The sequence below is a fragment of the Meles meles genome, chromosome 13, assembly GCF_922984935.1.
Source record: "Meles meles chromosome 13, mMelMel3.1 paternal haplotype, whole genome shotgun sequence".
Classification (NCBI taxonomy): Eukaryota; Metazoa; Chordata; class Mammalia; order Carnivora; family Mustelidae; genus Meles; species Meles meles.
The window spans coordinates 59,910,572-60,191,569 of record NC_060078.1 but is presented as its reverse complement, the minus strand read 5'-3'; the positions used below and the strand labels follow the sequence as shown (position 1 = coordinate 60,191,569).

The 280,998-nt window shown below is 49.8% G+C and overlaps 9 protein-coding genes and 1 long non-coding RNA gene across 26 annotated transcripts; 2 read left to right on the top strand and 8 right to left on the bottom strand.

Annotated features, from left to right (window-relative positions):
* Positions 1 to 979: 979 nt before the first annotated feature.
* Positions 980 to 6,232, bottom strand: TLX1 (T cell leukemia homeobox 1). The gene is made up of 3 exons (XM_046027964.1): positions 5,647 to 6,232; positions 3,385 to 3,586; positions 980 to 1,202 (listed from the first exon to the last, which is right to left on the bottom strand). The coding sequence occupies exons 1-3, from the start codon at positions 6,230 to 6,232 to the stop codon at positions 980 to 982; spliced, it is 1,011 nt and encodes a 336-aa protein (XP_045883920.1).
* A 55,771-nt stretch (positions 6,233 to 62,003) lies between these two features.
* KAZALD1 (Kazal type serine peptidase inhibitor domain 1) lies at positions 62,004 to 66,833 on the bottom strand. The gene is made up of 6 exons (XM_046026263.1): positions 66,816 to 66,833; positions 65,484 to 65,610; positions 64,531 to 65,093; positions 63,228 to 63,388; positions 63,000 to 63,147; positions 62,004 to 62,826 (listed from the first exon to the last, which is right to left on the bottom strand). The coding sequence occupies exons 3-6, from the start codon at positions 65,039 to 65,041 to the stop codon at positions 62,732 to 62,734; spliced, it is 915 nt and encodes a 304-aa protein (XP_045882219.1). The 5' UTR covers positions 65,042 to 65,093; positions 65,484 to 65,610; positions 66,816 to 66,833; the 3' UTR covers positions 62,004 to 62,731.
* Positions 66,834 to 86,991: 20,158 nt separating this feature from the next.
* On the bottom strand, positions 86,992 to 94,670 carry SFXN3 (sideroflexin 3). The gene is made up of 11 exons (XM_046026417.1): positions 94,092 to 94,670; positions 92,716 to 92,879; positions 91,880 to 92,050; positions 91,423 to 91,521; positions 91,008 to 91,083; positions 90,777 to 90,862; positions 90,387 to 90,514; positions 90,164 to 90,213; positions 89,458 to 89,507; positions 88,742 to 88,789; positions 86,992 to 88,470 (listed from the first exon to the last, which is right to left on the bottom strand). The coding sequence occupies exons 2-11, from the start codon at positions 92,874 to 92,876 to the stop codon at positions 88,374 to 88,376; spliced, it is 966 nt and encodes a 321-aa protein (XP_045882373.1). The 5' UTR covers positions 92,877 to 92,879; positions 94,092 to 94,670; the 3' UTR covers positions 86,992 to 88,373.
* An 863-nt stretch (positions 94,671 to 95,533) lies between these two features.
* Positions 95,534 to 115,325, top strand: PDZD7 (PDZ domain containing 7). Of its 5 annotated transcripts, none has more exons than XM_046026400.1 (16): positions 95,534 to 95,599; positions 96,264 to 96,651; positions 102,052 to 102,192; positions 102,515 to 102,689; positions 103,216 to 103,392; positions 103,607 to 103,754; positions 104,984 to 105,875; positions 106,373 to 106,567; positions 108,146 to 108,196; positions 108,753 to 108,928; positions 112,118 to 112,209; positions 112,328 to 112,419; positions 112,573 to 112,647; positions 113,148 to 113,759; positions 114,068 to 114,168; positions 114,577 to 115,325. In XM_046026400.1, exons 2-16 carry the CDS (start codon positions 96,429 to 96,431, stop codon positions 114,736 to 114,738), a joined length of 3,312 nt encoding a protein of 1,103 aa, XP_045882356.1. In that variant the 5' UTR covers positions 95,534 to 95,599; positions 96,264 to 96,428; the 3' UTR covers positions 114,739 to 115,325. The 5 variants fall into 5 exon arrangements, with proteins under 5 accessions (XP_045882356.1, XP_045882358.1, XP_045882357.1 ...); XM_046026402.1 differs by lacking the exon at positions 95,534 to 95,599 and having other exon boundaries at positions 96,203 to 96,651; positions 104,984 to 105,044; positions 105,468 to 105,875; XM_046026401.1 differs by lacking the exon at positions 95,534 to 95,599 and having other exon boundaries at positions 96,203 to 96,651; positions 112,576 to 112,647.
* On the bottom strand, positions 102,150 to 110,753 carry LOC123954958. The gene is made up of 3 exons (XR_006821197.1): positions 110,439 to 110,753; positions 103,125 to 103,309; positions 102,150 to 102,263 (listed from the first exon to the last, which is right to left on the bottom strand). It is a non-coding gene; the product is annotated as an uncharacterized LOC123954958 (long non-coding RNA).
* Positions 115,326 to 115,465: 140 nt separating the features above from the next.
* LZTS2 (leucine zipper tumor suppressor 2) lies at positions 115,466 to 126,341 on the bottom strand. Of its 11 annotated transcripts, none has more exons than XM_046026415.1 (7): positions 125,488 to 125,786; positions 124,839 to 125,049; positions 124,552 to 124,742; positions 119,701 to 120,150; positions 118,436 to 119,083; positions 117,596 to 117,853; positions 115,466 to 116,830 (listed from the first exon to the last, which is right to left on the bottom strand). In XM_046026415.1, exons 4-7 carry the CDS (start codon positions 120,106 to 120,108, stop codon positions 116,147 to 116,149), a joined length of 1,998 nt encoding a protein of 665 aa, XP_045882371.1. In that variant the 5' UTR covers positions 120,109 to 120,150; positions 124,552 to 124,742; positions 124,839 to 125,049; positions 125,488 to 125,786; the 3' UTR covers positions 115,466 to 116,146. The 11 variants fall into 11 exon arrangements, with proteins under 11 accessions (XP_045882371.1, XP_045882360.1, XP_045882367.1 ...); XM_046026404.1 differs by having other exon boundaries at positions 118,421 to 119,083; positions 125,488 to 125,785; XM_046026411.1 differs by lacking the exon at positions 124,552 to 124,742 and having other exon boundaries at positions 118,421 to 119,083; positions 125,488 to 125,785.
* A 1,608-nt stretch (positions 126,342 to 127,949) lies between these two features.
* Positions 127,950 to 132,810, bottom strand: TWNK (twinkle mtDNA helicase). The gene is made up of 5 exons (XM_046027308.1): positions 131,213 to 132,810; positions 130,785 to 131,025; positions 130,519 to 130,626; positions 130,071 to 130,212; positions 127,950 to 129,155 (listed from the first exon to the last, which is right to left on the bottom strand). Exons 1-5 carry the CDS (start codon positions 132,453 to 132,455, stop codon positions 128,835 to 128,837), a joined length of 2,055 nt encoding a protein of 684 aa, XP_045883264.1. The 5' UTR covers positions 132,456 to 132,810; the 3' UTR covers positions 127,950 to 128,834.
* Positions 132,811 to 133,151: 341 nt separating this feature from the next.
* MRPL43 (mitochondrial ribosomal protein L43) lies at positions 133,152 to 134,557 on the top strand. The gene is made up of 3 exons (XM_046027309.1): positions 133,152 to 133,346; positions 133,436 to 133,542; positions 133,676 to 134,557. The coding sequence occupies exons 1-3, from the start codon at positions 133,216 to 133,218 to the stop codon at positions 133,915 to 133,917; spliced, it is 480 nt and encodes a 159-aa protein (XP_045883265.1). The 5' UTR covers positions 133,152 to 133,215; the 3' UTR covers positions 133,918 to 134,557.
* Positions 134,558 to 136,276: 1,719 nt separating this feature from the next.
* SEMA4G (semaphorin 4G) lies at positions 136,277 to 149,087 on the bottom strand. The gene is made up of 15 exons (XM_046027307.1): positions 149,005 to 149,087; positions 145,587 to 145,714; positions 145,331 to 145,479; positions 144,985 to 145,047; positions 141,795 to 141,893; positions 141,567 to 141,660; positions 141,311 to 141,424; positions 140,949 to 141,118; positions 140,696 to 140,865; positions 140,257 to 140,401; positions 139,900 to 140,122; positions 139,388 to 139,503; positions 139,090 to 139,253; positions 138,887 to 138,948; positions 136,277 to 137,444 (listed from the first exon to the last, which is right to left on the bottom strand). Exons 2-15 carry the CDS (start codon positions 145,708 to 145,710, stop codon positions 136,615 to 136,617), a joined length of 2,523 nt encoding a protein of 840 aa, XP_045883263.1. The 5' UTR covers positions 145,711 to 145,714; positions 149,005 to 149,087; the 3' UTR covers positions 136,277 to 136,614.
* SLF2 (SMC5-SMC6 complex localization factor 2) lies at positions 145,927 to 200,087 on the bottom strand. Of its 3 annotated transcripts, XR_006821250.1 has the most exons (23): positions 199,804 to 200,087; positions 197,218 to 197,261; positions 195,998 to 196,731; positions 194,019 to 194,076; positions 187,623 to 188,617; positions 186,574 to 186,644; positions 182,952 to 183,074; positions 182,413 to 182,580; positions 181,376 to 181,478; positions 176,267 to 176,342; positions 175,315 to 175,456; positions 169,575 to 169,677; positions 168,789 to 168,965; positions 166,973 to 167,070; positions 166,332 to 166,419; positions 164,563 to 164,694; positions 164,024 to 164,101; positions 162,585 to 162,671; positions 159,862 to 159,930; positions 156,839 to 157,018; positions 151,858 to 152,231; positions 149,005 to 149,932; positions 148,260 to 148,905 (listed from the first exon to the last, which is right to left on the bottom strand). XR_006821250.1 is itself a non-coding variant. In XM_046027306.1 (20 exons), the coding sequence occupies exons 1-20, from the start codon at positions 199,941 to 199,943 to the stop codon at positions 156,983 to 156,985; spliced, it is 3,522 nt and encodes a 1,173-aa protein (XP_045883262.1). In that variant the 5' UTR covers positions 199,944 to 200,087; the 3' UTR covers positions 153,701 to 156,982. The 3 variants fall into 3 exon arrangements, 1 of the variants encoding a protein (XP_045883262.1); XR_006821249.1 differs by lacking the exons at positions 148,260 to 148,905; positions 149,005 to 149,932 and adding an exon at positions 145,927 to 146,061; XM_046027306.1 differs by lacking the exons at positions 148,260 to 148,905; positions 149,005 to 149,932; positions 151,858 to 152,231 and having other exon boundaries at positions 153,701 to 157,018.
* Between the last annotated feature and the right edge of the window lie 80,911 nt (positions 200,088 to 280,998).

Sequence of the window (280,998 nt, the reverse complement as noted above, 5' to 3'; positions counted from 1 at the left end):
TGCCCCGGGTGTCCCTCCAGCAGCGGCAGTGCAAACATCAGCAGCTGCCCCAGCGCCATTTCACACCAAACCCAAATAGCTATAGGGGGCTGGGCTAAGCAAGGAGCAGGCAGCCCCGACTCCGGATCCGGAGGGTTTTATTTTTTTTTTTTTTTCACATAAATTACACAAGCACTTTATAAAATGGTTACACAGAAAACACCTTATAAGTGCATAACTTAAGCTCCCCTATGAACAGGATCTGGAGAAAGAGGCTGAGTTTGTGTGAAACCTGCCTGTGCGTACCTGGGTGCGGCTAGGACGTGTGATGGGGGCCTGGCAGGTCGTGGTGCTGTTGTGTGTGGGATAGTGTGTCACAGTGCGGCCGTAGCCTTGTGTGTGTGAGAAGTGCCATGCTGTTGACAATGAAGCTGGGTCGCCCCTAGCTTATGCCTGATAGTGAGAGTTAAGGGTGTGAAGGCTATGGTCCCATGTGTGCATGACACTCTGCCACAGGCCCTCTGTGTTTGACCGTGGGTGACACCAGGAGGGACCGTGAAGTCACCTTTGGGAGGACCTTGGGGTGTCTTGTGTGATGGGGAGTGGGATACAGAGGGGGACTCCCCAGAACAAGTTCAAATGACAGCCCATGGTGTCCTCTGAGGACCTCAGGAGCTCTTCTTCCCCCACCTCCTCTGCCTCTCTCAACCCCACGTCAAAAATCGGAATAAAATAAAATAGACGCAAACTGAAAAGGACTCTGAACAGTTTCAGAGGGCACGGGACCACTTAGGCATCTGGAAGGAGGTCCCCATCCCTGCACTCTTTTTTTCCCCCATCAAAGAGGAAACAAGGTGGGCAGGAGCGCCCGGCCAGTGCGTAGAGGCGCCGCGTTCCCCTCCCGCGTGCAGTCCGAAGCGGGAGCGGGAGAGAGTCCTGGGTCTCAGCCTCAGCGACCCCTTGGCTGGACCGGGGTTCCTGTGGGGTGGGGCAGGCAGGCTCACTCGCAAGCCGAAGCCACCGACGTGACGCTGGTGATCTTGGTGGAGTCATCGGACCACGGCTGCAGGTTTTGCAGGGCGAAGAGCGAAGAGTTGTGCACGCACAGCGGGTCAGCGGGCAAGGGCTGCGCCAGACTCTTCTGGAAGGCCTCTTGCTGCAGCTGCAGGAGGATGCGGTTCGCCTGCTGCCTCTCTGCCTCACGCTCCTCGGCGGTCTGCCGCCTGCACCGGGGACAAGCCGTTACCCAGGCTCCCGGTGTGCTCCCGGGGAAGTAGCCTGGAGGAGCGCTGCTCCCTTCACAGCTCCCAACTCACAGCTCCCAACTCCAGCCTGGGGCCCTTGAACACGCACCCTTATCTTGAGGGTCCTGACTCCGACAAAGACTGGAAACCCCAAAAGTAAAAGAAGCACAGGTATCCCCGGGGAGCTGTGGGAAAATCCGCTAGGCCCAAGCAGTTGGGGCTCCCCGTCTCCCAATAGCCTAGGAAGGCACAACCAGGGGTAGGATGGCACCTCGCCTGTCCCCAGCTCCGCTGTCCCAAGCCTGAGGCGCCCCACCCTCCCCACCAGCCCAGGGCAGAGACAAGGGCCAGCGGATTGCGAGCTGCCTTGCCTAACCTCTCTTCTCCCCCTTTTCTCTGCGATCCCATTGCAGGCTTCCTGCCTCCTGCGCCAAGCCCTGTGCCCTGCAGGGACTCCCGCCGGACCAGCCGCCTTCCTCCGGAGGCGGCTCAGGGAGGCCATGACTCACTCATTCCATTTAATGCCCCCCCCACCCCGTCAACTGAGATCAAACGTCTGTCTCTAAGGTGGACAGACCTAATGGGAGTCCCGGGGGCCTCCAGAAGCAATTTGTAGGCGATCGATGAAGCCGCGCGAAGCCGGCAAGGGCCTCTCCCAGCGGTGGACGCCAGCCTCCTTCCCAGCGCCCCTTCTAGCCTTTTGCTCCGTGCGTCTTTCTGTCTCTCGTCTTACCCTTCAGTCCTGCATTTCAAATGGCCTGACAGGTTTTCTTTCTTCCTTTTAGGCATCGTGTCTTTATCTCCTATTTTCTCTCACCCCCACTTCCTTCGTTCTCTCAGAATTAAGAGAATTTATTTGAAACGGAAATGGAGGTTTAATCATCCATTGCTTTCGTTTATTATCCTAAGACTTCTTAAGGTGCCTGGTTTTTCCTTTTCTCCCTGGGGAGGGCTATTTATCCTTGCTGGGTCCCCTCCCTTCGCCTGCCCCTCTCTTCCCCTGTGCCCCTCTCTTCCGGGGACTTGCATTGTTCCCTCCCCTTGCTTAGGCTGCAGCCTGCTGGGGCCTTGGGAACCCTAGTTCAGCTAGCCCGTACTACCTCTTTAGCCTTCCAGAGGTCTGAAGCCAACCCCCATTTCTTCCCCAGTGCCAGGAGGGAGGGGGCAGAGTGGGGGGGGGCAGTGGCTTTCTTTGTGGCCACTATTGCGGAATGGCGGACAGATTCCTCGCTTTCATTCAGAAAAAGAGGAAACTCCAATTCCTTCCTCCAGCTCACCTAGCGGGGAGCCACGGACGTTGCCTGGACTCTCCTGCGCTCTCCCCACTGAGGTCTGAGCTATCGAGAAACTTTTCGCGTGTGTGGAACGGAATATGCAGGCCAGATGTGCAGGAGGGTGTAGGGGTGCAAGTGAGGCACCTGGAGAAAGCACGGGTAGTTGCGGGGAGTAAGTCTGCTAAAGAGTGTGGGACGCTTTATAAGAGGGAGAGAGAGAAATGTATGTGGGTGGGGGGTTTAGTGTGGTTGTGGGTGTGTGACGGGAGAAGGGTAAATGTGTCTCTCTCACACACAAACGCCCATCTGCTCCTAATTGATCCCCCTTTCAGTGGGACTCCAAAACCCCGCTACAGCCGGTGCGGATTGATTTTCCTCTCCCAGGGTGGGGCGCCTGGCTGTGTGAGCGCCTGGCGGAGGGTCTGGGGAGAAGGGAGTCAGCAAGGCCCAGGCCCGGGATTTGGAACCTGACGGCTCAACCAGGAACCCCGGCTGGAGCGCAGAAACAAGGCACGGGCCATTCCACCTCCAGTCTCCGGGATGGAGTAGGCATCTCTGTTAACGCGACTTTGCACAAACAAAATGTCCCTTAGGACTCACTGATCCCCAAAGCCCGGACTGGACGGACTGTGCTCGCCCGCCATTTCCCCAAGCAGCAGCGGAGACCAGCCTCGTCTACACCAGCACTGAGTGTGTCCGCCAAAAGGCCAAGAAACCTCCGGTAAAACAGAGCCGGGCTCTCCAGCCTCGCCCCCGGCAACGGCCTCGGTTGCTCCCCGTTCCCCGCGAGCCTAGCAGGGAACCGATCAGAAGCCGGCGAGCGGAGGAGGGTGTGAGCGCCCCAGGAGAGACCCAGGGGCGGAGAGCTGCCCGTCCAGCACGCTCACCTCCACTTCGTCCGCCGGTTCTGGAACCAGGTTTTGACCTGCGCGTCGGTCATTTTGAGCGCCTTGGCCAGGGCGGCACGCTCGGCCGAGGCCAGGTACTTCTGGCGGTGGAAGCGCTTTTCCAGCTCGCAGATCTGCAGGCGCGTGAAGGACGTGCGCGGCTTCTTCTTCTTGGGGGGCGTCCGGTTCTGATAAGGGTGACCTATACGGCGTGTTACAGTGAAGGGTGAGAGGGCCACTGGAGCGGGAGACAGACAGACGGCAGAGGCAAGCGGCAGAGCGTCAGGAGGCGTCCCAGGCCCGACTCCCCGCGATCAGCGAGCGCAGCGGCTAGACCCCAGGAACGGGGCGGTGATCCTCCCGTCAGCCCTCAGCTCCAAGCCCGCGGCGGGAAAGGGCCCCCTCCCGCCCGCCAGGCCGACGCCGCCGCAGCCGCCGCCGCCGCCGCCGCCGCGGAGGCCTCTGCAGCCCAGGGCTCCCACATGCTCAGCCAGAAAAGGCGCGGTGGCCTCCCCAGTCTCCTTGAGGGCCTGTCTGATGCGAGCTAAAGGTCGCAGCCCCCCACTACCCCAGGCAGCAAGAGGCAGTGCTTGGTCAAGGGTGGGGGGTTGGGTCTTGACCTGAGCCACCACAAGACACACACATACCGCAGGGGCAAATTCTAGATCTATACACCCAGTCTGACACACAGACACAGGGACAGGCACACAGGCAGACACATACAGGACACATGGCAACACAAGGTGACAGTTATTCATTTCCTCAGAACCTTCTTCAGGCCTGAAGAAGATTAGGTGGTGCTGTGGCTGTAGGTCCTCTGTGGAACGCCTTTGGCTAGATAACCAAGACCAGCGGGTTCTGGGCTGAGTTCCATTAGAGCCCTTCAGGACTGGCCTGGCCTGGGTTGGGGGAGTGCAATGGGCAGCAGACCTGAGAGAACTCGAGTTGGGGACTGGGGTCCCTTGAGTACAGGGTCCTTCCTGGAGGCCCAGAGCAGAATGGTTATAGCCTCTGCTGCACACCCCCCCCCCCCCAGTCCAAGCCAAGGTTCCAAGGCCAGAACAGGAGCAAGGGGCCTGGGGTGACTTGGGGCCGCCTAGCTGAGCGTGTAGCTCTAAGCTGCCTATTTCCTTTCCACCATTGGACCTGGATCCCGAGCCCCATGGGAGTCCCACGTCGCCATCGGCAGCGGCCCGCACCTCCCGCCTCCTTTCTCTAACGCCGGCCAGGAACCCAGGTTCAACTCGTGGTTACTTCTAAGCGGGCAACGGAGCTGGCCTGGGCGGGAGGATCGAGGATCCTAGGAATGTTAAGGGGCGGCGGGAAGTGAGGCCAGAGAAAGGGGCCCGCTCGCGAAGGAGAGCTGAGCGCCGAGTGCCGAGAGCGGAAGCGAGAGCGGAGGGAGCCGTGGCGGACGGAGGGGTAGGCGCGGAGCTGGCAGCGCAGAGGACGGCAACCGGCCGCCGCCGCCACCGAACGAGGAATCGTCCCAGGAGTTGTCCCTCGGCCGCCGCGGATCGATCGCCAGCCAGGCCTGTGCATTATTCATACTGGAGGGAACAGGGCTGGGCCCGGAGGGGAGGACGCCATGCCGGGACCGAACGAAAATGAAGCAGGAAGCTCAGCTTCATGCTGCCACCGACCTGGACGAAGCCCGCAGTCCGGGAAGAAGGGACCGGCAGCTCTGCTGCTTAACTCAGGCTCGGGGCCTCTTCTGGGCCCGGCAAGCGCAAAGGGCACTGGAGCTCCGAGCGCGAAGTGCTGTGTGTGTGTGTGTGTGTGTGTGTGTGTGTGTGTGTGTGTGTGTGAACGAGAAGTGGGGAACCTGTTCTCTCCTTGCGTCGGATTCTGGGGCTCGCGGTCTCAGCCAGAGAACGTTGGCCGGGACGGAAGAAACCGTTCACATCGCGCCCCTTTCTCCAAGAATACCGAGCCCCAAATGCCGGCTGAAGGTAGTCCCGAAGTTACATCCCCCTCTCCCTCCGCCTGACTGAGCCCAGGGACTCCGAGAGGGGTTCAGGGAGCGCTTTTCAGAGTAGGGGTCCTGCGGGAGAGATGGAGAGGAGCCCAGCCTGGGAGAACTCTTGGAGCCTGGCGATTCCGCGAGCGTGGAAAGGTGGCGGGCGGCTGCACTTGGGTGAACCGCCGAGAGGACCTGGGCAACCTGGTGCGCAGAGGGGGCTGCGGGGAGCCACCGGGCGGGGGAAAGGTAGCGCAGAGCCCGGACCGCGGCCAGGCGGGGCGCGCGCGGGCCGGACTCACCTGTGAACCTGTCCTTTGTGTATCTGCGGTTACTCTCCATCCAGGGAAAGGTGAGGCCGGTGAGGTTGTTGACACCCGGCACCGCAGGCACGGAGGGCACGGTGGGCAAGCCAGTAGCCAGAGGCTGAGGGTGGGCCACCGCTCCGGCTAGCGGCCTGTGCGCCGGCACCCGGATCACCCCCGCAGCGCTCAGGGCCCCCCCGCCGCCGCCGCCGCTGCCACCGCCGCCCCCGCCGCCGCCGGGACCGGGGCCGCCTGCCAAGGCCATGTTCACGTTGTAGGAGCCAGCCAGTGGGCCCATGCTGCAGGCGCCGCCGCCGCCGCCGCTCGCCGGGCCACCAGGGCCGCTTGGACCGCCAGCACCATAGGCCCCCGCGCCCCCGGCCCCCGCCCCGGCCACGGGGCCCCCGCCGCCGTAAGCGTAGGCGCCTCCAACCAAACAGCCAAGGCCGTATTCTCCGTCCTGGAGGCGCGAGGCGGGCCCCATGCAGCCGCCTTGGTCCGGGCTGTTGAGAATCTGGTCGATGCCGAAGCTGATGGGCTCCGCATGGCCCGGGTGGAGATGGTGCGGGCCCAGGTGCTCCATGCTAGCCCCCGGCCCCGGCCCCGCGGGGGGGCCTGGGCGGCGACGTTTGCTGTGTTTGGCTCCGGGGACAGCGCGCAGGGGCGCGGAGGCGGCAGGGGCTCCCGGCAGCGCGGAGACTTGGAGGCGAAGTGCGCGGAGGGCTAAAGTAGGGGGGAGGGGAAGGAAGAGGGGGCGCCGTATTCTTCCCCTCTCTGGCTGCTCCTTCCCCTCTCCGGCTGCTTGCTAGATGTTGACTCTGGGACATCAATCACCGGGCGAAAAAGCCCGGTGCGAGCGAGCCTAGCCGTTTCGGCCGGGTCTCTCCATTGGCTGTGCGTGGAGAGGAGCGGGGTGAATGACAGCGCGGGGGAGGGGCGGAGAGGGGGAGAGGGAGGCCGGGAGCCGAGACTGATGCAGGAGCCAGACACAGAGGGACGGAGACCGAGGCTCGGAGAAGTAGTTTGAGGAAGAGAGAGAAGGGATTCAGAGACTTAAAAGGAGAAAAAGAACAGGAGGCGGCCATTCCCAGAGACCTATGAACAGACGGACCCAAGGAGGTGGAGGACAGAGACCTTTTCCCAGCCTGGCAGGAGTCTCCCCACTTTGAATTGGGCCAGAGAGGTCCAACTTGCTAGGCCTCTGGGGAAGGGTGTCCGTGAGCTACCGGAGAACCTCCCCAAGGGCTCGGCTGGGAAGCACCTGTCCGTCAACAAGAGGATTTACTCCAAACTTCGAGTCTGGCTTGTTAGAAAGTAGAAGACTGTCTACTCCCCAGGTATGGAGCCCAGACCCCTGAGGCAGGAAGGTGAGTTCAGGCTTGTCCTTTTTTTAAAACACAGGGCTAGGAGCAACTGGCTAGATATTGTTGGAAAAATCAACAACTATCCCAACTCAGACTATTTAGAGAAACTGAGGAAAGGAAGACTTTCTGAGAGGAAAACACAAGTCAAGGGAGTTGGCTCTGGGCCTGATGCCAGGGTGCCCATGCCTCAAGGTACCCCTTTCCTTTTAAATAAACAGAGTCCTCAAGAAGCAGTTCCCACAGTATGTGAGTGAATTCAGTTAGATTGCTTTCACCTAGTAACTAGCCCTCACTGGCTATTCCAAACAAGGAACCCTTGGATAGCTGTGAGGGGAGGGAGTTATTTTCTTACTTTTGGAATCCCGGGAGGGAGGCATAGGGGATGTAAGAGTGGGGGCTGGGGTTGGTGGGACCGAGATCAGGGCAATCCATCCTGGCAAACAGAGGCCTTTTAAAGTTTTGCCTGTGGCTGACTGGCTTAGCGCCTGGGAGAGAAGGAAGAAACTCCCTTTTTCTGCTTCTTCTCTTTTTTCCTTCTTCAGAAGGGAAAGGTTTGCTCCCTCAAAGAAGCCAAGCTCTGGGAAGGATGTGGGTTGTATCCCTTGGGATCTGTTTCTGGTCTTATCAGATTCAACAGGTCTTCGAGGAGGGACTGTATCAGGCAAGATGCTAGAATATGAAGGTTTGCATTCTACTCAAATTTCGTTATAGTCTATTTGCTATAGGTCTATTTGCTATATAGGTCAGGTCTGTTATTTCCACTTGAAGAGATCTCGGTGGAGGCAGGGAGTGTCTTACTCATCTCAGTCCCCCCCTCCTCCTCACCCACTGTGGTGGGTGCTCCCAAAGAGCAGGATATAGTCATCCCAGGTGAATGAATGAACCTCCTTATTCAACAAATATTTATTGAATACCTTCCACGTGTCAGGCACTGTTTTTGACATTGGGAAAACAGCAGTAAACAAAACAAAGGTACTGTCCTCTCGAATTTACATTTCATAGAGGGGGTTAGACAATAAAGAAGCAAATACATTAAGTCAGATGGCGATAAGTGTTATTTATGGAGAACACCATGAACTTCACCAACTCTTCAAGATGAGTATTACCCCTATTTTACAGACGTAAGAAAGTCACATTTCAGAGAGGCTAAGTGACTTGATCGAGACAGAGGAGCTGGGTTTGACTTGCATTTATAACTTAGACTGGAAATCTGGCTGCTGTTGGAAGCCCATCTCTATTGGGAATATCATGTCTGGGCTCCAGGCAGGTGGACAAAGACCCCTTCAGAGCAAGGCCAGATATGAAGTAGGTAGTGGTTTGGAAATGCTATGGAGAAACAGGAGAGAGCTCTACTCCCTTGCCAGTTTGCTCCCTCCATCCACCCAATCCAGGTTTCACACCTCTACCCAGGGTAACTTTCATCAAAAATTGTTTGAACTTAAATCTGTTTCTTTCCTGCCTTTTATCTTGGGGGAACTAAAGCAGAGATAAACATAAGTGTTTTCTTGAGAAAATCCTATGTGTTGGGCACCACACCACACTGATCTCATTTAAGACAACAACTCTGTGAAGTTAATGGAAACATCTCTAATTTTTAAACAAGAAAATTGAATGAATGTTCATAGCAGTATTATTTATAATGGCCAAAAAGTGGGAACAGATCAAATGGTCATCGTGCAATGAATGTATAAATAAAATGTGGTATAACCATACAATGGAATATTATTCATCAAAAAAAAAAAGAATAAAAAGGAAGTCCTAGTTCATGCTACAACATGGAAAAGCCTAGGAAACATGATGTTAATGGAAGGAAGCCAGGCACAAAAGGCCAAATATTATATGACTGCATTTATATGAACCATTCAGAACAAGCAAATCCACAGAGGCAGAGAGTAGATTAGTGGCGGCCTGGGGTTGGAGGAGGGAGGGTAGGAAGTGGCTGCAAATGTATACAAAGTTTCTATTTGAAGTGATGAAAATATTCTGGAATTAGATAGTGGTAATCATTGCATAACTTTGTGACTATCTTAAAAACCGCTGAATTGTATGATTTAAAGAGACTATTATGGTATGTGAATTATATTCATTTTTTTTAAAACAAAAACAAAACCTGAGACTTGGTAAAAATGAACAAACTTGCCCAAAGTTCCACAGACTGAATAGTGTTGATCTGGGTTCCCCAAATCTGAACTCTTTTCCCTGGATGAAGCTGAAAAATATGGAGATGGGTGCATTCACTTCCTTTGAAGCTGGATCACAGTGGCCCTGTTCCTTTTCATGATTAACTACAGTTCTGCCTGCTGCAGTTAAAACTCCGTCTTTCTAGGTTATCTGTAGAGCAACTTCCCTTTGCCGCTCTCTGGCCCATGCAGGAAACCCCCTCCATGTTCCTAACACTCTCCTCATTCCTCCCTCCGTTCTCCTCTGGATGAATCTTTCTAGCACCCATGTCTTTCTGACCTTGCTCATTTGGGCATCTGCCTTACTTACTTACTGCATCTTAAACTCCTCAGATCTGGCATCAGTTGGCCAGGGTCCCTAGTAGGAGGTATTACCTTGCTGGCTCAGCCCAAGCTTGGCAGAGGTCACAGCTGCCTAGTGGCCCATTAAGACTGTTAGGATGCCATTCTCATCAAAATCCCTCAACTCAGGGACATCCTGACTTTCCCCTGCCCTTACACCTGTTTGCCTCTATGGTCTCTTCTGTACCCCCTCTACCCCCCACCGCCATCTCTCCGACTTATCAGAGTCAACTTTTCTCCCAATCCAGTTCTGAGGTGCTGGCCTCCCCCAAGGTGGGGTTCTTTGTGTCCAACTTGACCTCAGCCTTTGTTTTCCAATGAGGCAATTTCTGAGGGCCTGGGGGGCCTGGGGTCCCTTCTCCTCTTAGGAAGTTGAGACAAGAGGGTCAGGAGTCTCTGGGTTCTGGCCCCCACCCCTCCTGGAAGCAGTGTTCCCTGAGCACAGTCCTGCAGGTTGGAAAGTGTTCTGAATGGCGGTGGGGGGGGGGGGGGGAGTGGGGAGGGAGAGGGAGGAGACTCACAGGGAGCTTAACCTTAGGTGGTGCAGCTTTTGCATTTCTACAGTGTTTCTGCATGTTGTGCTGAGTAGCCCTCCTTAGGAAGGAGTAGGGGAGGAAAAGAAAGCAGGACAAGGCACAGTGACATCCTAGGCACCCTCAGTCACAGTGATGATCTTGTGTTGTCCACCAGTAACCCAATGGTGTTATCTCCATTTCACAGATGGGAAAACTGAGGCACTGAAAGCCAGGAAGGGACAGGAACTAGGCTTAAATGCTGTTTTTCAGACTCCAGTCATTAGAAGCTGATTTCTTTTTTTTTTTTTTAATATTTTATTTATTTGACAGAGAGAAATCACAAGTAGGCAGAGAGGCAGGCAGAGAGAGGAGGAAGCAGGCTCCCTGCAGAGCAGAGAGCCCGATGGAAGGGCGGGGGGGGCTCGATTCCAGGACCCTGGGATCATGACCCGAGCCGAAAGCAGAGGCTTTAACCCACTGAGCCACCCAGGCGCCCCTAGAAGCTGATTTCTTAACACCAAACTTGGTAGATAGTAGATGTCCTAGCTTTGCAGGAGTATCTCACACTCACATCTAGGTGAGTTCCAGCCCTGAGGCCACCTGGTAAACCGCCCCCCCACCCCCACATAAAGCACCACCCACTCCCCTGGCCTGCAGAATAAAGAAGTGCCTCCAATTAAAAAAGGAGCAGCTGGGGCTGAGGCCAGGGCTGGGGGGAGGAGAAACAGGAGGGCTCAGCCACAGAGGGCGGCCCCTGCAGATCCCACACGGTTCCCTCCCCCCTCTGGGAGAGACCCCTGGGCCAGGGGTTGTCCTTTAGCTTAGGGGTGTGTGTATGTGTGTGTGATAACTTAATTACCTTGTGTTTGGGAGACTGTGTGTCCACGAGGGGAAAGCCAGATGTGAAAGTGTGCCTGACAGTGCGGATGGCCAAGTAGATAACACTGGGCATGTCTCCAAGGAATAATTTTCTAAATTTACCCAACAACTATGTATTGGGTGTCTATTATGTACCAGCGTTAGGCTGTTGGGATTCAACTGCAAGCAAAACGCATGTCTGTAAGGGGACTGGGGGAGAAGAAGGGAGTCTGGACCATTTTTGCAACTGGATTTGTCTGTGTAAGAATGCAAGTGAATGTGTGTTTTCTGTAACAGATAAGATCAGGTCTCTCTAACTCTTCCTGTATGATGAGCACATATGATGGACAGGGTGTCCCTTGGCTACTGTGTGAAAGTGTGAGTATAATCATGGGGGGGTGTGTGGTGTCTTGTTTTCTAGTGTCGTTGTCAGGGCAATGGCCATATGTTGGACTGTGGGTGTGGAAAGGGGGCGACAGGATATGCCCAATAGATATGCACCAGGGAGAGTGCAGGACAAGCTGAGAAATGTGTAAGGGGAACTGTGAGATGAAACAGTTCACGCTGGGGCCACTGGGATCTGGATTTCCAGGACCAAAGGGGCCAGTTCTGCCTTGCTCACCTGCCTCAAGGAAGGGGGCAGAAAACAGAAGGGTTGGTGCAGCTGGGGATGAAAGCACTTAGAGACCCAGTAAAGGGCACTCCACCTCCAGGGTGTGTGGGAGGGGGTTCTGTCTAGGAAGCTAAGTTGAGGAACGAGGGAGTGAGCAGGTCAGGCTGGTTCCAGCCATACACTCTGTGATTTCTCAGGGCTGGGGGTAGGGGTTGTCCAGGGCCAGCCCCCAGGTGCTTCTGCCCAATCCTTACAGCAACAGAGATTGAAGATCTTTCCAACATGGCAGGACAGGCATACATCTCATCAGTGGGGGCACCCCAGCTAGACTGAAAACAGAGGGACAGGGGACAGACCTTTCCTGCTGTAAGACACACCTCAGCTGTCACCTGGGTTAGGAGCCAGCACCTTTCTTCTCCTCCTCCTGCCCCTACCCCAAGGCCTGCTTGAGCAATGGGGTCATGAAGTCTAGGAGCTGCCCTGGAAGGCTCCCCTTCTTGGCTTCTGATATAAAGGAAGCTATTGGCTCCATCACCTCTGGGCATCAAGCTAGGGCCTCAGGCTTCTCTCTGACCAACTCCCTTCCAAAGGAGGCCTGGACACCCTCCAGTCCTGCCATCTAGAACTGCTGCCCTTGACAGAATATATCTTTGATGCTAGGCTTTTCTCTCAGGATGCCAGAATGAGGAAAGAGTTGGGCAGGGGGTGGGCTGAGGTTCAGAGGAGGACAGAGCTCTGTGGCCCTGCCATCCCCTGACAGCTCCTGAGGGGCTCCCTGGGCACGGACTTTGGCTTCCCACCACCAGACCCCAGGAGAGCACTCCAGCCTAGGACCCAGGACCACAGGCACACCCCAGCATGCCCATCTTTGGCCTCCATCCTTGGCCTACCCAGCTGACAAGTGGGTTTGAGCTGGTCCGAGGAATTAAGGAATTTCGGGAGGCAGAGGGCATTCCACTGCCAGCCCCTGAGTGTGGTGCTGGGGAGGAAGGAGTAGGGAGGGCGACACCTCTGAGGGCCATAACTACCTTCCAGTCACCTACTGCCTTCGCTGGGGGCGCTGGTGGGCTCTTTGGGATCCGGGATAGGCAGGCTAGAGTTCTGTGGGTGTGCGTGTGATTCCCTCACTCTGGCCCCTCAGTCAAGATGAACGAGGGGTTGGGAGGGTTCCATCTGAGCCACAAACCTGCAGCGGCCAGATCTACCCAGATTTCTCACCTCAATTCAGCTCCCCAGCCCTCTGAGAGCTTACGTTTGGGTCGCAAAGGAAGGGCGGGGTTGGGGGGGGTGGGGAGAGAAACCTTCCAGTTCCCAAAACACGGATCGGCCCCGGACTCTGGTGGGGGAGCCTGAAGTTCTCCCGGTCACCCAAAAGAGCTTGGGCCATCTGGAAATTTCCGCTGGCGTTCAGGGCACGTCGGAAGCGGCAGGCGCTGCCTGAGCTCCGGCCACACCGCACCAGGAATGGAAAACCAGTCCAGCTCAGACCTCCGCAGGCTGAGAGGGCCAGGCGCCGCGCCGCGCTGCGCCCCGTGCCGATGGGCTCGAGAAGTGTCCTCCGCGAAGAGGAGTTGAGCCGAATTGAGCCCGAGCTGGGATTTGAAATCAACTCGCCAAGCTCCTCCCCCATCAGGGCCCGAGGTGGGTTGAGGGGGAACGAATTCCAATTCCGCCTCGGAGTCCCAGCTGCTGCCCCCGAGGTCCTGGGTTCCACGATGGGTACTGACTGCACATGGCCCCCGCATAGACGCCCTGGCAGACACGACCAACACCCGAGGCTTTCCAGATACAGCGCTGGAGCAGATCCAGAACCCTCTCTCTCGGGCCCAGAGTCGCAGACCTTGCACACAAAAACGCACACTCCTGTGTGCAGTCCCGGCAGCCGCTCTGGAGGCCTCCTCCGCGCGTCCCCACACAGGCACACCCAGAAGTTGCAAACTTACAGGTACACTGGCTTCCTGCGCCTCAGATAAAAAACGCATCCCTCCCTTCAGGCACACATTCTGCCGGCAGCACTGGGCCCACAAGCAGCCACACAGTTTCCCAAATTTTCGGGGGAGGCCGAGGGTGAGGAGGGCGGGGGAGGGGGGAGCCGCAGGTGCCAGAAGTTGGGGTGGGGGTGCCTAAGGGGGAGGGACCATATCCATATGTATGGGTTCCGCACAAAGAGCAGCTGCCCTAAGCTGAGCCCCGCGGGCCCCGAGTCGCACTGAGGCGGCAGCGACCCAGCTAATTGAATTAGACTGGCCAGGCCCTGCCACCCGCGCGCCACCCGCGTCCGCTCTGCCACCCGTCCCTGGTCGCCGCAGGCGCTCGTTGGGTGCCGAGGGACGGATTGAGGGAAGGAGGCACCGCCGCCTGAGCCCCTGCCCAAGGCGTCCTCTCCCCCCGGAAATAATCCCATTGTTCTGCGGGCTGCGTGTGGCACGGGGCGCCTGGGATCCCCAACTGGACTGCCACGCTGTGATTAATGGGACGGCGGCGAGGGAGCTGACACCGGGAGAGCCCGCGGCCCTCCTCCGCCCACTCTTCTCCCTGGTTCTCAGCTGCCTTGGTTTCGGGTGCCCCTTCCCCACCGAGTCTGGGGAAGTGAGGGCCGAAGGGGAAGGGAGGGCAAGGGGCCACCGGAAATTAGACCAGACGATGTCTTAGTGAAGAGGGGCGGGCTGCTGCGTTAGGGCGGGAGAGCTGTGAGTCCCTCTGCACTGGGGGTGCTGGGGATGGGTGTGAATGGGGCTTCAGGGTAGAGTGTGGGGCCCTGTGTGAGATGTGTATGAGGTATGGGGTCCAGCATTGCCTTGGGTCCCCAGGAAATGCCTGCTGGGCACCTGCCTTCTCATAATGGATTTCCACAAGGCCTCACCCAAAACCCCACCCACCCACCCGCCAATGGATAGTGTGGCTCCTGAACCCACCCCCCACCTCCCTGCCCCCACCTTCGTGGAGAATGGTTTCCAAACACAGGCATCTTTTCCTTCAGCTCTTCTCCCTCTCTGACGTCCTCCGCCCCTCCACTGAGGCCCTGCTGGCTGCGGAGACTCACAGCGCCCTCAGCCTCACAGCGCCCTCAGCCGGGGAAGCTCCCTCACCTGCCTCTGGGAAATAAGTCCTTTGGTCAAGGCGACCTTGAGTCCCCTGAGGTAGGGAGCGCATCTGTATGTCTGTTCTCTTCCAAACAGCAAGTGCCTGGGGCCACACCAGAGTCCCGGCTGGCCCCTCAACGCTGACACCCACTCACAGGTGCTCTCAGCACCAGGGACACCTCCTGGTGTGGCCAGCTCCACCCAGGGGCTGTGGAGCCCAGGCTCTCAGGCAGTTGGGCACGTAGCCATGCTTACGAGGCCATGGGGCAAGTTCACCTCCTCACCTTCTTTCTCTACCCAGAAGCAGGGCACGTAGGACTAGCCCACTGTGTGTTGGGGGGGATGACCTAGGGACTTTGAGCCATGGATCCTAGGAGGGTAGAAGAGGACTGCCACTGGGAGAACCTAGGGCTTTGGCCATCCAGGGATCAGCACTGCTACTGAGACCCTGTCCCAGCAAGGACCTCTGGCCCCCAGACTTCCTGCTGGCTGTTGCCCTCCACCAAACCACCCAGGTGATGCAGTCAAGGCAAGGTACCCTAGAAATCCAGCTAGGGGAAGGAGTGAGCCAAAGCTGAGGGCCTCGTGCTCACCAGAAGGGCTCGGTGCATCTGGCAGGGACCAGGGCCCTCTGAAGGAGTGACACCAAGGGGGGCAGTGGCTGGTGTCTCTCCCCACCCCCCCTTGCCGTGATACCCAGGGCCCCAGTGAGGTGGTGGAGGTGGGGGGCTCCAGTCGGGGGCAGGCCCAGTGGGTCACCCTGAGAGCGCCGGGCGCCAACACTGCCCACTCTCTCAGGCCAGGGCCAGGCCTCGGCTGCCCTCACTGTATTTCCCGGGACTTTTACTGCAGCGCCAAGATGAGCAGTGACATCCCCCTCTCCCCTTTCATAAATATTGCATCTTCCCAATGCAATTACAGGAGACGGAGCGGCATGAGCGTTTACTAAATAAGATTATGGGGCAATGCTAATGCAGTTTATGTCTGCGTTCTGACACCAGACAGACTCCCTATTAATAACCTCTCAATGAGGCTGGAGGCTCCGAAGGCAGAGCCTGGGGCTGCCCAGGGCGGAGCACTAAGTAAGAATGGTCACAGAACAGCCAATCCGTGCTGGGTGTGGGGGAGGGGCTCCCGCGGCTCCCGCCCTCCTCTTTGGGACTCTTGGCTGGGAGTTCCCTCCACACTCCTTAGGAGGCAACCTGGGCCTCCACCCTCAATTCCAGAGTCCCACTGACACCCCACTTCCTCCAGCTCACTTCTGTTTCTCAAGTTTGATTTGGGTTGGTGCCCCTCCCCTCTCTTTGGAATTCCCACCTCTGGAGGGGCCCAGTTCCCCACCTCTAAAGGATGTAAGGCACATTCTTCTCTGGCTTAGGAACCACTCACCATTGCCTATGGGAAAATCCAAATCCTTTATCCCACCATTCAAGGCTTTCATTTTACCGTTTCTTCTTCTTTTTTTTTTTTAATATTTTATTTATTTATTTGACAGACTGAGATCACAAGTAGGCAGAGAGGCAGGCAGAGAGAGGAAGAGAAGCAGTCTCCCCGCTGAGCAGAGAGCCCGATGCGGGGCTCGATCCCAGGACCCTGAGATCATGACCTGAGCCAAAGGCAGAGGCTTAACCCACTGAGCCACCCAGGCGCCCATCAATTTACTGTTTCACTGGTAGTCCCCTCCCCCAGTCCCTGGCCACTGTGGACCATTTTGTATCAACTGAGACAAATACTCTCACACCTTTCCCCTCACACCCATCTCCTCAGTGCAATGCAATGACCACACCCACTTCTCCCCTATCCCAAACACACACACACACACACACACACACACACACATCATATTTCTCCTACTTAAAAAGCTAGGTCGAATTTCTGCCTCTCCTGACATTCTCCAGGCATATTTCATGACTCCAACTGGCCAAGAGCACATAAGTCTTTTAAAAAGTCTTAGTGGTTGTAGATTTGGAGTCACACACACATGGTTTGGAGTCCCAACCATGCTGCTTTATAAATGTATATCAGATCAATTAATTTCTATAGCCCTTACTATGTTTGTTTTTGTTTATAAAACAGGGACAATGGACTCTGCTTTCGATTTCAGCAAGCCACTGTTGGAATCTTAGGAGTTCATTGGGTTATCTCTGCTTTACCATCTTCCTTGTTGTATTCAAATTTGTGTAAAATGTTTGTCATCCCTACTTCTCTGGGAGTCACTGAAACTCAACGTTGTTAGTCCTGCTTAGTTTCCCAGAACCAGTGGATACGCTTCTAGGACTTGTAGAACTCTCCTCCTTGTCTCCCTCATTTCCCTCCTCTTGAGGCCTCTTTAAGGTCCCATTGAGAGGCTAGGGCTGAGGCAGTAGAGACAAGTTCTGGAAAAACAGAACATCAGTGCGGCAGAAAAGTATAGGCAGGATTTCAAGGTCAAGAGAGCCAGTCCCCTGCCTCAGGCCCTGGTGCAGGCTGGTCATTAATGCAGCCCTGGGTTCTTCTTGGCCTTCAAATAAAGACATTTCATGCCCAAGGACCTCAGTAATGAGGAACCACGGAGGGGCTGGGTAGCCTGCAGGCTCAGCAAAACCTTTCCCACCTCAGAGGCCTTCCCTCCTACCTCCCTCCTCCTCCGTCTCTCTGAAGTCAGCGAAACCTTTCAGCAGCTTCTGGAAGGAGGTTCCTTTGCCTTTGGAGCAAGGAGAGGGATGAAGGGCTCTGGCAAGGCCTCTTTAGAAGCCTCCTGGAGCCTCGCTCCTCTTGCCCCCACTCTACCAAGGCCAAACTGTCTTTACCTCTGAGAAGCCAATCGGTCTGTGGGGAAAGGCTGAGGCCCAAGGCCTGGAGGATGGGGACAGTGCTTTACCATCTTCTCTAGTCTCTCACGCCTTAGGACCAGGGAGACACCTGATCAGGCTAGCACATACTTAACACTAACTCTAACGCCCTGGGCTACAGGTGACTTGGCTGAATGCTGCAAACCTGTCTGAGTCTGTCTGGGCCCTTTTGGACTTACCACAGCATCCCTTCGCTTATTCATGAAACTTAGACTTGACTCTTTTTTCTATTTTCCCTTTCTCTCTACCTTACCTGTCCTGTCCGGTCTCCCTGCTGAGTCTTTTCTTAATGCTGATGGACTGAGAAACTTCCTAACCAGCCCTTTTACCCAACTTGTACATTGCGTGCACATAAACACACATGCAAACTCAGAGGTACATGCTGACCCTTACTCTCAAGAATACATGAACAAATTCTTGCGAATGACCCATAGACCCATCATGAAGTCCTGGAGCCCCCTCCGCAGACATGCGTCTGTGCTGTCTCCCCCCAAAAAGCACGCATGCAGAGAAGAATACAACCACATAGGTTAGCATGTTTGCACAAACACAAAACCAATCAACATGCCAAGCACAGTTTCTGAAGTTGGTACTACCATCGAATATTCTAGAGTTTTCCAGGGACCAGGGAAGTGTCTTCTTTTATCTTTGGGGGGAACTCAGTATGTGTAGGGTAAAGTATGCTCAGGGGTATTTGGCGCTTATAGGATTGTATGACAGGATGGGGGAGAAATCACTCCCCACAACAAATCCAGCTCAGAGTCATTCTAGAGGAGTAGGAGGAGCACACATCTGAGCAGAGGGATGTGGTCTTGTCCTTGGAATCAGAACCTGCCCTTTCTCTTCACTCTGTAAATCAGATGAGGATCCTAAGGCAGGAAGTAAGGACTTAGAGGGCGGGCTCCAAAGGGGCGTGAACTTTGGAAGAGGAGAGGGGAGCTCCTGGGTGGCTTAGTCAGTAAAGCATCTGCCTTCAGTTCAGGTCACAATCCCGGAGGAGTCCCAGGATAGGCTCCATGCTCAGCGGGGAGTCTGCTTCTCCCTCTGCCCCTCACCCCACTCATGTTCTCTCTCTCTTTCACTCTCTCTCAAATAAATATATCAAATCTTAAAAAGAAAAAGAAGAAGGAGGAGGAGGAGGAGAAGGAGGAGGGGAAGAAAAAGAAGAAGAAAAACAACAGGTTCAGGGAGGTGGTGGGAGTGTGTTAAATAGGTGATGGGGATTAAGGAGGGCACTTGTGATGAGCACCGGAGATGGATGGAATTGCTGAGTCACTGTATTGTACACCTGAAACTAATATAATGCTACACGTTAACTATATCAGAAATCAATCAATCAATATTTTTTAAAAGCCCAGCCATAAAAAAGGAAAAAAAAAAGCAAGTTTGACCTGATGTTAACCCACTGAGCCACCCAGGCACCCCAAGTTTGACCAGATGTTAAAACATTTTATTATAGGACAACGGAATGAAAACTGTGGGTGTCAGCACCAAAACAGACATTTAAATCAATGGGACAGAACAGAGCCTAGAAATAGACCCAGCTACACCCGGATTTAACATAGGTGTTAGAAAACAAGAAAGAAGGGAGCCTAACTCAATAAATGGTTTGGGAAAAGCTTTGCCACTTTGAAGAGAAGTTATTTTATTATTTTATTTTTTTTTTTTATAATTTCAAGTAGGTGCCATACTCAACATGGGGCTCGAACTCATGACCCTGACATCAAGAGTGGCATGCTCTACAGCCTGGTTCCCTGGAAAGAAGTTATATTTTTGTAATATTTTATTTATTTATTTGAGAGAGAGAGGTAGAAAACACAAGCAGGTAGAAGGGGAGAGGGAGAGGGAGAAGCAGGCTCCCTGTTGAGTAGGGAGCCCGATGTGGGGCTCAATTTCAGGACTCCAGGATCATAATCTGAGCCAAAGGCAGATGCTTAACAGACTGAACCACCCAGGCGCCCCAGGAAATAAGTTATTTTATACCATATAAAATTAACTATGATAAGATTAAATAACTAGGATGATGAGGAAGAGATATAGATGCAGAGAAATATGGGTATGATGCAATTTTACATTTTGAAGATTCAAAGATTGTGTGTTCTTATTGAATACAGCTGGGGGAAAGTATAGGTCTTAACTGAAAAGGATCAAGAGATGAAACATGACTGATGTAAGTCATCGGTGTTTCCAACTGATGGAGCTTGTTGAGAAAGTAGGAGTTCATAAAGTGGGGAAAGGAGAGGGATGTGAGTGCTCCCATCTCGTCCTTGCACACGGACGAGAAGGTGGTGCTGCTGTTGAAGGGCTGAGACTACAGGTTGCTCCAGGCTGGATGGAGGGACGGACTCTGGCAGTAGGGATCCAGGACAGCTAGCTATGAATACTTGCTATCTTCTGATCTGGCTCCTGAACTTGGCCCTTAACCTGAGCTTCTCTGCCTCCAACCAGACTCAGACACCCTAGAGACCACACTGCCTGGGTTCCAATTTCAGTTCTCCACTTAAAAACTAGGTGACCTTGGACGAGTAACTTAACCTCACTGGGTGGCAGTTTTCTTATCTGTAAAGCTGGATAATAACGGTACTTACACAGAGACTAATGCAACGATTTCATCAGCCAACTCCTGGAAACCTACAGAACCGTGTCTGGCCTAGAGTAATTTCTCAGTAAAAGTTGGTTATACTTACATGGGGAGATGGAAAGGAGAAGGGAGTTGAGGGAAATTGGAAGGGGAGATGAACCATGAGAAACTATGGACTCTGAAAAATAATCTGAGGGTTTTGAAGGGGCGGGGGGTGGGAGGTTGGGGGAGCCAGGTGGAGGGCACAGTATTGCATGGAGCACTGAGTGTGGTGCATAAACAATGATTTCTGTTACGCTGAAAAGGAATTTTTTAAAAAGTTGGTTACACTTCTGGTTGGGTCTGAGGGAACTCTAAGGGAGGAGGCAGAAAACAGCATTTAATTTCTCTGATGCTTATGTCTTCTGGGTCTCTGGTTGGCTGTAAAGTCTAGCACACCTGGCTTTCTCCCTTATCTCTGCTGACAAGGCAAGAGAGACTTGGCCAAGAGGGGGCCCTTGGTGTAGACCAAGAATCCAGTGCTGACACACAGGGCTCAGCTGCCTCATATTCCTCCTGCCTACATGCCCCACCCACCCTGGCTGGGGCTGGCATGGATGGGTTAGCCTTCCCCTGCCCCTAGGGGCCAAGACCAAACCAAATCTCCATCTGGGATTTAGGGGAAAATGGGCTTTGTGCTTGGGGGATAAAGAAGCGGCAGGTTTTGAACACTTGGCTGCAGGCTCTGTCCCACTAAGCCGAGGTAACTCCTCAGCCGAGGACCAGCTGAAGACAGGAGCTCCCACCAGAAGTTTCCAGGCAAGTGGGAATGCTTTTCTTGAACTGTGAGTCCTCTGGCTAAGTCAGGCACAGAGGGGGTGACAAGCTATAGACAGACAGACAGAAGGTTAGTTTCCTGTCATCCTTCCCTTTATGTATCTCTCACAAACCTGGGAGTATCCTTTTCTTTGGGTGAAAATTTTGTTTATTGCCATATTGTATTGTTATTATCACTGTTATTATAATTAACCAAGATGGGACTTCCTAGGATGGACTTAGTGGCCACTTAATGGCCCCCTGGAGGAGCAAAAGCGAGTGACTCCTGGATGGAGAGACTTTGAGGGCAGGGATCTTTGAGAGCCAGATTGAAAAGCACTTTCTTCTTCTGGGGACTAGATCAGGTGAACCTTTAATAGCCAAGGGGGGCTATGGAATGAAGTGAGTGTCAGGCCTGGGAGAGGGCACCCAGAGGGTCCACTGCAAAGAGAAGACAAGGGGGAGGCCTGGAAAGGACTGAGGGTCCTTCCTGACTCCCCAGTGGGGCCAACCCCATATATGTGCTCGGAGAGTTTTGAATCCATAGAGTCAGGGAGGCTGATTACCAAGAAACCTTCTTTCCATTCATCTACCCATTCATTTATTCACTTACCTGTCCACACAGCCTCCTCCTTCGCCGAGCTTTGCTCCAAGCCGGGGACTGTGCCTGCCCTGTGTGAGCTAGGCTGGTGCCCTCAGAAAAGGGTTCCAGGGGACCCCCTGGGGGGCAGGCCCAGCAGCACCTTCATGGCCATCAAAGCCAGAACCAACCATTTCTCAACCTTTCTGGGGCTCTAGTGACTTTGTAGTTTGCCTGTGTTTGTTTGTTTTTGCTAACCCCTATTTGTCTTAGTTCCTGGTGGTTAGAAAAACAAGCAGGGCAAGGCTTAAACGGGAGAAAGGGCGAGAAAGGGAATGTGTGCTGGTCTCAGAGCCCAGGAGAAGAAGTGTCCTGGAGAGGCACCAGGAGAGAGGAGTCTGGGGAAGGGAGAGCCCAAAGTCAGCCCTCACCCTCTCCCCAGTGTCCCCCACCCAACCTTCTACATGCCTTACTCCATCCTCTCCGCCCCTCCCTTTAAATGTCACCTACCTCTCCCCCTTGGGAGTCTGGCCTTGAGCCTTGGGTGCTGGAGAACTTGGACGGGTGTGAGCAGAACCCTCCCTAATGAGCTTTAGTCTTGGGATGAGCCCCCGGCCTCCAGGGGTCAAAGGTGGCAGCTTTATTTACTCCCAGTCCTGCTCTCACCGCTCTGGTGCTTTCATCATTTTGTTATAATGGAAACAGCCGATGGCCACAGGCGGCGCCCTGGGACCTCCCCTCTCCCGCCTTCCTCCAGACACAGACACTTGTAGCCCCCAAGAAGGGCTCGGATTTCTCAACCAAGTAGAGCTTTGCTCTCACGACAGTTGTCAGCTGTCGATTTGATCACATTCCTCTGTCTGTCTAGAGCCTGTGCTGGAGAGGCTGGGGGTTGGCTGGTGTGTGAGAGTGGGCACGGGTGTGAGGAATAGGTACCGTGTGCAAGTCTGAGAGTGCGTGGTGTGTGTGTGTGTGAGAACCATGCGCAAGTGTGTGTAAGCGTGCGTTACTGGGTGGATGTTTAGACACACGTATGTGTGTATTGATAGTCACATGTGTGAGTGTAACGAGAATGGGCATATGTACACGAGAACCTGGGTGTGTTTGTGCCTGTGTGTGTGCGTGTGTTTGTATCAGAACCTTATACACGACCCTGCCTGTGTGCATAAGTGTGTGTGCATCTCTATGTACAAATATCATTTAAGAATGTGTCTGCACAACATGGGTAGGTCTGAGAACTCTAATGTTGGGCAACAGAAGGCAGACAAAGAAATTAACAGACTCTGTCAACATTTGTATAAAGTATAAAAACAGGAAAAGTAATCTATGGTGTAAAATGTCAGAAGAGAATATTGTGCTTGGAAAGGGGGCCGGAAGGGGCTCCTAGGCACTAATAAAATTCTACTTTTTGACTGGGATGCTGTTTACATGTATGTGTCTGTTTGGGGCAATTCACTGGCCTGTATACTCCTATATAATAAGAAACTATAGGCATATATAATTTTACTGTCTGGATATATAATTCAATAAAACATTGGTCCAAAAAATCGAATCTGAAGACTGTCCTCACATGCCTGTGTCACTCACCTTCTCCAACCTGCCCCTTTGCCTCCTTTTCCTCCTCACAACCAGAGGCGGTGCTGGCGTCTATGCTCAGGAAAGGCCAGTGTCTCCTGATGGCCAAGATACCTGCCCTAATCCAGCTCCCCTCCACGCTTCTCCCCCCCAGCCTTCTTCCTCACCTCTGTCTCACCTTTCTTGGTCCCCCCTGGGAACTTAGTGACACCCCCCCCCCAAGGCAGCGTCCAGAGGGCAGAACTCAGACGCGGGAAGATTTGGCCCCGCCCTCCTGCCACCGCACTGAAGTTCTGGAGCGGGTCAGACCTGGGGCGGGGGCGGGAGCTACTGGAAGCCCAGCCACCCTGCAGAAGATCACACGGGGAGGCAGGGGGCGGCTGCAGGGCATTACTTAAGTATGACTTTTAACGAAAGAGAAACCTTGAGGATCTCCCTTTGAAGACCCCCAAAAGTGAACCTTGGCTGCACTATTTGAGCTCTCGGGATCTGGTTTCTTAATCTGTTAAGTACCAGAAAGCGCTCTGGTTTCCGGCTCTATCCCTGTGATTGTCTGTGCCTGGGTGTCTCTTTGCATACAAGAGGGTGTGCGTGTGCCTGCAGGTGATGTGCGTGAGTGTGGGCACGCAGGTGCCTGGGTGAGTGGATGAGGTCCTGTCTGATACTCGTGTAGTGTGCTCGTGCTCCATGCAGGAGGCAGGGTAAGTATATTCCATTCCAAATTACTTTGCTCTGTGATTCCCACAAACACTTGCTGAGCTGTCCCACTTGTGGGTTCAGAGCCTGTGATTTCTGCAGGTTTCCGTGTCATAGGGTCTATACTGGGAAGGGGGCTGTGGCTCCAAGGAGAAGGTCAGCCAGCTCGACTCTCTCATCTTCTTCCCGGTTGGGTTTATTCCTTCCCCTCGCAGGCTGGCACCTGGCATGACACCCTGAGGAACCTGGTTCTGTCACCTCCGTGCCTGGCCCAGGTCCCTCTCCCAAGCAGGGCTCCTCCGGCCCTTTCCCAAACCTGCTCAACCCGCCTGGCAGCCCAGCATCTCCCAGAAATGCCTCTGGTGTCCCTCTTCCAGGGAACACCCATCCCACTGGTATCAGGAGAGGCAGCAAGAGTGGGATGGGGTAGGTGGGAAGACAGGCTGATCCCTGCAGAAGGGGTTGGGGAAACTGCCTTGAGGCTTCTCTCTGGACGTAGCTTACCGAACCCCACCCCCGTTGTCCCTGGTTCCACTTTGCTGCCAGCCTGAACTCTTCTCCTCACCTCCAGCCTTAAAGATTCAGTCCTCCCTCCTGGCTCAGCTGACATTCTATCGGATTGACCCAAGGCGGCAATTGGGGCATTGTCCTGGAATGTCCTGGAATGTCCTAGAGCTATAGAAGGGATGAGAGCTAGATGTGAGTCACCCCTTTCCTCCCCAGGGCTCCCTTTGAGGACAGGCCCCGGCTCTGGACCTCGGTCTCAGCAAGCACAACAGATCACTGCAGCAGGGTGACCAGACAGACTGGGAGAGCAGACCTACCCCACCATCTCCCCTACCTGACAAGAGACAAGCTGGGACAGTATCCCTTCTTTTAAGAGTATTAGAAACACTCACAGATGAACACATACACACACACACACGAAATTGTTGAATACTTATGTGCCAGGGACTGTTCAAAGAGTTTTATAGAATTCAGCTCATTTTAATCTTGGTAGCAATCCCATACAGTAGGTACATTCATTATCCCCATTTTAAAGATAGGAAGACTGAGGCACAGAGAGGTCAAGTAACTTGGTCAAGATCGTATCTCCAGTAAAGAGCGGATTCAAGATTCCAGCTCAGGCAGCAGGACTACTGAGCCTGTGCTGTTAACCACCACCCATAATGTGTGTGTAATTACCCTTCAGGATCTATACACCCACTCATATTTAGAGGAGGCCGGCTCACGTGCGTCAAATTATATGTACATAGAAACATATCATTACCCAGATGCTAATCACACCTAACATTTATATAGCAATTTATTTACAAATCACTTTTACACCTAGATCCAATGCCCACTAAAGGAGGGATTGTCACTCTGTTAACAGACAGCAATTAAGGCTGCCACTTACTGACTCGGCTGAGACTCAGTTATTTGGCTGGAAATGGTTTATCTTTTTCCTTCCTTCCTCCTTCCCTTCCTCCCTCCCTCCCTCGTCTCTTCTTACCTTCCTCCCTCCCTCCCTTCCTTCCTCCCTCCCTCCCTTTCTTCCTCCCTTCTTTCAGTTTATTTGAGGTAAAGAGCACAAGCCAGAGCAGCAGAGGGAGAGGAAGAGAGGATCTAGCAGACTCCATGCGGAGCAGGGAGCCAGAAGTGGGGCTCGATCTCACAACCCTGAGATCATGATCTGAGTCAAAATGGAGAGTCGGACACTTGGCTGACTGTGCCACCCAGGCACCCCTTTCTTTCTTTTCTTAAATAAAGGTAAAATAGGCTTCGTAGTAAAATTAAAACAGTACAAAGAGAATAAAGTGAAAAGTAAGTAAAAGTCCCCCTTTCCCTCCTGTTATCCTCATCTCCAGTGGTAACTGACAGTTTCTTTGTATGCCCTTCTGGAAATTGTCAACACATGAGCAGAGAGTATGAGAGATTATATGTGGCTTTTATTCCTTGCAACTTCACACTGGTGTAGAAGTTCTGGTTCTCCTCATTTTACAGATGACAAAACTCTTAAAATCGGGGTGACTCTTCAAGATCGTTCTAGCCGCCAACCCAAGTTTTCCTGGCCTGGAACCCATGTCTTTTACTCTCTCTGCCCCAGGGTTCCTTGTCTTCTCCAACCCATGCTGGCACCATGGGCCCAGGTGAGGGGAGAGCCTCCATCACCCCCATGGACAGGCCAGGACTCTGCTGCTCTGGGCTTTTAGGGCAGGGTGGCCCTCTCTAACCACTCAGTCTAGGGGAAAACTTGCGGATGGGGAAGGCAGGGAGCAGGCCTAAGACCTTGACTGAGATGACTAGAGGGTCCAGCTCAGCTGAGTGGTATATCCCTGCGTACCCTCTGAGGTCCACCCAGAGTTTCACTGAGGCCTTCAGGGTCACAGAGAGCCATAGGCCTCAGTTTCCACAGACAGGGACATAGGATTGGGGAGGAGGGGGTTCTGGAGCTCCCACGGAGTAAAGAGACCTTTAGATGAGAACTGCAGCCCTCCACTCTTCCCTCTGGGAGGAGGTGAGCAGGGGCAAGGAAAGTACTCTTGCCTCTGATGGGAGGAGAGGCTCTGGAAGGCTCCTGCCCCCTGGGTAAGCTTTCAGAAGGACCCCCAGACCTGTTTTCAATTCCTCTTTCCTACAGAGCCTATAGGTTGGGACCTTAGGAGACGTGAGTTGCCAAGATCCAGCCATAGCTGCTGAAGCTTTGGAGACTTTCCCAAGGGAGGGGCACGGTGGGCTTTCTGGGCTGTCCCTGCCAGGGCCTGCATGCCTCAGGCCTGTGTCCCATTTCTCACACACCTAGCCTTATACAGACTGTAGAAAATGGACAAGACCAGGGCCAGACTGGGACCTGCCATTTCCCAGTCCTCATGGGATGCTCTTTGGGACAGATTTCTCAGTGAGGTCCCCCTTCCAGGCTGTCCAAGAGGGGATTTATGTCAGGGATCCCTAAGGTCAGTGCCCAGGGGAGGGAGAAAACCCACAGCAAGGCTTGCAAGCCAGAGGAGGGTATGAAGTTGGACCCATTCTGCAATTTCTGGACCAAGCTGACTCCAAGGACAAGGCAGTCCTCCCTGAGGGCTTACCCTCTCCCTCTGCACACGGCAGAGCCTCTCCAGATCCCTGTTACCTCCAGGATCACGTCCACACACTTTAACATGGACTTACCACTTTTCAAGACCTGTTGAGTACTGGGGGGACATTTGTGGTACACCCCATTTCTGTCTGTTGATAGTGATAGTGCTAGGCTGGGAGTCCAAGGACATGGATCTCTTCCCAGCTTTAAGGTCTTGGACAAGTCACTTCCCCACCCTGAGCCTCAGTTTACCCATCTGGGATATAGGAGCATTGGACTGCCTTTGGAATCTGGGAATGAACTGGTGGGAGTAGGGTTGGCTGTGGGAGTTCTGCTTGTTGAACTAAGTAAGATCTTTCTCTAGGGGACTAGGGAACACTGTGAAAGAACTCCTAAAAGGAGTTTAGGAGTTTTAGGAACTCCTAAAAGGTTATTCTTGGTCAGGAGGAGAAAATGCGTATGTGTTTGCTAGGAATGCTTTTATCAGTGTGTATGTGATGTGTCTATACGTACACGTGGCAAGAGTGTATGTATAGGAGTGTGTGTGTGTGTGTGTGTGTGTGTGTGTGTGTGTGTGTGTGTGTCTACAGCAGCTAATTGATCCCCCTCTCCCAATTGGGGGGTGGGGTGGGGGGGAGGGATGGAGAAGGCAGTAGTCACTCATTAGGAGGCAGCTAATGGGCCCAAATGGCCGTGTCAGCAAAGGCTGAGCTCAGATGAGCTTCCTCCCCAAGGGGGCCAGGGAAGCCTTGTGAAATAGGAAGGCGGAGGAGAAGAAAGCAAAGGAGAGGAGAAGGAAGGAGAAAAGGAGAAAGAATGAAGCTTTCCCAGGAGGAACTCTAAGATTTACCATGTCCTGACTTTGTCCTCATAAATACATGCTCCCACCTGCATAGAGAGAAAGCCCCGGGTGCGGAGAAGGGGAGGCGGGCCGTGGAGGAAAGCACCCACGCTTTTGGGAGCCCACAGACTCAGGCATGTCAGCCCTGCACTCACAGACCACCTGCCATGCACACCCAAAAGGCATGCGGGGGTCACGTGCTCAGCCAGGGACCCCCCCCCCCCCCGCGCCGGGCACACACCGAGCTCACACAGGTGCAGGCACATGTCCTCCCGGGAGGGCGGGAGGACAAAGTGCAAAGGACGGGTCCAGCCCCCTGGGGGCTGACATTTTAGTGGGGGGTCTCTGCTAAGCAAAGAGGCCGGTCGTGTGACATGACGCACACCTTACACCTGGCGCACACATAGACACGCCTCCCAGGACCCTGAGGGAGCACCCGCCAGCCCTTTGCCTGGAACCATTTTCGTACTGAGGGGTGGGAAAGCGGGAGCCAAGGGCAAATTCTGTACCTCACTCAGCTGCGCCCACTGAGGGGACCCTCACCTGCATTTTCCCTGACATCCTTCCTTCACAGTACCAGATCCTGGCCATTGCATGTGAGAACACTAACAGCATGCCTTGATAATAGCGAAGCAGATTCCTGGTCTGGAAACCTGATGATGGTGGGGGAGTCTCTAAACTTGACTTTGCCAGAGGATTATTTCTCTTGCTCACCCCTTACAAAGTAGATTTCAGAGGAAATGAAGACCTGACTCCAAAAATGTTAGAGGCCGATATACGTTAAAATAAAATAATTTCACATTAGAGAGGGCTGTTTAAAATGAGACACAAACTCTAATGGCCATATAGAAAAATATTGAAAAATATACTATATCTAAATTTAAAACTGCTGTCTGATAAAATGTTGAAAATAACAGAGAGAAGAGCAACCAAATCATAACAAATAACATGCCAAATAATGAATTCTAATACACCAATAAAAAATTTTTTTATAAACCTGTTAGAAAAATGGGCAAAGTATATGAACAGGCAATTTATACACATAGAAATACAAAATGTCCAATAAACTTAGGAAAATATGTTCAACATTAAAGAGATGCAATCAGGGGCACCTGGGTGGCTCAGTGGGTGAAGCCTCTGCCTTCGGCTCTGGTCATGATCTCAGGGTCCTGGGATAGAGCCCCGAATAGAACCCCCCCATCAGGCTCTCTGCTCAGCAGGGAGCCTACTTCCTCCTCTCTCTCTGCCTGCCTCTCTGCCTACTTGTGATTTTTCTGTCAAAAAAAAAATTAAAAAAATCTTTAAAAAAAGATGCAATCATAATTGGGAAAATGCAAAGTAGAGCAAAGATAAGATTTATTTTTGCTTGACCCATTAGATAAGCAAAATTCAAAAGATTGCTAGTATCCGATGTTGGAGAGAGTGTATGAAAAAAGGGTTTTCTCATCAGCAACTGAAAGCACCATAAATTGATCCAGTCTCTTCGGAGGGTACTTTGTCAGTTTCTATTAAAATTAACAATGCCGGGCGCCTGGGTGGCTCAGTGGTTTAAGCCTCTGCCTTCGGCTCAGGTCATGATCCCAGGGTCCTGGGATCAAGTCCCACATCGGGCTCTCTGCTCAGCCGGGAGCCTGCTTCCTCCTTTCTCTCTCTCTGCCTGCCTCTCTGCCTACTTGTGATATCTCTCTGTCAAATAAATAAATAAAATCTTAAAAAAAAAATTAACAATGCCCATCTTTGTCTTAGCAACTCGATTTCTAGATATCCATTATCCTAACAAAATACTCATGTCTCCCCACAGAACCACATACCAGGGAGTTCAGGGCATCGTTTATACAACAAAAAATTGGAAGCCACCTAACAGTCCGCTGGTGAGGCATGACGAAGTAAAGATGGCGCCGCATGCTATGGAACACAGCATATGTTGCAGCTAAAAGTAATGAGGCGGGGCGCCTGGGTGGCTCAGTGGGTTAAGTGTCTGCCTTCAGCTCAGGTCATGATCTCAGGGTCATGGGATCGAGCCCCACATCAGGTTTTCTGATCAGTGGGAAGCCTGCTCCCCCTCCCCCACGTCTGCCTCTCTGCCTACTTGTGATCTCTGTCTGTCAAATAAATAAATAAAATCTTAAAAAAAAATAATGAGGCAGACCTATAGGTATTGATTCAGGACAATCTCCAAGCTATATTTTACTTAGAAAATCAAATTGCAGAAAAATAATACTTGTATACAAAGGCAAAAACACACTCAAAAACCTGTATATTTCTTTATGTTATATATATATACAACATAATATATATATAACATATATACATATATATAACACATATATTATGTATATATAATATATATATGTAAATTCATAAGAAGTGATCTGGAAAGGGGCGCCTGGGTGGTTCAGTGGGTTAAGCTTCTGCCTTCAGCTCTGGTCATGATCTCAGGGTCCTGGGATTGAGCCCCGCATCGGTCTCTCTGCTTGGCAGGGAGCCTGCTTCCCCACACCCCAAGCCTCAAACTGCCTCTCTGCCTACTAGTGATCTCTGTCAAATAAATAAATAAAATCTAAAAAAAAAAAAAAGAAGTGATCTGGAAGGATATCCAGTAAAGTGACCACAGCAGTGGCCTCTGGGGAGAATTCTGGAATTAGAAGGAGTGCTTTATTTTTCTTTCTTCTCTCCTTTCTTCCTTCCTGTCTTCCTTTCTTTTTCTTCCTTCCTTTCTTCCTTCCTCCCTCCCTCCCTTCTTACCTTCCTTCCTTCCTTCTATTCTCCCTTCCTTTCTCTTAATATTTTATTTATTTGAGAGAGAGAGAGAGAGACCAAGCAGCAGGGGGAGCAGAGGGAGAGGGAGAAACAGACTACCCGCTGAGCACGGAGCCCAATGCAGACCCTGGGATCATGACCTGAGCCAAAAGCAGATGCCCAAGTGACCAAGTGAGCCACCCCTCAGTGAGCACTTGTTCCACAGAAGGAGCTCTGTCAGAGAAACGTGTGACAGAGTTTGGGAACTACAGAAGAGCAGCTGGGACTGGGGGTGGCTGAGCCAGCCACCAGCTGCCAACAGGGAGAGTAAATCCCCAAACAGGAAAACGGGCCCAGTGTCTTTGGAGTGGACGGTCTGACAGGCAGTCAGAAGTCAGTGCGGGGGGAGGGCGAGGCCTGGGTCAAGGGCAGGATGGGGCCCATGTGCCAAGTAGAGAGGCCAGGAGGATGGTCTGGGACAGGTCTTAGGGGTACTTAGGATCTACTGTGAGAGTCAGCCAGGTAACATCCGCGAGTTAGGGTGCTTCTTGGACCTGATTTCCTTCCTCTGGGCTTTTGTGGCTAGAAGGGAGCCAGAAAGGGATAAAGTGGAGGGCCGTGATATCCGAAGGTGGAATCCCCAAAGCAGCCTCTGAGTCTTGGCAACTGCTGACAGGGAACGTCCAGAGTCTTTAAAGGTCAAGCAGAGGGGCTCTCTAAGACAGTTCCATAACATTTTCCAGGCTGCTTCCTGTTGCCTCTCCCCACCCTAGCCCCACAGGAGCCCAAGGCCAAACAGTTACTAGACTGTGGGGGCAGCCAGTGCAGAGGGAAGCTTCCTAACCCATAGCCCGGGTGCCCAGCACTCTTATTTGCCAGTTACCAACTCAGCAACCAACCCAGGAGCCGCTCTTCAGCCGCCCTCACCCTCCACCTCACTCCACACCCACCTGACCATGCAACCCTCCCTAGGACTGCTAACCTCTCCCTCCCTCGATCTCTGCTTCCTGAGCCCAGGCCACTACCTGCCTGGACTAAGGCAATGGCCTCCTGGCTGCTGTCCCCTTTGCCCATCCACCACACGGGGCCACAAGAATATTTCTAAATTAGTATCTGAGCAAACTACCCCTCTGATAAAACAAAAACAGAGACAAAACAAAACAAAAACTCTCAGCGAAGTGACTCCTCATGGTCCTGGGAACCAAGTTCAAGTTCAAGGTCCTTGTCAGGGTTTGTAAGGTCCCTGCTCTCCTCTCTAGTGTCATCTCTTATCGTTGACTTTCTCGTTGCTTTGTGCTCTGGCTGGATGGAACTGCTTAGAGTTTCTCAGGCTCTCATCTCAGGGCTGCTGCGCTGGAATCCACACCTGACCCAGCTCCCCAGGTGATCCTTGGCACAGCAAAGTTTGAAAGCGCAGCTTTGCGCTGGTGTCTCTCAAATTTCTGAGAACTCGAATCACCTGGCATGTTTATTAAAAATGCAAATCCCCAGAGCCTCCCCCTAGGCCAGCCCTAGGTGAAAATCAGAATTTTCAAGGGAGGGGCCTGGCAAGACATCTCAGGTGACTCTCTTCATCTGGGAAGTTTGGGAACCATCCTCAGTGGTTCTCAATCTTGGCTGCCTGTGAGAATCACACGAGGGAGCTTTAAATCCATAATGATTGGGGATGGTTGTCTGGGGTGCAGCCTGGCTGGCACCAGGATTTGTCAGATCATCCCCCAGGGGAGTCCTGTGTGATGGGTGGCCAGAGTCGAGAGCTACCGCACCGACGATGGTTTCCAAACGCGACTGCATGGACTAGGGGCGCCAGGAACACCTGGGAAACTCAGTGACTGCTCCGACTGGCGGAGCCATGGCCCTCTGACCCTGGAATCATAATGGGAAATGGTTTACAGGTCAGAAGGGGAACCTGGACAGAGAGCTTCCCTCCCTGGGGCCCTTACCTTCACAGAGGGAGGCGGCCACGGTTCCAGAGCGTGGAGGGCTACAGGGAGGCGGAGCAGAATCTCCTGGAGCAGAGAGGCACAGTGGCAGCCTTGAGCAGACCATGCGGAGCCTGAGTGGATGGGTGTGGTCACTGCGCCTGCGCCTCCTCCCTACGCCCTGCTCAGCCCTCCGAACCCAGGACCCCAAGCCTCCCTGTATGCACTGTGTCTGTGGTATGCCATCCTGCTCCAGCGTAGAACCCGACTGGAGTGAGGGAGGGAGAGAGGCAGAGGATGGAGAGAGCTCACTGACTTTCCAAGACCCTACACTGGACAGATTACAAGGTGCTCTCCGCCGCACAACGGCGTGGGAACCTCAGGATTACCCTTTGAGGGGATTTCCCCCACCTGCAGGTGCAGAAACAGACTCAGAGAAGTTACACATCTAAAGCCACGGAGCTGGTCAATAGCAGAGCAGAGCTTGGGCTCTGGATCTTCCGGGATTTTCCCTCCAAGATCCACAGGCAGCAATACCTTCGTTACTCATTCTTTGCTCTAGCACCCAAGCACGCCCATCCTCCACACTGCTCGGTGGCACTCATTCTTTCAAAGACCCACACATTCACACTAACAGTGACTCCCGCACTCGGCTGCAAGGCCTCACGCCTACGCAGAGTGACAGACTTGCACACTCTCAGTCCCCAGCAGACACACTCACAGACCCAGGAGCAAAGGCACCCACATCCACTCTCAGAAGCTCCTGGTGGCTCTCCCTCTTTCCCAGAGGCCAAGTCTCTCATCTTAACCTTGACCCTATTCAAAGTGTGTGTTGGGGGTTGAGTCTGGGCCTCAGAGTGGCAGGAAGGCAGGTGTCTGGCCCCAGGAGCTCCCCTTCCATCCCTCCACTTGCTACATGTGGCTCCAGCCCAGGGCCAAGAGGCTGTCCTGTATCCTAGAGGGAAAAACCCTAGAGGGAACCCCCCACCCCCAGGGCTGAATGAGCAAGAGAAGCCAGAACAACAGAGATCAGAATAGAAACCCACCATCATCATCCTCAGGCCATTCTGAGTCTGGAGCAGGACCCCTGGGCTCAGAAGTCAGACCTACTTGGGTCTGAATCCTGTCCTGCCACTTCCTAATGGTGGCTTCAAGCAACTTACTTAACACTCTCCGTGCCAGTCCCCTCTGCGGTGAGCAGGGCTGCCTGCTAGGCCCACCGAGCCGCACTGGTAGGAAGATCGGTCTGCAAAGGCATCTGGCACAACACGTGGAAAGTATTCAATCAATAGGGGCTGTTTTTCATCATCGTTGCCATTATCATCAGCGAATTTTTTTCATCATTATGAAGAATGCTCCCAGGTTTGGCCCACTACAGAGCTCAGCCAATGCACAGATGGGCCATGGTGGCCTTTCTAGGACGGAGTAGAAGGGCCAGTGTGGGGGTAAAAGCAGGTCCTGGGGCAGAAGCTAGAGAGGACAGCAGTGAGCAAGGGGCTCCTTCCAGTGGGGGGCAGACAGCTGATCAGGGCGCTGAGCCTGTCCTCAGCTGTGTCCCCCGGCTCAGAGGGCAGTTCCTGTCCTGTCACGGGGGCAAATGGAAGCTGGGGGCCCTTCCCTAGTCTTCAGTGCCAGGTTCCTATCCCTCGGAAGCTCTGGATGGAAACCAGGGCCCACCCAACAGCAGTGCCCCCATTCTCCTTGTTATCTGTTGCCTACACCCCGAGCTAGCCCCATATCCTGTTCACCAGGCTCCCTGAGAAGCCTCACTGCCTTCTCCGGGAACCCCAGGGAGGCTTGAAGGGTCAAGACTGTTTTCCTTCCTGAAGAGTCAGACTGGCGAGCATTTCCTGCTAATTGACCTTGAGACGGGAAACTGAGGCGCACGACCCCAACCCCAGTCACAGGGAGAGTCCAGCAGAGCTGGGGCTGGAATCCCTGACTTTTACTTCCACCCCAGACACTGACCACGGGTCTGGTAGGGGATAAAAGGTCTCTCTGGGTTGGCCTGAGTGGAGGGATCAAGATCTACATCTTCAGGAGGTAAGGCCAGATTTAGCCGGGAGCTGGGGACAGGCAAGACGTTTCCAAGGCGCCCTAGGCCTCTGTTGAATGAGACCGAAGGGAAGCTGAGATGGGCCGGGATAGTGCAGAGGCCAAGACTGCCCTCTCTGTGGTCTGGGCCTAGCTGAGGAGGCCAATTACCCAGGAGCCCCTGCTCCCCAGAGCCCCATCACTAGGAGCAGCTCTCATCACCTCCAAGCCCAAGCGGATCCCCCTTTATCAGGCCCCCTGGCACCAGCCTGTCTGAGCCTCCCGCACCTCTGACGCCCAGGACGTTTGTTTTTGTATCTGTGGTGACTGTGGTCAGAACATAATTGAGTCAAAACACCCACTCGGACCCCCGAAGGATAAACAAGCTAGGCTGGGGCAGTCCTGGAACCTATGTGAAGACAGACATAAAGACAGTGGCCCGAGGAAGCCAGGAAAGCTGGGTGTGGAGGAGCGGGCAGGGAAGGGAGAGGTCCCACGTGGAAAAACAGGGAGGAGGCCAACCACGGGCCTCTGCTGCAGAGAAGTCAGGGTCCGATGCCAGCTACGAAAACCTCCCCACCCCCACCCGGCTCTGGTCTGTAGCGTGGCTAGCGCAGGCTTTCCCCAGCCTCTGAGGACAGACGGCAGACAGGTAACAGGGCCGATCCCAGAGCCCATCCCCACAGGCTGCAGCCCAGGAGACCCACTGGGAAAACCACTGGTCTTCACTGATGGGGACATCCTGGCCTTGCCTTCCGGGAACCTGGGAGCAGGAGATAGGGCCCTGCCTGGTGCTGGGACTTCCCATCAGGACACAAAGGTCCTGGAGCCAGGAGGGGCCCTCCAGGATCCTGGCGATTGCCCCGTGGAGAGCTGGGGGGAGGAGCTGTGGAGAGCTGGGGGGAGGAGCTTACAGCAAGGACACCTAGGCACGACCTGCCAAGGAGACAGAGGCTCAGTTGTTTTCCTAAGACTCCAACTGAGGCAGCGCAAAAGGAGCTCTGGCTGGCCTTCAGGGCCCGGTTCTGCCAGCTCCACCCTTGGGGCTCAAGGCATTTAAAGGGCCAGAGCCCTGCGTCCCCAGGAGAAGCGGCTGGTTGGCTGGGTGACAATTGTTGAAGCCACAAGTCTTCTGAATCTTGGGATCCATTTGTGTCTCTGGGCGCCTCACCACTAACATGGAGGAGGAAGCAAGGAGTGGGTCTGTGGGGGGACAGGGTCAGCACAGCTCACAAGACTGTGTGTCTGAACAATCAGTTTGCAGAGACAATGAGCACTCCAGATGCTGAGGGGTGGGCCTTGCTGGACCCACTGACCCTGTCACACCAGTAGCTCCTGTCTTGGCTGCCGACAAGGGTCTCCCAGCCAAGACGGGAGTGGGGAGTGACGGGCTTGAAGCCTGGGAAGAGGAGCCTTGACGGCAGACTGCATTTCAAGGGGGCTTGACCTGGGCGGTGAAGGTGGAACAGGCCGCATCCTCCCCAACTTGGATCCCTATGCTCACAACCACCTTCCAGGCCCCCAACTCTTCTGTGATGCCCCCATTTGAGGATGGCACCATGTGCGGTCTCATGTGTGAGATGGGTACAGTCTTTTGGTCTCACTCCGACAAAGGGCTCTTTCCCTCAGCAGGACTCCCCCATCTCCAGCTCTCCAGCTACCCACCCCCCACCCCCAAAACACACACACACACACACACACACACACACACACACACACACACACACACACACACACACTCCTGGAGAGCCCAGCTTTCCAAAGGCACTTCCTGCAGAGCTGCAGTCCTGGGTTTGAGGCCTGCCATCTGGTGGACATTGCCGTAACTGCTGTCACCACCTCCCCGGGGCTTTGGCCTTCTCAGAGGTGTGGCCAGAGACCACAGAGAGACAAGGGCCCCAGAGGGACAGGGCCCTGGGGGAGGCCGGTCTCCCAGCCCAGTGAGCACGCCCACATCCTGCTTCCTGGGACGGGGAACTCCCAAGAGCTGGGCTTGATTGGCAGCAGAGGCGCTCGGGTGTTGTGCCCAAACCTCCAGGTAAAGGCTCCCTCTGCTGTACTCCCTCTGCTGTACTCCCAGGCTGCCTTAGGAAGCCTGGGACCACCCAGAGCCTCTCCTGCCCTGCTTCTCCCGTCCAGAACCAGAGCAGTTTGTAACTCTGTTTCCCAGAACTGAGAAGTTTCCCTGTGTGTTGTCAGGTGGAACAGAACCTCGCAGACAGGGCCCCGCTCCCCACCATCCCCTCAACCCCTTTGCCGGGGGTTCCTTGCCTGGACCGGACCAGTGAAAGCCCACAGGCCCGTAGAGCTGCCACGAGGACCCAGAGGTCTGAAGATCTGCCCCACAGATCCAGGCAGAAGGATGGAAGCCCTCATTATAGGATTCCTCCACGAGCCCCAGCAATGGTGAATAATTTATGTACAAGGCGGAGAAGACAATAAATCAGCAGCAATGATTAACATGAGCTATTTTACATGTGAGAAAGATCTATGGCAGGAGGCTGCCAGGTTGCTGGTGATTAATGCTGCTGTTTGCACTGGCTTCTGGGCCTTTATATTCAATTATGGACCTAGAGTATGTGGGGGGTCCTGGGGATGGCATAGGGGAGACAAGGAAACCAGGGACAGAGTAGTTGATGCCTAGGACGTGGGCATCAGGTGGGCTGACGTGACAACAGGTGACAGCCCAGCCCTGTGGACACCTTTACAAGGTTACGTTAGTGGGACAGAGAGATGCCTCTTTCTGTAACAGCAGTCACTTTGTCCCTGGGATCACCTCTAATTCCCAGGGGGTGCCCTGGGAAGGGGGGACAGACGGAAGGAAGCATCCTTGGGAAAATCTGACCCTTCCAGAGTAAAAAATTAGGTTTCTGGGTCCCCCTTCTTCCTCCACAGCGCTAGGGATGAACTAACATCAGCCAGCCAGCGGGGGTTACTGCTAGAAAAAGTTCCCTGTCAGCAACAGGGTCAGGGAACCATGGCCTGTCTTCATGTCCCAGGCAGGAATGGTGGCAGGGGGGACAGGCTGGGGAAAAAGTTTCTGGGTGCTCTCCTCCTAGCTGACCCAGGAAGCCCTGGGAGGCCCCCTCCCTGCATTCCCACACTTAGGCCTCTCATCCCTGGCCAGCTCCAGCTGGCCCCTGTCAGTGCAGGGGCGGGTGGAGGGGGGCGTGTCCAAAGACCAGTGGCGGCTTCGGGGTTAAATGATTTCCCCCTGCCCAACCCCTCCCTGCCCTGGCTCCTATCATCTCCTTCCTCCTCTTCCTCCTTGTCCTCCTCCTCCTCTCCGGTGACCTCTGTGCACTGTGGCCCTATGTCCCCTCAGAACCCAAGGCTTGTCATGAGGCACAGGGTGGGTGTGGGGGGATCTGCTGGGGGCTGAGCTGACAGCTGGGCTCCGGGGACCCCCTGGAGGGCCAGGGATGTGGAGGAAGAACTCCCTCCCCTGGTGCCTGGCTGGGAGCCTGCTGTAAGTCTCCCCCAGGCTAGCATGGTGGCACTCCAGGCCTGGGGTGGGAGGAGGTGTGTGAGAAAAGGAGGGAACACCATCACCCTACTGGGGGGTGGGACCGGGCGCCAGAGGAGGCTGGTGTTGGCAGGGCAGACAGTCCTGGGCTCTGAGAACGTTTCTGGCTCACCGCCCCCCCCCCTCCCCCCCGCCTTGCATGCCCTGCAGCTTCCTGGGAAGTGGTTCCAAGTCATAACACTGTGTGTCTCTGGGTTGAACGTGTGGGTACGACATTCTGTATGTCTGCCTTCCCAGGTCTCTGACAAGTGTCTGGGCCCGTGGCTGCGTGCACCTGCGTGTCTGCGCACCTGTTGTGTCCGTGTGAGTGCCTGGGTGCTGAGCACATGAACACACAGCCTTGAAGCTGACCCCCGGCTCGGGCTTCTCTCACAACCCCCCTGACCCGCCATTCCCGGACAACTGTCTTCCTCAGCCCCTAATCCCCTGTTTGCCTGGCTCATCCCCCGGACTCCCTGGGACTCCATTAATGCGCCCTGGCCGCCCCAGGACAAGCCCCAAATTAACCCCCCTGCTGACCCCGACATGGACGCCTGTAATTAGGCCAGGAGTGGCTGAGGCAGAGAAGGCCCCGGGGCTCCGAGGGGTAAGGGCAAGGCTGGGCTGGGCAGGGAGCCTTAATGCCCAGGAATGCTCTAAAAGCTGTGCCTGGCTCCAGGGCTAGCCGCCTGGCTCATCTCTAATACCTCGCAAAGCCTCCCAGACAGGGCTCCAGGGGGATTACCACCACCCCCCCTACCCAGAGGCCCTGGAAGCGGGCAGGGCTGCTCAGTGGGCCCACCCTGCTGGCTCCGGGCTGGGGAGGCTTTATGGAAGGGGCCAGCTGCCCCCAGGGCCTCAGAGGCCAGTGGCTAGCTACAGGTTAGCAGCCTGGAGCCCACGCTCCTGATAGCAGCCGCCCAGGGAACAGCCAAGTCCAGGCGGGCTGGTTCACACCCCCCCTCCTCCCAGGGCCAGCCCCTCCCGCCCCCAACTTGTTTTGTTTGCTCTGTGTAGCGTGTCCGGTAGCTCCACCAGCATTAACCCCTGACCCCGGCTGAAAGTCTTCCTCCCCTCTGACAACTGCTCTGTTTACCCAGTTCTCTTTCCCGCCTTTCTCCCTCCTGCCCAGCCTCTCCGGGGGAAAGCTGCACTCTCCTTGGGACTCCTCGATCCCAGGAGCTGCCTGAAGAACCCTTGCCCATGAGTGTGCCTGAGTGCTCAGGGGCACAAGTGATATGGCTGCGGCCGAGGGCTTGGCAGGCAGCACGCACACGGGTGCGGGAGCGGGAGTAGGTTGGTTTTTGCGATCTGAATACCTATTAGACATTTTCTGTGAACAGGTCATTTGACCCCACAATTCCGCATCTAGGAATTGGTCTATGTATGTCCCGCACTTGTGCTCAGACAGACGTATATCATGAGTATTTATGGTCGCGTTGTAAGAGTTAAAGACTGCAAACTGCTAGGTGTCTATCTAGAGGACTATAGCTAAATAATGAAACCACAGCCATACAGTGGAATACTATGCAGCCATTCAAAAGAGTATCTACATGTTCCTATCATTAACGATCTTCAGCTATGAGGGTAGCAATGTGCAGATAAAAAGGAAGGTGCAGAACAGAGTCTAGAATGTGTCACCACTTGGGGAAGGTGTGGAAGAGGGGGAAATGGGCAAATGAGCATTCACCAATTTTTGAAAATGTGTATTTTTAAATCTTTAAGAAGGAACAGTGGGGGTGCTGAGGGCAGGAGTGACAATCTTTTGTACTTTATGATTTTTTTGACCTTCGTACATATTTGACCTTTCAAAAATGAACAAGTTTATGATACCACAAAATAAATAAAATGCATATATCCTGGGGCCCAACTATTCCATTTCCAAAAATCCAGTCTACAGAAATAAGCAAGTACACAAAGATGATCCAAGGATGGTCCGTTGTTTAAATGTCATACAGTGGAAACAACTTACATGCTCACCAATAGGTTCAGCATTGAAATAAGTGATGGTTTATCCGAACTGCGGAATAGCAAGCAGCCACCCGAAAATGAAGCTGATCTGCTTGTACTGACAGGCAAACGCTACAAAAACAAATGTAAGAGGAAAAAGCAAATTACAAACCAGTACAAAAATATCATTCCATTTAAGGAAAAAGAAAAGGAGCAGGATGCAGAAGGAAGGAAGAAAGGAAGGAAGGAAGGGAGGAAGGGGGGACGGAGGGAGGAAAAGGAAGGAAGGAAAAAAAGAAAACTATATGTTTCTCTATGTACATAGATATCATATAAGTGTATCCCCCAAACTCTAGAAAGATAAACATCAAAGTGATGGCAGGGGAAAAATGGAAAGAGGACGTCCACTCTATGCTTCTGCATCCACAGTAAGACTTTAAGTCCCTCTTGCATAATTATACAAGCGAATAAAGAAAAGCTTGATAAAGAACAACAGCTCCACAGTCATTCATCTGGTTTCCTCCCTCCACACCAGCTTCGGTAACTGTCATGAGCAACACAATTATTATTCTCCTGTCAGGAAACGGAAGCTGAGAGAGGTTATACAACCTCCCAAAGGTCCACAGCACACCCAAACCAGAGTCAGGCCCCAAAACTCCAGCTGGTCCATACCGTCTCTCCTTGGAGGTGCCATTTCTCCCGTGTTCTGAGCCTCCTCAAGGGCGTGGACATCTGGGTTGGGGTTAAGAATTTCCTCCTGCTCTTATGCACAGCGCATGGCGGACCCCTTCCCTTCCTGTCCACCTCGCCCCCTCCAGCTCTCCGAGGACCCACTGGTGAGCCCAGCCATGGGTGTAGCTCTGAGCTTTGGCATAGCTGCCAACTTCCCTGTCACCTGCTCCTGTTCTGGTTCCTTCTACCAGTGAGAGCTGAGTACCCGTTCCCCGCCAACATTCCCCATCCTGTCACAGAGCACCCCCTTAATTACAGTTAATGGCAAAGACCATAAGAGCTTTATTAACTTTATTGTGGACCCAATTAGCAGTTAATGCCCCATGACTACTGTTTCCCTCCCCCCCCAAAAAAATCCCATTAAACATAATGAAGCAGCCTTCTCCCTCCCCTGCTGGGGGGGGATGAGGGGACGGGGAAATCCATCTTCCTGGGCCTGATTCTGACCCATCAGGCCCATTGGACACCAATTCAGTCCTGGAGCTTCTGGGGGACCAGGACTGGGTGTGAGAAGACAGAGATTAATCAGCAAGAATTCTGAGGCCAGCCGTTGAGCCTACACACACATGTGCACACACGCACACACATGCACACACACATACACACCACCCGGCTGATTTCCAAACAATTCCTTTCTTGAAACAGGGATGTGGAATCACACACAGTCCTCCAGCACAATCCTGTCCAGCACACTGATGTTCTCTCCGTCTTGTCCAGGAGTTCTTCAGAGTGGGACGTCCAAGTCCAGGGCCTCTCTGCCTGGGCTTGTCCCCTAGGGAGGGATCAGGAGCTAGGAGACAAGGGAGGCTGAGGGCAATGAAGAGTCATTCTCCCCTAAAGCCCACACCTTCACCACGCCCCTGGCTCTTCCCCTGCTTTGGCTGATGCTTTTGATAATTATTCAAAATCTACAAGGTGCCAGACGCCATGCGAGACCCGCTCTCACATCTCAAGCATCACCACAAGCTAAGGAAGTACACACTACTCTTCCCATTTCACTAATGAAGAAACTGAGGCTCGGAGACAGCCAGGATTTGAAACAGGGATTCTACCTGATTTGTCTTAAATGATCTCTCCTCTCCCTTCCCCAGCAACCCACCTTTCCCCTCTGAAGGCAGAAGAGGCAGAAGTCATAGGGGCCGTTCCCTAGATACGGAACTACAGCACAGAGCAGATCCAAGGAACCGTGACGGGAATTACAAGACAGCCCTAGACAGTCTCATCCCACACCTGCCTTGATGGGGTGAGAGGACTAGAAGCCAGAGAACACCCCCAAACACTACTGCCACAAGAGTTCCCACACGGGCTAGAGACCACACCCTGAGCCAGGATCTGGCCTAAACAAGAAGGAGGGAGAACTGGGGGTATGGAAGGAAATCACAGCAGACTAAATCCTCTGTTACCCCCATGATCTAAACCTGAAGACTCGGGGATTCTACTCCCGGAGGGTCTATGCGAGGGGTCTTCATCCACCCCCACCCCAAGGACAAGAACAGCCTCAGGATGGGGTGGGGGTGGCATGCTGTCCTGGATGGAGCTGAAGGAGGGGACACCCGAGACTGACAGGGCAGAATCAATGGCTGCCCTGAGCAAGGGGGCAGGGGCTCAGGAAGGGAGACCCTTGAACCTCTGCTTGGAAACAAGCTCCCTGTTCCCGCTCCCCCTCCCCCGGCAGGCCCAGCCTGGAAGCAGCCACTTGAAATGGGTCCCAGGGAGCCTGGGAGAGAGGGGCTGGCCTGGCTGCCGCCCAGTCAGACCCGCTCCCCCACCTCGCCTTGGGCCCAGCCCCAGCTGGGGTCGGAGAGAGAAGGAGAGCTTTCTCTCCAGACCCATCCCAGTCGGGGTCCCTCCCTGCCACACACACCCAGCGAGGAAACTCTCCAATTGTTCCAGCCCTGGAGAGGTGTGGGGGGGAGGGGAATGTGGGCAAGTCAGCACCCTCTCCTTTCCCAAAAGGCCATGGGGCCTGGGAAGGGGGCAATCCTCCTCCCTGGGGTTACTCCAGGGCAGGGCACTGGGGAGCCTCCCCGGGTGGGGCCCCTATTCTTCTCTTTGCCCTGGATGAGTGTTCTCTGACACCAAGCACCACCCCCTCCCCTGAACAAACAGCGCCACCCTCCCCACCCGCCTCACACCCAGAGGGATCTGGTGCCCCAGGAAGCTCAGCCGGAGATTTCCAGGATCAGCCCACAGGGAATGCTGAGAAGGGGCCCGGGGTACACTGGGGGGGCCTTGGGTAAAGTTAGCCTGTACTGAGGCGCTGGGTAGTGGCAAGTATGGGCTTTACCATTTCCTAGCTATGCCAGCTTAAGCACGCCTCCAAACCTCTCCGAACCTCAATTTTTCATCTGTAAAATGGGGCTGTAAATAGAACCTACTTCAAAGAGCTTTTTGTGAACACTAAAGTTGTGACATATGAAAAACACTTAGCTTGTATCTGGAGATACTTAGAACACAATAAATGAAGTTGTATTGTTGTCTGCCGGGTAGGATGGTCCAGATATTGTCAATAAGAATAACAATAATAAAGGATAACATTAGAGCACGTTAGGGACCACGGTCCCCTCCACTAACCCAGTGGTTCTCACTGAGAAAGGAGGAGAGGACTCTGTCTCCTCACCTCGACCCTCCGAGGCCTCCACTACCTATAGCCTACCCTGGCCTGAGGATTTCAGAAGACAGACTCAGTCCTGGCTCACTCCCGATTAAGTCCTAAAGGTGCCCCCATCACGTCTTTATCCGTGCCCCCCCCCCACGCACACACGCGTGCACACACGGTGTTCCTCCTTCCCCCTTCCTTTCCCTGGAGCAAGGAAGAAAGAGATATCAGAGTTTGAAGGATGTGAAAATTAGCTGGAACTGAGAGGTATCGATTTCAAGGAAGCACCCCCCTGCAACACCCCATCTCTGCCCAAGGGATGGTGTCTCCACAAGTCTCTGCAGGAAGCCCCCCAGCCCGCCCCAGGTATGGACTGACACTGTCGAGCTGGGACAGTGAGCAGGAAAGGTGGTTTGCCAGCCAGAACAGCTGCCCCAGCCTGGGGGCCCGTGCCTGGGCTGGGGCCGCCAACTCAGCGGCCCAGCACTCAGAGTCGTGGCCAGGGTGGGAAGAGGCCTGAGTTGGGGTTGGTCGGACCTTCTGGATCCCAGCCTCCTTGGCCAGAGCTGAAAGCACCTTAGGTTTGTACCAGCTGGTTGGGGGACAACGCTTTCCCTGGGAGGCAAGAGGGATCTAGGACACTGCCCTTGTCTCCAAGTGCCTTCCCAACCTCACCTCCCACCTGCCTAAAGGTCTTGTTGGAGTCCCGCCCGGCCTCGATTTCCCCACCTCTCACAGAAGGCCACCAGCTGTTACTTGCTCAGCCTTCTGGTCAGACTGAGCAGCGGGTGAGAGCTGTGGGAGGGAAGGCTGGGGCAGAGGGGCGGCCCCTCATCCTGTCTCTGTCATCGTTAACAGCCACAATTATTATTATTTGGAGAGACGGGCCAGAGGTGGTCAGGGACGCGGTTGGGGTGAATGAAATGAAGAGGTCCTCGGTATGTGCCGTCTCGCCAGGTTAATACTCCTGCCTGTCGGCCTGACAGCTGCAAGATTGATTACCCGGGCCTTCCGCTCTTTATAACTCGATCAGTCGAATTAATCTCTGGCTGTCGGCCCATCTGATGCCTGAATCACAAATTTAATTTGGAGGTGCACGGCTCCTCCCCCATCCCCCCCCCTCCCCCGTCACCTCCTCTCCTGCCAGCCCCCTTCCTCCTCCGTTCCTGCCTCCTCCTCCTTCCCTTTCCTCCCCTGGCCTCAGCTTCTCCCAGCTTCTTCCTGTTCCTCCTGCTCCCGCTTCCCTCCTCCTCTAGGGCCCCTCAGGGGCAGTGGGCAGAGGGTCGAGGGGGAGAGGGGTGGGTGAGCCTGAGTCAGCAGCCCCCCTGCCCGGGCCGGGGGAGGGGTCATGTTCACCCAGCCACTGGGCAAGGCGCCCACCCCACCATGCTCCACCCCAAATGGAAAAAGAGGCTTAGCTGACACTAAGTAAGACATATTAATGTACTAAAGACTTAATGAAGTTGGGGGGGGGGGGTGTGGGGTGGAAAGTGCTTGCTTTATTAGTTTATGGCCGATTAATGGGGACGCCATTACTGTGATGGAGATGGATTGCTGCTGTCAGCAGCCGAGGCTGAGGGCCGGCCCGTGCTCTTCCACGGGTGGTGGGTGCCCTGAACAGAGTCAGGGAGAACTTCATTAGAAGGGCCTATAGGATCCCACCTAGGGAGGCCCAGAGGCCAAGCTGGAGGGGTGGGGGCAGGGCTCAGCTCTAGGCCTTGGGAAGGGAGTTCCAAGGGGTCAAGGGCTGGGAGCAATTATCAGTTGGAAACTCACCCAAAGGCAGCGGGGCAGGGAGGTGGCTCCGGACTTGCATACAGCAGGGGCTCACCAATGTCACCCGGAGGAAAGAAAGGGAGGAACCTGAAAGGACAGAATGACCAGTGCCCACTTGATCCGCCTGAGACTCTTCTCAGGAAAGAGAATGAAGACGAAGGGAAGGGAGCCCTATTGCTTCCTCCTTCCTCAGAGGGGGATGGTGCACGAAGACCCTGGGGCCCACTACCCAGAAGGACTGGGCCACACTCACCACCAGGCGGCAGTCTACCCTACCCAGCACCAGGGCCCAAATCCCCAGCACCAGGGCCAGACACATCACCCCACACTCTCCAAATGGGTAGAGATAACGCCTCATTGCCTCAACTACCTGCCAGCTCCCGACTGCCCAGGTAGCCACGGTGGAGGTGGAGGTGGAGAACAGGGTGGCGGGACTTAGGGGAGAGCAACGAGGGGATGGGAAGGCGGAAGCTACCCAACCTCCAGCCTTTCTCAGGCCTGGGGACAGGGTGTCCCAGTCACTGGGCAAGCTGTACCACACCCCCTCTCGGTGGCATCCCTCTTCCCCCAGCCCCTCACCTCCGTGACCCCAGCTCCGCCTTGCTTTCTAAGATGGGGAGAAGGGCTGGATCTAACACAGCTCTCCTCGCAGGGGTCACTCTCTATTTGGAAGAACCCAGAGGCCCCCATCTCTCAGGAGTATATGACATTTGGCCATTCTGATGCAGGAACATTAAACTTCCTGACTTTTTTTTTTTTTTTTTTTTTTACCAAGTGATGTTCAAAACAGGCACTCTTCAACTCCTCCTGAAGTCCCACTCCACTCGGTCCTAAGCCCTGCCCAGCCCCCTACTCAGCCCTGAGAGGCATCAGGGATGAAAAGAGAATCAGGACAGACTCAGAATCAGTCTGTTGACCCCAGTACGTAGTACTCAAAATACATTTTTACATTTTGACACACGTTAGACCAAGCAGCTGTGGCAAAACGACTGAGCCCAAGTGTCCTGTTTGGTCTCCTCGCTCTTCTTGCTCCAAGCGGGATTCTACGTGCGCATGCGCCCAGCTCCAGGGCCTGCCCCGGGCTCTGAGCTCCCTGGGCTCCCCAGGGCCTGTGCACCTGTGTCTTCAGCTCAGGTGGACACGCCTTCCTGGGGCGCTGCCTTTGCCACTCTGTCAGCTCGGCCTGGAGAGGGCCAATCACAGGCTCAGGGGTCACCACCCAGGCTCCCTCCCCAAGGTAGGAGCTACCTGCTCAGCCTAACTGGGAAATAAATACCCTGTTTTTGAGAGTAATTTAATTATTGGCTCCTGTGGACTAGTAGGTAATTAAATTCCGTAGCTCCCAAAGTAATTAATTGCTATGCAAATAGTAATGCCCTCTGCTTTGGAGAGAAGGATCTCGGCCTGGGTTTGCCCTGCAATTAGAAGCTAATAATTACCCTGTCAGTTCCCAGCCTCTGCACGGTAATTACCTGCTGCTGCCCCACCGGTCACTGAGGGCCGTTACTGTCACCGGCTGCAGTGGCCCCAACAGCCAGGGCAGGGTAATTCGGGGGCCCTGGTCCATCTTGAGGTCTTTCCCAGGCTGCATTGTATCCAAACCTCTGGAGCTCCGGAGAGATGCCCCCGCTTCTGACCCCAGACAGCTACGGCCAGAGCCCCCTCAGCCTCCCTTTGTTAAGAGAAGCGGAGCCTCAGTCCCTCAGTGTGTAAATTCCTGCTAAGTCCACACGGGGAGACTCCTAGCTGCCAGGAACTTCCCCAAAGAGTACCTAACAGATACTCTTCATAAAAATAATTTTTGCGTTATGATTTTCTTAGATGCGCCCGCCAGTCTAGGCCCAGCCACAAGAATGGGAGAGAGGGCAGCCACCACTCTGTAGCAAACACACACCCGCACCTGGTATTCAAGAAACACTCATCTAGGGCCTGCTGCAAAGGGATTTGGAAGACCTCATTAAACTCCCTAATTAGTTGACCTTAAACTAGGGAGAGCATCCCCCGTGAGCCTGACCCGAGCAGGAATGCTTGAGAGGGACATGCTCATCCTGATGCAGGACACTGCAAACAGGGGCAGGGTCTCCCATTGCTCTCCCATTGCTCTCCCCTCGCCGGACTCTCCTTGGCAGTGCCCCATGGCCAGCTTGTTCTGAGCTTTTCTCTTTCTCACCTGACTGCCTGAGCTACAGATTTTGTCCTTGTCCAGCCGACCTCCAGAGCCACATAAGCCAATCCCTTGAAATAAGCCTCCTGCAAACAATATACGTGTATTCGAATGCATCCACGCTCTTCTCTCTCTAGCCCACCTCCTTAGAAGGAGTCAGAGCTTCGAGAACCGGGCTACCAGCCCCCACAGTCATATCAGTAATAAATCTCTGTCCTGGGTTCTCAACCTGACTGACTTTATAGAGACGAAGAGAGTAGAGTCGGAGACACAACAGGGGCTGACCTAAGATGCCGTGGCTAGGACGTGTGAAAACCAAGTGTGAAGCCAGGCACCTGACTGTGTGACCCCTTCCTGTTCAGCAGCAGGGTGTGGCTCCGGGTCTCAAGTCCAGAGTGGGAACATCTGTGCCCAAAGGGGAAGGTATCTGTGGGTCCCTATATCCCATAACTCTCAGTGTCCCTGTAGTTCAGTTGCTTGTTCATTTCTCATCTGGATCTCATCCCCTCTGTCAGCTCCCAGCCTCTGATGCCCAGGTCGCTGATGCCCTCCTGTGACCGCTGCTGCCTGGGAGCAGCAGCACCATGTGCCTTCTCAGCACCGGTGAAGGAATACCCAGATCCCATCCCCTCTAGATCCTTCTCCTCCGGGTCTGAAGTCTTCCAGCTGAATCCCCAGGGGGAAAGTGTCTGGGTGAAATCTCAGAGTTGGGAAGACTTTGGGGAAGCTGGACGCTGGGCAGGGCGTGGCTGGTGGAGGAGGACTTGCGGAGACCTCACTGAAGGGCACTAGACCAAGAAGCTGTCCCAGAAGTCTGGGAGAAAAGTGGTGTAAGGAGCAGAAGAGGCCACAAGGCTGACAGTCCCCATCCTGCCCCACACTTGGACATGTCCTCCTCACTCTCCAGTTCTCCACTTCAGTGCACTTCCTCTGGGAAGCTCTCCCTCAGCCACAGGCACCATTCACTCCCTCCCCTCCTTCTCCTCCTTCCGTCCTGGGCCAAAGGAGCAGAAGAGCAGAGGACATCGGTGATGCGGGTGACCGGTTCTCCTCAGCCCACAGGACCATGTCTAGGACTAGAGGTGACAGAAAGCATGGCAGGATTTGAGGCCAAAGTCTAGCCCTTGAATGCCTTGTCCTTGGGTCAGACTCAACCTGGGATGAGTTTGAGCCATTTAAGGCAAGACAATCGCCAACACTACTGGCTGAGATGACACAGAAATGGCAGATAGACAATGGGCACCAGGAAAGCCAGTGGTGATGAACAAACAAGATTCCCAAACTTCACATGAGGACATGGGCAGGAAATCCAGGGAAATAGTCAAGACTCTCGATGCCAGAAGGGGAAAGTCACTTGATACCAGTGAGGGTCTCATCTGTTTGTGAGAAGACAACCTTGGAGATGTCCCTTACCTGTCTCCGTGGCTTCTCTTGACCCAGTTCCCCTCCGTGGTAGAAGGAAAGTAATGGCACCCCCTGGCCTGGAGTCTGCAGCTTGCCTTCTATGCCCAACTTCTGTTTCTGATTTGCTGCAGGAACTGGGAGGAGTCGTGCTGCTCCCTGTGCCTTCATGAGGACGCAGTTTCTTGCCTCTTCCTAGAGATTTTAGGACAAAGATGTCTGTTACTTCTAAGTTAGTACTCTTTGGAGAGCAGTCTAGAAGGTGGGGCCATTTCTCCCCCATTACACTGAGCGTTCCCTCCAAGCAGGGGACCACATATCTCCCCTCTAAAGAGGGATTCCCAAAGGCAGTTGATAGTTCCCTTCTATCTTCCCCCTCAGTGCCTAGTACCAAGGCCTATAAACAGGGATTCTCAAAAACAAAAATTATAAAGTAGCCTCCTAGGACCAGGGGTCTTGGAGCATGGCCAGGGCCTGCCAGGCACCCTCTGCACAGTCTGGCCTCCTGTCTTGGCTGGTGCAGTTACTGCCCCACTGACAGCTCTTTAGAATCCACTCAGAGTTTTGGCCCTGCTGTAATCTCTGGGTGATGAATATTTCCCCTAATGAACTACTGGGAATTGGATTAGGCTGGAATGCCCGTGTGCTTAGACTCTTGCTGATTAAACCCCCATCTGTGCAGGTATTGCCTGTGAACAGCTCGTTACATATAATTTTTTGAAGGAGGGAAAAGATGGTATTGGTATTTGGGTTTTGCAAAGGAGCAGAGGGAAAGTAGTAGCAAAATGTCGATCCAGAATTTGGCAAGGTCTAGTTGCTTTAAAGCTGACCAGGCCGGCACTCCACTTTCCCCCACTCAGGCCAAGGCTTGCAGAGTTCAGATGCCTGCACTTTTACCCAGGAGCCCTGCCCAGGGTTCTCTGGGCTCACACCTATCTGTCCCCTGCAAGGAGGACTGACGGGATAGAGAGTTGCTTTGAAAAAGCTAGGGGAGGGAGATGGGGTAATAGTGGGAGAAGTCAGACCCGTGCGTTCAGTTCTCACCAGATGAGGCTCCAGATCTTTGTTTCTACTCCAAAATCATCCAGTCTCCTTCAAAGAAAATTGTAGGGAGTTTGGAGACCCATTCGGGTCAGGGGCTTGGGCTATTCCTGCACCGATTGTCAGTCAGTCAGGACCAAGGATAGCACCTGCACCAAGAATCTCCAAACTCCCCAGCTCCTCCACCCATCATCCCTCTTTCCTCCCTGCTGAACACGTTTGTCCATTCTTTAACACTCCTTCCTCTTCCTCCTCCTTCCCTTCCTCTATCCCTCCCTCTCTCTCCTCCACCTCTCCTCATTCCTTCTCTTTCTTAATCCCAGGGACAGAGCCTGGCTCTGGTTCTTCACCACCAAGTACTTCATCCCAGGAATCTCTCAAGAAGTTATTTAAAAAAAAAAAAAAGGAAAAGAAAAAGAAAAGTTATTTAAACACCCCAGGAAGCCTAGCCTATATAGCCTCTGTTAAAAGCTGTATTCCCAGGATTGATACTCACCCACACCATACAAGAACACACACACATGGGGTGCTTGGGTGGCTCAGTGGGTTAAAGCCTCTGCCTTTGGCTCAGGTCATGATCCCAGGGTCCTAGGATCAAGACCTGCATCAGGTTCTCTGCTCAGCAGGGAGCCTCCTTCCCTCCTCTCTCTCTGCCTGCCTCTCTGCCTACTTGTGATCTCTGATAAATAAATAAAATCTTAAAACACACACACACACATGCTGAAACATGGTGTCTAGCAGGAAGGAAGGTCAGAGTGATTGTGTTTCAAAGACTGGCTGGCCAACTCTCCCCATCTCCAGTGGGGTCAGGGATTAGCCCACCTGACTTAAGTCCTCCCAGCATAACTCCAACTCGAACTCCACAGCCTTCCTTCTCTTTTCTTTCCTCCCACCCTTTCCCTCCCCCTCCCTTCCCCTTTGCTCCTCTCCTCTGTGTCTCTATGAAAAGTGGCAGCAGCAGCTGGAGAAGGCATACCCTTCAATGAACATCAGCATTTGTGGTGACTGAGTGTCCCAGCCTTCTTTCCTGGTTAATCTAACTTGGGAAGAGTTGAGGTGCGCTCTGGCTCTGCTGCCCATGAAAGGCAGAGAATAAATAACAAGCCAGAGGCATAAACAGATGTGCAGATAAATGCAGCTGGCGCTTTCCTGCCAAATTACCATGGATGGAACACTGGCAGGGGGCCAGGATGCCTCCCCCTTTGTTTGGAATTTGGCCACCAGGACCCATCCAAGCTCACCATCCATTTGGCAACATCTGAGTGAGGGGAGGGGATGCCAGGGAAGGGAGTGGAAAGGCTGCAGGTGCCCTTAGGTTTGGTGAAGAGCTCTGGAGCCTTAACATGAAGACTCAGGCAGGTGGGGTTAGTGGGGTCGGGGAGGAATGGGGAGTTCTGACCAATCCTACGTGCAGTTGCCTTAGAATAGCATCCCCCAGGATGTGGCTTGAAGTAGCCTGAAGGCTGACTCTAACAATGCCATATATACATGTAATGACCCCTATGTTGCCACCCTCCCTCTCACCCAAGGACTGGGTATTCCTGTGACCTTTGATCATGTACAGTACCGCTTCGTGTTGGCAGGGCATGCGGCGGGTGGGCAGCAGCTGGATGAGAGCCAACCAGAAATGGCCCAGCGTGAGAAGCTCTCCCTGAAGACTCCAGGCCTGGAACAAGGAATGGGGGAAAACTGGTTGGAACTTTTGTGGAATGAGGGGAAAATGCAGGTGAGCAGGGAAAGAAAAGCATGAGCGGGGCGGAGGGGGGAGTGTTGCCAAGGATATCTCCCTCTCTGTGGACACCCCCAGATCTGAATTCAGAGACACACCAAGCCACATGCTGGGATTCATTCAGATCACACAGAATATTTTCTCTTCATCAGTTATTAATTTGTCTTCCTCTTGCCAGGCCAGCTCATGCAGATTCGGGGGGGGGGGGCATGGAAGAGTTTTTCCAGGGCCCAATGACTAGCATCCAGGGGCCTTGCTTGGAAATATGGGTTTCAAGCTTGAAAGAAAAGTCCAAGTAGATATACTGGTCTTTGGACCCAGCAATGTCAAGAAATACTCATTCTTATGCAAAATGACATATATTTAAAGAGGCTCACTGTGGCATTGATCATGAGAGACAAACTTGGGAACAACCTAAAGACCCACTAATAAGGAATTGGTTAACTCTGTTATGGAGTGCCCTGTAAAGTGTGTCTATATGCATTCAGGTATGTCCTTATATGCTGGCCTGGAAAACATCTCTGATATTTAAGTGAAAGGAAGAACTAATAAAGTACAGTACGGCATGAAAAATCTATGTAATAATCGTTTTTATCTAATTTGGGTGCGTGTCTGTCTGACTGAATGTATGTGGCGAATGTAGAAAAGACCTAGAAGAAGACACACCAAATAGTTAAGAGCAAGTAACTTCCAGAGAAGAGGGTAGGATCAGATGGAAAGAGGGAAGAGGGGCTTGTCCTTCTTACTCTACCCATTTCTGGATTGTTTGAAATTCTTATAATCCTATATTCATGTACTACATGTAAAAAATAAAAACAAGGGGCGCCTGGGTGGCTCAGTGGGTTCCTTCCTCAGTGAGTGCCTTCTGCTCAGGTCTTGATCCCAGGGTCCTGGGATCAAGCCCCACCGCCTCAGGCTCTCTGCTCAGCAGGGAGCCTGCTTCCCTTCCTTTCTTTGCCTGCCTCTCTGCCTACTTGCGCACTCTGTCAAATAAATAAAATCTTAAAATAAATAAATAAAATAAATTTTAAAAAACCAATAAAAAGGATTCTTACAGACAGATAAGGAGCTACCTTATGAAGGTGATGGGGGAAGCTCTGGGGGTGAGAGCTGGGCTCAGAGCTGGAAGATGAGGGCTGTACCCGCAGAAGGGAAGCCAGGAGAAAGGGGGCAAGGCCGGAACATGCCTGAGGAGAGTGGAACTCATTTCTGGCCTCCAAGGCTGAGACAGACTCTGCCCTCCACATGTGAGGTTGTCCAAACCATTCCCTCCAAACTCCAAGCCTCCCCCTCCGCAGGACTGAATTGAAACAAGAGCCCAGATTTCTTCCAGGGCCCCTCACGTGTCTGTTCCAGGCCCCAGGCTCTTAGAGGAAAAACCCACTTCTTTCTGCAGTGCCACACTTGCCTGGGAGACCACCTCAACAATCAGGGGCACCACACTGCGCGGGGTGACCCGGCGCCCCCCATCCACAGGTGGCCCCAGCCCAGGCGGCCCTGATTCCTTCCTGCTTCTCTCCTCTCCCCTCATGCTGCCAAAATGCCCAGCACTTCCCCAGGTGAAGAAAATAATAGCCAGAAATGAATTCCCTTCTGGAGAAGAGCTGTGTGTTTGGGGGGTGGGGACTGAAATCCAAGGGACAGGCAGCGGTGACTCACAGGGGCTCCTCCCCTGGGGAGATGGAACTGACAGACCAGGGTGTGGGGCCCTTGGAGGTGATTTCCTGACAAGGCTGTCAGCGCACTTCACTCCTCACTCTCCGCATGAGTCCCCTGCAGGGGGCTGAGCCTTCTTTCTCTCTCTTCACCTCTCCTGGCTCTCTTCCGTTTCCAATGCTCCCTCTCCCCATTTGGCAAGTCCTTTCCAGTGCTAACTTTCTGCTTTGGCGCTCTGCTCTCCAGTTCTGCTAGGCTTTCTTCTTTTTGTTTTAACAGAAACACATAGAGTCAGCTTTTCTGTTGGGGTGCCCTGGCCCCTGGCTCCTTCCCAACCACAGCAAAATTTGCAGATGATTGGGAGTCCAGGGATGCACAGTGTGGGGAGGTGCAAGGAGGGTTGAGGGGCGGAGAGGCAGGGAGAGCAGCAGGCGAGCTAGTGAGTACCTTTGGGGCTCCTTATATGCTGCTCAGGGGCTGCAGGGTTCGAAGCATGTGTAAGGGGAGGTGCAAGCCCATTTGAGCCTGTTAATGTTCCTCAGGTCTTAGAAGATCACAGGACATCAGGATGGGCAGTATCTATAGTGTGTCTCATCCGTCCACACCGCCCCCCCCCCCTTTATAAATGAGCAGCCTGAGGTCCAGAGAGGTTAAATGCTTTATCTTCCATCATGCAGCTGGCTAAAACCGGTTCTGTTGGCAGAACCAGGATGAGAACCAGGAATCCTGTCTCGCAGACCATGCCATGTCCACAGTTCTAGCAGAGACTTTGGAGAAAAGGTCCTATTTCTCAGACATTGTAGATGACAGATTTGACTAACAACTTCTCAAAGAGATGGAAAAAGCTAGAATCCCCTGGCCCTCAGGTGCGGGGGTGGGGTGGGGAGGGGTGCTGGCAGGGTCCTGTCTCTCTATGCCCCCAGGAGGCCCGCAGTGACAGCAACAAGCAACACCTCTCCTTCCCATACTGGCTGTTGGCTGTTTACCAGCTCCTCCCCGGGGTCACCTTAGACTGACGCACAGCAGTCTGTCTGGGAATAGTCCACATCCAAATTCATCACCTTGGCTGCAGACAACTCTTGCCTGACCTAGAGTCCCACCTGCTTCGTAGAAGGACCTAGCCCAAGACAAATTTGTCTTCTGTTTTTCTAAGCTCTGATTCCAGCCACCCTGCCCTAAGGCTTTTGTTTTTGTTTTTACTTTTTAGAAGTGTCCTCTGTCTCCCACCCAAGATCTGGAGAGCTTTTAATCCATGGTCCCTTGGCATTGGAGTCACTTGCCTCTCCTGGAATAACACAAGACCCCTCCCCTTTCACTGCTTGGAACAAAAATTAATCCTTAACATAAGCTCTAGTCATTTGCCATAAATGTGAAATATTGGCATGGCGATCCCCAGGGCCACGTGGAGCAAAGAGGGCTCATCCTCAGGTCTCCTCTTAGCACTAAACTAGCAGACAGAGGAATCTCCATCCCCACACCACTGTGCCCCAGCTTCCCCCCAGGGCTACGGAGGCGCCTGAACTCGCCCATGTGAGGGGGAGCGGTGAGTTGGTGAGCGCACTAGGCTCTCTCCAATTCTTCTAATTGTCCCTCCCAACCGCCGGCCATTCCCCATGAAGACAGAGTGGAAAGAAGGGTGTGGAAAAGAGGTTGGCAGGACAATAAAAATGTCAGGGCCTTTCCTCTCGGTGGCTCCCTTCCCTCTCAATCCTCTCCCCCTTTCTCCCTTCGTCCCTCTCCATCTCCTCCCTTCCCTCCCGTTTTCCCTCCCGCAAACCCCGCTGCAGCCAAGGCCGAGAAGGCAGCTTTGGGGTATGAGGCGGGAGAGGTTAATTATTGCTCCCCCGCCCCCCCCTCCCCCCCCACAAGATGTATCTGACTGTCAGAAGGGGTGACAGATGAAGACAAAGTACAGGTAGGCTCTGCGAACCCGGCCCTCCAAGTACCAGCCAGGGGTGGGAGTGGAGGGGGGCGAGCTATCGAAGTTTTAACCCCTCTGACGCCGATCCACACAGCCTGGCCGCGCGGTGCGAACTGGGGAAGCCGGGGTTAGAACCTGGGTTCCCGCCCCTGCGCGGGCTGCGCGCCTCGAGACTTGTTGGCCTTCTCTGGCCCTGCAACGGGGATCTGGGGGAAGCGGGATGGGGGTGGTGGAGAGGCAGGAGGGAGGCAGGGAGTAGCTCTCTCCCAGAGGCTGCAGACTCAAGGTCACCAGCAGTCAACCAAGATCCTATAGGTGCAGAGAAAGGGACTCTGGGAGTGGCCTAGGGGAGAGGTAGATTTGGGGGCCCAGGAACTCCAATGAGAGAGAGTCCCAGGACTCCTCCACCTTCTCCATGACAATGTGCCCCCTCACCAGAGTCTGTTCCCCCCGCATCCTGGTCAGGGTGTGCTTGGTGTCTGAGAATGAGAGTTGTGTGTTTGAACCTGTGTGTACTTGTGATGACGACAACGTAACTCAAGAGACTGGGAAGGACTTGAACTCTGTGTGTGTGTGTGTGTGTGTGTGTGTGTGTGTGTGTGTAGTTGCACATACAATGCTTAAGGGGCATGTGCCAGTATCTGCAAGAGTGCCTGTACCGCGAGCACAGTGTGTTGTGAGTGTTTGTGTCTGGATAGAGAGCTTTGCCCTACAGGCACAGCTGTGGGGAAGGAGTGTCTTCAGGACAGTGTAGACCCGCACTTGCCAGGGCTGAAGCATCTATACTGGAGAGTGTGTGGACAAGGCTTGTCTTTCTCTGGATACACAACGTGTGCCCGTGTGAAGGGATACGTTGCTGTAGCACGACTGTGTGTCTGTGCATGCAAGCACACGCGTGTGTGTGCACATGGGCTGGCCCGAAGCTGCCAGCCTCTTCCTCTCACTGGCATCCCTCCCTTTTCTCTCTCCTCTCCATAAGCAAACGAGGTGAAATAATTACTTTTCCATTTAAATGCCCCATGTTCAAGCCAGAATGAAAACAAAGTGATTTAATAAAATTGTCTTTAAAGGGGAAAAGAGGAAAATAAACGTCTGCTCTGCTCCTCTCCCTGGTGTTCAGGGAGGCCCCAAGCCCTTCAAAGTTAATTAAAACAGGAACTAAAATCACAGAATAGCTTAGCAACCCTTTTCCCATCTCCACCTTAAAGGCAAGGCAGCTCCCAGAAGCCCTGCCTTTGGCCCAGAACTTGAGGCCCCCCTGTTCCCAGGCTCAGCTTCACCCTGAGACTAGCCTTCACCCCTGGCAGGCACCCCCACCTTCCTACAGCCATACCTAGGGGAGGAAGCTCTGCTCCTTTCCTCCTCCCAAAGAGTCCTGAAAGGCCTTGCCTGAACATTTGAAATCTCGGATGGACACTGGTCCCCATCAGAAACTTCCGGCTCTTGCCTCCTCCCAGGGCACAGCCTGCCCGAAGCCCCTCCTGCTCCTCTGCCCCACGGGTCCCCTGAGTCCCCAGCTGCTCTGAGTTTTATCTGTCTTCACTGACCCCCTGGCCCGGTCCTCAGCTCCAGCTCAGTACAGTTCCGGCTGCTTCCGCCTGGTCTGTATCTGTTCCCCATCAGAGGCCCCATTGGAGTTCCAGCCCTTCAGCAGCCCAGATAAAAGAGATGGATGGAGGTGAATTTGGGGGACGCCCCTCCCTGCAAGTGCAGAGCTAGAGCCCTGGGCTGTGACAGGGGCTCCCTGGGGAGGGCTGAGAGTGAGGGTGAAGACTGCCAAGTTCTCTCTGGAAGCCCGTTCCTACCCATCCCCACCCTGCCTTAGTCTTTTCCCTCCTCCAAAGGCCCAATTCTTAAAGCCTCCTCCAGGCAGGCACCAAGACTGCGATAACCCCATCCTCTAGCGCACACTTCAGCAGGAAGCTCTGTACTCGGCGCCCCCAGCTCCATGCAGCTCGCCTGCCACAAAAGAGCAGTAGTAAAACGACCATTTGCTGAACACCTTTTGTGTTCCAGACACATTACTTAGAAGATCTCTGTTGTCATCACAACCCCTACAGAGCAAGTTTTATATTATTTTTCAGAGGAGGACACAGAAGAAGGGAAGCCAAGAAAATCACCCAGGGTATGCACTTAGATGTTCAAACCTGTATTGCAAAACCTCGTGTGCCTTTATCAGTCTGTCCTTGATCTCCAAGCCCTGGTTCTGCCCCCAAAGACCCATCACTACCCCTGAGAGAACACTATCCCTGAGACACCCCCCCACTACCCCCAGAACTGAAACCTTTCTGACAACAGTTCACACTGTGGGGGAGAGGCAGGGGGAGCTAGGAAGCCAGAGTTAGAACCTGGGTCCCTCCAGGACCAGCTGAGTCCAGGAGGCCAAGAGGGCCTTCTTCAGCTTCAGTGATCTGGAATGAGAGTGGGGGTGGGAGGTAGGAAATATTTGTCCCTAGGTCCTCAACCTAGAATACATCCTGGAAGACCCCGTCACTTCTCACAAAGACTCTGTCTTTTCTCCCAGGGACCTCCAGATCTGCTTCAGCACCCTCAAGTCCGTGCTGCCTCGAAAGGTGTTACCCACCAAGGGGACCAGGTGATAGTTGATTGTGGGGCCGCATTTGTCACCCAAGGGGACTGTTCACCTTGTCCAGAGAGCCTTCAGTCACTCCCATGGCAGAGGAAAGTAAAAGAGAAGAAAAGAAAAGAGAAGGAAAGGAAAGGAAAGGAAAGGAAAGGAAAGGAAAGGAAAAAGGAAAGGAAAGGAAAGGAAAGGAAAGGAAAGGAAAGGAAAGGAAAGGAAAAAGGAAAGGAAAAAGGAAAGGAAAGGAAAGGAAAGGAAAGGAAAAAGGAAAGGAAAGGAAAGGAAAAAGGAAAGGAAAGGAAAGGAAAGGAAAAAGGAAAGGAAAGGAAAGGAAAGGAAAGGAAAAAGGAAAGGAAAGGAAAAAGGAAAGGAAAGGAAAAAGGAAAGGAAAGGAAAAAGGAAAGGAAAGGAAAGGAAAGGAAAGGAAAGGAAAGGAAAGGAAAGGAAAGGAAAAAGAAATCCAGGTCAGGAGCCAGACCATGTCTTCCACCACTCCACTCCTCTGACCAGTGGGGACGCAGCACAGGGATCTAAGCCCTCAAACTTGGGAAGGAAAGAGAGATTGAAGGAAGGGAAAAGAGGCAAAGAAGGGACAGAAACCTTGGTTTTAGGGTGAAGTTGTCAGGCAAAGGTGTGGCCACAGACCAGGGCTGAGGATGGTACCTGAAGACTTCTGGCCTTGACCGTGTCTGGAAAACATCTAGCAAAGGAGGGAAGGAAGGAAGAAATCATTCAGAAGCACCTTTCCTAATTCAGCCCCAGGAATGTGTGGGTGTATATGGGGAGGGGGAGTCTGTGACCTTTTCCAGGTCCAGGCCTCACCCTTGTTTGAACCCCTGTGCTGAGCCCAAACTGAAAGCTGGTAATGGCAGCGGGGCGGGCAGTGGCCCAGGTGGCTGGGATGAGGCTTCATGGTACAGTGGTGCTGGGAGCCCGGCCTCACCTCTCCTACCAGTGAGTCACCTAAGTCAGGCCAAGCCCTGGAGCCTATACTCTTCTGCTCTGCCACCAGCCCATCTGGGACCCAGCTTAGGCAGAGAGAGGATGAAAGAACAGAGGGCCCCCAGCATGGAGAAGGGAGTGTAGGGAGAAAGGCAGGGATGATTCCATCTGAGCTGGCCTCCAGGTTCCATCCCAAGACTGCCGCTTGTGCCTCCGTCTCTGTACCCCCTCAACTGCATCCCCGATGGTGACCTCATTCTTGACCCCTGGGCCCATCTCTATCTACCAGCCCATCCCTCCCAGAGTCCTCAAACCACTTCCATTACCCACAACTGACTCCTAGAGTCATTCTAGACCAGATCCCTCCTAGACTCTACGTGCCCCCACCACTGCCCTCAGAGAACTCATCCCTACCCCCAGTTTCCCAGACCCCATTCCCACCCATCCCAACCATCATCCTTCCCAGCCAAGATGCTTCACATTGAGATGTGAGAGTAACATCATTAACATCTCATCACCCTGTGGATTTCCATGGCCCTTCACCGTTTAGAAAGAATCTAGGCATTTAGAGGGCTGCAGAAGTGACCAAAGTACATCCCAGAAGGTAATCAGTATATGTCTCCAGTCTCTTTCTCTCTGCCTCAAGATGCCTGCACACTTAGAATAGAGTCCTAAGTGATGGCACCTGAATTTTTGAGCACAAAAGAGCTCAGGGAATCTCCAAGTCCATGAGAGGAGTGTTTAAGCCTGTCTGCCCCTTATGTGTGTATACAGAGTGACACATACATGTGCACACAATCCCATGCCCATACACATATATAATTACTCTAAGTATATGTACATTCACGTGCACAAGTTACAACAGAATGTAAGCTCTGCAAGGTCAGGGATGATGTGGATGATGTATCTCCAGTTTCTACAACAACATTGGCCCATGACAAATATTTATTGAAAGAAGGGCACATAATGGAACACATACTTGCTAAGTAAATGTATACATAGAGCTATCCACATGTAACAATACATCCCTCTGTACAATGCTTATGCACACATATATCTACATGGTTATCCACATACACACATATGCTTTTAGATAATCTACGCGTGTAACATATATTATGGTATATGTACATACATGTATATATACACTTCATATACAATGCATGTAAGCACACACATAACTACTATGAATATATTATTGATATTAAATATACGTCACACGCAGATACCACATAAATATACTAAACACATATGCGCATGTTCACAAAAATAAGTGAATACAAATGGAAGCATCCTTTTACTCAAATTTTTCCAATTTAACTGTCTCAAGGGCCCCTGACCCAGACCTGGCTGACACAACCAGAAATGTCCACCAGATGGCACTTTTGCCACTTCACGTACTCCCAAGCGTGGCCAGGGGTGTCGCCAGAGCTGTCGCCCTTCTGGCCCACGCACAAAACTTGCGAAGCCGATGTACCCCAAGAGCTTCCCTCTCATTCCCCCACCCAGCAGGGCGGTGGGCGAATTCTTGGTCCCCAAAGTCTGCAGTCTCGGCCATCTCCAAAATCGGGCTCGTCCTCTCGGGCCTCCAGGGTTCTGTTGGACCGGTGGACTCGCCCTCGGGGGCCCCAGTTCTGCTCAGCCCTCAAATCCACCCCGGTTCACCAGTGAGCCAAAAGTTGGGCTTCACCCGTCAGAACCGCGTGGCCGAAGGACCTTTACTAGGAGGCTTCTTATAATAAGCAGGCCGATGCCCCACGACTGCAGAGGAGGGAGTCAGGGTCATTCGCGGCTCCTACGCACCCATACACACCGCCCTCTAACCCCGGCGTACTTCCGACCTCCTGCCCTGGACGACCAGCCGGGGTCAGCCGAAAGCAGAGAGAAGGGCCAGACCCTAGGACCTAGTACCCTCGGCTGGGGAGGGTCTGGTCCCGGTTAACCCCTCCCGCACCAGCACAGTGTAGACTACCTATCTCTGGCTCGGAGTCGGAAGGAAGTGCATTCGGAGTCAGAAGGAAGTGCATTCGCTCATCTTAAGCAAAGCACTTAGAATCCCGGAGTTGGGTGGGACAGAGGTCCTCCCGCCTCCCTGCCTAGGCCACTCCGAATCAGCTCTCCTGGAGCCTCACGTTTCTGGTGTGAGCAACCTCGAACGACAAACGCAGGGAAGGCTTGAAAACCCGTGGGGAGGCGAGGCTGGGAGTTCTGGCAGCGGCTCAGCTTCCCCCTCCTGTTCCCCTCTCTTCCCCGGAGAGCAGCGGGAAATTATTTATTAAAACGCCGCCCGCGCTCTCATTTATTTGCGGTGAATAATCTCGGCATCGCAGCGCGTTTATTAAACCTTTCCCGTCCCCGCATTACTTTAATAATAAATCGCGTGTCACTTTCCAGCGATGTTATTAAAGCCCGTCTGCGGAGCAGAGGCGGGGAGGAGGCGGGGGTGTGGAGCAGCAGGGATTCCTTCTATTCCCGGCTGTGGGGCCTGAACCAGCAGGGCTGGGAGAGGGAAACTGAGGCCGTAAGAAGCCTGCACTTGAATACTCTATGAAGTCTGCAAAAGCGACCAAGGAGTACAGACTGACGGGGTGCCTGTGACCCCCTTGGGTCGGGTGGAGCCTCCGCTCTGCAGGTAGGCACGGTAGTAGCAATAGGCCCGCCAGGGGGCGCCTTCGAGCACGACTGGGCGGGAGTCCCCGCCAAGAACTAGACAGGGTCGGACCACCCACACCACGCCCCCCCTTTCAGTGCTGAGGAGACCGCCTTCTGGTCCGGACGCCAAGCAACATGACCCCCTCTCCCCGGCACACCGCTCACATCCCCACTCCTCCTTCCACGGTCGTCTTGGAATTCACCCCAAGTCTCAAACCCGCTCGAGCTGTGGAGTGCAGTTCCTGGGGCCGCCAGGCTCTAGACAGACTAGTCACCGCCAGCTGCCCCCTCGCTTAGCCTGCGGAGGAGCCCTGCGGTCCCGCGGGAGGGACGGCCGAGCTCTCGGGTGGGGATTCTGGGCCACGCCCTTCCCAAGAGCCCGTGCTGCTTGCCTTGGGCCGCAGAGGACAAGCTCAGACACTGAGCCAACTGGGATCTCTCCGGTGGTGGCGCCAGACTCCGGGCGGGGCCGCGCGCGTAGGAGACTGTCGCCATCCACACACAGGGTCTTGGCCTTCCGAACTCAAGTTTTCACTTTCTGCTTCACTCAGCCAATAAACACTGGGCCTCCTCACCTAGGCCACGTACAGTGAGTGTGGAGGGAGATGTGCGGAGTGACCCCCAACCAGGTAGGACAGGTCACAGTTGGCAGATAAGGAAACTGGCTTACCTGACTTTGGTTTCAGCAAGAAAATGGGTGGATTCCTAGGGGAAACCTAGGGTGCAGCCCACGCTGGTCGCCAAGCTGCTCCCCTCCTTCATCCAGTTTGTGCTTTTACCCTGGGGCCCTACCCACATGGATCTGGTTCCCCACCTGCAGGGGCAGGCCAGCCCCAATGGAGTGCAGATGGGGAGAACACCCTCCCTTCAAGCACGTGTCTTCAGACTTGCTCCCTAGAGGGTAGGGCAGCCCCCCCCCCAACCCTGCCGCCCCAAGCTCCCTCTCTACATCCCACAGGCACATGCCTAGGGAGCAACTTCTGGAAGCCAGTGTCCTACTCCCATGGGAAGGCTCCCACGGAAATGTGGTCTCCGTGTGCACACCTGCACGAAACACCTGTGCATCTGTGTCTCAGTTTGTTCATAAATCTTTATTGCATGCCTACTGTGCCTAGTCCTGTGCTAGGCAGTGTCCAATACAGAGTGGTATAACATATGGTCCTGGCCTCGAATTTTCCAGAAGGACAGAAGTTAGACATGACCAAATGCCCATCTTAATGCACTAGCCTAAACCGTGCTCCATTATGCTTTTCCAGACCACAGAATGGTCAACAGCAAAGAGGACTGCTGATAGTAAGTGCAATTAGAACTTAGGTGACGGGGGAAATTTCTAGAAGGTGAGTTTTGAGGAAGGGAAAACTGAGGCTAGGCAAAGGTTAGGGACTAGAAAAATAACAGTAGGAGTTGTGGCAAAGGGTAGTTCAGAAGACTGGCTGAAGAGGGCTGGAGGGAAGGCTGTCAGGAAGAAGTGGAGGATCCTGGTTGCCTCTTTGTGTTTCCTCTGCAACCCCTTTCCCTGATACTCCCACCCAGCCTAGGGACTAGGAGGCAGCTGCTGTCTTCTGCCTGGCTGGTCTATGCTGGAGGCTGTCCTGGCCAGGGCACCTCCTCCATGGGCCTCTTTGCTTCCCACTTCCCCTAGCGTCTGCCTCTCTCCCTACCCTCTGCCAACTTTTGTCTCCCTACTTAACTACCACCGTGCTCCCCCTATTAAGGGCACTAAAGCAATGAAAGGGCCCTGCTCCCCCTTCCAAGTCTTTTCAAGAGCAGGGATGAATACGCTGCTCCCCACTCACACACCCCCACAGGCCGGGGCTGCAGACCTAGTAGTAATCCTCGCCCTCTTCACTCTCAGCCTCCTCCCCAGGAATCAGACGCAGGGATGGCAGATGGGGGATGCCTGTGGAGTTCAGCTGGTCTGCAAACACATGTGGGCAAAGGAGAGAGAAGAGGAAAGGGGCTGTCAGTGAAGCCATACATGCCTCTGAACCCACATGCACATAGGCACACAGACACACATTCAAGGGCCTCAATCCACCACCAGCACCACCCCTCCTCCCCCAGTCCCCAGAGCCCAGGGCTCACCCTTACCTGGTGTAAGCACTGTCAGGCTAGCTGGGGCCTCGACCTGGCCCAGGGCGTTGCGGGCCAGGCAGCGGTAGATACCTTCATCGCTGGGGCGCACAGCCTGGATCTGCAGCCACCCTGTCACCTCAAACCTCTGGGGTCCACCCCTGAACTGGAGCCAGAGGCAGGGTCAGCAGGGCCCTTCTAGAGGACCCTGGGCTGCTCAGAGGAGGTCTCGACTCCTTCTCCTACCTGCACTGAGATGTGGGGGTCATCCCCTGGTAGCTGAACATCCAAGCCGTCCTTCCTCCACTCGATGGATGCCATGGGGTAGGCAAACACCTCGCAGCCAAAGATCACATCCTGCCCCGTCACGTTCCAAACGTCATAGGGGTGCAACACGATCTGGGGCTCTGGGGACGGAGATGGGAGGCCTGAGAATGGGCACATCTGACCCCAGAAGCAGGCTGTGTATGAACCATCATGGATGTGTTTGTGGGGGAAGACAGTCAACGCAGAGGTAAACACACACCCATACACGTGACTTGATCAGTACACACGGGTACATGTAAATGTAAGTACAGGTACACGCAAGGTATAAACTCTGAAATGGTGAGGTACAAGCAGACAGGATGCCGCAGCTCAGCAGCCACACTCCATCCCTGATCTCTCCCAGTCCTCATTCCACCCTAGAGGCCCCTATCCTGCCGCACTTGTAACCAACACCTCCCTCTACCCTCCCCTTCCTAACCAGATCCAGTTGCCAAAGACCCCAGAAGCAGCCCTTCCCGCCCCCCCCCCCCACTCTGGGACCAGGGAAGGAGGCAGGGGAGGGGGGAGTCCCACGTGGGATATGCAGAGAACCTGAAACCAGATCTGGGCAGCGGGCAGAAAGCCTGCAGTTATGGGGTAAAGTCTTGGGACCCCGCCGGTGTTTGTTTTCCTGGCAGCCCCAGCCAGGCCAGATCCCTCAAAGGGGCTCAGGAAGTGAAAGTGACTAACGCTGCCAAAGGAAACCTGAGGCCTGAATGGCCCTCAGCCTCCGGGGGTAGGAGCGAGGAGCTGGAAGAGCCCCCTCCTTCACTAATCGTAAGGCACAGAAGAAACAGAAGGGAGGTGGGGAGACTGGGCGAACAGCTTGCTCTACGAAATCGGAATGCGCCCAAGAGAAACCGGATTGCATCTCTCTGGAACCCAAGTGTCACTGCCTGGGCCCCAGCGGTCTGGGCAGACTGGGAGTCTTTGCTCTCCCGGTTTTGAGACCAGTTATTGGCTCTGTGCCTGCTCCCTCTGAGGGTGGGTCCCTGCCGGCCGGGTCTGGGGCTTCCACGCGCCTCAGAGGGGCACACAGCGTGCGGACAGAGCTCAGCCCCTGAAGGTGCTGGTCTCTGCGGACCAGCCGGGAGAGCGGGCTTATACTGGACTCGAGAACTCCGCAGCCTCATCTTTTTCGCTCCGCTGGCCAGAGACCAATTCAGTAGCAGGTCGGGGAGCAATGCCTCGGGTGCCTGGAGTGCCCCAAGTGCCGGGGGTAGGGTCCGCGGGCCGTGCGTACCCGATTCGCAGGGCCCCGGGTGCGCCAGCGTGAGGTTGGCGTCAGGCCGAGCGCGGGCCGCCTCCTGCAGGCGGCAGATCTGCGCGTAGGTGCGGCCGTCCGACCCGCAGAGCGGGCGCTGCGAGCGGCAGACACACAGAGGCTCCGGCACCTCTCCGCGGCTCAGGTCGCCGCCCGCGTCCAACCGGCACTCAAGCTGCTCGCCACAGCGCCCGTAGAAGTGGGCGCTGGGGTCCAGGTCGCAGAGCTGGCCCTCGAGATTGGCGCATTCCCAACAGCAGCCGCACACGTCGCGCACCCGGCCGGCAAGGCAGCCCCGCGGCTCGGCGCACTCTTCTGGCCGACAGGGAGCGCAGCTCTCGCCCTCGGCCAGCAGTCGCAGCCAGCCGCGCCGCAGGTAATCGGGGCCTGGGGACGGCCGGGCGCCTGTCGGGGGCGGCGTCCGCAGCAGCAGCAGCAGCAGCAGGAGCAGCGAGGGCGGCGCCGGGGCAGCTGCGGGCGGCTGCGGCATGGTTAGCTGGAAGCCCTGCGAGCACTCCGGGCATCAGCGCGTTCGTGGCACCCTGCCAGGGAGGGAAGCCAGGTCAGGAGGTCAGAAGCGACCTCACTGTTCCTTATACCAAAGTTTGACCCAAGCACACTGCCCCCTCCCCTGCTGTCTTGGCGTCCAGCAGACCCTCCACACAGATGCCTGGAGACTCTCTAGGAGCCATCCAGTGATTGACTGGACTGTGTTTCTGGGGTTGGGGAGAGGTGAGAAGAACGGGTAATAAAACTCAAGCACCAGCGCGCACGCGCACATACACACACCCCAGCGGCAGCACCACAGACCATCCAGCTCTGAAGCTTCCTGCCCTAGAGGAGGATGATTAACTGATGGCCCCAGAACTAAGGAGTTGTTAATAAGGGTGGGAATGGGGAAGAAGTAATGCCCCCGGGCCCAGAGCGCTCACCTAGTGTCCAGGACTAAGCCCTTCAGAACAGCCCAGTCTCCGGTGGGAAAAAGAAGGCGGTGGAAAGAAAGCAGAGGCCAACAATCCGCTGGGCCTGTCAGCCACCTCTGCTCTGGCTTGAGGATCTCTGAGAGAGTCCACGGACTTGGACTCAGAGAGCACCTCCTCCGCCCCTCTCCCCGCCTCTCGACGTCGCACTCAGCCCCCTCCCTCCAGTTCTGAAGCTGCCAATTTCATGCAGCCGCACGGGACCCTCCTGGGCCACTTCCCCTAGCTGAGCCAAAGTCACAGTGAGAAGTGAGGAGCCGTAACCAGACACCGAAGCTGGGAGAGAAGACAAGGGGCAGAGTGGGGTGGGGGTTGGGAGTAGGGGATATGGGGGTGGCTGGGAAGCTGAAAGGGTTGAGTGAAGGTGGAGGGCTTGTCCCATCGGACTTTACAGTCCCTGGGGTCTGCCAGAGCAGCTGCATAATAGGGAGGCAGTAGGAGCTCTGCTGCCAAGTTGGGCGCTCCTGGAAGGCAGGGCCAACCAACGTAGTCGCCCCGCAGCCCAGGGCCGGCTTCCCCAGGGGCTACTGCAGGCTTGCCCATCCAGCTTCCCTACTAAGGCGCTGACCAGAGACTTGGCGCTTCCATCTGCCGCCCCACAACTGGCCTCCTCCTCCCTCCCCACATCCGGCAGGTGCTTCAGCGCGACTGATTATAGAGGTCCCAGCTGACCAGCAGCCGCAGGGAGAGGTGGGCGGGGCGCCTCCCGCGCGGACCTCGCTCCGGGTCGGGATTACAGGTTACATTTGCAATGCAGCCAAGGCTGGAGGCCTTCGGTCTCACGGTCGCCACCAGCGCCACCGTGGCATTCTGGGCTGGGGGTGGGGAGGAGAGCCTTCCTGGAGGCCCGCCCGCCTTACCGGGGGTCTGCCAGGCCCCGCCCTAGCCTGCCCCAAGCGGCTTACAGAAGCCGCGCTGCAGTCCAGTTTGCAAGGAGCTCAAACTGAGCTTTGCAGTCGGGAGGTGACGGTATTTAGACGGCATTTACTCGTCCCAGAAGAACCTGGCCCCCGGCCTAGCGGCCTGGACCTGGGCCTGGGCCTCCTCACCAGCCCCCAAGTTCAAGGCGGGCGACGGCCTCCACACCACCCAGGGGGATCGGCTCCGCATGCGTATTGGAGGCCTGGAGAGTCAAAACTCCCGGATGCGGCTCAGGACTCTCCCTCTGGACCTGAACTCCGCCAAGCCCTTTCACTTAGGGGTTCCCTAGCCATATGCAGGTCACTCCTGGCCGGGGTGGGGGTGGGGGCTCTGACGAGGTGGGCGAAAGCAGAGAAACAGTACCCCCATCTCCAAAACTCCAGAACAGGGAGCACACTTCACGCGATGCCTCGAAACTGTCGCGAGAATCAGAACAGGAAGTCTAGGAATTCAAAGCAGGAAAGGCCCGCGGGTTTCAAACCGGAAAAAAGAGTGGGCGGAGCCAGCGGTTGCTGATCTTTGTGGGTAATCCCTTGTCCTAGGCCCTGGGTCCAACTGCAACTGTTGACCTAGAGCAGAAGTGGACTGTAAGGGAACTGCAGGAAGCCCGAAAAATAAAACGAGGGAGGGGGTAGGAAGGGACATGAAATTGCGGAGCTGACTGATGGAGCCGCTCAAGCTGGTCTGTGGCTCTGAATTACAAAATGCCTTGAGGGTGGAGAGCACTCCCAGTGTACCCAGCAGAAGCTGTTGGGGCTCTCAAAATGGAATTGTTACCGGCTTCTAAGACTTGGAGCCAGTATTTAAACTACAAACTCAGGGGCGCTTGGGTGGCTCAGTCCTTAAGCGTCAGCCTTCGGCTCAGGTCACTATCCATGGGGATCGAGACCCATTGTTGGGCTCCCTGCTCACCGGGGAGCCTGCTTCTCCCTCTCCCACTCCCCCTGCTTGTGTTCCCTCTCTCGGTGTCTCTCTCTGTCAAATAAGTAAATAAAATCTTAAAAGACAAATAAACAACTCCCCAGACCTAGAAACTCTTCACTTACCCTACTTAATTGTACCTGGTTGTTTACTTTTGAGTCTTCGCTGCTAAGTGTTTGGTATTAGGGATCGTGCCTAATTCTTCACTGTATCCTGTGCACATAGCCCTGCACCTGGCAGCACAGTAAATTCTCGGTAAATATTTGTGTGGATTAAATATGAAAGACTTCCTGTGTGTGAAAGTCAAGTTTAATTTGGATTTTCTGAGTCTCTGATTGAAGGCTAGATAGACGGGGAACGAGCGCCCTCTGGTGGGCTTGCTGTTGGTGACAATAACATGACCGTGCACACAGTAGGCACCGAAGATGTGGACTATACAGATCTGCTTTTATTAAGGAAATGTAAATTATTTTTACATATTGTAAAAACATTTTTTAAATATGTAAAAACACCACATATTGTAAGAATATTTTTAGAAGGGATTTTTTTTTTTTACAGAAGACAATTTGAAAGTCTAGATATGTTCCCAGACCCCCATTATCTGACATAGATTCAGACTGCAAAACACATTCAGTAACATCTATTCCCATACAATTACTGCATATCCATACTTTGAAAATGTTGGCTCAGTTTGGGTCATGCAAAACTGTTGGGCCACAAGAAAAGGATTCTCTAGTTTAGATAATGTGAGTATTACAAGGAAAGGAGCCAGGTGGCCCCATCTTTGCAGCCAGATGAGAGACTAGATTCAGAGGAGGAGAGTGAAGTTACAATTTCTTGAAGAACAGATAGTCCTGCCTCTTCTCCTCCCCACCCTTGACTGTAGATGCCTGGACTGGAGAGAGAGAATGACATCTAGAATGTAGTTTGCTTTCCGCTGTGAATCATAGCCTGTACTTCACAGGCTATCATATCTTCATTTTCTTTCAGCCACTGACCCATGAAATAATCGTTAAGTATAATGACAGAATGAAATGGGTCTTACACAGATGAACAGCATAAGATGAAACAAGGTGTAAAGGATCAGTGTGTATCTTGTAAGAAATTACTTGGGAAGGGGGCGCCTGGGTGGCTGAGGCCCAGGTTATGATCCCAGGGTCCTGGGATCGAGCCCTGCTTTGGGTTCCCTGCAGAGCAGGGAGCCTGCTTCTCCCTCCCACTCTGCCTGCTGCTCCCCCTGCGTGTGCATGCTCTCTCTCTGTGTCAAATAAATAAATAAAATCTTTTTAGAAATTACTTGGGAGAACCCCACATTCTAACCTGTTGCTTCATGAACACTGTTTTGACACAGCTGGTAAAAATAGTGGGGTTGCAATTTTGATGAAGAAGCAGAAATGAAACAAATGGTCCAAACTGACCCATTAGAGATGGATACAGAGGTATTGTGCTTCCTGTGAACATTAGAATCATTTAAGTCAAAAAAGGCTCAACATAGATAATTAAGATAAATAGCTTGTCAATACCTACTATAGGTGAACTTAGTCAAAGTGAAAAATACGTATAGGAAGATAAGGTTAAGTGAAAAGGATAAGTATATGGATACTGTTTATCATATATATCTTCAATAAACACGTGAAGACAGGGGTGTCTTGGAGGCTCAGTTAAGAGTCTGACTTTGGCTCAGGTCATAATCCCAGAGCCCTGTGATCTAGCCAGCTTGGCAGGGAGTCCACTTGTCCCTCTCCCTTCCCCTCTGCCCCTGCTTGCCACCCCGCCCTCCTGGCTCATGTTCACTCTCAAAAAAAAAATTAAGTAAATAGGGGCACCTGGGTGGCTCAGCCATTGGGCGTCTACCTTCGACTCAGTCATGATCCTGGGACCCTGGGGTGGAGCCCTGCATGGGGCTCTCTTTGCTCGGCGGAAGACCTGCTTCTCCCTCTCCCATTCCCCCTGCATGTGCTCCTCTCTCACCGTGTCTCTGTCAAATAAATAAATTAAATCTTTTTTAAAAATAATAAATATATAGAATCTTTTTTTAAAAAGTAACCCAAAGACAACTTGAAATGAGGCAAATGGTTGTGTATAATGCTCACTATTCCTTTGTTTTGTAAAATTATTTTCCATAATAAAAAAGTAGAGACTATTTTTATAGGTAAATTAGGTTGCTGAGATAAATTTAGAAACATGGGACAGCCAGGTGGAAAGAGAAACATAATTCATCTACAAATAATGTTACCAAACAAAGCTGGAATACCCAGGAGACTGGCTGTCTGGAATAGCTAAAGGCATTAAGTCAGATTAAATGAGCTTCAAGACATGCAGAGAAAGATCAGGTGAAAATTTCTTTAATTTACTTTTCCTATATCCAAAGAGGCAACTCTCCCCACCCCACCCCACAGTGTCCCACCCACCTTTGAAATGGAGAATGTAGCTCCATCTGACCTGATGACTTGGCCATCTTATGTATCAATAAATTTAGGAAGTTTAAATCATTTAGACTCTTTCTACACTTCTTGTTCTCTTTTTAATCACCCCCCCCCATTTTGAAGTATAACAGAAAAGTGCATGAAATAAAGATATAGTTTAATTAATTATTACAAAATAAATACTCATGTGATCACCATCCGGATCAAGAAATAGAACATTGTTAACTTCTAGAAACCACCGTCATGTCCCATCACAACCATTAATCCCTCCTTTCCCCCCTAGACAATGATTTCTTTTTTTTAAACTTTTTTTAAAAATTTATTTATTTATTTATTTGACAGAGAGAGAGAGAGATCGCAAGTAGTCAGAGAGGCAGGCAGAGAGAGAGGAGGAAGCAGACTCCCCGCTGAGCAGAGAGCCCGATGTGGGGCTCAATCCCAGGACCCTGAGATCATGACCTGAGCCGAAGGCAGAGGCTTTAACCCACTGAGCCACCCAGGCGTCCCTAGACAATGATTTCTAACGCTACATTTTAATTTTACCTGACTTTGACTCCTAAGGAAATTGCAATATATCTAGGAATGGAATTGCTGCATCCTGTGATATACATGCATTCAACATTAGTAGTTATTACCAAACCATTTTTCCAAAGTGACTCTATCAAGTTACACAGTCCCCAGCAATTAATGAGAGCTCCCAATGTGCCACATCCTTGCCAACACTTGGTATTGTCAGTCTTTTAAATTTTAGCCATTAAGTAAATATTTTAGAGCTTAAGATTCTAAGATGGCCAGTCCACAAGGATTCCTTCCCTGGATTTTTTTTTTTACTTTATTTTGAAATAATTTAATATTTGCCTAGAAGTTCCAAAAATAGCACAGAAAATTCCCACGTACCCTTTACCCATCCTACCCCAGTAATAACATTTTATGTAACCATAGTATGATTATCAGAACCGAGACACGGACATTGCTACGATACTATTTTTTTAAACAGATTATTTATTTTGGGGTTGGATGGGTGGGACAAAGGGGCAGAAGGAAAGGGAGAGAGAGAATCTCAAGCAGACTTACCACTGAGCCCAGTATGGGGCTCAATTCCACAACCCTGAGGTCATGACCTGAGCCAAAATCACCAGTTGAATGCTTAACCAACTGAACCACCGAGGTGCCAATAAGTTGCTTTTTATTTTTTTTTTATTTTTTAAGATTTTATTTATTTATTTGACAGACAGAGATCACAAGTAGGCAGAGAAGCAGGCAGAGAGGGAGAGGAGGAAGCAGGCTCCCCGCTGAGCAGAGAGCCCGATGCGGGGCTCGATTCCAGGACCCTGGGACCATGACCTGAGCTGAAGGCAGAGGCTTTAACCCACTGAACCACCCAGGTGCCCCAATAAGTTGCTTTTTAAATTACTATCAGAAGTCATTGAAGGGAGGGGCGCCTGGCTGGCTCAGTCAGTGGAGTGTGCAGCTCTTGATCTCAGGGTTGTTTGACCCCACGATGGATGTAGAGATTACTTAAAAAATAAAATCTTTAACAAAAATGTCATTGAAGGGAAAGGAGGTTAGCTGTCAGGAAAGCTAAATACATATTTTCACAGTCTGCATCTACCTGTTGGGGCAGCTGTGGGCAAGGCTTGAGCTCCAGGGTCACGGGTTGAGGTCCACTGTTCATTACGGCACACGCAGAAGGAATGATGTGGTGTTGACAAGTGATGTTCTCCGAAGTGGCAGGCTCTTCAGTCTCGCCTTACTTTTTACTTGAAGACAATTTTCTGTAAGCGAGGCCAATGAGATAGCTTTCTGTTGGCATCTCTACAGTGATTCCTCCTTACTTCTACCATGATTGTTTAGGTCCAGATGATTCCCAGATTTCCATCTCTGCCCTAGACTTCTCTCCTGAATGTCACACCAGTATGTTCAAACTGATGAATCCACTTCTAATATTTTCTTCCAAGCCGCCAGGGAAGAAGGCCATAAACAGCTTCTGCCTGCATATACTTATGGCTACCAGAAAAAAAAAAAAATCAATATATCAAATCACAGGGTAACATTTTATTGACTCTGCTTGAGTGATATGCTCGACAAGAATTAATGTCATGGCCAAGGCCTGGCCATCCTGGAGCATCAGTCTCCCCCTGTAGCAGACGCAGTCAGTGCCCCAGCCATTTACCCTTGGCCACACCAAAGCTTACCTGCAGACGGTTCCTGTACAAGCTCATGGGTCCCTCTGCCTGAGGGAGGCCTCCGGCCCCTAGAGTGAGCTTGGGTAGCAGGGCAGGCTAAAAATGCCTGAGTTTACTCAAAAGCAAGCCACGTCCGATGAGGGCCAGGAGTTGAAGGATAAATACCTCTGCTTCCTTTCCTTCCAGTGGGATAATTCTGAGGTGTGTTCTGTCCAGTCTTCGAGGTGGCTCAGTGGGATTGAGCCCCGGTTACCCTCACTGGTAACTCGCTGCCTGATGCACTATTTGCCTTTCCTTCCTTCCCTCCCTTCTGTCTCCCTCGTTCTGTTTTCTGGGAGGGTTCCCACATAAACATCTTATACTCAATCCTTGTCTCAGGATGTGCTTTCTGAGGAAACAAAACTAAGACAGCTCCTGGAAAGGCCATTTGTCTGGGAGCCCCATCAAGACCCTATGACCAGGAAAAGGTCTCGGATTCCAAACTACATGTGTCTGTGACAGTATCCTTGCTCACAACCCACTCTCAACCTTTGCTTTTAGGGTCCAACAGTTCAGTAATGGCTTTGTGGGGAGTTGGGCAAGAGGTTAACATCCAAGATCCCTCTGAACTGGCTATTTCCCTGAAACCAAGGAAGAATCTGGAAAAGGTATGCTTAGAACTCCGAGGCAGAAATGGTGGGATGTTTTCTCAAGGGCTGAGGTAAGACAAAGAGCACTATTAGGCAGGAACTACTCAGCTTTTAAAGAACCACACCACATAGAGAACCTTGGACCCTAGGCAAGCATCAAAATATGGTGAGGATAATCCTGACCAGAGAACAGCTGTCCTCTCTGGTCAGTGCGGGCAACTCAGCACTAACTGAACAAACATGTTAGAATAGGCTGGGGCGCCTGGTGGCTTAGCCAGTTGTGTATTTGCCTTCGGGTCAGGTCAGGATCCCAGGATCCAGACCTGGGATTGAGCCTGGTGGGCTCCCTGCTCAGCGGGGAGTCTGCTTCTCCCTCTGCCTCGGCCCCTCCCCCACCTGGCTCATGTTCTCTCATGTGTGTGCTCTCTCTCAAATAAATAAAATTTTTAAGCAAAAGAGGAAAGAAAAGGCTATAAAGAACAAACACGAGGGGCGCCTGGGTGGCTCAGTGGGTTAAGCCTCTGCCTTCCGCTCAGGTCATGATCTCAGGGTCCTGAGATAGAGTCCCGAATCAGGCTCTCTGCTCAGTGGGGAGCCTGCTTCCCCCCTCTTTCTCTGCCTACCTGTGATCTCTCTCTGTGTGTCAAATAAATAAATAAAATCTTTAAAAGAAAAAAAAGAAGAAGAAGAACAAACACGAGGGTCAGCATGAACCTCTGAGCATGTTCAGAAGCCCATAAGCCGGGACGCCTGGGTGACTCAGTCGATTAAACATCTGCCTCTGGCTCAGATCATGAATCCTGGGTCCTGGGATCGAGTCTCACATTGGTCTCCTTGCTGGGTGGGGAAACTGCATCTCCCTCTGCCTGTTGCTCCTCCAGCTTGTGCTCTTTCTCTTTGACAAACAAATAAAATCTTAAAAAAAAAAAAGCCCTCACATGTCAAAATGCTCAGGCATATGAACCCCCAAATGCCTTTGTGCATTTTCTACCCTTTTCCCCAACAGTAAGGTACAGGAGGAGAGGTACCAAGAGGTGACGATCAGAAGAACTGTGCCTAGCAAGCCTCCTGATGGCTCTGTCCCCACTGAGAGAGACCAAAGTGGGGAAAAATTTTTTTAATTTGACAGAGAGAGAGATCACAAGTAGACAGAGAAGCAGGCAGAGAGAGGGGGAGAAGAAGGCTCCCCGCTGAGCAGAGAGCCCGACGTGGGGCTCGATCCCAGGACCCTGGGATCATGACCTGAGCTGAAGGCAGAGGCTTTAACCCACTGAGCCACCCAGGTGCCCCAAAGTGGGGAATTTTTTAAGTAGAATCACACTGAAGTTGGGCTCAAGAAATGTGTAGAAAATAGCTCTTTAAACAAAGTGGGTATCTCCAGGGTCCCAAGACTTGACTTAATGTCACACTGCGCTCTACAACATTTTTTAAAGAATTCGGGTTTCTCACAAGAGCGAAGACGCTAGGACCCAGGTCCTGTGCCTCAGGAGCTGCCCGGGGCTAACCCTGGCCGCCTCTGCAGTGGGTGCAGCTGAAAAGGCCCCACAGGGTAGGAAGGGCCTCATGAAAGTTCTTCCTTTGACTTTGAATCCAGGCTTCCAGTCAGCTTTGCCAGCAGCTGCGACCCATCTGAACCTCAGTTTCTTCTGAGAAACGAGGGTGGATTCAGCCTTCAGACATGTTGTATTTGGCACAGTGTTTTGGAGTTTTTATCTAATTGCCAATATTTCTGTAGTGAGGGTTTTTATATAGAAATCCAGAATTTGGAGGTCAGAGTCATCAGGCCAGGATGTTCAGAGAAGCAGGGGGGTTTGGGGGAGAACTCCCAGCTGCTCTTAATATGAGCCTGGAGTAAGAAAAGTCAGAGCTAATATCAAGCTGTTGGTGCTGCCAAAAAAAAAAAAAAAAAAAAAAAAAAAAGCTGGGGAATTTGTTCCATCCAGCAACCATTGAGGATAAGCACTGGCTGCTGTTTTTCGTGTGGCTGGCCTCTCCCGTTCCCCACATTCCTGATGACAGGACCAACTTCCCTCATTTAAAGACTCCTGCCTGCCCCCTGCTTTGCAGTTCTGATCCTTGAACCAGATGGTCCTTTGGCTCTCACTTGCAACAAAACAGCAATAGCGACCACTTAGCCAAAGGTTCCCATGTGCCAGGCACTGTAGCTGGCAATTTACACACACGAGCTTGTTTCAGACCTACAAAGCCTAGCAAGGTAGGATTATTAACCTTAGTGTTTAAGTAAGAACACCAAGGTCAGTAAGTTTGCCCACTGTCACACTGACCAGAAAGCAACAGAGTCAAGACTTGAATCTGGGGCTGCCTAGGTCCCAGGCATGATTCTAGCCATCACGCCATCCTGATGCTGTCACCTTTTGTCAGTCTAACTTCAGGGCACCTGGAGCCGGAACTGCAGCGGTTGGTTTATGACTGTAAATGCCCCATATGCCGAGCCAAGCCCTAGAGATGCGGGTGAGCTTGTGCCCAGTGAGCCGAAATCCAGGAGGTGGGAGGTGATGCGGCATATCCTGGGTTATAGCATCTGGGCCCCTGAGGTCAAGGTGAGTATCAAGAGAAGACAAGAGAGATGAGCTGGGGCTGGGCGGGGGAGGCACGTCAGAGTTCCGGGAGGACAAGACCCTTGAGAGACCTTGGGGAGAACTTCCAGATGCTCCTGCGCTGAGACAGGCAGGTAGAGGGTGAGAGAGCTTATGGCTCACACCGCAGCCTCTGCTGTTGGCAGAAGCTCTCCTGGCTGTGGGTGCTTGGGGTGAGGGGTTGGCGGGTGTCTAAGCTGGGGGGGTGTGAGCCTCGGAGCAATGGCGCTGAGGGGTCCCACCCGTGCTGTCTTCCTTCCGGCCCCTCTCCCTTCCTAGTCTGAGTGATCTGTGGTAATCAAGCAGGTTCCTTCGCAGGAGGCAGCCCAGTTACCTCACAGGGGAAAATAGGATTGAAGCCTTTCTTAGGTGCAGCAATTTACCTAAAGCCTCTGGGCCACCAACCCCCTGCAGTGCAGGGTCAGGAGAAGGACCGAGAGGAAAGGACTAGCTCCGAAGCCTTTCACCTCGGCGCGTGGGCTGAGCCGCGACTTACCTGGCGGGGTGGGTAGCAGGGGGGACGAGGCGCCGTCAGCGGGCGAGGGCACCGCGCGGTTCCGTGGCTCGGTCAGGTGAACCGCGCGAACCCAGAACCTGGCGCGCTGCGGGCAATCCCGCAGCCAAGGCCTGGAGCGCCCCCTGCGGGGGTCCGAGAGCACCGCAGGCAGGTGGTGGCGCGGGGCGAGGAGGCCGGGGGAGGGAGCTCCAGCCCCGCCCGGGAAGACCCGGGCGCCCCCAGCCCACCTGCGCGAGGGCACCCCGCCCGGGGGAGGAGGGGCGGGAGTCCGAGGCGGGTCGGATTCCCAGCCAGCTCTCTCCTCGCAGGAGGCGGCCCATTATCCGGCGTCGTTAAAGAGCAATTAGATAGAAATTAAGCCGAGAACAAGTATTGATTATCTCATTAAGGCCGGGGGAGCCCGCTCTGTCGGTGAGAGTTTACCGCCGCTCACCCCATTATCTGCAAGGTGAAAGCCTGCGGTCATCAAAACCCACTGAAGTATGGATCTTACCCCTATCCCCAAACCCAGTCCGGACCCTCCCACTAGGTCCCACCTTTAGAGAGGTGACAGGGGAGGGGGGGCTGTGACAGGTGAAGGAAGATCTCAGGTCCCCACTGTCTGGGTCTTAGCACTTCCTCTGAGGTTCCTTTCATTTTCTTCTTCTAAAGCATTATTTTCCCCCCATGCTACGGTGGGTGAGGGGGCGTGAGACAAAAGATAGTTCACATCTCTCTAGGGTGATAGAGGGGAGTCCCCTAGTTTTTACATCCATGAAGATAAAATAAAGTTGAAACTTAACCGCAAGTATTTGCCCCAGTCGGCACAGTGTTTAGGGCATCCTTGGGCCCCAAACTCCTTACCCTGCGGGGGTGGGGGGACCTAGCTCTGGATCACCACCATCTCCAAAGGAGGATATACCTTGGACGGCCCCCAAGGCACCCAAGTCCTAGAAACCTCGAGTTCAGAAGGGGCTTCCCCAGGGTCCCAGATGATGTGACCTTTGGAGAAAAATCACAGCGTTTTAGAAAAGTTTTCATCCTAGTTTTGCTTCTAGCTAACTAGAGGCAAGTCACTTGCCTGTTTAGGCCACAGAGTCCTTACAAGAATAGGGTTGGAAGAGCCCTAAAGCTTCTGTGCCCTCAGACACAACAATTTGTCAGACAAAGTGCTGAGCTTAGGCTGGCAGGCCCCAGGGGTGCAGTCAGCTGTGTGTCCAGCCCTTGCCTGCCCCCCAGGAGCTTATGCCCTCAAGGGGAAGAAGACATTGAACAGATCATCATGGAAATAAAGTTACCATTGCGATATAAGTGGGAAGGAAGAGTGCAGGTGCTATGAGGCTGTTTAAGAAGGGAGCAAAGGGAGCTTGCACAGGAACCAGATGTTTCAGTAAAAACACCGGGATCGCCTGTTGCCCACTAACTCGATCAACAGACAATTTCTGAGCCTGCTCCAGTGCCCATGGTGAGCAAAACGATGGTCCCTTCTCTCTGGAGCCCACAGCCAAGTGAGGGTGACAGATATCCATGATATAACCACAAATAAAGGCAGGAACACACATATGGTACGTATTCTGAAAAATATGACGGAGCAATGAGCGAGAATGAGGAGGAATCGACTCGGGGAAGAGAGGGTCAAGGAAGCCTCTCTGAGAAAGCAATAATCCGTCCATCATTTAAGATCGGAAGTCCTCCGGTCGATCGAGTCTTTGGGAAAGCTGGGGGAGTCTCCTGGAGAGGGCGCACCTTTCTCCCCAACTCGCCTTGCCTTGGAGGGCGCCCAGGGCGGAGACCGCGCAGAGCACAGGGTTCGGGTCTCTGACACTCCCGACCCTATTGTGGGGCTCACCTGAGAGAGTTCCAGGGGAGCCGAGGGGAAGAGGAGAAGAAGGCGGAGGGGTGGGGGGGCGCGGAGGGGTGGGGGGGCGCGGAGGGGTGGGGGGGCGCGGAGGGGGGGTATGGCGGCGGCAGGTGGTATGCCCGGCGCTCACCAAGTTGGCCCGAGCTGAGCGTGCGGCGCTGCTGCGGTATCTGGGCTCCTCTCCCTGCCCCGGAGTCGGGCAACTATTAATCTTGGTTGACGGTTTCTAATGTTCTAATTGGGAAGTGGGGAGAGCGGCCCAGTCCGCCCTAAAGGTAGAAGCGGCTAATGGGCCTCTTCATCACCGCCAGGAGCGGGTCCCTGGCGGAGCGCGAGGAGCGCTGCAGCAGGTGAGACGCGGAGCTGGCGGAGGCCCTTAATGAAGCCGCGGGGCCCGGGCTGCCCGAGCTCCCGGGAGCGAGGCGGTTCCGGGGGCGAGAGGGCGGTGAGCTCAGCCGCGGGCGGGGCCTCACCTGGGCGCCCACCACCTGAGGAGGCCTCCTGGGGGAGCGTGCGGGGGTGGGGTGGGGGTGCTGGGTTAGACCTGAGTAGATCCAGATCTTTTCAGAGGTGACAGGAGTTGAACCGGATGCGGGGGGGGGGGGGGGGAGTCGCCCTGCAATAAGCGAGGCCCGGGCGCAAAGTGGGCGCTGCGCAATGTTGCGGGTCCACTAGGCGTGGGCCCGACGCGTGCCGGGCGGAGATGTTAGAAGCAAGTGTGCCTTCGCAGGCTTCCTGGACCCTAATGCCTCCAGAGCGCCTTGTCTTTCCGTACCCGCGCCCCTGCCGCTCTGAGACTCAGTTTCCCTTCTGGAGCGGGTTTGTGATCTCCCAAGCCCTCCGCCTCTCATGTCGGTCCCCCCTCCCCACCCCTTCCAAGATATCCTAGCGGGACCTGCAGCCAACTAGTCCCACCAATCCAGTTCCCCTCACCCACCTCCGTGTGGCCCAAACCGTCGGCGGCGGGGGGGGGGGGGGGGGGGGCGCTTGGGCCCACCCAGCCGGGTTGGCACCGCTCTTCCCCTCCCCTGGGAACTGCTGCGTCCTGGAGCCGCGGCTTCTCTGCGGGTTTCGCTGTCTCTCGCTCTCTGTCAGCCTCTCTCTCTCCCGCCCCCTTCTCCCTCCAGCAGCCTCAGAAATATATTGTATTCTCACCTAATCCTGTTCAATTACAGCATAATAAAACACATAATAAAAACCTAATTCATTTTTCTCCCTCACCTCCCCCCCTCCCCATCTCCCGGCATCTTCTTGCTCGGGATTAAAAATTTGTCTTCATGCTTGTGGCACCGCAGTCCCGGCGCGTCACATCTTTAATGTATGAGCCCGGGAGCTAGGGACCCGCCAGTTCCACCGTCTTCGCTCAAGGAAGGCGTCCGCTAGTCACCTGAGGATGCGGGTGGGGAAGGAGGGGAGAAGCGCAGACCTGATTGGGGCCCCATTTGCAGCCACCTCTCCCTTCCACGGGATGGCTTGGGGCTCAAAGCCCCCCAGATTTCCAGTGGCGAGGCGATAGCCTGTCGGTCTGAGCCAAAAGACCCAGTGTGACCTCCAGGGGGCGCAGCGTGGGGCAGGTCTCGGGGTGGAGTTTACTGAGGAGACTCGGCAACCCCATGCCGCCCCGTCCCGTGATGCAAGGCAGAGCCAGGCTGGAAGGAACCCCAGTGTCCTTAGCCTCCATTCTCTCCTTTGCTTCTGATCTCAGCTGGCCCGGCCAACGCGCCTCTGGCTTCTAAATTCCCACCACCATCCCCAGTCCCTAGGGACTCTCTACCACCCTCTGATCACATTGTGAACAACCTGGATCCCTGAAACAAGGTTAGAACTTCTCACAAAGAATTATTATGAATTCAATAAGAGAAAATTTCCTACAAAGCCATAGTGCCTGGAGTTTACAGAGGGCAGCTCTGAGACCCAATACACCCCAGTGATATTCCCTCATGTCTTCATTTCTTCCCTCATGCATTTAGGGCAAGGGGTCCCAACTTTCTAGAATTATGAACCCTTAATTTTCTAGTAATTTAAAAAAAAATTTTTTAAGATTTTTATTTTTTATTTATTTATTTGACACACACACAGAGAGATATCACAAGTAGGCAGAGAAGCAGGCAGAGAGAGGAGGGGGAAGCAGGCTCCCTGCTGAGCAGAGAGCTGGATCTGGGGCTTGATCCCAGGACCCTGAGACCATGACCTGAGCCAAAGGCAGAGGCTTAACCCACTGAGCCACCCAGGCACCCCTAGTAATTTTTTCACAGTACCCTAGGCCAAAAGAAATATCTATTAGTTCCCTGTAGGTACTTAGGTTCAAGCAATTTTAGGACATATTTATAGCCTAACTCCTTTGTACTCTTTTGAAAAATGAATACCCATACATTGGGGGGGAGTAAAGAATATATTTTTTAAAGATTTTACTTATTTATTTGAGAGAGAGAGAGTGGGAGGGAGAGGAAGAGAGAATCTGAAGCAGACTCTGTGCTGAGCACAGAGCCCAATGTGGGCCTTGATCCCACAAAGAGCATGACCTGAGCTTGAAACAAGAGTCAAACGCTTAACTGACTGCGCCACCCAGGTGCCCCAGGTATTTTTTTATGTAATTCTTTTTATTATTATTATGATTATTGTTATTACTTTCTTTTTTTTTTAAGATTTATTTATTTGACAGAGATCACAAGTACACATAGAGGCAGGCAGAGAGAGGAGGAAACAGGCTCCCTGCTGAGCACAGAGCCCAATGCAGAGCTTGATCCCAGGACCCTGAGATCATGACCTGAGCTGAAGGCAGAGGCTTTAACCCACTGAGCCACCCAAGCGCCCCTATCATTATTACTTTCAAGTAGGATCCGCACTCAATGTGGGGCTTGAACTTACCACCCCAAGATCGAGATTTGCGTGTGCTACCCACTGAGGCAGCCAGGTGCCCCCCCCTTTTTACGTAATTCTTAACCTTTGTTAGTTACTGATTGGACGTTGAGTATGCTGAGATCTGCATAACTTCTCAAAGCTTAGGATCAGCTTGGCTACTGCCATCCTCATTGCCTGTGCCACATTAATTCTTTTTGTCACAACAACCATCAAAAATCCAGTTTTGCAAAGACATTGAAAATAACGCAGCACGATCTAATTTTGGAACCGTGAACTGGAGTTTGTAGTTTGTGCAATGTCCAGATGTGGAATATTGCGGGGTTCCTCTTGAAAACAGAAAATGTCCTGCAGCAGTCCTGCAAATTCATTGTGGCACTCTGGGATGCCTCCCCACACGGTTTGGAAACCACAGATTTAGGGAATCTGCCTGTTTCCTTTACACAACAATGGTCTTGGAAAGTTTAGGACAATTGAATGGAAGTCATTTGACTTGGCCAAAGGAAAAGAATTTGAATTTCATCCACAACTTAGGGTCAGATATAAGCAGGGGCGTCGGACAGCTTGAGGGTTTAGGTGTTGGAAGCCAGCTTGCAGAAATGGGGCCTTGAAAGAAAATCACTAGCAGGGAGGATCAAGTCCAGCCAGGAAGAGTCAGGCTCAGCAGAAGGCCTGAGTATCATAAAAAGGAATTCTTTTAGGTAGATTGTAGGAGGGATGCTTAATCTTACATCACTACTACCCAGTATCTCCCCACCCCATCGTGCTTTGGTGCCTTGGAAAACAGGCCATGAAAATGAAACCATATGGCCAGAGGCCCAAGCAACTCTACGGTGGAACCACTCAGTGGGAACTGGACAAGAGTGAGGTGAAGATGTCTCCTTCCCAGCATGCCTTAAATGATGGCAGCTCAGTGCCAATCCCAAGGAGCTACAGAGGTAGAGAGAGGGTAGGTCATCACCACAGGCCACAAACTACCACAGGAAAGAGGCACTGACATGGTGCAGAGAAACAGACAACAGAGTGGAAGACAGTGGCTCTGATTACATGTGAAACACTCTCCCTCACCCCCTTTCATTTGGGGCTCCTGGAGAGACACAGAAGAGATGGGGCTGAGCTCCTTCTCTTACTTGCCATCATATGTAGGGACGTTTCTAGGGACAGCTTCACTTTGCCTGAAGGACTTTTCAAGCCCCTAAGTTCTTTTTTTTTTTTTTTTTAAGATTTTATTTGTTTATTTGACAGAGAGGTCACAAGCAGGCAGAGAGGCAGGCAGAAAGAGAGGGGGAAGCAGGCTCCCTGATGAGCACAGAGCCCCATGCGGGACTCGATTCCAGGACCCTGAGATCATGACCTGAGCTGAAGGCAGAGGCTTCACCCACTAAGCAACCCAGGCGCCTCTAGCCCCCAGGTTCTGATAAACCTCCCTGGGAAGATATGCTCTCCCATTCTCCAGGCTGAATGTCACTAAAGACGTGAGCCACTGTTTCCCTTGTAAATGTGTGACATATTTTAGATTTGCTGAGGAGTAAGACAGATTGAGAACCACCGTGTTAGTGATCTTACCGAGGACCAATCTATGAGTGGGGTTTAGGGCGCTTCGCTTTCCATTCATTTATTCAGCAGACATGTATTGAGTACTTACTGTGAGTTGGGCAGCATTATAGGTGTTGCAGGCATGCAAAAGTGAAGATATGGGCTGTTGTTTCATGGCTACAGAGTTTCAGATGTGCAAGAAGAAAAAGTTATGAAGATCTGTTTCCCAACAATGTGAATATACTTAACACTAGTGACTTGTACACTAATAAACAGTTAAGATGGTAAATTTTGTGTTCCATGTTTTTCACATTTTTAAAAAAGATTTTATTTATTTATTTGACAGACAGAAATCACAAGAAGGCAAAGAGGCAGCGGGAGGCAGGCTCCCTGCCGAGCCGAGAGCCTAATGTGGGGCTCGATCCCAGGACCCTAGGATCATGACCTGAGCTGAAGGCAGAGGCTTTAACCCACTGAGCCACCCAGGCGCCCCTCCACATTTTTTTTTTAAAAGTTAAGATATGGTGCCAGCCCTCAGGGGAGATTTCATTTAAGCTGGAGAGAACTACAGATGCATGGGACCAGTAATAACACATTGTGTATTAAATATCAGTCATGGCAATTCCCAGCTCACAGTAATTACCCTACTCCCCCGTCATAGAGGTAGACCTGAACCAAGGATGTCCAATGTCCTTGTAACTTGACCCTGACCTCTGGCCACCTCCTGGGAGGAGACAACTGATCTAACCTGCACAGATTCTGAAACTTGAATGGGAGATCAGAAACTAGAGCTGTTGAAGCTGCTACCTGAATGAGGGTGTCTATAAACTCCAGTTGCTGAGGCCCCAGAGCTGCCCAGCTTCCGGCTCTTTGCAAAGCCAGGCTGGCTAGTGCTGCCTCTGGTTCTGAGAGCTGCTGCGGAGTCCTTCCAATGCATCTCTGTTGACTGAAGCTAGCCACAATCACTGTTGTTTTCCACAAAATAACTTGAATTAAAACCCAAACCAGAAGTGCTTCTTCTGGGAAATGAAAGTTGAGGTTGATTGAGGACTTGCTGGTGATAAGAGAAGGAAGGTCTTTAGTCAGGTAATAATACAGGTGATTGATTGGTTAGTTCATAGATTTACACAGCAAATTCTTGTTCCATAAACAAACACCTTACCTTGAAGGAACTGCTTGTGGCTTGTTAACAGGAGCTGGTTACTTTCCTATTGGATTTACGGGGTCACAGGAGGAGGAAGGGGTTGTGACCCAAGCTATGCAGGGTTCCTCCCTGGTTCTCCAGGTCCTTATTCAGTTGCAAAACTTTGCTAAGATTAGAGGAAGAAGGAGAAGCGGGAGGAGGCTGGGATGCAAAGCTGGGGACTGCAGTTGTCTCTCTGGCAGCCAGAGTTGGGACCACTGCCCGACTGCCCTGAAGATAAAAGGTGTGTATATTTAGAAAGAGAGGAGGGAACTGCCCAGGGAGCTCCTTTGGAGGGAATGATGCAACCCGGTCAAGATCCCTCCAAGATTCCTAGCAAAAGAATGCATTTGCATCGGGGTCCGAGATCGCTGACAGGTAGAGAGACTGACGTGGAGGGGATGGAGAGAGGCTTAATGACTGCTGGGCGCAGGCTGTGTCCCTGCAGCAGGGAAGGGCCTCGGTTCACTCAACAGGCCATTTCTACCCAGCTTCGGCCAAAGAGCCACTCTTAGCAGAGTTCAATAAACGTTTCCTGAACTGTGCGGGGCAGGTGCAAGAGGCAGGGCCGATAGCCTCGTAAGCCGCGAAAAAACCCGGGCTTGGGACCCAAGCAGGGACAGGCCTCGCGCGATTCCTCGAAAACCTCGCGGATTTCCGGGCAGGAAGTCAAGGGGCGGGCGCCGAGGTGCTCTTGGGCTTCGAAACTGGAAAGGAGGGAGGCGATTTGGCGGATTTAGGGGTCCGGGACCGAGGTCACCTGGAAAGCGGATCTGAGCTCCTCGCTCAGACCGGGAAGATGAATCGCATTCCGGGCCAGCGACGATTAAAGCCGTTGCCTGGGAAACGGAAAGGAGGTGGAGCCGAGCCGAGACTTTGACAGGGGCCAGAGCAGGGGCGGGACTCTGCGCCAGACTGGCTTTGCCCCCCGGGGGGCGTGGCCTACCTATGACTGACAGGCACCTACCCACCCCCAGGGCGGGGCCGGCTTGAGACTGACAGCCGGACTGAGGAAACCCGGCTTTGGCTGTGATTCGTGGGGCACCGCGAGGGGACAGGGGACTAGCCTAGTCTGGCTGGCATGCGCCCACAGCGCCGGAGCTGAAACTGGCCCTCACCACTGCCCCTAAGATGCCGGCCTCAGTGACCCTAGAAAAGAGTAGGGGACCCGGGAAGAGAGCAGGATATACTCATTTGGCCCCCTCCCTCTGGCCAGGCTAAGCCAGAGGGGAGCCCTTTTCCTCCTTAGAGGATGGGCTGGGAGAGAGGGAGCATTGTGGTCTTCATAATGGGCAAGGTGGGGGCTCTGGAGCAGATGAGGCCAGGCCAGGGGAAGAAGGCTGGGAGGAAGACCAAGGACGCAGATGTAGGCTCCCAAAGAAGTGTCCCAGAGTCTGAGCAGGAGGAGTAGAAAGGGAGGCCCAAGAATGGGGGAAATTGTTTTCCAGTGAGAAAAGGGCTACCTCTGCCCAAATGCTGACTTCTGAGGAAAAAGTCCAAGAGTCTGGAGGCAGTCTGGAAAAGGTACCTGGCTAAGCTTTGCACCCAGAGAGCCAGCCTGTGAAGTGAGCTGAAAGCAAACTTTTGCTCTGAGAAGCAGATGTGGAACTAGGAAGGAAAGATGGCAAGAGAGCCTTCCTTCCTAACTGCCCCCCCACACCCCCCCACCCCCCACCCCCGTGCCCTGGCTGGTCTTCTCTCTGATATGTTTGGTGTTATCTGCAGAGCGTAAATAAGTATGTTATAAAATGTTCTTAGTGATTTTAACAGAGATTCCTGCACCTCACTCCCCAAGTAGGTTTATTTTACATGGATTTTCCAATAAAAGTTCAAGGCCCCTTTTCAAGGGGGTTACCAAAGACCAAAGCTGTACCTTCAGACAGCTTGAAGAATTGACCCAGGGCCCCACGGGCTTGGTGGGAGGCACCACTCAAGACAGGCAGAACAGGATGGAATTGAAACGTGTCTTTTAAATGTCACCCCATATTTAAAAAAAAAAAATTTTTTTTAAGTAAGCTCTAGGTCCAAGGTGGGGCTTGAATTCATGACCCCAAGACCAGGAGTCGCATGCTGGACTGACTGAGCCAGCTAGGAGCCCCCTCTAAATGTTGCCGTAAATTCAATCAAGAATAAGATGGGTCGGGGCGCCTGGGTGGCTCAGTGGGTTAAAGCCTCTGCCTTCGGCTCAGGTCATGATCCCAGGGTCCTGGAATTGAGCCCCTCATTGGGCTCTCTGCTTGGCGGGGAGCCTGCTCCCCCACCCCCCGCCTGCCTCTCTGCCTACTTATGATCTCTGTCTGTAAAATAAATAAAATATTAAAAAAAAAAAGAATAAGATGGGTTGCCGGTGGGGGGGGGGGGTTCTCAGTCAGTTAAGCAGCCTCTGCCTTCTGCTCAGGTCATGATCTCAGGGTCCTGGGATCCAGCCCTGCTTGGGGCTCCCTGCTCAATGGGAAGTGTGCTTCTCCCTCTCCCTCCTCCCTGTTTGTGCTCTCTCTCTCACTCTCTCAAATAAATAAATATTAAAGAACAGGAATCTTTGCTCATGCTCCTTCAGCTATAAACCCCTCAACTCTTCAGTGGCTTTAGTAAAAGGTCTGAGTACCCTGTAGGCCTCAATTTTGCTGGCCTGTAACCAAACTGGGCCCAGGGAGGAGATGCCCTGAAATGTCAAAGGGACCAGGAGAACTATTTCAAGTTTGGCTGGGGACTGGCAGGTCAGGAAGAAGCTTAGCGTCTCGGCTTCAGAGTCACACGGCTCGACTTGAATCCTGGTTCCACCATTCCCTAGTTGTGTAGCTGTGGGCAACTTTTTACATGTCTTTAAGCCTGTGTTTTTGCTAAGAGTGGACATAACATGTCTGGCCCCACAGTGGGTTGTGAAGATCATAAGAGATAATGGGCTTAAAGCACTGGGATTATCAAGCCTGGCACCACACATAGGGCTCAATGAGCCGTGGCTGCTGTCACCTCCACTGCCCATACGAGTAAATTTCTACGGCCCAAGAGGCATAAGCGAGCCCAGGCCAAGGTACCAGGTTCACTTCTGGCTGCTGTGGGACCACACGGCCCTAAAGATTTTTCCCTAACTACCTACTGTGAGAGCTTTGAGCTGACAAAGGGGAAATAAGGGCTATGCCCTACTTGGAGTAGACAATGGATTTTATTGTAGATTCATTCCTGTTTATTCTTTTGCATCTTCCAAAACTAAGACTTACGGTAAGAGACGCAGCTATAAACTGTTTAATAATAGCTCTCATCATCTGTTCATAGACATGAACTTTTGGTCTCAGTTTTCCCAGGAAAAAAAGGGGGAGGGTTACATAAGGAGGGATGGAGGGCCCTGGGATTGGGGGGGAGGGGTATTAACCAGCAAATGGTCTGTGCCAGGCTTATTCTTGTGTTGTACTGATGGGGTGTCAGGGGTATGGAGGGTGTGCTGGTGTCCTAACTTCTCTCTGATGGAGCTGGACAGTCTTTAGCCCTCTAGCCTTCCTCTCTCCAGAGGCTGCCTCGGAACCAGAAGCTACCAACCCATGCCAAATGCCTGAAGGGAACTAAGAAGCCCAGAGCCTGGGTTGGCCTGTAGGTGTGTGATCAGCTTTCTTAGCAAAGAAGGAAATGGAAGGCATCTACATCCCTTCTAGGGCAGTTAGTACTCAAGGTGCCAATGGAGGACTGATTTTCTAATCTCACCGCGCCCTCTGCTGGGAGCTGAAGTTCCTTACAGAAGTGGAAGGAAGAGACTAAGACCTTCATTTTGTGGGGAGGGAAGGCAAGGCCACAGGCAGGAGGTTGGCTCTCCCTGGACCCTCAGGACATGGAATCAAGTGAAGATCAAGAAGTAGACAGGTTTTCACTTTATTGAGTAACAATGGCATCATAGTTTTAGTTGCTGGTGGCAGATAGCTGGGGAGAAGGAAAGTGCTCTTAGAGGATCCCATGGGGGCCTTCCTTTGTCGGCTAGAAGGCCCAGCTCACTATATTCACTGTACCACCCACTGCTTCGGCCACAGCTCATGGGAGTTGGAGTCAAGGTCCAGCCCTGTACCCTATGAATGTGCCCCCATATATTCCATTCCTAAGCCTACCTCCCCTTTGGACCCCCTGTGGATGCCCTGGCCCTTCTTCCTCTCAGGAGATGAGGGCAGGAGTAGGGGTAGGAGCAGGACTAAGCCTCAAAAAAGAGGAACTAAGGTCGGACTTCTGTTGAATGTCTAACAAGAGCCAACAGAACACAAAATGTCCTGTCTTAAGATTGTACACTCAGGGCCTAGTTGCCCTTGGGGGTGTCCTTGTCACATCCATCCACTCAGATACCTGAGCAGGGTAAGCACCATTCCCACAGCTGTGTCCCTCTGTAAGAGGGGGCAGTGGGAGCTCTTAAAGGGGAATGTTTGCTCTGCCTTCATGGTTTTTTGGTGTGAGGAAGGAGTTGGGACCCTAGCGTAGAGTCTATGATGTCAGAGCAGACCAAGAACTCTGAAGGTTGTCCCTAAGGACGCCCACACTGTGGTGTGGGGGAGATGGGAAGATGGCAGGGGTGCTACAGGATACTGACGCTCCTTTGTTCTCAGAGAGGAGAGAGGATAAACGTATCTATTTCAGGATGTGGGGGATGCCTAAACTGCCTGTCTCCCTTATCCTGTCATGTCTTCCTCTGTGAGCCCAGTTCCCAGGTCAACTTGGGGAGCTAGGAACCAGAATTCTGAAGGAGTCGGCCCAGTTTGGCCAGCTAGTGTCCCTCAGTCTCTGCGCTGAGATCCCGCGGCTCCTCCTGCATCCAGAAGGGGCGAGGTGCTGCTAGAAATGACTTGGCCAGTGGAACTGTTGAGGCAGGAAAGCCGTGTAGCCTGGCTGGCTGACACGTGGCGAGATGCCAAGAGAAGCCAGATAGCAGGATACCCTAGGACAGCATGTTTGTTCCTAGTTTCCAGAACAGCACGTACACACACACACACACACACTTACGTACATGTATCGTGTACGTACACACGTAGACAGAGATGCCCAACAGAAAGGGATTGTGTGGCTCTGCTCTTTGAAAGCAGAAAGGAGAGAAAAAGTCTGAATGGGGGCACCTCTCTCGCCTAATGGACTGCTGGTCTCCCCGGCGGCTCCCCCACCCAGTACCAGGCAGATGGGCAAGGGAAGGGGAGGGAGAGTGAGGCTCCAGGAAAGCAGCAGCCCAAGGAGGTGAGGGAAGGGGCCGGGGACTGACCCTCCCTCAAAGCCCCTTGTTGTAGTAAACCACTTCGATGTCAGGGGTTTGCTCACGGATCCGAGCTCTCAGCTCTGGCTCCAGCCTGCTCACAGGTAAGGAGCTGCAACAGAACAGCAGAGGTGGGCTGAGTATCCCCGGAACCCAGCCTGCATCAGGCCAAGCGATCACCACCCTTCCTCCTCCCGGGCTGAGGAATCTCCTTCGGTGGCCAGAAGGCCCAGCTTACTATCTTTTCCCCGCCCCAGAGTAAGTTTAGTGCCTGGCAGGCCAGCCCTCCTCCTGGAACACACTGAAGGACCCTAAGGGCAGCTGCTTCCACAGATGTGGAGACCCACCCAGAGCCCCCAGTCCAGCCGGGGGGCAGCACTTACCTTCTCTGAGGGAACAGGGCACAGCACAAGGGGGTGGCAAATACCAGGCTGGGGAGCAAAGCGTTGGAAAGGTTTGTGAAGTTTTGACCTAAGGCTGTTCCCTCCCTGCACCCCATGCCTTCTGTGGAGACAGCCCCTAGGGGTGGAGACTGATTAAAGCCAATGGTGACATGAGGTTCTGGCTGAGGGACGAGCCTCAGAGCAGCGACAGTGAGGGCCAGAATCAGCAGTTAAATGTGTATGAAACAGGTATATTTCCCTGTTTTCCTCTCACAAACGAAGACTAGAAATATCTCTTTGAGGGGCGCCTGGGTGGCTCAGTGGGTTAAGCCGCTGCCTTCAGCTCAGGTCATGATCTCAGGGTCCTGGGATCAAGCCCTGCATTGGGCTCTCTGCTCAGAGGGGAGCCTGCTTCCCTCCGCCCCCCCACCCCTCCCCGCCTGCTTCTCTGCCTACGTGTGATCTCTGTCTGTCAAATAAATAAAATCTTAAAAGAAAAAAAAAGAGAGAAGTATCTTTTCAACTAGACTCTTGGCCTTCAAGGATGGAGATCACCCCCTAACACACAGCACGCCCTACAAATGTCCCAAGACCCCTTACCAGCCAGATGAATGAATGAAGGAAGTACATGAACATCTTAAAGTCAATAAATACCCACCACACCCACCGTGGAAAGGACACTCTCATACACCCTAGCTGAGTCTCCGCACACTTACCAGAAGCCCACCAGTCCCACCTGCAGGGGCGCCCCCAGCCAGGGGCGACGCTGTGGGGAGACAGAGACAGTGGAATGGTTTGCATCCCCTCCTCCTCTCCCCTCTGCCAGGCCTGCTTACTGACACCCTCCTTAGGGTCCCATCACCCATTCTCCCCTCTCCGAATGGGTTCCACACTTCCTCTAATCCTCTACACACTTCCTCCTGGCCTAATTGGCCTGCATGAACCTGTCCCTTCTCGATTCACTCCAGCCACAGGGACCACCATTCTGTTCCCCCCAACGGCCCCAGGTGGTGCTCAATACTTGTGAATAAAAGATTCAGGGAATGAGCTTGTATTCCTGTGTCCTGCTTCTCTGTTCTGTTCGCGCATGTGTGAGCCTGTGTGTCTTACTGTTGTCAGTAGGTGACGTGTGATTGTGGTAGTCCACCCCAAGTCAGAGGCCTCGGGAGTGACACCTATTCTCTTCAGGACAGAAACCATTTCTTTCCTTCCCTTATCTTCCCTTCCTGTCCCCTTAGGGTTCCTTCACCCCAACCCAATCCCCTCTTGCTGAAGGAATGAAGGGGGTGGAGGCAGCACAGGGGTGGGGCAAACAGGGGGCGTGTCTCGGACTCAGGCCAAGCTGGAAACAGGCTCAGGGGCAGGTCACTTCTGCTTCCAGCCACCACCACTTCCAGGATGGGAAAGGTGAGAGTGACCTACCTTTAGGAAGTCTTTCTTCTCCAGAGTGTCCATGATCACGGGGGGAATGGCTGCAGGGAGAGTGGGGCGGCAAAGGAGGGAGTTAGTGACGTGAACGTTGGGATGCCCAGGAGAGAAGGATCACCCTTCACAGCTCCTCCCACTCCCCCCAGCGTCACAGCCCCCAGAGTGCTCAAAGCCCCTGGAGAAGCCCCCACGCCCCACCCAGGCGCCTGTGCCTCACCCATGGCAGGAATGGCCATGCAGATTCTCGATATCACCACCTGGAAGATTCCTTGCTTGGCCGCAGCCACCGAGTGGCCAAGTCTCTGATTTTCCTCATCAGTCACTGGGATGCCCACTTGCAGTTCCCTGAAAAGGAAAGGGGGTGGGGGGTCACACCACAGGCCCTAAATCTTACCAGCAATGCCCTATAGGGCAGCTGTTCCCTGGGGTCCCCCCGGGGTGTCAGAGAGTCAAAGGCTATTGTTCCCAACCCCGGATCCCAGAGTCAGACTGAGACTGTGCCCAGAAACTTCCGTTTGGGGAGGGAGAGGGCTGGGCTGGCCTGTGTGGCGGGACAGCGTGCCCACATGCACGGTGGGCGCGCGTGCCCAGAGCGGGAGCCACTCACCTCTGCCTCATCAGGGGGATGTTGATGCAGTTGGCAGCCGCCACCGCTGCGAAGGGCACAAATCTGCCAACCAAGGGGGGCAGGTGCTGGGGGAGGGAAGATGTCACTTAGTGGTCCTAAGGGCCATGGGATGGGAGGAACTCTGGGGAGAGATGTGGGGAGCCTGTGGATTGGTGTGGACAAGTGATGAGGAAAAGGGAGATGAATAAAAGGCACGTGGAGGGCATTTACCTTGGTGAGAGATTTGAGCCCCAGGGCTGTGGCCACGGCGCCCGTGGTGGCACTCACGTAAGCTGTCCCCAGCTGCCTGTGGTGACAAAAGTCAGGACACAACGTGGGAGGTGAGCAGTCCGGCCCGCGGTTCTTTCTCTCAGGGACAGGCCAAATCCTCCATACGTGAGTCATGGAAGGCAGAGAAATTCCTCCCCTGCCACAGTGTAGGCTTGTCTGGAAGCTCCACTCCCTCCCCTTCAAGGGAGCACACGCAAGGGGATGCCATGCCCTCAGGCCAGGAAAGCGGGGAGAGGCGCAGGCCTCGAGGAGGGCTTTGAGGCATTGGCTGAACAGGCACAAGCACTCGGGAACAGTAGCAAACAAGAGGGAACGACAGGAGGCAGGGGCGGAGTCGCTGGGTACGAGCTCTCACCTCACAGTGATGGGAGCATCGCCACTGCGGTTGGAGTAGTTAACAACAGCATTGAAGGACTGATTCACCCACTGCCAGAACACGACCGTCGGGGTCTTCCTGAGGGAAAAAAGACGCTTACTTCTGCCCCCTCCGCGGTGTCCCTCATCCTCAAATTCCTGATAATGCAACCTCAGAGGTTATTCCCAAACTCTCAGGAGGGGCCCAGCTGAAGACCCTAGGACTTGCTCTGGTGACCCCCGCACGACCCTCCCACCTGCCCCACTTACACAACCACAAACCCTGTCTCTGGGGTGGGGGGTGGGTGCCTGGGGCTGAGTTCCGCACGGTGTCTGGTATTCTAATACGAGCTCTCACTCACCCACTATTTTCTGCCCACCCGGCCTCACCTCATCATCAAGCTACATTCTGGCGTGCCTAAAGTGCTCAGGGAGGGGACCCATGGGACAGGACCTGCCTGTAGAAGGTGAGCATGCAGCCAGTGATGGTCATGTTCATGGGCACCTGCGCCGACATACGGCCAATCAAGACCACCTTCTCCCCGGTGTCCGGATGGAAGGCAGAGTCATACACATACTTGGCCCTCCACAGCTGGTCCTCGGTGAGCCCAGGTGTCACCACACCAGCCCTGCAGAGAATGGCAGGGAGGAGACAGGTAACTGTAGGCGGCAGATCTCTTCCTGTAAGGCCTCACCACTCAGCTCAGGGGATGTCTGGGCAGAGGACCAGGAACTTTGACCCCTGATCTCAGAATAAAGGAGCTCCTTGTCTTAGGGGGGAGAATCACATCTTCCCAGAACAGTAGGAGGGTTCCTATTTCTGTTTTCCTTGTAGCCACACAAAGAAGGGTGCCCTTCTCTTTCTGCCTCAGTGCTTGGTCGTGGGTGATGGTGGTTCCCAGTGGGGTGAAATGGTCAGGGGCATCACAGGGGCTTTTTCTCCTGGAAACAAGGGGGATGCTCTCCTTCTCCCTGGGCTCCACTTTGAGACCCTCTGTTCTTGCAGAGGGTGGCCTAGCAGTGGGACACGGCCCTTTGAGGGTTTGTGAAATAGACAGCAGCCCCCTGCCCACCAAAATCCATGCCACCTCTTCAATCCAAACACCCTCAGATTCTCTGGATTAAAGCTCTGTGCCATAGCTGTCTGTGAGTCCAACACATAAGGCCAGGGCAGAAGGGGGTTGAGGAGTGGGGCTGGGTCACTCTCAAACTTGGGAGATAGATGCAAAAGGTACTGTAGTCGAGGCAGAGAATGAGGCTCTGGGCTACAGGGTCAGACGGGGTAGTGGTCTACCTGTAGTTTTGCACGATGTTCCGGGAAGCTTCCAGCTGTGCTCCAGACAGCAGGAGATTTCGGGGGTCGGTGACAGTGAAGAAGTGCCGGGCTCTGCCCAGGAAAGTGCTTTGGTCCCAGCGAGGTTCCTGGATATTGATATCCAAGGGCAACTCACCCATTTTCTGCAGGGCAAACACCAGCGTCGGGAGGACTCCAAAGAGGGGGTCCAAGAGCTCTGCCTGTGGGAACTTCTTGTGGGCCCTGCCCTGGTCCCTGGGCCGTTCACCAATCCCTTGGAGAGCTCAAGGTGACTCCAGATAGCAAAGGTTAGGGGGAGGAGCTGTTTTCCAGGCAATGTTCTGCCTCGGAGACTTGCAGCCACGGGAGGAGGGGCAGGGGCAAACAGAACCAGAAAAACAGATCTCCTTTGCACTCTGGCCTGGTGCAGATTTTCACCAGAGAGGGCTGACACGTGTATGGTTGATGCAAGAGCAGCAGCTAATCCTGTGTAGCTACTCTCCTGCTCTCTACGCATGAAGATACATATTATATGCATTATATATCCATGTTCACGTCAGCTTTAGGGCCCAGCTGCCTGGAGACCTAGATGCAAACTCCCAGGCTGTTGGGGAAGATGGCATAAGCCATCCAAAACTCCAGCCCCTGATTGGAGGAGAGCAAGGGCTCAATGGCCATCTCAGGGGCTTATCTATTTCAGATCTCAAGTCAGGGACGCAGATGCCAGTCACGCATGCGTACTAGTGGACACGCCCCAGTCTCCTCTCCAGGGGCATCTTCTTCAACCCACACTGAATGGCCCAAGGCCCTCCTTGCTCCCCAGCTGGGCAGGGCTGGCACAGACACCCATCCACCTCTCCCCAACACACCTACGGCCGGAAAGGATTCAGTAAGTGCCCTTTCCACCCAGTACAGAGAGGAAACCCTGAAGCAGCATCTGGCCGTGTCAGGCAAAATCCTACAATATGACTAATCCTCTCCAACCACACTTCCTCCCCCCCTAGAAGACACACCCTCCCCTCTCCCGCGCACTCACACGACCATACCCACACACATACATACATGCCCTACACAGACACACGGAGGACACGCCCTGCATACCCTAGCCCACAAAGACCGTTACCTGCACGCTCACACATGCACGCACAACCCATGGCCATCAGCTGCAGACCCCTGAATGTACAGCCCCATGAGGCCCCACCCTGACATTCCTCCCCGCAAGCAGCCTCCCCTCGCGCCCCAAGGACTCCTAGAACCAAAGATACTGAGTCCGGAGAGGACAGGGAGCACACTTCAAGGCAGGCTTCCGTCCCTCTTAGCCCCCCATCTCCTACTCCCCTGACCGCCGAACCCCGCCCGGGACAGCGGACACTCACGCTTTCTTGAGCTCCGGGGCTTCTGGCCTCTGCAGCTTGCAGACCCGCCTTCTTCTAGGCGCCGCGCCCCTGCTCCTGCCCTCCCACCCATCACGCGTAACGTCACGCGTGACGCTAACCGGCAGGAGGGGCAGGGGCTCCCCGCCTCCGCGCGTTCTCCGAGCGTGCCCAGGGATTGGCAGAGCCTGGGGGCGGTGGGTGCCATTTGGGGAGACGCCCCCAGCCCAGTCTCCCGGGACCTGGCCCCGCGCCGCCTCCCAGAGCCAATCAGCGCCCGGGGAATCAGTTCTGGCCAGTCCCCAGCCAGAGAGAGGAGGGGAGGGACGGCGGGAGCGCTGCCCCTTGCTTGCAGTCCCCTAGCTGGCCTCTGGGGGGACCCGGCCTCGGCAGCAACGGGTCTAGGTTCCCCCGGCGAAGGTTCGCAGCGCCTTCTGCGGCGCGGAGGGGCCATCCTCTGATGGTGCTCTCCGAGGGTCTCGGATTACCGCCCGGCTTGTTGCCAGATGGCCGCCTGGGCAGCGGCTTCTGCCTCCTTGGCCCCCAGGGCTCCTACCCCAGTCCCCACAAGCTCTTGTCGCAGCACTCCGGCATTCGAAGCCCTTCACATTCTCCCTGCTGCCAGTGTCCTCTCTATGTCCCCACCCTTTCCTCCTCCAGTCCCCTCCTTATCCGCTTCTTGTAACCCCTAGCTCCACTGGGTTCCCAGTTTCCTTCTGCCCCCAGTCCCTACGCCCGCACCGCAGACCTTAGCCCTAGTCCCTGCCCTGGGATGTGTAGAGGCAGAAAGCTCAAGGTACCTCTGTCTGCATCAAGCAAGTGGATCAGAAAGATTCTTCCTCCCCCTAGTGTCGTGGAACCAGCGGCTCCACCCTGTGCCCTTTCCAGAACTGAGTGGCCAGAGAGACAGCGACACAGAAGGAGGATGCATGTGAAAGAAGGCAGTACACACACACACACACACACACACACACACACACACACACACACTTCACAACTCACCCAGTCACCTCAGAGAACACGCCTGCCCCGTACCCAGAAGCCAGCCCACGCTCCTGGCCACCGAATGCTTACACCCCCTCTGCCCAGGTGCCATTCCCTCACTGAGGCCTTGGGAGTGACGCAGAGGGGTGGCAATTCCAAGAGCCCTAGTGTCTGGCTTGGCCTGGAGAAGAAGCGGTTCTGGGCTCCCCTGCACTGAACCCGTAGCGGGAGGGTACGAGGCGTGGCCCAAACCCTAAGTTCGTGGGGCGGGGGAAGGCATCAGAACTCGAATTGCAGCGGGCAGAACCCAGAGACCTCAGCCCAGGTGACAAACTGCAGTCCTGCGCGCCCGAGGGAGGGGACGGAAGCGGTGACTGGCGGCTGTCGCAGCCAATAGGAGACCGCACCTACGCAGGCCGGCCTTATTCCCGTAGCCTGGGCGGAGTGCGGGCGAGGTTTCCCCCAGTTGCTGCGCACGCGGGCGCCCACGGGCGGGGGAGGCTGCCGGCGGCCGCACCAGCGAGCAGGTGAGGGGAGCCAAGCTGGAGAGTTGGGGGCCGAGAGGACCGACCCGTGGGTGGGATGCTGCGTTCTGAGTCCCAGAGCTTCTCTGGGGGACTTGGCTCCGGGTTTTGTGCGCGCTGTTGTGGGGCTCTAGCCTGCAGGTCCTCCGCCAAAGCCTAGGAGAGGTTCAGGCCACCTCGTTAGAGGAGAGAGGAGGGGGATGGAGGGGACAACAACCTGGGACCAGGGAAGATCTGGTGGTCGGGGAGTCTCTGGGACCCTTGGCTGCAGCTGTCCCAGGTCCTGAAGCCCTGCCCTAGAGACCCGAGCCCCCTACCCAAAAACACAAGGAGAGGTGTGCAGGGAATTGTCCTGGCCCCAATTTCCTTCACACCATCTGAAGCCCTAGGGCCCGCAAGAATCCATCTCCACGCTACCCAGGACTGGGCACTGGGGTAGATGATTCAGCTGAGAGCCAGAATGAAGAGTGAATGAGAGGCTCCCACTGGCCTTGTAGAAATGGCTCCGCAAGTCTGCGATGGTGCCTGGACTGCACCAGGGGCGGGAGAGGAGAGGGGCCTAAGGCATGGGACGACAGGATGCTCAAATCAGGGCCAAGGTGGAAGTTCTGGGGCCAGCGAGGGCAGCGATTACACCCTTGTCCCCATCCCTGCTCTCCATCCGCAGGCCTGGAGCGCACACTCCCGAGAAGCAGCCGAGGTGGGGCGCTCCCAGTACTGAGACCCCTGCTCTGCACAGAAGGCTCATGGAGCGGGGGGCACGCAGGGCCCTTTTCTCAAGGGCTAGCAGGTTCCTTCTGGACTTGTAGGGCGCCGCCTCAGGCTAGCCACAATGGCGCAGGGTTTTGCAGTGGGCTTTGACCCATTGGGCCTCAGAGACCTCAGCTCGGGCTCCCTGAGCTCCCTCTCCTCCCGCGGCCACCTGGGCAGCGACTCTGGCTCCGCAACGCGATACCTGCTGAAGAGGCAGCAGCGGCTGCTGAACGGGCCCCCCCGCGGAATCCGAGCCTCATCGCCCATGGGCCGCGTCATCCTCATCAACTCCCCCATCGAAGGTGCTAGCAGGGCCCAGCTCGGGCCTGGCGCTGAGGGTGGGGGTAAGGGCCCCGCTGGGAGGAGGAGCTGGAGACATGGGAGTCTTAGAGCCGTGGGGCCTGGAGGGCCCCTGTTTAGCCACACATTCCTCCTCATCGGCCCTTTCTTCAGGTTCAGGCCAACACTATAGGGTTGCAGGATTGTAGAGAGGTGGGAGGGGGGAGATAGGAGTGTGGAGGCAGGGACAGGTGTGTGTGATGTGCTAGCTCCCCAGCCAGCAAGATAGGCTATGGAATGCGCAGCTCCATCCTAAGGACTCCGCCTTTCTCCTGTCCCTTGGTGTTCGCAATGCGGGCTGGGGGGAACAGGATGGAGAAGGCTCTATCCATCAACCAACCCGTTGTGTGACCAGCTCCATGCTGGGTTGTGAGGACTCAGTGACCACTGGGGAGACGGAATTAAAGATTTCAGGTGCAGGGGTGCCTGGCTGGCTCAGTCCAAAGAGCTCGGGACTCAGGACATGAGTTCAAGCCCCAACTGGGTGTAGAGATTATGTAAAATAAGTAAATAATCTTTTTAAAAAAGATTTCAGATGCAGAAGAAAAGAAAGGTAGAGTAGCAAATGTTCCAAAGAGAGGGGAGAGAAGGAGGGTTGAGGGTCCAGAAGGGAGCCCCAGGCCTGGTTTCCTGATCTGACACAGTTGTTTCACGCTATTACATGGCACACCCGCTCTACACCAGGTCCTGCGGGGGGCCTGGAGAAAAACGAGGGTCAATCTTCACCTTCCAGAAATGTACAATGTAGTGGGGCTTAGAGACAGAGGGATGAGAGCAACTCGTGCTGGGATGGAGGTTTCCCAGACATGGCTGGAAGTGGAAACCAAGAGCACAGGGCGGAGGCCCGGATGGGGGGTGGGGTGGGGGCAATTAGGAGACAGCCTGGCTGCAATGACAGATGTGAGGCGACAAAGAGGCAGTGAACAAGACAGGACCTTGAGTGTCAGCAGGGGTGGGGAGCAGAATGGGCACCCCCGGGGCTGGGCTTTCTGTGGGACAGATGTGATAAATATCTCCAGCTCCCCTTCTGTTTCCCAGCCAGCAGAACTCCCCTGGCTGGATCCCAGAGTGGACTTTTCAGACCCGTCTCCTCCCCTCTGACCCAGCTGGCATCACTGTCCCCTTACCCCGGCTGCTGGTGTGCTCAGGGTGCGGGTTTTCCTGCACCAGTGGCCCAGGCCTGCTCACTCCCATCATCTACCATGCTGGGTCTCCCCTACCCCAATGAGCACCAAGGCACTACTCAGAGTTACCACTGCCACTCGGGTCACGGAGCAAAAGTCCTCAGAGGAGCTAAGGGACGTGGTAGGGGACAGGGAAGGCATTAGGGCAGGACCTTTTTAGGTCCCATTGTATTAAAAGAACAAATACATCCCCCTCACACAGCCCCCCAGACAATGCCCCAACTATGGTGTGACGGCTCTGTACACTCTCCCCCTAAAGATGCTCTTGCAGAAGTTCCAGGATGGCTCTGTCCAACTGCCTCGCCCTCGAGCCCTGCTCCTGCAGCTAAGGGGAGGGCCAGACAGACTTCCACCAGCCGGCCCCTACCCTATCTGGGCTGGGAGCCCCTGAGCTCAGAATTTTCCCTTCCACCTGAGCACAAACATCTCCCCAGTCACTGCATCCTGGAACCTTTCCTCCTTGTTACTATTTAGACTATTCCAGAGGCCTAAAGTAACTGATAAGAGAGACACAGTGGGGAAGGAGAAACCACAACCCACCTCACCCCCATAACTTCCCACCAGCTCCTCAAACTCAGCTGGTCCCAGAGAAAATTCATTCTCTGATCCAATTCAGTCTCTGAGCCCTTTCTCCCCTCTCTCCTTCATCCATTTATTCTTTTACTTACTCAAAAAATCCTTGGCAGATACCAAGTGCTGTGCGGCAAACTGGAGATACATTGGCAGAAAAGGATTACAAAGTCCCTACCATGAGTGAATTTATAATCTAGTGAAAGGTGACAGACAATAAATAATATGTGAGCAAGCCAGTCATGAGAAAGGATGGTAAGACCCTCGGAGGCACTAATTTGCATGGTAGGATAGAGTAGTGGCTCGCAAACTTGGGAAGACATCAGAATTGCCTGGGGGGCTTGTGAAAAGATAAGCTGCTGGGGTCCCACACCCAGAGCCTCTGATTTAGGGCACCTGCAGCGAAGCCCAAGAATACACATTTTTTAAAATATACTTTTCTTTTAAAGATTTTATTTTTGAGTAATCTCTACCCCAATGTGGGGCTCAAACTCACAACCCTGAAATCAAGAGTCACATGCTCTGGGGCGCCTGGGTGGTTCAGTGGGTTAAAGCCTCTGCCTTCGGTTCAGGTCATGGTCTCAGGGTCCTGGGATCGAGTCCCACATCAGGTTCTCTGCTCAGCGGGGAGCCTGCTTCCTCCTCTCTCCCTGCCTGCCTCTGACTACTTGTAATCTCTGTCTATCAGATAAATAAATAAAAAATCTTAAAAAAAAAAAAAGAGTCACATACTCTACTGACTGAGCCAGCCAGGTGCCCCAAGAAGATACTTAAAAAATGTATTGGGGGGGCTCCTGGGAGGCTCAGTGGGTTAAAGCCTCTGCCTTCGGCACAGGTCATGATCCCGGGGTCCTGGCATCGAGTTCCACATCAGGCTCTCTGCTCAGCAGGGAGCCTGCCTCCCTCTCTCTCTCTGTCTGCCTCTCTGCCTACTTGTGATCTCTGTCTGTCAAATAAATAAATAAATAAATAAAATCTTTTTTTTTTTTAAAGATTTTATTTATTTATTTGACAGAGAGAGGTCACATGTAGATAGAGAGGCAGACAGAGAGAGAGAGGGAAGCAGGCTCCCTACTGAGCAGAGAGCCCGATGCGGGACTCGATCCCAGGACCCCGAGATCATGACCTGAGCCGAAGGCAGCGGCTTAACCCACTGAGCCACCCAGGCGCCCAATAAATAAAATCTTTTAAAAAATGTATTGGGGCACCTGGGTGGCTCAGTGGGTTAAAGCCTCTGCCTTTGGCTCGGGTGGTGGTCACAGGGTCCTGGGATCAAGCCCCACATCGGGCTCTCTGCTCAGCAGAGAGCCTGTTTCCCACCCACCCCCCCGCCCTCTCTCTGCCTGCCTCTCTTCCTACTTGTGATCTCTGTCTGTCAAATAAATAAACAAACAAAAAATTTTTTTAATGTATTTACTTGAGAGAGAGCAGGGGGAGGAGCAAAGGGAGAAGGACAAGCAGACTCCACGCTGAGCTCAGAGCTTGTTGCAGGGCTCGATCCCAGGACCCTGAGATCATGACCTGAGCTGAAATCAAGAGTCAGTTTATTAACCAGCTGAGCCACCCAGGTACCCCAAGAATACACATTTTTAATAAGTTCCTAAATATGCTGGTTGCCTGGAGGGCACGGTTTGAGGATCACTCTAATAGAGGTCACTTGGGAGGAAGGCAAGGGACTTCAGGGAGGGTAGACCAGGAAAGCTTCTCAGAGAAAGTGCTGTGTGGGCCAGGAGGGACTGCAGGTTGGGAGCTGGCTTTATGAAGGTCTGGGCAAGAGTTTCACAGATTGAGGGAACACTGAAATGATTAGCCTGTGAGAGGAATAGGAGAGAAGTCAGTGTAGCCAAAACTCAATGAGGTTGGGGTGGCGGCCAGAGGTGAAGGGAGAGAGGTGGGCTGAGGATAGCCCACGGAGGGCCTTACTGGGCCTACAGGATTGTGAAGTTCCTTCTAGAAGCAGGAGCAGGCGCTGAAGTTTTTAATAAGCAGGCATGATCTGTAAAAGCTGACTCTGGCCATTGTGTAGAGAATGGCCTAAAGGGGGCAAGCCTGGGAGTGAAGAGACAGTGAGGAGGCTGTGAGCTCCTGGAGGGGGAGGTCAGTGGGCAGGGGTAGGCCAGTGGAGGTAGAGAAGTTTCTATCCTCAATGGCCCCAAGTTCCTATGCTCAACACTAGAGATTGGCAGCCCACTGGCCCAGGGCCCTAGGAAGGGCCCAGGGAGGAACTGAGAAGAAAGAGGGTTGGGGGACAGGAGAGCCGTGGACTCCTGTGCTGGGCTGAGATGTGTGCAGACAGAATCAGGCAGGGAGCCTCAGGATACCACACATATCTGTCTTGCACCATCCCCTACCCACAGGCTGCCCTTGGAGATTTCTTCCTGAGCTGTTCTGGTCATGTATTGTAACCTGATTTCTTGTACATCAAGCAGAAGAGTGTGTGTGTGTGTGTGAGAGAGAGAGAGACAGAGACAGAGACAGAGAAACAGAGACAGAGATAGAGAGAGAGAGAGTTCTCCCTCTCAAATACCTCTAGAGTAAGCCTTGCCTAAGAAGAAATCTCACCTTCTCATCTGGGACCCAGCTTCCCTCTCCAGTCTTCTTAACTTTTCTAACCAAAGACCTTCTCAAGGACCCACCTTAAAGCCTTTGCTCACTCCATCCCCTCCCTCTTGGCGCCCTCCCTTTTTGCTCCACCCATTAAAATCCCACCCATCTTGTCTTCCCAAACACCTTCCCTGGCAACTGCAGCTCCTGGGAAGCCTGTTTCTCTGACATTCCCCAGTGCTGATGGAGAGAGACCACTCTCCCAGAGCCCTGGGCATATACTGCAGCAGAGTGGTGTTTTGGGTTTCCCTCCTCATCTAGTCAAGTAGCTCCTTGAGCCCTTACCTCCAGAATCACAGAGTCTAAGAGATAGAAGGGGCCTCAGAGATCCTTCTACAACATCCCAGACAGGGATTTATCAAGTGCCAACTTGTATGCCTCCAAAGATGGGGAACTCACTATCTGTCTTGGAAAACTCATTCCATTGTCTGATGGCTGAAGGTTTTAGAAAGTTTTTTCCTACTAAATTGGCCTCTGTCGAAGTCCACTATTGAGTTTGGTTCTGCCATCTGGGTTACACAGACAAAAACATCCAATGCCTTTCACAGAATAGCTCTTCAACTATTTGAAGACAGAGCTCGAATACTCCTTTCTGCTCAAGATGAGGAGCTCAAACTTGGCTCAACTCTGCCCCATAGAATGGAATCTTGAATTTCTTTTCTATCCATCTGACCCTCAGAGTGGCAGGGGTTTTAGGAATTTGTTCTATCCCAGGCCTGTGGGAGTGAGAAGCTTAGTAAGCACCAGAAATACACACACCCCTATATAATCAGGGAAGGAGAAGAGCATCTTCTAATATGGAGCCCTGTCCTGCTTGTTCCCATACTCTCTCCCAGACCCATACTCTCAAAGGCACCAATAGGGAACTCAAAAATTGGCTGCCCTTAGGCCTTCGGTATCTGTGCCTAAAAACTCAGCCCAAACTGGGAAACCCAGGAGCCCTCTGTGCCCAGACTGGACATGGGAGTCATGCCCGTGTCCCTCCCTGCTCCTGCCACCACACAGCCAACAGTAATGAGAGCGATATCATCCGCACTGTCCGGGTGGAGAAGAGTCCAGCAGGGAGACTGGGTTTCAGTGTGCGGGGCGGCTCTGAGCACGGCCTGGGCATCTTCGTCAGCAAGGTGGAGGAGGGGAGCAGTGCAGGTGAGCAGGGCCCCCTGAAGGGAGGTGCTGGCTGAGGGTATGAGCCCCCACCTCACTGGGGTTCTGGAGTCCTATTTTCAGGGATGACAGGAAAGGGTCCTCAGCTTTGGAGGGACTGATCCAATGGGGAAATGGGGCCGCCTCCCCAGATGGAGTGGGATAATGGACAAGTCCCTAGCCTAATGAGGAATACCCAGACCTCATCTGGGGACCCCAAATCTCGTGGAAAGAAGCCTGGTGGGGGGGCGGTGGAAGGCTTAGCTTTGCCCTGGGGGAACTGTCCTAAGAGGCCCATGCCAGCTGCCCCCCTCCCCTGGTGCAGAGCGGGCTGGCCTGTGCGTGGGGGACAAGATCACGGAGGTGAATGGGCTGAGCCTGGAGAGCACCACCATGGGCAGCGCCGTGAAAGTGCTCACGGGCAGCAGCCGTCTGCACCTGACGGTGAGACGTATGGGCCGAGTGCCGGGCATCAGGTTCTCCAAGGAGAAGACCACATGGTGAGAAGGCCTGGTCCCGGCCCTGACCTTGCCCCACCCTGTCCAGCCCACCCAGCCCACGGCAGGAGAGGCAGGAGACACAGGGCTCTGCGTGGGACATGGCTATGCCTGGCTCCCGCTCTTTCTGTCCCCCTGGCGCTGGAAACACAGCGATCCCAAGGCCTGACACTGTAATGAGACAAGGCCATGTCTGTCCCCCAGCTCTCCTTCCAGGTCTGTCCCAGGTGCCAGCAGTCCTGCTGTCATCACTCCTGGGAACCTGGACATAGTAACAGCTCCTCACCCTCAGGGTTCTTGTGGGGATGTGAGAGGGGCCCTGGCACAATGGGCCACTCCACAGAGAGAGGAAATTGGGGTGGTTTCCCCACCTGATGAAGGGAACTTCCCACTGAAGGGCTCAGGACTGGGGAGTCCCCCAAGGCAACCTCCCCTTACCTGTGCAGTCATCGGGGATGCTGGGAAGAGACGGGGTGACTGGTCGTGGCTGGGGGAAGCCCAGACTGATGGCCGCTTGCTGCTATCCCAGGGTGGATGTGTTGAATCGGCGGCTGGTGGTGGAGAAGTGCAGCTCGACACCGTCAGACAGCGGCTCGGAGGACGGCGTGCGCCGCATTGTCCACCTGTACACCACATCGGACGACTTCTGTCTGGGCTTCAACATCCGCGGGGGCAAGGAGTTTGGCCTGGGCATCTATGTGTCCAAGTGAGGGCTGGGGCAGGGCGTGCAGTGGGGACGGGTTGGCAAAGGAGGCTCAGCCAAACGCATGTCCCAAGGAGGGCCTAGGTCAGGGGTGGGGCCTTGGTAGGGGTGGGGGGCTCCAGGAGGAGGGTCCAGGATTTTGGCTGGGGCGTTCTGGTATCTAAGTGAGGGAGGGCAGGCCAGGTGGCCTCTCAGACTGCCTCCTGTCTGACCCCAGAGTGGATCATGGTGGGCTGGCCGAGGAGAATGGCATCAAGGTGGGGGACCAGGTCCTGGCGGCCAACGGTGTCAGGTTCGACGACATCAGCCACAGCCAGGCCGTGGAGGTGCTGAAGGGCCAAACACACATCATGCTGACCATCAAGGTGGGCAGGACTGTGGGTGCCAGGGAGAGGCCAGACTGTAGGAAGGACTTCCCAGACCTCTCTAGTACTTAGTATCTGTTGCCCTACAACTTAGGACTTTTCCATAGCCATTTGAGAGGGCACGACATTGTGCTCATCCCTACTGCACAGAAGAAGAAACTGAGGCTCAGAGAGGCCGAGTCATTTAGGAATCACGGTCACTTCCTCATCTGGCCAGCAGCAGGACCTGCTTGCTGTCCTGCTCCCCAGACATGGAGGGCAGTGCCCTTTCCGATGAGTGGGGGAGGTGCAGGTGTGGAAGGAGAAAGCAGCCTGCCCAAAGGGCTGGCACTAGCTGTGGCTTTGGGAGGGGCCTGGGCGCAGGGCAAGGAGGCTGGGCTGGGGCCCCAGATCGGATTTCAGGGGAGGCACCTGCATTCATGATTCATGTGGGTCTCACACTTGCCTGAGGATCATGTCATTCTCACTCTGGCTGCAAGGGCCGGGATGGCTCGCTGTCCACTGGAAACCCACCCCGGCCCCACTCCTGCCCAGCTCTGCTCTCTTCCCTTCCCTAGCCTTCACCCATCTCGCTCTTCAGGGCCTCCTCTGCCATTCCCCCACCTTCTGCCACTTGATTTCCTATCCCACAACCCCCCTCCAACAAATCCCGTTTCTCCCTTTCCTTCCTCTCACATGATCCCAAACACTCCTCCTCTCTCCCACTCTGCCCCTCATTCATTCATTCAACATTTTTAAGTGTGTACCACATGCCAGCCTCTCTGCCAGGTGCTGGGGCTACAACAGTGAGCAAGACAGAAGAAGTCTCTGCGACGAGGGGTGGGGGGTACTGGGGTGGGGGGAGCCAGGCAAACAGGATGCATGGCAACTGACAGATGCTGTAAGGAAATTAATAGAGAAATGGGAGGGGTCATCGAGGAAGACATTTTTAGCCGGGGGTCAGGACAGGTCTCTCTAGGGGGCTGACACCTGAAAAGGGAGAAGGAACTAGCCAGAAGACGAGTGGAAGGAAGAGAATCCAGACCAAAGGAGCAGCAAATACAAAGCCCCGAGGTACAGAGGAATTTGGCATGCTCAGACATAAAGTGGCCCATTGGTCTTGAGCATGATGAACTTGGAGGAGAGAGATGGAGTTGGAAAGTTTACTCCTATCCCATCCCTCCCCCTTCTCACCCGCCCCCTTCTCACGTACTCCCTATGCCCTCCTATGCCCACCACGATCTTCCTAGGAGACTGGCCGGTACCCTGCCTACAAAGAGATGGTTTCTGAGTACTGCTGGCTGGACCGATGTAAGTGGCTCAGGCCCTGGGTTGGAGGGAAAGGGCTGAGGCCTGTCAGTGGGTCAGAGTCTCTCAGGACTAACTGGGCAGGAGGAGCAACCTGCTTGGGACTTCCTCACTGCCCAGAGCCATTTCTGGGCTCCCCTCTGGAAGTTGCAGGTTCAGTTCCCGGCTCCCCTGGCTCTGGAGTCCGGCGTGGGATAGGGGTGGTGGGTTGCCATGAATGGAGGAGAAGGGACTTGCCTAAGGTCTCTCAAAAAGTCAGGGGCAGGACTGCTAAGCCGTCGGTTCCCCAGAGCCCATGCTTCCAGCCTCCGCGGCTACCCAACACTCACCCACCCCCCCATGCCAAAGGTGGTCTGCAACCCTGGCAGGGCCCTGAAGCCACCCTGCCTTCCCCTGAGATGCCCCTGCCTTCCCCACTGCCTGCAGTGAGCAACGGGGTGCTGCAGCAGGTGTCCCCGGCCTCTGAGAGCAGCTCCAGCGTCTCCTCCTATGCCTCCAGTGCCCTCTACAGCTCCGCGGAGGGCTCGGGCTCCCTGCCCTCCGACCGCATGGATGTCTGCCTGGGGCCCGACGAGCCGGGCAGCTGGGGCCCAGGCTGGGGGCGGGCAGACACAGCCATGCAGACAGAGCCTGATGTGGGGGGCCATGTGGAGACCTGGTGCAGCGTGAGGCCCACCGTCATCCTCAGGGACACTGCCATCCGCTCCGACGGACCCTGGCCTGTCCGCCGCCTGGATTCTGCGCTCTCCGAGTCCCCGAAGACTGCTCTGCTGCTGGCCCTGAGCCGGCCGCGGCCCCCCATCACGAGGTCCCAGAGCCACCTGACCTTGTGGGGTATGTAGGGAAGGGGCGGCTGATGCTCTCTCCAGAGCTCCCAGTCCAACACCTGCCGCACACCCAGCCCTAGGCCCTCCCTTGGCTCTAGGCCTTGATTCGGCCTCATTTGGCCCCAGAATGCACTCAGTTGCCACTCTGGGCCCCATTTTCCACTGGTCCTGGGCCCCAAACCCACCTTCAGATCCAGTCCCAGCTCCTGTCAGCTTTGGACCCCAAACCAACCCTAATCCATCCTTGCCACCCTGCGCACACACAGGCACAGACACACATACCCCGGCCTTCTTGGAGAGTCCTCACAGAGCTGGAGCCGTGGGTGCGGAGAGGTGGAATGTGAAGGAGGAAGGCCCAGCTATGTCCATCCCCACCTCCCCATAAGGCTGGGGGTCCTGTCTGCCCCTCCTGTCTCTCCTCTCTGCCCCTCTTCACACCCCTGCCCCTCGGCCTTCCCTTCTGCCCACCACCCCAGCTCCCTGGGTGCTCCCTCATGTCCGCAGAGGAGAAGAAGCAGCGGAAGAAGAAGTTGGGGTCCTCTGGGGAAAAGGGGGCCCTGCAGCGCTCCAAGACACTGATGAACCTCTTCTTCAAGGGAGGGCGGCAGGGGCGGCTGGCAGGCGATGGGCACAGAGAGGCCTGGACGCTGGATGGAGGGAGCCCAGCCAAGCCCCGCCCTCGCCTAGACCTGGACAAAGGTAAGCAAGCAGGATGAGAGACGGGGAGGAAGGCGGTACAGCCCACTTTGGCATCCAGCAGCTCTGGGCTGAACTCCTGCACTGCCTTTTACTTTACTCCCAGCTGGGAGTCGCTACCTGCCCCCATAAGCCTGTTTCCTCATGAGTCGCGTGAGAGTCATGATTACCTATTTCTTCAGGAATGGTGAGGAATAAGGGAATGGGTGTATGTAAATCACTCAAGGACATCGTCTGGCGTACAGAAGGTCCTCAGAAAACGCAGTGGTCATTGTTAAACTGTCTCATCTCCCCACTTTACAGAAAGGAAAACTGATAGAGCCACAGCCTAGCCAGGAAGTTGAAGGGCTTGGGTCAGGTCTCTGTGCTCTTGGTGTTGAGGTGGGTAGGGCACGCCTCTCCTGGGATATTTGTCTTCACCTCCCCTGGCCAGAGCTCCACAGACCCTACCCAGTTCTAGAATCATCCCTGGGCAAGGCTGTTTCTAGATCAGGGCCCAGGTGGAAGGGTCTAGGCAGGCTTCACTTAAGACAGGGGCTTCCAGTGGACCCTCAGAGAGGCCTCGTCTCTCAGGCGAGGCTCCAAGACTGGACCACAAGTGGATGAGTTAGACTCTCGGGGTTGTACCGGACAGAAACCAACGCAAATTAGGTTTAAAAGCACTTCTCAGCTCAGCTACTGATGTAAGGAGGTCTAAAGGTTTAAACAGTCTCATCAGACATCTGTCCCCTTCATCTTTGGTTCCCCTTTCCCCTGGGTTGGCTTCATTATCCTGCAGGTTTTGCCCACTCAGAGGGAAGAGGGCACTGCCACTTAGCAACCCAGGGCCACAGGAGAGCTTCTTATAAAGGTCCTGCTGAAGTTCCAGACTCTCATTGGCCCTGCTGGGTCACATGCCCAATGGGGCGGGCCCATGGTGCTTTCATGGGCCTTCCTCGGTCCCGGAGCCACCCTGGAGCCCATGGACTGAGAATAGAGGTCCCCAGGTGAAACTGGGGTGCTGTTTGCGGAGGGAGAGTGGAGGTTGGGTAGGCAAAAACAATGAAGGAATGAGGATCTGGACCCAGCCCCTACTGGGGGCTAAGGTGAGAGTCCCACAGAAGAGACAAGCTCTTCAGATCAGGCCGAGCCAGGCCCCCTTCCTCAACCCCACCTCTTTTTTCACAGTCCCCCGGGCCCTGCTCTCACCTGATGCTTCTCCTATCCCTCTGGACACTCCTCTCTCTCCTCCAAAGGCTCCTCTTTTTTTCTCTGTCCTCTGAAGGTAGGTGCTCCCCCAAGCTTTGTTCTTGGGGTTCTTCCCTCCACATATTTGCTTTTAAATGAATTTCCACAAGCAGAACCCAGACTGCACCCTCTCTTGATCTCAAACTTTCGATGATTCCCCACGGCCTATGAATGAAGTCCCTAAGGGACCGTGGTCCTTGAAGATCTCCGTGGCCTGGCCTCTTGCCTCCCCATTCCACCTCCTTCCAGCCTGAGTTCTGCATTCCAGCCGGTGACCCAGCCAGCCCTGAGCCCCCCAAGTCCTGTATTCAGATTGGGAGCCAGGGCCCGCCGCTGAGCCTTTCTTCTCCATAGCAGGGGCAGTGGGGCCCGTGCAGAAGTTTGTCACCTGGAGACTGAGACGCGGTAATTCATGCATCTCTTTTCCGAGGCCTGGTTGACATCAGAGCCGCAAATGGGGTGCATGTTGGAGGCAATTAACGGGCTTTGGTCTGAACTCAGCTGGGGTCATGCATGGGGGACTGAGTGCCTACTGGAGGCAACTAAAAGAATTGGGCTAAGCTTACCAGGAGAGACAGGGCTGCAGAGAGATATTGGGGTGCATTTTTAAGAACTGGTACTCAGAGGGACTCCTAAAGACAGGTTTTGGGGAATGAGGGAGCCTGGGCCAGAACTCCATTGAGTACCATGGCAGTGACTATTCATAGGACACCAGTAAGGAACAGACTAGTTTAGGGGTCTGTGTTGGGGGCCAAAGGGTCTGGATTGGAGCGCCCTTGCTGGGAAGATTGCTATGGGAGACCACGGTAGGGAGACTTGGGGCTAGGCTGGGATTCTGTCAGCAGTACCTAGGCCTCTCAGCTGACCTGTTCTGGGGTCTGACCCCACTGAGAGAAGCCCCTGTCTCCTCTCCTGAGGGTTCCTGGCTCCGTCACCATGTGCTTTTGCTCCTTCCCTGCAGAGCGGGAGAGGGGCCGGGCCCTGCTCTCTGCCAGGTCCGGGAGCCCCTCCAGCCAGCTGCCCAGCATGGATGAGCAGGTGCAAGCCTGGGAGAGCCGACGGCCTCTTATTCAGGACCTGGCCCGACGGCTGCTGACTGACGATGAGGTGCTGGCCATCACACGCCACTGCTCCCGGGTGAGCTTCCGGCCTGCCCCCAGCTCCAACCTGCGGTCACCCAGCCACCCAGTCCCTCATTCATTAAGGCCACAGTCTCTGGTCAGTATCTGGGCTTGATGCCGTGAGGCCAGTGGTCAGTAAAAGCAGAAGTCACTCCCGTTGCGCATGTGCACACACGTACGCACACACACACACACACACACACACACTGAGCTCACAGATAGGAAAGGGAGATACAATAATAAGAACCTAAATACCCATAGTGACAAATCACGTCAAGGGCTAGGAAAGGAAAGAGCAGGAGAAAATAACCCAAGAGGTACAAATTAGGTGGTGTGGTCTAGGAGGGCCTCCTGGAGCAGGTGATGTTTCAGCTAAGGAGAGAAAGAGCTGGACAGGTGATGAGTCGGAGGACACGAGTCTCTGTGGTCACTGCCTTCTCGCTCCTCAAAAGCCCAACCTTCTCCCCGGAACCCCTGCCTCCCTCTACACTTGGGTCAGCCCACAGGCCCAACCTGATGCCACCCTGTTACCCAAGTAAGTAATATTTTGTCACCCACCCCCACACACCTCAAGCCTCCCCCAGCATCTGCACTGTTCTGTTTCCTTCTACTTCAAACAGAAAGTGGGGCTCCAGGGTGGAGTGCAAGGTAGATGTGAGGGAGTCCTTGTGGCCTGGATGTTGGAGAGGCTGTGGGAGGCATAGCCTCCCTCTCCAAGGGGACCAGAAGGCCCTCTGCTCTTGTCCTGTCTCAGAGTCCCCAGGTTTCCTGTCCTGGTGTCCCCGTGAGGGGCCGGCATCAGCGCACATTAAGCCCACACGCAAGAACAAGCCCCAGGGCCTCCAGAAAGTCGCTTGTGATTCCCCCCACGTCCTCAGCCTGGTCGGAGTGGGGCTGTGTTGTATGTCTGTGTGATATGTACAATTGTGTGTCTGTGGGGTACCTAGGTTTGCATGCGACTGTGTGTCTAGCTAAGGTAGGTGCGTATCAACTGGAGACTGAGACGTGGTAATTCATGCATCCCTTTCCCGAGGCCTGGTTGACAGCAGAGCCACAGATGGGGTGCATGTTGGGGGGCACCTAGGGCCTTTGGGCTAAACTCTTGTCATCACCCTCAATTCAGGGCTGAGTGGGAACCCAAGCACCAACCTCCGTGAGCTTGCACCTCTGCTCTCTGGCCATTAGGTGGCGCGCTGTGTCCGTTTCTTGGCTCAGCTCCTTTTCCATCAGCCCTCGGTTTCCTCCCACCCTGTCCAAGCCAGGACCACCTCTCCCTGCATCCCCACAGCACCTGCATACCCCCCAAACCTGACCCACACCTCACCAAAGCAATCAGACCCTCTGGGGTGGAGCTCTGGTCGGAATGATTAGTAAATCTCCCCTAATGACTCGAATGTGTGGCCTCAAACCCTAAGTTTACTCCCTTCTCTCTCCTCTGAGCCAGCTCTCCACGGCCACCAGGCCAGACTTTAGAAACCCCATCTTGGATCACTTGACACTCCCCAAGTCCCCTTGCAATCTCTTACCTTTGGTGGAGCAGAGAAAGTTTCTCAGGCTCCCATTCCAGGCCTTCCCTGCTTTGACTCCCCAGCCACGAACCTCAGCCTTCTCGTGGTCGCCACATCACCACCTCGTCATCTTCTGTTGGCCACTGCCTAGGGTTACACATGTGAGAACTGCACAACTCTGGGCCACCACTCACCCCAGAGTCCCAACCTATGCAGCCTACATGGAGGCCCTTCTTGTAGCCCGCAGTCAAGCTGAACTTCCGTCTACCCATTATTCCACCCCACCCTTAGGGCACTTTCCTCCAAGTAGTCATGCTGTTCCCTTCATATATCCTTAAGAGTAAATGTAAATGAAACAAACCTACTAAGAGGGGTCAGGGTAAAGGTCACTGCCTCCAGGAAGCCAATCCCGGACTGCGCATGCTCCTCTGAGATTCCCTCTGCCCCACGTTTCCCGCTAGACTGACTTCTGAAGGATTTGGAACAGGGTCTTCATCGTTGTGCCCCCACTGCCAGCACAGGGTAGGACACTTAGTAGATGCTGAACGCAAATTTGTGGCCTTGAAGTGTGTACCTATGTGACAGATTCTGTGCAATCATAGATCTCTCTCTCCATACATAAGGGGGTGTGTTTTGGACACGTGCATGTGTGAGCCCCTGTAACTTTTTGTGTGTTTAGGACCACATAGTTTATATTTTATTTCCCGGAATTTATGATGTCTCACTCTGACCACCAGGTCTTGCTGTCTGTGTTTATTCCCTTCCAGGATGAAGAGAGAGTGTGTGTGTGTGTGTGTGTGTGTGTGTGTGTGTGTCCGTGTCCCTGAATCAGTACTTGTCACCCTTCCACCACCAGGATGAAGAGAGAGAGAGAGAGAGAGAGAGAGAGAGAGTGTGTGTGTGTGTGTGTGTGTGTGTGTGTGTGTGTGTCCGTGTCCCTGAATCAGTACTTGTCACTCTTCCACCACTAGGGGGCAGTGTGTTGTCCAAAAAGGGAGGCTCCCAGTGTTCGTTTGCCAGTTTGTCTGCGTTGGTGGGGTGTGGCTGGTGGGATCGGGCAGTGCCAGGCAGAAGGGCTTCCATCCCCCGCCCCCGCAGGGGACTGACTGGAGAGGCTTTCTGTCGAGCCACCCCTTCCCCAAGGTCCCTATTCCAGCGCTGAACAAAGCCTAATTGGTAGGTCTCTGTGCAGACACGGGCTGGGCCAGGCGGGCCCAGAGCCTAGCGTTTGGCCCCAGTTCCTTCCTTCTGCCTGGAAGGTGGGGGCGGGGAGGAGAGTCCACTGCCTGCACATCCTTTTCCGGCACCGAAGCTGGCGGGAGCCTGACTTCTCAGGTTCCAATCGCTCCTCACACTTCCTTATCTGTGTGGCCTTGGGCAAAGTCCTCCTCTCTGAGCCTCAGTTTCCTCAATCTGTAAAATGAGAATAATTCACGTCATCTCTCAGCGTGGATAAATGAGAGACCAGATGCAAAAGGCGTACTAAAGGGCCCGTCCCAAAGCCGTTGCTGCCCCCCCAACTCACCAGTTATTATAGGTCTGTTAGCTCACTTGCAGGCTTCCCCCTAGTCACCAACACTGCCCTGTCCTGGGGACAGCCTGGGATGGAGAGCAGCTTTCCTAAAGGCCCACGCAGCCCTTCCCCCCAGCTCTGGATGTCCCGGCCGCCGGGTGACTGGCGGCACCTCTCTCTGCAGTATGTGCATGAGGGCGGCGTGGAGGACCTCGTGAGGCCCCTGCTGGCCATTCTGGACAGACCCGCGAAGCTGCTGCTACTGAGAGACATCAGGTGGGGTGGAGGCTGTGGGGAGGGCTTGGGGGTAGAAAGGGGACCCCGGAGAACTCCCCCTACTGTACCCCACCAGAACTGTGGCCCTGCCCACCCCTCATCTCTCGCCTTCCCCCAGGAGTGTGGTGGCCCCCACCGACCTCGGCCGCTTCGACAGCATGGTGATGCCCGTGGAGCTGGAGGCTTTTGAGGCCCTTAAGAGCCGGGCAGGTCAGCAGCTGGGGGTAGGATGCGCAGATTCCGAGCCCCAGCTGGGGATGGCAAGAGGGCCTCCCAGGGGAGAGGAGGCAGAGATGACCTTCAGCTGTGTCCATCATGGAGCTTGGCAGGGCCCCGGGCCTCTGAGGGGATCTCCTTTCCCAGCAGTGCGGCCTCCTGCCTTGAGACCAGCCCGGCAGGACACACCGCCCAAGCGTCACCTCATCACACCTGTGCCTGGTCAGTCAGAGTCCCAGCGCTGGGGGAGGGGGCACACTCCTGGGGTACCCGGGAAGGGAGGACGGGCCTTCCGTCCCTGCCCCCATATGGGGTGTTATGGCTTCAGAAGGCCTTCTGGTCCCCTGAAGGAAATTTCTTTCCCCCAGAGTCACATTAACCACTGCCACTCACCTCCTGTACTATTATTTACTTAATAATTGGTTTTAAACCCACTCACTTTTTAAACCTAGTCTCTTTCTACGCAATAATCTCTGAGAAATGACCAGTTTGGTGTGCGAGTCATGTTTTTTCTAAGACACAGACTGTGATAGAAAGCTTTAAAGTACTGTGTTAGCCGGGAACCTAGGCAGAGTCCCTCCCTGTGGGAACACCACCGGAGGGCTTGAGCCAACAGAGCCAGGGGCTCACGGGCCCTCCACCAGCAAAGGCAAGGACTGGAGCCTGGCAGGGTGGCCTGGACTGGTGAGGAGGGGCAGCCTGACCTTGGCCTTCTTCCCCAGACAGTCGTGGAGGTTTCTACCTGCTGCCTGTGAACGGCTTCTCAGAGGAGGATGACAGTGGGGAGCTGAGGGAGCAGCTGGGGGGCCTCCAGCTCTCCCTGGGGGCCTCTGCTCCCCACCATCCTCATAAAGGGATCCCCCCTCTCCAAGATGTGCCAGTAGATGCTTTTGCCCCACACCGAAGCACCAGCACCCCCCCTCCCCAGCCACCTCCTGTCGCTCCCCGGCCCCTAAGGCCTAACTGGCTGCTGACGGAACCCCTGACCCCAGAGGCCCCGCGGCAGAGCCAGAGCCAGGGCCTGGCTCAGAGCCGCAGCCGCAGCCGCAGCCGCAGCCGCAGCCGCAGCCAGTGCCGAGGCAAGTCCCCGGGACGCAGGCACTCCCTATCCCCAGCACCTATCCCCACCCCGAGTGCCGCAGACGGGCGCTACCACAAGCCTCGCAAGGCCAGGCCCCCTCTTCCACGACCTGTGGATGAGCAAGCAGCCAAGGCAGGGAGCCGTCAAGGCCACTCTCAGAATGGAACTGGCAGGACAGCCAGGGAGGCTGCTGAGAAGGACCCTGGCGGGGAGCTGAAGACAGTCACACTGTCCAAGATGAAGCAGTCCTTGGGTGAGTCCATGTGGGCCTGGGTCTGGCAGATGAGGCTCTTGGGTTTGGATGAGGTTCCTGGCCTTGGTTTTGGGGTACAACTGGGGGGCCTGGTATTAAGATTTGGATATGGGGGTCTGTTTGGGAGGTTTGAGATTGCAGGGGGTGGGAACTGGAGGATTTTTGGAGTCAAAAACTGAGTGAGAAGCGAATCTGGGGATTTGAGAGAAGTTGGGGTCTAGACTTGGTGCTGGGGTGCTGGGTTTCTTCTGGGAGCTCTCGGGTGAGGGGAGTGGCTGCACACTCACCCAGTGTTTCTCTCTCACTAGGCATCAGCATTTCTGGGGGCATTGAGTCCAAGGTGCAGCCCATGGTGAAGATAGAGAAGATCTTCCCTGGGGGGGCCGCCTTCCTCAGTGGGGCCCTGCAGGTGGGTGAAGAGTACCCAAGCCCACTCCCAAGGTCCAGAGCTGAATTGGGGAGGAGGGGGGCGGAACCTGCTCATCTTCCAGCCAGACAGGTTTAAACCAGGTCATGGGAGGAGGCTTAGGTGCAGGAGGGGTCAGGCTGGCAAGATGAACAAGCCCAGGGAGAAATTTGTCCCCTTATGCCAGCCTGGGCCTGAGGGTGGCCCATCCTGTTCCACCCCTATCCCCAAGGGACAAAGGGCCATTGTCTGTGCCTCACCCTGCCCCCCACGGCCCCAGGCACAAAAGTCCCATTGTCCATCCTCTCCACCCAGATGGGGAGGAGTGTCCTAGCTGCTGGAGGTGAGAGGTTGGATGGTGGGATGACCTGAGAAGGGAGGGCTGTGATTATTTCCCTGCCCCCATCCCAGGCTGGCTTCGAGCTCGTGGCAGTGGATGGAGAGAGCCTGGAGCAGGCGACCCACCAGCGAGCGGTAGATACCATCCGCCGGGCTTATCGAAACAAGGCTCGGGAGCCCATGGAGCTTGTGGTCAGGGTCCCTGGGACCAGCCCACTACCCTTACCCCCCTGACTTGTCAGCCCTCACTGATCAGTGCCTTCCTGTTGACCATTCTCCTGCCCACTGACCCCTTGATGGTACTCCCTTCCTCCCACTGCCTCCTGGAACCTCCCATTAATGCTCTGCTCACCAGAATCCAGATTCCTCCCACCGATGCCAGGCTCCTCCTTACCCCACCTACTAACCTCCTTGGGCCTCAGGAACCCCCCACTCTTGCTTGATTTGGCTCCTCCCAAAGCTCCCCCAACCTTCTTCCCTCTCCAGCTATCACTAAGGCTCTGCCCTTTCCAGATAAACTTGGTGTCAAGGACAAGGTGCTCCTGGGTAGCCTGTGTCACTCGCTCACTGCCCACGAACTCCCAGGATGGGAAGAGGTTGGGAGAAAGCCAAGGTCTGGAGCTTGGGATTGGTGGGCACTTTCTCCTGATGTCCCTTTTAATGCCCCCAAGCACTGAGGAACATGGCTCTCAGGGCTTTGAAGGGTCATAGCATCCATCCCCCAGTCCCAAGTAGTGTTCTGTGCAAGGGACAGGATGGAAGGCTTTTCTAGTTTCTCAAGCCCTGAGAGACCATTTCATGTCGTTGCCCACCAGGACCCCACATTTTCTACTGGATTTGTCCTCCCCCATCACCCTTTCTCTCCCCAAGACCTCTATGAGGAGTAGGGGAATAGCCAGCAAATTGAAGGGGCAGCTGGGGGTAGGGGTCACAGAAGTTCCCATCTCTACTTAGCACACTCTTTTTTTTAAAAACAAAAAAAAATTTTAATTTTTTTCTTTGGGTTTGTACAAGAAATTTACAGTGTGGAAAAATATACAAGTGAAAACGAGGCCATAAACCTGGGTGTGGGGAGGGGCCCCTTGGTCACAAACACAAATAAGCAAGACAATTCTGAGTTCTTCCTTTGGTCTGACTACAACCCCCTTGCCCCAGGAGAGAGGCTGCAGGGCTGGAGCGTGGGGGTCAGACGCCAGTCCCAGCCCTGGCCCCCCACCCCCGACATAGGCAGAGAGGGGGCAGGCACATCTGGAGCAGCTGGTGCTGTCTGGCTCTCTCTGGCTTTGGGGTGGGAGAGAGTGTGGAAAAGAGGGACCCTCCTCCTCCTCCTCCTCCCAGCACCCCCCACCCCCTCGTCAGGGACAAATGCGGTTGGCAGAGTGGCAATGGCAGCAGCAGGAGAGGTGAGATGGGTCAAGTGAGTAGGAGCCTCTATAAGACAGTGAAAACAGGGACCTTCAAGGGGGCTGATCTTGCTCAACCGAGTCATAGGGCTGCCCCCAGGGTCCTGGCAGAGGCCCAGAGGCCTGGATCCCAGGGCACGAGCAGCTCTGGGGCCCTAAGACCCGGGGGACCTCCGTGGCCCCAAGGTTCCCGCCCCGCTGCCAGTCAAGTTCCCTGCTGCTCCGGGATGCCAAGGACCCTAGATCTCGGTGGCAGTGATCTCCTCCAGGCAGATGCAGGGGGCCGGCTCGGCCAGGCCCAGGTCAGCGAGCTCCCGGGCCTCCAGCTCCAGGCTGAGCTGCTGAAGCTCCTGCTCCAGCTGCCGGTTACGCCGGTACATCTGGACGTAGTTGTGCTGCAGCTGCTTCTGGTAGCGGATCACCTGCTCCTTCTCCGCCTGCCAGGCCAACCGCTCCCCCTCGAAGCTGTCCCGCTGCTCCTCCCCCCGCCGCCGCTCCCGCTGCAGCTCTGCCCGCAGCCGCTCCACTTGGGCCCGCAGGCTGCCCCCGACCCCGGCGGCCGCCCGCTGCGCCTTGGCCTCATCACTCTCTGCTAGAAGGAAAGGGTCCGTGGCGGCAGGTGGCCCGGGGGGTTCCCGGAGTCCGGCTGCCTCGGTGTCCAACTGGCCAGCTTTCTCTCGGAGCCGCTCGGCCTCCTGGCGGTGCCGCTGCAGCTCCTGGGAACAGGCCTCCAGCTCCAGCTCCCGGGCCCGGGCTGCCTCTTGCAGGCCCCGCGCGCGGCCCTCGCTGACCCGGAGTGCAGCTCGGGCCTCTCGCAGCGCCACCCGCAGGGCCACCAGCTCACTGCCCTTCTGCACCAGCTCTGCCTGGGACTCCTTCAGCTGCTGCTTCAGCAGGGAGATCTCACCTGACTTCTGGCACACCTAGGGGTGGGAGGGAGTCGGGAAGCCTGGTGAGAAGTTTTCTCCCAGAGGTTCGAACCCCGAGATCACGCGGGCTCTCCGAGGACAGTTTGTTTGATCCTGACACCCACGACATGGATAGAGACACTGAGGCGAGCCTAGTGACATGTCCAAGGTCATATGGCTAGTAAGTGGCAGAAGTAAAACACAGACCCAGATCTTTTTCCTTCAAAGCAGGTGACTTCCAACCATCATGACGCATTGCAGAGCCCCAGGGACTGGCTGGTGGCAGGTTGTGCAGGCGTGGGAGCCACCAAGAGGTACCCCAGCATTTTGGGGAAACGCGCAGATGCTGGAGCCACACGGCCTGGGTTGCGATCTCAGCTCTGCCACTGACTAGCAATCACTCTGGGCTCCAGTCCTTCTCAGCTCAGAGACGGAGATGAACAACAGCCACCTCACAGGGCTGTCTGAGGATCACAAGATCCACTCCAAGTAACAGCTAGAAAGTTCTGGGCACAGGGCAGGCTACATTCCTATTCTTACTGGTGGGGAAGCAGTGGACGGGAATGTCACTGGCTATGTGAGCACTCGATCTGACCCCTGAGGACACCTACAATGGTGGCACGAGGAGACCCTCCCCCTACCCAGAAAGGGAAGCCCGAGGGGGATCTTCATCTCCCGGAGTTGAGGACGGGGAGGATCTCTGGGAGTAGCAGGCTGGAGGGGGAGTGGTACAGCTGGACCCTTTGAGCCCCGCGCCCCACTCCTCCTGGCCTGGCCCACCTCCCACTTGGTCTCCTCGAGCCGTGGCCCTAGCTCCCGCTGTTCCCGCTCAAAGGTGGCACAGCGCCGCTCCAGCTGCTCCCGCTCCTGCAACAGCTGCGCGAAGTCGTCCTGCAGCTGCCGCTTCTCCTGCTGCAGCTGGAACACCTGCAGCTGGAGCAGCTGTTGGGCCCGCTGCGCCCGCTGGGCCTGGCCGGCGCTGTCATCCCGAAGCGTCTCGCGTTCCCGTGGCCAGTGCCGCTGCCGCTCCTCGTAGGCCTGAGGACAGAAGGCAGACCTGGGTCCCAGCGGCTCCCCTCCACATCCAGCAACCCCCTCCACGGCCCCCCACCGCTCCCAGGTCACCGACTGCTCTGGCAGCCTATGGCTGGGCTCGGGGACAGGAGACTCCACTCAGCCACGAGAAAAATTAGGGTAACTCTAGTCACGACCACTTCGAGGATTCTAGAAACGTCCAGAATAGCAAACGCTTTTACAGGAAATCCTAGGTGCCAGGCGTCATTCTAAGCACTCCACAGCCTTTGCCTGACTTAATCCTCATAATAACCCTAGGCGGCCAGATATCTCCCCATCTATAGCTGAGGAAAACGAGGCTCAGCACCGTGAAGTGTCTCGCTCAAGTCTGAAAGACAATAAATGGCGGTGCTGGGCATCCTCATCCCCCTGCAGGTGAAGCTGGACAGCTGGGTGGAAGACTCCCTGACGCCTCACCGGCGCCCCCCCACCCCCCACCATGTCCCCCCAGCACACACGGAAATGCTCCGGGGACTCCCAGCTCCTGTGGATGTCCTGCCACACCACCCCCGTTATCGCTGCTGGCCACACCTGGCACATGGTCACCTCACTCTCGTCCAGACTGTCCCGCAGCTGCTGCAGCTCTGCCTCACGGTCGTGGAGCTTTCCTTCCAGGACACAGTGCAGCAGGGCCTCATCCGAAGGGGGTGGTGGGGGTGGGGGTGGGGGTGGGGAACGCTCCCCACAGGAGCTGCTGTCAGGGGAGGCCCGGGTGCCGCTGCCCAAGAGCCCCCCAGCCACACGGCCTCCCAGGGAGCCTGTGCTCTTGCTGGAGGAAGATCGACCACTGTCCGAGTGGGAGGGCCCAGTCGGGACCCCTCGGGCTGGCCCGGGCAGCGCCCCCCGCCCCGGGCCATGGGAGGGCAGGTGCCCACCAGGGGAGTGGCTGGCTGGCTCAGCACCCCCGGTGCTGTAGGTGGGCAGGCTGGACAGTGAGTTTCGGCCCGAGTCAGACAGTGTCCCCGATGGGCAGCCGCTGGCCCAGCCACTCAGTGCCAAGGGTTTGTCAGCAGCCGAGGAGGAGGAAGAAGAGGAGGACGAGGCAGGACCCCCAAACAGCTGTGTTAGGCTGCCCTGGCTCCCAGACAGTCCGGCGGCCCGAGGACCCAGGAAGCTAGGTAGGGATGGTGCCCCTCGAGGTTTGGGTAGCACTGGCTTGAAGGCTGTTGGGCGGATCAGGATTTTCTCCATGTTCTGAAATGAGGCGCCACGTGACACTGGGGATGAGCTGCCTGATCTTTCAAAGTCCTTGTCATACTCCCTGCCCTCCCATCTGGGGTCCCTGATCCCCACACATTAATACTAACTGCTACCACCAGCTGAGGGCCTCCTGACATCCCTTACATCCCTTAAAAGGCTCGTCTCCGATCATCCCAACAGCCATATGAGCAAAATATGATCACTATGCCCATATTACAGATGAGCAAGTGGAGGCTCGGCAAAGTTAAAGGCCTTGTTCACAGTCAGATTCATAACTGTTGCATTTGCAGGAGTCGGAGCAGCTCGCCTCTGAGCACATGTCGTGTGACAGGCACCAGGCTCAACACTGACATACGTCATGTGATAGAATGCTCTCAACCATCACTGGAGAGCTGACATGGTGCGTCCACATTACAAATACGGAACCTCGGGCTCAGAAAGGTCAAGTGACTTCCCTGAGGTCATGCAGCCAGAATGAGGCCGAGCTGGGATTGGAACCCAGGTCTGGTGACTCGCAGCCCACATCTCTCCTCTAAATCGGCCCCCAAATTCCAGCTTCTTCAGGGGGCTCCTGATTCCACCCTGGCCCCAAAGAAAAGGCTGGTCCTCACCTTCTCCAGCTTTCCAGAAACAGGGATGAGCTTGGGTGGGGGGCCGCGGAGATGGGCACTGCGTGCCCGCTCTTCTCGGGCATCCTCAATGTCACTGCTCGGGCTGGGGGGTGACTCTGCCCGGAAGTCCTCGTTGATGTAAGTGAAGCTGGTGGCAGGGACGGCTTTCCTAGGGGGCACAGCTGGGCACAGCGGCTCCTGTGCCTCATAGCCACCCCGTAGCAGGCCGTCCTGCTGGCGAAAGAAGGTAGGCCCAGGGGGGCCATGGTGGCGGGGAGGCGCTGGCCCCCCGGGGCAGGGCCGGCCCGAGATGAGGCTGCTCACGCTGCCCATGGCTGGAGCTTGTGGGGCAGTGGTGGCCTCAGGAGCGGGCTCCAGTGGTACTGGCAGAGTCTGTACAATGGCCATGGCGACAGAGGCTCAGGCCTGGCCAAGGGCCTCCAGGGGAACCTGTGAGCAGGGCAGTGCTGTCAGAGTCCTTTCACCTTGAGCCCCTCCCTATACAAGTCCCTCAGTCCCTCTCCTGACCCCTTGTCCCAGATCAAAGAGCTTCCTGACATCAGTCCATGCTCTGATCCCCCAGGGCTCCTTCTCCAAGCCCTGGCAGGAAACTCAGATCTTCCTGGGATCCAGATCACCACCCAGTTCTGGTCTGAACAGGGCTAAGGGCTGGACCCTACCAAGCAAAGACGATGAGGGGAAGGGAGGCCTGATGGTCATGCAGAGTTCCAGCCCAAACCTGCATCCCTCCCAGAGGCTGGGACACCAAGTTTAGGAGGGAGTTCTCTATCAACGCCCAGCACAGGTTCCCAGTCCCCTGGGACAGGTGGCCTCATTAGAGGGTACTTGGGGCAGAGGCAACCTCAGGGACACAGCGACTCAGATAGTAATTAGCGAATAAAGAGCCAAGGCCAGGCAGTGCCCAGTCTCCCCCCAAATGGGCCTTAGTTTCTCCCAGACAGAGAGGCGGCAAGGGTGGAGCTGGCCAAACGAGTAACCCACAGCTTTTAGGGAGCCCACAGGTGCCCTCTGGGGTCTCCTGCCTTCTAGAGGTGGATGCAGGCTCATGCTTGCTTCCATGCCAACTCCTAGCCTCACCACACCCAATGAGTCTGGCCTAAAGGAGCCCACACAGGCCTGCCACCAACCTCTGGCTCTGTGAAACCATCCGGCTTTAGACATTCTCCGAGAAGCCCCAAGGGGATAAGGATGGAAGCCCCACCATCACCCACCATCACAGCAGCTGCTCGCAGATCTCCCTTCCCTGGAACCCAGGGAAGAGGGCTCCACCTCCCCAGGCTCTGCTCCTTCCCGGAAGGGGACAGCAAGCCTCCACCCGGAACTCCCTCCCCAGTCCTGAGGCCGAAGACCAGGACTCCGGCATCTGCTGAAGTCATCATGCAGAGCGGGGGCCAAGAAGTGGACAGAGAATCGCGCAGGAACAGGAGTTTGTGTTTGTACTTATCTGTGTGTGTGAGACCGTGCACGAGTACTTAACAATGTGTGGATGTGAAAATGTGTGAAAACGTCAGGAATTAGTGTATCTACGTGCCTGTTTGAGCAGCCATATCAATACATTCCTGTTATTCCTATGTGCAGATTAACATGTCATATGAGAGTACGAGTGTGCATCGGGATCCCTCAGAAAATACGTAAAAGTAATAACTGTGTATATGATACGTGAATTTGTGGTGTATGAGCTCAACTATCTTGAGTGTTTTTGGATGGATGTCCCTTCAGGTACACATGAGTTTATACGTAAAACTCCCTGTATCTTACATGAGCATACGAAGAGGAAAGCGAGGGTGCACAAGTATGTGCAGAGGAGTGTGTGTGTGTGTGTGTGTGTGTGTGTGTACAGAGCATGTGTGAGAGTGGGTAGGAGCCTGGGTGAAAGCAGGGCCAACTGCGTGAGCAGGAGCCTGGTTCTTGTCACTCACTGGAGTGTGGGGAATGGAGACACACATTATCTGATTCCTTTGCCTGGTCTGGCCTCCTTCTTTCTGGCTGGTATTCCCCTAGGCCTACCCTCCACCTCCCTACCAAGTCAAAGGACCCTGAGAACCAGGAAGGTATCCAGACTGAAGGCGGAGGAGCTAGGGGTTGAGACCTGGGGGAGAGTAGAGCCCACTACCAAGGACCAGACCTGGGCTAAGCAGACGGCACATGCCATCTCCTGCCCTCTCCCACACCACTCCAGGGCACAGAGAAAGCTGCGGGGAACGGGATTCTTAGGGGGCAATGGGGGCCGGCACCTCTGTCCGCATTTGCCTACTTCAGTGAGCCCTGAGAAAGTGAGAAATAAGGACAGGCGAGAGATAGACTCAGAGAAAGACAGAGACCCCAAAGACAAGAGACAAAGGCTCAGAGAGGCCCCAGAGTCAGGCAGACAAGGAGACAGGCTGACCCAGTGAGCCTGGGTCCCTGAATCCCATCCCACAAAGCCAGGGCCCCTAAACCCAGAAGAGATATAAAAACTGAGCCCTAAGAGCCAGACACCCAGGGAGCCAGGGCCAGGCCTCTGGAAAGCCAGGCCCAGCCAGCCGGGCTCCAAGAGCGGGAGCCCGAGAGAGAAGGAGGGGCAAGTGGAGGCTCCATTTTGAGAAATGCGTTGCGGCTGTGGGAGAGGGAACCCCTGGCTCCCCCCAGCACTCCCTGAGTAATCACTCTGGCCCAGCACACGCACACACACCTCCTTGGGCTGGGGGCACTGAGCGCTGGGTTCTGCCAGTGCCCGAGGCAGGTCTGGCTAGGCTGAACTCCCACAAACCTGTTTTGGGGGCTGAAGAGTTGGGGAAAGTCTCCCCCCACCAAACTCCAAAGACCGGTCAAGCGGGATCAAGTCTGGGATCACGAGTTCCCATTCCGCGACAGGAAGCCGGAGCCCCCAACCCACCCTCTAAAGCCTCCCTACCCTCTCCCCCGCTTCCATTAAGTGGGGGCGGCTGGGGGCTGCCGCCTCCCCACCGGCCTTCCGCCGCGCAGAAGTTGGGGGCGCCCCTAGGTCGCCTCCCAGCCCCGGCCCCCCCTCACCTCCGCCGCGCCGCTCCATGCTGAGTCCCGGGCCGCCCCCAGCGCTCCACAGGCGCGCCGCCCTGCTCCAGCCCGCGCGCGGCCACTCGGAGCCGCCCGGCCCGGCCCGGCCCCGCCTCCGCGGCGCCCCCCGGCCCGACCGGCCCCCGTCCGGCCCGAGTGGGCGGCGCAGCGCGGGGGAGGGGTCCGAGGGGCGTCCCCGCCCCGGGCGCGGACACGCGCAGGCACCCCGCGTCACGCGAGGCTGGCGGGACGCACGCGGGGGCCGCGCCGCGGGACTCAGGATCACAATCTCCGAAGCCCGGTCGGCTCAGGACTCGGTAGCGGCGGCGGGTCACCCTCTACCCCCACCAGGGCCCCGGGGCCAGCGGCAGCTGGTCATTGTTCGAGCACAAAGGACCAGGCGCCACGGCGGCCGCCCTTCCCCCTCCGCTCCTCCGGTCGAAGCCTGCCCCACAAGACACACTTTGCGGCTTCGGAGTCCAGAGCGGGGCGCCGAGGGTCAGCTGCTCCCTCCCCCCGCCTCGGCTCCTGGAACCCTGCTCCCCAGAACCAGTCGGGGACCCAGGCTCGGGCCCTGCCTGCCCCACCCCCAGCGGTTGATGGAGGCATATTCGGACTTGCGGAGGTGGCGCCACCTGGTGACACATTCGGAGAATACGTCAACCCCCAGCCTGGGGGCCCCTACCTGGCTCCCCAGCACTGTACCCTCTCGACCCCGCGAGCCCAGGCCTGCCCCGGGCGCGGCTGTCTGCTCCCCAACCTTCCTTCAGAACCATTTAAGAGAGAGGTCATTGCTGGGAGAGAGAGGCAGCCCCTGGCCCACCCCTCCATGACCGGGGTGAGGCGGTCCAAACCTACAGTCCAAACCTACACCAGCCTCACAGCGGACAGCACTCCTCTGTCTTCTAGGGTCACAGATATTCTCACCCTCTTGCAAACAACACTGTCTTCATAACACCCACACGACCTTTCCCACATTCAGTCCCACGCAGCCACAACCACAATCTCATCCATCACGTGGTTCGATGTTCCGTCTTCCCATAATCTTTCAGTCTAACTCACACACAGACATACCTGGGTGTCACACACCTTGCTGTGCGCAGTCTTTCACATCGACTCAAAGCCCTTCCTACACAGACACAATTTTAAATGGGCTTCCTCTCCTAAGCCTCTTCCACACACTGGTGGTCTCCTTCAGTCAGACAACTTACACACATACACACACACGTGGTGTTTCACAAACATTTTACCACACACACTTTCCTCCAGGGGTCTCTGTGCCCCAGTCAGGTCAGCTGACACCCACACCCCTGGGCAAGGAGCTCCTCCCACCCCCTACTTGCATCCCCACCCCCAAGGCCAAGGCCTGCCAGAGCTCCTCTGCCCCAGGAAGGAGCATCCCCCCCTTCCAGGCCACAGCCCTGGCCGGCTCTCAGCTCTATTTTTAGCTCGATGGAAAGGGTTGTTTTTCTTTCTTTTTCCCTGGAAAGGGAGACATAGCCCAACCACCCTCAGGCTCACCCCAGACCCTGATCCTCACAAGAACAGACTGAGCCCCCCTCCCCTGTAAAGACCCCCTCCTCTGGCCTTGCCCTGATCCCAGCCTCTTGGGGGACCAGGAGCCTACTCCCCTTTCTGGCAGCCAGCCCAGAAGCTCAGGCAGCAGCTGGGCTCAGCATGTGTGGAGGGGTGGAGGGTGGGGCAGAGAAGGAGGCACAGGGCCGCTTCCCACTCCCTCATTCCCTGGGGGAGGGGGCTCATCCTCCTTTCTAGGGGAGGGACATAGGCCCACTCCCGTATGTAGGGGACATTTACCCTCATGCATTCTCCGGGAATGGAGGGCTTCCACTCTTGCACGAGTGGGCTTTCTGCTCCTACAGTGCGAGGAGCTCCCCGTTCTGCAAGTTGGGGTGGTGGTAGGAAGGGGACCCGCCGGCGCTCAGGCAGCTGCTCCCCAGACTGGAGGTATGATGCGGGGGCTGCTGTACACTGCCATCCAGCGATACCTTCAGGGATGAGGGCACCATTAACATGTTGGGGTGAAGGAAGGAGAGGAGCCCAGGTAACCCCACCGAGCCCTACAGTCTTTAGTCCTGTGCTACCCGGACTCCAGGGGGCGTTGTGCTCCCATTTCTGGGGGAAGGCTTAACGTTTCTCGAGGCGGAGAATGGAATACAGCCCGGCAGGAGATCTCGCAGACTCGCCCAGGACTGGGGAGGCCGGTCCTCGCCCAGCTGCGGGGGTGGGGGAGCACAGCCCACTTGTCTGCGAAGCGATCACGTGCTCAGCGCCTGTTTACGTCTTAGTCTTCACCTGTGGGCGGCCAGGAAGCAGGAACCTCCGGAGTTGTCCCACCCGGTCCGCCCCCGTCGGCGGTCGTTGGGCAGCCCTTTTCTCCCACCCCGGTCAAGTACGCGACAGCAGAGCACCCTGTCCGCTGGGGGTCCCTGTGGGCCCGTGGCGCTGCTCCAGGGACTGCAAGGGTAACCCACAGGGCGCGTCCTTTCCGGAGTGCACGTGTGTTCGTGTGTCCCAAGTGCGTGGTTCTGTGTGCGCGCGTGTATGGACCCGTCGGCGAGTTTCCGTGTCGGTTCCTTGTTCAGGCTCCTCGCCTGCACCCCCCACCCCCAGCCCAGAGTGGGACCCCCTCCTCACTCCGACCCCCGGCTTCCCTAGACCGGGAAAGTTCGCTCCGGAGCGGGGATGTGCGGGAGGCTGGAGTTCCGACACCTCCACCGCCCCACCACTCACCCCGCGCCACCTGCGCCGCTGCTCCAGCTCCCGCCCAGCTCCTGCTCCAGCACGGGCACCTCCTCGCCGCAGATCCGCCGGCTCACAGCCAGCTCCGGGCTCCGGACTCCCGGCGCCCGCCTGGCCCGGCCTGGTAGAGCGGGGCGGGGCGGGGCGGCTGAGGCCGCGCCCCCGACCCAGGGAGGGGAGTGGTCTGTCCAGCACACCCCCTACCCCACAACAGCCGACCTGGTACCCAGCCCCGCGGGAGCTCGGCGGTGGTGAGGCTGCCCCTCTGGCCTCCGACTTTACAGCTTTCTGGATTTGGTTTTCGACGTGGGGGAAGGGACAAGCAGCACGTGACCGAGAACTACACTACCTGGCCGCCCTAACCCGGTCCGCAATAGGGCTTTACTGCCACCTGCCTTGCCCGGTAGGGAATCAGGCCGGACCCACTCCTCGCATTCCCCAGGAGCAAGGAAAACCCCTAGGAAGGAGACAAAGACCGCTCGGGTTTCACCAAAACAGATCCCGCCCCGCCCTCCGGTCTGTCGGAACTGCCCTAGCAGAACCAGCACCTCCCCTCCCCCTGAGCAGGAGTCCACCCAGGTGAGCCTGTTTGCCGGTCCTGGCCCCCCACAGAGCATGGCCGTGTTTCCCTTCGACTCCCGAAGTTCCACCCACAGGCACAAACAGGAAGTTGCACTGTACTGCGGGGAGGCACCTAGGGGTCCCTCCGTGGCACCCAAGGCAGCCTGTGGCAAGGTACCCACATTTATCTGGGCCATACTTGCAGCCTGAATACTTGGGCAGCAGAAGTCCAGTGAATTTAGTCTCTTCGCAAACCCACCTGTAGTAAAGAAGCTACTGGAGGACCCAAGATGCCCCCTCACAAATATGACGCTAAATCTGAGGACAGGGCTGTAGATCCAGCGGGCCCCTTTGTGGCCAGGTCCTTCCTGATCTCTCAGGGAGATTATTAGTATCCAATCGGATATAGGCAGAGCCCAAGTAATTTGCCTAGATCCACTCTGGTTGGGCACAGGGACAGTGGCTCCCAGGTACCTTACACAGGACCCAGCGATCCCCCACTGCTTTCTAGGCTCCAGGGACTCCTGAACACACTTTGAGCTAATCTTGATGTGAGTTTAGGACAGGTGTGCAGTGGAATGTGTTTGCGCAGGGAGTGGGTCTGAGGGAGCATTAGCTTCCCCTCCCATCATTCTGGTTTGTGCTGTGTGTGGGGAGTCTGCTAGGAGGGTTGGGCAAGACAAACAGGCAAGTTGTATCTACCCTTCTATCCCCAATTCACAGAGACCTCAAAAAGGTCCCCTAATAGAAATCCCTAAAGGATTTCCTGGGAGAGAACACACTAGGCGTTCCAAGTAAACCAGAGTCCTCAGAGGTAGGAATGACCTGGTGGTGTACATCTGGAACACATGGCTGACGTTCAATGTTACAGACCCTGGGTGAGGCAGAGACCAGCCAGCGGCTGGGAATGATTACTGCGGGATTAGGAGGACTGGCTCCAGCCAGTCTGGGAGAGACCCCCAAGAAGGGAGGCCCTGGAGGAGCTACCCCCTCCCCCCCACAGCAGGTTCTTCCCCAGAGAGCAGCTTTGTTCCAGGGTCTGTTCCGGGAGACATTGTAGCCACAGCTCTCACACACAACAGACCAGAGACCCCAGAGCCTTCCACAGGGCCCCAGAAGCAGCCCCCTTAGGTGGACTGGGAGGACTTGATAAGGCAGCCCTGCTTCAAGGGAGCAGGAAACCTCTGCCCACCCTTACAAAAGCCTTCTCCCCAGTCCCCTCAGAACATCCTGCATTCTGACCATCCTTGCATGCGGATCTAAAGGGAAAATGGGACTTTAGGATATCAGAGGAAGTGAGATGGGAAAGTGCCCTCATTTAAACTATTTCTGACAAGGTCTCTAACTTTACAATCTCCTTCAGTACTTGTTAAAAAAGAGGAATCCTGTACCTTTCCTCAGACCTCCAAAATTAGAAACGTCTGTGCATGCTTACTGGGGAGTAGGCCCTAGGTTCTGCATTTTTAAAGAGCCCCAGGAGTTCTGACACATTCGAACATAACGGAAACATTTGAGCGTACAAGGACGAGGGAAATGGACGGAGAGCCAGATAAGAAGACACTGAGTATGAGTCCACATTGAGAGGTCAGTGAGTGGCTCATATCACCTAGGGACAGCTGGTCAGGCAGGGCCCAGGCATGTGGCCCAGTGACCCACACCTCTGCCTCGGATCACATGGATATCCTCAGGAGTGATAGGGATAAAGAGGCACCATCCTGTCATCCCTAAGCCAAGAAGAGGCATAAAGGGATGTGTGGGTCAAGGTCCTTTAATGCCTCTGCTTCCTTGGGGGTGCACAGTTCCAAGATTCCCAATTCAAATCAAGAGGAAAATCCAGTTATAGGCTGGGGAGACACCTGGTGGGCAAACAAGAAAAAACACAGAAACAAAGGCAATGGCAAAAATTTTTTTTCAGTGTAACTAGAAAAGGCTCTACAAAAAGTCATGACTGTGTCCACTCCAGTGGTCTGAGGCAGCATAACATGAAATCAGTGTCCAGGTGGCAGGCACTCTGGGCTCACAGCTTTCTTCTCTGGCCAGCTTCCACCTCTGGGGCCCTGATATTACAGGGCCAAGCACCTAGGATCCGATGGTAGCAAGTGCCACCTCCTGGCAGGGTCCAGAGTGGGCCGCAGAGGACTCTGATGCCCACCATGTCATCCTGTAGCTCCAAACCCAGGCTGGAGTTTTGGCAAGAAGTCCTCTATTTCCTTCCAGGTTCAGGGGGCCTGAACCCAGTGCTTTGAACTCAACTTGCTCATTCCCACCTCAGGGCCTGTGTGTAATTTTCCCTCTGCTTGAGTCCCTCTTTCTCTAGATGTTCACATGGCTCAATCCTAGTTGTTTAGGCCCCATCTCCAATGTCCTCTGCTTACAGATACCTGTTCAGACCTTAAACTGGCCTATAAGCATTACTGCATTACTGTTTTTTCTTCATAGCATATCTCACTGTCTGAAACTATGTTTTGTGTTTATTCATTATTTTTCTTGTCTCCCTTACCAGACTGCAGGTTCTAGAGAAGCAGGGACCTCATCTGTCTTGTCAGTGTTGTTCTCCCAGGACCTAGAACAAAGCTTGGCACACAGGAGGTTCTCAAATATTTGCTAAACTGAATTCTCCCAGTATGGAATTCTGCCCTAGGTAGGCCCCTCTGACTGAGGGGGGGTCCCTAGCTTGAGACCACAGGACAGAGGTAGCCTAAGCAGAGGATTAAGAAAGTCTATGTCTCAGCCTGTGTCCTGTCAGGTTCATTTCAGTGTCCAGCTCTCCAGTGCCTTCACCTTGAGGGCTTGGAGGGGTTTGGCTGGTAGGAGTGGTGGGCCTGACCCAAGCAAGTCTCAGAGTTCTGGGGCACAGCCCCTTTTCTGCCAGAAGAGGGCTTTTTGGTCGCTAGCCCATTGTCATCCTTGACCTTCTTGAGCCGAGCCTTGCTCTTTGGTGGTATGGAGAAGGTAAGAGAGCTCTTGTTGAATTCCAGTGGGAAGACACCTACGTCTCCATCAAAGCGGTTCTTGGACACCTGCAGATACCGTTTCCCTGGACCAGTGACCAGCTTCCTGTCCTGTAGAATCAGAACGTTGTCTGCTTCCTGGCTTGCCTGAAGGATGGGGGCAGGAGGAGGAAGGAGCAGTGAGAAGACATGAGAAGAAGAAAGGAAGGCTGAACCTCCAGGGAAGAATGGTAAAGCTCCCTGAACTACTGACCATGATGACGGGGCTACTTGAGTCTTTCAGTTGCTCGACTATCACACTGCCCCGGATTCTGAAAACGCTGTTCCTTCTGCTTTTGACACTTCTCCTCCACAGCTCACCACCCCACTCTACCCCATCTTCTTGTCATTCAGGTCTCAGTCTAAATGTCACACTTCATCAGAGACCATTCCTGATCCCCATAAAGAAAGAACCACCATCTTTGCACTTCTGTGTCACTGTCTTCCCTAGCTCCATGTTTGTTCCGTTGTGGCATAGTTTGTGCTCCTCACCCTGGACTCCCTGTGCCCAGCCCAGGCCTAGCATGTAACAGGCACTCAGCATATCCCTGGAAGCTCCAGGATCGGGCTGGTCCTGCTGCCCAGAAGGCCCTCCCATTTATTCGATTATTTAACACTTACTGTCTGCCAGAACTCAGCCTAACCTCTGTTGACACCTCCTCTTCCCAAATGGGCAAGAAGTCTCCCCAGATGTCCCAGGCCGACTCAGTTGTCTCATTGTTCCCCAAATACTTGTGTTGCCTATTGTAGCTCTTATCATACTGAGTTATAATCACTGGCTTACTACTTTCCCCACTGGACGATGTGAGCTCTTGGAGGGCAAAGAGGGCAAAGGACCAACTAACTATTATCAGCCTTTGTATTCCTAGCACACATGTCCCTCATGTCATGGCCCCAGAGGTGGCTGTCTCCTGCCTCTTCCAGGTGGACAGTCAAGATGATTTAAGGCTGAATGAAGGCCATCCCTGGTCACACCTGTCCCCTCTACTATCCAAAGTTTAGGCTCCTCTAAAGGCCACTTACTTTGGCTGAACCAAAAATTGATGCTGTCTGCAGTTCCTTATCATCGTCCTCCTTCCGGGGATGAATGACCAGCGTCACATGGCAGCTATTGTCTGTTGCAAACTTTCGAAAGGCCCCAACGATATAGTCTTGAGCCGCAATCCTGCCCCAACCCCAGCAAAGTAAAGGCATATTCAGACAGAAGGACGAGAACATATCCATACTCTTGATTCATTTACAGCTCCCTGCAAACCGCCCACCCCACTCTACCCAATGACTCACACTTAGGTCCCTATCCATCCTTCCCACTGCCACAACTCACACCTCTATGAAGACAGAAATACACATGGGGTGGTGTGTGCAAACACACATTTCAGGTAACAAAAGGTACAGTGTGCGTGCCTAGGGGCCAACTGCCTGAGAAGACGTGCATGTTCGACTGGGTTCCAGTGAGACAAGAGGATGTCACCTGTCTGTGGATAGCTGCTCATGCCCCATCATGAACTGCAGATTGTCGATGACCACATGACAAATGTCATAGACGTATACTGCATGTTGCATTGTGTCTATGACAGTCCTGGGGAGAGGAAGAGGCAAAGAATTCAAGAGTCAATTACAAGTAGTCTCTCTAAACCAGCCCAGCAGAAAAGCCAGCATTCCTGAAAATTCTGCTGGGGATCTGTCCCCATCTCCTGTCCTCCCATTCTTTGAAAACCCTAGGCCTCAGAACCTTACCTGATGCTCTGCTGCCCATGGAAAGTCATGAAATAGAGAGGCAGGTCCTCAAAGCGGTCGGCCCACTCGTCATATCTGTCCAATTGTTCTTCTAGCCGCCCCACAGCAAACTGTGTCAGCATGACCCGGGCTAGTCTCACGTTGCTGATCTCAAAGCTACCCCAGAGTGTGTTTACCCCCTGGGTACACAAGTCCAGGGCATACTCACTGATGAATGTTGTCTTTCCACTGCCTGTTGGCCCTGCAGAGGGGTTGAACACAGACCTGGGTGAGGGAGGAAAGTTCTACCCTTAAAACCAAGACTTGGAGCAAGGGCTTCAAAGTTGGGAGAAACCTCCTCTTTAACATTTGTCATGTCCCAAACCCACATGCCTTTGTCACCTGATCCTTTGCCTCTTACCCCAAGTAGTGATTTCCCAAGGGCTCACCTGTGAAGACTGTCAGCTCACCCTTCCGATGACCCTTCAAGAGACGATTGAGGTCTGGGAAGCGGTTCCAGCGGATGCCAGCTGCCTGCTCCACATTTGACAGTTCTCCTAGCACCTCTTCCCGAAGCTGCCGGAAGGACACGATAGACTTGTGCCAGGCAGGCAGGGCAGTACGCAGAATACGAGAAAGATTTAAGCCTCGGTTCAGGCCCTCAAGGGGACGGGGTTGCTGGTCCCCAGGCCGCACCAAGGAGCATCGCTTCGGATTCAATTTTCGGGCAAACAACTTGGCAGCTTCCCAAGACCGAAGATCATCTCCCAGCCAGAGCACAATACGTCGAAACTGTTCCAGGTAAGGGAGCAAGGCAGGGGGTAAGCAGGCCGTTCCTCGGGGTAGGGCAAGGGTGGGCAGTCCTGTGGACTGGTTCAAGGCCAGGCTGTCCAGCTCGCGACTTGTCAGTACCACCTCAACATCTCGCCGAGTGATCAGTGGTAATCCAAACAGATTGCAGTAGACACCAGGCCGGGGAATGGTGGTTTCCTTATAATGTACTTCATCTCCCTGGCCTTCAGCACTTAGTAGCTTCAAGCCTCGTAATCCCATACCTCCAGGGGAGAACCAAGGGAAGACAAGGCTGCGAGCAGGCCGCAAATACCGTACACTGAAACGCCTGAGTGTGTCATCTGTCACTTTGGTAAGGCCAAACATCACACGAGCCAGCTGGGCCTCCTCTGGTTCAGGCAGCTCCCAGAGAGGTATGGCTCGGTCCCAGATCCTCCGGATCTCCTCACTGGCCTCAGCTTCTGGGGCCTCACCAAGCAGGACCCCCTCTCTGGCCCCGTCCCCTTGCCCCTCCACGCTGGCCTGGAAGTCTTCCCAGCTCCCCTCTGCTAGGCTGGTCATGCAGAGAAAGTGGCCTGTGGTCTTGTCAATGAAAAGGCTGAAGGAAGCAGTAGCACCAGTCTGGTCCTTGAGCTGCAAGGCCTTCACAAAGGGGCTTGGTGCCCGCAGGCAGCTGTGGCCATCCTGGAAGGGGATCCCATGTGCTCGCAAATACTGACGGATTTCAGTTGCAGTTACAGGCAACACTGGTACGTCCAAGGCTGGGAGAGCCTCCTTCCTGTACCTTCTTCGAGGAGGACCTGGGACCAAGCTTCTGGGCAGGCCCCTCCGACCCATCCACTCCCCACGCAGGGGCAGCAGGATACGAAGAGGGTACCCACCTCGAAGGAGTACCCACATTCTTAGTCAAATCGAGTAAGTTCCTAATTGAAATGCTTTCCTCCCTGGTTTGGGTGCCTTCACTAGGTCAGGACCTAGGGATCCTCTGCACAGCACTATACAGAGCCCACTCGAGGTGGTTTCTTTCTTCCAACTTGTCCCTCATAATCATCTCTCTGAATCCTCTTCACCTCTCTGCATTGCTACTTCACCTCTGTGCCCATCTTTCACGGCCGTGTGCCTCTCTCTGGCTCTCTACCACTATGGCCCCGTACACCCACTGCCTCACCTCTACCTACCCTCCACGCTGCCCCTCACCACTGTGCTTTCTCTAGATCATCTCTTTACCACTCCCGCCCGGCCAGGGGATCTCCTCGCCGTCTCCATCTCTATGACCGCTCGCGTCGTTCCGGACTGCAAAGCGCTAGCCCCCAAATGGAGGCCCTCCTCGCCGCTTCTTCCCTCAGAGGGGACTCGCCACGACTACAGCGCCACCGGGCGGCTCCCGCCAGTCCCCGCGCTCACCTCGGCCCCGCGCCCGTGTCCTCTCTCGGCTCTACTGACAAAAGCTGCGCTGCTCGCGACCCTGACCGCGCGTCACTACCACCCTCCCGCCCATCTAGTCCGCAACGTGGGTCGCTGGCGCGCCTCGCGCCGTGACCGCGGAAGCAAAACTCCAGGGCGCGAGTGTTCCCGGAACCGGAAGCTTCCGCGTTCGTCCCGCCCCCCCCGCCCCACTCCTGCCCTCCAGGCTGGTCTGTGTTACCTGGGCGCTGCGGACATGACGGCGCGCGGGACCCCGAGCCGCTTCCTGGCCAGTGTCCTCCACAACGGGCTGGGTCGCTACGTGCAGCAGCTGCAGCGTCTCAGCTTTAGCCTCAGCCGCGATGCGGCGTCGTCTCGCGGCGCCAGGTGAGCCGGGCGAAGGGCGCGGGGTGCTCTCCGGGCTGAGGTCGCCCCGGGTCAGCGGTCGCTGTGCTTACTCTTCTCGGCTTCCTCAGGGAGTTCGTGGAACGGGAGGTGGCCGACTTCGCCCGACGGAACCCGGGGGTCGTAATATACGTGAACTCGCGGCCGTGCTGTGTGCCCAGAGTAGTGGCTGAATACCGTGAGTGGGGCCGGAAGAGGGCTGGAGGGCAGCATGGGGGCGGAGGGGGGTGGAGGCTGGACCGGCTCGCCTTTCGCGGGTCTGACCCCTGATCCATCCGCTTCCTCTCCCCCTACCCCCTCCCGTCGGCCAGTTAACGGGGCAGTGCGCGAGGAGAGCATCCACTGCAAGTCAGTCGAGGAAATCGCGACGCTCGTGCAGAAGCTGGCGGACCAGTCGGGCTTGGATGTGATCCGTATCCGCAAGCCCTTCCACACGGACAGCCCTAGCATCCAGGGCCAGTGGCACCCCTTCACCAACAAACCGACAACGCTAGGCGGGCTGCGCCCGCGAGAGGTTCAAGACGCTGCCGTAGCCCAGGTGCAAGTGCCATGAAGAGTTGCTCCACCAACTCCAGTCCCAGGCTTTGGACTCTCACCCCAGTGGGGGTGATTCTTCCTCTTTTTCCAAGCCCACACAGGCAGATAGAGCCCATCAAAAGGGAAATTGACGCCAGAGCTTTTACTTGGGATAAAGAGCTGTTTTCTCGTTGCTCAGGAGGCAGGGCAGTGACTTTGTTAGTCTCCTAGTTCTTCCTTATTTGACATCCCTGAGACCTGACTTCAAGGATATTACAGGTATCTGTTCTGAAGTCCAGACTCAGAACAGTGATCTCAAAGCCCAGCGTGAGGTTTCAAGATTGGCATCTGAAGAATCCCCAGTGTCCTATATCTGCAGTCTTTGCGCTAGAAGCAAGCATCTTACACTCTGCTGTGAACTTGGCATTAGGATAACCATTTTATACCCGTGTGAATGTTTAGATTAGAAAACTGAGGTTAGGGTGCCTGGGTGGCTCAGTGGGTTGGGCCTTCAGCTCAGATCATGATCTCAGGGTCCTGGGATCGAGGCCTGCATCGGGCTCTTTGCTCAGCCAGGAGCTTGCTTCTCCTCCCACCCCCCGTCAAATAAATACAATCTTTAAATTAAAAAAAAAAGAAAACAAACCTGAGGTTAATAAACATACGTTTACACTTGAGGTCTTCAAAATATGTGTAGATTTAAAAAATAACCTCACTTTTCATTATTCTAAAACCAGAAGCAGAACATATAACCCTTCAGGATGGCTAGTATCAAAGGCCATGTGGTTAATCTTGTCTGGACCCTTGGGGAGTGATTCTAAAGTCAGATCCCTGGTAACAAGCTTGCCAGGGTCCTAACTATTTCCCAAGACAGGCCCTTCTGCAGAAAGGAATTCATGTTGTCCCTTGTTGGGGGAGGGGAGGTACTGAAAAGCTTCCTGTGGATGAGCGGGAGAACTGATAAACAGGGAGCATCTTCTAGGCTTAGGTAAAGCAAGGGGGAGGAATGGTGAGGAAAAGAGCCAGGAGGTAAAAACCTATAGTCCTTTGTCTGAATTCTTGAACAGTTGTAATTTTGTCCGTCAGGCCCTTATCACCATGATCAGAGTAGTGAGAGCCCTATAAAGGCCTGTGCACCTGCCCAGGGCAGCCAGATGGAGGCTGAGGATCCCAGTTTTCTCTGCAAATGGTTTTATGGGGAAGAGCCAACCTTGCAGCAGTATTTCCGTAGGCTCAGAAGCCTGCCCCCTGGCGATCAGGGAAAGCCAGCCTAAACCAAGTGGAACACACAGAACTGTGGGGAGAGAGGGCATTTATTGACCAACAAGAGGGGGAGGAGCTGAACCCAGGCTCCCCACTCTGTCACATGCCTGTTCTGCCCACCTGGGTGGTGAGTGGGGGCATTCCTAAAGAAGTATAGCCGTTCTTACAATAAATACATTCATTGTGGGGTGGAGGTGGGAGAGGTTGGGTGAAGGGCAGTAAAAATCCGTGGGGATTCCACGTTCTCAGCTACAAAAATAACAGTCATCCTCACCCAAGGGGAATGGGGGAGCTCAGTCAGGATTTGATTGTCCCATATGGGCCTGGAGACTTCAGAGGCCCCTGGACCCTGAAAGTGCCCCGGTGAGGTAGGACAGGGGTGGGAGCCAAGCATCCAAACTCCCAGCCTCTGCCCTTTGCATAGTTCCAAGAACGGGCTTCATGTGCCAGGTGAGACAGCAGATCTCCTCCCCCTGCTCTGGTCTAGGGGTAGCAAATGCTTGGTCCCCCAAAGGGAGGCTGGCTCATTGCAGTGTTGGTCACCCATCCTAGGGAAATGTCTGAGAGGACAGCTGAACGGGAGACTGCTCTCCCTCTGAAATGTCCACGGACCAAACCCAGCAGACAGGTCCGAGGCAGCAAAGGGAGGCTCAGAAATGCATGTGGAAATGTAAGCATGTGTGAAGGGACATGCCTGGGGCTCTTGTCTGTCACTCCTGAGAGTGACCAAGGGGATGGGGGTGCTGACTCACAAGGGCTACACATGAAGGATGAAGAGGGGAATGACACAGTCTTACCTCCCCAGGCTGGCCTGTTCCCAAGCTCTTGCCAAAGAGGTCACTACATGGGTCTGGAACTCGGGGAGAGGACTAGATAGTATGGGATGTGGCAATTGGAAGGGTACCCAAAGTCCAGGAGAGGTGAAATACAAGAATGCACCAGGAGGTGGGGGCGGGGGCCCTGCAGCCCAGCTGATGGACATTCATCCATGTGCACAAGTGAATGTACGCAGGGCTCAGGTGGCTCTGGCGGCTGGCAGAGGTCTTGTCTGGTTTCGGGACCGTCCAGCACATAGGGCCATGCAGAGGGTGGTGACATTGAGGTCATCTGGACCTGCAGAGCCCTGCCTGGGAGAAAGAGGAAGGGTTTGAGCAGACAAATGGGGCAACCCAAGTGCTTGGGTTATGGGAATAGGAACTGGGACCGGGTCTACAGAATACCATGTCCTGAGGGAGTACCCACCTCTGAGGAGCACCGGTTGGCCTGGGCTGCTCACAGATGGGTCTGTGGAGACTGAGGAGGGGGCTTTGGCTGGGCCTGACTCTGCTAGCCCTACAGGGACATCAAAAAGTTGGGAGAAGGGCCTAAGAGTTGGGGGGGGTGACGACAGAGTGGCTGTGTGGGGGAAGCAGCAGCCCGGCCTGGGGCAGACAGGCTGGCTTGGAAGAGCATTTGTCCTAGGAGGCCGGGCTCAGACAGAGCTCTCGTCCAGGTGCTCCACGAGCTGCGTGTGCTTCCTCTTCTCCAGGATGCGGCTGAGCTCCTCCGCAAACGAGCAGGGCCCCGCCGGCACTCCATTGTTGCTCTGCCTCAGGAGCACGTAGCTGTTGCCGTTCATCCTGCGCAGCCGGCTGGGCAGAGCCACCAGCCCGTTGGTCAGCTCGGCTGGCGGGGGTGGGGGCGGTGGGGGCGGTGGGGCTGGGGCCCCCTCCCCAGGGATGATCTGGAGGCAGCCACCTTCCAGTCCCCCAGGCCCCTCCCCGTCGTCGCCCTCCTCTTCCTCTCCAGGACACTGGCCTGAAACGGTCTGCAGCTGCACGGCTGAGCCCCCTGCCCGGCCTGCCCGACCCAGAGAGTATTTCCTTCGCCGCCCTCGTCTGCCTCCCTGAAGACAGGCCACGTAGAGGAGGGAGGAAGCTAGAAGGAGGCAGAGGCCGCCAAGTGCAGCGATGGCCAGCACGTAGAGCAGCCTCACGTCAGGCGCCAGCTGCGCCCCGGGCATGGCAGGGGCTTGTGGAGCTGGGGCGGGCGTGGCTGGCCGGACGGTGAGGCTATAGGAGGCCAGCAGGGTGCGGAGGCCGTTCTCCTCGGCATAGCAGCCATAGTTGCCACTGTGCTCAGGCTGTATGTCTGTCACCAGCAGCCCATCCACACCCACACGGTAGCCGTGCTGCCCGTCACTCAGGCCCGTGCTCCCATTAAGCAGCCACAAGGCCCGGGCCAGGTTGGATGGCTGGTCACAGGGCAGGAGGACATCATCCCCTCGGAGTACAGAGCGAGTTTTCAGGGGTGGTGGTGGCCCTGGAGGGGGGTGAGAGACAGGAGTGGTCAATGTCTGTCTATCTCAGGGAGGGCAATGGAGATGGCAGGCCAGATGGTTCACTGTTAGCGTTCCCAGCAGCAAGCACAAGATCTGGAACCACGGTGACAACTGACAACGGTCTCCTGCACTCATGCTCTTATGTAAGGTTCCCAAGGTTTGCACTGGCTCTTCCCAGTGGTTTTAGTTCCTGCTATCCGCCAGTGATTCATAATCTCAACCTCCGGCGGAGTTCTCTCCTGACTGTCAGACTCGGACATCTTCCGCCTGCGGGGCATCTCGGTGGGAGGCCTCTGGGGCATGGCACATGAACTAAGGCCAAAGCCTCCTTCCCAGACTATACCGGGTCTTTTCCTTGAATTGTCATCGCAGTGAATGACGCCACTAGCTACTCAGCTGCTTAATTTCAGTCAGAAAGAAACCTGGGAGTCTCCTTTGCCTCTCTCTCCCCTTCGCTTTTGTATCTAACTCTCACCAAGACTCTGCTTCCAGAATCCCTCTCAGACCTGTTCACTTCTCTTCTTCCCCAACTGGGGAAGCCGGTCCCCTCTGGCCGCCATCTAATCCGTTCTCCATGCAGCAGCGGAGTGACGTTGTAAAAACACCATATACCAATTATGCAGCCCCTGCCTCGCCGTGGTCCCCGCCCACTTCTCCAGCCTCTTCTCAAACACACCAAGCTCATCTGCCTGCTGTTCCTTCTGCTGGGGTGTCACCCCCTCTCCTTGCCCTCCACTGGTTCTCTTACAGGAAAGAGCACAGCAGTGATGAAAAGCACAAACTCCAGTCAGGCTGCTTGGGTCAGGTTTGAATTCTGACCCTGTTACTTCCTAGCTTATTAACTCTAGGTGGTTTACTTACTCTCCCTGTACCTCAGAGAGATTGCCTCTCACAGGGATGGGGATCATGGCACCTTTCCCCTGACTGCTGGGAGAGTAAGCGACGTGTGTGTGTGTGTGTGTGTGTGTGTGTGTGTGTGTTTCAGTCAGCGCCTGTCACCAGGAAGTACTCAGTACATGTTAGCTGTGCCTATTAACTTTTGCTCTTCAGGTAGCAACCCAGTCATCTGATTTTCCTCAGGGAAGTACCCATTATCCTTCAAACCCTTGTCATAGTTGTAAAATACTCCTTTTGTAACAAAAACCAATGAAAACAATTATTTGTGTGGCCATTTAATTGCCTGCCCCCCCCGCCCCCAAGTGGCTATAAGTTCCAGAAGTGACAAAAACTTTCCATCTTGAGCCTGTCTCCTCATTTATGATTCCTTTGGGCAACAACTGTCTGTGAAGCACTTACTCTGTGCCAGACTCTGCTAGGACATCCTTGCCGAAAGCCCACAGACACGGCCGTCCGGAGACACACATGCACAGGTAAATGACAGCCTTTGCAGACAGGCCTACTCACATCCATGAAGGTCACTTACCTGAGTCCCTGTGGCCTTCGCAGCCTCGGTTGCCTCTCTCCATGTCCTGTATCAGTGCTGACCTGGAGGCAGAACCGGGGGAAGTGAGCTTAGTTTTCCCCAGTGGTAGGGTCCGTAAGGCTGTCACCAACTGCCCCCACGTCCTCTACAGCCAGCAGGCCTTCCTCCTCCCCTGGGACCCTGACCCCCCTGCCACTACTCACCTGCTATCCTGGGACCTGCTGAATACGATGCAGGCATGGGTGCTGGGGTCCCAGCCACAGTAGGGGTCCCGGGCCAGGATGCAGTCATAGCAGGAGCGGTAGCGGGAACAGCTAGACAGTGGTAGCTGGATGACTCCACTAGGGGCCCCCACGTAGAGGCTATGCTGGGAGCCAGAGAGGAAAGCTGGTTGGCAACACCCCCGGCTCCCACCTATAGAAACACACGGCCACCAGCCAGCCACCCACTCCCTCCCCTACTTTGGCAAGGCCACATTGAGGATCATGAATCAGAAGCTACCTGCACTGGAGAGATGACCAGATTTTCCACGGACTGGGGCTCCTTGAACACTTGCGTCTCTTCGATAATGTGCATCCCAGAGCCCAGCACCACGGCCTTGTGGATCCAGCCATCAGCTGGTATGGAGAGGATGGAGAGTCAGAACCCAACGACAGAATCTGGTTCCGGTCCCCTGCAATAGCCTGATGGGAGCGGCTCAGGAGTCATGAGATCAGGGACAAGGATTCAGCCAGGAGCAGTTCCTCAGGACACTGGGAACTCTGGGCTAGTCATGGCAGAAATTACTGGGTTCACAAGCATTAGTGATCAGGGTCCAATATCACGGTGTTTGGTGACAGGAGTCAGCAGTCACCCAGAGCCAGTGGTCACTGGGGGCCAGCAGTGAGTGTTCACTGAAGAATCAATATCAATGGTCACCAGGGACTTGTGATCAAAAGTCATTCAGGGGATTAGCAGTCAACAAGGGTCAAGGACTCGGTTACCTAAGGGCTCAGAGCAGGGCTCAGAAGTACCTGTGCCCAGAAAGAGCAGGTCATAGGTGGGCCCGGCGGGCGTGGAGACAGGCGTCCCTGTGAGATGCGTGTAGCGCACGTTTCGCTTGAGCAGCAGGGGCCGTCCGCGTGTGGGCACCACGGGCCGGGCCATCAGCGGGTGCAACTTCACAAAGTCCAGGACCAGGGACGGCAAATCCTGGGATGAGTTGTAGCCACGCGTGCGCAGTGAATCTGTGATGCACTGGGGCAGGGGACAGAGGTGGCGAGCTCAGGAATCTACTGCCTGCCCATCCCTTGCCACCCCCAAGGCTAGATCCTTCTGCCCCTCCCAAGGGTTCTGTCTACCCAGGGCGGACCCCAGGCTTGGGCACTCACTGAGCCAGGCCGAGGCTCCGGCACCCCACCCTCATAGCGGCCCCAGCGCCGGGCACCATCCTGGTATTCCATGTAGGGACCTGCGAAGACAGCCTGCACCTCGGCCAGGTCGTAGCGGCAGATGGCTGAGGCCTCTAGGGTCTTCCTAGGAAGGGACACAGGGGAGGGGGCTGAGCCACATGGAGTAGAGCCTGTCCCCTGCCCACTGCCCAGCCTGGAGCCTGCTGTTACCCTGGCCGACCCCAGTTCTAGGCCTCAGGGCCTCCCCTAAGGGTGAGGAGGCCATTGTGGCCTCTGGCCCCAGGCTAGCTGGGTGCACCTGAAATCCTCTCTCTGCAGCCAGCCTCCCCACAAGGGATCCTAGCATATCCTCACTGACCTCTGCCCCAGCCCCCACACTGTCCCCAGTTCCTCCTCTCCCCACTGTCCCTGCACTGACCACTGGGTGGTCAGCGTGAAGGCCGCGTAGAAGTGTGTGCGGGCTGAGGTGTCGGCGTCCAGGCTGCAGACAGCACGGAGCAGCTCATACTGTGGAATATGGCAGACGAGACGCGCCTTAAGGAAGGAGGTCCACTTCTTCTGCAAGATCTTCTTTCCTCCCAGGTCTCCCTGAGGAGGTAGGGGCACAGGGTCAGGGGTCAGGGTCAGAGGTTCAGCTTCTACACTCTTGCCCGGAACCTGGTCCTACTCACCTTGCACACACGGGCCACGCGGGCCACACGGTGGCTGTTGCGGCTCTGAGCAAAACTGCTGGGGCCCTCGTCAGTAGCACGCTCCGTGAAGAAGTAGTAAACCTTGTCATCATCCCCCACGGCACTGGCCTCGCTCTCCCGCACCAGGACAGAGAACACAAACTCAGCATCTGTGGATCAGGCAGTTCAAATGGCCTCTGAGACAGGTTGGGGATCCCCTCCACTATGGCCCTCACTCAGCACTGCACAGGAATAGACAGGTGCAGCCGGGAATTTTGGGAGGGGATGGCCCAGTGCCGCAGCAAGTGAAGATGAAGAAACAGTTCCCGGACCCCCATCACCCTGCGCCTCATCCCCCTGACCATTGAGCCACTGCATGGGCGCCTCCTCCGTTCTCAGGGCATGCGGGTGACGGCTCCGGCGGATGTCAGGGACACTCCGGAATTCATACCGTGTGGCTGTGTAGAGGCCTCCATCTGGAGCAGAGACAGGCCGAGCATGAGACATGCCACATACCACAAGGCACATAACCCCTCGGGCGGTGAGTCCTCGCAAGGAGATCCATGTCCCACAAACCACATGCTGGTTGGACAGGGGGTCGGGGGAGTGCATGCTCACCGATGACGAGGCCTGTGAAGCCACGGGCTGGGTCGTAAGGACACTTCTCCTTCCCCTCTTCGAAGCTTGCTGGCAAGGTGAAGGCTTCAGCATCCTGCAGGAAGATGGGGTCAGAAGTCAGTGGTCTCGAGGGCAGGCAGGGGCTGCCCAAGGTCAGACCAGTCTGGGCCACTGACCAGAGCCCGGGGGCCTGGGACCAGCAGTCGGGGCGGGGGCAGCCATACTCACAATGGCTGCGCAGAGGGGCTGGAAGGCATGAGTCCCGCATGCGTAGAAGTGGGTGGCATTGAGCCGCTGAAGGAACCGCACGTGGTTGAAGCACTCCGTCTGTGGGGTGGGTAGGGGAGGGCTGTGAGCCCCTGGCCTGCTTGGAGGCCTTTTCCATGAATCAATCCAGCTTTGTCTTCCAGGTCTTGCCCCTGCCCACAGGACATGGCTCTTTCTGAGATCCCAGTGGGCCTGCTCACTGCCCCGGACACAGAATACTCCCTGGAACTGTCTTTTGGCTTCCCAGTGGCATGACCCCTCTTCTCAGCTTCTGTCTCACTGTTAGGATTACCTGAAACACTCTGCGAGCTTCGCTTGCATTGCCTGAAGTCCCCTGCACGCCCAGCTCTGGGGGCCCCAGGGCTCCCGCCCCCCTGAGATGTTTCTCTCACATCTCCTTCTCAGCAGTGTCCCTGTGTCCTGGAGCGCCCCCTGCCCCCTTATGCCCTTTGGGGTGACACTACAAAAATCTGTCTCCATGCTCTGGCCCTCTCTCCACCTGATAGCCCACAGACCCATCAAACTCACCAGGTCACAAACCAAGCTCATTCCCTCCTCCCTAACCCGCATCTTCCCTCCTAAACCTGTTCATCCAGTCTTTCCCACCTCACTTCATCCATCCAACCTATTACTCAGTCCAGACACCGAGACTCAGCCTTGCTGCCTCCCATTCCTCCACCCCCATGTTCAGTTCTCCTCCAGGATTCTCTGTCGTGTCTCCTGACGTGGTTCCCTTCCCCTCCACCTCCACCACTCCAGTCCACGTCCCTGCTGCCTCTTCCCTGGACAAAGGTAGAGACTGCCTGACTGTTCTCCCAAGCTTCCGCCGCTCTGTGAAAGCTACTTATTTATTCAGTGAATGAGGAATACATGCGTGCAGTGTAAAACTCAAAAGGTACAAAGGGATATGTTGTAAACAGAGCATCTCCTTTTATCCCTATTGCCTTCAAAGGGGGCTGCTGTTACCGCTGTCTGCAGTCTCCTTCCAGAGATAGTCTACCCATCAGCACCCTCCGGCAACCCACTTTCCAAGGCATATTTTAAAAATGTAAACCAAATCATGTCACTGCTGTATTTAAAAAAAACTTTGGTGGCTCAGAAGAGTCCTGAACCGAGGGTTCCACCACTTCTGCCCCTTCCTCACTCCCTCCAGCCACACTGCTCTTCTCTGCCCATTAAATGCCTTAAGCTGAGGACCTCTTGACTTCTTTGCCTCCTTAATGATCCCTCCTCCTGCCGGTACCCAGGATTTGAATCCATGCAGGCCTCTTTGTCTCATCCCAGTCGCTCCCTCGCTGTTATCTCTCCCTCCTCTCCACTAGCCTGCTCAGGCCTCCTTCCTCTGACCCCCAGGATACCCCCAAGCCCCATTGCCTTTCCTGCCTCTAGATCACTCTAGTTTAATTCATCTAGTGCTTGGGGCTGGATTAATATTCTTCTAGGAGTGCTTCCCCAAGATGTTTAGATAACAAAGGGGTGGAGGCGAGGGAGGAATTCTATGGTCAAATAAGTTGGAAACCATGGCGAAAACTTGCCGTATCAGGGGACTTTTCAGAGCCTTAAGGATATTGCTGTGCATTGTGGGATTGAGCATACAGCGCTTCCCAAACTCACGTGACCATTAAACCCTTCTTTTAAAAATTCGTGTTCCTTAGGGGTGCCCGGCGGCTCAGTCATGAAGTGTCTGCCTTCGGCTCAGGTCATGATACCAGGGTCCTGGGATCCAGTCCCGCATCGGGCTCCCTGCTCAATGGGAAGTCTGCTTCTCCCTCTCCCACTCCCCCTGCTTGTGTTCCCTCTCTCGCTGTGCCTCTCTCTGTCAAACAAATAAACAAAATCTTAAAAAAAAAAGTAGTGTTCCTCAGAACATGCCTTGGGAAATGTTTTCCTAAAGCCTTGCTACCTGAAGTGGGGCTTGGGACCAGCAGCGTCTGTTTCCTCTGGAAGCTTGTTAGAATTGCTGAATCTTGGGCCCTTCCCCAGGCTCACTGAGCTAGCATTTGCATTTATAACATACCCAGGGGCTTCATGCGCACACTGAAGTTTGAGAGTCTGTAAAGGGCCAAATGGTGAGGGTGTCCATTGTCACAGAATAAAACCCATCCCCCAGCTGGGCACTTACAGTGCTCTGTGACCTGGGCTCCTCCTGCCTCACCAGCCCCACTTTCTACCCACGCTGCATGCTGGACCAGCAGGCATGTTTGATGGAGTCTCTTAGAGGTGCCTCTTTAAAGATTTATTTTATTTTAGAGAGAGAGAGAGCACGAGTGGGTGGATGGGCAGAGCAGGTAGTGGGGAAGAGGGCGAGGGAGAGGGGGAAGCAGACTCCCTGCTGAGCGCCAGCCCCAGGAACCAGAGGGGCTGGAGGTGAGCAAGGAGCTCGATGCGGGGCTTCATCTCAAGACCCTGAGATCATGACCTGAGCTGAAACCAAGAGTCAGACCTCAAATGACTGAGCCACCTGGGGACCCCTAGAGGTGCCTCTTTAAACACAGCTAATCCCAACACCACCCTAGACCCACTGAATTAGAATCCTTGGGCCAGGGAATGTGTTTATTCTTTTTTCTTTTCTTTTTTTAAGTAATCTCTATGCCCAACGTGGTGCTTGAACTCATGACCCCAAGATCAAGAGCCAGCCAGGGCCCCTGGGAATGCGTATTCTTAAAAAGCTCTCCAGATGCATCTGTTCCACAGGCGTACACGGGGCCCCTGCAGACACCCTGTTCTTTAGTTGGAAAGCGCTGGCAATTCACTGCCCCCCTCCATGGGATCCTGGGTACTTGACCAATTCTCTCACCAAACCTCATTTTTTACATCTGGAAAATGGAGGATAAAACGATTTCATAGGGTTATTTTAGAATTAGGAGATATAACAGCTAAGTCAGCATTTACTAGAATTACTTATTACTCTCCTGATTATTATTCAGGAGCCCAGGAGAGATTAAGATGCCACTACAGGCCAAGCCGGTAGGTCACCAGATGTTTGGACTGTAAGTGCTGCACCTAGGGCCTGCTGCTCCGGCTACACTCACGTCCCTGTTGTGGTTGTTGAGACTGACTGGCCGATCTGTACCTCTCCATCTGCGTCCCCACCAACCCTGACCAGATGAAGAGGAGAAGGAAGGAACTGGGGACAGGGCAGACCACATACCTGGTTGTTTTTCCCTTTCTGATGGCATTTGCTTTGCATCTCTGGGGAGGCCTCCCAGCGGATCTGGAGACAGGGGAAGGGAATGGGCTGATGTGCTGACCCCAGTACCCTTGTCTTTCACCATTATCTGTGGGACCAGGTGACAGGACTCTAGGGAACAGGGGAAACTGGGGTACAGGTAAGTTTCAGGAGTGACCCTGGATGGTAAAGGAGACCTGGCTTGGGAAGGGCAGTGCTATCTGACCAGAGGGCTATGGAAGGCTGGCAGGGCTTCCAGGAAATTGAGGTCCCAGGGAGCTGGATAAAGTTGGAGACCTTCTGGATGCTCCAGGTTCTAGGGGCTAACCTCTTTGTGCGCCCCATCTCCTATGTCACGGGCATTGAGAGAGAACAGGGCACCTCGGGCTCCAACCAGCAGTCTTGCGGAGGACTCCTCCAGCAGCAGTGTCGAGTAGTTCTGGGCTTGACCCTTGAAGTGCCGGGTCCTAGAGAGCTCTGGGGAGAGTGGGAGCAGTGAGCCCAGCCCTGGGGCTGCCTCTCTACTCCCAGACATGGCTCCTGCTGCCTTTCAAAGTTGCAGTGGGGTAGGGAGGGTTTCTAACCTTCATAGGGGATGGTCATCCGTGGGGTGGCATCTAGTTCTCTGGATGGTCTCCGCAATGAGGGTCCAGGGACGGCTGTTGCTGTGAGGAAGCTCAGGAAGAGGGGCCAGAGCCTCCCCCACATTTTCCTGGGGATGCCCACACCGGTAAGAACCCCAAGGGGAGCCAGGGCCAGAGCCACAGGGGAAGAACAGTCACAGGGGTAAAGGTCCAGAGAGGTCACTTGGAAGGTCAGGGGTCATGGGGCCAGGGAGGGTCCTGGAATCGAGGGGACATGGAATCACAGGGTTGTGTGGCCATGGAATCCCAGGTTAGAGGTCAGAGGGAGGGCTGGATCACACACTGCCTTTCTGCATTAAATACAAACTCCATGGTGGGAGGGAGTTGTTGTAGGGTCATAGAGGGGTTGTAGGTCACTGATGGGATCACCCTGCCCCGACAGAAGGACTAGTCCTGGTTCTCTGAGGTCCGTTTTCTAAAGAAAAAACAGGAAAAAAAGCTCTTTGATCTGTATGTGGGTAGAAGGTAGATGGCATCATCCCCAGACTTCAGCGGGCACCGGTGGGAGAAGGCCCCCAGAATCCCACGTCAGGATCAGCTCACTGTCACTCTGTCTACCTCTCTGCTCTGATGCAAAGTTGGGTGGAACGTGCCCTCCTTACAAGACCCTAGATGCCTCCCAGACCAAACCCAAAGTAATGGTCCTCCTCTGACCAAGTCAGAAGCTAAGCTAGGCCTCCATCTCGACTGGAGCTCTGTTTTCAGGGAGAACGCCTTCTTAGCAACAATGAGTCCAAACTTGGGACAGCAGCTGCCCTGGCTGCCTGCGGGGGTGCCTTATGCCAGAAGGCTTGGGCAGAGACATTTAATGGGCCTTTGTTTATTTTGTCCCGTTTTCCCTTTGTTTTTTCTTTTCCCTGGCCTGAGCGCTCCCTCTGGAATTTCTCTTTAATTAGACGCTTCTCATCCTCAGCATTCCTCTCAGAGAGGGTGCACATCTCTACTCTGCCCATGCGAGTCCATACTGCACCCGCTGGCCAGGCATCCACACGTGCCCCTGCCTGCAAACAGGCACTCATAGGCATGGCGGCGGGGGTTGGGGGGGGTTGGTTTCTGGCCCTGTGGCCGCACAGGTGTAAAGTCTGTGCCAGAGGCTCTAATGTGCAAGACCATTTAAGACATAAGCAACATGGAAAAGGTGAATGATAAGATCCCTGAGTTCTTGGCCACCTCTCTTGGCACAGCTTGGAGACTATTCCCACACCTGGACCCTCAAGCCAACCAGCTGGGGATGGGGTAGAAGTAGGTGGCAGGCCTTCTGTGACCCCTGTAATAGGCCTGACCTCTGAGCTGGCTCTTGAAAGCTTCCTTGACGAGGCCAGGTGTAAAGCAAGCCTGACCCACCCAGTCTCATCAGACACCCACAGACAGGGCCACAGGGGCCACTGGCCTCTCCCCTCATTTCTAGGTCAAATATTAACTATGTGGCCTTGAAGAGAGGGGAAGGACCAGGAACTGGCCAGAGGGAGAACAGAAATTTGGAGCATTTATTTAAGAGGTAAAGGTCAGCATTGTAGAGGTCAGAGCCCAGGGGGGAGAATGTAGTGTAAGTGGAGAGAAGAGGGTCCTTGGACCACAGAAAGGGCATCAGCTCCTCCTTTGGGGGCTGGGCAGCAGGAAGTCACAGGCAAACTGCCCATGCCCCACCTCTCACTGTGGAGGCACACCTGTTTACCTTTGAGGCCTCCTATTTGCTTAGTGCGGAAGCAGGGGGTGGAGGTGGGGGGGGCGGTGGAGCGCCCTATGGCTATGTGGTATCAGTCCTAGGATTGGGCAGGAGGAACACAGCCCAGGTCAGAGGAACCACTCCGAGTGTGGCTCATGGCAAAAGTCACACATAATCCAGAGAGGTGTGACACGCACGCAATAGGTGCACATACACACATGTTCACAGGGCTGTGAACACGTGTACTCACAGGAGAGTCATGCAAACATACATTCACAGGGAGGTTTGTCCATGCATATGTTCACGTAAAAGCCAGCCAGATGTGTTCACACACATTGACAAATAAGGTGGTATTCACATCCACTCATTCAGCAGGCCACACAGCCTCAGAGATTGACAAGGAAGGTTATAAACCCACACACGTGCATCTGAAGGATTGTACACCTACTCACAGAAAGATCCAGCACATACACACATTTGTGTAGGGACACGCACATAAACCCACCAATACAGTGGATCAGGCATGTTCATGTTCACAAAGGGTCGAGTAAGTGTGTGTTCACACAGTACTTAAACACACAATTACATGTATGCAGAGATAAGCATATGTACAAACAGGGGTCCAGTTCTCACTGCAGGCTTGGAGGCTATTGGTGCCTACTGAAGTGCAGAGCTTCCCTCCCTTCCCGAAAGTCCCAATTTTAAGGCCAGATTCCAAGTGTGTGTGTAGTGATGTGGGGAGGCATCTGACCTCCGATGCTCAGATAGGATGGGCCTCTCTGCAAAGGAGGGGAGGGGTACCTAACCCAGGTGGAAGGATGCCCCTAGCTTTAGCAAAGGAAAGATGGAGTGGATGGTGTAACTTAGTGCTGCACTACTCCGATGTATAGACCGCTGTTCGAAATGTGGGAGCTGGGCAGGGGCTCCCAGCCCCCATTTATTTAACCTGTTGGGAGGGAGGGCAGGGCTAAACGGGGGCGGGGGGGGGCGGAGCTGCTGCCCTCCCTCCCCCAGTGGCCACAAGGCTTCAAGGTCTCCAGTCCACACCCCACACTCCACCTCCAGTACCACAGTTTGGTTTCCTCCCCAGGGCCAGTCCCCTGAACTCTGGTCACCTTCCGAATATTAGATCCTAGGGCTGAAGAAATTGAGGAGGGGAGAACCCCCTCCCCCCAAAACAGGATCGATGTTGGATCAGCAGGCTCTCGACCTTCATCCCAGATGTCCACCTGCTTAGTGTAGGCGGCATCCCCCTCTGCCCAGTAGGATGGCCGTCTCTTCTGGCCTGAGCCCCTCCCCCGCTACCGTCTCCTTTCACCACCCTGCACAGTCCGCGGGTCTTCCCTCTCAGATCTGATCTCAGTCTCTACTGCTGCAGCTCGAGGACAAGCTCTCCTTCCATCCTGCTGGACGCCAGGAGACGTGACCCAGATCCCAGGGAACACTGTTCGCCACGCGGGTCCCCGCCCCGCGCCGGTCCCCGACTCCGCGGTGGCGGGTCTGCTTCCAGCACTGCCCGAGGCCTGGCCCGCGCCCCTCCAGAGCCTTTATGCGGGACCGGGAGACTTGCCGGCGAGAAAGGCCTGGCCCAGCCTGGAGGGTGGAATGGACATGGGGAAGGCCTGGCCTGGCCTGGCCTCCGCCCCCCCGCCCCAGGCCCCGCCGCCGCCGCCCGCTCTCCCTGCCTCTCACCTTTGCGCTCGGATCCCGGGCCATAGAAACGGCGATGCGCTGCTCCGCGGCCCCACAGCACCAGCTGCGGGAGGAAGGGGCCGCGGCCGGAGGCGGGGCGGGGGGTGGTGGAGGCGGAGCCGGGGGTGGGGCGGGGGCTAGAAGGCGGGGTCAGGGAGGCGGGGCCGACTGGGTGGGGTGCAGGGAAGGGCGCCGCTCTCTTCTTTAGCGCCCCCCACCTTACACAATAGAGAAGGTTTGAGGCCGAGACTCCCACGGCCTCCGGGCATCTGGCGTACTCCGGCTCCTGGGCCGTGGCCCCCGTATCGCCCCCTAGTGGTGGCCTTATCGTCCCATGCGCTCTCGATGGGCTTAAAGCGCACCTTCCCTCTCCTCTATCTCTAGGACCCCTCTGACTTAGCTAGTGCTGGGGACTTAGAAACCTCTCCTCTGGGGGCTTAACTTTCCGAAGGCCCTCTGACCCGTCCTCTAATCTGGACCTCACTTCTTGCGCTCCTGCCACCCTCTTCTGCTCTCTGCCTAGGGTGCAGTGGGCCATAGTAGGTGCGGCCAAGCATTGGGGCAGCTCTGAACACAGAGCAGGGTCTGGATTCCCAGCTCAAGAGCCTCCAGCTGCTTGGTCCTTCAGCTTGAAGTCTGAGTAGGTCCGGCTTGGAGGGATGAAGTAACAGCCTGATCAGAAGTTCACACAGGCAATGCTGTTTTTCTGGATAAGTAAGCCACAGCGGTTTGCACTTGTCCACTCAACCAGACCTTACAGTAACTGGGGTTTACCTCCTCAGTTAGTGGACCGGGTCACTCAGAAAACTGCCTTTCCTTCCAGCTCATGTTCAACATCATTCTTACTCCACGTCTTCCAGTGAACTCTCCTCATAGGCAATCAGATATCCTGTCCCTCTGTGGCTCAATCACCTCACCTGTAAGAAAACTAGGAAGCCCCCCTCAGAATGGACTCCCCAACCAGGGGAGGTCCGGGATGGTCCTCCCATGCAAACTTTGTGCAGTAGGTTCCCAGCAACTCAGGCTGTACCTTTGTCTCAAGGGCTGTCAAACCCTCTAGGGTTTGAATCAAACCCGGGCTGTAGCCATGACCTGGCCTGATCCTCCCCCTTCCCTCATCCATGCCAGTACTGTAATAGGCCCAAGACTAGGACTAAAATGAGGAAGGCCACAAGGGACACAGATAACTGACTCTTGCATGTGCCTGGGAGTCAGAGCTCTGGAGAGGCAGGGGTTAGGAGAACAGGCAGATACACACTGGCCTGAAGGAGGGTGAACAAGATTCAAATGGCTCTGTCATTATTGAACTAAAAGGACTCTGGGAAAGGACTTTGGGAAAGACATGCCATCGCTCTTTCCTGAATTCCCCACAGCTCAGTTTGGCACTTCATCATACAGTCTCGTAGTTTGGGCTGCCGTGTGTGACTGCAGATCGCTAGACAGCAGGGCCCACGCTACACTTCCGCCTCCCCCAGCACTCTGTAAATAGGATGTGTGTATGTGGAGGGGGAGGTAGCTGGGGAGAAATGCTTATGTTAAAGTGTACACACACTTAGACTAGCCAGCTTCATTTAAAATACTGTACCCTCTTTCTATCCTGAGGGATTCATAGCTCCATTTTATAGACGAGAAAACAGGCTCTAAGAGGTTAAGTGGCTGGCCTTGAAATTCTTTCTTGTTTACAGAGAGGATAATCAGTTCTGGAAAAGCCTGAGAAGAGGGAAATGGGGTACACCTGAAGGGGAATTATCAAAGGCATAAATGTGCAAGTTCGTGCACGGATGTGTACTGGAGGAGAAGGCTTCTAGAAAGGAAGGGGTATGAAAGAGAAAAGGGAATTTATTGTGTTGGGATGGGAAGCTTGCTAGTGGGAAACAGAAGGGAAAAGTCAGCAAATAGTTTGGGAGAGACCACAGAAGAAAATCCTAATAGAGAAAGGAAGTCCAAGCTGGGAAGTCCAGGAAAGACATGGCTAAGAAAAATAAGTCTGCAGTCCTGTGGGAAAGTGGGTTGGGGGCGGGAGTGGGAGACAGAGGAGGGAGGGTGGGAAGATGGCTAGCCCTGCAGTACCAGACAGGAGATTGGACCACAGGGGCCCAGTGGGTTGCACGACACGTCTCCTCCTGTTCTCATATAACTCACGGTGCCCACTTCAGGTCCCTGTGCAGCTGCAGTGATCAGGTGACGGGTTTAGCATCCCACTCGCGCCTACACCCTGTGAGGCAAGCCTTTCTCCTCAAAGGTGCCCAGACGGCAGTCAGAACCTCACACGTTTCAAATGAACAGAATGTGTAAGTGACAATGCAGAATCCCAGCATGGTGCTTACACAGCAGTAGTTGAGCAGTTAAGGAAGGATCCTGATAATGGAGATTTACATCACAATCCATTTCTCTCTGCCGTTCTCCCACTTGAGGCTCTGAACCTAATGGTCGGATGGGATGGCAATTAAAGAACTTTCTGTAGAAAGCCCCTCTGACAATGCTCTTCTCTGCAAATCAAGCTGATAAAACATGAATGAGGGGGAATACTGACAGTGGGAGAGACTCAAAATCAAAGGAAGAAATGAATCCTAACCTAGCCACTGACTTTGTGTCCTGGGACACTGGCAGGGCATTCGGTGTGCAGGTTCTCCCTCAGCCTTCAAGTCACTACACTGGCTGCTTCCCAGGGCGGCTAGGAGAGGATCCCATCCGAAAAGCTTCTGGTGTATGACTTCACAAGCACAACTGTACAATGTGGTTTTGTTTTTGCTAGGCTATTCTCCCCAGCTCTGCGATAAGAAAATGCCTGTTGTTCTCTGCCACCTACACACCAGCTTTTGGCTCCAGGCTTTGCACATAGCAGTTACTCACTGTATAGCAGGGATCCTAGGTGAAGGGGGTCGGTATGAACTCCTGAAACTTGAGCAGAGGTTCCCTGAGGCAAAGAACTCTGGCCTAGTCAGGTTGTCCTGCTTCCTGTCCACTGTGGTTGCATTTTGGTTCCTGCTTGGCCATCTCCACCTCTGGTTTGCCCAGCACTCTCCCTTTAGGTGGCGTGATCTTTATTTGGGCCAAATACACAGCTGAGGTCCTTCTTCAGTAGGGACTGTCACCAGGGCACCAATGCTGTAGTCTCACTGTCCCACTCAGAAGCCTGTTTTGCCTGTTAAGTTGTCCTCCCAGCCAGTCGTCTTGGAGTCAGACCCAAAGCTGGGCCTTCTGGTTTGCCCTCTCTTGACTCCAGCCTGGGGAATGGTTAGCAAGGAAAAGGGAGTGTCAGGATATGGCGACAACTGATGGAAATCACCACCTACCATCCCTTCTCGGCTTTGGCATGCTGAGTCCTAAAAAAGCCATAAATTTATATATACATGTGTATATATACATACACATATATTATATATATATATATATATATGTATTTTTTTTTTTTTTACCAGTAGAGACAGCGCTGGACAGAGAAGGCTCTGGAGCTGTCAGAAGGAAGAGAGCATACCCACACTACAATTTTAAGGTATGGTTTGCTTAGATGTCAGTGAACCCCTAAGTGCCTTCGTTCAACTTATTTTAAGTAATCTCTACATCCAACATGGGGTTCAAACTCACAACTCGAGTAGCATGTTCTGTTGACCAAGCCAGCTAGGTGACCCTCAAGTTCAATTTTAACTGTCATCTGAGAAGAGCTTCAAATTAGAGCTAAATAATACCTAGCATATATGCCAGGCACCTTGCTACGTACTTTTCATGCATTATTCCCTTAATCCTTATAAGCTCTGAGATAGACACATTATTCCTTTCAACAGATGAAGAAACTAAGGTTCAGACAGGTTAAGTAACTTGCCAAAGATCAAACGGTTGGTTTGGTCAATCTGGGATCTGAGGTCAGGACTAAGGTCAAAGTCAAGGCCCTGAACTTGCACAAGGCTATACTGCCAGCATCCCAGTACTTAAGGCAGTATCATTGCTTTTGTCTGGCTGTTACTCCCCCACCCTTCTACCCCAGTCAGAAAAATGCTCACAAGTGGTCTTCTCCAAAGCAGTCTGTCAGAAGGGAGAAATATTGGCATGTTCTGGAACCTGAGGCCTCTGGCAACCATGCCTAGCCCTTCTATGAGCTCATAATAGTTTCTCCTGTGAGTTGTTAACTTGCGTCTCCCCTTAGTTGCCATATGCACAGCTTTATCAGCCTGGCAGGTGCAAGGTGGTCCTGAGCCCTGCTTCTGTATCATATGGCTTCCCCTTTCCTTGACCTAGGCTCTAGAACAAGGGAGGCAGGCCAAAGGGATTTCTTTCTAGTCCTCTTTGGCCAATAACAGTATTTGCACCCGGATGACAGAAGGTATAATTCATGAGAGATCTGTTTGTGTTGTTCATCACTGAATCCAATCCTCAAGAGTGCCCAGCATGTAGCAGGTACGCAATAGTTGTTGAATCATCCGAGTGAATGAGGTAATGTAAGAATGAGATTACTGAACTGCTGGCCACAAATTATGCAGCACATTATTAAGTAGTTTATGTAAAAGTGAACTGTGCACAACTGTAGCTTTATGTATTCCAGAAACAAGCGACATCAAGCCAAAAAAACAGGCTGAAGACTCCAAAGCAAGAGGAAAAAAGAATCAGTTTAAAAACTAGGGGGCAGGGCAGTGAAGAACCAGGACATTCCAGATATTTAACCATCCCCCACTCCCAAACAAATATTACCGAACACAGGTTCAAACTGAGAAAAAGCATTTTTAATAACACACACATACATTCATGGGACTTTAAACAAGAAGTAGTAAAAAAAAAGTCTTTAAAAAAAGAAATCTGCATTTACTTGTAAACTGCCTAAGAGCTGGTGGAGTAACTGGCTGGCAGGACCGCCCAGGGAGAGCAGATGCACAGATGACGAGGTGCCCCAGCACTGTAGATGAGCAAGAAATAACCATCGCAGAGCACGCTCCACATGCCCAGCCACCAGTACCCTAATCTTGCCTCCTTAGAGACAAACCAGGACAGTCTCTTCCCTAATTTTCTATCTCAGTTACTTGTTACTGGGTCACCTCTTAAATTTTTTATTTTTAAATTTAAAAATTACCCTTGGTTTAAAGACTCCACGCATTATTACTGGCCAGTCCCCACCAACTATACTTGTTTGGACAGAAATAAAAATGCAAATGCTCCTGACTGAGCCTGGATGACAACACACCTTTTTTCTCTCTCTTACATCTGGGGAGATTTTTGTGAAGTCAAAAGCAAGCTATTATTTGTACTTCAAAACAAAACCAAAATGCCAACCTTCCAAAAGGTGACAAAGGCACCGCTGCCGTCAGAGGATAGACAGGAAATGTACAAATGCTGTTACTTTACTGCTACATAGATGCATTTTGTGCATGGAGAGCCTCTTCACTTAACATGATATAACTAAGAGAATTATATTTTCCGATAACAAGAAAAGCAGTTCAGAAAAGGCAAACAGTTACACACAAAAGCATAAACACTTACAAGTACCTTAATTTTCAGCTTGCAATAAGGGTAATAAGTTTGACATACATATCCAGAAAATTAGACAAGGTTATTGTTGGCACAGTAATATTGCCAAACACACCACCACTCAGTGCAAGCTTTGTTTGCCAAGTCCCAAAAGTGGCCTGACGTGTTCTGTGCAATGAACATTTTCTCCCCCCACTACCATCCCATTCACTGGGCAACAACAGCAGGAGGGAGACAGAGCATGGGGACTCAAGAGGGAGAAGGATAATACTTGATTTGGGAGAAAAGTCATGGGCTACTTGTGCTAAAAGAGAATCATCACAGAATTTGTATAAGAACCCAATGCAAATACTGACTGGAGTTATGACCTGGAGATGGAGACATCTACCACAGTCATAAATACAAGGGCTCAAACTGATGTCTGGCCATTTTTAAAGAGACAGGTGAAGTATTTTTCTCTAATGAAGAAAGACAATTAAAAATAGAGACTTTCCTTACTGGAACTGCTAAATAAAAATGTATCAAAGTGGTTTTAAATTTGATGAGCAGTTATCTCTTGAAACTGCAATACAAAAGGGTCACTTAAAAAAAAAACCTGAATAACCCACTTGTCCCCCCGTCAATGTACACAATTAGAAAATATTTACACACTGTAATTACAAGCAATATAAGCAGTATTTTATACTTTTGAGATTTTGTACACTTTACACAATGCAAAATGAGAAAAATATGAACACTTATAAAATTACACACAAATAATGTATCTACAAAGTATTAAATTACAAAGAGTGAAAGCCCCCATTGTTGGGCAGATAGATGCCAGAGTTTCAAGCTTCTGTCAAATAGAACTCTTTGTATCTATCTCATTAACCATAAGTGGCATTTTCTAATAATACCCTTGAGAGGTAGTATCAAGATAATAATATTCTTACCAGTAAACTCAACACAGAATAAAACTTTTGTTGGTCTGACTCCTGAAGCCTCATTCAGTCAGGGTTCTCGGGAGTTGATTTACGTCTTCCCTATAAAATCTCTAACTGCTCAATGCTTGACATGGGCTCAAAAGTTACTTATACTATTGTAAATGATAAATTTAAGATAAAATGCTTTTTACTCCTAAGCCTCAATTTAGAGGTAGAAAGCTATTTTTAAAAAAATTATTTTCTCCCCTCTCAAACCATAAACCTCAAGTCCAATTCCCTTCCTCTCCATCATCTCTTCCCCCACAACTGGAGACCTCAGAATGCTCAGGAAAGCAGTGTCATCCAAGTCAATATCGAAGGAAAAAAGTTGTTGACATTCTCATTCAAGAAACAAACCCCCGCCCCAAAAGGGACACTCAGTCAACAAAAGAATTTTTCAGTTAGCTAGTAAGAGTCTATTACTACCAAAGGCTTCAAAGGGCCCTTGGGCTAAGACCAGCATGTGCACTTCTACTAACCCTTCACCATTTAAACCCAAGGATGGCTTTCCAGTGTTTAAGAATACTTAGAGCAGCTGTGGTTTTCAAGTGCAACAAATTTAAAATACAAGCACACACACGCGCGTGCACACACACACACATACACACACACACACGCACACACACGCGTGTGCAATGTCCCAAAGAATAAACACCATCCAGGTCTCTGCCAAGCTTATATACTCATGAAAGTAAGGGTTTTGGAAACTTGTCCAGATCTTTAAACTTCTATACTATATCTGTAATATGGCTAACCAAGGGCCAGGATTCTAAGATTTAGCCAAGATTCTAAGATATAACCAGTATTTAAAAAATTATATATACATTTAAAAGGAATCCAAAACAAACTGCGTATGAATGTTTTGGCATGAAAACAGAGACACTATTTTATAGCTTAACCTCTTCCCCTTAAGGGGGATCTGGCAATATACAAATTTCTGATCCTTAACTGTTTAAATGTATTTTAAAAACCTTACAGATTTATAATCTTGAACTGTGAAGGAAAATATATGTATTGAAATCTCCCTGTGGTTTATAGCAATTACAGAAGAGATTTATTCTTTTTGTTATTAATCTCAGTTCTAAGTTTTCTTTTTGAGTCTTAAAATAACCAAGGGCAAAATGAAACCCAACTGGAACTTGGTCTTGATTTCCATGTCCAACTACTCAAGTTGGTCCAAACCCTCTCCTACATACTTCCTGTGATTATCCAAGTGCCATAAAAAAAAAAAAAAGGATAACTGGCTTACAATTTAGCAAAAGAAGTTAACAGGGGCAGGTTAGACATGCAACTATTAGTTGCTTCTACCACTGCCCTCTTGTTATATGATGCTGTTCTTTTTAAAATGTCAGTTGCTTTAAAATTAAGCAGATCATGTTTCATATCTGCTTTAGAAATGGCAATTTCTTCATTACCAGCTTCATACTAGATATTCAAGTGGCACATTTGCAGCACGTTTTCTTAGCATTCCACTGGAGTTTGTAGCATTCTTTCTACTCCTCTAGGAAAAGATCTTATTGAATTTCTCTTGGTCCATATTTTTGCTGCTTCAACTCCTGTTAAGAATCTGGTACCCAGAAGTCATGAAGCTGCCCCTAAAAAAGGGAAGGGGGAAAAAACAGGATAAAGGAAATCAGATTATGCATTAATCCTTATAAAACTACTAATCATCAAACAGGATTTTGGTAAAAGAAGTAATAAAATCTTTATATTATATATTTCCCTGAACATTTATGGTAATTGGAATCAGTTTTCACATTTTGTGATCCAACAATTAACAATTAATTTAAAAAAAGTACAAAATAAGTGCAAGATGTTTTCCTCACCAATACACACATGTGGAGGATCATATTTAAGAAGATTAAATAAAATGTTAAGGTGACTAACAGAAAAGTTTTGGTAGTAAATTCATTTATTTTAATACTATATCAGCAAAAGATGGCCAGGCTAAAACAAGATCTTTTGGGATCAGAAACTGAAGCTAACAACAAAACATTAGTTTAAGACTTCTCAAAGGCTGTTCTCAAAGAGCAGGCATATCTTATTAAGGCCAGTAACACCAAGAGATTCAAAATACAGAAGAGTTGAGATTACTTTTTCTAATTAATCTCCAGTGCTCCTGTTGCTTTGACATAAACTATAAGCAACTTCTAGGTCCTGTCTACTAAAATTATGGTTCTTGGACCAGCAGCACTGCCATAAATCTGAGAAACTGTTAGAAATGCAGCATCTCTCAGGTCCCACTCCAGACCTAATGAATCAAAATTGGCATTTCAACCAATTGATGCCTATACTCACATTAAAATTTGAGAAGCATAATTTTAGATAATAACATACCCATTAGTTTGTAAAAGGCAAATTTATAGTATAGCAAATGTAATACCAGTTGCTTACACTATGCCCCTTTTAAGCAAAGTCCCCTTAGACAGGATAACAGAAGCCTAACAAAAGGAAAAATAATAAATAAAACTGGACTTCATCACAGTTAAAAACTTTTGTTCTAGGGGCGCCTGGGTGGCTCAGTGGGTTAAAGCCTCTGCCTTTCGCTCAGGTCATGATCCCAGGGTCCTGGGATCGAGCCCCGCATCGGGCTCTCTGCTTGGCAGGGAGCCTGCTTCCTCTTCTCTCTGTCTCTGCCTGCCTCTCTCCCTACTTGTGATTTCTATCTGTCTATGTGCTGCCGAAGCGAGCACGTGATTTCTATCTGTCAAATAAATAAATAAAATCTTAAAAAAAAAAAAAAAACTTTTGTTCTACAAACGATACTATCAAGGCAATGAAAAGACAACACACAGAATTAGAGACTATATTAGCAAATTATACACCTAACAAGTGACTTGTATTTGGAACAAATGGAAATCTTCTACAATTCGATAATAAAAAGATAAAAAGCCCAATTAAAAAATGAGCAAAGGATTTCAACCGACATTTCTCCAAAGAAGCTACATGAATGGACAGCAGGCATATGAAAAGATGCTCAACATCATTCATCACTGGGAAATATGAATTAAAACCACAATGAGGTTCTAATACCAATCCCCTACTATAGCTATAATCAAAACCAAAGATAATAACAAGTGTTAGCAAGAATGTGGAGAATTGGGGCGCCTGGGTGGCTCAGTGGGTTAAAGTCTCTGCCTTCGGCTCAGGTCATGATCCCAGGGTCCTGGGATCGAGTCCCGCATCAGGCTCTCTGCTCAGCAGGGAGCCTGCTTCCCTTCCTCTCTCTCTCTGCCTGCCTGTCTCCCTACTTGTGATCTCTGTCTGTCAAATAAATAAATAAAATCTTAAAAAAAAAAAATGTGGAGAATTTAGAAAACTTATATATTCTTTTTTTTTTTTTTTTAAAGATTTTATTTGTTTGATAGTGAGAAAGAGAGAGCGTGCACGCACAAGTAGGGGGAGCAGCAGGCAGAGGGAGAAGTAGGCCTCCCGCTGAGCAGGGAGCCTGATGCAGGGCTCGATCCCAGGACCCTGGGATCATGACCTGAGCCGAAGGCAGACACTTAACGACTGAGCCACCCAGGCGCCCCAAGAAACCTTATATATTCTGGTGGGAATGTAAAACAGTGCAGCCACTTTGGAAAATAGTCTGGCAATTCCTCAAAACATTTAACATAAAATTACCGCACAACCCAGCATGCTATTCCACTCCTAGGTATACACCCAAAATATTTTCATTTGAAAACATGTTCACACTAAAACCCATGTGGTATTGTTCATGGAAGCATTATTTAGAACAGCCAGGAAGTGGAAGCATATTCAAATGTCCATCTAATAAGTGGATAATTCATATAATGGAATATTACTTGGCAATAGAAATGACATACATGCTACAACATGGATTCACCTGACATTATGTGAAAGAAGCCAGTCATAAAAGACCAGATAGTATATCGTTTCACTTAGAGGGAATGTGAATAGGAAAATCGATATAGACAGAAAAAACAGTGGTCACCTAAAGGCTTGGGAGGAACTGGGGATAGAAATACAGGTGGTTGGGAAATAGGCAGTGGCTGCTAATGGCTTCTGGGATTTCTTTCTGGAGTGACAAAAATGTTTTAAAGTACATTAAAACATTTGGTGGTGATGGTCACACAACTCTGTACATATACTAAAAACCACTTTAAATGAGTGAAATATGATACATGAATTTTATTTCAATAAAGCTATTAAGAAAAATGCTTCCCATGAAATATCAACCACCTTTGAGGCAACGTGACATTTTAAAATGGGCTCAACCATCTCTGGAAATAAGTTAATAAACAGAAAAGCAAACAAAAACTAAAAAACGCACACACATTATTATACTGGAGTTTTCAGTTTATCTTAAGATACCTAGAAGAAAGTGCTGTGTCATATTTTTTTCAAACAACATAAAAAGTTACCATTTAGCAAAACTACTAAGAATAAATAAAAAACTTTAATAAAATGACACCTGAGTAGGCCGACAGTTCTGGATTATTTCCTGCCATTTTCCATGTATCCTGGCAACCAGGTCTTTTACCTTAAAAACATCAAAAAGGGGAAAAGTAATCAGATCAAAACATCCTTAACTAAAATCCACTTAATGCTTGATAAAAGATCTGATAGTTGTGACAGGCCCACACCCAACAATTCAATTTAATTTCTGTCAAGAAAGAAAAAAAATGCTCATTTTCTGGAGGGGCTTTCAAATCACAGAGATTAATATAAGACTCCTCGATCACCATAACCTAAATTACTGAATGCTTAGGACTCTGTTTTCCCATTAGTTACTAAAGATCATCCAGAAAAAATGTGCTCCTTTCCTGCCTGCAAGACTTATATTTTCAACTTGCTGGCTTTTGAACACCCACATAGATAAGCTCAGGTGTGGGTTTGTTATAGGTCCCAAGGCTTTGGCTGTCCTTATCTTTCCAACTTCTATTTGAAAGACTCAAGGCCACAAAAAATGGCGGTCATTTGTTCCTTTCCACATTATCAGAAGATCCAAGATTCACTGTTCTGCCTCTCTACAGTTCTGCAAAGTACTACGAAACCCCTTCAAATACAAGGTCTATTCCTATGTTTGAAGGTTTAGTGAGTCTCTGCATGAAACCTAAACTTTCCTACCACTCTAGAGATTCTCGATTAGCTCTTAAACATAACTGCTTCAGAAAAATGTTCTAAACAAGTCAGGAATTTTATAGCTGATTTAAGTTTATAAAGTAAATTAAAAGGTCTACTTTCTTCTCCATTTAGAGTTCAGCAGATTCAGTTTCTCCAAAATAATCACCTTTTCTATTACAGGTTGTGAAGAGGCAACTCCTCAGCAGACCATCCCCCAGTGCAATTTCCACAGACCTCTTGTGTCTCTCTCCACTCTAAGTAAGAGAAGCCCTGGCACCAATCTATGCAGGCCCCTGGCTTTAAGAAACAAAGACCTTGGGTGGTCCCTTTTTAGCACATCTGTCAGCAGTAGCTACTACCACCAAGTTCTACGGGCCAGTAACTCTAGTCAATGTTCAAAAGAATGTGCTTTGAAACTATGGTTTCCCCTCTTAAGTCAAAGAGCTATCCCCTCCATATTTCTGAAAGTCTGCAATCTGATACAACTTCATTAGTGGCTCATCTCTGTATTTAACTGAAATCTACTAAAATAAATACACATAGTGAATCTAAATGGGCATTGCTGAAATGACTAACCTTTATAGCTAATTAATTTAAGATATAAAGTTACAAAGCTGAAACTTCACATTTACTGACTTATCCAAACACAATGGCAAAAAAGAATCAGCTTTACATTACAAATGCTAAAAGATGATTTGGAATAAAAAAACCCTTAAAAGTTTTTTTAAATGTCTTAGGTAAAACTGTTACAATCACTGTTTTAATACTCAAGTTGCTTTCCTAACTCTATACTCATAGTCCGCTTTTCTACTGTCTTTGAATGTACTAAACGTTTAAGAAAAAAGCTTATTAACAAGCTTACTGCTGAATCATTTCCATCCTAGAGCTCAGATTGGGTGAGTAGGACTTAGAAACCTGAAGAATCCTTCTTTAACACATTCTCTAATGGGACATTCAAAGAACAACAGCTAACCTATTTCTTCTCCATGAACAAAAGAAGTTTTCAATCGTCACAAAATTGTTTTTAATCCCTGAAACTAATTTTGGCATAAAAGTCTTAATTTGTATACTGACAAAAGAAACTTACTAATTTCTTTTTTTTGGAAGACCTTATTTGTCAGAGAGTGAGCAAGTGAGCACACACAAGCAGGGGGAGCAGCAGGCAGAGGGAGAAGCAGACTCCCTGCTGAGCAATGAGCCTGATGTAGGACTCGATCCCAAGACCCTGGGATGATGACCTGAACTGAAGGCAGAAGCTTAACTGACTGAACCATGCAGGCATCTCAATAAGCTTCATCTCAGTAGGTTTCATCTCCATTGGAGATGGAGGCATCTCCAATAAGTACTAGAAGAACTTTCTCTTCAGGTGTCAAGAGTTTTAGAATAGAGTATAGTAAAATGAAAAATATATTTGTCTTGAGATTTTTTTTTTCCCTTCACTTTTAAATGGATCGAGCCCCGCGTCAGGCACTCTGCTCGGTGGGGAGGCCTGCTTCCTCCACTCTCTCTCTCTGCCTGCCTGTCTGCCTACTTGTGATCTCTATCTAATAAATAAATAAAATCTTAAAAAATAAAATAAAATCACTCAATGTGGGGCTCAAACTCACAACCCCAAGACATAGAGTTACATGCTCTACTGACTGAACCAGCCAGGCACCTTTCCTTTCACTTTTAGTTTAGCTAGAAGTATTTAGTAGAAACTAACTTCTATTATTAATAGAGAAAACCATATTTCTCATCTTACATGTTCTTTTTAAAAAAGATTTTATTTATTTGAGAGAGCAAGAGCCAGAGAGCACGAGAGGGGTGACAGAGCATGAACAGGGTGAAGGGCAGAGGGAGAAGCAAATTCCCCACTGGGGCGGGGAGGGGGGCGTCCCCAATGTGGGGCTTAATCCTGGGACCCCAAGATCATGACCTGAGTCAAAGGCAGATACTTAACTGACTGAGCTACCCAACCCCCCACCTCTTTTCTAAAGGGATGCTTCTCTTCCTCAAATATTAATGTAATCAAAGCTAGACAACAACAACAAAAACCCCTAACATTTCTTATGAAAAACACACACTTACTTTAGTTCTGTAAAACAGTCTTGCATCTTCTCTAATATCACACTTAACATGCTTTTCCAAAGCTCCACAGAGGTGCACGAAGTGTTTCTGTGCAAAACAAACATGAGGGATGAAAACAACTCTGAAGCATTGCAAATTAACAAAGCGATGGTGCCGTTACAACTAACAATCATTTTAAAATCTACACTTACTATATATATATATTTATATTTATACAATAGAATACTGCCAGCCATAAAAAGGACAAGATCTTACCATGTGAGACAAACGGATAAATGGATAAACCTGCAGAGTATAGACATCATAGCATAGATATCATCCCAGTTTACACATTAGGAGAGTTGCCGAGGAAGGATTAAAGAATTTGCTAAAGTTAACTGAGCCTGGTAGGTAGGGAAAAGCCAACCATTTAGCCTAGGCTTCTAACTCAAGTGCATTCCTTTTACTATCTCACAACTGTCCTAGTAAAGGAGAGCCAAAAATACTCCCAGTATTGAATTACCAACAACCATCCTTTTACCTCAGTTCTCAACTCTCAAGGTTACTTATGAATTTCATAACAGCAGTAAGTAAAAAATATCATTCACTTTACAATTTTGTTTGCTAGAATGTATCTAAGTCTCTAAATCCAGAAATGCTAAGTGAAATAAATCAGACAGAAGCCAACAAATACTACATGATTTCACTTTTATGTGAAACCTAAAAACAACAACAACAAAAAACAAAAAGCAGAAAGAGACCTATAAATACCAACAGCAAACTGAGGGTTGACAGAGGGTGGTGGTGGTGGTGAGAGGATGGGCAAAATGGCTGCAGGGGAATGGGAGATACAGATTTCCAGGTATGGAATGAATAAGTCATGGGGATAAAGGGTACAGCATAGTGAATATAGTCAATGGTATTAAAACACACTGTATGGAATACCCACAGTATGAAACATGATGACTTAAGAACTTTCCCCAGAAGTATGGATTATGGTAGTATGGGAAGGACAGAATAATTCAAAATGAAAATCTTAACATGAGGAGATAATTAAGAAATGCATATATAAAGTACTCTGACTTAACATCAATTTAATTTTGAAGGCAATATTATTTCTAAAGGGAAAAAAAAAAGTGTAGTGGGATTAGAGATGGGGAAAAAAACCAGCTAACAGCTGGTTTGGTGACCTTTGGCATCTTATTAATGTATTACACTGTTGTCAAGTTATGATGATTAAGTTACACTCCAATAAACACAACTAACATGTGCAGACAAATAATTCTTGCCAATGATATGTTGCAAAGTTACTATATTATTCCCTCTTTCCAGTGTACACTGGGATTTCTATAGCAAACCCCAAGTTAACTTTTACAAAGTTTTCTTCTATATAAAGAACATTCATTCATTCCATCAATAGTGACACTTAATTAGGAACAAAGAACACTAAAACTACCTACCCGTTGTCCAGAAGAAAAAGAATGAGAACAACTAACTTCACCAACTAAATGAAGAAGAATGTAAGTCAGGTAATATGCCTGTTAGAGAAATAAGTGAAACAAACACCCATGAATTAGCTAGCACAGATATCATCCCAGTTTACACATTAGGAGAGTTGCCCAAGAAGGATTAAAGATTTGCTAAAGTTAACTGAGCCTGGTAGGTAGGGAAAAGCCAACCATTTAGCCTAGGCTTCCTGACTTCTAACTCAAGTGCATTCCTTTTACTATCTCACAACTGCCCTAGTAAAGGAGTGCCAAAAATACTCCCAGTATTGAATTACCAACAACCATCCTTTTACCTCAGTTCTCAACTCTCAAGGTTACTTATGAATTTCATAACAGCAGTACGTAAAAAATACCATTCACTTTATAATTTTGTTTGCTAAAATGTACCTAAGTCTCTAAATCCAGCAATGCCTAGGCTACCAGTCTGTTGTTAGGTAACTGGCATCAGTTATACTCAAATGTACTCTTTTGAGATATCTAGCTCTGGATACCTGCTTTTCAAGTTCCAAATGAAGACTATCATCAATAGTGCCGTTTGGCTGTTCAGCCCTTTTCTTCAAGACCATTTTCTTCAACAAATCAGAAGGCTTCATTTGCACAAGATAGCGATGTAGGACTGATATCTATCAACAGACAGAGGAGAAACTCAACAATATTAAGCAATACAGTTGCTCGCTCTTAGACTACTTTTTTTTAGCAGTCGTCTGTTCATTTTGCCTTCTCTAATTTTGTCCCTTTAGCTTTCTTTATAGTCCAGCGATACCCAATTCTCCTTTACTAAAAGTCCTCATTTGCTTAAAAGGGATTTTAAATTAAAAGGTTCAATACTTGTAATTAAGGATAAAAGCTCGAGGAAGAGACCGAATGGCGTTATAATATGGGCCACACAGAATGGTTTCTCTGTGGAATTATTTGAAAGTCAGCAAAGCTCAATCTCCCTATGAGTAGAAGTCACTGAATTCTAAAAAGAATCCTTTTGATGAAAATAAGTATCAATGAAAGGACTGACAGACCCCATGTATCTGGAATCAAGTCTACCTGAGCTCTACTAACGAAACCAGTTGCGCCTTCCCATTTCTCTGTCCCACAGGGCCCTGCGCATAACCTCTATTGTTGTTCTTACTACGCTGTACTGCAGTGGTTTATTTTGTTTCAACCTAGATTACGTTTCCTAGAGCAGAGTCTCTAATTTCATTTTTTTATTCCTCGGACCTAGTAGAGAACAGATCATCTTGTACTGAATTGCAGTTCACAGAAGATCCCATCTAGACCGGTTAGATGTTTAGTTTTAAAATTCCAGTTATGGGGGCGCCTGGGTGGCTCAGTGGGTTAAAGCCTCTGCCTCGGCTCGGGTCATGATCCCAGGGTCCTGGGATAGAGCCCCGCATCAGGTTCTCTGCTCAGCAGGAAGCCTGCTTCCTTCTCTCTCTCTCTGCCTGCCTCTCTGCCTACTTGGGATCTCTGTCTGTCAAGTAAATAATAAAATCTTAAAAAAAAAAAATTTTAAAAAAAATTCTAGTTATGTGTAGCCCCTGTAGCTCCCTTAGTGTTATTAAGGTTTGTAAAAAGCTTTCAGGACCTTTCAGTGGAGCTTCTGTTGGACACATTTAAACCCATTCATCTATATGTGATGTATTTACTACTGAACAATTACTAGAGGACAACCATGTTTAAGCTCTATAGTTTAAGGAATATTTAATATTAAAACAGGTAAAAGATGCAATTAATGTACAATAGTTCTTCTTTTTTTAATATTTTATTTATTTGACAGAAATCACAACTAGGCAGAGAGGCAGGCAGAGAGAGAGGAGGAAGCAGGCTCCCTGCTGAGCAGAGAGCCCGATGCGGGGCTCGATCCCAGAACCCTGAGATCATGACCTGAGCCAAAGGCAGAGGCTTTAACCCACTGAGCCAACCAGGTGCCCCTAATGTACAATAGTTCTGCAAGTTCTAATCTTGTGATAAAACTAACCTTGATAATTACATAAATAGTCCTATTTATAGAACACGTTTTGATTTTCCCAGTATTTATACATTAGTTCATCTAATTGTCCACTACCAACCTATATGTTATTGAGTATGGTATCATGTCCATGTAATGGACCTTATTAGTTAAGTACCATTCCAAAGATTATATGAATAATATCATGCTTGAGAACTGAGATCTCACCCCAGAACTTCTGACTTAAGAACCATCGATTTTCCTTATACCTCACTACCTTTTCCATTTATGAAAAGAAAACAAAAATACTATTTATACCTGCAAATTACTGGCATTAGGGATATCTTCATGTTTCTCATCCAAAAGCTTTGAAATAATCACTAGGCTGAGGCACTGTCTTAGTTGCCTGGAATTAGAATTTAAAAGTATTTAGAATGCATTTTAATCAATACTGTTTGAGAAGCAAATGAATGACCCCAAAGTTCTTCTAACTGGAAACACAGCCAGTGTTTCAAGAGAAGACAGTATAACAACATATAACAGTAAAATTTTCACGTAAAATATTTGTACATAAAGTTAGAATTGCGTGTAACTCAGAAAAATCATTAAGAGCCTTTATCTTTGGCCCTGCTGATTTACTGAAGGAAAATTTTATTGCTCATATTTATGTTTACTAAAGGGAAAAAAAAGGAAAGAAAAAAGCTAATTCATTCATTTTGATGATATGTGCCACCTGTATTAAGTTATAAGATAAGCTAAAATTAAAAATCAAGAATATCACAAAATGATCTATGTTAAGGATTAGAATCAGGCTGTCAATGCCTTTTCCCACACCTGACTAAGAAATAAAAGACTGATCTAACAATCAAGGAATGATGAAAGGAAATAAAGGACCCGAAAGTATTTCATTAATGTAAATATAAAAATTTTCTTAATGTTTAATTCTCAATTTTCAATACCTTCCACGTGATGTCCAGTTAGGGACCAGCTGTACCAACCACAGAAGATTGTGTGGATGATTAGACAGCTCATTTATAGCCAGACAGAGTTCAGGCACCTGAAAACAAAGAATGAGCAAGATTTTCAAACAGGTAAGTGGAACCAAATCATCCACATCCCTTCTTGTCCTATGGGAGCATTATGACAAAAAGAACACTCATTTTTAGAAACCACATGAAGTCTAGAACCTGCTAAAACATACATGGTACACAGATTCAGTTTTATCTTCAACTTCGGAACAACTGAACAGATATCTTTATTAGAATTTCACTTGGCTTTCCTGTTTTGTTCTACGTCTTAACTATGCCTATATCTAAACAGTCCTCCCCAGAAGAAAACAAATCTAAATCTAAATAGATCTAATTTAAGATTTATTTATTTGTGGAGAGAGAGACAGTGCATTCTAGCGGAGGGAGAGGCAGATGGAGAGAGAATTCTCAAGCAGACTGCCCACTGAGTGTGGAGCCCGACTGCAGGCTCCATCCTAGGACCCTGACACCATGACCTGAGCTGAAATCAAGAGTCAGATGCTTATCTGACTGAGCCACCCAGGTGCCCCTAAATGGAGCTAAATACAAATACCAGTCTCTACAGGTGTATAATGAGAGCTGCAGAAGACCATACATCTTCCTGACCTGGGATGTCTTGCATTTTAGGGATCCTCAACTATTTCAGTATTTAAAGTCTAACAAAATTGCTTCAAAATAATCTCTGAGTAAGGGAAGAAAGTACGGGATGAGGGTAACAGATCAGACAAAGTTGATTATGTCTTGTTAATCGCTAAACCTGAGTGTTAAGTACTTATGGGTTCATCATACTTGTCTAATTTTGCACGTTTGAAATTTTCCATCAAAATGGTTAAAAATATAATTCTTAAAAACCCAACAATTATACATTTACCATTAATATGGCTATAGGGGTTCAACTCAAATTTTTGTTGTATGTGTGACTTTGCTTCATCATTTCATATAGGTCTCTCCTCAAAGATAACTTAAGAAGGGCATTCCCGGGACGCCTGAGTGGCTCAGTTGGTTAAGCGTCTGCCTTCGGCTCAGGTCACAGTCCCAGGGTCCTGGGACTGAAGCCCACGTCAAGCTCCCTGCTCAGCGGGGAGTGTGCTTCTTCCTCTACCTCTGCCTGCAGCTCCCCTGCTTGTGTTCTCTCTTTCTCTGACAAATAAATAAATAATCTTTAAAAAAAAAAAAAAAGGGCATTCACTGGCTGCCTTATTTAATCCTCTAACTACATAAAACTGCCATAAAGGCAATGGATTTGTCTTTCTCCAGGGCTGTATCTCTAGCACTTACATTAACACTTGGTCCCCAGTAAATCCCCAATAAACACATTTTTTTTCAGTTTTAGAGAAGATTCAGTTATCATTAAATTTAATACAGTTCCAACAAAGACAGTCCCTTCTCAGTTTATTTTTCATCTGCCAGAGATCTTTTTTTTTAAATTAAAAATTTTTTTTTAAAAGATTCCATCCATTTATTTGTGTGTGCGCGCACGCGAGAGGTGTAAGAGGGGAGAAGGTCAGAGGGAGATGTAGACTCCCCACAGAGCTGGGAGCCCGACTCAGGACTCAATCCTGGGACTCCAGGATCATGACCTGAGCCAAGGCAAGTCGCTCAACCAACTGAGCCACCAGGTGCCCTCTGCCAGAGATCTTAACTGAGCTTAGAAACTATTACTTCCATATGCACTATGAAAGTCAAATTGTGATAGTATACAAAAACCCAATACTAATACCAATATAAAAGCTTTAAGTATGGTTACCTTTGTGTTCCAATCTCTAATGTTTTTCATCAGATTTATCAGGAGGCTTTGAAAGTCCACTAGAGGAATCTGTTTCAGCTGTTTCTCCAAACTCATTTTAAACAACATTAAAATCAGCAACATTATTTCACGATCCTGGTAACCTTCTGGATGTATAGATGTACACAAGCCTAGAAACTGTGAAAGAAGTACAGAGACAAAACAACTTAAGGAGATATATTTTATTTGGAGAGTTTAAATTATAAAAACTTTCTGATAAAAAATATAAAAGAGAACTTATAGAAAACAAAACATCAGATGTTTAGAAAAAAGGCAAGAAATGCTTGTGTTAATAGTTAAATCAGGTGACACGATAAGTACTCTCTTCTCAAATTTTCATTTTTGAGATTTTTTTAATGGTTCAGTATCATTGACGTGATTCAGCCACTAAAAAGCTTTAACACTGTTACTAATTCTTAATCACTAAGTTACAAGTAGTAACTTTTTTCTCTTCATACATTCGAATTCTAAAAAATTACTGTTTCTAAAAAAAACCTGGTTTCTAAAATCTTCTTGGTTAAAGTATCCTAGAACTATATTAATCTATAAAGTCCCCTTTCACTCCTAATATTAAAACAAAAAATAAAAACAGCAAAAACAACATTTAATACAAATAATACTGCTAGCAAATTTCAAAGATTAGAAATCACCTGGTAAAACACTAGTGATTTTGTTTTAAAACCACTAACCACAAAACTAAATGGTTCCAGTTCTGTGATAAAGACATAAAAAAGAGTTTTCCCCTACCTTAACCACATTTAAAATGTTGGTTTCAGGAAGAGTTGAAAAAATTGGCTTACAAGATGAATCTTCACTTCCTTCTCCACCCAATGTCACCTGTGTTTCAGAACTATTGAAAAGTGATAAAGCAATGTGAAATTAGGCACAAAATAATTATTTTAAGAAACACTGAACAACAAATTTTGCTGAGGCATAATTTACATATAATAAAAGGAATATATCCATTTTAAGTTTTGATAAATATATATGTAGTAGTGTAACTGCCAACAGAATAAAGAAGTAGCAGAACATTTTCATTACCTACAAAAGTCCCTTCATGCTAAATCCAAGTCACTTTGCTATCTCCCACTCCAGGTAAACACTAATCTGAATTTCTATCTCTATGCATTAGTTTTCCCTTGAACAGCTACTTTTTATAAGGCACTATCCTCATTGTTCTCGCTGTCAGAGAACTATGCAGAAGGTGCCTCTGGCTATGAACTATGGCTAAGAACTCATAATAAAGGTCTCATGAATAGACAGCAATACAAAGAAACAATTCTATATTTTTAAAAATTTTTAATTAACATATAATATATTATTAGTCCCAGTGGTACAGGTCTGTGAATCGCCAGGTTTACACTTCACAACTCACCATAGCCCATTATCTTCCCCAATGTCCATAACCCAACCACCCTCTCCCTCCCCCCCTCCCCCCAGGAACCCTCAGTTTGTTTTGTGAGATTAAGAGTCTCTTATGGTTTGTCTCCCTCCCGATCCCATCTTGTTTCATTTATTCCTTTACTGCCCCCGAAACTCCCCACGTTGCCTCTTAACTTCCTCATATCAGGGAGATCATATGATAATTGTCCTTCTCTGACTTATTTCACTAAGCATAATATCCTCTAGCTCCATCCATGTCATCGCAAATGGCAAGATTTCATTTCTTTTGATGGTTGCATGGTATTCCATTGTATATATATACCACATCTTCTTTATCCATTCATCTGTTGATGGACATCTAGGTTCTTTCCATAGTTCGGCTATTATGGACATTGCTGCTATCAACATTCGGGTGCACGTGCCCCTTCGGATCACTACATTTGTATCTTTAGGGTGAATACCCAGTAGTGCGATTGCCGGGTTGTAGGGTAGCTCTATTCAAAGAAACAATTCTAAGCACCACAGTTTGGGTTGCGGCAATCAGTGAAGGTTCATGGAGGAGGAGACACATGAATTTGGCCTTCCAGAGATATTTTCTTGGTTAATTTTTTGAATAAATAATACCATCATGTGGTTAAAAAACTTCAAAAGGTATCAAGGCACAGTATACTGTGAAGAACTGTCCTCAGTCTAGGCCTTTTGCCAACCATTTCCCCTCCCCATAATCACCACGTTTCAGTCCTTCCTTCCACAGGCATTTTATGTATATACAAATAATTATGTACTTGCCCCCCCTTTAATTTAAATGGCAGCACGCTATATACTGTTGTATACCTCTCTTTATTTCACTTAATAAGTCTAAATGAAAAGCTTTCTTAGTTTTTAAAGTCCCTGCTTGGTAGTCCTGTGTGTTTTCTTAGCTGTAAACCTCAGGGAAACTACTTAACCTTTCTGTGCCTGACTCGCCTGTAAAATGGGACTGGGAATACTATCTAATAGTTGTAGTGACCATTAAAAGAAGTGCTGTATGTTAAGCACTTAAAACTGTGCCTGGCACATAGTAAGCAATACGTAACCATTAGTAGTTGTGATGATGATGATCAACGTACCATGATTTATGAATCTGTTCCACACAGATAAGACTATCTTGCTCTTTTTAAAAAAGATTTATTTGAGAGAGAGAGACCGAGAGTGACCACAAGTGGGGGTGGGGGTGGTGGTAGCAGAGAGAAAGGCAAGCTTCCTGCTGAGCAGGGAGCCCCATGCACGACTCGATCCCAGACCAGAGGAGTATGAGCTGAAGGCAGATGCTTAACTGACTGAGCCCCCGGGCTCCCTGACTGTCTTGCTCTTAGAAACAGAGCTTCAGTGAGAGAGAGAGGTGATATTCTGGTAAGCAGACACTGAGGGTGGAGGTGAGGGATCGGTATGAGGAGGAGCCAATGCAATGATGACTCATACCGAGGAACAGCAAGCAGATCAATTTGGTTAAAACAAAAGGGACAGCAAAACAGAAAATAGGTCAAATTGTAAAGTCTTAAATACAAGGTGTAAAACGCCTGAGAAAATAGGAGAAAGAAGTTCAAGGCTATGTTTCATAAAAGGAATCCTACAACACTGAAAAGAATAAGTATCTTGGAGGTAGAAAGCCCCTGGAGAAATGGAGATCTTTTTGCCAGGGTCGGCATGAAAAGAGGATCTGAATTAGAGTAACACTGGTAATAAAAAAGGAAAAACAGCTGTGACGTAAGCAGAGAAGCAGAACACAGGGATGTGAGAATTGATGGAATGCAGGAGAGAAAGAGGTTAGTTTTAACTCAGATTTTAAGTCTGTACATCTAACACAGAAACGGTCAAGAAAAGAACTGTTCTACTCTCCTTCAGCATCTTACTCTCCCTACCTGAATATTTAAGAGCTTTCAAACATTCCACACACCCCAACAAAAATGGTTAAGTTGCACGTGAGTCTTAGTGAAAAGAGTTGTGGTCATATCTCAGCAGGATTCAGTCTTGTACTCATGTTGCTTAAACAAGCATTTCATCATGGTTCACTCATCCCTTCGCCAGCTCCTCCTTGCTTTCCTGTGCTCATCAGTGCTTACCACTCGCAGCAATGGTGACCACAGCCACCACCCCACTGTAGTCAACAAACCCAACTGAGGCCAACTCTTCAACTGGTAAGTAACCAATAAAAAAAAACTATTTTGCTAAATATCATTTGCATGTATTATGTCTTAATGCATTCATTATAATCTTTATTTCACTATGTCCACTACAGTACTTGCTTGCAACACTGAAGATTCAAATCTGCGGGGCGCCCGGGTGGCTCAGTGGATTAAGCCACTGCCTTCGGCTCAGGTCATGGTCTCAGGGTCCTGGGATCGAGCCCCGCATCGGGGCTGCTCAGCAGGGAGCCTGCTTCCCCCTCTCTCTGCCTGCCTCTCTGCCTACTTGTTATCTCTCTCTCTGTCAAATAAATAAATAAAATCTTTAAAAAAAAAAAAAAGATTCAAATCTGCTGCATACAACACACATTACCACATGTTACTGATTTCATTAAAGCTTAAATAATAAAATAAGTGGTATTTTAACTTTTTAAAAAATATAGGTGGTTTGAATATTTTAGTAATGTTTGGGGGAAATGGTTGGGTTTTTTGGATGGGCTGAGAAAGCATTATTTTCCCTAGTGATAGAACATAGTCTTTATCTGAAAATTAGCTAGTCAACATATTTTTAGATACAGATTACATCTGAGCAAGAAGGGATCCTGTATGGATGGAAAGAGAACTAGAGAGGTGAGTTTGGCAATAACAAGAATTTACCTTTTTCTCAGAAGTGAAGATGAGTATATTTTCATATTTAAGAACCATTTTTATTTCTGTGGTCAGTTTATTCCTTTGTCCATTTTTATAATAGGTTACTGATCTTTTTATTAATTTGAAACTAAACTTTTATCTATAACCAGAATTGTTTCATTCATACATATATGCATGAATATGAAAAATTCATATAAATATAGATCTCCCTCCCACTCCCTTTTGAGGTTTTTCTTTTGACTGTGTATAGTATTACTGTCATGGCAAATTATTTTGGTCAAATAAGTTCATTTTCCTCTTACGGGTTTTGAGTGTTAGGCTCATACACAAAATCATTTCCCCCTTTTCTAGGATTGTAAAAACCTGCTGGTTTCTTCTATTATTTTTACAGTTTCATTGTATACATTTAAATCTTTGCTCTATCAGTTTTGAGGTATGGATGCAAAATTTGTTTTCAGATGGCCACCCAGTTTTCCAGATAATGGATAATATGAGATACTTAATAGTCTACTCTTTCATTTATGGAAATAGCATCTTTAACATTCATAAAGTATTTATATGTATTTGGTTCTATTTTGGACTTATTTTTTTCTACTGACAGAACCCTGCACTTTGCATTTGTCTTATACTATTATCTGCTAAAGCCAGTCCTACCTCCTAACTCTTCTTTCTCAAAGCTTTCCTGGAAATTATTTTTTTCCATATGACTTTAGAATCACTTACATAGTATCAACTCTCCCCTTTCCTACAAAATATCCCATTGGCATTTCTTATTCAAATATCATTAAGTTTATGGTTTAACGTTAGGAGCTCTATTCTATTTATATCATAATGTTGAATTTTCCCGAGAGCATGGTATGCTCTTTCATTTATTTAGGTCTTCTATTTTGTCTCTTAGTAATATTTATACACATACACACACACACACACACACTCTCTCTCTCTGTCTCTTTTATGTAAGTTTATTCCTAGGTATTTCATATATTTTTCTTGCTGTTGTAAATGAAGTCTTTTCTTCCAGTTTATCTTTTTTTTAAAGATTTTATTTTTAAAATTTTTTAATGTAATCTCTACGCCTAAGGTGGGGCTCAAACTCATGACCTTAGATCAAGAATAACATGCTCTACCAACAGAGCCAGCCAGGCACCCCCCGGTTTATCTTTTAGACTAGCTACAGTTCATATATCTGAAGATTATTAATTTTTCTTTTTAAACTTTGTACCCCAGCATCCATACCAACTTCTGTATTTTTTAAAAAAACATTTATTTATTTATCTATTTGACAGACAGAGATCACAAGTAGGCAGAGGCAGGCAGAGAAGTGGGAGGAAGCAGACTCCTTGCTGAGCAGAGAGCCTGATGCGGTGCTTGATCCCTGGACCCTGAGATCATGACCTGAGCCGATGGCAGAAGCTTTAACCCACTTAGCCACCCAGGCACCCTGCTCTCTGTTTTTTAAAGATTTATTTATTTTACAGCAAGAGAGCAAGAGAAAGAGAGACAGCAAGGGAACAGATGAGTGGGAGGAGGGGCAGTGGGAAGAAGAGGAGGAGAGAATCTTAAGCAAATTCCTCACTGAGTGCAGAGCCTGATATGGAGCTTGATCCCAGAACCCTGAGATCATAGTCTGAGCCAAAACCAAGAGTTGGCGACCCAACTGACTCAGCCACCCAGGCGCCCCCCTCCCCTTTTTCAAACAGCCTCCATGTCTAATGTGAGGCTTGAATTCACAACCCTGACATCAAGAGTCACATGCTCTACTGATTGAGACAGCTAGGAAACCTATACCGATTTCTCTTGTTTCTTTTATTTATAAGTTACAGCATTTCAGCTGACTCTTAGGCTTCTTTGCATACATTAACATACTTCTGCAAATAGTGAAACTTTCACCAATTCATATCCAGTTTTTATATCTATTTTTTTCTCTTATCTAATTGCTTTGGCCAGCACTGCCAACAGAATAATGCCAAATAATGCCAACAAATAATGTCAAATAAGCAAATAATGTCAGATAATGACAAATAATAACAGGATAATGTCAAATAATGTTTTATTTTTAAAAAATTAAAAATTTTAAATGTTTCTATTTCTTCCTTATTAAACTTGATGATGACTTTCAGATTAAGACAGATGTTAGGAAATGTATCTAATTCAAGATGCATTTCAACTTTGAGGGATTTTAAAAACGAAGAGTGGGTACTGAAATTATCAAATGACTATTACTGTTATCATATTACAAATTATTTAAAATAATGTTTTTGGGAGTTAATTATGAAAATAAAACTTACACTAGATTGTCTTCATTAAAGTCTGGCTGAAGATTTTCCAGAGGAAACAAAGATCTGAAATCAATTCCCATATTGAAAAACACAGCTGCTATATCAGATAACGATGGGATCCAGGGCCAAACTGGTGAATCACTGAAGGTATCTAGTTAATAGAAGAAATGATTTTATCCCAAATCCCAGGTTCACAAACACACAATATTGCAAGGTGACAGTTTGCATGTGAAACATGGATTGTTACAATGATTTTACAGAAATGACATCTGGTAATATGTTGACAATATAGTTATTTAGAATGATCATACGGGAATTAGAGATTTTCAAGTAAATATGAAGGAAACGACATTTATGAAAGTATCTGAGAGTGATGATGAATAAAAGGGTGTAACTCAAGAAGTAACACACTTTGAAAAGACTGAAAATAACAATGGTAAAATACCAACTACTCCTAACACAGGAAGATTTTACCATCTTCAGTGCCCATACAGTCCCAATCCTCAAAACAAGTGAAAGATGTAAATCACAATGCTCGTTTCATTTTAAGGGATCGCAAAGGTGATAAAACAATTGTTACATTTTTGTAGTAGATACTTTCAATCTTCTCAGTGCACAATCAGTACAATACTTGCACATCAATAAGCCAGTTAAAGTTAACTGACTAAATAAATAACAAACTTGTAACTATTTCCATTTACCCAGGACAGTAACCCATGAGTTGGTAAATATCAGATTAGGGCTGTCACTTGCAAGATCTTATACCCTTTTTCTCAATGCGACTAGAAAACTGCAGATACTTATTTTTGAAGGGAGTTTCTTATCATTATTAAAGATTGTAGATCACAAATAACTTTTTGTTCTGTATTTCTGAATATCGTAAATGTTCAGCAATATGAAAGAGATTGTGCATAGCAACCTGTAATTCACACTGCTAATCAGAGTAAATTTATATACTTACCATTTCTAATTGTTATTTCCATCAATGTACTTAAAATCTGCACAGACACAATACAGTCTGTATGAACCGACATCATCTGCCAAAGTAGATAAGAATATTAAAAAAGAAGAAAAAAAAAGAAAGAAAATGAGCATTTACTACTTGGCAGGCATATATAAAGGTGTTTTATGATTTTCTTTAATATGTATTTTACATGCATTCCATCTTAATACTTAAAATAACCTTATGAAGTGGCTATACACTACACATGAGCAGAAAGGCTCAGAGAGATTAAGATACCCAACATAATACATGAGGAGTTGGAACTTAAAATTCAGGTCTGATTCTAAAATCAGGGCTCTTTCCATTCTAACATGCTGACTGTTTTTACAACTTTCATTTATATTAGACAAATATAACATCTGAAAACTATCAAAAAATATCTTTCTAGTTCATTTGTGCAATGAAATCCAAAAACCATAAAGAAAAAGGCTGCTAACTGATCACAGGCAAAAATCAAACCACACACTAATAAAAATATGCAAAATAATGTATCAATAAACCATTTATTTATGATTAGTAAATTAACCATGATTTATTTATGATTTTTATTTGTCAGGGAGAGAGAGAGAGAGAGAGCAAGCACAAGCAGGGGGTGCAGCAGGCAGAGAGAGAAGCAGGCTCTGAGCTGAGCAGGGAGCTGGATGTGGAACTCAATCCCAGGACCCTGGGATCATGACCTGAGCTGAAGGCACACGCCCAATCCACTGAGCCACCCAGGCGTCCCTATCAATATACTTTTAAAAAAGATGTTCAATATCACTAGTAATCAAAGAAATGCAAAGAGAAGTGACAAGCTGTCATTAGCTTGTTTTTTTTTTTTTTTTTTAAAGATTTTATTTGACAGACAGAAATCACAAGTAGGCAGAGAGGCAGGCACAGAGAGAGGGGGAGGCAGGCTCCCTGCCAAGCAGAGACCCCGATGCGGGGCTCAATCCCAGGACCCTGGGTCATGACCTGAGCCGAAGGCAGAGGCTTTAACCCACTGAGCCACCCAGGCGCCCCTGTCATTAGCTTGTTAAGAGAAGCTTGACTTTTGGTGCCTAGGTAGCTCAGTCTTAAAATCTTAAAAAAAAAAAAAAAAAAAAAAAAAAGCTTGACATTAAGATTGTTAATGATCAAGAACATTGATAACAATCAGTGGTCGTAAGAGTACTAAAAAAGAAGTAGCATGTCCAGTATAATTTGGTAAAATTTAAAAAGTAATTTGGTAATATTTATGCAAAATTATTGTCCTTATATTTTGATCTAATTAGTCTTTTTACACACAGAAATTTGTATGCAGAGGCATATAATTAATATAACTGTATAAAACGAATTTTGGGGGAACAAAATCTCAAGTTTAAAAAACATTTTAAAAAATAAAAAATAAAAAAAAATGAAAAAAAAAATGGGGCACTTGGGTGGCTCAGTTCATTAAGCATTTTACTGTCTTTGGCTCGGGTCGTGGTCTCGGGGTCCTGGAATCGAGCCCATCAGGCTCCCTGCTCAGTGGGGAGTCTGCTTCTCCCTCTCCCTCTGCAGCTCCCCTGCTTGTGCTTTCTCACATACTCACTCTCAAATAAATAAATAAAATCTTAAAAAATATATATATATAAATATGGGGCACCTGGGTGGCTCAGTGGGTTAAGCCTCTGCCTTCGGCTCAGGTCATGGTCCCAGGGTCCTGGGATCGAGCCCCACATCAGGCTCTCTGCTCAGCAGGGAGCCTGCTTCCTCCTCTCTCTCTGCCTGCCTCTCTGCCTACTTGTGATCTTTCTCTCTGTCAAATTAAAAAAAAAAAATCTAAAAAAAAAAATATATATAAATAAAAAATAAAAAACATTTTAAAGAATCATATGATGGGTTCCTGGGTGGCTGCTCAGTCTATTAAGCATATGACTCCTGATTTTGGCTCAGGTCATGATCTCAGGGCTGTGAGATCAAGCCCTGTGTCAGGCTCCCCGCTCAGCATGAGTTTGCTGGAGATTCTCCCTTTCCCCCTGCTTGCACTTGCATGCACGCTCGCTCTCTCTCTAATAAATAAATCTTTAAAAAAAAGAGAATCATATGACAGGCTGAAGGTAATTTTAAAGTGGTTTTGCAGGGGAAAATATTTGTTTCCCTTTTGCTTTGGAGCTGTAGATTATGATTATAGTACATTTAAATCTAAAGTGTAAGGGAGAATAACACAAACTCTGCATATTTGTATCATTGTATGTTTGTACTTGCATCATTTGTATGTTTGTGTGATTTTCAAAATCAGCCTGTGTCCAAAACTCAGGTATAACGTTTGTGTTATGTTTTGCCACTAGGGGGCAGCACCATTCAAAGACATGTTGGAAACAGGACAAATTTTGGTAACAATCTTTTTTAGGCAGTAATGAATTCTAAGGTGGGCAACCCTGTACTTGGAGATAATTAAATAAATGTGTAAAGAGGTGTATACAACAATCTCATGTCTATCAATTGCAACTGGGTTAAATAAAGCAGTATAACACGACAAGAGAATATTATAAAACCATTAAAAAAGGTGACAACATATTTATACTGACACGAATATAATTTGTTATCTGAAATAAGTCACAAAACCCACATTCTATTTATATTGTCATACAGTAATCTATGTACATGAAGAGAACAATTGAAAATTTAATAATCCCTGGAAACTGGGATGGCATTAAGCCATTTTACTTGAAATTTTCACAGTCAAACATGAATTGCTTTTGAGAAAGTTTTTAAAAAGTAGTAAAGTGCGCTTCTAAAAAAAAAAAAATAACAGGTGAACTGAAATAGTCATCTATTAAAGCATCATTCTACTCTAAAAAAAAAAGTGTGCTTCTAGTTTTACACTCATAAACTCAGGAAAATGCAAATATTCTAATTACATTTTAACAATTAACAAAAATGTAAGGACCATAGATTTCATTCCTTTTTTATGGTTGAATAATATTCCTTTGTACGTGCGCACATGTGTGCGTGCCCATCTCTTTTATCCACTCATCTATGGATGGACACCTGGGCTGCTTCCACAATTTGGTTACTGTAAATAATGCTGCAATATACACTGGGATGTACATATCCTTCTGAATTAGTGTTTTGTATTCTCTGGGTAAGAAGGGTTAAAAAAAAACAACAACATTAGAACCACAGCATTAAAATAAATTCTGAAATACTCTGTAAAAAAGAAAAATAGTTACAAGTTGGCCTATCTGTCCATTATGAAAAAGGGACTTGGAATTGAAAAGGAAAGATGAGACAAAGTGTTTTACACAGAAAAAGTGACTAATGTTTGATTATTAGTTGTTTTTCAATAATAAATACATAAAGTATTAAAAACCACTTAAACAAAAGTATGCTTATAGGTTATAATCAGGGTTTTAAAGGCTATAATGAGGACCCACATCAACAAGACAAAAATTAATACGGATAGATGCAAAGTCTTACTAATAAGTTTAAGAGATATTACAGAGTTAGAGAATAACAAAGTTCTGGCATGATAGCAGATGTTTGGAACTGCAGTTAACAGAAATATGTCAGTGGGTAGAAGGGAAAGAGTCTCACTGGAAACTGCTATTTGAAAGACCTTATCTGGAGCTTATGTCCATTTCTGGGGGAAATGCTTTAGGAGCTAAAGGTCATTCAGAAAGATGATCAATAAAGGGACTAGATATTTAGTGACTGGAGAAAGTTTAGTATTGGGGGGAGATGAGGGTCATGAAGCTGATTTAAAATAAATGAAGGACTGTTAGATGCAGCACATTCTGGGAAGCTCTAGAAAAGATAATTAGTACTACTATATAAAAACCACAGGGAGGCTAGTTTTGATTTCATTAGGACTGTTTAAAAAAAAATTTACTGGGGTCAAAATAGTGAGCTCCTAACCACTGGAAGTAAACGCTCCTGCCCCCCAGTCTGCACCACCTGCTATTTTCTCTGCCCAGAGTGCACTTTTACCACATAGCGGCAAGGCTAACTCCATTACTTTCTTCTCAGATCTTTACTCAGACCTCACCTGACCAGTAAGGCCCTCATCATTAATTATCATATATATATATGTATATATATGTGATAATTTGATTTTTAGATATATATATCTAAAAGATATATCTAAAAATATCTATATCTTTAGATATATATATCTAAAAATCAAAAAGTAAGCTTTTTTGATACTTTTCTGTACTCACCCTAGCCTAATATTTCTTCCTAGCACTCACCATCTAACACTATATCTCTAAACATGCATTCACACATACACCCACTTACTCTCCCCCTATAGTACTGGAACGTGGCTTTCATGAGATCAGAAATGTGGATTTTTTTCATTGCTGTTCTCTCCAGTACCTGGCAGAGCTGGCACTCAAAAAATGCCAGCAATACGAAAAAAATGAATAAAAGGCTATACTGGAATACCTAGTTCTTACCAAATATGAGATTGTTTGAAATGCTATCTTAAGGCCCAGAATAGAAAATTCTTATGTTTTTCCCACTTTTCAGTTCATACAATATCCATATTTTTAATAGTCATATTTTTTGTTACCACTGACAATTAAGAAGTTACCATGCAGATAATATAAAAATTTAGATAATTAAGTGATTTTAAAATTAAACATTATTGGGGAAAAGAAGTATTGGGTTGCAGATACACACACATACACACATACACAAATGGGAAAATATGAGTATACAAGTCAAATCCTAAAAATAAATATGCAACAGTCTCCATAAAATTGGGAGAAAAAATTTTTTAAAAACCCCACAAAGCCTCCTTTCCCTCCTCTTCCCCTTCCAAAAAAAGAGGTAATGTAAAGAATGAGAAGAACTCTTCTAAAACTAACCATGATAGTGATTTACCAGTGGGATGAAATGTCTTAGGCACAATTAACATTACTACCCTGCACACGATCTACATTAGCATTCCCTTTATAATCTCTTCACGGGGACTCTTTTTGCCTCATTTTAACCCACTGAAATCATGGGTTTGATGTGCTGTTTTTTCTCTTTAGTCATGTGGAAATATGGTATTTTAAATTTGTCTTTGACTAGGAAATGCAGTAGGAAACAACTATACTCCCCAAACATTTCTCTTACCCGAAATAACCACTTTAACACAGGTACAGGACACTGGACGTAGTGATAAGCAGAGGTAAGAAAGCCTTGTGTTGTCAAAAAAATCTGATCTGTTTTTCCTGATCTGAAAAAATAAAGTGAAATCAATGACTGTACTTTCAGGGTAAGAAACATCTACCACCACATCTGACATAATCAGGGAAATGAGCAAGCACACCATCCTCAGACCCTGGAAGCAGACTCTACTCCAATATGGATGGGTTACTCAAAAAGGAAATTCAAGTGATGGCCTAAAGCTGATCCACTCTGTTGGCTTGTCTCCAGATTTATCTGGTGGATAAATTTACATTAGCTGGCAGTGTTGAGAAGACACCTATTAAGTCTCAGGGCACTGTCTGCTTTTGCCAACTTGGGTTTGTACTTCTATAAAACTCAGCACCAGAATTAATGTGATCTCTCTGGATCTGAGATATCGTGCACTGAGAGAAATTAGAACAACTTGGGCACTGTGGTACAGACTGTTAGTTGCCCATCCCAAGATCTATTCTTGGCTTTCCTGTTGGCAACCGAGTGGCTGACTTTTAGCTCTGCCTGAAATAAAAACCATTTCCAAGCCTTCCTTTAACAGGTGTGGTCATGTTGACTAAGTTCTACCCAACTAACCATAAGCAGAAATATGTGGGATTTCTGGGAATTTGAATGTAAAGGGCTGGATGGTGGAGAAGAAAGATTATATGGTGAAATAGCAGCCCTGGACTTCCTACCTCCGAATCAAGAAAGAAATATACTTCTTGTTTTAAGCCCCTATTATTTTGACAGTTGCTGTTACTAAATGCTGATCTTAATCCTAACTAATAAAAGCATATATGCCAAGCGACTATCTTACACTGCTGCCTCTAATTAAATAATAAACACAAAAAGCAATAGTAATAAGAAGGATTTAAAAACTGGATAGGTCATAACAGAAATTAACCTTTTAGAAGAGTATGTCAGTTAGAAACTTTAAGGGTAATTTTTATATAGGAAAAAGTAAAGTGTTTTTCTGTTTTTCTACTTACTTAAGAATAAGCTTTTCTACAGCGCTCTGTCCTATAAAACCAGAGTCTCTTAAATCCAAGGTATATTGATTGAAAATTTTTCCGGAATTGAGGAAATTAAATATTTCTTCACCTGGGTGATGATCAGGAATAGCATCAATTGTAACCGAAAATTTCTTTAGAAATTCCCTGGAATAAAAAAAGTTATTGAATACCAAATAGTTACATTGCATGCGGTTCTGTGTTTAAAGCCTTTTCTTAGGACCAATGTTAACCTCAGATAAGAAGACTAGAGTGAGAACATGTGTTTTGTTCCTCCCACTGTTTGCTAGTAGTTAATCCAAAGCCGCTAAATGGGTCTATGTGAAAAGAAATAATAACCAGGAGAAAAAATATGTATCTTGGCCTTAACATTTGTCCTTGAAATCCATCATAGATGGATTAGAAAACCATCACAGATTACTCATTAAGTACATAACCATCAGTGGTTCATTTATTTCACAAGAACAAAATTAAGATATATAAACTTAATAGGAAATACATTATGAAAAATGCTGTACCTGTGCTCTTCTAAGAGGCCATCCTCATCATCTGTACTGTCTTGATCTCCAATTCTGATGGGGGATTTAATACCTCGGCCTTGCCTTATGTCTTCCTGTAGTTGCTTCTGCAGTTCATCTAGCCTGAGAATTCAAAGAATATTGCAGAAAATGGTTTACTCTAAAAACAATCTTTAGTTTGTCTAAAAGCAGCACCAAAAAACCCCAAAACAACCCCCCTGAACCCAACCTCTTATTATTAATAAGTACCTTGTTATATGACAAACTTTGTTGCACTAAAGGTCAAATTATATCTTTCCAAACATCGTGATGTATAACAGGTTTTTTACCCAGCTACCGGTATGGTATTAGAATAGTGTTCCTTCACACAGAAGACTTGAATATCTCTTTATAGCTAGGACTTCAAGAATGAAATCCAAATCATTTAGAGAAAGGGGAAGGAAAAATGGCAAAGAATAATTTTATTATCCCCTTGAATCTTTAATGCTCATTTGACTTCAAGTAGACCAACAAACTGATAATGTTAATTAGGCTTTCTAGCAGCAGTAGTCATTATCATTGTCATCCTCATTATCATCACAGTACCTAACACTGAGCCCTTACTAAGGGACAGGCACTATACTGAGAACTTTATGTATTAAATCTTTCAACCCTCACAAGAACCCCATGTGGTAGTTTATTATTACCCATTTTACACGAGGAAACAGACATTAGGAATGCTAACTTGCTCAAGCTCCCAATGCAAGGAGCTGGGATTCAAAGCCAGAGAGTCTAGCTCTGAGTCCTTGCTTACACTGCTTGCCAAGATTAAATTATTCTAACCAAGGTCCTTATTCCTAGCTCCAGCCCCACAGTAGATGAGTATAATACAACAGTAAGTGACAAGTAAATGTACTGCTCTACCAATACAGAAAAAAGTCAATACTCAGATCAAACTAGCATCTCTGCCTCTGGTCTGTGCAATGTTCACTTCAAATAAACAACTTCGATCTGACATTACAAATCACATAAATTCATGAAATGTTTAAAGAATTTTACAACAGAGACAATTTCTCTAACTTTAGAAAGGTGAACACTTCTGACTAATTGTATTTCCTATAGTTAGCTAACTCATCTATCAAGTTTGAGACACATATATACCAACTTCAAGTCAGATGAGGGATTTTTTTTTTTAAGGTTTTACTTATTTATTTGACAGACAGAAATCACAAGTAGGCAGAGAGGCAGGCAGAGAGAGAGAGAGAGAGAGAGAGAGGAGGAAGCAGGCCCCCCACCGAGCAGAGAGCCCGATTCGGGGCTCGATCCCAGGACCCTGGGATCATGACCTGAACTGCAGGCAGAGGCTTTAACCCACTGAGCCACCCAGGTGCCCCCCCCCCACCGCCTTTTTAAAGATTTTATTACTTATTTGAGGGCGAGAGAGCACAAGCAAGGGGAATGGCAGAGGGAAAGGGACCAGGAGACTCCCTGCTCAGAGGAGCCCAATGTGGGGCCCGATCTAATCCCAGGACCCGAGATCATGACCTAGACCAAAGCCAGACACTTAAGCAACTGAGCCACTCCGGAGCCCAAAGTCAGTTGAGCTTTAAGTGAAGTTCTGTAGGCTAGTTTTGAGGATATTCCTTAAATAAGGAAGATACCTTCCCCCTCATTAGCAAAAGCAGTTTACAACGAATGACACAAATTTTATTAGGTCCATTATGATCCTCAAGCTTTTTGATTTCTGTGTGTGTGTGAGACAGAGAGAGCCAGAGACTGAAAGAGAAACATAATTCTAAACTTCTTCCTTAAGAGTAACTTGATATAGGGGTGCCTGGGTGGCCTCTGCCTTCGGCTCAGGTCATGGTCTCAAGGTCCTGGCGCTGAGCCCCACGTAGGGCTCTCTGCTCAGCAGGGAGCCTGCTCCCCCCCCCACTTGTGATCTCTTTCTCTGCCAAATAAATAAATAAAATCTTTTAAAAAAAAGTAACTTCATATAGAAAAAACCATGTATTGGAATACATGAACATAAGAATGTTTAAAAAAAATTCTATGCAAACAAAAAACCCCAAACAACTCAATTAAAAAATGGGCAAGGGGCACCTGTATGGCTCAGTTGATTATGTCTGTCTTTGGTTCAGGGTCATGATCCTGGAGTCCTGGGACTGAGCCCCACAGCAGGGAGCCTGCTTCTTCTTCTGTGCCCCCTCCCTCTCTCGTGCTTGCTCTCTCTCTCTCAAATAAAGCAATAAAATCTTTAAAAAAATGGGCAAAGGAGCTGAACAGACACGTCTCCAAAGAAGCTACAAAAATGGCCAATAGGACATGAAAAGATGCTCAATATCATTAGTTATTAGGAAAGTAAAAATGAAAACTATAATGAGGTACCACTTCATACTCGTTAGGATGGCTATCATCAAAAAACCAGAAAATATCAAGTGTTGGTGAGGATGTGGAAAATCTAGAATCCTTGTGCACTGCTCATGGGAATGTAAAATGGTGCAGCCACTATGGAAAACAGTATAGCAGTTCCTCAAAATTATGTACAGAATCATTGTATGATCCAGCAATTCCACTTCTGGGTATATACCCAACCCCTAAGAACTGAGTGAGGACTTAAAGAGATATTTGTACACCCATGTTCACAGCAGCAATACTTCCAACAGCCAAAAAACAGAAGCCACCCAAGTGTCCATCCAAGGATAAATGGTTAAATAAAATGTGGCATATACATACACTAGAGTATTATTCAGCCTCAAGAAGGAAGGAAATTCTTGAGGCACCTGGGTGGCTCAGTGGGTTAAAGCCTCTGCCTTTAGCTCAGGTCATCTCAGGGTCCTGGGATCGAGCCCTGCATGGGGCTCTCTGCTCAGTGGGGAGCCTGCTTCTTCCTCTCTCTCTGTCTGCTTCTCTCTGCCTACTTGTGATCTCTATCTGTCAAATAAATAAACAAAATCTTAAAAAAAAAAAAAAGGAAGGAAGGAAATTCTGACACATGCTACGAAATGGACAAACCTTGAAGACACTATGCTAAGTGAAATAAGCAAATATAAATGAATGAATACTGTATGATTTCATTTATATGAGGTACCTAGAACAGTTAATTTCATAGAGACAGAAAGTAGAAGGGTGGCTGCCAAGGGCTGGGGGAAGAGGAGGATGGGAAGTTATTATTTAATGAGTATGGAATTTCAGTGAGGGAAGCAGAATAAAGTTCTGAAGATGGATGGTGGTGATGGTTGTACAACCTGAATGGATGTAATGCCAGTGAACTGCACAGTTAAGGAGGATTAGAATGGTGAATTAAATTCTATATATTTTATCACAATAAAAAAATACACACAAAAAATTCTGCCCATACTTTTGATCAAGAATTTCAGCTACCAGTTAGATTCTGATTCTGGTAAGCAGAAAGGAATTTGTATTATTACAGTAATACAGTAAACCATAAAAACCTGATCTTCTGACCCGGCCTGTGAAGAAGAATACTTTATTTTTAACAAAGTTGATAGTAAAACTGTTATAGTAGTATTGGCATAAAATGCACGCTAATTTCTCATAATCCTTAAAGGAAAATTAAAAAGCCAACCAACCACACAAACAAGCAGTATGATTAATTTAGCAAGGTAGTCATGATGCTGACCTTTGAGTGTCTTCCATCTCCTTCACAAGACGTTCTAAAGTATTTGTATATGTACCACTATGAACATGTTCCTAAAACAAGAAGAAAATTTAGGGATACTTTATAACATATATTAGTACAAGAATTGGGATGTTTTAAGTTATTCAGAGTACTAAAAGAATATTTTCTATTTCAAAAACCTAGGCCAGGAGGATACCGTTCTTACAGAATTTTCACCATCATGCTTTAAATCTAGTATTTTGTACTGCAGGCAATTTGATTCTACCATTTATTAGGAAAGGAACTAATTATAAAACCCTGCCAGCCTTAGGAACTGACTGTAAACACCCAACGGCTCCATGGCTACCATGTCTTTATTTTTAAATTCTATTTTAATGTAATCAAACTAATTTTTAGGTGTTACCATGGAATATTAACACCTTCCCCACCAAATTTTACAGTCACATTAGAAATTTAATCCAGCTTATTCCCAAGATAGAATGAAGCACTTTATAAATAAAATTGCACACCACAATTAACAACATTTCTACACTCTACCTTCATTTACAGCAGTGGTCTCCAAAGCAGGGGGTGTGCAAGGTGATCCATTGGGGTGCAGGAAGAAAATAATAGAACTTCTATTTATATGGAACTTCTATAGAAACTCCAGTAGAACTTAGTCTATAGTAACTTCTATATAACTTCTATAGGAAAATACTTTTTTCTTCTTCCTTTTAAATTCTGTTTTTGCATATGCTTTAGAAAGTACACAGTAGTATAGTGGTACATGTATATAATCTATAAGTATACATATATATTGGAGTACATGCTTAAAATTTTTTTACTAATAGAAGTGTTTGTGATCAAAAAAGTTTGGAGACCACTGATTTACAGTAATAAAACTAAAGATATGGGAAACCCATTAACCAAACAAGAACTATACCAGTTTCAGTCCAATAATGAATCTTAACAGATACTGTTTTCAAACATTTCTAGCAATTTATCCCTCTTTCACTCATCAATCCAACTTTCCCTCTTCAGGTAAAGATAAATGTCACAGAACTACTTACTGTATAATCTGATGACTGAGATCTAAGCCCCTTGGAAAGAGCAGGAGGCTTTCCTGTAGTTGCAGGAGTCTGATTGAAGTTCAAAGCCATTATTTCTTCCAGTGATTTTAATGTTTCCTCTTCCTCGTCACTGTCTAGGTTGTAACCTAAACTTTCTTCATCACTATCAAAATCACCCCTTAGTTTTCTTTTCAGTGCATTGCTACCTGCATTGGAATTTCCTGAACTCTCTTTATCTGAAGGGGCTTTATCTGAAGGTGCTGTAGGGCTTGGGGTACATGGCACTGGCACAACTTCCAAAGAAGGAGGGGGAGACTTTGTAGGAGTGCCATATTCTGAACGCAAAGATCCCCCAGAAATTTTCCCTGAAGATACATTAGAATCAGCTTTATCAGTCTTTGCTTTGTGTTCCTTGTGTCTGGAGGACTCTGCAGAATGCCCAGAACATTCTTTAGATGAGGAACGCTCTTTTTCTTTTTTAGGAACTGGAAGAGTGCAATTTTTAGCATTTAATGGTACCCGGGAGGAACCAGCACTTGGAACATGGGAAAGTAAAGGTATAAGTTTTGTATCCTTTGATGCCACAGAGCTAGCAGTTTTATTTTTCTGAAGGCTGCTAGCTTTTTTAACTGCAGACTTTTCCTGAGGTAAAGATATGTAGGGTTTCTGCATCTTAGTCTCTTTGGTACTTGCCACACGGATTTGGTCACTATTCCTGGAAGAATGGTGGCCGGAATTTGAAGGTGCCAAGCCTCCAGAGGAGCGATCAATTTCTTCATTAGGTTCCTTGGATATATCTTCCAAGCGCAATACATCCCCAGGTGTCTTCAGTGCAATATGTTTTATAAACTTCTCTCTCTGATGTGGTCCGTCAGGACGCTTCTCAAGGAAGGACTCCTTTACTTTTGGCATTATAGATTCTCTTGTGCTTTTCAGATCTGAGTCCACAGAGTTCCTTTTTCTTTTGTCAGGGAACTTATTCTGCTTAGACCCTGCTAAAATTTAATTTTTGCCAGATTAGTGCATAGTAAATTTTCCTATCATAGTAAAGTTTAGTGAGTGTCTAGAATACTCTGACAAAACGCTTAAATTGTAAAAGTTTAGGCTGAGATCATTCAATATATGTGGCATAAGGAAAAAGAGTTAATACTATTATATATTAACTAATAAAATACTGGCGTCCAAATTTAAAGCTAATGATAATGCCCATTTTCATTCTAAAGCTATTAAAAGTTTACTACCCAAACAAAATTCAAGGTATTGCTCCCCGAAACACAAAAGCTGCATATCCATTATCATGGAAGACAACTCCCTCAAAGTTCATATATTCTTTCTTAGATCAAGGACTAGCTGATTCCAGAAATGTAATACTTCTACATCTAAATTTATAGCATCTTAAAATATATATCTATAAAATAAATATACTATATATCTATAAAATATATATACGATAACTAGCTAAAGGCAGACATATTTTCTCAGTTAAAATAAAAATCCAGTCTTTCTCCCCAGTGTTTAATTGTTTATTCCTTCCTGTGTACCCTTCTAGTCATTAGCTGTGTTATAAGTTGTGGTGGAATTGTGGCTCCCAAGATGATATGTTGAGGGACGCCTGGGTGGCTCAGTTGTTAAGCATCTGCCTTCAGCTCAGGTCATGATCCCAGGGTCCTAGGATCAAGTTCCACATCAGGCTCCCTGCTCGGCCGGAAGCCTGCTTCTCCCTCTCCAACTCCCCCTGCTTGTGTTCCCTCTCACTGTGTCTGTCAAATAAATAAAATCTTTAAGAAAAAATAAAAAGGTGATATGTTGAAGTCCTAACTCCCAGGATCTCAGAATGTGACTTTAATAAGAAATAGGGTCTTTACAGGGGTAGTTAAGTTAAAATAAAAGTCATTAAGGTGGGTCCTAATCCAGGTATGACTGTTGTCCTTAGAAGGGGAAATTTGCAGTCTTGAGGTCTTTTATCTTTTTCACACTATCATGTCATGAATTCACAGGGAATGTACTACAGCAACCCAGGCTCCTTTCCATTGGTTCTCACAAAACATACTTCTCTGAGTGGAGCAGGCTGGCATTTTAGTTGAACCTAAGTACCTTCCTCTTTGGCTTCCTTCAAAAGGGTAAATTTGGACATGGAGATAGAACTGAAGAAGGAAGATGAAGTGAAAACACACAGGGAAGGGGTGCCTGAGTGGCTTAGTTGGTTAAACATCTGCCTTCAGCCCAGGTCATGATTTCTGGGTCCTGGAATTGAGCCCCAAGTTGGATTCCCTGCTCAGTGGGAAATCTGCTTCTTTCTCTCCATCTGCCCCCCAACCGCTTGTATGTTCTCTCTCAAATATAAATAAATAAAATCTTAAAAAAACAAAAACAAAGAAAACCCCAAACACATACACAGGTAAAAGGGACCATGTGACATGTGACAGGAGTGATGTATCTAAAAGTCAAAGAATGCCAAGAATTGTAGGCAAACACCAAAAGCTAGAAGAGGCAAGGAAGGATTCTCTCCTTGAATTGTTCTGCTGATAACCTTAATTTTGGATTTCTAGCTTCTAGAACCATGAGAAAATGTATTTCCACTGTTTTAAGCCACCTAGGTTTAGGAGTCCATCCAAGAGAACTTTAATAAACCACGTGTATTTGAGTTAACCAGGTTTAAAACGTTTCTTATTGTGTTTAAAAATGTGACATATCATTAATTAAAACCCATTAATCACTAAAGATTACTATTTATATAATCAGTATTCCCCAAATCAAGTTTCTCTCTGCATAAGGGCATATGTCCTCAAATCCTCAACAATTTGATTAAGACAACAATAAAATAACTCAAGAGGTAAGAAACTTTTTATAGCTTGATCAGTACATAATCTGAAAAATTCCATTTATAAACATGAAAAAAATCAATAAACAAATGTCTCTATCTCCATTTTTCTTTTTTATCTTCTTAAAGATTTTATTTACTTACCTGACAGAGAGAGAGATCACAAGTAGACAGAGAGACAGGCAGAGAGAGAGGGGAAGCAGGCTCACTGCTGAGCAGAGAGCCCGATATGGGACTCGATCCCAGAACCCTGAGATCATGACCTGAGCCAAAGGCAGAGGTTTAACTCACTGAGCCACACAGGCGCCCGATCTCCATTTTTCTACAGGTAGCTCCTTTTACCTGAAGAAATCATTCTATGTCCACTCACTTTGCTAGGGTTAAATGTCTTATAAAAAAAGGATAGGGGTCCTTTATAGTGTAAGATGAGAAATCAACTAATTAAGAAAAAGACTTGGGGTGGATTTACACTGATTATTTTAAGTTTAGGATTTCAAAAAATATAGCTACAGAGCTGCCAGCTTGAGTTCTGTTCCATTTCCTAGAGAAGTTAATTTATATATAGCTAGAAATGAGAAATTTCTGATTTGTTGAGGAATTTCTGATTTGTTCAGGTCTTCAGTTCTGGAACAGGAGGAGAGAAAAACTGTTTATGAGCAAAGTTTAGGAAAAATCAGCTTACTAAAAAGCTTCTGACATCTGGAATTAGAGGAGGTTGAACTGGTACTGTAAGTAAGCTCCCCTTTTGCAAGCTCTCTAAAGCAGTAGGTTTACTACATGATTCTTTCGGCACTGCCTGTACAAACTGCAGACTGTTTAAGAACATTTCAAATAGGGCGCCTGGGTGGCTCAGTGGTTTAAGCCGCTGTCTTCGGCTCAGGTCATGATCTCAGGGTCCTGGGATCGAGTCCCACATCGGGCTCTCTGCTCAGCGGGGAGCCTGCTTCCCTCTCACTCTCTCTGCCTGCCTCTCTGCCTACTTGTGATCTCTGTCAAATAAATACATAAAATCTTAAAAAAAAAAAAAAAAAAAGAACATTTCAAATATCTGTTAATATACAAAACAAATAGGGGCGCCTTGGTGGCTCAGTGGGTTAAACCTCTGCCTTCGGCTCAGGTCATGATCTCAGGGTCCTGGGATGGAGCCCCACATCGGACTCTCTGCTCAGCAGGGAGCCTGCTTCCCCCTTTCTCTCTGCTTGCCTCTCTGCCTACTTGTGATCTCTGTCTGTCAAATAAATAAAATCTTAAGAAAAAAAAATATATAAAACAGACAAGACAGGTTGAATTTGTAATCAGAAAAAAAGCAAAAATCCAACTGTTCATGAATAGGGGATTGGTTACTGATAAATTATAGAATAAACAAGGGATGGATTAATTTAGACCTCAGAATGCAGCCCAAGGACAGGATTCTGGAAGACTAAAGAGCTAAATGATTTTATCAATATTCCTGAAATCTTCTAACTTGTGTGTTATTATGTACATCACAACTGAGAAGTATAATAGCAGAAATATGAACAAGACAGTATATTTGGATTATTAAGATCTATTCGCTATCAGATAAAGATAAGCATTCTTCAGGTTATCCAGTGAAAAAGTCCCTTATGTCCTTTATATTCTGTTGACAGTGAATGCAGCATAAATGTGTATTTATTAAAAAGTATAATACCATAACTTAAAATGATTATGAAACATGCAAAATACCAGAAATAAAAACATAAATGAAGGTTATAAATAAAATATAAGAGGTTTCTTAAATCGACTTATGAAAACATGCAGAAAACATCTTTTTTTTTAAAAGATTTTATTTATTTGAGAGAGAGAAAGCACGATGGAGGGGAGAGTCGGGGGAGAAGCCAACTCCACACTAAGCATGGAGTCCGACGTGGACTTGATCCTGGGACTCCAGGATCATGACTTGAGCCAAAGGCAGATACATGCTTAACTGACTGAGCCATCCAGGTGCCCAGAAAGCATCTTTTTCAAGTACTGTTCAAAAACTGCAGTATGTGGAACTGTGTAAATAAAACTACATTACAGTCACCACTGACGAAATCTGCAAATCTATGAACTAAATAGAATTTTTATCTGTCATTACTAGAGAAAGAAAAAGCAAGCTGAAGAGCTTGGTTGCAACACCACGACTAGCAGCCCTTTATACTAGAAGAGCGAAATATTTTATACTAAAAATATTTTGTTATTCCATTCACCTCACTGCAAATTGATCACTTTTTACTATAAATGTGTAATACAGTGAGTACAGAACAATCTCATGGCTGAGAAATTATTGTTCTTGTACTTCAAAATGTCAAAAGTCAATGAAATTTAATCACTAAAATCAACACTGTAAAAATTAAATAAAAAATTTAAAAACCACATAAAACTTCAAATTCATTCTTGTATCTAGAAGCTCTCTTTATGATGGTAAACTATGGTTTCTGTCCTGGCTAAACCTTTATATTAACACTTTAGATCACCTGGTCAAAATGCAATGCACCTCTAAAATATATAAAATATAGAGTTTTACATGAAACCTGAAGAATAAGGAGTCACATCTGTCTCTCTCTGTACCTTTGTTTTTTCTTCTTTAAAAGTAATCATCTTATGATGATGTGAAGATCAAATGAATTAAAAGCGCACAGAACAGGGCATGGCACACAGTAGCTGTTCAGTAAATGTTAGCTATTGTTGTTATGTTCACTGTATCTTACTCAGCGTGGGAATTTGTAAAATCCATTTTTCAAAGTCTGCAATCATGGCAGAAAAAAAATCTATTAAACCAGACTATTAACAGTTGTTTTTTCTGGAAGCCTTTCATTTTCTGTATTACAAATTTCTGCAATGTTTGACTTTACACTGTTCTATTTTCTAGTTAAGAAAAGATAAAGATAAAAAAAAAAGAAAAGATAAAGATACTTTAAGAATTACTGAATTAACAGTAGCTATTTATTACTATGTATTTCCTCAACTAATAGATAGTAAAATTACAAATTAATACTATGTAGGTGTCCTTGAAATTTGATATTAAAAAGTTTATCTTTGCACATCGGGCTCTCTGCTCAGCAGGGAGCCTGCTTCCTCCTCTCTCTCTCTCTGCCTGCCTCTCTGTCTACTTGTGATCTCTATCTGTTAAATAAATAAATAAAAATCTTTAAAAAAAAATTTATCTTTGTACTTGAAATATTAGAAATATTTGGATGTTGTTGTGAATGATAACAGTTTCAACCTTATACAAGGCATCTTATAATACCAAGACCTCATCCACAGTTCCAATAATATAAGATTATGCTTCTTACTGTAGCCAAAATTCAGTAGCAGAACATTGAATACCAAAATGAGAAACATGTTGCTAGGAACTCTTGAAAGGGGCAAAAAAGTCAAGAAAAACCACAGGTTATGCATACTAATTCAGGGACTAGTCTTTTTAAATATAATTTAACCAAACTCTTAACTAATCTCAGACATTCACAATTTCCCTCTAGGAAGGAAATTGTGTATTTAAACAAATCTGCTTTATAAAAATGCCACTGAGATACAGTTTTATATATAAATTAATAAATTAATTTTGATTCTACCTGAAGCAGGTTCCCATGAATCAGAAGAGGATCTTTTCCTTGAGAAATGTCCATTTTCCTATCAGCAAAATGAGAAAAAATTAATTAGGAATTGGAACCAGTAAAGGATGTGAACTTTTCTTTATAACATTTAAACACAGATTTCTAGACCAAAATAAATAAAGCAGTACTTTTATTTGGAGGTAAATTCAAACTTCTATAGTAAGACATTTTAGGGGCACCTGGGTGGCTCAGTTGGTTAAGCAGCTGCCTTCAGCTCAGGTAGTGATTCCAAGGTCCTGGGGTCGAGCCCCACATGGGGCTCCCTGCTCAGTGGGGAGTCTGCTTCTCCCTCTTCCTCTGCCCCTCTCTGCTTGTGCTCTCTAATAAATAAAATATTTTTAAAAAGACACTTTAAACTCTTAAGTTTTATAAAAATGAAAGGCATTTATATGATAAAAATGTAAAAATGTCATAAAAATAAAAGCCAGTTTTCATAATGCAAATTTAGAGCTTTATATTAACTCAGGATTAGTATTAAAACACTGTATCATTTTGATAAAAAAATAGTAAGCCTAATATTTGCCAATTAAGGTAAATAACTCAGGGGCGTCTTGGTGGCTGAGTTAGTTAAGCCTCTGACTTCGGCTCAGGTCAAGATCTCAAGGCCCTGGGATGGAGCCCTGCATCAGGCTCCCCTCTGAGGGGAGTCTGCCTAGCCCCCTCACCCTGCTTGTATTCTCTCTCAAATAAAAAAAATCTCTAAAAATAATGGACATAATGAACTCTTCCATACTTCAGTTCAAATACTGATGTACAAGCAAACACTGCAATCTTGTAAGAATGGACCAAATGTGGGGTGCCTGGGTGACTCAGTGGGTTAAAGCCTCTGCTTTCAGCTCAGGTCATGATCCCAGTGTCCTGGGATCGGGCCCTACATCAGGCTCTCTGCTCAGCAGGAAGCCTGCTTCTCCCTCTCTCTCTCTCTGCCTGCCTCTCTGCCTACTTGTGATCTCTGTCAAATAAATAAAATCTTAAAAAAAAAAAAAAAATGTTACTAATGATTATTAGCAAATCTCATTGGTAAAGACACCAAACTCCTTGTAAATCAACCACAGAGTTTACAAAGACATTTTCTAGCAATATGCATGGCAACACTCTCCATTCCCTCCTCAAATATCATAGTTTCGTTTACTGTTTTGGTCTATCTGGTTTTAAAATCTTATAGCACCGTATCAACACAGCCCTTTCTTGATATCTGAACTTCCTTTTTTGGCTCTGTATGTAGAGAAGTTCTCTGAAACAGAGTATTTATCTTTCTAGGGGAGAGAATCAGCTTTTATGTTTATCTAGGTTTGGTCTATTCTCAAGGGAGAATATGATGAAGTTAGTATGTATTCGGATAGCTTTCTAAGTATTATCATCTAAGTTGTCTAAGACCCATTCTCAAAATTATTTAGGACTTATATATAATCTAAACCAAGATTCTCAAAACTTTAAAGTACATCAGAATCATCTGGAAGCTTTATTAATTGCAGATTGCTGGTCTTACCTCCAATTTCTGGTTCAGTGAGTCTGGGGTGGGGCCCGAGATTTTGCATTTCTAAGTTCCCAGGTGATGCTGATGTGGTTAGTTTAGGGACCACATTTTGAGAACCGCTGTTCTAAAACATTTCCTCCTATTTTAGATTTTCCATTCCTTAAGTATCTTCCTTCAGCACAGCCTAATTTAAAAATGATGGTACTTGCCTAAAAAAAGAATGCTTACTTTCTTAAGAAAGGTCTTTGTTCATGGTCTGAAAAAATTAAGGGTAAGAAACACTACTAAGTTCTATGGACAGTTGGAGGAAACATAATGAAATTAGGTTTTAAACAAACTGTGTATCAGTATTTCCTTAACAAAAGATACCAATATGATGTTAACAGTTATTAAATATTTTTAGATTTAGCATGCTAAATTAAAGTAGTAGCCAAGCTGATTCAGTAATTATTACACATACCAGGTTTGAAAGATTACTCTTTCCAGGTGTGACGTCATTCTGTTTACTTTGTTCCTGCCTTGATTTACATTTTCTTTCTATACTAGATGATTTTAAGGAAAGGTTGCTTGCTTCTGAGAAAGAATTTTCTGAGTTAATTCTCTGCTCCATTTGCTCCCTTCTCAACTTCTTTAGTTCTCTTTCTCTGCAATAAGAAGCTAGTGACAACTGGAATTTAGCCCCCAGTGGACTTTCTCCTGGGTGGTGCCTGGATAGACTGCTCCTGCTGCTAAGACTTCTAGAGCTGTTCTTGAAGATGTCAGTTTCTGTCACGGTGGCCTGCTTTTTGGAATCTGTATTGGTCTTGTCTCGATCTCTATCATTCTTCTCCCTGCTATTTTCATGAATGAACAGTGACTTCCTTCTCTCTGGAGATCGATGTTTTTTCTTCAGTGCCTTCATCTCCTTTGACAAGCAGTATGGAGGAACATAGACTTCTGTAACTGCCTTTGGATATTTGGTGGCTATTGACACACAGGGCCGACGTGACTCATGCATACCACGATCTTTATGGTGCTCTTTAACACCTTTCATGAAAGCCTGTAAAATAGTGCTCTTTTCTGATGGCATCCTTTTGGGTTTAGATTTTTTTGGTGAAGATAGTTTCCTTTCAAACTGCTCTGTCCCAGTGATGGACAATCCACTTCCTCCATATTTGATGTCTGATTTTTGTGGAGAATCCAACATATGTCTGTCTAAATAGTCAATTAAAACACAAATTGCATGTTATTAAAAATAACAAACTATTACATTTTGTACAATTATATAAATTAATAAAAATACTAAGTCATCACAAAAATTTTCAAATCAGTATTTAGATAATGACACACATTTTACGGGGGGGATTAAGACATGGTTTATTTAATAACCTTACTTTTATAATGCTCCCTTTTGCTACATCTTGTAAACTCATATGGCTCTATTTATCAAATTTTACTGTATTAGAAAATTAAAATAGTACACAATATGAACATTATTGACGAATATTTTAAATGTAAGAATAACAGCAAAAAGTTTCTTCATGATGTTTAGAACTTATGTTTGTTAGAAACACTGCATCTTCATTTTCTTTTCAATTTGAACATTCTGCTTAATCAAATAAGAGCTTAGAGAAATTTAAAAATTGAATCCATCTCCCTCTTCAAAAGATCCTGTAAAAAATGCATCAATAGTATACATACCTTGTTTTGAAGCTGGTTTGAAGAAATCTATAATCGACTGCTTCCTGAAAATAAAAGCATAACTAATATAGTATCACATAAGCAAACATTAAAACCTCAATAATTCAGATTAAGGGGAGAATACTAGATTTATAGAATACAGATCGGATCTCATTACCTGGTTTAATCAAGTTCTGATTCTGACAATAGCAATAATGCTTTGCTAAGCTGATTATAAAAAACTTCCATTTTCAATATGATTTACCATTTCCTTTAGGAGCAACCTTATAAATGCACAACTGAGGTTTATATAAACTATAGTACTAAAATGTAAGATTGTTGGAATACGGATCCAGGGAATTGACAGTGTGCCTCCTAAGAAAAGTTTACTGCTCCATGAAGGGATCTGATCCTATTGCTTGGTATCTCCAGTGACTGGTACAAAATAATGCTCAATAGATGTTTGCTGAATGAATAATGGAAATGATAAAAACTGAGTAAAACCTGAAAAGACTCATAACAAGAGTAGATGGTAGCATGGCAGTATCAGTTATTGGGCCCAGATGGGGAGGGAGCTGAGTTGAAGGGCATGCTGGCCAAAAGGCAGAAAGGATCAAGTGCCAAGCTGATACTACCTTCTTTATATACTAAAGTATAAAACGTTAATCTACGTAACAGCAGAAATTAGAATGAGTCATCACAACTAATGTTCCAAAACCTTGTGTTTTACCTAAAAATTCTTAGGATATTAACAAAATAACAAAAATAACACATTGAGGAAAACACAAGAGAAAAGTAAGAATGTGAACAATTACCAAAACCAAATTGTTTTAGTTTTTAAGGATTTCTGCACCTTTCTGCACAGTAACACAAAGTGAACCATTACCAGAATTTGTATTTGGATTGATGTATTTAGAATTATTTGTCAGCTGCATAAAGAGGAATGTCATCATATATAGAGCGAAAAATCAACTTCCGGCAAAATTCTGCTAAAATGTACTCATTTTACTGAAAGAGAAGCAAAACACTACCAGTTTCCCTAAACATTTATTCACTATGAGGTCGGAATGCTCAGAGAAAACTTGAACAATCCATGTCCCTTGTACGTTTCACAGGTCACGTTAGAAGACCAACATCCTTCTTTAATAGTTTGCTGAAAGTCCACGTTTGTGAAGTGTTGGCAAAAAGCTAACTGGTTATGAAATGAATATGAGTGACAGACTAAGGAAGAATTTATGCATTTGATTTCCTAAAACATAAAAAATTAATTCCACAGAATAAACGAAGAAATGCCAGAGGTTCTGCAAATCGGGAAAGGATGATGCCCTTCGTTACTGGTCGAGGAAAGAGATGAGAAAGGATTAAGCAGCAGCTAATTCCAAACAATACTATATATGCCTTTACATTAATTACTAAGTTAACATTACATCTTTCCTAAAATATTAGATCCCAGGCTCCTTTTCAAGTAATACACCAGAGGGAAAAATGGTTTTGGGTAAAACATACAAGGAATCTGTAAAATAACCATGAATGTAACTTTCAAGTAGGAACCGTTCTCTAATTTCATATGCACAGAAATGGGCATTAGTTATTTGTAACTACCTTTTAAAAAATTTTAACAGCTCACAAGCCCTTATCTGAAACTTCTGGGGTCAAATGTGTTTTTGAAATTTGAAGTTACTGGATTTTAGAAAGGGGGTAATTTGGATGCATTACATAAAGCCCCCCAGTGGGGTCTGACACTGCACCCCAAAAGCAAACACACCAGTGTTTCTTCAGCATCGCTTACAAATACTCCCACTTAAGGCGATAAAGCCCATATACAGCCTTCCATTAGTTCTAGTCAGGTTTGGCTGCCAAGTCAGAGGTGGTGCCAAACTTAAGTTGATTTTCATACCATTTTGGCTTTCACAATTGAGATAAGGGATTGTGGACCTGTACCACGACATTAGAAGATAAACTTACTGTTAAACTTAAGTTACAAGCTTTTTAAAACTTAAAAAAGACAGTACCAAGTGCGTAGAGAATTTAAACATGTTTTATTGTCAGAGGATGTCAAAACTCCCCATCTTATTACATAGCTCCCACAAAATCTTCACAAAAAACCTAGCCTCTTAAAATCACATTCCAAATCTGCATGCTATAAGTATCAATTATCGTGCACACTGGACTATAAAGTAACTGGTGGAAGGATTTTCCTCGTCACATCGTACATAATTTCACCCACAATTTAGAAAAGATTTATACTGTTAAGCTACTATGATCAGTAGACTGCAACGTACAAAAAACCATCTAAATATGCACTAAGCAGGTAGGGCCCGGGTCCAGCTATCGTGAAGGACAAAAATCACGGTCTACCTAAAGCGGGTTCTCTGTAGCCACCCCGGCTGTGGTCACTAGACGAAGAACTGCGTCCCAACTACAGAAAAGGAAACTCGAAGTCCCAGAAGCCCCCGCGCGGAGGCGGGGCAGGGGTTTGCCAGGCCCCGGAACGCAAAGGCCTGAGCTCGCGGAGGATGGCGGGAACTGAAAGAGCGGGCGTCCGCAGTCCTCCCTCATACCCTTGCCCCCGCGACCCGGCCCCTTCTCCCGCCCTCTGCACGGTACCTGTCCCCAGGACTCTTTGTTCTCTTTCCCGCTGCAGCAGGGGCGGTACTACCGGGTCTCAGATGGCAGCGCGGGGGCGACGACCCCGGGGCTGGGGATGAGGGGAAACCTGGCCTAGCGGGCATGCAGCGCCTTGTCATGTCGGCGCCGCTGGCGACGGCGGCATGAGCTGTGGCTGGAGAAGTTGGGTGCGTGGTTGCCGTCTTGCTGCTGGGACTCGGGGAGGCTGTCGGAGCAGAGTTGGGCGGCACCCCCTTCTCTCTTCATGGCGGTTCTCTCTCTTCGGAAGTGACTCCTGTGTGAGCGGGAAGGAACCTGAGGACCAGCAAGGGGCGGGCCTTACTTGAAGGTTCGCACTCTGACTGGCTGACACGGCTGTCATTTCAGTAGTGGAGCAATAGAAAGCCGCAGCCTCTTAGGAGAAGGCGGGGTTTCGAGAAGGGGGAGGGGGATAGGAAAACTGCCCCCCCCCCCCCGTCACGTGCGCAGTTGGGGTTGGGGGGGAGCGCACAGTTGCATCCGGGCCGCGTCGGCCTTAGCAGGCACGCGGGGGCGGACAGGCGCGGGCCGCTGCGGACTCTGCGGCAGCTGGCGACAGCCGCCTGGTCGAGGGCGAGGGACGAGATTTGCAGAAGCAAACCCGAGCCCGGCAGCTGCCCTCAGTGAGGGTGGCCAGCGGTTGGGCTTCCTGTGTCATTCAATTGTGCCTCAGAAATCTCCAGCTGTTCATTACATCGTCTTTTTAACATCTTAGGCCGAAGTGCCCCAATGCTGTCACCATTTCCTTGGTAATGGTGCACAGTCCAATCTGAAGACTTGTCCGTTCTGTGAGAGCTCTTGTTAAGTGTTGTGGATGTTTTTTTCCTCTTTTTTTAAGAAAGCGCCCCCCGCCCAGCACCACCAAAATGAAGGCTGTTTTTATTCCACGGAAGCATTTTGTTTCTCAGCTGTTTAAATGAGTTATCCATGAAGTCTCTGAGCCAGATTCCTTGGAGATTTTTGAAAGGAGCAAAGGGTCAGCTTTCAATTACCCATGTTAAGTGTGGACAGCATAGATTACTAAAAGCTGCCAGCACTCTCCAGTCCTTCTTTGTAAGGGGTTTGTGCGTTGGAGGCTGTCAGCCAGGGTTTTCCTTACAAACTGAGACTGGTCGGAATATCTCTGAGCCTCAGTTTCCACATCTGTAAAATGCTATTCTATTTTTCTGGGAAATTGTAAACTATAAAAGAGATAAGCAGTGTAAACTTAATAGTTTGGAGTCTCTCACGTGATAAGTACTGAACAAATTAGTGTTCCCTTTCTTTTGCTCTTTAGACATATTCTTAGACTAAAATCTTACAGAGATACATCAGATACTGTCTGACATAGAATACATGCAGACATAATATATTGTATGTAATATATTAATAGTTATTTGTATATATATCACGTATACGTATGCCACATATATGAATAACTATTAACCAAAATATCAATCTTAAATATGTCCGAGCTTTGTCAGGCCTGTTCAGTCATTTGGGTGGAACAAAATCTTAAATGACACAAAAGAATTTAGACACGTCTCTAAAGTTTATCGTACTGAGGGGTGCATGGGTAGCTCAGTTGTTAGGCTACTGCTTTTGGCTCAGGTCATGATCCCAGGGTCCTAGAATCAAACATCACATAGGGCTCCTTGCTCAGCAGGGAACCTGCTTCTCCCTCACCCTCTGCCTGCTGCTCCCCCTACTTGTGTTTTCTCTCTGTCAAATAAATAAATGAAATCTTTAAAAAAAATAAGTTTATTGTACTGAGATTTGGCTGCTTCCGTAGCTAAGCAAGGCTAACTGACCTGAAGTTCACCTCTTTTCCTTCCTAGTCAGCCCATAGGAGGAAGAATTAATGAAGAATAAAAGCAGCCCACAAGGTTGCAAAGTATAGGTAAAAGATAAACAGTGAGGGGCATCTGGGCAGCTCAGTCGTTAAGCGTCTGCCTTCCACATTGGGCTCCCTGCTTGCTGCGAAGCCTGCTTCTCCCTCTCCCACTCCCCCTGCTTGCTGCTTGTATTCCCTCTCTCGCTGTCTCTCTCTCTGTCAAATAAATAAAATCTTAAAAAAGATAAACAGTGAATGTACAGATCTCTCATACATCCAAAAAAGCATATATACACAGCTATATACTAGATAATAGTAATACAAGAAAGGAAATACTAGAATAAGGGGCATTTTTCTGCTAATGACTGAGAAGTTGTTGTACCTAGCATCATTCTTTACCTAACAAAGAATATAGTAGATGCTTGGAATGTGTTGAATGAATAATGATTTACACGTTTGTTTATTTGGGGCTTTTTACATGTATTATTTTCTGTCTTGTCTTAGTGCTTTCTGTTGGGTGTTTCGACATTAGTAAATTCTTGCTTCTATAATGGCACATCTACAAAACATTTAATCTGATTCTTTTCACTGCATGCTGGGTCCATAAGGAAGAGCGATGCATAAAAAACAACATTCTACATGATCAATCAGTTGCTTTTCTTGGGTTATAGTATTTGAATCATCTGGCCTCCAAGGTATCCCTTTAAAGTCTGTACTCATGCTACCAAACAATAGTTTTCCCATTTTCTTAATCTGAGCAACAGATTGTGGAGTTAAGTGAGGCAAGAAATCCCTTGATCAATAAATGGAGATGGAGTCATAATGAAAACACAATTTTTAAAATCTCTTCTTAACAGGGAAGTAGTTCTCTAAATCCTCAATAAGCATCAACGCTCTTCTTTGTTTAAGCTGTGTTTGAAAATGATACAGATTTGGTTGCAGGGTGAAATATGTTGAACATACTAACTAGAACTGCTGGGAGCATCTCGGGCTCTTTCCCCCCACAAATAGCATTGGGCGGTCTATTTTGTGTTTATACGCCTTCTCCCCACATTGAATGTGTACCTAGGCCATATGTGCACACACGGTTCATGTAGGGTTCATGTTGTGGGCCAGAAATAGACAGGAGCTGTCCACCTGGTGAGAGATGGTAAAGAGCTCAGGTATTTGCATGTGAGAAGACAAGAGGAGACTAGAACTGGGGTGGGGCTGTGGGAGAGGATGATGAATAAAGTAGACAAGACTGAATTAGAGACTTAAGACAAAACTTCAGCCAGGATTGGGTGACGAGTTTGGAGAAATTAAGACCAGATGACCATAAAAGTCTAGCTTGAGAAGATTTCTGGGAATGCAGGTGGGGATGAGGAAGCAAAGACCGTAAGAGTGAACCGGCTTCCAAGTGTGAAGCTTCTATGGGTGCAGCTCAGCTCCGCTGGGGACCCTGAACTGTCAAAGACCATTAGGAGGAGGGCAGATTCTGGCCTTGATGGGAAGGGATGGGGCAGCAGCAGAAACAGTGTTACACGAGCAACAGATCAAGTTTGCTAGGAGTTTAAGCCCAACATGGGAATCCTGAGAGGAGTGACAGTGTAACTGATGCCAGAGATTACAGGCGGCCACAAAGAAAACAGCAGTGGGCAGACTGGCTCATGAAGTACCTTAGCAGGCAGGGACTAAAAGAACAAAAGGTCAGCAAGTTACTGAGAACGATACTAAAAAGAAGAGAACTAAAGTAAAAGTAACTTATGTTTCTACAGTAATGACATACTTTTGCTCTGAGATTGCTACCCTCTGGTAAATTCCAAGGCTCTTGTTAGAGGGTTTTCTAGGGCAAGTGGAGAGACAAAGATGGGTTTATGGCAGAGCTGCCCGCTGATGGCTGAGCCTGTAGTTGTGGAGGGGAAGATAAAGGGACCTGGGAAGGGGATAAGGAACAGACCCAGAGAAACAGGAAATAATTAACTTGAATGCCTGACAGAGAAAGAAAGACCACGTGATGATCTGGAGAAGGAAAGGTGAGCTCCTGCTTCTCAAGATCCACATGAGTCGCGTTGCAAATGGATGCCGAACTCAAAACTGCCCAAAAAGCATTTGGAAAAAGCACTGGCTTGGTTTTAAGGGGCCGCTAGGGAAGTGCCAAATGTAATATAATGTAATGTCATATCATCTAAATTCCTTGAGAATAACTAGTACCACTCTGAAAAAGCAGATCTGATGTTAGGGAAAGTATGTTTCTTGTTATTTCATTATGGAATGTTGCAAGATAATATTTCCTACCCTTTAGAACATAAGGAACATATTTGTGATTTTTGACATACCTGAATATTTCCTGTACTATTATTGACTCAATATTTTCACTTATATCAATTTATTTTGGAAGAAAACTGAAAATATTTCCATAAGTTAAAAATCAGTATCCCTTGAAAAGTGATAACTTTCCAAATGGAAGCAGACTGGAAAAACTAATAAAGAACTAGATGAGAACTAGAAAAACTATCTCCCCACATTTCTCCTACGGTCATCTTGTTTACTAGTGGTGGTAGGCAGAGATATTATTCATATGTGTGAAATACAAGAGAGTCTTTGGCAAATACTAGTTTTACGGACTCCAGCTTATGATCAGGTGTTTTTCACACTTGGTTAGCAAACCATTAGAGGGTTTTTAAATTGATGTAAGGGGTCACAGATCGTAATTGAAAAAATTGGTGAGAGAGTGGAATAGAGAATATCCGTGTATGCCACCTTTCTGTAGTTATGTGTTATTTTGCAAAACTTCACTTGTCTGTATTTCCTGTTACAAGCAGTGATGTAAAAGGTAGTTCCGTGCTCCTACTGTGCTCAGTGGTGGAAACATTTGAGTCATTGCCGTAATCTATATTCATACTTTTCACCCTTCTGTGTATTGGCGGCAATGACAGCAGACCCTGCTTGGAGGAGAAAAGGTGGGCTTGCTTTGTCCACTCCTGCTGGTGAGGAGGGTGGGGAGACACAACTCAGGCTCCCCTAATGGCCTTGTAAGGCCGTTCCCTCCAGGAGTGGGGAGCCTTGTAGAGGGAGGCTGACGCCTCTGCAGAGGAGTTTGCCTTTCGCCACCCTGCGCTGTAAGAGCTTCAAGATGGGGAGGATGGCTGAGGTGGCCCCCTTAGGTCCAGCCTTGTCCTCAGTAATCTAGGGACTGTGGGCGAGAAATGAAAGAAGGGAGAATGTTGCAAACGAGGGAGAGATCCTCTGTCCAACCTGCCCCTTATATAAAACCCTGCCACCTGGAACTGGAGAGGGTCTGGGAGGGAGAATGCATTTGACCTCACATCTTTGCAAAATTCCCAGAATTCCTCACAGCATGACCCTTACTTCATCAGCCTCTGACTCGCCTCTTCAGTCATTCCCTACCAACATTATCCTGAGGCTGGAAGCTTCCACAACACCAAAATACGGAACCCTCTGTGCTGGCCTTCCTGAAAACGTGCTTCCCTGAGCTCCCAAAGAGTTTGTTAAAGACATAGGACGACACTTAAAAATCAAGAGATTTCACATAAAACTCTAGATTTCTGGCTCTGACAGGTACAAGAGGGGTCTCACACGTATGCCCACAGTGACTAGGTAAATATATATGTGAACCAGACTTCATTTTCTTGAGTTTTATAGAGAGTGGGGGATCAGAGAAATATTTCGCAGGTGGCACGATGATGGTGGCGAACTCCTGCTGGGCCTCACTACGGGTCAGACAGTGTTGTAAGCGCTTTATGACTGCTGACCCCTGTAATCTTTGCCTCGTTCCTGCAAGTTAGGAAATGGTGGCATTGGCCCAGTGTTTGCACAAGCATGGTGACAAATGGCACGTGGAACTCAGCCTCAGTGAGTAGAGAGACAAGGCTCTGGGGGAACCAGGGGGGTGGGGGGCACATTCCCTGCTGAATTGAGACAACCTCTCTAGGCCGCAGTTTCCATGCAGGATCGTAAGCCTAGTGTTTCCTCACCTTCTCTCAGCATCGAGAGAAGCATCTGGCAGTGGGGAGGTGAGGCAGGGCAGTGCACAGCAACTCCTCTTTGAGCTGCCCTAGGTGTTTTAATTTATGTCCTAATATTTGTTTCCAAAGTTCTAGGAGAGAATGCTGTCTTAAAGCAAAAGTCTCTGGGAATCAACAGAGGAGGACATCGTGCTTTTGGTGCTCAGAGGAGTGTCACAGGGAGTTAACAGGACTCTCAGCCAGGGATTCTTACTTAAAGAAATTGCCACACTTTGCCTGTAATCAATACCTGGGGTCATTTCAAAGAACCGATGGCCAATATCTATCAAAGATGTAAAATGCACATATCTTTTGATTCAGCAATTCCCCTTCTAATGTCTCTTAGAACTATACCTCTCCATTCACAAAGATGGGTCTAGAAAGTTGTTTGTTGTAGCATTAGCCGTAGTGTAAGGCTGAAAAGGAACTAACCAGCCCAGTAGTAGGGGACACAGCAAATCATGGCACAGCCATTCAGTAGAATGCTGTGCCGCTGTTAGGAAGTCACTTGGAAAGCACAGGATCCTTCCAGAGAGTCCTGGCATATCCATGTGAATCACCCCTGTTATTTATACAAGCAATTAACACAGTCTATGGATACAGGATGACATACACTGTTCCACAACTTAATTTTTTCACTTAATGGATCTTCAAAGCTATTTCATACCAGTTTATATGGTTCACAAGTGTAGAGGTTTTTGCGAAACTACTCTGTAATATTGCCACCTCAGCAGCTACTTTGTACGGCCAAGCAGCCTGCAGGGGCCTTGAACTGACATCTGCCCTCCCACGTGCAGGCCGAGAAAACAGTCTGCAGTGTAACCAATAAATGTAAGTTCCTGATATGGCCCCCCAACAGCCCCTGCGATCAACAGTCTCCCCTGCCTCCCAGGGCCTTCCTTTCGTGTGCCCCTTAATAAGACCCCTGTGGAGCTTACCAAAATCCAGCTCTTTTCAATTTGAATTGACCCATTGGGCCTCAGTCTGGGAACCCCGAAGGATTCTATCATGAACCCTAAGAAAAGCATGTGCTGGGGCGCCTGGGTGGTTCAGGCGGTTAAATGTCTGCTTTCAACTCAGGTCATGATATCAGGGTCCTGGGACTGAGTTCTGCACCAGGCTCCTTGCTCAGCTGGGAGACTGCTTCTCCCTTGCCTGCTCTGCCTGCTGCTCCCCCTGTTTGTGCTCTCTCGCTCTCTCTCTCTCTCTCTCTGACAAATAAATAAAATCTTTAAAAAAAAAAAAAAAAGGTATGGACTCCAGGTCCTCTTGCTCTCTCTGCCTGAAGCCTCCCTTGATCTCCCCATGTGGGAGGCCACTGGGCCTTTAAGTGGCCGCCTTGATCATAGGTAAAGAAGCTCCTAACAGTGGTTGCCTCTAAAGAGAGTTTTTTCCCCTACCTTTGAAATTTGTATTTTACACAGTTATATATATTACGTATCCAAAGAAATTCCAAAACTCCAAGAGAGATCCAAAGATCTCTCTCTCTCACCTTCACATAATAAAATAAAAGGACCGGGTGCTTGGGTGGCTCAGAGGGTTAAAGCCTCTGCCTTCGCTCAGGTCGTGATCCCAGGGTTCTGGGATTGTGCCCCGCGTTGGGCTCTCTGCTTGGCGGGGAGCCTGCCTCCCTCCCTCTCTCTCTCTCTTCCCCTACATCTGCCTACTTGTGATCTCTGTCTGTCAAATAAATAAATAAAATCTTAAAAAAAAATAAATAAAAGGACCAATAGTTTCAGATTAAAGTTATACTGTTATATTAACTGCTTTCAGGGAAGACTTGCCAAATACCCGCCACTGTTTCTGTTAGCCTCTGCCCATTTCTCCTCCATCTTCTTTCCCTAGAACCTTGACACTGACATCCCTGCTCTTATCTGCTTGTTGTGGGCAACGTGGAGTCCGTTTAGTTATGTTGCCTGAGGAGGGATTCAGTAGTACAAACATTTGATGCTGACTTCTCAAATTCTGCGTGTCTTAAACGTAACTCACTATCTCCCCTCCCGAACCTCCCAATGTAATGTTCTCTCCTCCTGTATTTCTTATCTTAGAGAATGGTGGCATCATCTCCCCTCCCCTGCTGTCCAAGCCAGAAGGGAATCCTCCTGACGCCTCCTCTCTATTACCCTCAGCCCTCACCTATCATCAGTCATCAAGTCTTAGTGATTTTGCACCTTCAATATCACTTGTATCCTTTTTTTTTCTCCTAAAAATACATGCACGCGCACACACAAATATAATTTGATTCTTTTGGGGAATGTGAAAGATACAGACAAACACAAAGAAGAATATTACAAATGCATATTCTCCACTCCAGACTCACAAACGTTAACGTTTTGCCCAGCTTTACTCTCCTCTCCTCTTTTCTGGTCTTTTTCTTTTTTTAAAAGATTTCATTTATTTATTTGAGAGAGAGAACAGAGAGAGCATGAGTAGGAGGAGGGACAGAGAAAGGGGGAGAGGGACAAACAGACTCCCCGCTGAGCAGGGATCCTTATGGGAGGGGTTATGTGGGGCTCAATCTTAGGACCCTGAGATCATGACTTGGGCTGAAGTCAGAGGCTTAAGTTTAACTGACTGAGCCACCCAGGAGCCCCTCTGGTCTTTCTGTTTTTTATAACAAAATATCACAGAAAAAGCTGAGTCCTTTTTAACCAATATAATTGGTTAAATAATTTAATCAATATAATTTATTCATAATTAATATTTATATTTATATAATATTTATTGAAATTTTATATAAAATTTATTTATATAATATTTATAATTAATTTACCAAAATAATTTAACCAATATAATTCTCATCCCCCCACTATTGTGGTTTTCAAGTACACAAGTTTTCTGCACCTCAGATTCCTTATTTTTTACACATACCTGTATTCAATCATAAGGAATATATAGGATTATTTTGTATATGGTTTTTAAAAGATTTGCATGCTTTTAAAAGATTTGCATACTCTTATTTTTGTATGCAGTTCCTATGCCACGTTTTATCCATTACAAACAATGCTGTCATGAATATTTCTGTACATGCTTCTTTGCGCCCATGTGCAAGAATATCTGTGGGTTATATAATCAGAAGGGAAATCATTGGGTCATAGGGTATTTGCATTACCAAGTTTATTGTATGCTGCCAAATTGCTTTCCATAAATGGCCAAATTAATTTATGGCCCACTAGCAACGTATAAGAGTTCAGTTTGAGTCATGTCTGCTCTAATCTTTGATACCATGCTCCTTTTTTATTTTTGCCTATCTGGAGGCTTCTCATGTTTTCTTTTGCATTCCCTCACTTATGAGGTTGACGAGGTCCTCAGACATTTTTGGGGGTCTATTTGGGTTTTTTTTTTTTTTTGGTCCATTGTCCATTTCCATATTTCACTCATTCCTAAACTGTTTGTGTTTTTCTTATTGGTTTGTAGAACTTAAAACTACATATTCTGTACTCTAAAATCCTTTCTACCCCTCCTGCTGCACCCCAATACAGATCCTAATTATCCCCTGCAAAGTCTTTTGCAACAACTTCCAAGCTGGTCCCTTTGTCCTTCCTCAATCCACCTCCCCCACTCCAGCCTGAGCTATCTTTCTAACAATCAAATCTGAGTATGCCACTCCCAAATTCATTAGTGACAGGGAATCAAAACAAAAACACAATCATCATCATCATCATCAACAACCAAATCCCTGGCAAACAAATTTTAAGGCACTAAATCTACAACTCAATTCTTTGGCAGGCCCTATGAGGAACTCCATGATTTGATCCCCTTCTACCTCTGCGAGGCCAGCATGCTGCTCTCCCGGTGCGTCTTACTTCCCGCCTTTCGAAACAGTGGTTTTGGCCATTCTTTGAACACATAGGCCTCACTCATGCTTCTGGGCTTCTGTGTACCTCACTTCTACTGCTAGCTTGTCCTCCTAGTAAAATTTTACCTGACATCTCTAAAGAGACTTGGTTGCTCCTTTTTCAACCCACATACACTATGACCCCACTAAAACATTTATGACCTTGCATTGGAATGATTTATTGTATATATGTCTTCTCTATGGGTTGAAACCTTCATTTGGCCAGGGTTCTGTCTATTTGTCACAAGAGGCAGTATAGTAGAGCGGTTAGGAGTAGAAACTCTGAAGCCACAGATGGCCTGGGTTTGAATCTCAGCTCTGTTACTATTTGAGAAGTTGCTTAACTTCTCTATGACTCAGATTCCTCATTGGTAAAGCAGAGATAATAATAGTACCTATCTCATTGGCTTGTATTGAATCAGTTGATACACATGAAGTACTTACAATAGTATACAGCATTTAATAGGTGCCCGATAAAGGTTAATTCTGATGATCTGTGTTTGTTAACCTCTTATTAATAACTATTACTTATTCATGGTAGGCATTTGGTATATTTGCATGAATACCTTGTCCACCTGCACTGTATGTCTTAATGCCTTTTACAGAGTTAGTGCTGAGACTGTTGAAACGTGTGTTCACTGTCTTTGGGAGTATTACATCCTCCATGGGGGCTAGCTTTTATGTCATAGTTGGGTCAGTTCCCCAGTTTGTCTCCTGCCCAGTCCCGGCTTCCTCTGATTTCTGGACATAGGCCCATTTCTCAAAAAGCGATTCCTAAGGCAAGAGGAGATGCTTAGTGTAGGAGCAGTGCTATCCTAGGTGACACACAGACGTCCCCAACTAAAATTTCAGGTGTAATCCCCACTATTCACTTAGTCCTGTCTTGGTCAGTGGGACTTGTTCAATGGTGCCCGTTCTTCCTCTTTCTTTCCCCAGCTCCTCCATCCCAGGCACTTAGCTACCATACCAGAAATAACTGTAGACATTAGAAAAATGCATTACATCAAATGAATCTGGGAACATTCTTTGCATTTTAAAAACCTTGGCTAGCCCCTCTCTGCGACTCCCCCACCAGTCCTTTCCAAGCCACTCACCAAATCTGCCTTTCCCCTCTTCTCTTCACCCTTGAAGCAGGCTTCAGTCTGAGGTCTCCACGTGTGATAAGCCCAAACCATCCATTCCAAGATTCCCCCAGAATCTGCAGTTTCCCACGGTAGGGATTCAGATGGTCTTTACTGGAACGTTCTCTTTCTGAACTCTCTCAAGCACAAAATTCTCACTTCGTGTTCTTAGGACGAGAGCAGACACAAACCTTTCCCGGGTAGCTGGGAGCAGGAAAAATACGCTTTGTTTTTGTTTTGTAGAGCATAGCTTAGAAATGCCATGCCTGATTTTCTAGACACCCTTAGAGTGCTGCTGACTTCGATCACAAATGAAAAATTCAGATGTGGACAGGTGTGAAAGTCATAGGATCAGCCTGGGGGATTCTGGGTGTCTACAGCTCAGTAGAACGAATGGCAAAACAACAGGTGTCCACAGATGTACCGACCCGTGAGGCACTCATAGCCAAAGCTCACTTCAGGATTGAATTCTCTCATGAAATCTACCCTTTCTCTGTGTGGCCCCCTTCACCCAATCTCTGCAGGGCTTAGGAAATGAGGCATTCTGCTGGCCTTATGTTACAGGTACTAGGAGGTTATGTGTGACTCACTGAGAATTAGCTGGCTTTAGGACGCAACGTTCTGACATTTTCAGGCTGTTTATTAGTCATAGAATGCTGCAGCCTACCTAGAGATTTTGTATAATAATGAAAAATTATGGTTGAAGCAAATGCTCAGGAGTGGCCACAGTGACAGAGCAGAGTGACCTGCTGATTTGGGAACCCAGTGTGGGGTCCTCAGAGCCACAAATTGCTCTCTTGAAACAAGAAGACGGTTTCCGCGGTGGAGGAAGGACTTCTGTGGAAAAAAACATCAACAGGACTTTCTTTAATTTGGAGATCAGAAATGGAGTTGGCGAATTTTGGAAACAAGGCATGTCTTGGACAGAAACCAGAGCCAGGGACTGCTAACTAAAACACTTTGTAAGCTTTGTACCACCCTGCATTTGTTCTTATTGTGATTCTCTGTTTGCTTCTCAGAGCTGTGAAAGAAAACACTTAAAATCCAAACAGCCCTGCCTGCCGGTCATCAGGAGTTCTAGCCAAACAGGGAGCATAGGGAACTGGACATGACTCCTTAGCCCGTGGGGGTGATGGTGTGGCAGCCTCCAAAGGAGCAGGAGGCAGACAGAACACTTGGGTCTGCAACAAAGGACGACGGGAGCATTTTGGTGAGGCACGCGGCGGGAAGGGGCAGTTGGTCCTGAGAAAGGACAGAGCCAAGCAGCAGCAATTTCACATGTGAACTTGACTGCTCACAGCAACTGGGGCTGTAATAGAACGTTGGTAACAATGCACGTGGCCATCAGTAGAGGATGGCTCAATAAATCATTGCCCAGCTTTGCCAGGGGATACCATGCAGCCATTAAAGAGAATGGAGAGACAGGGTACCTGGGTGCCTCAGTCATTAAGCGTCTTCCTTCGGCTCAGGTCATGATCCCAGGGTCCTGGGATCGAGCCAAGCACTGGGCTCCTTGTTCGGCAGGAAGCGTGCTTCTCCCCTCCCCACTCCCCCTGCTTGTATTCCCTCTCTCACTGTCTCTCTCTCTCTCTCTCTGTCAAATAAATAAATAAATAAAATCTGTTTAAAAATATGTTAAAAAGAAGAAAAGAGAGGATATAAGCTCGGTGATAAAAAGAGATACTTGACATATACTTAGTGAAAAACAGAACGTGGAACAGTGTGTGAGTAGTAAAATCGTACTTTTCCAGGACATTTCCCTTTCCCAGTAGACAGATGCAATGTATTTACAATATTCTTGCACCTACAAAGACCGTGTCTGGGGGAAGTTCTCCGAAATTGTTCACAGTGCCTCACATCCACCTTCTGGGATTCCACATAGGGGAGATATCCGGGAATTATTACTTTTAACTTTATGATCTTTATCCTGTTTGGAAGTTTTAAAGGCCGTTTATAATTTTTTAAAAAGATTTTATTTATTTGTTTGTCAGAGAGAGCAAGCACAAGCAGGGGGAGTGTCAGGCAAAGGGAGAAGCAGGTTCCCCTCTGAGCAAGGAGCCCCATACAGGACTTAATTCCAGGACCCCAGGATCATGACCTGAGCTGAAGGCAGCCACTTAACCAACTAAGCCACCCAGGCATCCCAAGGCCATTTATAATTTTTAAGAAGTATTTTTTTGTAGACCTTTTGAGGGTTTTAGCTGGGCAAATTTCAGAATTTATAGTATTTGGAAGCCTGTCCCTGAACACTAATTTCAAATAGGAATATGGACTTTCGTTTTCTTATTTATACCTTCACCCGGGATGGTGGACAAAATAGCAGTATTTCAGGCACTTGCCAAATATTTACAATGACCATGTGCTAAGCCACAGCAGGATGCAAGAAGATACCAAAAACTGGTAGCATATAAACATTCTCTGTCCACATGTAATAAAATTAGAAATCAGTAACAAAAGTACTACATTTAAGTAATAGTTAAATACCAGTTGAAGACATAGTCTAATTCTAAATTCTCTAACAGTGATAACATAAAGGAAGCCCTGTCTTAATGAGTTTTCTCTGGTTTTTACTTTTCCCCTTAATTACGATGAGGCTGTTTGCTTTTCCTAAGTTGAACTAGCTGTGAAGAAGTGAACAAATCAATTTATTTATTTATATCTCATCTCTTTCTGTTCAGGTTTGAAGGCCATTCGGGTGCTTGTGAACTTGGGCTAAACACGGAGGAAACTTCCTTGTCAGTGGTTGTCACACTAATGTATGAAAGCCCGAGATTCCTCCAAGATCCTAACCCTTGGCCACAGGCACCAGCATTTGAAGGATCCTGTTTTGCTTTGGAAAGGAGCCCACACCTGCCAGTCACAATGTTGTTTAGATCCTGACATGGACAGATGCCAAAGATACAGCTCATAACAAAATAGGTTGCTGGACAGTGTGTACTGTACGTAGTGTTAGACGACCTAATTGCAAACTGGGCATATACTTAGGGTGACAAGAAAGAAAGAAAAAAGTTTTGAAAGAGTACACGTAGTTTTTAGAGTACTGAAATTATAATGGAAGGAAAAACCCAAAACTTTGACTTCCATGTGCTTGTTTTACTGTTTAGTATTTTTCTTTTTGAAGGAAGCACAAGTGGGATGGGGACACCGTAACCATTTCTTTTTTTTTTTTTAAGATTTTATTTATTTATTAGAGAGAGAGAGAGAGAGCAAGCACAGGGAGACAAAGTGGCAGGCAGAGGCAGAGGGCGAAGCAAGCTCCCTGCCAAGCAAGGAGCTTGATGTGAGACTCGACCCCAGTGTCCTGGGATCATGACCTGAGCCAAAGGCAGAAGCTTACCCAACTGAGCCACCCAGGCGTCCCACCGTAACCATTTCTAAGCTCAGGGCTGCTGAAGTTCTAAGTCTGGCTGTGACGTAATGATACCAATTTTGTGAAAATTTGCACATATGTACACCTATATTACATGTTCATATATGCAGAGAAAGCAATCTGGATAAATACATCTCAACTTATAAGTGTTTATCTCTGAAGGATAGAGGTCTAATTCCTATGTTATGTATTTCTGTAAATGTTAACACTTTTACAAGGGGTGTAAGTTACTTTTGTAATTAGTAAAATAAATGAAAAACAAAATAAAACTTTTGTTTTAGGCGTGTGAAGTTGGGCCTTGCTTGGGAATATCACTCACCGATGGTGAGGTTATGTGATTTTACTGCCTGTTTCCAGCTACTGAAATTCCACTGCCAAACTCGGGGACAAAATTTCCCCCACAAGCCTGGCCTGAGGGCTCAACCTGGATTCACTGCTGCCACCTCTGACCTCTGACCATAGTCTACCTGTCCCCTTGTCCAGCTGGTCTTGGTTGACTTTCATCTATTAAGATTCCCAACTGTTTTTCTCTTTTTCAGCTTGGATGGACCCCTTTGGTATGACCTCAGACCGTCTAATTAAACCCTACCCCTTTTTCTTATATAAATAGGCCTTCTGGCCATTTTCTTGCATGATTCAAAACCTCGTGGAAGTGCTCTGGCAAGATAGATGAGTGTAAAATGTGGGTGCAATCAAAGATCCTGAACACAGAAAGTTCGTAAAGCTGTGTTTGAATGAGAGGACAGGAGCCAAAGCCAGCCTCTCCCAGGAGGAGGTTGCTCACAGGGCTGCTGCCATCCCTGGATGAAGGCTAAACCACTGGAACAGAGGAGCAGGACGAAAGGTGGCCAATTGGCAGTGGGAGGTGGGGCTATCATGTGGTGATGGGGGCTTTGGCTGGCTGGGGGGAGAATTCATCAGAGTCTGAGGCTTCCTGAAGACAAAGGCTGTTGGGACCAATGGGGATCTACTGGGCTGTCGACAATTCTTCGCTCTGAGACTCGTAGATGACCTGTCTGGCTATTTGTTTATATGTTATACAGAGACCAAACCCAGTCAAAGGGAGACCTGGGAGAACAGAACGCTCTGAGTTAGAAGGACCCTTCCCTAAGGTAAAGCTCATGGCAACCCAAAGTAGCTCTTGCTTGATGAATGGTTGGCCAGCCCAGGAGAGAAGAGTGGGAGCATGAAAGGGGAGTGTGGCTGCCCAGGGAGCACTTCTGTTAGAAAGGAGTCAAGAGCCAGGCCTGGAAAACCAAACCTCCTGACACCTGTATGATTCTTTATGTGTGTGGCTTCCCCAGTTTATGTTTTTCCAGGTCTGTTTCCATGGTGATTAGCAGCAATCAGTAGCAGTAAAGCAGCCAAAGCTTTTAAATAAAATGTGTTTGTCTTTGGGGGCAGCAGGGAAGGAGGCCGTGGGGGTCTGGCAAAGGCACCCGCTGAGGGAGACTAAAAAGGAGGCTGGCCTGGGACCCACTGTGAAACGGGGTAAGAGACCCCGACCCAGCAGCAGGTCTGGGCCCAGGAGGGCTTAGTCAAAAACAAAACAACAAAAAACACAGAACATCAACAACAACAAGAAATAAAAAGCCCTCCCCTGTTGGATTTCTCACCCCTACCCTCATTTTACTTATCCCTTTATATGGTACTTATTTCATACCTAATAGGAGTTAATAAATTACCCTGTAATGATTTGCTTTTATATTTCCATCTAGATATTGGAATGAAACCATGTCTCACATGTTCCTTCTCACACGTTCCCAAGAGCCTGCTGCAGAACTGGGCATGTAGCGGAGGCTCTTTACATTTTTTAAATTAAATTTTACTTTTATACACAAGCATCTAATGTATAAATGTGCCCTTATTATTTTTTCCTTGGCTCTCTCCTTCTCATATTTATGTAATCATGTACAAGCACAATGGACACACACATGCACATGCTTGAACACATACACTTTTTTTTTGTCAAAGTACGTTTTACAAAAATATAATGTCATCTTACACACACTTTTTTTTCAGAGAGAGAGATCACAAGCAGGCAGAGAGGCAGGCAGAGAGAAAGGGGGAAGCAGGCTCCCGGCTGAGCAAAGAGCCTGATGTGTGGCTTGATCCCAGGACCTAAGATCATGACCTGAGCCAAAGGCAGAGGCTTAACCCACTGAGCCACCCAGGCACCCCTCATCTTACACACTTTTCTGCCTTTTGCTTTTCTTCTGCAACAACTGCTCTTGGAAATCTACCAAGTAAACTTCTATAGGATCATCTTCTCTTTAATGGCTGCATAATAGTCCAAGGTGTGGCTGTGCTGAAGCCCCCAGCCAACCTTACATCTCTTCCCAGCCTGGCGTTCAAGGGCACCAGGCTGGTAGCTCCAAGTTAGGCATGGTGAGACTGGTTACATATTAGGAATCTGCAAAAGCTACAGAACAGGGCTTTTCCCTATTTTTAACTAGCCCATCACTAAGCCTTATTAATGGGTTTTAGTTTGTATCTAGCTTTTTTTCTGGGGGAGGGGTTTGGGTGGGAGAATATCCAGTACAAATAAACAATGCTAATACACACACACACACATCTCCTTCTGTGCTGGTGTTTTCATTTCTATTGACGGGTCAAAGTGAATACATATTTTCAATTTCAAGAGATGTTGCCAGCTTATAAAGGATTGTAGAAATTTATAATTCCACCAGCAATGTAAGAACTGTTTTCCATGAATTCCTGCCAGCAATGGAAATTACCCTCATTTTAATTTTTGCTTTTGAAAGGTATGAAACAATATCTCATTGTACTTTAATTTGCATCTCTTCGAATACTAATAATTTTGAGTTCTTTTCCTACGCATGTTGACCATTTACAAATGCTCTTTTGTGAGGTGCCTTCCAACCGCTTTTGCCTATTTTCCTGTTATGAGTCTCTGGTCCATTTATGAAGCCTTTTTGTTTATTTTTGTTCTTAGTTATCTGTCTGTCCTGGACATTATGAATACTTCCCTCCAAAACTATTTTGTCTATTGACTATCTTTTGCCATATAGGTTTTTAATTTTATTTATTTATTCATTTTTATTGTTACCAGGTAAAGTATGTCTGTATTCTCTTGTATAGATTCTGGACTCCAGTTTTGTTTTGCAAAGCCCCTCTCCCCTGACTCCTATATTGAACATGTGAACTCCTAAATTTCCAAGATTGGTATTGTCTCATTTTTTTACATTTGTCTTTAATCTACATAGAGTTTAAATTTGTATGTGGTATAAACTAGGAGTCCAGTTTTATTTTCTTCCAGATGGAAGTTGTCTTGGCACCATTTATTAAATAATCCATCCTTTATCACAGAATTGAAATACCAACTATGTCATACAGTAAATTCTCATATATACACTTGGTCTATTTCTGGCTTCTCTATTTTATTTCAATGATACATTTATCTATTCCTATGCCAATACCAAATTGATTTAATTGCAGTGGCTCTACAGTACATTCTGATATCTGATAAGGCAAGTCTCACCCTTTATTTTTCTTTTTTACATTTTATTTGCCATTGTAAATAATTTATTCTTCTATATAATTTAAATATTATTTTACTAAATCCACCCCATCAAAATTTTCTTATTATCTAATTAGAATTGCATCAAATGTGTACATTAATTTTGGAAAAATCGACATTGTGTATCAATATTTTTTTCAAAGATATTTACTGAGCATGTACTTTGTGACAAGGTCTGGGGATAGAGCAATGAAGAAGACAGACGTGATCTCTGCCCTCTTTGAGTCCAGATTATTGTTTTGTTTTAGGATTTTATTTTTAAGTAATCTTTACACCCATTGTAGGGTGCCAAGTTATGACCCCGAGATCAAGGGTCACATGCTCTAATGACTGAGCCAACCACACACCTCCAGATTATTGTTTTTAATAAGTAAATGGCCCAGCAATTGCACTCTTGTGTATATACCCAGCAGAACTGAATGCACATCTACCCAAAGATACATACAAAAATATTCACCACAAAAACTGGAAGCAACACAACTGTCCCTACAGAAGAATGGAAAATAGATTGTGGCATATTTATCCGATAGAATCGCCACACAACAATGAAAAAGAATGGGCTATCAATAGTCACAATATTGTAGATGAATCTCACAGATATCAACACCAAAAAATACTTACTTTATGATCCCATTTACGTGAAATTTGAAAACTGACCAAACTTATCTAGACACAGGGTAGAATGGTGGTCACTTTGAGGGGGTGGTGGATGCATAGGGACCATGAGGGGATACACAGGGAAGTCCCAGGGTGGTGGTCCTGCTCCACATTTGATCTGACTAGTGATTACGTGAGTACACACCCAGCAAGCCACACATTTCTGAATCATCCACTTTACTGTTTGTAAGTTACATTTCAATTAAAACAAAAAAGGATAAAAGGGAATTTGTCCTCACAGAATGGCCCTTCTCCCCTTCTGGGTGCCTAGGATGGGCGGCCATCTGCCCACCCCTGTCTTCTGCCTTCTATATCTCTGAAAAACTGAGCTTTCCAGCACTTTCTAGGCTGGGCTATTGCCATCTTGATGGGCCTGCAGCTGCTGTTCCCATCACAATTTTCCGGCTCCCTCCCCTCTTAAAAAAAAAAAAAAAATATATATATATATATATATATATATATATATATATATATATATTTAAAAAACAATCTCTTGATGGAATACAGTACAGTCTTGTGGAAAAGCAGCAGACTTGGACCAGCCGGCTCAAACTCCCTCTCCCCCACTGGTCAATAAGAAACCCTGGGTTTTTGTGCCTTACCCCCAAAAGAGTTATAAAGTTCAGTAAGTGCCTGGAAAGCAAGCAAGACTCCGCGATGCAATCTGGATCACCCATTACCAATTTGCTTTGCTCACCCACCGTAGTGGCTGGGCCTTATGCTTCCTAGGGGAAAATGAGCAGTTTGAATGCCTGCCCCCTCCTTCTCCCTTCTCCCATCTCCCCCACTCTCTTCCCTTTGTTCTCTGTAAATGGTTCCTAATGTGGGGGTGCCTGTATTTGTGGCTCTGTGGGGAGAAAACTTTGAGCCCAAGTTGGGGTTTCACATGGGACCCCAACACTGCCAGCCCCGGATGCAGCCCGCAGCAGTTACAAAAGGCAGATTACCATGCAGCGCTGCTGAGTTGCCGTCATTTTATGCCATTTTGTATTTCTACCCTCTAGGGTAGTGACTCACTGCTTTCCAGTTCAATGTGAGGACATGTCCCACGGTGTTGACTGCCTGATGCTCCTGGAGGACATTCCTAACCCACCACTCACCAAGTTATTAGAAATCTAACTCCGAAATCACTAATCCCCAAATAGCCTCTATTCTCTCAACTGCTGGCTTCCTTGCTTTGATTTTATGCACAGTAGTTCTAAACTCAAGGCCAAAAATTCTACCCCATGCCGAGCCACTTTCAAAGGAGAACCAATATGTTAAGACTAGAGGGGGATTTGAATAGCGGCTAATTGTCAGTTTGTCTAGTGAAAAAAGCTTCCTCTCTCCCCTGAGCAGGCTGGTTATTTGTTAAAGTTTGCTGGAGTTTTGGAGCACCTCGCTGTTAGGGGCAGCTCAGACTCAGCAGTTTTAATTATTAATCAGGTCAAAGGCTGATGACAATTTTTCTTCTCTTCGGGGGGGGGGGGGTCTTGAAAGTTCACAGGAGGGGCTGTCCAAGCCCTTGTCCTGTGATGGGTGGAAGGGAGGGAAGGAGGGAAGCGATTCAAGCCCGATCAGTCCTGAGTTCTTAATGGTTCCTTGCCCTAGACAGATAGACAGGGTTGGAAAGTTGCTAAATCTTCCTCTGGATTGTTTTTAAGTGAATATAGGTCTTTATCCTTTCCAGGCCGGTTGGGCGAGTGGGTGGGCGGCGGGGGTTGTGGCTTTCTGAGTTGAGCAAATTCCAGACTTGACAACATACGTGACATTGTATCCTGTTGTACCCTTGCAACCTGGAGTGCAGAAAAGGTGGTACACTCTTCAGATCTGTCCACTTCCGGGCATCCGCTCCCTCGGGGTGGGGTTGGGGAGGGCTCGTGGCTTCTGCACATTTTGGGAAAGGTAGGAGGCTTTTTCCAGTTTAGGTTTGTAACATTTCCAAATGCGCCGACTCTATTCCTGCCCTGCCTCCCACGCTTCTCTCCTGATTTCTGTGGGTCTGCTTTCTCTCTTTTTGGCCTGAGACCCCAGCTTGAAAAGATCCAGAAAGGTCTCCTTCCCATCAGGCATTCCCCACGACTCCAGCAAGCCCCGCTTCCCGCCCCTGTTGCTAGGCAGATTCCCCTGTTGCTAGGCCACCACGGCTTCTTCCTGCCTCCAAAAGAGGCACAGATTCACCATGACCCGCTCAACGGTCCACCCACCCACACACTGACAAAACAAGTGGATCCTAAATACCTACCATATGTGAACCCCTGTGCTCAGCGCGGAACGATTCCGAAGGGGGTAAGAGGCAGCAGAGCCAGAGGTGTCAGATATGAGGGTGACCATTTGTTCTGGGGATGGTGAGCAGGTTGTCTCCTGAGAGGTTTCTCAGGGGATAGCCATTAACTTGGAGACTTTTCTCAGGTCCAAGATCTGACCCCCAGCCTACAGCGCTCAGAAAAAACGAGATAAATCTCATTTTATGTGCAACCAAAAGCAGATCCTTGTCTGGTAGCAAGAGCATATTAATCAGGCTTTGAAAGACTGATGCCTAATACCAGAATGTGAATTTATTAATTTATAACGAGCTGTCTGTCACAGGGATCCAGGAGACTCCTGCAGGCATCACCATCTCTCTGAGGAGGCAGAATTTTCTGGAAAAGATGGCATCGTTGAAGGATATTAGAGGGTTGATGTGGGGCACCAGTTTGCACATGAAAGGGAGCATAGCTATATACCTGTTTCTACGCTTAGATCTATTTTAACATTCTTTGCATTTTTGTCAGGTAAAACGCTAGATGTTCTACAGCGGTAATTTTATCAATTCCTCACATCAGCCATGAGAGGGCGCTACAACGCTCATCCTTCTTCCACAGAAAGAAAGCAGTTCAGGTTAAATGACTTAACTGAGGTCATCTGGCTAAAAGGTGACAGAACCAGGGTTGGAACGTGAAGCCCATGGTGGGACTAATAGATCCCAATTACCTGGCTGTGGTGGGATAACAAATTCAGTTGAGGTTGAATTGGATAATTGATACTGACGTGCTGATGAATCAGCTATATGGAAATATCCCCTAAGTGGGGAGCCTGGGTGGCTCAGTCGTTAAGCCTCTGTCTTCTGCTCAGGTCATGATCCCAGAGTCCTGGGATCAAGCCCCACTTGGGGCTCCCTGCTCAGTGGGAATCTTGCTTCTCCCTCTCCCGCTCCCATGCTTGTGTTCTCTCTCTCTCTCTTTCTCTGTGTATCTGTCTCTGTCAAATAAATACATAAAGTCTTAAAAAAAAGAAAAGCAACAAAATATCCTCTAAGCAATGGGACACGGGCATGTGGAAGTGGAACTCTGCTGAGCCAAGATGTAGAGACAGAAATTAGAGGCATCATCTGGCATATGCCTTACCTCTTCTGGAGGTTCTCTGAGAGAAAAGCTTTGACATTCTTCTTGACGGTGGGTCAAAATTTGTGTTTTTGTACTACTCCACTGTAGTACTAGAAAGTACTAGAATCCAGGAAGGCCCTTTGGGCTGGGTTGGCATCTGAGTGAGGTAGGACAAGGGTACCTGAGAGAATTGCCGGGGTTAGGCGCTCAGAGGAGAAAGGCAACTGGTGTGGTGACTCCAGTGCCATCTTGCCAGTCAGCTAACAACCAAGAGGCCCCTGCGCCTAACCAGACCCAGAGACCAAGATCTTAACTTTAAGGAGAGGTAGAAGCTCACTGAGCTCTCTGTAAGGGACAGCCTGGAGCCTGTGTAAGAAGAAGGCTACAGAGGACTGCTTTCCTTGTCTTGGGGGGCCTGGTAAGGAGCCCCCACCAAAGGGCAACTCAGGCGGCATAGCCCCATCGGTGGGCTGGATCAAGCCAGGGGTCTGGATGGCAGAGTGTCAAACGACTTAGAGCTCTGTCAGGCACGGTGATGGCATTAACCTCTATCTCTGGCTAGAGAGTGAGCATCTTTGTTTTGTATCCAAGCCTTAGAGAATTGAGGAGTGAGGAGCAAGGCGGGAGGGTGCACGGCAAGCTGGAGCTTTCCTTCCTTCCCTCTCTAATCACCTAGACTTGCAACAAACTTTCCTGGGACTAGACTTGAGTCATTCTGGGAGAAGGAATCTGCACTCTCCATGCTGTCAGTTTCTCTGCTTTTGTAATTTACTTTTTTTTTTTTTTGCCCCCCCCCCCCCCCCCCTAGTTTCCTAGTGGAGTGGTTTTTGAACAATCTCAGCCTTGTCTGGACGCCTGAGATCTGCCCACAGTTGGGCCAAAAGAGTCAAGGGGTTCGAGGGCCCCTGGAAATTTCACATGGTGGGCCAGCAGCTGTCTCAGCTGGATTTGCAGGAAACAGCTGGTGGAGCCAGGGCAGGGAGAGGTGAAGCCCCAAGAGAGGAAGGGATTGCAAAAGGGAGAGCCAGCCATGGGAGCAGCTGCCATTGCTAAGCTCTTCCCGCCCCTGACTCCTCGATCATGGGGTTGTGTGTGTGTGGGGGGGGGGGCGCTTCCAGCTCCAACGCTCCCCACCCTGGCTTTTCTCAAAAAGAAACAAGCAAGAGTGAGGCCCCGAGGACTAGAACCAGCGGACACGGACAATATCTGACAGGGAATCAGACCCAGGGCTCTTACCCTAGAGCCCAGGTTGTATTCACCTACAAAGCTTAACAGCAGCGTGGGTGGGATTCAGTCAAGGGGGGGTGGATTATGTCCCAGACACTAGACCATGACTGTTTGGGCCTGAGATCCAATCAGAAGACTTGGCATTCAATGGAAATAGCCGAGACTTGGAGGAATTGGGGCCTCTTCTGTTAGTTTAGTAAACTGAGAGTCTCTCAGATATTTGTGCATGGCTCTAGCCTGCGTCTGATTGGAGGCCTTCCCCACCCCCCTCTCCCTGACTTGAGTGAGCAATGACTTTTTCCTTAGAGACTCGGAGTTGTGTAATAACCAGACAAAGACAATGATTTCCTCAACTTGCTGCTGGCCCTTTGGAAGGAAGGGCTGGAGTTGGGAAGATGTCAGAGCCACTCAGAAAGTTTTTTTGTGTGTGGGGGGGTGCTTCTCTGAACCCACTATTTCGCAGACTCAGGATGGGATCCTGGGCAGCAGTGCTTAAATTGAAATCTTGATTCTCTTGGTAACTTGATGGCTTCGTTTAGGCCTCGGGTTGCTGTTCCATGAACTGCCTTGAAATTTAATCACCCAAATTTATTTCCTAGAGTGTTTTTCACCGTCTCCTCCTCTAGGCCCATTAGTCACCATCCCGTGACCTGAGAGAGTGATTATTAAAGACCCTGTGGTTCCCTTTCAATAGATTTAGGGGTGTTGGTAATTCTGGAGGCAAGTTCTAACTTGAGTCACAGTTGGGTGGATTTTCCCTCAGTCGGTTGTGAATCTTCCCTGGGGCCAGCCTCTCCAGGCCTGAGAGAGTAACTGTGGGGACCTTCTGTTCTTTCTTCAAAACCAGAGAGATGGTTACCGGGTTCTTCTAGGGCTGGTGTTCTTTGGCGGAGGGTTATATTATCCTTTGCCCTGAGGCACATCACTGACCCTCTCCCAGCTTCAGTTTCCCTGTTAGTGAAATAGGGATGATGGCCAGAAAGCTTGAAGGGCTTGGCGTGGAAGGCATGTGACACGTGTTAGCTCCCTTCCCATCCAGTGGGGACAAAAACGCAGGCCTTCCCTCGGGGAATCTTGGAAGAGAAATTTTATCAGTCTGATTTGGAAACGTTCTTATACAATTTTATCTCAAGAGTAGTTCTGTTGGGCGCCTGGGTGGCTCAGTGGGTTAAAGCCTCTGCCTTCGGCTCAGGTCATGATCCCAGGGTCCTGGGATCAAGCCCCACGTCGGGCTCTCTGCTTGGCGGGGAGCCTGCTTCCTTCTCTCTCTCTGCCTGCCTCTCTGCCTACTTGTGATCTCTCTCTGTCAAATAAATAAATAATATCTTAAAAAAAAAAAGTAGTTCTGTAAATGAAATGTTTAGCTGTCCCCCCGTCCAACCTAGTCCTCCTCTAAGATAGGAGTTGCAAATTTACACGATCACAGTTGTCAGGTGGGTAAAGTAAATACAAGTGAGCCAGCTGAGCAGCTGGGTGGGGGGACAGGAGGCCACGAGCCTGTGCAGTGAAGACAGCATCTAATGTGCCCAGGTGAGAATGAGGTCCGGTATGATCTTCCCATGTTTAAAGAGAAGCCAGGTATCGGGATATTTTGGTGAAAAGTCTCAAATTTAAATGGTTTCAACCAATTAAAACATTTTAAATGTGGGGTGAGTGAAATAGAGTACAGTTGCCTGCTGGTTAGAGTCCTAACCTCTGCTCTTTGCCGGTTCTAGAAGGAGAGCTGTCCCCTCCCCCCAGGACGGGGCATGCCTACTCTCTGTCTGGTTGACCTCTGGAGTGATCTCTGCAGGCCTGCTGCTGTCCTGTAGACATGCTGGACCAGTTAAAGGTTATTCTGTAGAAACCTCAACTAACAAGTCAAAAGATGAGTTTCCTGCTCTTAATAGATAATTTTTATTGGTTTTGCAATAAACGTATGAAATAGAAACAATAGCAATAAACTAGCTCAACAAGAAATCGAAAGGCTCGGGCCCCCAAAGCCCTTCCCGCCTCTCCTTAATGAGTCTCTAATTTATAGACCGACTAGCAGGCCCACTTTTCTTTTTCCAAGCTTTGCAAACTTTTCCATCTTGGAGGCTCGAGGACTCTGGGGGCCGTGTGCTCGCTTACTTCCACATCGTCGCTGAATGGAAGCCAGGACAGAGCTGTGCCCGACAAAAGGGCGAGTCCAAGTCTGGCCCCAGCCCTGTTTCCTCTGACTTTGAGGGTCTGTCTCCTTTTAATTTCATATTTATCAATGGAGGGCAGAAAGGGAGAGTGCCCAGAAGGAAAACTCATGCAGAGATGGCCACAGGCCAGTCATGTAGGGAGAGCAAAGTAATCCAGCAGGGGGTGGGAGGGGAGGGATGGGGAGGCAGGCGGTAGGCACGAGAAAAGCATCCAGAGGCTGGGGGAAGGGGTTTTTCAGTTTTTAAACCTCTGTCCTTTATCTTGAGGAATGTGCAGAATATTTTTAGCTCACGGTGCTAGGCCTTTCCTGCAGCCCTCCATCAGCGTGCCCCCGACTGCTAAGCAACACCCAGTGAGGGTGGGGATGTTGGGGGGTGATCTGTGTGTATTTGTGACACTGGGGAGACCTCCTTGCTGTTGTCCTCAGGGGCAACTCAAGCGAGCCGGAGACCCTGGGTCCCTGCCAGCGGGTATTTACTCGTGGTTACTGGCAGTGTCAGATGAGTGATAGCTGAGTCTAAAGGCCTTGGAGTGCCATCCGCCATCCGCACATTTCCCTGGAGGCCTGCAGCCCAGGTTATCTGTGTTCCTGATCAAGCCTCAGAGAACGTGTGCGGGCCTCCTCAGGGCTCACACCTCAAGAGCGAGAGTGCAACACAGGATCAAAGGGGTTTTCCAAACCCGCCCCTTCAGCTATGGCATAACCCAGGGGGGTGCGTGGGTGACAAAGACCCCAGCAGCAGCCCCTGTCTGTGATCTGGTCCCCAGGGCCAGCAGGGCACCTCAACACTGCCCCCCTGCCCTCTTCCTGCCATGCCCCGCATGAGGAGGGAGCTGCTGGGGAGTCTGCCAGCGAAAGGAAGGGCTGCACATTTCTCCCGGGGCTCAGCTCTCTGTCCCTCTCCTCTTGCTCACCCTACTCCCCCCTCCTCAGTGGGCCTGGGGGAAAAGACCGCTGACTTTGCAACCCACAGCCCCTGAAAGTCCCCAGCTCCGGCGTGCTGTTATGCTTCGAGGACACAGGACTGTGAACTCGAAATTGTCTCGCCTTTGTCACCTCCTGGCAGGTCTTTAGAGCTCGGGGAAACAGCCGAGCGGTACAAATCGCAGCGGTGTGGTAGAGCCCCCCTTACTCCTGATGGCTTGCCTGACTCATATCCGTTTCCCTGGCAAAAAATAAGTTTTTGTTATTGCTGGCTTGGCAGAAGCACGGAAGAGTGCGCGAGGATCTACTGCCCCATGCATCACTGGCCAAATTGCCTGAGAAATCCCAGCTCTAGAACTTTTCATCGTTGGCTGTGATGTACGGAGCAGAACGGCAGCTCCATTTCCCCCGCGCGGGGCTCAGCGACTCTGGCACTCAGCAGACCTGCTCTGCTTCCAACTCCGAGCAAATGTGGCTCTCCTCTCCCTTCCCCTCCTCTTGGCCCCTTATCCCCCCACCCCCACACAGCCTCGATCTCCCCCCCCCATCTGCTTATCAACCCCCTCCCTGCCTCTCCCCAGCAGGGCCTTAGCTGGAGAACCGGGAGGAGGCCCACCATGTCACATCCCCGTCGCTCTGCAGACGACTCCACACTAATGTTCTTTCACTGCTGTGAGGCCTGTAGTAATTAATAAGCATCCTGCACAGAGGCCTGGCCGCCCTTCCCCTCTCCTCCTCCTCTTTCCCAGCCCCTCCCCTCCAAACCTCAGGAAGGCCTCCCGACATCCTGGCATCTGGCAGCAGAGAAAGGATTTTGCTCCTCTACCTGGGCTGCCTGATATTTCTATGAGAGATAACTGTATACGAACCAATAATCTAGCCTGACAATCCAATTTACTGACCAATAGCGCACAATCCACCATGTCATCGGCTGTGGGGAGGCCCATAAATTAGTTCCTAGTAATTTATTCTGATCAATAGAATGGGCAAAGTCACTTGTCTCTTTAATCAAAGGCCCTCTCGGAGATGTCAGTACAGGCGGCTGTGTGGGAGGGAGCAAGTCTCCATGAGCAACTGGGCTGTGGGTACTTGGCACCACACCCAGAGCCCTGGCTTCCAGATTCCAGCAGAAGGCACCCCCCTTACCCCCTGACGGGGCTGGTGTGGGAGGGATGGGGGGATCTCAGCTGCCTACACTTCCTTTGGCCACCCCAACCATAAAACATTGATCTTCAAACAAGCTAATGGAAGAGGTGGCCAGGATGGTAGGTAGCAAGAGATAGACTTGAGGAGATAAGGCCCTGCAGGGACATCTTCTTCCTTCTGAACATTCAGAGTCTTCCTCCTCAGATCACCAGGGCCCCACCCGCCCTTGGACTGGAGCTTCTGTAAAGAGGAGGTACGTAGTGCTGGATAAGAGCCAGATCGTTTGGCTTTGAATGGTGACGTCATCACGGCGTAGGTGTGAGGGTTTGAGCAAGCTGCTTGCCTCTCTGTGACTTAGTTTCCTCTTCTGTAAAGTAGGGCTAAGAATAATATCCACCTCATAAGGTTATTAAGAGTATTCAATAAATTAATATATGATGTATGTTGAATTAATAAATTAATGCTTAAAGCACTTAGAACAGCACCTGACATACAGTAACTGTTATATTGACTACTAAACTAAACTAACAGAGAGATCAAGGAAGAATGTTGATGTGCCTTTCTCTGAAGGTGTGCCAAGTCCTTAAGAAACTCCACTTCCTGGGCGCCTGGGTGGCTCAGTGGATTAAGTCGCTGCCTTCGGCTCAGGTCATGATCTCAGGGTCCTGGGATCGAGCCCCGCATTGGGCTCTCTGCTCCGCAGGGAGCCTGCTTCTCTCTCTCTCTCTCTCTCTGCCTACCTCTCTACTTGTGATCTCTCTCTCTGTCAAATGAATAAATAAAATCTTTAAAAAAAAAATTAAAAAAAAAAAAAAAAGAAACTCCGCTTCCTGAAAACTTTTGCTCTTTCCTACCTACCTTCTCGTCTTGTTCCCCCAACCAAAGTAAACAGGGGAAGGAAGAGTCCATTGATGTTATCTCTTTGGAATGACAGAGAAACTCTAAAAGCCTCTGTGCAAGGTGCTTGGCCTCCTTCGGGCCCTCAGGCAGAGCCAGGGCATGGAGGAAAGACAGTGACTTTGCTTTAGAGAGAACCTGCCTATTAGAGAGTGTGGGTGGGGGTGGGGAAGGTGGCCTGTTACTAGCGTTGGACTGACACATGAGAGGGGCAGAGCTCCTTGACATGAGCCAGATAAACAAAGGAAGATACAAGACAATGGTGCCAGAGTCTGTCACTTTGAGTTCCAGTCCCAGCTCTGTCACTCCCTGGCTTTGGGGCTTTGGCCAAGTCTCTTCACGTCTCTGACCATGATTCTGTATCCTAGACTGGAAGGAGATGGACAGAACGATCTCAGGAGTCCTTCCTGGCTCTGACACTCGAATTCTATATGGTCAGTAAGGAGTCTGTTGGCTTCTGACTCCCCTCAACCCTGCGCTCCCCACAACGATCATCTATCTGAATGTCTCCGAGACCAAGTGCCATAAGGAAATCCATGATGTGTCAAACATCATAGTCGCTAAATGGAACTGATGTCACTGATGGAACAGGGCCGGGGGTGAGAGCCAGCTCCCTGAGAAGAGGGGTTGCTAGGGCCCTGAACCCAACGTGACAGAGTCCTGGATGTGCAAGAGGCCCTGGAACTCTGTTCTATCATCAAGGTCAAGGGCAGGACTTCTGATTCTAGGCAACTTTTGGGGCCTCCTCGGCTCCATTCACCGGTCCTCAGGGCTACCTCAGGGGAGAGAACCGCATGCTAAGCGTGCAGCCTCAGTGAGGCACAGAGGGGAAAGTGAGCCAAAAATCCCACCTGAAATTCCAGGCTCCAGTGACTGTCCCTGGGTCCCCATCCTGGCCTCTCATCCCCTCATCACTGAGCCCCAACATGTGCCCAGCTCAGACCTGGTGAGCTGGAGGGCTGGGGTAGAGCAGTCACTGAGGTGATGGGACCAGGTTGGAGGCCTGAGGCTGGCCTAGGGCGGCTGCATGGCAGGTGGATGCAGTTTCTAGTGAGCAAGAATCTGGCACCCTCTGCTGACCCCGCGGCAGGAGACAGCTGGTCAACCAGGCTGGGGCTGCAGCCACCAGGAGGGGGAGGGGTGGGGCCCAGGACCAAGAGGCCGCTTACTAGTCAAAAGAGCAGCTCTCCTTTCTGAATAGATCATTTTTATTGGTTTTGCAATAAGCTTATGAGACAGGAACAATCGCAATAAACAAACTGAACAAGAAATCGAAAAGATGGGCCCCGAAAGCTGTTACTGAGCCCTTCTCAACCTTCTCTTAATGAGTCTCTAATTTATAACAAAGTCATCAACCTAGCCCCTCCAGGGTTCCCTGGCTCCAGGCTGAGAACCCAGGGCTTCTGCCTTGCCTATATGTGACCTGCCATCTCTAGGGGCCTGGAACCTGTCTCCAGAAGTGACAGGAGACACTAGAGGACCTGATCCAGAGAAGTCTTGGGACAGGCTTGGGACTTCAGTCACAGCTACTTCTGAGAGGATCTGGGAGATGCCGTCACCAGGCCTCTTCAGAATGGATGGGGCCGGCTCTGGAGCCAGACTACCCCCCACTTCTTTCTCAGCCCTCTTCCAAGACACAGACTGCTGATGCAGACGCAGAAATCATGTTCCTTTCAGACTTCCAGACATGGGAGGCCCGGACAGCAGGGGCCTTCAGAACCCCCACACTGCATGCTCAGTTAGGATCGGAACCCCATGACACTGGGGTTTCCCCCCTCCTCGAGATCAGAGGCTCCTTTAGGGCAGTCATGTCTTGCCTCCCAAAGACTTAGTCTCCCTGTGAGAGGAGCCAGGCGCTCCCCATCAGACTGCTTGCATGAGTCCTGGACTGATTGTCTTCCTTCAGGTGGGGGATCCCGGGGGAAATGTTGCATCTCTTCCCTTGGACTGCAGCCCCTGGGTCAGGGTCATGGATCCCTGCCTCAGACTGGGGCTGCAGGGTGACAGGTGTCACTTCCACAGATTGGAGCTCCCCTTGAGCGTTCATTTTTCTCCAGTCCCTTTTTAAAAGTCACCATGTGACCCTTGAAGACATTTCCCAAAGCAGCCTGTTCTTACACCGGTCCCCTCTCCAGGTACATGTCAGTCTCCTGTGCCTTTCCTGGTTGCTGAGCTCAGGGCAGGGCACCCAGGGACTAGATCCATTGTCCCACCAAGTACTGGTTCGGTGATGGGAAGAACTCTTCTCTCCGCAGGGAACCCAGTGCCCCCTTGCAATACCTGCAATCCTAGAGATGGCCACAAGATGTCAGTGTGAGGCCATGGAAATAGCTCTTGCACCAGGGCTGAGCTCAGAAGGAAAATCAGAAGCCGGAAAGGGGTAGGCGGGTGGGGGGAGCAGTCTTGGCAGCCAGCACCCTGCTTTTCTCTCTATCCCCTCTGCAGGTTCCAACCCTTGCCCTCCCACACCTCTGCCCTTAAACTCACAGCAGTGCTCCATCTCCCTGCTCTGTCTCCTATTCTTTGCTCCCAGAAAAGTGGGTTCTGAAGCTCACTGACACCCAGCTTTGGGAAAGATGAGGAGCCGCTGTCCCTGCTGCAGGCACCCTTGTTGGGAAGAGCAGTGCCCACAGGTGTGATCCTGTGTGTCATCATGGGTGTGGCTTCAGGCCACCAGGCACTCAAAAGCTGGGGTGCATGCACTTGCTTGTGTGTGTGTGTGTGTGTGGGCATGTGTGTGCGCATGCGGTGGCGGGGGGGGGATTTGTATTTGTCACAGACAGAGTCATTCATGCCTGGAAGCAGACCTTAGAAATCTCCTGGTCCAACCTCTTGTTTTATGGATAAGGAAATAGAGGCCCATTAAGAACCAGGGTCTTCCTCAAGGCCATGTAAGTGAGTCTGTGGCAGAGCTGTCCCTGGGTCCCAGGTCTCCTACCTTCCAGCCAGTATGTGAATGGGTTCCCGTCTGGGCGTCTCCAGGGCTGTGTGTCTGGTATACTTCTGTCTTAGTGATTTACTTCCACGTGTCCTGGGAAGCTCCCCGACTGATCGCCAGCCAGCAAGGTTCTGAACAGAATCAGAAGGCAATAGGGAGAAAGGATGAGATGGAGAGGAAGAAAGAAAAGGCAGGGACGTAAATATGGGTGTGGGGGGCATATATCTTTATGCTTCACCAAAACAGCGCCTAGGAGCCACTGAGTGAGTGTGTCTGCCTCTCAGTGTGTCAGGTGAGCATCTGTGTCAGAGACGCTGATTCCAGTGTGCAGGTTTGAGTTTGTGTGCATGTTTGTGTCTGTGTGTGCCTACACGTCCTAGGACCTGCGTGAGTGACCACTTGGAGTCCAGGCCTCTCGGGAGGTGTTGGTGCTGCGGACTGAAGACTGTGAGTGATTGCGTGTGCCAGCTGTTGGCGTGCGCGTCAGTGACTCGGGAGTGTGCATCAGTCAGAAGCTGCGTGAGTGACTGTGGGTGTCAGTGAGGACATGAGTGTGTGTGTGCACCAGAGGCTGCTCCCTCTTTCCCACCTCCTTGCCCCCCACCACACTGTCTCCCGTGGCCCTTAGGGTTTCTGTGTCCCCGCCCCAGCAGCAGCGAAATCCTTTATTGGTTGAGGGACCAGCCCCCGTGTAGGGATTTCAAGGTTCCTGTCGGTTCCATCCATCTTCTGGGGCCTCCTGGTATTAGCATTGATCTACAGGGGAAATGGAGAGCGCGGCTGGGTTATTACGCACCCGCCCGCCTTCCCCGGGCCGTGATTGAGTGCACACAGAGAATTTTTGAAACATGGCCGCCCTAACTTATTCTGTCTTCCTGCCAATAGCGTGGCGTGGGTCCAAATTACGGGTCGATACCAGCTGATCTTTTTATGTTAAACTGTGATGAAGTCGCTTCTGTGTGGAGATGGGATTAAGCCCTGAGCCCTCTTTTAGGGGAGAACTCTTGGGGTAGAAAAGGGGGAATCAAGGAGCGGACAAGGGGAGCGGTCCTTAGGCATGATGGTGGTGGGGACCAGGGAGCAGGCAAGCCCGAGCAAGGCACGTGTACAGCGCAGTCAGAACGGTGACACTGGCCCCTGGCCTCTCTGTTCGTGGCTGCTTTCTCCCCCTGTGACCCATACCCACACTGGGGACCCTTGGTGGGCCCACTATCAGACTGTCCATGGTCAGCCAGTCTGGCCTTGGTGAGGCCCCTCCCTTCTCCCCTCCAAGGATAGAATTCCATTTCCCTCCAGTGACCCCTCCACCCCTTTCCCCCCAGCCCCCTCCACACACCTGCACCATCAAACGGGTTTGTCTTTAACCTCCAAACAGGGAACTTTAATTAAAGAGACAGTGACCCCTTTTATGAGTTTGGTCGAGTTGGGTTTCAGGGCCCTTGTCCTAGCGGCTCACATAACGCTAACAAAAGCTTGCAGGCCCCAAGAGGAGCCAGTCTCCTTCGTAGACATTACGGCAGGGGCACAAGGTGGAGGTGGGGGGGGGGGCACGGGGCAGAGGGAGGCATCTTGGGGCCAGGAACCTAGTGACAGCCTCAGGAAGGTAGTTACTGGGTTGGAGGTTGGGGTAGGGGGCAGGCCTGGGCCTGGGGTGGGGGGCACTGACTATAGGACCTTTGCAGCACCACATCCCCCTGCCCTCCCAGCCATCTGGGTCCAGCAGTGGCGTGCTGGCTGTTCCCTCCATGGAACAGCTAGGCTTCCAACACACACCCGTGCAAACATCCAGCGCCTTTGCCTGTTGGCACGTATTCTAAAACTAGAAGTAATTTCTAAGACGAATAGATTGGCTAGAACTTACTCTAAGAACAGCAGATATTTTTTTACTCACATATTTAAAGGAAAAGTGATTTTATGATAAAACATAATTGCTAATAACTATAATAACACCACTCAGCATATGGCACAAAACACAAATTCTGTCCTGAATCAGACACTGCACTACACAGGGCCCTGGTCGCAAGGGAGCCATCCCTCCACGGGCAAGAGCTGGGTCCAGGCCTCCTCGGGCCTGCTCTCTCCCCCTCCCCCACTTGCATCTCCCTTTAGGACCCCCAAGGTGGACCACTCTTGGGTTAGTGTTAGGAGTCTGAAGTGCCTTTATCTGATGCCTAATCACCTCTTAACTGTTGAATTTTAACTAAGGGCTTCTTTAGGTCCTGTAGGAGATGTTTGCTTGCCCTTTGATCTAGTTCTTTGATATCCTTTGTGAATTCTTGAGGCTGAAAAGGACTGCCCAGTCTGTCACACTTATTCATTCAACAAACATCAGGGGCTATTCAAAGGAACCTGTGTGTAATTGATTCCTTCTGAAAGGGTGGGTTTTCCCTAAGTTGGGGTACACTCCCAGTTGACCAGAGGCTAAGTTGTCAATGATCTGCCCTGCGGAAGTAGCCACGTAAATGGTAATCTAGGGTTGCCTCTAACTAGAAACTTGGGGTGAGCCTGAACTAGCAGATTTGGGGAGGTGCTCCTCAAGGCCCCAGATGAATGAAAATGATCCACAGCAACACCCTCTGCTCCAGCTGCCATCGTGGGCCCCTGACTCCTCTTGGTGGTGCAGGCACTTGTTAAGGGGGGGGCCCTCAGATGGGACGTGGGGGATACCTGAGAGGAGTCATCTGTGACAGGGGACAACTGGGAGAGGACAAATGAGCCCCACACAAGGGAAAGGGCGCACAGACCAACATGTGACCCACCATCGTATCTGGCCCTACTCACTCCCACCCATGGGCCTTCCCCCGTGCACACGCCTATCCACGTGAGCAGTCTACGTGCACGCCTGGAGTGCAGGCACCCACAGAGAGAGGTCACAGCCCCTTCCCTCCTCCCTGGGGGAGGGATCCGGAGGCCAGAGGGGTTGGGGAGTAATTGGTTTTGGCATTTCCTACCTCTCCTGCCCGGGAAGCTTTCTCTGTTTCATCTTCAGCCTGATCAATCCTCAGTCATGTGCCTTTCCACATGGGCGCCCCCGACCCCCCAACTCACCACGCTCTTGGAAACTTCGTTAGTACCATTAATCTGCTGACCCAGGCAAATCACCAACTCTTCCTGCAACTCAGCCTCTCAGCTCATCCCCCCAAGACCACCCCCAGGATCTGCTAATCACCCCCACTGCCCCTGCTGCCCAGGCTGGGCTGCTTTCCCCTTCCTCCGTCCTTTCCTGCTTACGTCTTCTGTTCGCTGGCCTCCCCCACCCCATCACCCCGAATCTGGGACCCTTCTTCCTCTTCATTTCTGTCCATATACTCACTGACTTCCAGGTGTTTCCCCACATGTGAGCACCAGCACTCTGCAAGGCAGTGTACCCATGTCTGGCCTCAGCAAGCACTGGCCAAGGGAAAGTGTCAACTGAGCCTGCGGCCTGGTGATGGGGGTTGTGAGGTCAGGCTCTGGCCGTGGGAACCGTCCAAGGCCCCGTGATGAGGGCTTCCTCTTTGCCAGGCAGTGTGCTAGACACTTTGAGCCAGTTGAGGAATCTAACCCTCACCACCCAAGCGATAGGCACTGTTTCCCCCATTTTAAAGATGAGAGGAATTGAGGCTCAAGAGGCAAATTACTTAATGAGAAGCAGAGCCAGGATTGGGATGGAATCAGATCCGCCTGATTCTAAAACCATGTTTTTTCAGCTATATAGAGGGAGGGGGAAGCCCATCCGTGAGCTAGCTTCTACGTGTCTCCCCTAGAACCCTCCTGTGTCAAAGAGTCCCTGACATGAAGTTTGTCTCAACTTTTGCCTCTGCTAGAGCTAGGTCTTGAGGTTGGGGTGAGTGTGTGTGTGTGTGTGTGTGTGTTTGTGTCCCCTTTTCTTCTTAGCCCAGAAAGGCCCCTGAGCCAGGGTACACCCCCTCTCTGCTGGCTCCAGGCTTACAGAAGAAGGCCCTGCTTCTTCCGTGGCCTCCGTGGCTGATGTGCTGGGCCCATTGTCCAGAAGGGAACAAAGACTGCGGATTTAAGCTGAGTGACCAGCCCGCTCTGCCAAGCAGAAAAGACTGCCCCCCCTCGAAGCTGGGCCCAGCCGGGGGCAGGAGGGGGACCCGAGAGAAAGGGGACAGGGAACCTTTGAAAGTAACTAATTAAAGGGCCTTTGCCTGCCCCCTCCTCCTGGGCGCCTAATCTCTCTGGGGCAGCAGCCAGACAATGTGCCCCTCCACCCTGCCCCCCTCGCCCGAGTTTTAAAACAAGAGACAACTTGAAGTTAATGAGCGCCACCTGACGGGGGTCCCCTAATGAGAGGGGGCTGCTGGGCGGCTCACACATTCTCTGGATCCATGAATAGTTCCCCCCACCCCCCTGAGTTTTATTCATCTTGGGCCAGGGGCAGGGGGCAGAAAGGAAGGGGGGGCCCTGCTCAGCTTGGAGCACGTGGACTGACATGCAGCATGGGGGCGGGGGGACCCCACAGGGCCCTCCCCTGTGACTGTGCCCAGGTCTGTGGCTGAGCCCCACCAGGTTGCTGCCCGAGACCTGGGAGGCCCAAGGCCTGTCTGGGTGACTCAGGCCAACCTGCTCTGTAGGCCCTTGGTCCCCAGTGTCGGCTGCTGGCGTTTCTCAGTGTGGCACCGAGGTAGAGGGAGGCTGTTTTGGGGTTGCTGTACTTGGTGGTAGGGGCCAGGGCCAGGAGTCATTTGGGCGTGGGACTGAGGGTTCTTTGGCATATTCGGGCCATTTCCACCATCCCGCCGCCTCTTCATCCCCCTCCCAGGTCCTGGTCTGATCTCTGATTCCTGTCTGGCTCCCCTCTCTGAAGCTCAGCTCTGAGGCGCCCATCCCCCGCTTCTCCAGATCTGACCCCCATCCCTCCCCAGTCCCTGTTACCAGCAGTGGTTCTTCCCTCAGACTCAGCGTCTTCTGTTCCCAGAGTGGGTGGGCATCCTGTCAGCCCAGGCCCCTCGAGTTTGCATGTAGGTCTTGCCTTTGTGAGTGTGTAACAGCAAACAGGTGTGTAACAGCCTGGGAAGTAGGCAAGTGTGGAAACACTTTGGGTGACTGGGGGAGATGGTGAATGACGCCAGTTCTTTGCCTCATACCATCATCCTGCCGCAAATAACTCTCCCACAGCCTACTGCCCACCCTGAAGGCCTACCCCAGCGTGCACGGGAGCCCCCGGTGGGGCCCTGATGGCAGACGAGGAGTCTGGGAAACAGAGCTCCAAGGCAGCCTGGTCTCTGCTCTCAGAGCCAGAGATGACCAGCAAGGGCTCCTCAGAGCAACGCCATTGAGTTCCCCCACTATCCCCCAAAAGGTGGGAGCTGAGGGGGTAGCATTTGAAGGGCCCAGGACAGTCTGACGTGGAGGGGAGGGAGGGACCCGAGAGAATGGGGGTCTCCAGCCAGCAGAGAGCCACGGACAGAGGTGACTAATTTCCCAACTACTCATGGTGAAAATATCACATTTCATGCTTTGTTGCCGATTCATAGAAAAATCCTATTAAAACCGGGTGGATTATTTATACAGTTTAAACAAATGATGATCAAAGATTTTACACGTTTTGAAGAAAACCCAGAGTTATGCAGCTTGGCTGAGGGCTTATCCAGAGTGTGGCAGATAAGTGTGAGTGGGGATGATTCGGTAGGAGGTAGGAGCCCGGTGGGGTGCGGGTAAGTGAGGGGCAGATTTAGATGGCCAGGCTTGGTGGGGGTGGTTGGGAGTTAGAGCTGGTCTGTCCAGTAGGGGGCGCCCTCCCCACGGTGTTGATACCCCCTCCCTCCGCCCAATCAAAGCCCCACAGATAGGCGATGATTTCGTGTCCCTTTTTGTCTCTTCACCGACCTGTCTGAAATGCCCCTGAAAGCGTAGTTGGAGGCATTTCCGCTTGTGGATCTGTGATTGTGTGGTACAGCGCTTTGCCCCTGGATGTGTGCCACACAAGCACTGGGTGTGACTGCGTGCCCGTCTAGTGCCTGCGCCTGCGGCAGAGTGGACCCGCGTGCACGCGCCGGAGTACGTGGCGTTTCCCGGTTTGTTTCCTCTGTGATTCACCTTCCTCTCCGTGTCCTGCGGAAGGTCTCCCCTCCCAGAAGCCTATTCCTCTCGCACACGCAGCGGCATGTGCACACACAAACAGGTCACACTTGTGCAGAGGGCTGCCCTTTGAGAGGCCGCTCTCGAAGGCTCAGCTTCAAGCTGGTGGGGAGGTGGGAGGTGGCTGGAAGAGGTCCAGGTGTCCCTCCTGGCCGACTGGGCTGGGGGGAGGGACAAGGGGGGGGAAGGGACCCGAGCCTGGAAGGCATCTCCTCAAACCTGGGCTTCCCCCACCCGGACTCTAAAGACAAGCAGGAACTCAGAATCTGCCTAATCCCAGCTCCTTTGGGGATGTAGCCCCCCACCCAGTCCCCCCACCCTGAGGGTGTGCTCAGTGCCTAGCTCCCTGATGGGAGGCCCACTGAGATCTCCTCGGTGAGAACCTGGAGCCCAGCTCAGCCCCAGGAGTTGGCGGAGGGGGTTGGAGGGAGAGGTGGACAGTGCCCGCGGCAGGGACAGAGCGGCCCTGCATCCCGTGCCTTTGCCACCTGTCCCTACCCACCAGGCCGTCCTGCCTCAGCAGTTTCATTACCCAGGGGGGTGGGGATAATGCCCTGGGGGGGAGGCAGCCTGTTCTGAAAGGGAATGTACTCCCCTCCACCCATCTCAGCCTCAGGGGCCAGGCCAGGGCCTCCTTCAATTTCTGGTGTGATAGACTCGAAGGGGATAAATGAGGCTTCTCCCGGAGAGGCCATGGCCAGGCCTGGAGGTCCTCATAGGAAAGGGTGCAGGCAAAGCGAGAGAGGGAGAAGAGGCAAGGTCAGGGGAAAAGGGGGGAAAGGAGGAAAGTTTCGGTAGGGTGTGTTTAGAAACAGCTGGAGCTGGGGGTTTCTGCCTCCCTGGAGTTCTCCCAGCTGGTAGGGGAGAGTGGGAGTCACTGAGGGCACCCAGCCTGGAGGGTTATTGCGATGGGTCAGTGCTGCCGATGGGTCTTAGGGACGTGAAGTGTCTTCGCCTCTTAGTTTGCCTATATATTTATTTCTTCTTCCTTGCAGTTAGTTGGTTCCAGCAGTGACGTGCGCGCCCCAGGCCTGGGCAGCTAGCTGAGGAGCGAGACCTGGCCTAGGGAAATTTCCTCATCTCATCCCAGAGACCCTAGCTTACTATTTATTGTCCTCCTGGACTCCCTTCTCCCTCCTTTCCTCCCTTTCTCCTTCCTTTCCTCCCTTCCTCTTCCCTTTCTTCTTTTCTTCTCCCCCCTCCCCCACCCTCAGAGACGACAGGCCACCCCAGACCACACAAGAGCAGCAAGAACAATCCCGTGTGCCTGGAGCGTCCATCACGACTGGGTCCCCCGGCAGCCCCGCCCTGCGGAGCCGCCAACATCGCCACTGCCTTCACTACGGCCGGCACTTTATTAGAATTTATACATTGCCCCGATTGAGGGGGAAAATAATTAACACCCCTACAAATATATCGTAAACAAAATATTTATTAGAAATAAATAACTCATTTATTTTACATATTTCATTCCAACAATAACATTACCCAATTTATCATTTAACATTTTTGCAAGACAACTTAACGACTCCTTATTAGCATTTCCATTTTTCACCCGCGCACCATAAAGCACGGGCGCTCCCCAAATGGCCTGGCACGGGCCGAGCCAGGAGCTCAGAAGACCCTGGGGAGGGCTGTGGACCCCCTGGATCTCCCTGTCTCTTTGGCACGTGACCGATACGCAGGACAAACATCCCATAACCAGTATATGTGGTCACCTTCAAACACAGACGCTTTCTTCTCATGTAAATCCACCCAGCTGCCTCCCCCCAGAGCAGACACCCCCAGAAAAGAAACATACCGGCGCACAGATGGATATCCTTCCTGACTCCAAATATTCATGCTCGTGTGACCCCCAACATCCAGGCGCACACGTGTCCACACAGGCTCCCCGTAGCCCACGCCCAAGTGCACACAGACACGGTCACTGGCCCCTGCACTCAGACGCGCTCGGATCTCACATTTGTACATGAGGGAGAAGAGTCACCACTTTTTCCCTCTCCCTCCACAGGGCTGGGGTGGGGCCTGGCCTAGAAGCTCTGGATGGGCTCTGAGCCCCTTGGGCGGCTACATGCAGCTCTCTGGCCTTCTCCCATGCCTCTTTTCTATTGCCCCCGCTCAGCAAGCCTTTCTTGGGATGAGTATTCATTTTTACTCCAAACTTTTGTCTGGAGGAGGGATTCACCCTGCAGAGCCCAGCCTGGGTCTCCTCGTACCCTAACCCCAATATGTTCCGGGAATATGTTCCCCACTTCCGGGAGAAGTGTGTTCTCCTTGGCCTCAGCTCCGTGGGCTGTGGGCTGTGAGTTCAGGGCTGGGTTCTGGGTGATAAAGGAAGAGTCTGGATCTGGTGAAGCAAGGCTGAACTCTGTGCATTTGATATTCAGTGCATCTGAGCCCCTTCCCCACCCAGGGTCACAGCCCAACCTCCTTCCCTCTGTTCCCTTCCTTCCCCTGGCAGACACTCTCTCCTGCCCACTGGATAAACGAAGCAGGTGGGGAGCCAATACCCCAGGTGACAGTTTGAGCTGGGAGATACTTCCCCATCTTCCCAGCCCCTAGCAGTGACCAGGTATCTGGTGGTGGCAGAGGGTATCCCTGTTTGTGAAATCAAACAGTAGTCCCCCACTCAATCCCTAAATGCCACCCATTCCTGGAGTGTCTGCAAGCCTGTGTGCAGAGATGAGCTGGGAGAACAGATGGGTGCACACCCCTCAAGGACACACATGGATGCACTTAGATGTGCACACGTGTGTGTCACTCTGTGAATTCTGCCCAGGCTGACTCAAGGCCCCACCCCCTGGCACCAGTCACAACATCTGGAGGATTAGGGTCTGTTTGGGTGCCGAGGGCCAAGGCCGAGACATTCCTCCTTCAGCCCCCAGCCTCTCTGCCCTCTCGCTGGGAGGTGGAGGTGGGAGGCTGGTAGCTGGGGGGCCTGGGGCCCCGGGGGACGGGGCAAGGGGGCTCTTTGGAGTCAGCCTAGCCAGCGGCTGGGGGCAGGGCCCTGGGGGAGCATACACAATGGCTGGAGGTGGAGGGTCTGAAACTGGAGACTTTAATAAAAGCCACTGACAGCAAATAAAGCTGCCAGGGGAGTCCCATTACCCACAACAAGGACCCTTTGTGAGCTCCACAGGGCTGAGCTAACCCTTCTCCACGGGCCTGGCCCCATACCACCCACCCTGGGCCCCATCGCACTGCCCACAGGCTCCCTAGCCCCCCTCCCCAGCCCAGCCCAATCCGGCTCAGGGTGCCTCCGATGAGGGAGCTCTGCCTGATGTTCCCACAGACTCCAAGTTCTCCTCCATGCCTACCCCTAATTTCTCTGATGCCCCTGGCCTTTGGTTGCTTTGTCCTCTTAATAAGCATTCAGTCACTCCACGGCAGGAGCACCTCCTGTTCAATGAGTGGGGAAATTGACCATGGTGTGGGCTCCACCCACCCTGGTCCAGGGCTGAGGCGGGGGTTGGAAATCTGGGGCTGTGCAGACCCTAAAATAGACCCTTGGTGTGGTTCTTAACCCGAGACTGCCCCATACCTCTCTGGAGTCCCGTACTGACAGATCAGAAAGACTGCTCCACGGCGGTCCGTCGAGGGGACCTGGCTTGAGTCCTGGAGCTGACACTGTGCACTTGTTTGACCCATTTCTTCTCTCTGAGCCTCAGTTTCCTTATCTTAGAGTGAGGCTGATTTAAAAGGGCTCCTACGAGGACTTGTGACCTAATAGGTGTAACACTTATAAACTTTAAATCACCCCACAAATGAGGGTCGTTATAACTACTTACCTCAGCCTCAGTTTGAAACCAAATCGTGCCTTAAACATCAATCTTCGCACAGATCCTCAGTCCTGCTCTGATTCCTGGGCTGGTGATGATATTACTAAGGGTATAGGAAGCTGGATGAATAGCAGACTTTCGCTGGGAAATTGAAGAAAAGGGTGGAACGCTTTATCCCTGACCTCAGCTAGGAAGCCAACTGATTGGTAGAGGGTTTGAGGGGGGGCCATGTGGGAAATAGAGAAGTTGGGGTCAGAGCACTGGCTTGGAGTTTGGGGACACTTTGGGGAAATGGGGGAAAGGGGGGTTCAAGGCAGTTGGGGGGCTCTGAAGCAGAGTTGGGGTGCATAGAGAGAAAGTTCTGAGGTTGGAAAAGGTGCAACCCAGGGGATTTGGAGTTGTTGCTTTAAGGTTGAGGTGGGGCCTGAATGGAGGTTGGAAGATGGGGGTCCGGCAGGAGGGGATTCTGGTGCAGGGCGGGGAGGGAGATTAAGAGGCGCTCTCAATTGCCTTAATGGGCTCTAAGAGGCGGGATCCTATTACAGCTCGGGGTGCCCCGGGGTGCCTTGCTGGGAAGACAAGCTAATCTGCCATGCAAATTAAATCCTGCCTCAAGACGCAAGGCCTGCTTAATGTGATCCATTACACAGTTTACTTGTTTATATCTAATATTGGAACAGGCAGCCCGGGCGGGCGGCAGCGGCAGGCGGAGCGGCCCAAAAGCAGGAGAGTAAATTACCAGCAAAATGAGCTTTTCCATCCTCAGTGCCGCCACCGCCACCACTGACGCGCCTCCCTGGCCCTCCGCGGCCTGGGCGCCCCCTCCCGCCCGCCCGCCCGCAGCGTCCCCTCACTCTGCCGCTGTCCCGCTCTCTCCCTGTTGGTCAAGTCTCGGGCTTCTCTTTGTCTTTGTCTCTTTCTGTCCTCCGCCTTGTGTCTCTGGCTCTCTCTGCTTCTTCATCTCCTTCTCCCCGTCTTCTTCTCTGCCTTCCCCTGAGTCTTTCTGGGTGTTTCTCCCCCTCTTGGGCTTCTGTCGCTCACCTGTCTCCTTGCACCGGAGGGACAGATACCTGGAGCCATGCCTGCTGGATGCGAGATGCTGCCTTGGGCAGTGGAGTGTGAAGCTGGGCTTGGGGTGCCCCCTTGTGCATGCCTACCTGGGGGAGCACCCAAAGAAGCTGGGCCTTGGAATGTCTGGCCTGGGGCTCCAGGAGCCGTGGAGCTACTGTGGTGCCAGCAACACTGTCCCTGAGGGCCAGGGTGTTTGCGTGAGTGACCTTGAGGTGTTTGTTTATATGGGGAGTGTCACCATGCCCCGTTTGTGTGTGGGTCTGTGCATGCGCTTGTGGGTTTGGGGTAGTGTCTTAACAAACCCTGGGAGAGGTCCCCAGCCCTCTGCCCAGCGCACCTTCGGGCCCGCCTTCCTCCTCCTGCCCCTCAGGGTTAGCTTCCTAGGTGGCAGGAGCCTTCCCTCACTTTCCTGGGGGGGGGCTTCTTGACCCCCCGGCCAACCTCCTTTCAGCTCACAAACAGCCCCAAGGCTTTCACTGGCCCAGGATCGCCTCACTGTCCACTGTGGAGTCCGCGGGGTCTGGTGTTTGGCCCTGCTGTGTCCAGACTCCCACCCCGACTCTGGCCTGCTCCCCTCTGGGGCCCCCGCCTGCACCTACAGGACAGTCAGAGGCCCACGGAGCCAGAGGCAAGTGGAAAAAAGACCGGGATGGGAGCGAGGACAACCAGCTGAGAGAGAGAGAGACTCCCAGAGACACCACGGCAGAGGCGAGATGCAGGCAGAGGCGGTGGACAAGGAGGCAGGCCAAGAGACCCACAGACCTTGCCACAGGTGAGGAGCCAGGCAGTCTGGGTTCGTGGGGGTAGGACGGGTGAGTGTCTGTGACTGGGCCTCATACTTAGGCTCACAGATGCCGCAGACCTAGTGTTGAGGGACCATTCCAGATGCTGAACCTGTTTGAGGAGTTCTGAGAGGCTGTGAGAAGGGGGGCTCCCCATCCCCTGGGCTTGATGGGTCACTGACCCGCCCCAACCTAAGCCTCTGGACCCCTGGTCTGTGCCTGTGGTCCTGAGGGGAACCAGCCCACTCCTTGAGGCTCTGAGAGCTCAGGCTCCAGGACAGATATGGGGCAGAGGGCGAGAAGGCTCCCACAGCCAGCCCTGTGCACAGCTGCTGCCCTCGTGCCTGCTCCTATGTGCACGCGCGTGCGTGCGTGCACAGACACACACCCACACACATACACACACACACTCATGTGTGCCACGGGCCTGGCTGGAGGCTTGCCCATGAGTCTCCCCTGGCTTCGGTCCACGTTCCTGTACCAGGGGCCCTGGCTGCATGCTTTATACCCAGCACTCCTGACTCCCTAATCTCCGGCTGCCCGAGGGCCTGGTCCCCTCCCAGGCCAGTGAGTGCACCTGATCCCTACTCTCCTGTCCCTCAGTCCCCTTGGGACTCCCGGCCTCATGATTCCTTCTGATTCCCCAGGAACCCTGGAGGCCCCAGCTCTCCAACTTCCAGGCTCACGTCTTCCCAACCCTGACCCTTGGCTCTGGTTGGCGGGTTGGGGGGGGGGGGGAATCCTGCCAGGTGGGGGGAGGTGGGTGAGAGGGAAGGTGTGAGTCTGTATGTCTGTGTGGAATGGGGGCTGTTTAGATAAACAGATGGCAACAAATGGCATAAAATTATATACCCATAATGTCAGTTCATAACATTTTGTTCGACATACTTGATTTAATCGCTTAGCTGACGATTTGGCTTTTGGGCCCATATGGTGGGGAATGAAGCTGCGTGGCACCCGCTCCAATCTGGCTCTTTTATCACCGAGGCTGGGGGGGCGGGGATGGGGGGGTCGGAGAGGGGGAGGAGAAGGGATGCAGATGGAAAGAGAATGAGCTGACAGGAGGGGAGCCAGGGACGGGGGGGACTGTAGGGACGGAAGGGGACTGGACCCTGGCAGGGTGCAGGAGGAGGTCTGGAACAGTGTGAGCGATGCCCAAGTCAACTGGGACAGACCACACTGTCCCCACGAGACCTGGACCCTGTGGCAACCCTGAGGCCGGCCTCACTGAACTCCATGCTGGTGGCCAGAGACTTGTCTCCCAGCAGCCAGAGATCATCTCTTTCTCTCTTCACCAAGACCCAGACAGCCAGCTCTTAATCTCCAGGGGCACCCCGAACGCTTTTGTCAAACTGAGCGATTTGAACGTGCGTGCACGTACTCCTGCCTGCTTATGCAGGCGGTGAAGGAGCAACCATGAGGTCCCTCATGGGATGGCTTGTGTCTGTGAGGATTGCCTGACTTGCACTCCGAGCCGCTGGGAGCAGGGTGAATGAGCGTTGGTGGCCCTTTGCGACAGAGCGAGTCTCACAGAGTGGGGTGTCTGGGTGGGCCTTGTGACTTGTGGGAGTGTGACTGAGCATGAGTTGTGTGACGACAGGAGTGTGTGGGTGTGATGAGGCGTGACCCGGGGGAGAGGATGGTGCAGGTGGGATTGATCTCTGGGGAGTGGTGTGGGGGTGGCTGAGTGTGGGAGTGGTTCAGACGGGCTGTGCTACACAGTAGGTGCTTAAGCAGTGCTGCTGCTTTGAGTGACTCCATGGAGTCACCTCACGGGGGTATGTTCCGGGTGGGAATGCTGGGCTGTGGAATGGTGCGTGTGCACGCTGGCCTCCCCCCACACCAGGGCAGTGTGTGCATGCAACCCCTGGGCAGTTCCAGGGGGTTCCCCACACCCCTGCCTGCTTGCCTGCGACCACCCCTTCAGGACTCCCATCCTGCACTCTGCAAACTGAAGTCGGGCTCCATGCAGGGAGCCCCTCTCAGGTTCCCCAGCTGCTGCCCTGAGTCCTCGGTCTCCAGAAATGCACTGGGGGCTCAACGAAGAGAGCCAGGTGCTCCTCCAGAGAGATATCCCCTTCTGATCGCCGGTCCGGCCCCCAAATGCTCAGTCCACCCCTCCTCCTGGTCTCGGAGCTGTGCCAGTGCCCCAAGCACCGCGAATCTGGGCCCAAATTGGCGCCCATCACTCACGTCGCAGCCTCATTTCCCCCCTGCTGGGTGCTGCCCGCCAGCTCTGGAATCTGGTGGCGAGAGGGCCTGGGAGCACCTTCAGGAGGCTGGGAACCAGCTCTCTGCTCCTGCCTCCCTGGGACTATCCTCCAACCCCAGAGCCAGTTTTGTGTGCTCCGAGGTTCCTGGGTTGTGTCTGGGGTCTTGCTGCCCATTGGCCCTTCCTGTGTCTCTGCTGATGTCTTCTCCCCTTGTCTTCATGAGTGCCACATTCTGTCGTCTACTCTCCCAGTCTCCGACTTTCTTCCGCATTCCTGCTCCTCTCCGCCATTTTTCTCAACTTGTGCCTCTGGCCACTCCTCTGAGGGTCTGTGAAGTGGGGATCAGGGCTGAGGCTGGAGCCTAAGTGCCTAGGGTGGTCTTCTCCATTTAGGAAGTTCTATTACTACCCTTCCCCTTCATGGCAAGGAGATAGGAGTCCTGGCTGGTGGCAGCTGTCCCCACCGCTTAGGACTGTGATAGGGCCCTAAGTCAGCGGTTGCTTTCCACATCTCCCAGATCAATTGTCCCCAGCACCCTAACTCTCCATGGAATGCTATGGTTGGATCAAACCCTGAGCTCCTTCTCAGGTCATTTGGTCATTCATTCATTCGTTCATTCATTCATTCGTTCAGTAATCATGTCGCCCCTTTGATCTGCCAAGCACTGTGCTGACCAATATGAGTGAGAACCTGCCCTCAAGGGCCTCCTTCCCTTGAGGAAGACAGGTGTGCAAACAGATAAGGATGCTACTGTTTCAGGGTGTGAGAGAAAGGGCCCAGTGACACCCAAAGGAGGTCAAATTCGGGCTGTGGAAGGCTGGAGAGAAACTTTAAGACAGGGGGATTCTCAGCTGCAGTAAAAACATTTCCCCTTTCTGTTTACAAAAATCATACTTTCTCAGTCTGGAAAGCCAAAAAGGCACAGAAAAACTCAAAGGAAAACAGAAACAAAATAGTCTCTAAAGAAAATTGTGGGGAGTCTCAAGAGATGAGTGGAGTTTTACCAAGTGAATGGTGTGGTGCTGAGGCCCCTGTGAGAAAAGGGCTGGGGAAGGGGCTCCCAGCAAGGGTGGGGGCAGCAGTCAAGGCCCCCCTGATGGGAATCGGGGCTGTTGGACAGCTGTGGCTGATGCCCCAGGGGTTCCAGAGGCTGGCTGAGGGTCCTAGCCCTTGCTCTTTGGGCAGTGAGGAGCCACTCGAGGGGGTAATGAGCAGGTGAATTTTGTGATCCTATTTCCCATTTTAGAGCAGTTATTCTGGAGGATGGATTGGAAGTAGCCGAGACCGGGAGCAGGGAGACCAGTTGGGATATTGGTGCAGTAGTCTGAGAGAGGCAACACGAGGTGATGACTAGAGTGTTACGGCGGGAGAAGGGAGAGGGGAACCATTGGGGAGGCAGAATGACTGTGACTAGGGGCCGGTTTGATGTGGCGGTAAAGCTGGGAGAGATAGAGGAGCCATAATTGAAGCCCAGGCCTTTGGCTTGGTCACAGGTGTGGCTGGTGGGGTCATTCACTGAGACGGGGAACTCAGAAGAGGAGCAGGAGTGGGGTGGGGGTAGCAGAAGGGCTGAGTTTGGGTTTGGACATAGTGTGAGATGGAATAATCCAAATGGAAATGTTGGCAGTGGGACACTCGGGTCTAGAGCTTGGGGTCACAAATTTGGAAGTCATTGTTCATTTCTATGTATCAGTCAACAAATACTTATCGAGCATCTGTGGTAGATTGGCCTGGGGGTGTAATGGTAAATGAGAGAGGCTATGCCCTTCCCTTGTAGGGCTCACAGCCCTCAACGGTGAGAGGTTATCCAAAGTCATGAGAGCAGATGACCTTCCCAGGGAGTAAAGAATGGAAGGCATTAGAGTGACAGCCTCTCAAGACTGGAAGAGGGGCGGCTGCAGAACTAGGTAGGGCCCCTTGCCTCTCTCAAATCCCGGAAGGCAATCCATACACTTGCTTCGTTAGCTTCTTAGATAAGCTTAGACCAGATGTCTCCTGGGGTCCCCATTCTCCAGGCCTACCTCTTTCCAGGGTGCCCAAGGACACTGTTTGTGGGGCAGACAGGCTCCTTGCATCTGCCCTGCTTCCATCTGTGGGGTAGGAAAAGACAAGTCCAACAGACTCTGGCTCGGTTTGTCATGTAGCCCCTTAGCTCCTGACATTGCTTTAAAGAAATCAAGGCTGCTTGCTCTGGTCTTCAAAACCCTTCATGCACTGGTCCCTGCCCAGTTCTTCAACCTCACCTCTGCCAAGCTATCTTTCCAATCCCAGTCCCTGGTCAGCCCTCGCCCTCCCCCACCTCCAGACCTTGCACATGCCCTTTCTCTTGATACCCTCTTCCTCTCCCATCCAGCCAGCCGAGCTAACTCTCAATGACCTAGCTTAAGTGTCTCCCATCTGGGAGCCTACTCTGTCTGCCAGAGCCCCTTAGGGGCCCCTGGCATAGACTTCTCTTTAGGAAGGTCTTGTAGCTCTTACGATGATTGTCTTTTTGCCTGTCTGTCTCTATTTCTAGATCAGGAGATATTTTAGAATAGGGCTTGCCTTTTGTTTTTTATTTTTTGTCCATCTCTATAGCCCCTGTGCCTGGTATAGTTCTGGACACATACAGGAGCTCAAAATTATAGGTTGTGCATTGGAGGTGGGCTGGTGTTGACGTAGGGCTGGAGTTGGAGGTGGGGCTGGGTGTTGGGTAGGCTGATATTAGAGACAGGCTGCTGTTAGAGAGTAGGGAGGGTTGATGTAAAGGTGAGGCTAGGTGTCAAGGTAGGGCTGGGGGTTGGGGTAGGGCTAGTGAAGAGGTGGGTTGGCTGTAGGGACAGAGCTGGTTTTGGGGTAGGGTGGAGTAGTGGAAGAGGGGGGTGTTAGGGTAGGGCTGGTATTAAAGACTGGTTGGAGGTGGGCTGATGTGGTTGGGGGAGTGCTGATGTGCAGGTAAGGCTGGGTATGGAGGTAGGACTGGGTGTTAGAGGTGGAATGGGTGGGTGCTTGAGGTGGGGTGGTTGTCGAGGTAGGGATGGGTATTGAAGTAGTGCTGGTGTTGGAGATGGGCATGATTTTGGCTTCGTACCGTTCGCAGTAGGTGTGTGTGTTAGAAAGGTAATGTTGAGAGTAAGCCGGCAACTGGGCATAGGAGAAAGGAGGCTGGGTGTTGAGGGTGGGCAGGGGAGTAGGGAAGGGCTGGAGAAGGGTGCTGGCTTTGAGAGCATGGTGGAGAGTCCCCGAGACCTCTGCAGGGTTGTGACCCTTAATGCTGCTGATCCCGCTTTTCCTCTGTAAGCAGCTTCTCCCCGGAAGGAGAGAAGAAGAGGAGAGGAGACCCAGGGAGAAGAGCCTAAAAGGGTGAAGAAGGATTTTCATTATGAAGTTAATTAGCTTCAGAGCCGCTGCACCTTTCAGGACGAGGAATTAGAGGGATTTAATTGCTTTATCAGCCTTCCCTTTGATTTTCAGCAATCAGGCCGATTCCATTTAATTTAACTGCCACAGACGAGGAGAAAATTGATGCGCTCACCTGCCTCGGAGCAGAAAGAGAGAGCGCGGCGAAGAGGGAGAGGGGGAGCCAGAGAGACTGGCAAACACAGAGTCTGCAGATTAATGAAAACCAACAGCATTTGCTCACAATTGGAGATGAAGTGTGCCCTCGAGGTGTTTGGAGCTGTGTGGCTCTGTGTGAATTCGCGTGTACAGTCGTGTAGAGCGTTGGTGACAAGGCACGTTTGCGTGGGTGTGACTCTGAGAGACGTGGGGGACGTGGGGGTGGGTGTGTGGGTGAGTGCTGGTGTTTGGCTCTAGGTGAGTGACGGCAGAGGGGTGTGATTGACTGGTGAAGATTCCTCGTACATGGGAACATGAGCGTGGCGGTGTCTGCCTCGGTGACTGTGAATTCGGTGACTCTGTGTGTGTCGCTATGTAGGTGAGAATTTCATTGCGCTATTAGTTCATTCGTTGAGCAAGCACTGAATGAATTCCTGCAAAGAGCCAGACATGGTGCTGAGGGGCAAAGATAACTAAGAGAGGGTCCCTGCCCTCAAGGAGTCAAAGTCTAACAAAGGAGAAAGGCTGGCAAATAAAAGTGACAGGACTATGCCGTGGGGCTCACTCCAGGAGCACAGCTCTAGAAGGCCTCCCGGAAGAGGTGGTTTAAAAGATAAGCAAGTTTCCAAGCTGAGAAGGGATTGACGGGGTTGTGATGGAGGAAGGACATGACAACCGGAGGGAACAGTGTGTGGAGCATAACGGGAAGCTGGAATTGCTTAGGAGGGCGGTCCCCAGCAGGAAGGATTTTGGTCATGCTAAGAAATGTGGACCTTTCCTGTAGGGTGTCATTGAGTGAATGGGAAGCAACCCAGCCAGATTCGTGTTGGAAAGGCCTCTCGGTCGTGTGGAGGATGGAATGAAGAAGGCAAGACCGAAGGCAAGGAAACGGGTCACAACCATTGTAAAGACCAGGGAAGAGAGTGTGAGGGTCTGAGGGAAGAGAGAACAAATGCAGTAAAACAGGCAGAGTTTGAGGGAGGTGCATGGAACAGAAAGTATTGAGGGTTTATGAATGTCTAGGTAATAGGTGGTTCTCTAAAAGGAGATACTGGAGAAAAAGCAAGTCGGAGGGGAGGGTCTTGAACACATAGAGTTGAAGTTGTGAGAATGGGCAGCTAGGCCTGAGTTCAGAGCTCAGCAGAGAGGCCCGGCCTGGTGACAGAAAGAAGAATCTTTCTGATGAGCATGTGTAGGTCGTAAATAATGCCGTGGGGATGGGTGAGACAAGCCAGGGAAAGCACTGAGATCGAGAAAAGAAGAGGGTCAAGAGCAAAGAGCCTGGAGATCACCCATGTACATGACACCAGAGGAAGAACAGGAATCAGGGAAAGAGGACAAAGAATTAAACAAAACAAAGGAAAACCGAGAGGAAGTTCAGAAAGAGAGGAGTGCATTGATGAGAAGTTGAGTTCAGTTCTGGACATGTTGAGTTTGAGGTTTGCTAGGGGACGTTCACGTGGGGGTGTCCAGGGGCTGGAGCTGGAACTCTGGGCTCTCAGCACGAGTGAGGGCTTGGAGATGTGGGAGGGTGTGCTGGAATCCGGAGTGGCTGGCATGCAAAAGGATGGAGAAGACAATGAAATTGGAGAAGTGAGTTGGGAATATACAGGGTTTTGAATACTAACCTGCAAGCTGGTACTTGAATCTGAGGGCAGGAGTTTTTGACTGTCTTTTTTTTTTTTTTTTTTTTTTTTAAGATTTTAAGTAATCTCTACACCCAATGTGGGGCTCGAACTCACAACCCTGAGACTGAGAGTCACATGCTCTACTGACTGAGCCAGCCAGGAGCCCCACTGACTGTCTCTTAAGAAGGAGGATGACTTGATCTGATATTTGTTTTAGAGACATCACTCTGTGTGTCTTAGTTTGACTTCCCCCAAATCAGAGCTTGAGACAAAGATGTGGGAGTTTATTTGGGAGGTGATCCCAGGGAGCAGTAGAGAGGGAGTGCGGAGAGGGAAATCAAGAAGAAAGTTGGTTTGTCCCTGTAGGCAAATGGCGATCAATCTTTGGGGACCATGTCAAGAATCATGTAGACTATACCTCAGAATTGTCCCTGTAAACGATAGGAAGCCAGGCACTATGGACCGACTGTGGTCTCCCATTTGTTGACAGCAGCCCTCTGGCCTGCTCATGCCCTTTCTCAGGCTGCCTGCACTGCTATCAGAAGGAGATGAGGGGAAGACATGCTGCAGATCATAAAAGCATCTGGTATGTTCTGGGAGTCACTTGGGAGATGGATTAGAAGGGTGAGGTGAGAGGTAGAGATACCTGCTAGCAGATAATTGCCATGTCCAGACAAACCAAGACAACGAAGGTAGGAATGGATTGAAGGATCATCTGGGAGGCATAGAATGAATAGAACCTGAAGACCAACAGGACGTTTGGCTTTGTGGTGGGCAGAATAAAGGCCCCTCCATGTCCACACCCTACTCCCAAGGACCTACATATATGTATGCTACATAGCAAGGAGAGGGGAATTAAGGTTGCAGATGGAATTAAGGTTGGAATTAAGGTTGCAGATGCTAATCACGTCCAGGAGATGATCCCAGATTATCTGGGTGGCTCAGTGTAGTCACAAGGGCGGTTGTAAGTGAAAAAGGAGGCGAGACGGTTAGAGTCAAAGGAAGATTTGAAGATGCTACTTGCTCTTGGTGTTGAAGATGGAGGAAGGGGCCACGAGCCAAGGAATGCAGCAACCTCCAGAGGCTGGAAAAGGCAAGGAAACAGATTCTCTCTTGGAGCCTCCGTTGCCCTGCCGACACCTTGACTGGAACTCAGTGAGACCCATTTTAGACTTCTGACCTCCATAACTGAAAGATAATAAATAAAGATAATAAGACAACACAGGTTGTCTTAAGCCACTAAGTATATGGTAATTTGTTACAGCAATAATAGAAAACTAACAAGGAGTCCAAGAAAGGGGTTCTCAGGTGACTTCCATGATTTCTAGCTTGGGCCAGATAGAGAGGGATTTACTGAGAGAAGGAAGAAGTAAATTGGAAAGAGAGGCTTCTGAGCTATTTGTGGCATGTTCTTTACACGGCTGGAGGGACTTCTATGTGCAGCTACCCATATAGAATTTAGCCGGGGTGGGAAAGAGTTTTGAGAAGAGGTTCTTCATCAGTGTGGTGGTATTTGAAGCTGTGAAAATAGATGAGCTTACCTGGAAGAGGAGGAGGACAGAACCTTAGGGATATGCCAGTTCTGGGGCTAATGGAGTTGTTGACAGTGGAGGTCTGTTGATCTCTGTTTCTTCTTCACGAGCTCTTTAGAACACTTCACGAGTTCCAGCATTGGCTCCATGGCCTCTACTCTACCTCCTCCACTGTCCCCCTTCTTCCCTAGGCCGTTCATTTCTCAGGAGGTGGGCTTCAGGGTTGCTCTGGACTGTTGCATAGGTTGTACATTGTACAACTCTAAGGACATGATTCATGTAGAGTACAAAATTAATATGGTGCTCTCCTAGAGTTGTCAGTGTACCACCTTGCCAACAATCCATGATGGCGTGGTTGGCCTGTTTAGAGAGACAAGAAAGAGACTCTCTCTTGCCTCTAATGCCATATCTAGAGCCTTGGCCCTAGCTTGAATCCAGGATGCGAGAGAGGTCTCAGGAGCAAGGCCCAGACACAGCAAAAGCAGCCCCTAGAAGGGATGGGGCCCCAGAGGCCAGGCTGTCAGGTGTCCAGGCCTTGGAAGGACAGCTCTTCCCACTTTCCCTGGCCCCCCACCCCTGTTGACTGCCTTTTGATTAGAATGTGGACTCTAACTTGGAATTAACCTGATTAATGTAATGAAGGCAGGGCCGGCTCTGCACCGCCCGGTGATGAGGGGAGATGGATTGGGAGCGAAGGCGCTTGGATGGAGGCGCGGCCGTAATTGCCGCGTTTACTGCTACCTGCCTCGCTGACCCTGCTGTTTAGCCCATTAATGATGATGCACAAGCCTCACTTTCCAGAGATAATGACAGAGACTCTCGGGGGAGGGTACGGGAGGAGGGAAAGGGAACTGGGGGTCTGGGGTCTGAGGGAGACCTGGGTTTGCAAATGGGGCCAGGTTGAGGGTGAAAGGATGAGGGCCCAGAGGCCCAGAAGCATATGGGGAGACAGGGGGTGCAAGGGTACAAGACAGGGGCTTTCTCTATCTAGGTTCCTGCGCCTCTAGGCTAGTTTAGGATAACTGCCTTGAGTAGGGCCTGCTGCAGGGGGCAGGGCTCTCTGACTGGCTGGGAGGCCAGCACCATGGCCTCCCTAATTCAGGAGGGCTTCCTGGAGGAGGGGTCTTGGAAAGAGGAAAGAAAACCCAGGGAGGTGGACCAGGGCTGAGCAGCAGCTTCCTCACTGTCTCCAGCACTGGTGGGGGAAGGCAGGTTGGGCAGGGAGGAAAGCCTGTGGGTGTCACAGCAGATCCTTTGGGGCTTGGCGTGGGTACACACTGTATGCTCAGCACAAACAATCTGTGCATCAATCAGCAGGAAGCCATCGCCTTGATTCTTCTTTGATGCCTCAAAGATGAAATGAATGTTCCTAATCTGATCTACTGCCCCTCTATGTCCTTTATCCTCATCCTCATCCCTGTCCTTCCCTTCCCTTCCCTTCCCTTCCCTTCCCTTCCCTTCCCTTTCCCTCCCCTCCCCTCCCTCTCTCCCTCCCTCCCTTCCTTCCTTCAAAATAGTCAAGAGTTGTCCCAGTTTTGCTGCAAACTCGCTGGCCCCACTGGGCAGACCCCTACCTATGCCGAGCCTCAGTGGGTTTCTCTGTAAATGAGGGGATGGAACAGGTAGTCAGCCCTGATCTGTGGTCCTACAGGGAGGCTGCTGTCTTTGACTTTCACAGTCTGCCTGGTAGGCAGGGTGGAGGGCCCTCTCAGAGCAGCCCAGAGGACTGCGGGAGTGTCTGTCTTTCCCTCCTCTGCCCTGCGTCTTAGCTTTCCAGTAATAGGTTGGCTTTGTGGACCCACGTTAAGCTCACAGGCAAAAAAGTTCCCTGATTTTTCTCACTGGAGCCGCTGACTAGCCTGGAAGGTCTTAGAGTGCACAGGAGTGGTTGATCTGTTACACAAACACCGAACTTCACATTTATCCCTTCAATTACATTATGTTAATTTTGACCCATTATTCTAAGCTGTCTGTGGGGCACTAATTTTGTCCTCTGTCATTGGAGTTTTATATCTTCTGATAATCTGATGAGCCTGGAGGTCATTAACTAAAACAGGGACTAGGAAAGGCCAAGAATGGAGTCACAGGACCAAGTTCTAGAAACTTCCTTTCAAGTTTCCACCCCATCCACTTTTCCCTTCCTTTTTCCATTTGACTGTGGGTTCTTGGTGAAGCCGCACTGGTCATTACACTGCATGAATATTCCCTAGTGTGTCCACATGCTGCTAGTAAGGCACTTTCCAGCCAGAAGATAAACTCCATAAGGGCAAAAGCCACTTTTGTCCGGTTTATCACTGAATCTCCTGGGCCTGCCATTTTGTCTGAGACACAGGAAGTGCTGAGTGTAGCGTCAATGGGAGAATAAATGACTTCCCTGGACAGAAATGAGGATGGTAGTTGTGTTAGTGTAGGGCTATTACGGTGCTATTGCAAAAATGTTAGGGACATCAGTGTGTGTTATTGTCCCCCAGGCACACACCTTCCGGGCCCGGCCGGAAGTAAAGAGGTGGAGAGGAGAGGGAGATTTTGTGGAAATTTTTAAGCAAGAATTCCAGGGTAGGGGCGCCTGGGTGGCTCAGTGGGTTAAGCCGCTGCCTTCGGCTCAGGTCATGATCTCAGGGTCCTGGGATCGAGTCCCGCATCGGGCTCTCTGCTCAGCAGGGAGCCTGCCTCCCTCTCTCTCTCTCTGCCTGCCTCTCTATCTACTTATGATCTCTCCCTGTCAAATAAATAAATAAAATATTAAAAAAAAAAAAAAAAGAATTCCAGGGTATTTCTAGGGAGAGAGAGAGAGAGAGAGGGAGATAGAGAGAATGTGTGTGTGTGTGTGTGTGTGAGAGAGAGAGAGAGCAAGCAAGTGAGTGCTTTGGCATCAGGCAGAGCTGGCTTTGAATTTTTCTTGAGTTATTTATAGCTGCAAGACTGGAGGGCAATTGCCTATCATTTCAGAATCTGTGTTTTTTCATCTGTAGAATGGGCCTAATAATATCCATTCCCTTCAGCTGTTGCGAGGATTTATGCAGCGATAGGGACAACTGCCCCCAAACCCACACCAAGATTTGGGCTGTGCCTAGAAATGGTGGCCCTACCTCCTTTCTTCTCTCCCCTTCCTTTTCCTTAGAGTAGAGACTGAACTTAAGGAGAAAGAAGAATGTGAGGAATGTCGTTTGTATCTCTGTTCATTGGTCAGAGTCTGGGAAGTCAACCTTGACATTTTTATTAAAAAGCTGTTTTTCTTCATTGTATGGGTTATGACTGTCAATTGAGGAAGAATGGGAAAATTCAGATACGTGAAATAAAACATCACACGTAATCCCACCACCCATAAAAACGTGTGTGCGTGCGCGCATACGCTATGGGAGACATGTTGTACTCTTTAGTCTTAAACACATTGAACTGGGGTTTTCAGGGGAACTTCCAGTTGGGTGCACCTGTTAGGCAGAAGGGAGCATGAACCTCAAGTGTGAGAGAGTTATCTGAGTTGAAGACAACAGGTTAGGAGCTGTCAATCCGTCTCTGTGGCCACTGCTGCTCTAGGAAGGATTAGGGTGCCTGAAGTGGGGGTCAGGGCCGAGGGCTAAGGGTGGAACCCTGGAAAACACCAGCATTTGAGGGTCAAGGGGGTTTAGAGAGCCAGTGATTAAGGCTGACAGTCACCATCAGAACGGCTGGAAGAAAATCAGGGGAGACCGTCATGAGGAAGCCAAGGGAGGAAAGAGGTCCAAGAAGGTGGGGGGAGGCAGCAGGGCAACAGGCATAGGAGGAGGCCTCAGAGAGAGTCATGGAATTTGCAATGAGAGGACACAAAAATCTTGACTGGAACAGTTTCCCTGGGGTAGTGGGGTAAGAAGCCAGGTGACAGTAGGAATACGGCCAAAGGTGGGGTGGAAAGAACAGTGCAGGTGCTCTTCCAGAAAGTGTGGTGAGGACAGGAAAGGAGACTATGGGCTCTCGGCCTGAGGGAAGGCAGGGCCAAGGGAAGGAAAGTGTGTAGGCTTGGAGGGGTGGGCTGGGGGGAGACAGTGGAGAGAAAGCAGAATCCTGGGTGCAGAGTCATTATAACTTACGGTTAAATTTATATACTTTATAAATATATTTACAAAGTTGTATTTATATACTTTATCACTTACAGTATCATTTGTGGTTTATAAAACATCTCGGTATCTCCTACAAAGTCTGTCGAGGACACTGTTCCGTAGTTCCGTGTCCCTCCACAAGGAGCCCTGTGGAGGCCGTATGTCACAAGGTTAGGAACACAAGCTCTAGAATTTCCAGCCAAGTCTTGGCGACTTACTGGTCATGCTCGCTTGGGCAACATCTCTGATCCTTGGTTTCCTCTCATGCAAATTGGGAAAACAATATCTAATTCACATGATTGCTATATAAATTAGATGAGGTAATGGATGGTCAGCCTTTCGCATACCATCAGGCCTACTGGAATAAGAAGGGGGGGTATTATTATAATATATATATATTATATATATATAATATATAATAATATATAATATTATATATTACTATTATTATTATTATTTATGTGTCATGAAGAGTTCAGTTGCAGCAAACAGACCCCCCCCAAAAGGGATTTAATACTGGGAAGACAGGGGCCTCTAGGCTGCTTCTCAGGAATGCCCCCCACAACCCTGAGGCAGATGTGGCCACCGGACAGGGAAGTGGGAGGGACAAGAGCTTATGTTTACCTGAATGAGCTGTTGTGCAGCTCTAGATGCTGGAAATGCAAACTGGTGTCTCCATCAGAGAAGGTAAAAGGGTTAAAGGGCCATCTGGCTGCCCTTCATCTTCCTAGGACAAGGGAGGAAAGAAAAATCTGGCAATGAGAAGACGCTGAAATGAAGGTAGGGAGGCAAAGCCAGGGTGAGATGGCCACAGAAGGAGCTGGCCCGCCTGGCTGGAGGGAAGCTCAGGAAGCAAGGGGGAAGGATCTTGGAAAGGTCCCTGATGTAGGTAGTGAGGGACATCCTGAAAGGTGCCCTATAGGGATCCCAGAGGACCTTCCATGGTTCACAACTGAGGTCTGGCAGAACCCTGCCTGGACCTGTTGGAACTCCCAGATGCCATCAGCGGAGCCTTGCAACCATAGGGAGAGACACCGAAGAAATCTGGGTCCACTAGGGGGTGTGGGGAATGACTTCATTTCTTCCGGCATTTGGAATTCATGCTCCTGCAGGGAAGGATTGAAGAAGAGAGATGTGAAAGTGAGTTACAAATGGTGCTGAAGATTAAAGGCTAGGATTTGCTTTGGGCGGTTGGGGGGGGGGGGGCTCATCAGGGAAGTTTCCAGAAGAGACCTACTGCTCTGAAAGAGCTGCAAACTGTAAGTTGATGACTGGGTGTCAGGAAAATCAAAGCCCTTTGTTTAAAAATAAATCTGTAGAAGTGGGTGCTATAGGGATCCATGAAAGGAGGAAGGCTTTGGGCTCAAGAAGACCTGGTTTTGAACTTGGCTTTAGTTATTTATTTGCTGCATGGTTGAAAGTGGTTATTTATCATTTCAGTTTCCATTTTCTCATCTGTAAAACGAGGCCCAATAATATCCACCCCTTCTCAGTTGTTGTGTGGATTAAATGCAAGGATGGAGATAGAGCCACTGGCCAAAGCTGGGCACTGTGCCTACAGATGGTGGCCGGCTTCCTGCCCCCCCCCCCCCACCGCCACCCTCGCCTTAGAGTGGAGACCACAACTCCCCTGGAGAGAGAGGAGTGTAAGAAATGTCCTTTGTGGGGGCGCCTGGCTGGTGCAGTCAGTGAAGCTCTGTCTCTTGGTTTTGTCTCAGGTTGTGATCTCAGGGTCGTGTGATCATTAGGTCTCTTCTGGAAACTTCTCTTACTAACCCCGCACAGCACGGAGTCTGCTTAAGATTCTCTCCTTCCCCCTATGGCCCTCCAGCACATGCTCTCTCTTTCTCAAATAAATAAATATTAAAAAAAGAAGTTATTTGTACTCTAAAATAGCTTCAAACAATTACTGAAGTCAGGGACGTCAAAAAAATTTCTTTGCCCACATTATATGAGTTATGAATGTTAATTGAATAAAAACTGGACAATTCAGGTGTGCAAAATAAAATATCACTTTCCTGTGCTATGGTGAGTGCTGTATAGTGTGTAAACCTGGCGATTCACAGACCTATACCCTTGGGGCTAATAATACATTATATGTTCATTAAAAAAAAAATCACTTGCCATCCTATCAGCCAGAATACCACTGTCCACATTTTGGTGTATAGCCTTCCATACTTTATTTTTAGGGACAAAATCAATTTTTTAAATAAAAATGGTATTGTATAATACATATTATTATTTTTAAAGATTTTATTTATTTGAGAGAGAGAGCACGAGCAGCAGGAGGAGCAGAGGGAGAGGGAGAAGCAGACTCCAATGCTGGCAGGGAACCCCATGTGGAGCTCCATCCCAGGAGCCCAGGACCACAACCTGAGCTGAAGGCAGATGCTTAAAGGACTGAGCCGCCCAAGTGCCCCAAAACATATTGTTTTTAAGAAAATGTTTTTAACTTAACAATTGCGGGCAATTTTTTAAAAAAGATTTTATTTATTTATTTGTCAGAGAGAGAGAGAGCACAGGCAGGCAGAGTGGGAGCAGAGGCAGAGGGAGAAGCAGGCTCCCCACCGAGCAAGGAGCCTGATGTGGGACTCGATCCCAGGACGCTAGGATCATGACCTGAGCCGAAGGCAGCCGCTTAACCAACTGAACCACCCAGGTGTCCCTTGTGGGCAATTTTTTATGTCAATAAATATAGTTCTATAATCTATACCAACCTCATTAATGCTTGCGTAGGAGTAAGGATAATGCCATTGAGTAACCTCTTATTGATGGACAATGGATGCTTTCTACTTTGGAAACAATGATGCAAGGAACATCTCTGAACATGTATCTCTAAACCCAGGATAGGCATGGGAACATACACCTGTGACTGCCTGGGAAGGTCTCTCATGAGGCCAGACTGACCCTGGGCTTGCACAGACCATGTGAGGAAGGAAGAGGGACTAGAAGAGGGACACTGTCAACACACAGTGAGAGAAGCACCTGGAAGGTTAGAGCCCCCCAACAGGAGAGGCTGCTAAACACTGCCCAGCACTGTAATGGGCAGATAAACCCCATACACATGAATCCTACACAGGACTCTGCAAAAATCCAGGGACTGGCATGGGGGCTTTCCAATCATTCTGTTGAATGAGATAAGCAAGTTATATAAGAAGACATTTGTCATGTTACTTTGTTTTCCAAGAAAAATAAAAAGTTTAATAAGATGAATACAAGATTCTCCTTGAATTTCTCCATATGTATGTTAATCTTTGTAGGACTCAATGTAGGTAAGAATATCAATGCTAAAAAGAGGAGTTTTTTAAAAAAGATTTTATTTATTTATTTTAGAGAGAGAAAGGGAAGAGGAGGGACAGAGGGAGAGAAAACCTTCAAGCAGACCCCTGCTGAGCACAGAGCCGCACGTGGGGCTCAATCCCACGACCCTAAGCCGAAACCAAGAGTCAGACACTTGACCGACTGAGCCACCCAGGCGCCCCAAGTGGTGTGTGTGTGTGTGTGTGTGTGTGTGTTTAAAATACATAGTACCTTTCCTTTTTTATTGTGGTAAAATAAATAATGTAAAATGCATCATTTTAACCATTTTAAAGTGTGCAGTTCAGTGGCGTCAACCACATTCATGGCTGTGCAACCGTCACCACTATTTCCCACATTTTCTCATCATCCCCAACAGAAACTCTGTACCCATTAAGCCATTACCCCCTATTGCACAGAAGCTCCTGGGAACCTCTAATCTACTTTCTGTCTTTCCAAATTTGCTTATAAGATATTTCCTATAAATGAAATCATTATAATATTTGTCTTTTCATGTCTGGCTTCTCTCACAGAGCATGGTGCTTTCAATTCATCCACACTATAGCAGGTATCAGCACTTTATTCCTCCTTATGACTGAATGGTATTTCATTGTATGTACGAACCACATTTGGTTCATCTCCGCCTCTGTCAATGGACAGGCATTTTCTCTCTTACTGTCAGAAATCCATCCCTTCAGATCAAGCATTTTTTTTTTTTAAACTCGAAGTGGGAGCCTGTTTTCCATGATTTCAAATGGGAAAATGATAACGGGACTCAAATCCCTCAACTGATTTCCTAAAATATAACCAAATCCTGGTAAAATGCCTCTACATAAATAACAAATTATTTATTATGTTAGGATGGAAAATGCTCAAAACACTGCTTCCTGGTTATATGACAAATGGCTGCTTTGTTAGCAATAATAAGGCCCCTCAGCGTCAGCCACACTCCAGACTCACATCCCCTTTGTTGACACTTTTCAAAACGTCTACACATGATTTTGACACTTGACCAATTCTATTTGAAATGGAACTCAGGATTTTCCCTGTACACATTCCCTGTAATGTGTAATTACGTCATTATGTTTAGAATGCCATATTGAGGGGCATCTGGGTGGTGGGTTAAAGACTCTATCTTCGGCTCAGGTCATGATCTCAGGGTCCTGGGACCAAGCCCCGCATCAGGCTCTCTGCTCAGCAGGGAGCCTGCTTCCCCCTCTCTCTCTGCCTGACTCTCTGCCTACTTGTGATCTCTGTCTGTCAAATAACTAAATAAAATCTAAAAAAAAAAATAAAGTTTATTAAGAAAAGAATGCCATATTGAGTTTTGACAACACAAATACTATATGTATGTTTCCCATATAAACAACTGAAACACATTATTGGGAGATGCATGTGTTCTATAAAGTCTGGGTGCAGAAAAATCTAGAGATATTCTTTTTTTTAAAGATTTTATTTATTTATTTGACAGCGCACGAGAGAGAGATCACAAGTAGGCAGAGAGGCAGGCAGAGAGAGAGAGAGAGAGAGAGAGAGGGAAGCAGGCTCCCTGCCAAGCAGAGAGCCCGATGTGGGACTCAACCCCAGGACCCTGAGACCATGACCTGAGCTGAAGGCAGCGGCTTAACCCACTGAGCCACCCAGGCACCCCTAGAGATATTCTTCCAGGAAAATGTTAATGGAGGGATATGTTCTATAGGATATATCCACATAGTTAAGCAAAAGCCTAAGGCCCATGTTTTTTATGTACATAAATGATGTGTAAATGCATAGGAGAGTATACAACAAGTGGGTAACAATAAAGAATGAGCTACAGGGGTGCCTGGGTGGCTCAGTCAGTTAAGCTACCAACTCTTGATTTCAGCTCAAGTCATGATCTCAGGGTTGTGAGATCTAGCCCCACACTGTGCTCTACACTGGCCTTGGAGCCTGCTTAAAATTCTCTCTCTCTCCCTCTCTTTCTATTCCTCCCCCACCCTCCCTCTCTAAACAAAACAAAACAAAACAAAAAAGAATGGACTAGAATTAGGAGGATTGGCCAATGACAGCTCTAGATTTACCTGTAATATTTGCATTTTAATGTATATGTATCACTTGTGTGATTAAACATAAATGAATGAACAGTTGGATTTTGCTTATTAATTAAGTAAATAAATGACTAAAATGTGTTTAATACCCAGGACCACTTTGGGGTAGAAGGTCATGGTGTGGTTTTGACCAAAGACAGAGAAGAGCTGCTACTTTGTCCCACTCCCTTCTTTCCAGGGAGTCAAGGAGAATGATTTCAAATCAGAAATTGTAGAGAAAAAATCATGGTGAAAGGGTCCAGATCCAGACAGGTGTCAAGATCATATGTGATCAGGAATCTGCACTCAGTGACCTTTGGGGACTCCTGGAGGATGGGAGGGGAGCCATGGGATGGAAAGGAACAAGTATTGCCATTATACTCATTGTAGACAATGGGTTTGGAAATTAAAGACTGTCAAGACTGATGTTGATTCCCAGCAAAATTCTTGAAATGATAATTATATATAGGATATGGCACTGCTCAGCAAGGAAACGGTGTCTGCTTTTAGGCAGAAGCCAGCATGAGCTCTCTAAGAACACGTATCAAAGGGCAGAATATAATACTTCTTTTGCTGGTGAGGACATTGAATGAGAAGTTTAGGTGAATGCTGAAGTTTTTTGCTTTCAACAAGGTATGAAGCTGTTTTTCATATAATCCTTGTGGATACAATGAAGAAATATGGGCTGCGTGATGGCCCTGCTTGGAAGATTTATAACTGGTGATTCACTATACACAAAAAAGTGCAATGATGATAATGATAAGATCTTGCTAGTGGGTGGTCTTGCCAGTGGTCATGCAACATTTCTATCAGTGGCTCAGATGAAGATGTAGATGTCCCGTTCATCACACTTTCAACCGTCACAAAGAGGAACGAGATCACTAATGGGCTAGATGACAGAATTGAGATTCAAAATGATCTTGACAGGCTGGAACAACAATCCTACATGAACAAGTTGGAGAAGGAGGATGGATATAGATTCCTGCAGGTGGGTTGAAAAGATCAAAGATCAATCCTCAACGGGATTGGGAGACCTCTTAAGAGTGAGTCACTCAGGAGTGCCTGGGTGGCTCAGTGGGTTAAGCTGCTGCCTTCGGCTCAGGTCATGATCTCAGGGTCCTGGGATTGAGTCCCACATCGGGTTCTCTGCTCAGCAGGGAACCTGCTTCCCTCTCTCTCTCTCTCTCTGCCTGCCTCTCTGTCTACGTGTGATCTCTCTCTGTCAAATAAGTAAAAAATAAAAAAAAAATCTTTAAAAAGAGTGAGTCACTCAGGAACATCTGGTTGGCTCAGTTGAAAGAGCATGTTACTCTTGATCTTGGGGTTGGGAGTTTTCAAGCCCCATTTTGGGTATAGAGATTCTTTTAAAATATTTAAAAATAAAATCTTAAAAAAAGAACAAGTCACTCAAAAAAGACAGTTCATTTAACAGTTAATTCATTGTGAATGAATTGTGTGGCCCTGCCAGGAATATGGTGACTCCCAGGCTCCAAGCTGTCTTTGTAAATGCAGAAAGCTTGAAATGAGAAAGGCCAATGGTCCTACTAGTTTCCATATTTTGCTAGGTTGAGGGCTGAGGACCCTTCTAAAGAGTAAGGACCAGGGAAAGGCAACCCCCATGGTAGAGGTCTAAACACCAAGTACCATGACCATAAAATTTTTTTTCTGGTATCTTTTTTTAAAAATTTATTTTATAAATTTCTTTTCAGTGTTCCAGAATTCATTGTTTATGTACCACACCCAGTGTTCCAGGCAATACGTGCCCTCCATAATACCCACCACCAGGCTCACCCAACCTCCCACCCCCCACCCCTCCAAAACCCTCAGATTGTTTTTCAGAGTTCAAGGTCTCTCATAGTTCCTCTCCCCCTCCAATTTCCCCCAACAGCCTTCTCTCCATGTCCCCATGTCCTCTGTGTTATTTCTTATGCTCCATAAATAAGTGAAACCATATGATAATTAACTCTCTCTGCTTGACTTATTTCACTCAGCATAATCTTTTCCAGTCCCGTCCACGTTGATACAAAAGTTGGATATTCATCCTTTCTGATGGAGGTATAATACTCCATAGTATATATGGACCACATCTTATCCATTTGCCCATTGAAGAGCATCTTGGTTCTTTCCACAGTTTGGCGACTGTGGCCATTGCTGCTATGAATATTGGGGTACGGATGGCCCTTCTTTTCACTACATCTGTATCTTTGGGGTAAATACCCAGCAGTGCAATTGTAGGGTCATAGGGAAGCTCTATTTTTAATTTCTTAAGGAATCTCCACACTGTTTTCCAAAGTGGCTGCACCAACTTGCATTCCCACCAACAGTGTAAGAGGATTCCCCTTTCTCCACATCCTCTCCAACACATGTTGTTTACTGTCTTGTTAATTTTGACCACTCTAACTGGTGTAAAGTGGTATCTCAATGTGGTTTTGATTTGAATCTCCCTGATGGCTAGTGATGATTACCATAAAATTTATTACCTAACCTAGGACACATTTGAGAGTAAAAGAAAGTGTTACTAGGGGCACCTGGTGGTGGCTCAGTCAGTTAAGAAGGTGTTACTATTAAATGCAATACATAATAATGCTACCTTTGACACATCATTGGAAGAACTAGGGTTTTTTATACCAGGGAAGAAAAGAATTCAAATAACCAAATGGTTGTCATATGAGAAGGAAAATAGATTTCTTTGACTCATTATTTTTAAAAAATTATTATTTAAAAAGGAATACCTGCTCATTGAAACGACTTCAAGTGAGAGCCAACTCTCTTCTATCAAATTAAGATGATCCACCTTGAATTGTTATGAGGATTAAATGAGTTAAAGTGTTTAGAATAATGCATGGCATAACGATCTGTAAGATAAAAAGGGAAAAAAAGGTAAAAGGGAAAAAAAAAGTTCTCCTTTTTCCCACTAACTCCCATCCCTGACATATCATTCATTTGCTTCAGAGGTAGCCACATTATTTATTTGTTGTGCTTTCCCTAGAGTTAGAAACTGCTTTAGTTTGTTGTTTGCTAAGTTTTCTAGTTACTGGTTACTAATTCATATCCAAATTCCCAACAGAGATATGAAACTTTTTTTATTTTGTCAAGCATTTTTGCAATCTATTGTTACCATGTTTTTATTGGTGGCATCATTTTGGACCTGCAATTTTTCCAGGCAGGACCATCACTAACACAAATGGCCCTTTTGAGTCAATTTCCTTAAAAAGGTATCCTTCTGGACAGATGGATTGTACAAAGGAGCTTCCTGGGATGACAAGTTATAGAATACTGCTCTCTTTGGGAAGACCAATTAGTAAGGGTATCTTCTTCCTCTCGGTTTGATGCAGTCAAACATTCTTTCATCAGGAATGTGGCATGGCAAGATGAGAGCAAGATGAATTTTAGCTCATATTTATGGCCACCAAGCTAGACACCCTTGCAGGAGCAACCTATAAAACTGTATGGTGTACCCATTCCTGTTCCTGTGTGTACTGATTATTCCATGGATATGTTCCACATTTGTCATAAAATTTTCCTTCTCCATCATTTTAGGAATTCCCTTCACTTCTTTCCAGTGTTAGCTCTTTTGCTTACCAGGACCCAAATATTCCACTTTCTAAATTCATTTTTGATGGAGGACATCCTCCAGCAATTTGTTAAGAAAGCATGCAAAGGAATGTGGGGGACTTTGGAACTGTGAGAAAGACTTTATTTTGGTCTCATACTACACTGATATTTATGCTGGGAATTCTAGCTTCAAAAGCATTTTTCCTAAGAAGTTTGATGCTGTTGTTCCATCATCTAATAGTTTCCACTGTTGCTGTTGAGAAGTTTCCTGACATTCTTATTTCTTAACTGTTGTAGTAAACCCTTTCCCCGCCTTTATTTCTCTCACTCTGGAAGCATCTCTTTATCTCTTCGTGTTTTAAAATTTTATGATTATGTGCTTTGGGGTGGGAATTCGTAAATCCCTTGTAGTGGGTATTTGGGAAATCCTTTCAATCTAGAGATTTATGTTCTTTATTTTTGGAATATTTATGGAATTACTTTTAAATAATTTTCTCATCTCCATTTTCCTTGTCTTCTTTTTCTCACTCCTCTTACCCAGATGTTTATTCTTTCTCTATCTGTCCCCTAGTTTTCTTACTTTTTTCCCCTAGTTTCATCTCTGTGGCTATTCATTCTATGTTCTGGATATTTTAACTTTACCTTGAAAACCTTCAATTAAATATTTTAAATTCTGGTATTATATATATGCATATGTAATATACATATATGCAGCACATATCCATATATATTAATTTCCAGGGGGGATAAAAATTATTTTATTCTCCAAATGTACCTTAAAAATATACCCTATTTTTGCTTCATGGATGTAAGGTGTTTTTTTTTTAACCTCTGTGAGGCTATTAATTATAGATGGATTTTTGTTTCTTTGGTTTGTTTTTAGTTTTCTTCTTTTCCCTGAATTGTCTTTGATTCTTCTAAGTTCTTTTCTTTGTGGCAGTCAATTCTGGTCTTCATCTCTGATGTTAGAAGTTCATTTAAAACCATTAGTATACTTTCCTGTCTATCAACACACAAAAGTAAGGCAATAAAAGAATGCTTAGAAACTCTGTGTGCATGTTTGAGACCTGTTGATTAGTAGATGTCACCTAAAGTAGTAAGGTGGGGGAAACAATTGTTTTGTGGGCGACCCCCAATAGCCAGAATCTAGAAGTATTTTCTTTTGGACTGGTCAGTTTTTTTTTCAGAATCACCGGCTTGGACAGCTAAGCGACTGAAGACAGATGCCAGCTTTCTGAAAATCAAGGTGCAGGAAATGGCTAGCTCCAATTTAACCAGTTTTTAACCAGTTAAAATTTTTTTATCACTGACAAATTCAAAGATATATAGAGAGGATACTGTAACAAACCCAGCTCCAACAATGATCAGTTTATATCTAGTCTTATTCTGTATAATCCCCAACAATTCCACCTCCCAAATTATTTTATAGAAAATCTCAGATATTATATCATTTAATCTGTAAATATTTCAGTTTATATTTCTAAAATAAAAGGACTTCTAAAATGATCATAGTGTCATTAGCACATCTAAAAACTTCATAATGTTTTCACCAAGATGCTGGCAATTCAAATCCAACAGTACATTAAAAAATTATTCACCACAATCAAGTAGGATTTATTCCTGGGCTGCAAAGGTGGTTCAATATTCACAAATCAAGTAATATGATACATCATACTAATAAAAGAAAAGATAAGAAACATATGATCCTCTCAATAGATGTAGAAAAAGCATTTGACAAAGTACAGCATTCATTCTTGACAAAAATCCTCAACAAAGTAGGGACAGAGGGAACATACCTGAACATCATAAAGGCCATATAAAAAGGCCCACAGCTAATATCATCCTCAGTGGGGAACCCTGAGAGCTTTTCCTCTATAGTCAGGAATAAGACAGGGATGTCTACTGTCACCATTGTTATTTCACATAGTACTGGAAGTCCTAGCCTCAGAAATCAAGCAACAAAAAGAAATAGAAAGCATCCAAATCAGCAAGAAGTCACACTTGCACTGTTCTCAAGTGACATGATAGTCTGCAGAGAAAACCCAAAAGACTCCACCAAAAAATTGCTAGAACTGATACATGAATTCAGGAAAGTCACAAGATATAAATTCAATGTAGAGAAATCTGTTGCATGTCTATACACCAATAATTAAATGGCAGAAAGAGAAATCAAGGAATTGATCCCACTTACAACTGCACCATAACACATAAGATACCTAGGAATCAGCCTAACCAAAGAAGTAAAAGATTTCTACTCTGAAAACTATTTAAAAATGATGAAAGAAATCAAAGATGACACAAAGAAATGAAAAAAAAAATTCCATGCTCATGGACTGGAAGAACTGATATTGTTAAAATGTCTGTATTACCCAAAGTGATCTACATATTTAGTGCAATCCCTATCAAAATACCACCAGCATTTTTCACAGAGTCAGGAAAAACAATCCTAAAATTTGTATGGGACCAAAAGAAAATGAACAGCCAGAGCAATCTTTAAAAAAGAAAAGCAAAGCGGGGGACATCACAATGCCTGACTTCAAGCTATATTACAGAGCTGTAGTCATCAAGACAGTATGGTAGTGGCACAAAAACAGACCTATAGGTCAATGGAACAGAAGAGAAAGCCCAGAAATAGACCTATAACCCTATGGCCAACTAATCTTCAACAAAGCAGGAAAGAATGTCCAATGGATAATAGTCTCTTCAACAAATGGTTTTGGGAAAACTGGGTAACAACATGCAGAAGAATGAAACTGGACCACTTTCTAACACCATACACAAAAATAAATTCAAAATGGATGGAAGACCTAACTATGAGACAGGAAACCATCAAAATCTTAGAGGAAAACAAAGGCAACAACCTCTCTGACCTTGGCCTTAGCAACTTCTTTCTAGACACACTTCCTGAGGCAAGGGAAACAAACAAACAAACAAATGAAATACTGGGACTTCGTCAGGCTAAAAACCTTCTGCACAGTGAAGGAAACAATCAACAAAACTAAAAGGCAATCTATGGAATGGGAGAAGATATTCGCAAATGACATATCTGATGGAGGGGTAGTATCCAAATTCCATAAAGAACTTATCAAACTCAACACCCAAAAAACAAATAATCCAGTTAAGAAATGGGCAGAAGATGTGAACAGACATTTTTCCAAGGAAGACCTAGAGATGGCCAATAGACACATGAAAAGATGCTCAACATCGCTCATCCTCAGGGAAATGGAAATCAAAACTACAGTGAGATGCCACCTCACACCTGTCAGAATGGCTAAAATTAAGGGAAACAACAGATGTTGGTGAGGATGCAGAGAAAGGGGAACCCTCTTCCACTATTTGTGGAAGTGAAAACTGGTGCAGCCACCCTGGAAAACAATATGAAGTTTCCTCAAAAAGCTAAAAATAGAATTACCCTCCAATCCAGCAAAGGTACTATTAGGCATTTACCCAACAGATAACAAAAATACTGATTCAAAGGGACACATGCATTATCAGCAATAACCGAATTATGGAAAGAGCCCAGATGTCCACAGACTGATGAATGGATGAAGTTATATATAAACACACACACACAGAGTATATATAATGTATATATACTGATATATATATATATACACATTAGTGCAATGTTGACATTTCCCTGATTACCTCATAGTTTCTCCTCTTCCTGCTCCTCCTCTTCTTTTTAACTACTTGCAAGATTCAAATATATTGCAATTAGTTGATATGTCTCTTAAGTCTCTTTTAGTCTATATTTCCCCCCCCCCTTACAATTTCCTTACTGAAGAAGCCAGATTATTTGCACTAAAGTTTCTTACAGTCAGGGGAATTTATATAGGCAAGCCCCTAAATCAGATTGCATCCCCGTGGTTCCTCTGTTCATAATATTTTCTGTAAAATGATAGTTACATCTTGTGGCTTGATCAGATTCAGGTATGATTTTTTTGGGAAATACTACTTAATAGTTGTTTGTTGTTTTTTTTTTGTATTTTCATCGAGAGGCACATAATGTTCTGTTGCTTCTTTTTTGTGAAATTAACGGCCATCAGTGAGTGTTGTCTAGATCTATTATTCCATTAGGGGTTACAAAATGATGATATTCTAATTCTATCCATTCCTTCTTCATTTATTTGCTAGAGGACTTCTATAAAAAGAAATTTCCCCTCACCCACTATTTCATTTTCCTGAGGTACATTTCATATAAGAAAAACTGTAGAAGTACTTGATTTTTTTCTTCTTTATCAGTTTCCCAAATAGTTAGTTGATTCCCTAGCACCCTCCAATATAAGAATTACCCTCCTATAGAGGGTCCTCCTATAGCCTCCAATAAGGCTTTTCTTTTAGATATAATTATGGACTCATGAATTTAAGTGTGTTTGATGAGTTTGAGTTAATTGCAGTTATTATTCTCATTGATACTCATTTATCTAGTCATTGGCCAATGGGAGGCTCTCAGGGGCTACTAAGTCCTTTTAACACGACCCTAGTAGTCTTTAATAGCTTTTCTGTTTTCTGAGATAACAAGAGTTCCAGAATCATTTTTTATATTTATTTCAGACTTGGAATCTTCAATTTCCCCCAAGAGCCCTGGCTCCTTTTAGTGCAAGGTGGTATTTAAAGACCACAATCTGGGGACTAGAGTGCTTATTGGTATCGAGTTGGTCATTTTCTTGTCCTTTTTCCATGGACAGATCCAGGAAAAATTTTTTAAAAAGGTAAAATGCATCAAGAGTTATTAGTAGGGGCGCCTGGGTGGCTCAGTGGGTTAAAACCTCTGCCTTCAGCTCGGGTCATGATCCCAGGGTCCTGGGATGGAGCCCCACATTGGGCTCTCTGCTCAGCAGGGAGCCTGTTTCCTCCTCTCTCTGTGCCTGCCTCTCTGCCTACTTGTGATCTCTGTCTGTCAAATAAAGGAATAAAATATTTAAAAAAAAGAGTTATTAGTAGTAGGGCCAATTAAATCCAGGGCTATGGGGATTTTACCTGTCTTCATTGATCTTCCATCTGGTTTTGTTTGTTCCTCTCACACTGAAAACCTCCATGAATACTGATATCACTATTTATTTGCTTTATTAGTATATGTCCCGCTAGGGAATGTATGTACAGTCAATTACTAGGTTTTAAAATACTTGAAATAGTTTCTATGTGGTTATGATACCAACCCCATGGATAGTTAGATTCATTTGTTTCATTTTGCTTTTGTGTTTTTGAGGGGGGGATTAGTTATTTACTTAATTTTGTTGTTTTATTATGTAAAATATTTACATGGTTCTAAAGTCAAATCTACAAGATAAGCTATAATCAGTTATATCTACCTTCTATCCTGTTCCTGTCCTTTTATTTCCTCCATTCTTCAATGGATGAACATTTTAAGATTTATTTATTTATTTGACAGAGAGAGAGATCACAAGTAGGCAGAGAGGCAGGCAGAGAGAGGGGGAAGCAGGCTCCCTGCTGAGCAGAGAGCCCCATGTGGTGTTCGATCCCAGGACCCTGAGATCATGACCTGAGCGGAAGGCAGTGGCTTAATCCACTGAGCCACCCAGGCGCCCCTGGATAAACATTTTAAAAAGTCTTTTGGTTTATCTTTCTATTTTGTAAAATATAAGTAAAAAAGCATGTGTATTCATATTCCTCCCTTCTTTATTAAATGGTTGCTTATTATACATAACTTTATGCAGCTTAACATTGGTCTTTTAATAAAATTAGTGTCTGGGAATATGTTACATGTTTTTGTTGTAGCTCAACTTGATCCCTGGTTTGCTTCGTACTTAGGAACACACACTTATTAAAGCAGATACCCAATGGCGAGGACATGGTGTGGTTAAAGGGAAATGGGCCTGAGTCTGAATTTCAGTTCTACCCCTTACTTGCCATGTGATCTGGGGCAAAAATATTAACCAGCCTCATCATCCTTCTCTATAAAGTAGAGACAATAAAACCTTCTTAATGGAGTTATTGTGGACAATGCAGGAATGGACTGAGCACAGTGCCTGGCCCTTGCTAAAGATTGGATGAATGTGAATTGTTTTCAATTGTGTTATTATTAGCTCTGGATTTTCTTTTCTATTTTTGCCAATTTGATGATTCCAAGAATCTTGCAAGTATTGGATGTGATTTACCATCCTCTTTAGCTCCTGAGGGAACAGACACCTCTTGGGCCAAACGAGCACTCAGAGCACTGAATGCTCTTGGGGATGTTCAGATACTACTCTGCAATCTGGGGCTGCCTCCTTCTGATCCCAGCCCAGGCCCCTCCACCCTGGCCAGCTCCATAGAGCCCTGACCTGCCCTGCAAAGCCATCAGCATTTCTTTCTCTTTTTTGCCTTGCCAACTTTCCTTCTTGACTCAGCTCTTTCCTGTCCCAGGTTGTATCATCCCTCCCGAGGCTGCTTCCAGACCTCTGCTGCATCCTGAGCAAGCTTCTATTCTAACTCAGAGCTCTCTCTATTCTCAGGGCCCCAGGGCTCAGGGTAAGGGTCCAATCCTTTTTCTTTCCATTGCCCTTGAGGCTTATTATTATTGTGTGACATCGTCACTACTCTGCCATTAAGTCATGGCATCTTTACATCAGTACCTCATTGCCAAGTTAATGTGATTACACTGTCAGGTTGTCATTTTATTGCTGGGTTGTGTGGCTTGTTACAGTCTTTCAGCACTTACAGTATCGCTGATTACATGGTTACCTCATTACCACAGTAGAGCCCATACTGTTAGCCAATATATTGACCCATCATTTCCTGGTTGATATTAGTAAATTGGCATATAGTTATTTTCTTTCTAGATTACATTATTACAGCCTTACACTATCACTTGTACCTGATGACACATCTTTACTGCTTTATATATTATCGTAGAATCATTTTGAGAATTATACTGCTACTTTGTCACAAAATTACACTGTCTTATCCAAACTGAAATGCAAATTTGGAAGATAGGAGAACAAATGTGGCAAGGTATATCTTCCAATTCTACATCCCAAGGCCAATTCATACCCTTGAGCTACTGCTCTTTCATTCTGTCTGTTGGACATCATGTTCAGGATGGCCGAACTCAGGCATGTATACAAAGTCAAGCTCATTGTTTCTAGTACCAAATCAGCCTCTCTTCCTACCACCACTGATGGACTCATCAGTCATCCAGGCTCTTGGAACACAAACTTTGGAGACAGTGATCTTTGCATGCGTGCTCTCTCTCTCTCTCTCAGCTTCAGATCCAATTGGCAACCAAGTCCAGATATGCCATCTAACTGAGGCTGTCACCAGGCATTCTTGGACTTCTTGGAGATGGAGATTTTTCATCTCATCTCATCCTCCTCTGACAGTCATGGGAGACTTCTCCACCATAAACCTTCTTTCCACAGGTGAACTTTTCTCTCTCTTTCTCTCCTAACAGCACTGTCCTCCCAGCCTCAACTTTTTCCTTTAACCATGCTGTATGGCAGCCTGAGTTAACTTTGCAAATAAAACTTTACATCTGGCCATCTTTAGAAGCAGCCAATGACTGCCCCAACACTTTGCCACCAACAAGGGCAGAAGAAAGGCCAAACTCGGCCTGGCATTCATTGCCGTTCACTAACTGGTCTCCCTGCCCTCATCCTTTTTATCCAATCAATATCTAAGTTCTGTCAGTTCAACCTTTGTTAAATAAATCAAAAGCATATTTGGAAAGTTCTCTTTCCAACTTTTATACCCCCTCCTTCTCTGATCAGCCCCATGCTTCAGCCAACCCATGTCTCTACAGAGAACATGCTTCTTCCAGACCCTGGGCTTTGCTCTTCTAGGAAGTCCTTCCAGCCCTTCTCTTGACTATTCTAACCTCTCTCTCTCAGCAGCCTCTTCTGAGCCCAACTAACATAGTTGGTTTGGGTCAGTCTGATGGGCTCACAAGTTTCCTGAGTGTTTCCTGAGGGTTTCTCATCTCCCCAGCCACCCCAGGATGTATTGGGCTTCCAGGAAAGATCTGACTCTGGGGAGCCTGGCCCACAATTGGGCCAGGGATAGAGCCAAGACAAGGTTAGGCCTTTATTCATTAATTTATTTATTCAACAAATATTTTCTGGTATCCATTAAGTGCCAGGATAGAAGGATAAAGACATGAACTCTAGTCTCTTACAATTAACATTTTTGTGGAAAGACAGATAATGCACAAGTAAAGTGACATGTTGATAAATGAGGAAGTCTTGGAGCTGTAAAAGCACATCAAGGGGTAAGGGAAGGCTTCCTGGAGGGAGTGACATTGAATCTGTGATCTCAAAGATGAATAGGAGTTAGTAAAGTTAATTGCCAGGGAGGCGTTTGCAGACTGGGAGAAAAACAGAGTTTACAAAGCTGGAAAGGAAAGTCGGCGGCTCTGGAGCAGAGAAAGAAGGAGATCCAGGCCGGAGGTAAGGCTGGGGCTTTGCACCTTGTGAGTCAAGTTAAGAGTTTGAACTTGACACCCTATAGGTCTATGGTCATCCACCAAAGAGTATTAAATTGGAAGGTAATGTGTGTGTGTGTGTGTGTATGGGTATGCGTGCACATGTGGAGGGGCACAAGAGGATATTACTTGTATTTTTAAAGATGATGTTAGCTACTAGCAAGAGCCTTAAATCAGGAGAACAGCTGGAGCCGCTGATAGCTCAGTCTTGGGTGGTAGGAGCTAGAAACAGCTGGCTCAGATTTCATACGTGTATAGGAGGCTGCACTGAGATTGGGATTGGGATTCCCAATGATTGGATGATTGGGATGGGCTGGATGAGAGGGATGAGGGAGAAGAAGGGGTCAAGGACGACTAGTACGATTCTGGTTTGAGCAGGTATGTGGACAATAGTGTCATTCCGTCGCACTAGGATCCACGGGTGGGACAATCATATCCTGACCTCCACAGAAAGAGTCACCCAAGATGGTTGAGGGTAATGATGGGGGAAGACAGGGAGTTATGGGGCCTAACCCTGTCAAGGGGTCAAAGAAGCCTTCCTGGTTGGGCTAGCTGATGGCAAGGCCTGACTAAATGCAGTGGAGGGTCTAAGATATGAGGTTGGTCCTAGGACTGGAATCTGGGAGGACGTGTAAGCTGAGGAAGCAGGAGGCTTGAGGACTTGGAAGTAGACTCCGGGTGGCCCAAGTCCTGGGTGACTCTAGCCTTGGTTGGTGACAGATGGCTGGGCTGGGCTGGGCTGCCCTCTCCTCCTCTGATAATTAATCCCGCGCGGGGGCCGCGGGCGATGACAGGGCTGTCTAGCGTGCACTTAAGCATTAAATGACCAATTTCTGTCAGACTAACTTCCCCAGCCTCCCCGTCCCCTCCTCTGCCGCCCACCCCCCGCCTGCACCCCCTCCCTCCGCTCCCTGCACTCTGAGTTTTTCAGCAACTGATGGCTCCTGGTTCATTTCTGTGGAATTAATTGGTCCCTGAATGAATTCTGTTGACAGGGCAATTTATCATGTGTTTGGGCTGACAGTGCGGGTGTCGGGGGGTAAGGGGGTGGGTAGATGAATGGGAGATGCAGGGGAGGAGGGGGTCTGGGTTGGGGTGAATATTGACCATAGCCAGGGGCCTGAGAGGTGCCAGCCCACGGGCTTGGGGTGCCACAGAACACCCCCACTCATGGCTTCATCCTTTGATACACATTCTTGGCCCTACAAGTTTGAGAGAAAACCCCCAGTTGAAAAGGACCCCTCAAACTTTGCCTGGCTTCTCCCCAACTCTTCAATCATCTCCAATGGGGGTGTCCTCATTGGGAGAATTCAGTACTGCCTTAAATTAACCTTCAGAAGGCTGGAATGGGGCCCAGGACTCTGGGAGAGAATCCAGGTGTGTGTGTCTTTCTGTGTGCACACGCGCACACACATGCTCATGCACACAGGGAGCAAAGGACTGATTAGTCTAGGGGGTAAGGGGGCTGGTCCCCTGGGAGTTGGGCGCTCAGCCGGCCTGGCTAACAGGGGCCTAAGGGACCAGCTAATTAGGGTATTGGGATGCTTTGGGCAGGAGGGGGTGTGGGGGGAGGCAGGGAATGTGGTTGGCCCCAAATGGCTGCTTCCTTTGTCTTCCTCTCTTAGTCCCCTACGTTGCACCCTCAGTGGGCCCCACCACTCTCCTGTCTCAGTGCTTGCAGCCCCTGTCCCTAGAGACCTCTGGGCAGACACTGGGAAAAGAGAGAGGAAAAGGCAGTACTAACTCCCAGATGGGAGAGATGGCAACATATAAATGAATCCACATCTCCTCCTAGAGTTTAAAAGAACACTCCATCCCCTTCACCATCTGAATGTACCCCCTCTGCTTCCACAGAGCTTTCTCAGATTCTGCTGGTCACAGAGATTGCCTGAGCACCTACAGTATACACCTCTAGAAGCCTAGGATGTCCAAGGGGAAGGAGTCCCAGAGGCCATCTGGTTTTTACACATGGAGGAACTGAGGCACAGAGAGAGGAAGGGGCCTTGTGGGCGGTCACCTAGCCAACTTTCAGGTCCCTTCTGTTCTTGGCTTAGAGATGCCTCTGTGTACCGCGTTTGTTGTCCTGCCCCTAGGTTGTATATGGGGGCTGGGAATGCCTTGAGGTGGGGGTTAGGAGGGTGGGGGGGGAAGGGGGCTGGGCAGATGGTTCTTCCACAGGCCTCTCCTACAAGGCGGTTGAGGCCATGCCTGGGCACTAGTCGAGGGACAGGCACCAAGATCAGACCATGAAAATGGGCCCTAGTTGCTGCTGGGGTTCTGTTAGTTGGGGGCCTGTAGAGGAGGGGGATGGGGATCAGGTCAGCAAGGGAGGAGCAATGTAATCCTGGGACTCTGGCTGCTGTGTCCTGAGAGCTGGAACCAGCCTGGGCAAGGGGAGCCAGAGGTCTACCACCCAAGTGTGTTCTCCCTGCTGCTGGCAACACGTTTCTGCTCTCAGACTTCCTTCTGAATCCCAGGGAGATTCTTCCAGAACTCTACTATCCTCAAGGCTGGGCCCAGCCCTGCTCCCCACACTCTGTGCACACAGCAGCTGGGCCTCCTACATCCCTCTGAGCAACCCCAGCAGCTCCCTTCCCCTATGACCTTCCTTTCCCCAGTAGAATTCTCTGGGTCCTCCCCACCCCTCACCCCTACGCCTTGGCCCCATTCTTTCAGACCTCCTTTCATAAGCCTCTCACATCCATCTCCAAACATCTTCACTGCCTTCCCCTGCCTTCCACCCTATGCCTTAGCCAGCAGGCTGGTCCACAGCCCCAAGCCTGAAAGAACCTTCCCTTGAGCTGCCAGTAGCACCATCTCAAGCCCCTCCCCCTCCAAACTTTTCCAACAATTGTTTACCCTCTGCCTCCTGCTTCCTCAGGTCTTAACTACCTCTCCTTGCCACCCCTCTGTCCTCTCTCCCCCTTTAGAAAGCACTAGCCTTCTGGTCACCACGTACCCCTATTCCCCAAATCCAATGGCCTTTTCCTCAGTTGTACAGCAAAAAGCAAAATTTGGTTTATTCACTAAACAATTATGATTATATGTGTCAAGGGCTTGATTGTCTTTTTACTTTTTTTAAAAAAAGATTTTATTTATTTATTGGACAGACAGGGATCACAAGTAGGCAGAGAGGCAGGCAGGGGCGGGAGGGGGGAAGCAGGCTCCCTGCTGAACAGAGAGCCCGATGCGGACCTCGATCCCAGGGCCCTGGGATCATGACCTGAGCTGAAGGCAGAGGCTTTAACCCACTGAGCCACCCAGGCGTCCCGAGTCTTTTTACATTTTTAATTTAAATTTCATTTTTCAATAAAGTTAAAATTACATTCAAAGAGTACACATTCACAGGCACCTTACTCTTGCTGGGTCTGTATCCACACTGTTCCCCACCCAGAGACAACCATTTTTATAAGAGTGCGTTTATCTTTCCAATGTTTATGTTTATAGATGGAAATTATTTCATTTTTCCTCTTTCTTATACAATCTATTTACAGTTTGGTACTTATCTTTTTTTTTTTTAATATTTTATTTATTTGACAGAGAGAAACCACAAGTAGGCAAAGAGGCAGGCAGTGGCAGGAGGGGGGAAGCAGGCTCCCTGCTGAACAGAGAGCCTGATGCGGGGCTCGATCCCAGGGCCCTGGGATCATGACCTGAGCTGAAGGCAGAGACTTTAACCCACTGAGCCACCCAGGCGCCCTTATCTTTTTTTTTTTAATTTAAAAATATAACTTTATTGTTTCTGTGCCAGTGTCCTTCCTGAGTGAATCCTGGGTGTAGACGGACCACCACCTTCTCTTGCCTGGGCTATTGAAATCAGTTCGTACAAGTCTATCTGTACTCATTGCCTCTTCTCGTATCCCATCCCTCACATTATGGCCAGAGAGCCCTTCCAAAAATGCAGGCCTATTAAACTACTCTCTTGCTCAAACACTTTCCGTGGCTCTCACGGCCTACAGAAAAAAACAAAATCCAAAGTACTTCCCAGGGCATTCGTGCACTCCAGAACCACTTAAGTCAGACCCTCTTAGACTACAATCCACAGATATTCAGCACTTCCGCTTAAGTGAAAAGAAGGAGAATGTACTGGCTTATGACTCTGGAAGCCCCAAAGTGGTCTTGTTTCAGGCCTAGCTGGCTTCAGAGGCTCGGAGAATACCACCAGAGCTTTTTTCCTCTCTACCTCTCTCAGCTCTGTGTGTTCTTGCCTGACTCTAAGTGGGTCTGCGCTCTCCATGGGGTAGGGCGCCGTCCTTAGAGGTCCAAAGTCCTTAGTCATTTCAGCTAGCAGTCCAAGAGAAGAGAAAGTCTCTCTTCCAGTCCCTGGTAATGAGCCTTCTGAGAGGCCTTTGCTCCTAACCTGAGGACTGTGTGCTCTTTGGACAGGGATGTGAGGTCCCTGTAAGGCAGATGTGGGTCTCAGGCCCATCTATGTGGTCAGGAGCTGATGGACACTCGGACTGACAGTCCCACAAGGGCTACAAAGGAGGCTGGAGGGACGGTTTCCCAATGGATGAAGGGCTGCCCCCTTGAGGCCCCCATGAGGACAATGGTGGGAGCCTTGGGTGGTAAGGAAAAGTCACCCTAGGTAATGGAGGGAGCTGTTTAAGGAGTTCAGTGATCACATCAAACCACCGGGCTTCTAGAGAAGTAAGAGCAGCACCTGCCCTCTCCCACCTCCTCCCTTAGCCACTCAGCTGCTCTCTGCTGGTCATTCTCTTCCTCCACGTGACTGAAGGTTCCTAGCATCTCTCACTCTCTCCTGTGCTCCTCTCTCCTGCTTCAGCCTCCTGCTTACTCCTGGAGTAATGGACCTCACTCCATTCTTTTATTCATCCATTGCTGTTTGCTGAACGTCTATGTGCCAAACACTGTCCAGCCATTGGTGACAGAGCAGCAAACAGATCAGACAAAAATCTGTCCTCATGGAGCTCCCATTCTGATGGGAGAGGACAAGACAGAAATCAGTAACTCACAGCCTGTCAGGCGTAGCAGAGCAGACGGAGAAGCGGGGGAGGGGAACGGAGTGACGGCTTGTGTGTGCTAGTTCATTTAAGTTGGTCAGGGAACATCAGAGCAAAGCCCTTAAGGAAGTGGGGAGCTGGCCGGCTGGCGGGAGGAAGGCTCATGCTTGGAGTAACAGAAGCACTGTGCAGAGGTGAGCTGGAGGTCAGGGGGAGGTCTGAAGGTGAGGTCAGGAGGGAGTAGCAGTCAGGGTGGGGCAGGGGTGAGGGGGAGACAGTCAGAACACGTGCAAGGGGGACATGATCTGCTCTACATGTTGGAGCATCACTCTGGCTGCTGGGGTAAGAATGGGCTGGGGTGGATGGGGCAAAGATGGAAGCAGAAAGACCAATTGGAATGTTCTTTCGCAAACCCAGCTAAAGGATCACAGTGGCTTGGACTAGGACAGTACAGGGCGGGTAGTCAGAAGTGGTCCAGTTGCGTGCCTCTTTTAAAGGTGGAGATGTCTCGTGCTGGGGGCTCGGATGTGAGATGGGAAAGACAAGGCGTGAGGGCAGATTTGGAGTGAGTGGTAGACTTCAGCTGCCCTTAACTGAGGTGACAAAAGCTGGGGAATCCCCCTCAGGGCCTCCACTGGGCTTTGCTCCCTCAGGGAATGTCCTCATTCTCTCCTGCATCCTGTGTTCTGTCCTGACTGGCTTGGCTTGGATTTGTGCTGGAGTCCAACCGTAGTAGCAGAGTAGAGAGATTCGGTGTCTACAAGGGCAGGAGGAGCTGGGAGTGGGGCAGCTACCCTAAAGGAGCCGTGCAATTGAAGGATATGATTTTGATATTTCCAGTACAGTGTCCTGGCTCTCAACTACTTTGACGCTTCACCTCCTGCCATCTCTCTCTACCCCCACCCCCTGACTCTCCCCAGGCACCTGATATTCCAGCCACATTTTATCGGGTATATTTCCATGCCTCCATGTCTTGGCTCCTGCTGTTCCTTCAACCCAGGACACCTTTCTTCATCTGTTTCTAATTGTCATACTTGGCGTACCTCAGCTGGGATCTCTGTGGGGTGGGACCGGGACAGGACCTGCAGAGCCAGAATTAGGTGAGTTCTGGGGAATGCTGAAGTGGGCCCTATTTGTGTTTGGGGTAGGTAAATGGGGCTGCAATTAGAACAGGAAACTGGTCAAAGAGTACGGAACAGTCTGGAGGGTCTCTGATTTCCAAGCAGAAATCAGTGCCTCAGGAGGGACACAGCACAACATGAAGCTTCTGGGCGAAGGTGGTCACTGTAGACAGTGGAATCCTCGCTGTCCCATCTGGTCTAAAGGTGACCAGAAATAGAACAGAAGGTAGGGAGTTCTGGTGGGGCCCAGGGAAGGGCATGGCTTCCAATTTAATGGGTCGGGCAGGGCAGGGTTCCCAGTCTGGGGGACCTGGAGGCAAAGCCAGGCAGTGGGGACCTACTGGGTATCCGGCAATAGACAGGAGTTCGGCCATGTTGGGTTTTGATGGATTCTAAGCAGGATCTCTGAAGTGGGGTGTACATTTTCCAGGGAGTGCAAAATAATCCATTTAGGCATGAGATGAGACTATTACAACTTCTATTTCTATGTATTCCAATCGTGTCCTTTTTCTATTTTATGTCCTAAAATTCATAATGTTAGTCCAGGAGTATATTTATGGAATTGGCAAATAAGTAAATATACCTATACCGGGAGTGCACATTCAGAATTCTTTCTACTGATAATGTGTATGACCAAAGAAGTTTGAAGACCACTCTTTTAGGAGACTCGTGATCAAATGGAGCAACACAGGGCAGGGTAGACAATGGGATCATCACTTGATGAGATGGGGACTGGGCAGGAGACCTTCTCCTAGAGGGAGAAGAGAGGGAATCAATTTGATTAGGGGGTTGCTAATCTGTTGGGGGGACCCTTCATATCCTCCTGAAGTCCCATGATGTGGGTGAAGCTGAGCAAATGGGCTTGGGGAAAGAAAGGCCTTTAGGTTCCTGGTGGGAAGGAGGTCTCCTGGTGGGAGACACCAGCCAAGGGAGAAGGTCACTCCTTAGTCAGCCTCCAGGCCTTGTTCACCATCCTTGGTAGCCCAGAGTTTCAACAGCCTTTCAAGTGGGAAGGGGCAGACATGGGGGCCAAGTGGCAGGTTTCCCAAGGGCAGAGAAAGAAAGTCTCTAAGAGCAGAGACCAGGTGGACACTGGCTGGAGGTTGCTGAAGAGACAGAGAGGGGGACCCCTTCCAAGTATCTCAGATGCAGCCTGGACAGTCTTGGATCACTCCTTCCCTCCCCAACGCAGGAACAGACACAGGGACAGACACACAGATCCTTCCCTGGACACCGAGCGACAAGAACAGTAAGAGTGTCTGAAAAAACAAAACCGTTTTCCTGCCCACCCCACCACCAGACCTCCCCGACCCCCGCCGCAGGAACAGACTGACCCACGCGAACAGAAATGGAAGTCACCTACCGCCACACAGGCGTAAGGAACTGTGCGCCCTCTCCCCCTTTCCGGGACGAACCCAAGGGCGCGCGAGGTCCCAAGAACGGCAGGGTGTCCCTGAGTCTCCGCAGGGCCTGCACGGTCGGTCGGGCGCTGGAAGTTAACGCCTAGCGAGGAAACTCGCGGCGCCACCGGCGTCTGAGGTCTCCGCCGGCTCCGCGCGGACGCGGGGGTAAAATTGCGGCTGCGCGACGAGCGGAGGAAGGAGCCGGCGCGGCAGACAAGCCCACCTGTGGGGAGAGCGCCCCGACGTCGCGTCCTGAGAGCCTGAGCCCTAACTCGGGGGCGGGTGGAGAGGCAGGTATAGAGCCTGGTATAGACGCGGAACTCGAGGTTACTCTGAAGTTTTGGGAAGCTCCACTCCTTGCCCCAAGGGTGGGGTGGGCGGTGCGGGTGGCGACCCAAGGGCACGCGGGTCTGGGCCTCCGCCTGCTTTCGGCCGCCACCCACAGGGGCTCGGCGAGAGGGTGGGAAGTCGGTCGGTGGGAGGGTCCCTGAGGGGTTGTTTGGGATCGACCAATGTGAGGGGAGGCCTATCCCAGAGACAGGGAGAGACAAACCTGGAGCCGTGGGGAGTGACATACAAAATTTTTATTATTATTATTTATTATTATTATTTATTATTTTATTTCTCATG

Coding starts and splice junctions, on each gene's coding strand:
- SFXN3 (XM_046026417.1), bottom strand. CDS start 92,876: ATGGGTGAGTTGCCCTTGGATATCAATATCCAGGAACCTCGCTGGGAC. Junction 90,863..91,007: donor GGCTCAAATCTCTCACCAAG/GTAAATGCCCTC, acceptor TCCCTCCCCCAG/CACCTGCCCCCCTTGGTTGG. Junction 88,471..88,741: donor GCCCTGTTCCCTCAGAGAAG/GTAAGTGCTGCC, acceptor GTTCTGTTGCAG/CTCCTTACCTGTGAGCAGGC.
- TWNK (XM_046027308.1), bottom strand. CDS start 132,455: ATGTGGGTACTCCTTCGAGGTGGGTACCCTCTTCGTATCCTGCTGCCC. Junction 131,026..131,212: donor TGAGCTGACAGTCTTCACAG/GTGAGCCCTTGG, acceptor ACCCCTCTGCAG/GGCCAACAGGCAGTGGAAAG. Junction 130,627..130,784: donor CATGGGCAGCAGAGCATCAG/GTAAGGTTCTGA, acceptor TCCTCTCCCCAG/GACTGTCATAGACACAATGC.
- TLX1 (XM_046027964.1), bottom strand. CDS start 6,232: ATGGAGCACCTGGGCCCGCACCATCTCCACCCGGGCCATGCGGAGCCC. Junction 3,587..5,646: donor CACAAAGGACAGGTTCACAG/GTGAGTCCGGCC, acceptor CACGCCGTATAG/GTCACCCTTATCAGAACCGG. Junction 1,203..3,384: donor AACCGGCGGACGAAGTGGAG/GTGAGCGTGCTG, acceptor TCCCCGGTGCAG/GCGGCAGACCGCCGAGGAGC.
- LZTS2 (XM_046026414.1), bottom strand. CDS start 120,108: ATGGCCATTGTACAGACTCTGCCAGTACCACTGGAGCCCGCTCCTGAG. Junction 119,084..119,700: donor TTTCTGGAAAGCTGGAGAAG/GTGAGGACCAGC, acceptor GCCTCATTTCAG/AACATGGAGAAAATCCTGAT. Junction 116,831..117,595: donor TCGAGGAGACCAAGTGGGAG/GTGGGCCAGGCC, acceptor TCCCACCCCTAG/GTGTGCCAGAAGTCAGGTGA.
- SEMA4G (XM_046027307.1), bottom strand. CDS start 145,710: ATGTGGGGGAGGCTCTGGCCCCTCTTCCTGAGCTTCCTCACAGCAACA. Junction 141,894..144,984: donor AGAAAGGGAAAAACAACCAG/GTATGTGGTCTG, acceptor CCCACCCCACAG/ACGGAGTGCTTCAACCACGT. Junction 141,119..141,310: donor GCCCATGCAGTGGCTCAATG/GTCAGGGGGATG, acceptor CCTGATCCACAG/ATGCTGAGTTTGTGTTCTCT.
- KAZALD1 (XM_046026263.1), bottom strand. CDS start 65,041: ATGCCGCAGCCGCCCGCAGCTGCCCCGGCGCCGCCCTCGCTGCTCCTG. Junction 63,389..64,530: donor CCCGGGGCCCTGCGAATCGG/GTACGCACGGCC, acceptor CTCCGTCCCCAG/AGCCCCAGATCGTGTTGCAC. Junction 62,827..62,999: donor CCTGACAGTGCTTACACCAG/GTAAGGGTGAGC, acceptor ATGTGTTTGCAG/ACCAGCTGAACTCCACAGGC.
- SLF2 (XM_046027306.1), bottom strand. CDS start 199,943: ATGACAAGGCGCTGCATGCCCGCTAGGCCAGGTTTCCCCTCATCCCCA. Junction 194,077..195,997: donor AGAGTAATCTTTCAAACCTG/GTATGTGTAATA, acceptor TTTTGCTGATAG/GAAAATGGACATTTCTCAAG. Junction 168,966..169,574: donor ACATTTTAAATGTGGTTAAG/GTAGGGGAAAAC, acceptor CTTCTTTCACAG/TTTCTAGGCTTGTGTACATC.
- PDZD7 (XM_046026400.1), top strand. CDS start 96,429: ATGGCGCAGGGTTTTGCAGTGGGCTTTGACCCATTGGGCCTCAGAGAC. Junction 106,568..108,145: donor TCGCCTAGACCTGGACAAAG/GTAAGCAAGCAG, acceptor TCTTCTCCATAG/CAGGGGCAGTGGGGCCCGTG. Junction 114,169..114,576: donor TCCTCAGTGGGGCCCTGCAG/GTGGGTGAAGAG, acceptor CCCCCATCCCAG/GCTGGCTTCGAGCTCGTGGC.
- MRPL43 (XM_046027309.1), top strand. CDS start 133,216: ATGACGGCGCGCGGGACCCCGAGCCGCTTCCTGGCCAGTGTCCTCCAC. Junction 133,347..133,435: donor GCGTCGTCTCGCGGCGCCAG/GTGAGCCGGGCG, acceptor CGGCTTCCTCAG/GGAGTTCGTGGAACGGGAGG. Junction 133,543..133,675: donor CAGAGTAGTGGCTGAATACC/GTGAGTGGGGCC, acceptor CCCGTCGGCCAG/TTAACGGGGCAGTGCGCGAG.